At 43.6% G+C, this 243,793-nt stretch overlaps 7 protein-coding genes across 9 annotated transcripts; 3 read left to right on the top strand and 4 right to left on the bottom strand.

The window, feature by feature from the left end:
- The first annotated feature begins 9,717 nt into the window (after positions 1-9,717).
- LOC139423006 (sacsin-like) lies at positions 9,718-40,164 on the top strand. Its single transcript, XM_071174553.1, has 8 exons — positions 9,718-9,877; positions 10,092-10,131; positions 11,319-11,406; positions 11,604-11,715; positions 21,837-21,983; positions 27,066-28,494; positions 28,599-28,687; positions 28,807-40,164. The coding sequence occupies exons 2-8, from the start codon at positions 10,112-10,114 to the stop codon at positions 39,816-39,818; spliced, it is 12,897 nt and encodes a 4,298-aa protein (XP_071030654.1). The 5' UTR covers positions 9,718-9,877; positions 10,092-10,111; the 3' UTR covers positions 39,819-40,164.
- A 2,299-nt stretch (positions 40,165-42,463) lies between these two features.
- On the bottom strand, positions 42,464-44,595 carry LOC139423007 (ependymin-2). Its single transcript, XM_071174554.1, has 6 exons — positions 44,444-44,595; positions 44,212-44,243; positions 43,805-43,945; positions 43,433-43,619; positions 43,169-43,253; positions 42,464-42,964 (listed from the first exon to the last, which is right to left on the bottom strand). The coding sequence occupies exons 1-6, from the start codon at positions 44,529-44,531 to the stop codon at positions 42,832-42,834; spliced, it is 666 nt and encodes a 221-aa protein (XP_071030655.1). The 5' UTR covers positions 44,532-44,595; the 3' UTR covers positions 42,464-42,831.
- A 26,755-nt stretch (positions 44,596-71,350) lies between these two features.
- On the top strand, positions 71,351-72,559 carry LOC139421973 (cardiotrophin-2-like). Its single transcript, XM_071173115.1, has 4 exons — positions 71,351-71,560; positions 71,690-71,791; positions 71,909-72,118; positions 72,326-72,559. The coding sequence occupies exons 1-4, from the start codon at positions 71,351-71,353 to the stop codon at positions 72,557-72,559; spliced, it is 756 nt and encodes a 251-aa protein (XP_071029216.1).
- A 154-nt stretch (positions 72,560-72,713) lies between these two features.
- Positions 72,714-108,903, bottom strand: LOC139423003 (unconventional myosin-Ic-like). 3 transcript variants are annotated; one of them, XR_011635786.1, is made up of 31 exons: positions 100,683-101,343; positions 90,455-90,613; positions 87,877-87,992; positions 87,429-87,627; positions 86,989-87,069; positions 86,321-86,500; positions 86,140-86,238; positions 85,894-86,007; positions 85,644-85,715; positions 85,284-85,403; positions 85,055-85,140; positions 80,470-80,575; positions 80,242-80,322; positions 80,037-80,128; positions 79,784-79,878; positions 79,631-79,677; positions 79,348-79,428; positions 79,092-79,197; positions 78,901-79,018; positions 77,897-78,010; positions 77,695-77,771; positions 76,698-76,766; positions 76,231-76,475; positions 76,002-76,085; positions 75,150-75,269; positions 74,994-75,049; positions 74,569-74,704; positions 74,338-74,408; positions 74,128-74,225; positions 73,812-73,911; positions 72,714-73,560 (listed from the first exon to the last, which is right to left on the bottom strand). XR_011635786.1 is itself a non-coding variant. In XM_071174547.1 (31 exons), the coding sequence occupies exons 2-31, from the start codon at positions 90,578-90,580 to the stop codon at positions 73,537-73,539; spliced, it is 3,087 nt and encodes a 1,028-aa protein (XP_071030648.1). In that variant the 5' UTR covers positions 90,581-90,613; positions 108,565-108,903; the 3' UTR covers positions 72,714-73,536. The 3 variants fall into 3 exon arrangements, 2 of the variants coding, with proteins under 2 accessions (XP_071030648.1, XP_071030647.1); XM_071174547.1 differs by lacking the exon at positions 100,683-101,343 and adding an exon at positions 108,565-108,903 and having other exon boundaries at positions 75,150-75,243; XM_071174546.1 differs by having other exon boundaries at positions 75,150-75,243; positions 100,683-101,349.
- An 862-nt stretch (positions 108,904-109,765) lies between these two features.
- On the top strand, positions 109,766-125,024 carry LOC139423002 (rho GTPase-activating protein 35-like). The gene is made up of 8 exons (XM_071174545.1): positions 109,766-110,151; positions 110,328-110,380; positions 114,678-118,568; positions 119,020-119,161; positions 119,660-119,737; positions 120,155-120,286; positions 121,754-121,859; positions 122,051-125,024. Exons 3-8 carry the CDS (start codon positions 114,855-114,857, stop codon positions 122,454-122,456), a joined length of 4,578 nt encoding a protein of 1,525 aa, XP_071030646.1. The 5' UTR covers positions 109,766-110,151; positions 110,328-110,380; positions 114,678-114,854; the 3' UTR covers positions 122,457-125,024.
- An 8,450-nt stretch (positions 125,025-133,474) lies between these two features.
- On the bottom strand, positions 133,475-134,626 carry LOC139421972 (prolactin-releasing peptide receptor-like). The gene has a single exon (XM_071173114.1). It carries the CDS (start codon positions 134,624-134,626, stop codon positions 133,475-133,477), a length of 1,152 nt encoding a protein of 383 aa, XP_071029215.1.
- Positions 134,627-146,557: 11,931 nt separating this feature from the next.
- LOC139421970 (cell adhesion molecule DSCAML1-like) lies at positions 146,558-233,147 on the bottom strand. Its single transcript, XM_071173113.1, has 33 exons — positions 233,021-233,147; positions 215,378-215,698; positions 212,216-212,362; positions 181,894-182,040; positions 179,049-179,327; positions 175,002-175,277; positions 171,044-171,340; positions 169,966-170,238; positions 169,105-169,389; positions 168,735-168,854; positions 168,314-168,490; positions 163,771-163,970; positions 163,540-163,636; positions 163,308-163,436; positions 163,027-163,194; positions 162,796-162,866; positions 162,424-162,664; positions 161,038-161,184; positions 158,174-158,329; positions 154,666-154,805; positions 153,093-153,246; positions 152,206-152,323; positions 151,851-152,014; positions 151,523-151,621; positions 150,868-151,056; positions 150,366-150,653; positions 149,948-150,103; positions 149,045-149,075; positions 148,714-148,832; positions 148,313-148,465; positions 147,912-148,112; positions 147,415-147,732; positions 146,558-147,290 (listed from the first exon to the last, which is right to left on the bottom strand). Exons 1-33 carry the CDS (start codon positions 233,061-233,063, stop codon positions 146,854-146,856), a joined length of 6,141 nt encoding a protein of 2,046 aa, XP_071029214.1. The 5' UTR covers positions 233,064-233,147; the 3' UTR covers positions 146,558-146,853.
- Positions 233,148-243,793: the final 10,646 nt, after the last annotated feature.

The following is a 243,793-nucleotide window of genomic DNA, read 5'->3' as shown; positions in this document are numbered from 1 at the left end:
TGTAGAGTGCAATTGCTATAAAAAACGATAAAATCCATCAGCTGTAAAGCTGGGGAACCAAAAAGAGAAGTGTTACTGGTTTTTATTTACTAGTTAATTTATTTGTTGAATAATCTGTTAAGAAGTAAAGTAACATTATAACAACTATAGGCTTAGGGGGTTCACCTTAGGTGGCCTTCTGCCAGACCATATTGTGGGCTCGAGCAGGAAACCAAAGGGGAGCTTGAGGGTAACTGTGTCAAAGGTACATTAATGGAGTACTGGGAGTCTAGCCTATAGGGCCTTTGTCTACCCAGACAAAGTGCTGAAGCCCTGCCTTCAGCTAGAGGATTTAGTTGAAACCCTATACCTGGGACTTAGCGAGCATGACTCACCTGTGAGGGTGCTGTCCGGTCAATTAGAAAGGAAGGACCAGCCGCTAGCAGGAGTGTCTGAGATTTTGCTGTGCTTGTAATAAATAGTGTAACCCCGTCGTGGAACGTGACCTCCATGCACAGTGAGAATGAAGTAGTAAGAGCCGCGCCACTAATGAAAATAGTACAGAGCGGACTATAAATAAATATTGGATTGGTCATTGGTGTTATACACAAACACATAGCCCTCGCTGATTGTATACCGTGTCACAAACTACCTGTGAAGTGTAATCAGTAGGAAGGTGTGAGCTAACCTCTGTGGCAAGCAGGGATAGACCAAGATGGATGATCAGTTGTTAAAGTGGAGTTTAGGGCTCTACTGTTACAAACAGTTTAGGGTAGGAAGACAGGGAGACTGACTCCCCTGGAAAGAGGCTCATACCACAGATGGGAGTTGACCCACCCTGAGAGGTCAAGAGAAGATCCACAGGCAAAGACTACCCACACGTGAGTGAACCTAATAGGATCGCCAGGGTGGCCCGTACTAGTCACCTCGACACTAGCTAACAAAACATACAGTACAGATAAATTATTCAAATTCATTATCTTACACAATATTTTATCACAGCACTGGCAAACCATGGTTGGTGAACGCTCTGACCTTTGTCCCATCATAAGAAGGTTTATGTCCATTCTAATATTCTAAATCCTAATTTTTAATTCTATACCCATGTGGCTCAGTTGGTAGAGCATGGTGATAGCAATGCCATGGTTGTGAGTTTGATTCCCACAGGGTACCAGTACGACAATGTATACACTTGCTATTCCCCACCAGCTGTTGTCACGCTGGACCATGTTCCTGAAGCTGAGAGGAGAGGACTGAATGTAACTTTGTAGAGTTTTAGTCTACTAAGGTTTTGTAAGATGAGCTAGACTGGTCTAGCCTGTGAACCAGTTTTGTCTGGTTCAGACTGGCTTACCTTGACATACTCATGGTGGTTCTGCTCCAGTGTCTCCAGATTCATAGGCAGGTAGAGAAGCAGAAACAGTAAAAAAAGACATAGAAAGCCCAAGTCTCAGACCACATCTCAAACTTCCTTCATCTGTGTCTCGCATCTCCCTCCCTGTCTTACCAGTGATGGCTGTACAACAGGGTTGTCGATAGCTCAATGGCTGTGTGCGTGCAGCAGTTTGCTCCCCGTGACGGGCCCTATCCAGTCACCTTGAACTCTCCCAGCTCTTGCCCCCATTGGACACAGAAAGTCTTCAAATACACACACTGCAGTGCTGCACATCTGCGGTCCATACACAGAGCACGCACAATTCAAGTAGCTATCAAGCAAACACATCCTCACATGACTAGCTAGTAGCCTATAATTAAGTAACGTTAGCCTGTGTATAAATGGTTAGCTAACTAGACACACAATACAATATCAAGTAGTTACTTAGCTAGCTAGCTTCAAATGCTAGCTAGAGATTGTAGTTGTCACGTGCACAGCCGCCAGGTAACAATAGCTGGCTACAGAATTACAATTATCAAGTCACTCAACTAACAGTTGTAATGATTTGACCAAGAACACAAATTACACTCAACGGAAATTGTGTGGCTAGCTACTGTAGCTGCACTAGGAACAATAAATGCACCCAGTTCGGCAACACCCTCCCTTTCCCCGCTTACCTTGATAATGCTTGTTTTCCGATATCCAAAGTGAAGAAAGCAGAACGAAAAAGGCAGATTTCTGTAAATTTCACACATCTTGAAATAACAGATGGTGGTGGTGGTGAAATGTGGTGAAATGATTCTGTCATGCTGCTCAATGAAGGATACCCATTGGCCACAATATACACTGACCTAATTCAGTAGTCAATTCAACATCATCTTTTCTCTCCTATTAAGTCCTGTAGCTAACTACATGTCAGAGCTGTGCCTATACCCGACAACCCTCGTCTCACTGCCTTGACCTGTTGCTGCGACTCTTCCTAGTCTCTGTGAATGAGTAATTACAAATGTTGTTACAACCAGCAGTACATATTGAGTGTCTGTCTCTCTCGGTCTTGTCTGCAAAACAGACACTAACCTAGACCAGTGTGCAAAATTAAATAATGAAATGTAGTGTTGAAACCAATTCACCCAAACCAAGCCACGTTCAATCTGACCCAGAATGCAGTTCCACCTCGAAATTCCAGCCCTGTGTTTACCAACCCCTTGGTGATCAAGGTGCTTTACCCTCTCTGATGAATAACCCTGTTCTGAAGCAGTACTCTAAAATCAGTATAATCTCTGTGACATACCAGTCTGTTGTCTTTCAGATCACATCTGTTGGATTGGCTGGAGGAATGACCACCAAGGAGACTGTGTGGAGAACACTAACACAACTCCTGACAAATGCCATGAACTGGAGAGGGGCCAATGGGAAGGAGGCATTCGAACCACTTGCCCTGGTGGCACTGTTTTTGTCACAAGGTATGGGTCTCTCTCTCTGGGTTTGAATTAAACTAGTGCTTCTATTTAATGATTTGACCTACCATATTTCTCAGTGTTGAGGCAAAATACAAAACCTCTCTTTTGGAAACAAAATGATCACATGATATGATTGTATTCATATACAGGTTTAAGCTCATGATATTATTGAGTTGATGCAAAAGGGACAAACTGGCTTTTCCATAACAAATGGAAGAAGAAAAAACATTCTGGATTCAATGACCAACAGTGGGAATAGATTAATACTCCTTTAAAAGTGCCTTCCCAGTAAAACAATCTTGAATCCTCCCTCTGTTGTCTTTGTTTTCTGCAGGTGCCAACATCAATGCTCAGATAGAGGAGACAGTAATCAGTGATGGTCTAACATGTGTTGAGTCATACTGCTTTTTTTAATAACTTTGCATGGGTGAGTTGGATCAATGGATGGTCCATTGTGTGTCTACAACTGTCTCCACACTGACAGGAAAAGACATGCACTGCTGTGAAGGATCCTGCCTGACCCAAATGCTTCAAATGGCACAGTTACTGGCACAGGCTGTCTGTTTGACAGGCATTTATCAAAAGGAAACCACCAGAACACTATCCCTAAAAACAGTGAATAAAGTGATTGTTTGATTGAACCCGTTTTATCATAGACTAAATTACATGTTGACTACATATTTTGTTACCCTTTCCTGATATAATTTCATAAATCCTGACTGCTAGCTCTAGTTTAGACTTGTCTGGCACAAACACTTGTAGCTGAATGCATTGCTAATACCGCCATTCCCATCCTATTTCATTTTATGTATCTCATTAATAATTTACATAAACATCTGTGTGTGCTGCATTGTGGTATTATTTTCCTGTGTTGACAGTAGTAATGGTCAAAATAATAAGCATTAGAAATGTATTTATACATTTTCTTTCTTTGGTCTTTTTTCAAACCTTGATTACATTGCCCTGTGAAGGGTGCTGTCTTTCGGATGGGACGTTAAAACGAGTGTCCTGACTCTGTGACTCTGTGGAGATGGTTGTCCTTCTGGAAGGTTCTCCCATCTTGGCAGCACTCCACCAATAAGGCCTTTGTGATAGAGTGACCAGACAGAAGCCACTCAGTAAAAGGCACATGACAGCCCGCTTGGTTTGACAAAGGCACCCAAAGGACAATTGACCATGAGAAACAAGATTCTCTGGTCTGAGGAAACCAAGATTAAACTCTTTGGCCTGAATGCCAAGCGTCACATCTGTAGGAAACCTGGTGTAACAGTATAACTTTAGACCGTCCCCTCGCCCATGAACCAGGGACCCTCTGCACACATCAACAACAGTCACCCACGAAGCATTGTTACCCATCGCTCCACAAAAGCCGCGGCCCTTGCAGAGCAAGGGGAACCACTATTTCAAGGTCTCAGAGCAAATGACGTCACCGATTGAAACGCTATTTAGCGCGCACTGCTAACTAAGCTAGCCGTTTCACATCCGTTACACTGGCACCATCCCTACGGTGAAGCATGGTGGCAGCATCATGCTGTGGGGATGTTTTTCAGTGGCAGGGACTGGTAGACTAGTTAGAATCAAGTGAAAGATGAACAGAGCAAAGTACAAACCTGCTGGACCTCAGACTGGGGCGAAGGTTCACCTTCCAACAGGACAACAACCCTATGCAGACAGCCAAGACAGCACAGGAGTGGCTTCGGGACAAGTCTCGGAATGCCCTTGAGTGGCCCAGCCAGAGCCTGGACTTGAACCCGATCGAACATCTCTGGAGAGACCTGAAAATAGCTGTGCAGCGACGCTCCCCATCCAACCTGACAGAGCTTCAGAGGATCTGCAGAGAAGAATGGGAGAAACTACCAAAACACAGGTGTGCTAAGCCTGTAGTGTCATACCCAAGAAGACTCAAGGTTGTAATCGCTGCCAAAGTTGCTTCAACAAAGTACAAAGAGTCTGAATACTTATGCAAATTGTGATATTTCAGTTTTTGTATCAACCAATGTAATTTATATGGAAACGGCCGAAGCTGCTTACTATAGCTAGCTAATGCACTAGCAGAAGAGCCGCGCTTCCCATTTATTTTCAATGGAAGGAAAGCGGCGAGGGATCTTTGGGCGGTGTGAACGTGGTGTGGGAGGTGGTGAAAAAGAACTTTATCCAACTTTATGCAAATCACCAGCAGCGACTGCTGGACAATGACTAATCATATTGAGTGGTTCCCATGACGGATTTGACGTTATGCGACCCAATGCAAAGATGGCTGACAAAAATACTAGGATGGAAGCAAATGTAAGTGATTATAACATCATAACAAATGCAAAAAAGGTACAGTTGAGAATAATGTGTTAGTTAGTGTAGAGAAAAAACAATTATGCATATTTTTTAAATCATAGAGTTAATTTATGAAAATGGCGATTTAGCAAGCTAGCTGGTTGCTTTATGGGTGTTGTGACAGTATGAAATTGTAATTCTGGAAACAACCAGCAAACCAGGCTGTCATCTTGTGAACAGTGGATGTAAATAATCTAGCTAGCTAAAGCATTTATTGCAAATTGAATGTGCAATTTTGTAAGCTTGCCTTGTTGATATTTGCCATGCAATGCAGATATATGAAATAACGTAGCTAGCTAACTATTTTCTTGCTTATTGTGCAGTGGAGGATAAAAATATCTGTATGCCTATGGATGTGTAGCTAGCTATGTAGCCGATCTGTGTATGGACCCTAAAACGTTTGGTATACATATTAGTTCGGGCGGTGTACAATTGGCCCAGCGTCGTCATTGTAAATAAGAATTTGTTCTTTAACTGACTTGCCTAGTTAAATAAAGGTTAATATATATATAAAGAATTCTGAGTGTGAGTCATTAGGGCCTGGTCCGGGGTGAGCAGTATGTCCTGCGCAGCCAATTAATTGTAGTAGTAATCTTCATCCAAATCGAGGTTATTGATCACTGTTGTCCAGAAGCTATTTTCGGTCATAGGAAACTATTGCAAAAATCTTATGTAAAAAGCTAAAATAAAAAAAGTAGCCGGTAAAACGTCCTCTATACATTCTAGCGCCATTCTCATTCACAAGCGGCTCCTGGCATTATACCTAAAGCGGACATTGCCATTGGCAAATTTGAACACTGGAATATGAGATGTAATCTACACCTCAATTAGGATGCTAGACTCTGTGCATTGACTCTGGGCTGGTACCCGCTGTATATAGCCTTGCTACTGTTATTTTGCTGCTGCACTTTGTTATTTAAATGTTTTACTTAACACTTATTTTTATGAAACGCTTTGTTGGTTAAGGGCTTGTAAGTAAGCATTTCACTGTAATGTCTACACCTGCTGTATTCGGTGCATGTGACAAATACAATTTGATTTGAAATCCTCATTATTTAGTTTCATGATTTTTCAATTTAAGTGGAATGATTTCTATATAGCCTACACTTCATGGCTATCGCCGGTTAATGCTTGAACTGATTGAATCTAGGCCTAAGAGTCCCACACTTTGTCATGTATATTTTATTTCATTTCAACATTAATATAAAACCCCAGGGGGAATGTCATTAAAAACATTGTCAAGGCACAGATATAAATTAAACACAATGTAATGCTGTTATTAACTTCATTTGTCTTAGCCAAACTCATGTTAGGTTGCCTCTGACCAGTCTGCATCTGTCATATCTCTGACTCTACATTTGAAAAAATTACACTGTCTGAAATAAATTCCATAAAGTTATTTCTGTCCCAGCCTCTTCCCTGGGTGAAACAGTGACTCCCACCAGATCTAAGAGCCTGTATTGTACTGTATTACTAAGCAATGCTCCACATGCTCTCGTTTAAACTTGGGGTGGCATAGGTCATCGACACACTTATACCTCTACAGCTACATATGTAAGTACGTTTTACATCAGGGTTCCCTAGCTGGTGGGCAGAATTTGGCACACGGGTGGATTTATTTTCGGAAACACCAGGAAATCAGTTCCAATGGATTTTAATTAGGAAATATGTTCCAAGCATTCCCTTGCATAATAGAGAGACACACAGTGCATTCAAAAAGTTTTCAGACCCCTTGACCTTTTCCACATTTTGTTACGTTACAGCCTTATTAGAAAATACATTGTATTTTTCCCCTCAATCTACACCCATAATGACAAAGTGAAAACAGGTTTTTAGAATTGTTTCCAAATGTGTGTGTGTGTGTGTATATATATATATATTAAAAAAGGAAATATCACATTTACATAAGTATTCAGACCCTTTACTCAGTACTTTGGCAGCCTCATCTTCTTCTGTGGGTTTTATGGCAGACTACACTGCTGCCACCAACTAGACGATTTGAGCCCCCCCCCCCCCCCAAAAGAAATGTTTAAAAAATAAATAAATGTATCCATACGTAATAGTAAAACTAACTTAATCCACCCTAATAAAATAGTACATTGTCAAAACAAACAAAACTCCTACTTCTTCCTTATTTTAGCTCTAGGACCTGAGAGGGTGGTACGGCTTGTGCCAATATTGCATGTAACTCCTTCGCTGAGAAATCTTTCAGCCCCAGAAGCCGCAATCACTATGATTTCTATATTCCTGGACTTTCTCTACTCCTTGGCAGTGCCACTAATTACCATAGATATAAATGCCACAAATTCCACTTTCTTACCTTTGAAATGTCAGGATCCTGGTGGTGAAAGGCAACCCCTGCCTCCTGCAGTGTAGGCCTATCCACTACCATGGACTCTTCTGGTGCACCATTCAAACCCTCAACCCTTTTCACAGCTGCATATGAAATGCTCTGTACAACCCTGACTTTGGCCACATCATTCTCTTTCACCCTTGTGGGGCATTCAGAAGACGTGGAGTCATGGTTCCCACCCGAATTGCAACATGTCATATATTCATCACTTTTATAACACATAATATGATCCTTTCCACAACTTGGACATCCTAGCTTCTCACTTCTGCAAACACTTGCTACATTACCAAAAGCTTTACAATGATCACACTGTATTGGTCTTGGGATAAATGCTCTGACTATGTAGTTAATATACAGGTACCTTAACTGCACTTGAGTAGGGTGAGACTCCATATCAAAAAACAAAAGAACAGATAGACTCTTCTCTTGTTCACCATTCACCACACGATTTATCCGACGTGCTTCAATCACTCCAGGAATATCTTTTAATCTCTTCAAAATCGACTTCCCACCAGGTGCCAGATATAACCCCTTTGATGAGTGCCCTGTTCCGAAGAGCCACACACGACACTTCAAACTTATCAAATCCGTTAAGACATAATGCACGTTCCTTCTGATCTGCAGAAGCACAAGAAATCAAAACAAGCCTGCCTCTCGTGATCCTCACAGCCTTCACTTTACCCAGCACTCTCTCCACCAGTTTGGATAACTCATATGGTTTCTTCAAGATTGGTACTCTGCTCAGCTGCTCCTCATTAACAAACCGTACTCCTGCTAGATACAAAAGGTAATTCTCATCACTGTACACTACTTTGCTCCGGACAATACTCCAATTCTCCTTGATTCTACCGCCATTGTATTCAGAATCCACTTCATCATCCGCTTCCGCCATCTTTCGTTCTCCTCAAGACCGCACTCAACAAGCTGTGTAGCGCCATAAGCAAAGAATTATGCTCATCCAGAAGCAGCGCTCCTAGTGGCTGTTTATTTTAATGCAATCTGTTTTACCTTATTTATACCAGCATGTCACCCCAATTTTGAAAGTGCAGTAACTGCAGTTGACTGTGGTATTTTGGACACAGTAATTGCAGAATAACTGCATTGTACTGTAGTTGAACTGCAGTTATACTGCATGGTAACTGCAGTCACACTGCAAAATTACTGCAGAAAAAAAAACACATTTTGGATGCAGTATTTGCAGCATACTGCAGTTATACTGCACTCTAACTACAGTTATAATACAGTGTACTGCAGTTATACTGCACTCTGACTGCAATCTTTTTTCGCAAGGGACCTGCGCAACAAGAGGTGAAAAAAGCTCTAGATCACGTTTACTCCACACACAGAGACGCATACAAAGCTCTCCCTCTACTAAATCAAATGTGGTGGCACACTGACACACCTATTGATGAAGATGAGGCCATAAACTACTCATGGTTATGGCCGATGAGCTGGTCGTGGCAATAGCCTATTTCAAGATGATCTGCTTTGAAAAATAGTGCTGCTGTTAGCTACAAATTGGGAGTTGTTGATTTAAAAAAAGAAAATCATTGATTCTTCTGTTTCCAGCAGTAGACATTTGCTTTCCAATCTCTACGTTTTCCCCACAATTGTATTTTGAAATCTGCAATAGGCAAACCGACAGCCGCAACCAACCATATAAATATAATCCATTGATGGTAGTTCCCATTCGAATCGGGACTGGCATCCATTGGTAGCATACCCTATGAGTTTAACAGTAAAATTGCCAGAGTAAAAGGTTACAAACCTTTCTATAGATTATATATCTATGGCCACAATGTGAGGCTGTTTACATTTTAGAAGCAAGCCATTGGCTGCCTTCATCCCTAGGGATATGTAAGGGAGTTCTGATTGGTTCCAAGTTCAGCAAGTTCATAAATTTGCCTCAGCAGACAGTGTTGAAATATATTTTTTTTTCTGACAAAATGCGCAAGAATTGAAGGTGGCAACTCATTTTACAGTATTCATAATATAATTTCATTGTCATATACAACAAAATCAGCTCCTCCCTTGACGTAGATTGATCAACTTCACTTTTTTCGGCGTCAGCCCACCACCTATCACTCATACACCTTTGAATCACGTGCGAATAAAAATTTAAAGAGGAAGAAGATGAATATGAATCACGCCCTAATGAAAGTTTTGTTTCATACATGACAAGGCAGGAAACGAAACCATTTTGTTATTCCTATGCTGGCAGGGCAGACCAAGATAAAATAGGCGTTTCATTTCCCCGGAGGAGGAAATGTTGGTCAATTGAAGAGTCAGTAGAGGACATAAAACCATTAGTCTACTAAGAATATTTATTCTGATGACATAGGTGGCTTCAGATTACTCCATCATCACGAAGAAATGATTGAGGTAAATTGATCAATTTATGTATCTTAAATACAACAAAAGTCTTCTTATCATGATTATTATTATACGTTATTATTAAGACTAGGCTAGGCCTACTTGATCCTTGAGTAGTACATTTCTAAACTAGGGACATTTTTGTTTGCAGTCTGATTAGTACAGTTAAATTTGCTATCAAGCCATATAACAATAATTATAACTAATTCATTGGTTCTTGTAGAATCCTACCAATGTGGAAGGATGAGTGAGAGGAAAACACGGTGAGGAGATCATTTTAATCAGTTGAACATTCTAACCAGTAGAACATTTTAACCAGTTGCTTGGAACTGTATGTGTGTTCTCCTATAGCTGCACGATGTTTTACCTTGCTAACACTATACATGCTTGACCTGGTTAACACTATACATACTGTAGCTTTACCTTGTTAACACTATACATCGTGGGATTAACTGGAGATAATTTCCTGTTTCTATATAAAGCTATACAATCTATAAAAATGGAACCAAATGTCAGTTTTATGTTTAGCAAATGTATAGCATTTAAACATAATTTCTTCCTGCGTTTAGTAGATAGAAGGTATAGATTGAGAAGAATGTGGTTTAATTTCCAACCATACTGTGAAAACTAAACCACAGTTTCTAAACCCAAAAAGGCGCAACATTGCAAGACTTCCCGGAATGCTTGCGAAACAGACCAAACAGACCAGGCCAGCGTTTGAGAAGTGAACAATTCTTCCTTAGTTGTTAATTTTCTTGATATCTAAAGGCAAAGCCTAGATTTGAGCCAATGTCTTAAAAGTTGAAGATGTTATTACTCCAACCTCGTGAAAGTGTCAAACTGACCCATTTTTATTGTAGTCAAAAAACAACTTTATATTGTAATGGAGCACGTCTCAGCCATCGAGCCCGAGGTCCGGCGCGCTATCAACTGTGCCGCAAAAGCATGCTCGATTTCCGCGCTTATAAACCCAGGGTCGTTACACTACTCTCTCCTTTCAAAGAGCGCGTCCTCGCGCTAGCCTGCGACTCTACGTCTTACAAGAACGCACTCACCGGCCAAGCACACACACTGTCGTGGATGCAAGGTCCGATCAATGTAATGAAACAGCAGAGAGCAGGTCTCGAACCTTCGAGCCCGAAGTCCGGCGCGCTATCGCCTGTGCCGCAAAAGCATGCTCGTGCGGCAGGGTCGATTACCGCGTTAATAACCCAGGGTCGTTACACTATTGAAGGAATGCCTTTGATTGCCTGCACATGCGCAGTTCTGCGTGAGACGACGAACGTTAGACCCAAGACGTGTTTCTACGCATGAGCTTAGCTAGCCAACGTCGCCATGACATCGCCTACAAGTGTGATCAGGGATTTCTATTGGAGAAACAGTTTAGCCTATCTTCATACTGTAATGTCTTTGACTAAACTATCAAACTTCTTCACTTCTTATGGTTTAGAAATTCATTTGCTGCAACAGTTCCCCCTTTCATTGATTACCTGAAGGACATCCTGCGGAGGTACCCTGATGGAGGACAGATATTAAAGGTGACTTTGATAATCAATCAATCATGTAGTCAGTCATCTGTTCATTCTGTACACTTATGGTAAATGCCATTAAAGCCACTAGATTTAAAGAAGTAGTGTGAACATCTTGTATTGTATAAGTTTGCCATAGCCCAATGTACTATCCAAGTTAAAGGAACCTATGTAAACGTCCCTACCCCTATCTGTGCTGTGACCAGGAGCTTATCCAGAATGCTGATGATGCCGGGGCGTCGAAGGTGGTGTTCCTCCATGATGAGAGATGCTACGGCAGCCAGAGCCTCAAGACTGAAGGTCTGGGAAAGTACCAAGGTAGGGTTGTTTCATATTTGTGGAAGATTGAAGAGGGTCATTACATATCTGCACCCATTTTGATTTGAACAAAACCTTTCATACATGTTTGCGCATGGTGGAAGTGGTCAGAAAGTGACCTTTTGGATCTGAATGCCAAAACAAAGTTGACCTGTTTTGCCTACCAAGAGACCTCCATGTCTTCATCACTGAAAAAGATGAAGGTTTGAGTTTGAAAGTTTACAAACAGAGTTGTCAAACTATTCTACGATTTCTTGCAAAACAGTTTTACATTTTAAAAAATGTCTTTTTTTTTTAAAGCCTTAATGTCAATAATCTACAAACACGTAAACTAAGATTTTTCACATCTTCACAAATGTTGTAGCTTGGACTCTATTTAACATAATTTGAAAATGTTTGTGTTGTGCCTGTCTTCGGTTGAGACACAGCATACTAATGAATACAGGGTGGGTGTCATTTCAATCATAGAATTAATAGGAAATACCTATCCCTTCAGATCCCTGTAATTCAGCTAGTACACTATTTGATATTTAAATTGAATTAAAACTTTAACTTCCAATTACTATCAGAAAGATGGCAACCGGTCCACCCACTATCGAATGTCAACTTAAATGGGAATGTCTATTATTTTACATTTTAGTAATTTAGCAGACACCCTTATCCAGAGCGCATTCATCTTAAGATAGCTAGGTGGGAGAACCACATAACACAGTCATAGTAAGTACATTTTTCCTCAAAGTAGCTATCAGCAAAGCCAGAGCTAGTAAGGAGAAAAGAGTCAAGAGCCAGTACTCTTTGAAGAGGTAGGGTTTCAAATGTTTTCGGAAGATGGGCGAGGACTCTGCTGTCCTAGGTTCAGGGGGAAGCTGGTTCCACCATTGGGGTGCCAGGACAGAGAACAGCTTTTTTATTTTTTTATTAATTTTATTTCACCTTTATTTAACCAGGTAGGCCAGTTGAGAACAAGTTCTCATTTACAATTGCGACCTGGCCAAGATAAAAGCAAAGCAGTTCGACACATACAACAACAGAGTTACACATGGAGTAAAACAAACATACAGTCAATAATACAGTAGAAAAATAAGTCTATATACAATGTGAGCAAATGAGGTGAGATAAGGGAGATAAAGGCAAAAAAAGGCCATGGTGGCGAAGTAAATACAATATAGCAAGTAAAACACTGGAATGGTAGATTTGCAGTGGAAGAATGTGCAAAGTAGAGATAGAAATAATGGGGTGCAAAGGAGCTAAATAAATAAATACAGTAGGGGGAGAGGTAGTTGTTTGGGCTAAATTATAGATGGGCTATGTACAGGTGCAGTAATCTGTGAGCTGCTCTGACAGCTGGTGCTTAAAGCTAGTGAGGGAGATACAGTGCCTTGCGAAAGTATTCGGCCCCCTTGAATTTTGCGACCTTTTGCCACATTTCAGACTTCAAACATAAAGATATAAAACTGTATTTTTTTGTGAAGAATCAACAACAAGTGGGACACAATCATGAAGTGGAACGACATTTATTGGATATTTCAAACTTTTTTAACAAATCAAAAACTGAAAAATTGGGCGTGCAAAATTATTCAGCCCCTTTACTTTCAGTGCAGCAAACTCTCTCCAGAAGTTCAGTGAGGATCTCTGAATGATCCAATGTTGACCTAAATGACTAATGATGATAAATACAATCCACCTGTGTGTAATCAAGTCTCCGTATAAATGCACCTGCACTGTGATAGTCTCAGAGGTCCGTTAAAAGCGCAGAGAGCATCATGAAGAACAAGGAACACACCAGGCAGGTCCGAGATACTGTTGTGAAGAAGTTTAAAGCCGGATTTGGATACAAAAAGATTTCCCAAGCTTTAAACATCCCAAGGAGCACTGTGCAAGCGATAATATTGAAATGGAAGGAGTATCAGACCACTGCAAATCTACCAAGACCTGGCCGTCCCTCTAAACTTTCAGCTCATACAAGGAGAAGACTGATCAGAGATGCAGCCAAGAGGCCCATGATCACTCTGGATGAACTGCAGAGATCTACAGCTGAGGTGGGAGACTCTGTCCATAGGACAACAATCAGTCGTATATTGCACAAATCTGGCCTTTATGGAAGAGTGGCAAGAAGAAAGCCATTTCTTAAAGATATCCATAAAAAGTGTCGTTTAAAGTTTGCCACAAGCCACCTGGGAGACACACCAAACATGTGGAAGAAGGTGCTCTGGTCAGATGAAACCAAAATTGAACTTTTTGGCAACAATGCAAAACGTTATGTTTGGCGTAAAAGCAACACAGCTGAACACACCATCCCCACTGTCAAACATGGTGGTGGCAGCATCATGGTTTGGGCCTGCTTTTCTTCAGCAGGGACAGGGAAGATGGTTAAAATTGATGGGAAGATGGATGGAGCCAAATACAGGACCATTCTGGAAGAACCTGATGGAGTCTGCAAAAGACCTGAGACTGGGACGGAGATTTGTCTTCCAACAAGACAATGATCCAAAACATAAAGCAAAATCTACAATGGAATGGTTCAAAAATAAACATATCCAGGTGTTAGAATGGCCAAGTCAAAGTCCAGACCTGAATCCAATCGAGAATCTGTGGAAAGAACTGAAAACTGCTGTTCACAAATGCTCTCAATCCAACCTCACTGAGCTCGAGCTGTTTTGCAAGGAGGAATGGGAAAAAATGTCAGTCTCTCGATGTGCAAAACTGATAGAGACATACCCCAAGCGACTTACAGCTGTAATCGCAGCAAAAGGTGGCGCTACAAAGTATTAACTTAAGGGGGCTGAATAATTTTGCACGCCCAATTTTTCAGTTTTTGATTTGTTAAAAAAGTTTGAAATATCCAATAAATGTTGTTCCACTTCATGATTGTGTCCCACTTGTTGATTCTTCACAAAAAAATACAGTTTTATATCTTTATGTTTGAAGCCTGAAATGTGGCAAAAGGTCGCAAAGTTCAAGGGGGCCGAATACTTTCGCAAGGCACTGCAAGTGTTTCCAGTTTCAGAGATTTTTGTAGTTCGTTCGAGTCATTGGCAGCAGAGAACTGGAAGGAGAGGCGACCAAAGGAAGAATTGGTTTTGGGGGTGACCAGATAGATATATACCTGCTGGAGCGCGTGCTACAGGTGGGTGCTGCTATGGTGACCAGTGAGCTGAGATAAGGGGGGACTTTACCTAGCAGGGTCTTGTAGATGACCTGGAGCCAGTGGGTTTGGTGACGAGTATGAAGCGAGGGCCAGCCAACGAGAGCGTACAGGTCGCAGTGATGGGTAGTATATGGGGCTTTGGTGACAAAACGGATGGCACTGTGATAGACTGCATCCAATTTGTTGAGTAGGGTATTGGAGGCTATTTTGTAAATTACATTGCCGAAGTCGAGGATCGGTAGGATGGTCAGTTTTACAAGGGTATGTTTGGCAGCATGAGTGAAGGATGCTTTGTTGCGAAATAGGAAGCCGAATCTAGATTTAACTTTGGATCGGAGATTTTCGATGTGAGTCTGGAAGGAGAGTTTACAGTCTAACCAGACACATAGTTATTTGTAGTTGTCCACATATTCTAAGTCAGAACCGTCCAGAGTAGTGATGTTGGACAGGCGGGCAGGTGTAGGCAGCGATCGGTTGAAGAGCATGCATTTAGTTTTACTTGTATTAAAGAGCAATTGAAGGCCACGGAAGGAGAGTTGTATGGCATTGAAGCTCGTCTGGAGGGTTGTTAACACAGTGTCCAAAGAAGGGCCAGAAGTATACAGAATGGTGTCGTCTGCGTAGAGGTGGATCAGAGACTCACCAGCAGCAAGAGCGACATCATTGATGTATACAGAGAAGAAAGTCGGTCCAAGAATTGAACCCTGTGGCACCCCCATAGAGACTGCCAGAGGCCCGGACAACAGGCCCTCCGATTTGACACACTGAACTCTATCAGAGAAGTAGTTGGTGAACCAGGCGAGGCAATCATTTGAGAAACCAAGGCTATCGAGTCTACCGATGAGGATGTGGTGATTGACAGAGTCGAAAGCCTTGGCCAGGTCAATGAATACGGCTGCAGGCCTCCCGGGTGGCACAGTGGGTAAGGGTGCTGTACTGCAGTGCCAGCTGTGCCACCAGGGACTCTGGGTTCGTGCCCAGGCTCTGTCGTAACCGGCCGCAACCGGGAGGTCCGTGGGGCGACGCACAATTGGCCCAGCGTCGTCCGGGTTAGGGAGGGTTTGGCCGGTAGGGAAATCCTTGTCTCATCGCGCACCAGCGACTCCTGTGGCGGGCCGGGTGCAGTGCGCGCTAACCAAGGTTGCCAGGTGCACGGTGTTTCCTCCGACACATTGGTGCGGCTGGCTTCCGGGTTGGATGGCGCTGTGTTAAGAAGCAGGGCGGCTTGGTTGGGTTGTGTATCGGAGGACGCATGACTTTCAACCTTCGTCTCTCCCGAGCCCGTACGGGAGTTGTAGCTAAACAATTGGATACCACGAAATTGGGGAGAAAAAGGGGTAAAAAATATATATATATATAAAAAATAAAAAAATGAATACGGCTGCACAGTATTGTTTCTTATCGATGGCGGTTAAGATATCGTGCTTGAACTGGGATGAACGGGACCTGCCCTTCCGTAGGGGGGGGGGGCAAGAGACCAGCGGTGGGCATAACGAATTACTCTTTTTGGGGTGTGGGGTTTGGAGAGGAGGATCTGATGGTTCAGTGTCGGAGGCAGTGGATAGATCTAGGAGAATGAGAACAGAGGAGAGAGAGTCAGAGAGCCTCTGTTACACAGAGAAGAGCCATCTCAGTTGCGTGACCCATCTTGAAGCGTGACTGGTTAGGGTTAAGAAGATCGTTCTGTGAGAGATAGCGAGAGAGTTGGTCAGAGACAGCTCAAGTGTTTTGGAAAGAAAAGAAAGAAGGGATAAGGTCTGTAGTTTTTGACGTCAGAGGGGTTGAGTTTCGGTTTCTTGAGGAGGGGATAGGGCTGTGGTGGTCATGTAATTTTGTCAGAAATTAATTGTCATGCAAATGAGTGCTGGTCTCACGGTAATTTACTGTTAATTAACCAACATGTTTAGCATGCCTTTGGAACATCTACATTTTAAAAAGTCATTAATTTTATATAGCCATCACAATAAAATCCATGATTTATTTAGTTGTGATAGGCCTATAAACCTGGGAATGTCTTAGAAATCAAAACATGAGGGCTGCATGATGCAACTCTATATTGATGATTTGGAAAAAGATGCACAAAAAAAGCATGCGCTCTGATCCAAGTGCTTCCGGTGAGAGAGCGAGAGAGATGATTGCATTGCTGCTATGCTTGTGTAGCAAGAAAGTTAGGGTATATCTAATCAATAGAAGATGGAATTAAAATGACAGAATGAAAAGAAAGGCTACAACAACCAAAAGCCAACAGGTAGGCTGCTATTTAGGCTATAATCCAGAGTTATATGTAGGCTAACTGTAGGATGGTGAGAAGCGCAGTAACATTATGGCTAGCCTCAATTAGCCTAGTTAGCTAGCTTCTCAGTTTAATGCTGTCAAGACAGGTACTATGTAATCGGATGGGATGATAAATAACTAGCAAGAAGTTAGTCTAGCGCGAGATAACAGTGGTTGTGGTAGCTCTCTCTGGGAGACTCACGGTGCATCTGGCTTCCGGCCAGCCGAACTGATTGAGTGTGCGCACATGCTCCCTAAAAAGACATTAGCTTGACTAATGAAGAAAAAATCTGGAAAGCGGCGGTATTACCCCGGGACAGTAGAGGGCAATGAGTTAGTAATAGCCATCTATGACCAAACAAGGAAGTGACGACACACCCAGACAAGGGACGGGCGGGAGAATACAATTGTGTACACAGAGAGAAACTTGACTGGGAGAGGAAGATGGCGGAAGTGGATGCTGAGTTCGAATTTATCAGCGTGTTGTGTAAATTTAGTGAAGACGAATGTTTGAATGGACAACAGTAATATTGAAAACTGTAACAAAAAGGAAATTGTCAAATTGGAGTAGACGAAACGTGTGTAAATGATAAAGAATTGCTTCTTGTTGAGATGCGTTTGAGTAAGGATGCATATGAGAAACCTGTTTGAGGTGTGGAAAATGGTGAAGTGTGTGCTTGGAAAAGTGGAGTCTGTCAGAGTGACAAGGAGTGGTTGTATTTCTGAAGAGTAGAGGAAGATTGCAATGAGCCTCAAAATAATCCGGACAACAGAAGTTTTGTGTTTTGAACTTTGGAGTAGAGCACCTTTCAAAGGAGTCATCTCGGGTGACAACAGGTATTCAGGTTGAATACCCGAATTGAATTCGTGGTGTGATTGGTGCCCAGCGTCTGACCCGCTGGGTGAATGGAGAAAAATAAGAAAGTCTGTCGGCCCTGTTTTTTTGATAAAGAGCAAATACTATGGGTGTTTTCTATTAAGATAATGTGCCTTGTTAAAAGGCTAAATAGCACTAAAGGGGGTAAGCAAAGGCACTATGTGTAATCCTGGGATTAAGTGTATTTATTGGTATAATTCTATAATGGTCTATAGTTATCTGTACTTAATCCTATAATGGCACATAGTAATATTATAGTCCGATAATGGCATGTACCAATCTTATAATTGCCTATATTCATCTGTAGTTATTATTTTCTTGGAAATAATGTAATTGATCCAAAGAACTAGAGGGGAGCGGAAACCCCGCCCAGAGGTAAAAACTTAGATTTGGAAACAATGGTGGAGTAAAGCCGAGGGGATATGGTTATTAGCATAATGTGGAGGGACTATGAAACTTGTATACGCATGAAACTGTATAAAAGGAGTGGACTGAGAATGAGTCCGGCAGTTTGTCCATGGGCCAGCTCGGCTTGTTACTTTGTAATGAAGTCTATTTCAATTCACAAGTTCCGGTATCTGAGAAATAGGATTGAGCAAATATTTCTACGACAATACCTACGGATGTGAAGCTTGGTTATGTCAGATACGCCATAAGAACTTTCGTCCCCAAAGCCCTGCACTGTAAGAATTGTAAAGGATTTGGCCATGTTTCAAGTGTGTGCAGACGAACAGAGTATACTGAAGAAAGGTGTGTAGAATGACGACTGTGTTGCAATTGTGGTGGGGATAATGAGTTCCTAGAGTGCCCTGTAAGGATGAAGGAAATTGAGGTGGCAAGTTAGAGCGGTCAATCGAATCTCCTATGTGGAGGTGATTAAAATAATTGAGAAAACATGTGATGCTAGTGAAGAGATGGTAGTGGATACACCACAGCCTGTAGTAAATGTTTGCTGTCAGACAAAAGATAACCATATTTTTAATACACTGGGTTTTGTTGCATTCATTTCCACAGTTATAAACTGTACAGCACAAGTCTCAAAGAAGTCGAAGAAACTAGACGTTATTGTGGCTGCAACAGAAAAGTTTTTGGCACTCATGGATTTTACATCGGCTCCAGAAGACCAGCCCTCTCAGGTCCCCCTTGAGCCTGTGTAGGGATCAGATCTGTTTTATTTATTTATTTATTAATTTATCACAGGTGTCCATCTCAATGAACCTGGGCATACCTACAACTACTGACACTCTTGTTGTCGGAGAGTCATAGAGAATGCATTCAGTATCATGGCTATGAGGATTCTTGGTCGTCCAATTGAGTGTACACCTGAAAAGACTAAGGACATTGTGAAGGCATATGTGGCTCACAACTTCTTGTCCTCCACAGATGAAGCTCATGAGCTGAACACAAGATACTTGCCTCCCGCTTTTGCTGACACGCCCCTCCCTTATGGCAACTACCAACCTGGAGAGTTGAGAAGTGTTGTCGCCTGCCACCACCATCTCCAAGGACGAGGGAAGGAGACTCTCTCGTTCCAGGGCGACACGGCTTGCAAGTGAAACAAGCTTAGGGACTACTTCCTCTCCCCCCTGGACGTGTGCCATGGCAGGAAGACATAGTTAGGCGAGGACAACTCAACCCAACGCCAGCAAATCATGTAAATAACAAGTGTCAGGAATAAAATGAGTCAGTGTAGATACAAATATTTATTAATAGAAAAATAGAAGAAATATTACAAGTGTCTGCAACTTTGCTCCTTTTGTCTTTTCCTCAATCCTGACTATTCTCCCAGTCCCTGCTGCTGAGTCCTTTAGATGCTTTTTGGCAAACTCCAAGCGGGCTGTCATGTGCCATTTACTGAGGAGTGGCTTTTGTCTGTCCACTCTACCATAAAGGCCTGATTGGTTGAGTGCTGTAAAGATGGGAGAACCTTCCAGAATGACAACCATCTCCACAGAGGTGGAGCTGTGTCAGAGTGAACATCGGGTTCTAGGTCGACTCCCTGACCAAGGCCGTTCTGCCCCGATTGTTCAGTTTGGGCGGGAGTCCAGCTCTAGGAAGAGTCTTAGAAGAAGTTTTGAACTACCATCTAAGAATGATGGAATGATGTATTCTTGGGGACCTTCAAAGCTGCAGAAATGTTTTAGTTCCCTTACCCAGATCTGTGCCTCGACACAATCCTGTCTTGGAGCTCTATGGACAATTCCTTCGACCTCATAGCTTGGTTTTTGCTCTGACATGGACTGTCAACTTATATAGACAGGTGTGTGCCTTTCCAAATCATGTCCAATCAATTGAATTTACCACAAGTGGAATCAAGTTGTAGAAACATGGATGATCAATGGAAACTGGATGCACCTGAGCTCAATTTCGAGTGTCATAGCGAAGGGTCTGAATACTTATGTAAATAAGGTATTTCTGTTTTTTATTTTTTATACATTTGCAAAAATGTATAAACCTGTTTTGTCTTTGTCGGGTATTGTGTGTAGATTGAGGAATATTATTTTTGTTCATCCATTTTAGAATAAAGGTTGTAACTTAACAATACTTTCCAAATGCACTGTATGTATGAAAGGTTTCTTTAAAATCACAAGGGATGCAGTCAAAGTGATTAAAATCATATGGAACGACCCAAAATAAATAACTTCAAATTGAACCTTACAAGGGCTCACTGTTGATTAGACAGCCAACATGCTGAATTTTCTCTTTAACAGTGGTTTATGAAATGTCCATTTTACTTCAACATTACACTACAACACTAATGAATACATCAGAAAGTAATAAAATACAGGTCAAGCTGTATGTCTGAAGCTGACTTGGTCTCATTGCATGCTGACTGCTAGGCAGCAAATGTAGTAAAGGGTTTCCACAACATCAGATTAACAGCAGGGCAACATGCCCAGATTAATGTGTATACTACTATGCAAGCTAGATCTACTCAGGGTTTTTAAAGCTAGCCAGCTTATGTTAGCTTCACATTCCAGCTCAGGCTTCATCCATGTTATGAAGGTGGATATTGATTGTGTACCTGCCGCTTACTCAAGCCTGGGCAGTAACTGCTCGTTCATGTGGCTAGTCGAATGTGGCTAGAAATATTAGTGGTCACTTGCTCTGAGCATCAGGAAACATTCTCTCTCTGGCTCACACAGGGCCGCCAGCAAATGTGTGGCATGCTGGCATTAGGGAAAAAAAGTACCACACTTTATATGCTCCCAACAATGTAATGCGTAAACCTGGCACTTGCCCCAGTACTTTTCAATCTGGTGTAGCGGTGCCCCATCACTTGATTTGGTTGAATAAAAAATATTGGTATATTGGACTGTTGTCATGTCTGTCAGCAGGTCCTAATGTATATGTAATGAATACTCAGGGAGAAAAAGGTGTAGATTCACGTGCAGAGTGCGGCAGGTGTTTATTTCACCTTCGCAGAAGGTAGGAATCGTGGTCATAGGCAGGCAATGGTCATACACAGGTAGGCAAACAGGCAGGTGAATCAAAGCAAGGACTGAAGGCTAACTGGTTCTCACAAATGAGCTAGGAAAAGGCTTAATAGAGTCAAAACGAACAATACCTCACAAAGGCACGAACGGAATGAATTGAACTAAATAAGGAGTTGATGAGACCAGGTGAGTAACTAACACAGGTGAAATCAATGAACAAAAATGAGAGACAGGTCTACGTTCAAGAACACAAAGAAACAGAACACAAGGTTGACTAAGAAAATAAATACAGAACATTACAGTATATGAATATCTGACTGTTGTCTTGTCTGTCAGCAGATCCTAATGTGTATGAATAACTGACTGTAGTTCTGTCTGTGACCAGGTCCTGCACTGTATGCCTTCAACAATGCAGAGTTCACAGCAGAGGACTGGGAGGGAATCACGACCACAGGCCGGAGCATCAAACGCAAAGACCCAAACAAAGTTGGCAGGTTTGGGATCGGATTCAACTCTGTCTACCACATGACAGGTGAACCCCAAAGTATTTTTATCACAATAAAGAATCAAACAATGAGCATGCAATAGCTACTGTATTTCACAAGGTGTGGTTGATATGCTAAAATCCATAACACAGCGCATGGATCTACAGTGACAAGAACAAGTATGTGAACCCTTTGGAATTACCTGGATTTCTGCATACATTTTACATACAATTTGACCTGATCATCATCTAAGTCACAACAATAGACCAACACAGTGTGCTTAAACTAATAACACACAAATTATTGTATTTTTCTTGTCTATATTGAATACATACTTTTTCCAACCTACACTGTGAATGTTTAAGTTATGTTAACCACTAGGCTAATGACTTCTCCAAAAGCTAATTGTAGTCATGAGTCAACTAACCTGGAGTCGAATCAATGAGACGAGATTGGAGATTTTGGTTTGAGCTGCCCTGCCCCATTAAAAAAAACTCACTAAATTTGAGTTTGCTATTCACCAGAAGCATTGCCTAACGTGAACCATGCCTCGAACAAAAGAGATGTCAGAAGAACCTAAGATTAAGAATTGTTGCCTTGCATAAAGCTGGAAAGGGTTACAAAAGTATCTCTAAGAGTCAGTCCACGGTAAGACAAATTGTCTACAAATGGAGAAATTTCAACACTGTTGCTACTCTCCCTAAGAGTGGCCTTCCTGCAAAGATGATTGCAAGAGCACAGCGCAGAATGCTCAATGAGGTTAAGAAAAATCCTAGAGTGTCAGCTAAAGACTTACAGAAATCTCTGGAACATTCTAAAATCTCTGTTGACGAGTCTGCAATACGTAAAACATTAAACAAGAATGGTGTTCATGGGAGGACACCATGGAAGAAGCCACTGCTGTCAAAAAAAAACATTGCTCAACATCTGAAGTTCGCAAAAGATCACCTGGATGTTCCATAGCGCTACTGGCAAAATATTCAGATTAAACTAAAGTTGGGTTGTTTGGAAAGAACACACAACACTGTGTGTGCAGAAAAAAGGCACAGCACACCAACATCAAAACCTCATCCCAACTGTAAACTATGGTGAAGGGAGCATCATGGTTTGGGGCTGTTTTGCTGCCTCAGGGCCTGGACAGCTTGCTATCATCGACGGGAAAATGTATTCCCAAGTTTATCAAGACATTTTGCAGGAGAATGTAAGTCTATCTGTCCGCCAATTGAAGCTCAACAGAAATTAGGTGATGCAACAGGACAACAAAAGTAAACAGAACAGTAAACAGAAAAGTAGACAGAAGTAAATCAACAACAGAATGGCTTGAACAGAAGAAAATACGCCTTCTGGAGTGGCCCAGTCATTCCTGACCTCAACCTGATTTGAGATGCTGTGGCATGACCTCGAGCAGTTCACACCAGACATCCCAAGAATATTGTGGAACTGAAACAGTTTTGGAAAGAGGAAAAATTCCTCCTGACCTTTTGCAGGTCTGATCTGCAACTACAGAAAACGTTTGGTTGAGGTTATTGCTGCCAAAGGAGGGTCAACCTGTTCAAATCAAATTGTATTAGTAACGTACACATGGTAAGCAGATGTTAATGCGAGTGTAGCGAAATGCTTGTGCTTCTAGTTCCGACAGTGCAGTAATATCTAACAAGTAAGTTTTACAGGCAGTTTTACGACCTTACAACCACGTCATGAATACCACAGAGAGACTCCCTGACCATGCAATTGAGAGAGTGTTTCACAGTAAGACAAAGGGATTATCCCACCCAATTTTACTGCGTCCCAGAATTTGAGAATTGAACAACTACTCCTATTTTGGAGAATGTATAAACGGTCGGTGGAGAAGCCAGCTACGACCCGGTTCATTTTGTTTCATGTTTGTGACCTCATGATAGGCAATACAGCTACATTACCCAAACTCTGTTCATGCAGGTCCCTCAGTTATGAGGTTTGCATCTAATTATTGTATAAAATGAATGAGCAAAGATGAAACTATTTGCGAAATGATGTAATAACTTTTAAAACGAGAAAATCGTCTTCCCTGTAAAGTTTAACTAAGTCAGTAGCCACACCCAAGTGAATTGGCATTGGTTGGAAATTATTTCTACATTTCTATAAGAGCCCCAGTGACCCAATTCATGTTGAACTAAGCAAACCCCAGCGTGAGCTGTGGTGGAGAATAGTTGAATATCCACTCTACATAACAAAAAGTCACTCAAGTTCCGAATACCGCAAGGATTTGTCCTCACGTTTAAAAGGGCTAATTCTAATGTCAACAATACAGGCCAGGAAACGTGGGAGCTTGCTATACACGTGAAATGGTATGAACTCTGAACTAATGATCGCTCAAGAAGTGAGTCCTAGATGACAGCCTAACAGACTGTAGCTGGAAAGGTAGCAAATCTAATACGAGAACACTGACTGACGTAGACGAATCTCCAGAGTGAGATGAACCTCTCAGACCACGTGAACCTCTCACACGACGACCCGGAAGATTCCACAAAGAACATGGCGACATAGACTGGGCAAACTAGAGCCTCATATCACCAACTCAACAATCGAAACCAGCTTCACATAAATACAATGCATTGCTTTTCCGAATGAGCTATCGTTAGTGGCATATGTATTTATGTAAGAATAGCTTCCCAGGTTCAATAGAGACCCATGTTCCTTAGCCTTCCTTCCAAAACCCCTTCTCTTCTCTGAATCTATTGTGTTATAACCAAACTGTTTTTGTTTAGTCCACTAGGGATGGTATAATGTTATTATGTATTGTATATTCTGTAATTTGTTTAATTAGTTAGTAATTAAATAAATGAGCCAATTGGTGTAAGGACGATTTATAGTAAAGGCTGGGTTTCGTGCAGATAGCCAACAATTTACGATGTTCAGATGAGACTGACAAAGGTAATAATAATAATTCATTAATAGAAGACTAATTGATCAGATATTAAAATATCTGAAGAGTTATATTCTGAAAACTATAACTTTAATCTGAACATTTTCCGTGGTGCCCCGACTTCCTAGTTACTTAAATTTACATGATTAGTTTAATTAGGTAATGATAATTACAGAGAATTGATTTGATAAAATAACAGTCTTCACCTTTAATGATACTAAAGACACATGGGTGAATGAGAATAAGTACATATAAATATATGGATGAGTAATGGCCGAGCAGCATAGGCAAGGTGCAATAGATGGTATAAAATACAGTATATACATATGATATGAGTAATGTAAGATATGTCAAATCAAATTTTAGTCACAATGCCAAATACAACAGTAGTAACTTACAAGCCCCTAACCAACAATGCAGTAAAAAATAAAATAAAAAAAAATAAATAAGAAATAAAAGTAACAAGAAATTAAAGAGCAGCAGTAAAATAACAATAGTGAGACTATATACAGGAGGGTACCGGTATCGAGTCAATGTGCAAGGGCACCAGTTAGTTGATGTATTACAGTGGGGCAAAAAAGTATTTAGTCAGCCACCAATTGTGCAAGTTCTCCGACTTAAAAAGATGAGAGGCCTGCAATTTTCATCATAGGTACACTTCAACTATGACAGACAAAATGAGAAAAAAAAATCCAGAAAATCACATTGTAGGATTTTTTAATGAATTTATTGGCAAATTATGGTGGAAAATAAGTATTTGGTCAATACCAAAAGTTTATCTCAATACTTTGTTATATACCCGTTGTTGGCATTGACAGAGGTTAAATGTTTTCTGTAAGTCTTCACAAGGTTTTCACACACTGTTGCTGGTATTTTGGCCCATTCCTGCATGCAGATCTCCTCTAGAGCAGTGATGTTTTGGGGCTGTTGCTGGGCAACACGGACTTTCAACTCCCTCCAAAGATTTTCTATGGGGTTGAGATCTGGAGACTGGCTAGGCCACTCCAGGACCTTGAAATGCTTCTTACGAAGCCACTCCTTCGTTGCCCAGGCGATGTGTTTGGGATCATTGTCATGCTGAAAGACCCAGCCACGTTTCATCTTCAATGCCCTTGCTGATGGAAGGAGGTTTTCACTCAAAATCTCACGATACAAGACCCCATTCATTCTTTCCTTTACAAGGATCAGTCGTCCTGGTCCCTTTACAGAAAAACAGCCCCAAAGCATGATGTTTCCACCCCCATGCTTCACAGTAGGTATGGTGTTCTTTGGATGCAACTCAGCATTCTTTGTCCTCCAAACACGACGAGTTGAGTTTTTACCAAAAAGTTATATTTTGGTTTCATCTGACCATTTGACATTCTCCCAATCTTCTTCTGGATCATCCAAATGCTCTCTAGCAAACTTCAGATGGGCCTGGACATGTACTGGCTTAAGCAGGGGGACACGTCTGGCACTGCAGGATTTGAGTCCCTGGCGGCGTAGTGTGTTACTAATGGTAGGCTTTGTTACTTTGGTCCCAGCTCTCTGCAGGTCATTCACTAGGTCCCCCCGTGTGGTTCTGGGATTTTTGCTCACCGTTCTTGTGATCATTTTGACCCCACGGGGTGAGATCTTGCGTGGAGCCACAGATCGAGGGAGATTATCAGTGGTCTTGTATGTCTTCCATTTCCTAATAATTGCTCCAACAGTTGATTTCTTCAAACCAAGCTGCTTACCTATTGCAGATTCAGTCTTCCCAGCCTGGTGCAGGTCTACAATTTTGTTTCTGGTGTCCTTTGACAGCTCTTTGGTCTTGGCCATAGTGGAGTTTGGATTGTGACTGTTTGAGGTTGTGGACAGGTGTCTTTTATACTGATAACAAGTTCAAACAGGTGCCAGTAATACAGGTAAAGAGTGGAGGACAGAGGAGCCTCTTAAAGAAGTTGTTACAGGTCTGTGAGAGCCAGAAATCCTGCTTGTTTGTAGGTGACCAAATACTTATTTTCCACCATAATTTCTAAATAAATTCATTAAAAATCCTACAATGTGATTTTCTGGACTTTTTTCTTTTTTTTCTTCTTCTTTTTCTTCTTACAGACCTCTCTCATCTTTTTAAGTGGGAGAACTTGCACAATTGGTGGCCGACTAAATACTTTTTTGCCCCACTGTAGTGTGGAAACCGATATTATACACAGGAAGATTTACAGCATTTCATTCATACTGATCATCTGATAATTTCTAGATGTGCCATCCATATTCAGTTCCAAGTACCTGGGCTTCCTGGATGCTCAGGACAAGCTGTTTGAGGAGGATGGAGGCTTCCGGTGGTGTCTGGAGAACGAGGAAGACCAGATAACTCTCCTGAATCTGCAGGATCAGTTCCAACCATTCAGAGATGTTGTCGAACTAGTCAGTGGCCAGAGATGGAAGGACATCATCCAGGAGGAGCAGCACTTTAAAGGGACACTCTTTAGGTTTCCTCTGCGCAGTGAGGCCTCAGAGATCTCAGATAACCTGTATGACTACCACAAAGTAGTTCAGCTTTTCGAGAGCTTCATTGCAGATGCAGACATAATCCCTCTGTTCCTGAGGAACGTGTCATCAGTCTCTTTGCAGCACATTAACACGAACGGATCCGTCAACACCCGGCTCTCAGTGACCTCATCCAGTCCCACAGCTGATCCAAGTCTGAAGCCCAGGAGTGATTCAAACATCAAGGGCTCAACCTGCTTCAAAACCATCGCCTCTACCTCCAACAAGGAGGAGACAAAGACCAGGTGGCTTGTGACAACATGTTGCATGAAAGACGGAAATGTACCAAAGCTAGATTCACTTGCCAAGAAGCTAAGTTTCCACCCTCATGTTGACTTGGCGTTTCCGTGTGGCCAGGAGAATGTCCTGACTGAGGGCAGACTGAGCTGCTTCCTGCCCCTTCCTAACAACGACTCCAACAAGACTGGACTCCCGGTCCATGTGAACGCCTGCTTCGGCCTCACTGACAACAGAAGACACATCAAGTGGCAGGAGGAAGACCAGAAGTATGATGAAGCTGCAATGTGGAACGAGCTGCTGGTGAAGGAGGTTCTCCCTCACACATACCTCCTGATGCTGCAGGATGCCATCAACCTAGCCAAGACCACCACACTCCCCGTCTCAGCTGTGTATAAGATCTGGCCAGACCTCAGTCAGACCAGAGACAAATGGCATGGGATTGCTGAGGACATTCTACAACGTCTGTTTAGACAGAACACTGCTGTCTTCTCTCTAGCTGAAGACGAAAGACAGTTTGTTTCTCCTGCCGAGTCTGTGTGTCCATCCAATGACCCCAAAGCATCTGAAATGATGGCTGCCGTGACCAGGACCTTGATTGCAGGAGGAGAAAAGCTTGTCACCTTCCCAGATCATGTCTCCAGAGCTGTCCAGCAGGCTTTCCCAAACCGTGACACTCTGAAATGGGTGACTCCAGCTCTTGTAAGGGGTGTTCTCCGCAGAGATGCCATGTCCAACCTCTCCATCGATGACAAACGGTCTCTGCTGCAGTTCATCTTGAGCGATGAGAAATACCACAACCTCAGGGATCTGAAGATGCTGCCTCTCAGCGACGGGACTTTCAAGACATTCACAAATGAAGAGAAGGACATTGCTCTTATTGACAATGATTCATTTCCAAGGTAAATTCTTAATAATCTAAATATACAGTGCAGTATTTTTCACAGGGATAATCCATGCCTTTTTTTCAATAAACAATTTACAAGTAAGTCTTCTCATCATTCAGAGTGCTGCTGCCAGGTTACAAAGCCCTGTTTCTGCCGGATGATCTCAGCGACACTAGCATCCACCATTTGAGGCAACTAGCTAAAACAAGTAAGATAATATATTGTTCAATATTGTACAAATTCTGTAAGGTTTTGGATATCATGTGGAATTGCAAATACCTGCATGTTTTTTACATGGTTATTATTGCCATATCTCTGTAATTTTAGAGAAATTCAACGTATTCAATGTGGATGCTGACATCGTGGCTACATTTGCCAAGAAGAGTCTCCCAAAGGACTGGGAACAGACAGATGGTCATGTCACCTGGAAGGTAGGGAGTGGCCAGCACCCACCCTTGAGGTGGCTCAGAGAGTTCTGGAAATGTCTCAACACTCACTGGGAATATCTGAGATGTTTTGAAGGCATGCCACTGATACCCATCGAGCCTCTTCACGATACTAGCCAGTCTGTCAAACTTGCAAGACTACAACAGAATCCAACCATACTTTTTCGGGAAAGCAAACAAACCATCTTATCAGACAAAATCGAGAACGTGATAAATAGTGTTGGGGGAACAGTGGTGAACAGAGATAAATGCCTGAAGCACCGAGATCTTGACTCGTACGTACTACCACTATCGCCTCAGAACATTCTACAGGTGTTCATGAACTTAGCTGCCAGTCAGGTCATCAGTGGAATCAGTTCTGCTCCTCACCATGAGAAAGAAGAACTCAAAGCCTACCTATCTACTCTGAATCCTATCACAGTCCAGGAGCGAGATCTGCTCTCAAAGATGCCTCTCTTCCAATCAATGGCCGGAGAATACGTTGCCGCCCTATCCAAGCAGGCAGTGGTTCTGAGTTCAACCCCAGCTCTCCCCACAGAACTCCCCATGCTGCATTCCATTGTCCGGTGTGCAACTGAGGCTGATCGCAAGCTCCTATTGTTGCTCAAGGTTGATCTCCTGGAGACCGCCCAGGCGGCCATTTATTTGGTTGATGGAGTTGAGAGGAAGTCTTTCAAGAAACAAGAGACTGAGAGAATCATGACCTGGATTTTACAGCATGGCAGTATCCTCTTCTTACAGAATGGGACCTTGTACAGAAAATGTAAGGATTTGAGCTTCATCGAAGTAGATGGAAAATTGAAGAAGACTTCCAGCATTTTTGATCCAAACAATAAAACCTTCCAAGTCCTTTTTGAAAGAGATTTTTTCCCTCCAGCTGTGTTCACCCAGACTCCAGAGATGCTTGACGGCTTAACACGTATTGGATTGCAGACAAAGGAAATGGAAGTCTCAGCAGACAACGTGTTGCATATTGCCACCCATATTGAGAAATCACGTGTTCACTCACAAAGGGCTTTCAAAAAGGCAGAAGCACTTCAAAGACTATTGAATGACAATGACTTGCTTTCCCAGTTCTCTCATCAGCAGCTGCAGCACCTCTCACAGCTGCAGTGGGTCCCTTGTGAGAATCCTTGCATCACGAAAGAAAAGAACAAGCGGAAAAGTTTCTACAAGCCAGAGGAGATACGACATTCGGAGTACAAGAGCATTGTAGGGCATGTCATGCCTCTTACTGGAGAATTCAGTCAGAAAGTAAGCAGCAAACTGGGTCTGTTACGCCTCCCTCCTGCTGAGAAGGTTATGGAGAATGTGTCATCACTGGCAGCTGTGGCCCAGGCAATGACAGATCCAGATAAAGATGTGGAGTTTAAAACCAAGCTGCACAACATTTACAAATATATGCAAGATCACATTCCTGCGGTCAGGGAAGTGTTGAACAAGAGATGCATACCTTGGCTGTGGATCCACAACCATTTTGTTTTTCCTCATGATGTAGTCTTGGCCTACCCACCTGATTTGGATCTGAGCTTGTACATTGAGAGGGTGACCGATGAATTTCTTCCATACAACACCTTGCTGACAGAGTTTAGAGTGAAGACATCACTGTCAAAAACAGAAATAGAGGACATCCTTTATGAAATCAAACAGACCATTGAAGAAAGGTCCCAACCATTTGGCGAACCCTCAGAGCTGAAAGTGTCAATAGCCATTCTGAACTGGATGTGGAGAGAGAAGAAGACCGTCAAGGTCAATATCCCTGTGCCGGTCATGGCAGGGAGTCAGAGATTTACTCTGCAACCGTTGTCCAAGACGGTGTTTTGTGACATAAGCAGAATCAGTCTGGAGGATATACAGCACGACCAGGAGGAGATGCATGTCATCCACGAGGAGATTTCACCGGCGACGGCAAAGTGGCTAAACATCCCGTTCCTCAGCACCCGGATCCTATGTCCAGAGTTAATTGGAATAGAGCAGTGTGGGCAGTCAGAACCCATAACTCTGAGGATCAAGAACATCCTGAAGGAGTATGATGAAGTGAATGACATATTCAAAGAGCTCATTCAGAATGCAGAAGATGCTGGAGCAAACACCTGTAAGTTCATGGTGGATTTCAGAGACCACAAAGACCCAGCGGACAGCCTCATAGACCAAGGCATGTCCCTCTGTCAGGGACCATGTCTCTGGGCCTTCAACGACGAGCTCTTCACTGAGGATGACTGGAAAAACATTGTCAAACTCGGATCTGCCTCAAAGGAAAACAAGGTTGAAAAAATAGGGAAGTTTGGACTTGGATTTAATGCTGTGTACCATGTGACTGATATTCCTTCAATCCTCAGTGGCAAGGGGCTTCTGATACTTGACCCAAATGTTACACACCTGCAAAAGCACATACAAAACAAAGCAAATACTGGAATCAAACTGGACTTATCTCGGGAGCAGGTTCTGCACAGGTTTCCGGGACAATTCAGACCATATGAGCGCATTTTTGATTGCAATCTTTCAAAAAAGAGCACTCAGAAATTCTACCAGGGCACGCTCATTAAACTACCTTTCCGGACACGAGAGGAGGCTGTCAAGTCAGAAATCAGCCGAAATGTGTATGACAGCGATGGCATAGTGAAATTTCAACAGAAACTGATCAACTCACAAACTCATCTCCTCTTTCTGAAGAACATCAAGATGGTATCTCTTCAAAACCTACCGAGCGACGCTTCCACTCCTCCTCAAGACGACCAAATTGAGACGCTTTTCACTGCCACCAGAAAAGTTGTGAGCACATTCAAGATTCCAGAGGACACTCCTCCAGGAACGATGCAGAATGATGCTCTGAAATCTCTGATGAAGCAATATGCGAAATGCCAAGAGGTCATTGACTGCCATAGCGCCAACATAGCAGAACTAACTCAACAACATTGTGATGGATCTGATGTCCAGTTTTGGCTTCTGTACAATTGCTTTGGGACACAAAATTCTTTACAAATGGTCCAGACAGACAACAAGCATACAGTGTTCTCCTTGCCAATAGGAGGTGTTGCTGTACCATTAAACAAAGAACCACAGACTGGGAAATGGGTCCCAGGAGACACCAAACAAGTTGGCCAGGCTTTCAGCTTCCTCCCCCTCTCTGTTGCCACAGGGCTCCCGGTGAACCTGAATGGATCCTTTGCTGTGACCTCTAATCGGAGAGGTCTGTGGGAGAGTGGAGTGAAATATGACTGGAATAGAGCTCTCCTGCAGGATGCTGTTACAACTGCATATGTCACTACACTACTAGTGTTGAAGAATATGTCAAAAAATGGAGACCTTCAACGTTACCAGTACTACACCTTTTGGCCCAATGAAAAGAATGTGAGCAAGACCTTCAAACCCCTGGTTGATGAATTTTACTTCGCCATCACTCAGCACTTCTCTGGCAAAGCTCTGGAGCTCTTCAGTGACGGGGACAACTGGTGCTCAATGTGCAATGCCAGATTTCTGCACCCAACAATTCAAGAGGACAAAGTTGTAGGAGAGCTTGCAATGAAGGTTTGTCAAAGGTATCCAAACGCATCTTATCATGTTGTCCCACTGCCATCGTGGGTGAGACAGAGCTTCATACAGACCGGCTTTGAGACGATTCTAAATCAGAGAACATTTGATTGGGAAACATTTTACCAAAACGTGGTATTCAACAACCTGAGCACTATGGACCAGAAGAGTAGGAACGCTCTTGTGCTGCATGCTATTGACCTGAATGACGATGCCATTGACAATCTACTGAGGAGCTACCCATGCATTCCTACAAAGAAAAGTGGACAACTCCAGTTCATCAAAAAACTTGTGAATCCCCTAGGAAAAGTAGCATGCTTGTTTGAGCAAGAGGAAGGACGGTTCCTTGGGGGGACCAAAAATGACTTCTGTTCCTCTAAAAGGATTCAACGTCTGTCAGAACTGGGGATGCTGAGTAACCATCTCCCTTTGGAGGACATCACAGAGAGAGCAGAGACCATTGCCAGCATTTGGCAAAAAGAAAAAGGGAAAGCATACAAGCATCTTCAGTGCATCCTGGAGCTGATGAGGGACTCCTTAGAGGATAAAGCCTCGCCTCACTGGGAGACTCTGAGAAACACAGAGTTCATTCCAGCATGTGCTCCAGTGAATACATGGGAAGGTAAAGATGGAGCAGTCAGGCTTCAAAAGCCTACTGACATTTACAGTGACCGATGTCGCCTTCTAGTTGACATGACACAGTCTGTGGTAGACTCTTCAAATTTGAAAATACACAGTGATGATGCAGTGCTACACATACTGGGACTTTGTGAAAGCCCTTCACTTGAGACAGTTCTTCAGCAGCTGCAGGAAGCATCCAAGCACACACAAACATTTGACAAACAGATGCTTTTCAACATTGCCCTTGAATGCTACAGATTTCTGAATGAATGGCTGCAAGATGAGAAGGAATCCACAGCCATTTTTGAGAGGGCACACTCATTCCCCTTCATCCTGGTTGAAGACAGATTTGTGGATGTGAAATCTGTAGCAAAAATTGAGAATTTTGAGGCTAAACCGTATCTTCATGTCCTTCCACCTTCCTTGTCCAGTTTCAAAGAGCTCTGGAAATGTCTAGGCATCCAAAAGCAATTCACACCAGAACAGTTCCATGGTGTACTGCAGAAACTTAGCCAAGCCTATGGTATCAGCCCACTTTCCAATAATGATCTAGAAATTTGCCTGACAATAATCCTAAGGGGATTATATAAGGCCAAAGATAAAAACCAAAAGGATGGTCTCATACCTGATGAAAACCAAGATGACTGTCTCATACCTGATGGAAGTGGTGTTTTGAAGCCATCTAACCAGCTCTATTTTAATGACAGCCCCTGGATGGAAGTGTCAGAAAATGTCACTTTATGCCATAAAAAGATATCTCGTGCCATTGCACTTTATTTTGGGGTGAACACAACAAGACACCACACACTGCAAAAGCATTCAGTAGAGAACTTCTCACCATTTGCCGAAGAGTTCGGACAACATGAGGAACTGACCGTCCGCATTAAAAACATAATTGCAGCTTATCCCTCAAAGAAGGACATCCTGAAGGAGCTCATCCAAAATGCTGATGATGCAGAGGCCACAGAAATTCACTTTGTTTTGGACAAAAGAAATCACAGCACGGAAAGAACATTTGGAGAGAGATGGCATCCACTGCAGGGCCCTGCACTGTGTGTGTACAACAACCAGGTATTTTCTGAAGCTGATCTGAGAGGCATTCAACAGCTGGGAGAAGGTGGAAAGCACAACATTCCAGGGAAAACTGGAAAATATGGACTTGGATTTAACTCAGTCTACCACCTGACTGACTGTCCTTCGATCCTAACCGGTGACAAATGGCTCTGCATATCTGATCCCAATCTGAAGTATGTTGAAGGTGGATCACGAGAATCACCTGGTCGCAAGTACACTCTGAAGAACGAATTGAAGAACACCTTCATGGATGTTTACAATACATTTCTCCCAAACGAATTCTCTCTTGAAAAAGGCACCATGTTTAGGTTGCCTATCAGGTCGTGTGCCATGGCAAAAACCTCAAAGATATCAAGCAATGTTGTCAATGACAGAGATATCAATGAACTGTCTTCAGCTCTCCGTGAAGACCCTGAGGGATTGATTCTCTTCTTGAAGAACATCAGGAAAATACAGTTCCATGAAATCAACACAAACACAGGAACGCTTAGAATGACTTTCTCGATTGAAAAAAGTATTTCTGAGAAGAGTCATGCAGAAAAGGTTTATTTCCAAAACCACGTACAACAGTCCCTGTTGTCTGATGGACCAACAACACCACATGAAGCCATTTACAATGTCAAGATTTCATCATCTGATGAAAGGCAAAGCCAGTGGATCATTGCAGAGCAGTTTGGCTCCTTTAAAGGAAACACTGATATGAAAGGAGAGACTGGCAGAGTTCCCCAGGCATCTTTGGCAGCATGTGTAAGTTCTCATTCTAAACAGGATGACTTCAGTGGGCAAGTGTTCTGCTCCCTGCCCTTGCCTGGTAGAACTGGACTTCCAGTCCATGTAAACGGACACTTTCAGGTAGATTCTTCCAGACGGGCACTCTGGAAAGAGGATGGGAAAAGTTTGAAGACTGATTGGAATGAGTCTCTGAAACGGAACATCATTGCCCCACTGTATGCTGGCCTTCTGAATTACATCTGCAACCTAAAGAAAGTGAAACCCAAGTCCATACATCTTATTAATTCAGTCCTGGACAGGTCCTACTTGTCCTTCTTCCCCACAATTACCAAAGACATCGGCCAAGATTGGCATGAAATGATTCATGAAGTGTACAGGTCAGTCAATGAAAAAGAACTCTGTGTTGTTCCAATACTACGCAGATCAACTTGTCAAGTCCAACCCCAGTCAATGACACACCTGACACATGTAAAGGAGTACACTGTTGACTGGTCAAGTGTGAGAAAGACAGTACCAACTGACACTCCTCATTTAACAAGCATGGAGAACAGCATCTTATTTTCTATTTTAGAAGATATTGGAATGCAGTTGGTTCCTTCATCCACAAAGATGACAAAAATATGGACCTGCTTCAAAACAGCTGGAATTGATGTGGAAAGAGTCAGTCCTTTGACGGTGGGAAACTACCTGAGGAAGAAACCACTGAATGATCCAACTCAAACTGAAATGGGTTTACCTCTACCCATTGGGCAGACTTTGATCAAAGACAAAGAGAGATGCTCCAAGCTCTTGGAGTACTGTATCGAAGATGCTGTAGTTAGCAAGAACACTTCCAGTTCAGAGAGCGGACTTCAAATAGCTGCTAACAAAAAGCATTCCAGATCAGTCAGTGGACTTCCACTCCTTCTCACTCAAGATCAGATTCTCAGAGTGTTCGATCCTGAGTCTCCCAAGCTTCTGTCAACATTTTCCGGATTGTTCCATGGACATCAAGAGGATTTTGCTGATTACACAACCAACATCAATCATGTTGAGGTTCTAGAAGATGGGAACTTTCTTGAGAAATTGACAATTCCAGTCACAGTTAAGTATTTGAAACCTATACTTCTGCAACTCCTTCAAAACTGTGAAACTGATCCACACAGTAGGTTACATGTACCAGACGAGACAATGCTCTCATGGCTGAAAGCACTTTGGAAATTCTTTGATGGTCAAGTCAAATTAGCAGCTAAGAAGGGTGAAGGTGATAATCAGGCTCTGAGGGCCATCAAGGAATTGTTCTCTGACTGCCCTATTTTGCCAGTTGTGTGCCCAAGACTTAACAAACATGTTCTCCAAACAATGAGGAAAATGTCCAGTGTGATTGACGTTGAATCAAAAGAAGACATGTCATCTATCCTCCTGAAACTTGGTCTCATGAAAATAAACATTCCATTCTTCAGACATGTGGACCAACTGCTGTATCAACATCTGCTCCCTGAGCTCTTGAAGACAAGTGACTGCAGTGCTGTGTTAGACCAAGTCCACCAGCTGAAACATTCAGAGTTTCGGCATCTGTCTAGTAATGAGTTGATTAAACTACTACAGTTTCTGCAGTCTGGGATGTGCTCATCTAAAAACAGACAGGGCTACCAGAGAAAGCTCAAGTCATTGCCATTATTTGAAACCATACAGGGTAAACGGCAGCGGATTGATGGACAACCAAATGTATTCATCCTCAAAACAGAGTTCAAGGAAAGCTTTCCAGATTTGTACATGGCAGATGACAACAACATCTTCCTCAAATATAACTGTGAAAATGAGAGCTTGTCAGAAAACCTGAGCATTAAAATCTTAAGTGATTTGGAGTACTATGTACAGTTTATTCTCCCTTTCCTACACAAGCTAAACGAAAACCAAATTATCCTCTCTGTCCAACTGTTGTTGTTGCTACAATTAAAACCCAACTACAAGTACCATGAAAAAATCATCTCTACAATGAAAAATGTGAAATTCATTCGGAACATCAATGGGAATCTGCAGATGGCCTCTTACTACTTTGATAAGAATGAGAAGTTGTACGAAGTCATGCTGCCGCAAGAGAGATTTGTGCCAGAAAGCTTCTGGAAAATATTCCCAGATGGAGGGATCATATCTCATAAGGTTCAAGCAAGGAAACTGCTCGAAGAACTTGAAATGAAGTGCACTGTGTCAGATGAGGAGATAATTGAGTTTGCTCATAAAATTGAATTGGATGCCAAAGTCACTGCCAACCTCCAAGAGCTGAAACTAAAGTCATCTACATTGTTTGAAACTATTTTGAAAAGGGATGACGTAAATCTAGCACCAAACTTTCTCAAAATTATTTCTGACATTAAGTTTGTTTTTCCTGTGGAAATTCAAAAGAGATTGTGCAGCTACCACCCGTCATTTGCTGGAGAGAGGACTGTAGTTTCAATCAGAGGTTGTTTACTTGGAAAAGATCTCCACAAGTCCCTGATTTGGACAACCATGCCAATACTGCACTTAAGAAGGTTTATTGAAAAGCATATAACAATGATGATAGAAGCAGGCGCTGTTGAACAGCCCCCTCCGGAACGTGTGATAGAGAACCTCAGAAACATCTGTCAGTCACCATGCCAAACTCCTGACTTGGTTGGAACCCGAGCTGAAGTGTTCCGGACATCTTACACCTATCTACAAACAATAGAGTTTGACCCCAAGCTGTTGTCTGACCTCCCTGTGGTGCTGGTGGAAGAAGATTCTACTCTTGTAAAGACCAAGCAAACAGCTCTGGTATTGCCTCACGACGTGAAGTTTAGGCCATATTTGTATTGCATTCCTCCAAAGGATGTTAGGTATGCAGAATTCTTCAAGAAAATTGGCGTCAAAGACGAGCCTACTGCAGAGCAGTACTGCAACGTGCTACAAGAAATCCATGCAGATTCCACCGACAAGCAAACCCTTCAACCAAATCAGGAGGAAACTGTCAAGTGTGCTGTAGAGCAGCTTTTTTGTCTGATTAGGAAATTGGAAGAAAATCATTTGACCTCAGAACTTCCCAAGGCTTTGTATCTACCATCAACAGATGGCAGACTGTACCCTTCAGACTCTCTGTATTTCAACGACACAGTCTTCCAGGGTAGCAGATTGGAGGGTGCTCTTAAAGACTTGAAACTCCTGGAGAAACTGAGCAACTACCATTTAGGGTTCGACAGGTATGGGCATCATAAAATGCTGCAATTGTTGCCCCTGGAGATACGACCCAAAATGCTCTCCCAAACTGTAGTAGAGAACATGGTGGAATCCAACATGCAACTGTGTGAGTACGGGGAGTGCTGCGAGTTCAGCGGATGGTTTCAGGCACATCTGTCCTCTACTCCTTTCAGGCATGGTCTGGTTTGTCTCATTAGACAGCAGAAAGAGGGCCAGGTATCACAAGGCGACGCTGCCACAATGTGTGAGACAGCCTTTGGCAGCATTGAGATCACCTGCTGCAAGAGCCTTGAAACGGTGCTTTGGCTTGGCCAGGAGTTACTGAGTGGCACCACTGCTGCCACACAGCTGTATGTCAAAAAGGGCCAGCAAGGTTGCACCTTCTACCTGAAACACAACAACGACACAGCCCACAAAGTGAAGAGTGAGGTCATCATGAGACTGACTTATGAGATTAATGTCCTTCTCAATAACATTCTCGGCTCAAACCTCCTGCTAGTTCTGGGACACCTTCTCTCGTGTGATAGCATGGAGGATGTCAAGATGGCTCTGGAGCAGAACGGTATCCATAACAGTGCCGATACTGGTAGCACCAATACCGAAGAATCCCTGAAAGGACCGCCAGAACCAGGAAGTCCTATTCCTGAAGAGTGGCACGACACCCTGGACATGAGCTACCTCAACAACTATGAAGCTGGGGAATACGTTGGCTATAAGAAGACGGCAGAGGAGGATTATTGGTGTTATGCAGTTATAGTGGAACAGCTGTGTGTACCAACAGGCCAATCAGGACAGAGTGCACACAGATACAAAATACAAATTGGGAAAGATAAAGTAATCTTAGTCAGTGCCCTTGATCTGTACCAATTTAAACAGGAAAAGAAGCCTTCTTCCATTGGAGCAACTTGCATGGAACTGGTACAACTGACAGAATCTGTTCCACGGTCATCAACAACAATGGTCTTGCCACAGTCTTTGGAAGAAGCCAAAAAGGACATTGAGGATTGTCTGGCAGAGATCTGGACTCTGTCTGCAGAGGAGAAACACAAGGCCATCAATCGCCTCTGGTTGAGGTGGCACCCAGACAAAAATCCAGACTGTCTGCAACTTGCCACAGAGGCATTCAAGTATCTGCAAAACAGAATAGAGGATCTTGAGAACAGCAGGACGGGAAACCAATCATCCCCGCAATGGAGCACAAATTTCCGAAACTTCTACGAACAGTGGAACCAGGAAGCTCATCGCCACCGGTGTGGGAGAGAGAGGTTCTCCAGAGAAAGGGGCCACAATACCAGATACAACTTCTATACATATCATGGAAATGTACCACAACCCAATCGAGCAGAGGCTCAGCGCTGGCTCAGTCAGGCCCAGTGTGATCTAGCTGCTGCTCACAACGACACAGGAGGCAGGGCCACAGAGTGGACTCTGTTCAAGGTACATCAGGCCGTGGAGAAGGCTCTCATAGCAGCCGAGTACAGAAGACATGGACAATATTCCAGCAACATTTCCATCTCCATTCTGGCTGAGCGGGTATCTGACTACAGCCCCAAGTTACACACACTACCCAGCATTGTGAGCAAACTGAAACAGCTGGGAGTCGACGCCAAGACCACTCAATACCCAAACTACCACCCCTTACCAAACATTCCCAACAAAATGTTCAAGTGTGAGAATGAAACCGAGGTACTGGACATGGCATCAAAGCTTCTGTGCAAAATAGAAATGTATGTTAATTGATTCAACACATAGCCTGCATATGTTTCCATTGGGCATTGATAGAAAACAAACAGTTGATTATTGCATACAGTTCTTTTAGAAATGCACACACAAAAATGCTAAAAGCTATTTGATTCGAATTGCTAAATGTATATTTCATGTTGTGAGCTTGTGCTTAGCTGCAAGTATATTATGATCATTCAAGTGGTTCAGTAATTATTTTTTAAAACATTGATTTAAAGGAGAAATTGTTTTTGTTATACATCACAAATACAGTAAAATGTTAATTTTCCACTTTTTATGTTGAAGATGTATTCTGTTCTAATAAATGTCAAATATAAATGTGATTTAATAAAGTAAAGATTGATCAGTCTCTCTGCATCCTCAGACATATTACAGTATTTAGTCTCCAAGTAAAACAATGATCAGTCATCTGATAAAAGCATTTTATTTATTAAGAAACCATGAAAATAATGACAATGAACGTCAACTAACAGAATCTGCTCTGAAAATATGTCCTGTCACCACTCATCAGAAAATAACAGTCTGGTAGTGTGTGCTTGGTTGTCTCTCGGCAGTAGCCAGCCCCTAGTGTTTATGCAATACAACATGTTTTGTTCTGTTGTCTTCATAGAGAAACATGTTAGTCTGGGGTTTCATTTGAATCATCTTCAGTCTCTTAACCCACGTCTTCATCATGACCCTATGGCTGGAGCCTTTATCTGGGATCCAATAATAATAAGTTGTATATACAACAGGCTGCTGCCTGGGCCCATGCGGTGCACTAAGGATACAGAGGAGTCTTTACATAGCAGATACAGTATGGTGGATGATAGGGGAACAAAATGCAATACAAGCAGCGATCCAGACTAATGTTTTTCACTGGTGACACCTGCCCAACTGGCACGCTGGTATGTTTTTTTTATTTTGCCCAAATTACAGCGTGCCGTGTAAAGGCACGGGGACGAAGACCAAACAAACACAAAACAAAAGAGCGAGGAGTACCTTGAATAAATATCACACGCGCACATTATTTAACACACGGGATGAGATCTGTAATCATCTGCGCAATCCACAAGGGCATGAAAGCACAAAACACACAGCATAGGTACTCACACTCACCAACAGACATTGTAACAATAATCGACCCCCTAATGGAAACCAAAGGGCACATGTATACAAATACTAATCAGTGGGAATAGGGGATAGGTGTGCGTGGTGAAAGTTCCGGAGGGATCCGTGACACCAACAACAATAAACATAGCGGCGTCACGCAATAGATACATGAGTAATCACCTTATCAAGTAATCCACAATGCTTAATAAGAAGTGTAAAAGACTATCGAGATGGTATTCAATAAACAAGTTGTTACATCTAACATGTCCAAATGCATGATTCAAGATATTCTGATATGCAACCTAATCCAGTGGTTGTCAATCATTTTTGGTTGACAATTAGGCTATTGTTATATTTTACCGTCAAAATAAGGCTCCAGAATTTTCAGATGTTTTTGTTCAGCAGAGATGAATTTTCCTTCATCTTTATGTTGACTAATATGATATATAGCCTAATTCAATTGGTGCCAATTCACCACGGGGGAATTCAGATCCGAGGTAAGTGTGCGGAAATGTAACGTAATTCCCTTTTTATGCACAATTGGATACCACGAAATTGGGGAGAAAAAGGGGTAAAATAAAAAAGTATTGTTCATCCGAAAAGCAAGCCGATGTCCCAAGTTTTTACGCACATTAGGCCTATTTGCTATGAAGACTGCGAGGAACTAAGCTTTACTGTAGTTAATTAACAACAAGCATGTTCCTTATCTGAAAGTGCATTCAATGATGCCTGTTACTCATGGTCTAGACTTGCACGGATGGGCTAGCGGCAAAGGGGTGATCGACACGTGACCCACCTCAACGCTCACAGCCTATTATTATTTTACTGTCAATGGAAAAGCAGTGCCAGACTTGCCTAGGTCCACGGCCGTATATGCAATCAAGTCCACGCACTGAGTGATACAGAAAAAAAAGGAATGTTCTCTCCTCCAGGAATAAATGAGGTAGGCCTGATTCATAGCGTTGCTATGACAGTTTCATTTCATACATGGACTAGTCCCCCACTGCTGCAACTGCTGCCATGCAGTGGGCCCCATGTGGTGGTGCTGAAATGGGCCAGGAGGCCCAGGAGGAGGGTCCCAGTCAGTCACACTGTCCCAGCCCTGGCAGCTGCAGCACCAAGGACAGCAGTTGGCCTCATGCTCAGCAACTCACCCCAGCTAGGGTTCACGCTCTGTCTCCCTGCTTGTTTTGGGTTTAATGACTTCATTGCCTTTCAGGTATCACATCCCTCTCTGTTAACCATAAATAGTTTCAAAGTTATTTCAAACCCCATTTACAAAAGTGCAACAAGTGACCATGTCTGTGAAATACATTTTATGTAAACCTAACCCCAGAAATACTGACAGACAAAGACAGTGAGACTATTGTTCTGGATCAAAGGCATGACTAATTAATGAGACTAGAGTTTAGCCAATGTGGACTACAGGGGCTAGACGCTATGGTGCTGTAATTAGTTTCAGATAGAGATTAAGAGATATTCTTATGTATGTTTGATGAAGATGTTGAAGATGACTTGGGTAATTTAAAAAAATACATTTGGAGACTGGAAAAGATTTGGAGTTTTTATTCTTATTTGCCTATGCAGACCTCTTAGGCATTTGCAACTTAAAGTGACAGATTAATAGTGTAAGGTACAAACATTATATGCCCATCTATCCTGTTCAAACGTAGAGATTACATTAACATGACAACTTGAAATTAACTTTCCTTTTTACATCTGATCCGTCTTTTATGCAATGTCTTCAAAGGGGAATCAACAAAGAAAGTAAATTATAATACAGATCTTATCTAACAGAAGAGGAAAGATGGTAATAATAAAACACTCAAATGTAGTCATTAGAGTGAGAGAAACATCTAGGTGGATTAGCTTGCCAGGCTCTTGGTTGGTTGGGGCTGGAGGTCCTGGTGCCACTGTATCAGACAGTGTTGAAAATATTGAAGAAGTCATTCTTCTGGCCCTTTGGAGTCTCCTCCAGCTCCACAGCCTCACAGAAAGACGGCAGAGTGAACATTTCAGGGGCCTTCACCTCAGTGACCACTTCAGAATTGCTGTAAGAAAAAGGGAAATCACATGAAGATTTCGGGCATGCAAGAACCTACAACGTAAGCACAATCAGATATACAGTGCAGAACAAAATCTACAATCGTCAAATAAATCTAGTACTGTAATAGGGCAATATGGTAGCAGCATACTTTACATACATGTCAGTGACCTTACCACTGCTTTATGCAAGTTAAATGTATGTCACACACCTGAAGAGGAGTGTGATGGAGTCAGTTGAGTAGAAAGTACTGAGTGGTAGACATTCTCCCACAGTAGTTAACGCAGAATACTGGCCTGGAGATCAGATAGATAGACCGACAGACATTAGGACTGACATACACTGTATGTGAATGTTTTGATACACCTCAATAGCCTTGCTATGTAAACCAATATACAGTATATAAACCATCATGTATTACTTAATTAATGAAAATCACATTGACAGTCTGACTCCTAATGCGTATCATAATTACCCTTAGTCTCTGCCACAGATCCCATCCATATATTCACTTTGATGTTATCCTCCTGAACAGTGTCACTCCCCAAAAACAGCTCAACCTGATGGGCTGCACCAGCGGGGAGTTCCAGAGCGTGAGCATGAGAGTGCAGAGACATCTTCTTACAGGACTGGTTCTTCATGTCAATGTCATAGAAGACCCCCTGAGAGAGACGGTAGAGATGGAGGAAGACTCGGTTATGACGATGCTGTGCCATAACCATAGAAACAAGTGTGTTATACATGTATACTTTGATGTTATAAAGCAGCTATTCTGCATTACAATTGGGTTGGACTCAACTGAAATGTTGTCTTATAAGTGTGTATTTCTGTTAGTTCTCAGTGTTACCTCTTCAAACAGCATCAGGTAGTCCTCCAGATGCTCAGTCTTGTTGAGGTGCATCTCACTTTCAGTGAAACGTAGCTTCTTGTTCGTAGAGTCGTAGCTGTAATGTCCAGTTGCCTTGATTTCACCTCCTGTAAGGGCCATCTGTTTTATCAAGAGATGAAGAGCGAGAGGAAGATATAAAGAGAGAGATAGAGAGATGAGTATGACCCAATTCTGTACCTGCAAAAACATCAGTGGACTAAAAAAGGATTGCCTGAGCTGAGAGTCTGGTTTGGTTTTGAAATAATGGAAATATAACCACACGGTGCCCTTACATGAAACTGGACATTGTTAATGGATTAATGGGCAACCACAGTCAGGACCCCAGTCATATTAGATAATGGTTAATGGATTAATGGGCAACTCACCACAGTCAGGACCCCAGTCATATTAGGTGATGCTAAAAGACAAAAACGGCATTTAGGCAGATTTTAAAACTCAGAGATGTGTAGACATATAGGTATATTTGAAGTTAGAGACTGTCAAATCTATGAACCTTGACAATATTACAGAACCAGTCATACAAGTAACAGCAGTTTTCCACATAGTGCACAGCAAACATTAACTACTTCAAGTAGATATAAAGCAGATAATCCTTACTGCAGTGTTGTGGGCCATGGGACTCTGCCAGGGCGGTGGCACCCAGACACAGCCACATGGAGAGGGCAGCGAAGGCGAAGTCCTGCATCTTCTTTTGGAGGGAGACTGAGGTTAACACTCAAACTTACACAACTCAGAGAGGATGATCACGACTCCAAGCGGTTCCAGGAACTGTGACAGGATGGATGGACACTGGTCCTTTTATAGGGTCCAACCATGGGGTTAAACGGAACACCTCTATGGGTCCAACCCCCACAGTGTCTGTAACAATGGGAAGAATGTTTTGGAAAGAGACGAGGGGTGGTTTAAACTTGCTGACCTTTCCTTCCACGTGGACCCTGACAAACAACATCTGCATAAACAGGGACTTAAGGACAAGCCACATGGAGTCACTATGAAGTAATGGTCTGCCTTGCCATTGTGTGTCCTGTTCTGTCCTTGTGTTCCTTGTCTTGTCAGCATCTTGTGCTACAGTTGAAGTCGGAAGTTTACATACACTTAGGTTGGAGTCATTAAAACAGTTTTTTCAACCACTCCACAAATGTATTGTTAACAAACTATAGTTTTGGCAAGTCAGTTAGGACATCTACTTTGTGCATGACACAAGTCATTTTTCCAACAGCTGTTTACAGACAGATTATTTCACTTATAATTCACTGTATCACAATTCCAGTGGGTCAGAAGTTTACATACACTAAGGTGACTGCCTGTAAATAGCTTGGAAAATTCCAGAAAATGATGTCATGGCTTTATAAGCTTCTGATAGGCTAATTGACTTCATTTGAGTCAATTGGAGGTGTACCTGTGGATGTATTTCAAGGCCGACCTTCAAACTCAGTGTCTCTTTGCTTGACATCATAGGAAAATCAAAAGAAATCAGCCAAGACCTCAGAAAAAAATTGTAGACCACAAATCTGGTTTATCCTTGGGAGCAATTTCCTATGCCTGAAAGCACCACGTTCATCTGTACAAACAATGGTAAGCAAGTATAAACACCATGGGACCACGCAGCCGTCATACCGCTCAGGAAGGAGACGCATTCTGTCTCCTAGAGATGAACGTGCTTTGGTGCAAAAAGTACAAATCCATCCCGATACAACAGCAAAGGACCTTGTGAAGATGCTGGAGGAAACAGGTACAAAAGTATCCATATCCACAATAAAATAAGTCCTATATCGACATAAGCTGAAAGGCCGTCTAGCAAGGAAGAAGCCACTGCTCCAAAACTGCCATAAAAAAGCCAGACTACGGTTTGCAACTGCACATGGGGACAAAGATCGTACTGGCGAAATGTCAAATGGTCTGATGAAACAAAAATAGAACTGTTGGGCCATAATGACCATCGTTATGTTTGGAGGAAAAAGGGGGAGGCTTGCAAGCCGAAGAACACCATCCCAACCGTGAAGCACGGGGGTGGCAGCATCATGTTGTGGGCGTGCTTTGCTGCAGGAGGGACTGGTGCACTTCACAAAATAGATGGCATCATGAGGCAGGATATTTACAGGGATATATTGAGGCAGCATCTCAAGTCATCAGTCAGAAAGTTAAAACTTGGTCGTAAATGGGTCTTCCAAATGGACAATGACCCCAAGCATACTTCCAAAGTTGTGGGCAAAATGGCTTAAGGACAACAAAGTCAATGTTTTGGAGTGGCCATCACAAAGCCCTGACCTTAATCCTAGAGAAGATTTGTGGGCAGAACTGAAAAAGCGTGTGCGAGCAAGGAAGCCTACAAACTTGACTCAGTTACACCAGCTCTGTCAGGAGGAATGGGCCAAATTTCACCCAACTTATTGTGGGAAGCTTGTGGATGGCTACCTGAAATGTTTGACCCAAGTTAAACAATTTAAAGGCAATGCTACCAAATACTAATTGAGTGTATGTAAACTTCTGACCCACTGGGAATGTGACAAAATAAATAAAAGCTGAAATAAATCACTCTCTCTACTATTATTCTGACATTTCACATTCTTAAAATAAGGTGGTGATCCTAACTGACCTAAGACATGGGATTTATACTAGGATTAAATGTATTTGGCTAAGGTGTATGTAAACTTCCAACTTCAACTGTATATTCTATGATTCCTTGGGTATGGTCCACCCAATTAGTTTGTAAGCCATGAGACAATATTCAGATAATAATTATACTGTATGAATGCTTACTGCTTGGTCATAAATGTACTTGTAGTGGACAGTAATATTTGACATGTGTATATACAGTATATATGATATTATAAATGCCTCACATGCGACTAGTAATAAATGTTTATCTGACTCCATGAAGATAATTCAAATATACAAGCAAGCATCATGCTTGACGTTGACTAGCAAGAATTCATCTGAGAATTGTCTACACCAAAGGTAGATATTTAATTAACTGTGTACAATGAATGGATTCACATACAAGGAATAAAGCTTAAGTTACAAAGCATTAACTTAAAGGACAAAGCATGAACAAAGTGATGCTTACTAGGCGGGAGGCCTACAAGCCTAGGAAATTGGAACTGATCATACAACCTTCCCCATTGGACAGGATACAGGATAGGAGAGAGAACAAAGGCATTTCATTCCATTTCTAACATCTGAAAGTGTAACCTTTCAACCCAAAACCAACCACCATTGACCAAACAAACGATACAAAGTTTACAGTATCCTAAACACTCCCGGCCCCAATCTCCACAGGGTGTCACAGCATTTAATGACTTGTGTGAGGGATGAGACCAGTGTAAATAAGACAGCCTACATACTTTATTTGATGGCTTCTCAACAATAAACTGTAATAGCGTAGAATATGGTGCACTTCCCAAACTAGAATATCTACTGTGTAAGATCTTCTAAAACTCTACCGAAAGTTTTATTCATGCCCTTACAGTATATTAATAGTGCTTCCTGTGCAGTTTATGTCTCTATGGCTGTGAAAGATCCAGCAATCCTCTGAAGAAATAAGGGGGAGTCCAATCCAAACACTGAAAGCCCTGGTCAAATGAGGTCGGCTCACTGTCGTCCTGCTGTCTGTCCTCTGTTGCTCCACAGCAAACTCTATAAGATAAGAGATTTGTCTTTCCTTTGAGAGGATGAATATGATCACATTGCTGAAGAGGTTACATTCCACTATATCTTCAACTTAAAGGTATGTTTTGAAAAAGTTGTCATGCCTACTCCTGCTCCCTCCCTCTGGCACTCGAACCCATATTGCGCACACCTGACAACCATCATTGCGCACACCTGCTCCCTATTCGCACACCTGCTCCCTTAAGCACACCTGGACTTTATCACCACCCTGATTACTCACTTCATATAGCCCTCACCAACCTCAGTCATCAGGCAGTATTGGTTCTGTTTTCATGTCCAGATGCTTTTCTTGTTTTGTAACACGCTTGTTATTATTAAACTCACCATCTGCATCCTGACTCGTTGTTACAAAATACTGCCTCAAATTATGGAAGCAGCAGATTACACCATGGTCAAGGAACAGGGTCATCTTCTCCACCAACACCACGACCAGCTGGCTCTACTGGGTACGACCATAAAGGAGGTCCTCCACGTTCTCAACCGACTCGACACCAGCAGCGAGGTTCTCCATACCTCTGATGGATGGCCTCCTACCACGGGTCGTCAGTGAGCCAGTCCCCCAGCCTACCCAGCCGTCCTCCCAGGTCCGTGATGCCCAACTGTCCCTTCCGAAGAAGTATGATGGTACTCTATCAAAATGTCATAGCTTCCTACTCCAGTGTTCCCTCTATTTCACCTCTCAGACAGGAGCCCCCACCACCGAGAGGTCCAAGGTTGCCACGGTCGTTTCCCTGCTGACCGGACAGGCGTTGGGGTGGGCTACAGACATCTGGGAGAGAGGAGGAGCTGGGTTCCTACCAGAGGTTCATGGCTCTGTACAAGGTGGTTTTTGACCATCTTCCAGAGGTCAGAGAGGGAGGTGAGCGACTTTTCCAATTCCACCAAGGTGCCCAGACCGCTGCGGAGTACGCCCTCGCCATTCGGACTGTGGCAGCCTCCAGCGGATGGCATGAACCGGCACTCCACACTCTATTCTGCAGTGGACTGCATGAAGAGGACCAGATGGAGTTGGCATGTCGGGATGACAACATATCCTTGGACGCTCTCATCGCGATGGCCATCTGTCTGGATAACCTTCTTCGGGCGCGTCGGTGTCCACCTCACCACTCACCTCCCTCCTTTGGCTGTCCTGAGGCAGAGCCTGAACCCAAGGAGGTAGGGGATACACACCTCCCATCCTACACAATTACTCACGTCACAGCACCACTTACCCTCACCATGGGACCCAAGCACCAGGAAAGCCTTCCCTTCTTCATCACCGCACCCGTACACAAAGTCATGTTCGGCCTACCGTGGCTCCAACTTCATAACCCCACCATCTCCTGATCAAAGATGAGAATCACCGCCTGGGGACCAGGATGCCGGAGGACCTGCTTTCCTACACCCTGTTTTTCTACCCCTATCAAGTGGTCCTCCTGTATGATTTGCCCGGTGTTTTGGGAGGTAGCTGTGGACATCTGCCAGGCTCTGGAGGGAACCCGCTTCTGTCCTCGAGTGCGTCTACATCCCCACTGGGTGAGAGATTGGCTGTTGACCTGGGCACACACATCCCTCGCCGCTGGACACCCAGGTATCACCAGCACCATCTAATCCCTCTCCGATAAATACTGGTGGCCCACCTTGGCGCAGGACTTTGCCCACTATGTCAACTCATGTTTGGCATGTATTCAATCCAAATATCCCCGGCACTCTCCAGCAGGTAAACTACTTCCCCTTCCCGTGCCTCAGAGGTCTTGGTAACGGATCTCCCCCTTTTTGATGGTTTTACCACTATTCTGATTGTTGTTGACATTCTCCAAATCTTGCCATTTTATCCCGCTCTCTGGTCTACCTACCGCTCTCCAGGTTGCTGAGGCACTATTCCAGCAGGTCCTCTGGCACTATGGCCTTCCGGAGAATATTGTTTCTGACCGTGGTCTCTAATTCACTTTGCAGGTCTGGAAAACTTTTATGGAGAAGCTGGGTGCCACGGTCAGCCTCACATCTGAGTCACTGCCAGGTCCGGCAGGTGGAGTGAGCCCAGTTCCTTCCCTGGGCGGTATGTGCCCAGAACTCCGTCACTCCTCCACTGGACTGACTCCCTTCCAGTGCGTCCTGGGATATCAGCCAGCCCTGGCTCTGTGGACTCTGAGCCAGACCGAGGGCCCTAGCAGTTGACGAGTGTTTCCATTGTGCAGAGGTGTGGAATGCCGCCTACATGAGGCTCCATTTTGCCCTCTACTGTCAGAAGGATCAGGTGGACCGCCACTACTGTGAGGCTCCTGTGTTCCATCCTGGTGATCGCATCTGGCTCTCCACAAGGAACCTCCTGCTCCATCTGCCCTGCCGGAATCTGAGCCCCCGGTTTGTGGGGCCCTTCATGGTCCTCCGGAGGGTCAATGAGGTAACCCATCGTTTAGAACTCCCCACTAACTACTGGATCTCATCATCTTTTCCTTTTTCCCCTCAGTCCGGTGGTTCCTGGTTCCCTGGCTGATTCCGTCCCCCATGACACCCCTCCACCTCCCCTGGACATTGAGGGACACCCCGCCTATGCTATTAGGTCCCTCCTGAACTCCTGCCATTTTGGGGGTCGGATCCAGTAACTGGTGGACTGGGAGGGGTACGGCCCTGAGGAGCACTCTTGGGTCCCGTTGGTGGACATCCTGGAACCCAACATCATCTAGGATTTACATCCCCGCCGACCAACCCGCTCCTCGCGGCCGTCCTCCTTGCCGGCGTCTTTCTGCGGCTGTAACCGCATGTCAGGGTAGGGATTGTGCGCCCTCTCTCTGGTGCTTGACGTTGCCAGTCTACTAACCACCAGTCCTGGCAACCCATATTGTGCACGCCTGGCAACCATCATTGAGTACACCTGCTCCCCATCATTAAGTGCACCTGGAGTTCATCACCACCATGATTAATCTCCCTTCATATAGCCCTCACCAACCTCAGGCAGTATTGGTTTTGTTTTCATGTCCAGACTATAGGGAATAGGATGTCATTTGGGACAGAGCCCTACTGCTTGGCTAGGCTTAATGAGCCCAGGCAGGCAGGAGTAACATTCGCCTTGTATTTTCTTGTTTTGTAACTCTGTTTGTTATTATTAAACTCACCATCTGCACCTGCTTACTAACTCCCTGCGCCCTTACACACATGAAAACAAAAAATTCCCCCGGGAGTCGACAGAACATGAGTTGCAAGATTATGATATATCATTAACCCCTTTAACCTTGCCTGATCTTTTTTCCCTCTCAGATTTCTCTACATTGTTGCTGGCCGACAAAAGACAAAGACAAGATCTGCTGTGGTTGGAAAGAAGTACCCCAGAGTGGTCTAAAGTGTGCGTCTGTGTGTGAACAAGGGTCTTTAAGTTGTTGCTGATCAATTGCTTGTTTTTTTTCTCTAAACAAAAGTGCTGTTATGTTACCGTATCTACCTTGGTTCTGTTTTCATGTCCAGAAGCTTCTCTTGTTTTGTAACTCTGTGTAATGAATACTCAGGGAGAAAAAGGTGTAGATTCGAGCGCGGTAGGTGTTTTATTTCACCTTCGCAGAAGGCAGGAATCGTGGTCGCAGGCAAGGGTCATACACAGGTAGGCAAACAGGCAGGAATCAACTAGGACTGAAGGCCATAACTGGTTCTTACAAACGAGCTAGGAAAAGGATTAGAGTCAAAACAAACAATACCTCACAAAGGCACAAACAGAATGAACTGAACTAAGGAGCTGATGAGACCAGGTGAGTAACTAACACAGGTGAAATCAATGAACACAAATGAAAGACAGGGCTACGTTCAAGAACACAAAGAAACAGAACACAAGGCTGACTAAGAAAATAAATACAGAACCTTACACTCTGTTTGTTATTATTAAAGGCACCATCTGCACCTGCTTCCTGACTCACTGGGTCGTCGTTACAAAAGTGGTAAAATGGTGATATATTACCTTGATAAATACCACATTTCACTGCTCCACAGCTCAGTTTACAGAGCATGTTGACTGGTCTATAATCAGTGATCTGACATTCATGGACATCCACATTCTTCAGGATTCAAATCTGGATACACTGTAATAGACACAATCCAAACACTGTCATAGTTGAGTTGTTCCACTAAATTAGTGCCTTTTCATATTTTAAGTAATTGTGCACCAATATTGAATTTTAAGTCAGTTTATATTAAATGAAGTGCCCTTTAATATAGACCACATGGAGAATTTTCTTTATACGAATAAAGACTTGCTAAAGTGCCAAAATTAATCATTTGTACATGTCCCTCGGACTCTTCAGGTTTTCACCATGATTGTAAAGTCTTATTTTGTTGCTTGGACAAGGTCATTTCTGAAGATTATTTATTCAATATGATTAGTGATTCATTTTTGATTATTTTTTGCCATGTTAGAGTTTTTTTTGTGGTGGAAAACTGAGTTGGTTGAGCGTAACACCCCAACCCGTTTACCCATAAACAGGCTAGAAATTATTTAACAATTGCATTTTTGGGGGTGACGCTTGCAAGCTTTCATTTCCCATGTCACAAGGGGACTTATGGCTGATTTAACATGCAATCTACAACCCTGTTACATTATTTGGCACTTAATAGGCAGTATTTCATTTATCTCACCTCTCTAGATGGGAAAACATGTTCAACTTCCTAAAAAAAATGTGCTTTTCATGACAACGTTAAAATTAGGTGCAATCTGTCACGTCCTGACCTTAGTTCCTTTTTTATGTCTCTATATTTGGTTTGGTCACGGCGTGAGTTGGGGTGGGCATTTTATGTTTTTGTTCTATGTTTTGTATTTCTGTGTTTGACCTGGTATGGTTCCCAATCAGAGGCAGCTGTCAATCGTTGTCTCTGATTGAGAACCATACTTTGGTAGCCTGTTCTCACCTGTGTTTGTGGGTAGTTGTTTTCTGTTTTGTGTGTCTTCACCTTACAGAACTGTTTCGTTCACTCTCTCTCTCTTTGTTGTTTTTTGGTTACTGCAGTGTTCAGTTTATTTATTCAAATTAACATGGACACTTACCACGCTGCATTTTGGTCTGATCCTTACTATTCCTCATCCGAGGAGGACAACGATCGTTACACAAGCAAATGTTTTCTTTCACCAAGTTACACATCAAAAGGCACCAAATTGGCGGACTGGGCCAGTCCAAAATAAAATAATAATTACTAACTGGGCCAGTCCGCCAATTTGGTTAGTAATTACACCTTTATTTAACCAGGTAGGCAAGTTGAGAACACATTCTCATTTACAACTGCGACCTGGCCAAGATAAAAAGCAGTTTGACACATACAACAACACAGAGTTACACATGGAATAAACAAACATACAGTCAATAATACAGTAGAAAAAAAGTATATTTACAGTGTGTGCAAATGAGGTAAGATAAGGGAGGTAAGGCAATAAAATAGGCCATAGTGGCGAGGTAATTACAATATAGCAATTAAACACTGGAGTGATAGATGTGCAGAAGATGAATGTGCAAGTAAAGATACTGGAGTGCAAAGGAGAAAAATAAATAGATAAATACAGTATGGGGCTGAGGCAGTTGGATGGGCTATTTACAGATGGGCTATGTACAGGTGCAATGATCTGTGAGCTGCTCTGACAGCTGGTGCTTGAAGTTAGCGATGGAGATAAGAGTCTTCAGCTTCAGCAATTATTGCAGTTGGTTCCAGTCATTGGCAGCAGAGAACTGAAAGGAAAGGCGGCCAAAGGAGGAATTGGCTTTGTGGGTGACCTGTGAGATATACCTGCTGGAGCGCGAGCTGCGGGTGAGTGCTGCTATGGTTACCAGTGAACTGAGATAAGGCGGGGTTTTACCTAGCAAAGACTTGTAGATGACCTGGAGCCAGTGGGTTTGGCGACGAGTATGAAACGAGGGCCAGCCAACAAGAGGGTACAGGTCGCAGTGGTGGGTAGTATATGGGGCTTTGGTGACAAAACGGATGGCATTGTGATAGACTGCATCCAATTTGTTGAGTAGAGTGTTAGAGGCTATTTTGTAAATGACATCGCCAAAGTTTTACGAGGATACGTTTGGCAGCATGAGTGAAGGATGCTTTGTTGCAAAATAGGAAGCCGATTCTAGATTTCATTTGGGATTGGAGATGCTTAATGTGGGTAATATATGTACATACATAATATATGTACATACACATGTCCATCGAGAATCTGTGGAAAGAACTGAAAACTGCTGTTCACAAATGCTCTCCATCTAACCTCACTGAGCTCGAGCTGTTTTGCAAGGAGGAATGGGAAAAAATTTCAGTCTCTCGATGTGCAAAACTGATAGAGACATACCCCAAGCGACTTACAGCTGTAATCGCAGCAAAAGGTGGCGCTACAAAGTATTAACTTAAGGGGGCTGAATAATTTTGCACGCCCAATTTTTCAGTTTTTGATTTGTTAAAAAAGTTTGAAATATCCAATAAATGTCGTTCCACTTCATGATTGTGTCCCACTTGTTGTTGATTCTTCACAAAAAAATACAGTTTTATATCTTTATGTTTGAAGCCTGAAATGTGGCAAAAGGTCGCAAAGTTCAAGGGGGCCGAATACTTTCGCAAGGCACTGTACATTTGTGAAATACTAATGCAATATCTGAACAATACATTCTTAAACAGTTCTCAATTACTTGGTTGAAGCAGAATTTTCAGATCCCAGCACAAATCCAGGGGATATTTTGCCTAGAAGAGGGAACTTGTGTCCTACTAACTAACCCAGGTAATGTTGTTTTTCTTTCCTTTTATCTAGGACTTATTAAAGTGTTTGTTTGTTTTTACAATTTGTTACCTCCTGAAATACCTCAACTCACAGGTCAAGCTTTTGAGGTTCCCTTTGCTGTCGAACAGGATATCTCCGCTCCTCCTGAAATTCTGGTGGTGGGCCATGTTTGGGTGGAAGGTCAGGTTCAGGTAGAAGGCCAGGCTCTCTCTCCCATACATCCACCGTCAGGAGAATAGTCCTGGGGGTCATTATTGTTCTTGTTCTTTCGGCACGTCTCTGCTGGGGCGTTGGACCGTAGCAGATGATCCCCATGAACATTGACATGGCGATGACCAACTTGGACTTTGTAAGTCAAAGGTCCTCTGCGTTGCAAGATCACACCTGAGTTCCACAGGTGCTTGGGGTATCTGAAATCCCGTATCACCTTCTCTCCCTCTATGAATTATCTGGCAGTCTTTGAGTGTCTGTCATGAGCTTTCTTCTGCTGTAGCTGGTGCTTTGCCAAAGTGTTTGACAATTCTGCTTTCAACAATGTCAGGAGGGCACGTGGTTGGAGTTTCAGAAACAGTTCAGCTGGTGTACGTTCCGTTACTGTGCGTGGTGTTTTATGGCAAGTAAACAGGAAAAGGGGAAGCCTTTGGTGGGTTGGCACAGACTGAACCTCGAGTCTAGTCCAGGCCTTCTTAAAGGTTAGCACGGCTCTCTCTGCTGCTCTGTTTGATGCCGGATGGTGAGGTGGTGACAGGATGTGCCTTACTCCATTGTTATTGAGAAACATTTCTAAATTGTTCAATGTGAAAGGAGGGCCATTGTCCGAGACGAGCTCTTTGACTAGTCCAAAGGATGCGAACAGGTGTCTGAGAAGATTGATGGTCTTCTCAGCTGTGGTCAGTTGAGTAGGGAACACTTCAATCCACTTGGAATGGACATCGACATCAACAAGGAAATGTTGCTTGTCAATCTTGGCACAATCCACATGGATGCATCCCCATGGTGTTGCAGCCCAGGACCATGGATGAATAGGTGTAGTAGCAGGCTTATTGCGAACAGCTTCACAGGGCGAAAAGTGATCTACATGCTGCTGAATGTCCTGATCCAGTCCAGGCCACCACAGATAAGTCTCAGCTTCACCTCTGTGTCGTAGTGGTAAAGCCACTTGCTATTTGGCAGATGCTGTTTCTGAGTCTTGAACGCTTCTTGGCATTGTGGAGACCAATTCCACTATGCAAGTCTGTGAATGCCATTACATAAATGCAAACAAGTTTGCCACTAACTTTCTGTAATAGTTCAGGCGCAAGGTGCTCTTCAATGGTTGGTGCCGACAAGGATGTTGTCCATTGTGACGTAGAAGTCCGTCACTGGCCGCGGGCAGCATTTGGTTCTTTAACGCACGCATACATTCATCACTCCTCCCTGCTCCATTATCAGATAAGTTAACAATGTGGGTCGACACACAAGTAAACTTTTCTGTCTTAGTACATACATTTCACACTTATGTCAATGTTCATATTTAATACAAGCAATATGTATTTTACTTATCGATGTTATGGATGAGCGCGTTGTTTGTTTGTTCTGTTCCTCTCTCTCTCCATCTCTGTAGCTTCCGGGTATGCTGGATAAGGACCCGAGGAAAGGGAATTGGGCTGACTTTGTATTGCCTGTCCCAAATGGCTCATTATTGTAAATGGGCATATTAAAAGACACTGCCAGTAGTGATGTACTTTTGTAAATGTTATGTGGTGATATTGTTTAAAAAACATGTTGCAATGTATATACTTTAGTATGTTTAGTTAATGGAAAATGTAGGTTTGAGGTAATTGCTTAAATAATTGGTGTTAATTGTTCTGAGGGGAGGGGATAGCCCTTACAAAGGAGCCTCTCTTTCAGTTCATGGGGAGGCCATTTTGAATTGAGTTGTGAATGGGGCAGCATTGTTTATTTTTAATTTATTTTATTTTTTTAATTTTTAATTTTTTTTTTTTTGCTGTCCCATAAGGTATATGTTTGATGGCAGTACTGTTGTGTTTGTTCCGGAATCACCATGTAAATAAACACCCTTGCACAGAAGAACTTTTGTGGCTCCGCCATCTTTTTATTTTGATAGAGGTTATGTTTTCCAGTATAGCCTTCCTTGCCTACTCTATGTGACATATGGTGGCAGTGGTGGGATGGCGCATCGCAAATCAGTGAATTCCAACAGAGGTAAAGGATAGCATACAGGATTGCTTTCTCAGCAGCAGCATTAACTGTCAGAAAAGGTACCTGAAGTTGAACCGGGGTGGAATACCATGGAATCGTCTGGCACTGTGAAGAGACATGAGAGGTGTAGAATAAGTGGGAGGCCCCGGCCGCCGGTGAAACACCACTACTCTTATCGTTTTTGAAGCACACAACACGTTTTTGAAGCACACAACATTGTCTATCCATCCAAGATCTGATCCATTGCATGTTGGAACATCGCTGGAGCTGTCGAGATCCCATACGCCAAGCGATTGAATCTGAATAGCACCTTGTGTTTATTGATGGTCAGATACTGTTCTGACTCCGGATCCATCTTCAGTTGTTGGTAAGTGAAAGACAGGTCCAGATTACTGAAAACCTTCCCGCAAGCTAGAGTGGCAAACAGATCTTCAGCGTTTGGTAGTGGATTTTCCTCTGGTAGTATGCTGATTTACTGCAACCTTGAAGATTCCTCACATTCTGACGGTCTTGTCTTTCTTTGGGACTACAGCGATCGGAGCGGCCCAGTCGATACTCTCCAGTTTCATGATGCTGTTATTCTTCTGTAAGCACTCCAGTTCTTTCTCTACTGCTTCCTTAAGAGCATAGGAAACTGGACGTGTTTTGTGAAAGATAGGCTTGGTTCCTTCTTGCTCTCTGACTTTTGCTATGAAGTCTTGTATCTCGCCATATCCATCTTTGAAAAGTTATTTGTGCTTCTCCAGCATGTTAGTGAGTGTAGCCTGACTCACTGGTTTGTAATTTCTCAAACTGAAGATTTCTCCCCAGTTCAGCTTGATCTTCTGTAGCCAGTTTTTGCCTAGCAAAGCTGGTTTCTCTCCTTTAACAATGAGACGCAGGTAGCATTCACTCCTTCCCTCATAGCGGACTGTGTCATGACTGTCCAGTAAGAATTCAAATAGGTCAGATCAGCTTTGAAATAAATATCTTCAGCCAGACCCCCTCTCACCCGCAGATGGGAGAGAAGGGAGCTGGTGAGGGGTTGACAGCCCACACCCTGTTGTAAATCAAGGACAATAACTTTCAGCTACCTCCCTCTCGAAATTTACACAGGAATGTGCCTTTGTTTCACATACATTTTCCAGACAAAGCTCTAACACGTTAGCGAACACTGGAACAATATTTCCAACATAGAACGTGGAGAATTGTCAGAACTAACCCAAAGACCACTAATTATGTTTTGGGTGTTATTTTGTGATGTCATTAACATCCTGCATCTGCAAAAACCCTAGCCTTACTTATGATTCAGTACTACACAAATTGGCTTAATTATTTATTTACTAGCTAAGTAAATGGTAACACAGGATAAACATACACACTTAAAACAGGTCCCTAGCGAACTGACACAATATGGCAGCTTGTTACAAAAGAGATGGGGGGGGGGGGGGGGCAGATAAGGACAGAGATATAATACTTTGGTACATTTAGAAACTACTCTCACAGTAATCGTATACTTTGCATATATACCGCCGCCCGATTGGAGTAAGAAATCATGAGTGTATTTACATGGAAATGCCTTGTTTTTTTGTGTATTTATCCTAATGGAGCATTATTGGAAAGGGATTGGTTGGAGCTTTCCACGGCACGATTGTAAGGCTCTGATTGACCAAAAGGGGTCCCCACCCGTCTTCTACTGTTGCTCTCCTCTGCCTTTGCCCGGCATCCGGCGACCCTTTGTGCAGTCCTGAACAGAACTACAAAGCTCGCTCTACTTCCACTCGCTCTGGAAGAGGATTCTTTGAAGATAGGCTAGCCAGCCGTGTTGATGGTTCTCAGTGGGGTGATGAGAATAGTGTACTACGGTGATTTGAGAAGAGTAGGAGAATGGTCCTACTTAACTTTTCTAGATACTTTACTTAGGACAGCTAATCAGCTGTACCAGTGATTGTCTAGGGGGTGACTTCATCGTCTCTACCTCGTGTTGAGATTTCGGAGTTCGAACAACTTTGGACGTGAGCTGCAGCTACATGCCTCTCTGGTCTGATATGTTCATTCTTAACCCATCGTTTTATACAGTTCGTTCAGAAAGGCCTGTTCGTGAGGCTGACACGCTCTCTGACCTCATTCAAGGGGGCGGTGACTACTTACTTGTACAAAGTTAAAGAAACAATTTCCTCTTATAGTTTGTAAAATCACATCCTTCTCTTAACAAAAACACTTCAATAAATGTTCATATTTAATGCACAATGCATTGGATGGACACTTCACACACATAGTGTGTATACTTTTCAAGTTATAGTATTTTCTTTATAACATCATTAAGACTGTTCAGAATGATGATATGATACGAGGTTAGGATTAATAAGTTGACTGTTTATGGATGTGATAGGTAAAGACCCTTTAGAGTTTATTTCGGGAGATGGTAACTCTTTAGAGACGCTCTCGTGGTGCCCCAAATCCTAATGAGTTAATTGTTACATGATGAATTTAATCTGGTGACAATTGAACATAGTTAGTTGATTAGATGAATAACAGTTTCAGAGGAAATAAAGTATTAAAGTCACGACAACTGGTACCTGGATCTGCCCTAACACGGGAATAGTGTCACCAGTGTATGATGAAAGGCGGATGGATGCTGGCTGAAGAGGGCACTCTATCAGTTTTTCTTTGTAGATTCTCTCTGGAACAAAAGATACAGATGCTCGGTGTTCAGCTGCATTTTTCTGGCTTTCCAGCTAACCCCATGCTGAGATAGATTCCATATTTTTGTTCTTGAGCTGTGTACACTGTGAACAGTTACAATACTGTTTCAGATGTACCTTCCTCTTCTTGTGCTGTGTCTGACACTGTGCACTCTTGCTGTGAGTTTTGGAGCTTTACATACTCTCTGTAAATGCCCAAAATGTCCAAAATTGTATCACTTTTTATTTTGGAATCGATATGCACTGTGCTGATGTTAATCTCCCCCACATCTGTACCAACTTGGCTTAAACTTTTGTGATATGGGCTGCTGTGTTCTTGTGTTGCCTTGAGGATGGGACTGAGAAAAGTGTGACTTATGTGAGCATTTTGCTTCACGTCTGTCACTGTCACCTTGTGAACTCCTTTCTGATTATCTGTATGTCCTGATAGGTCAATACTATCCCTGTGGGCAAGCTCAAGTCCAAGTGCGATATCACAGGCTTTCTTGAAAGTAAAGTCCTTCACCGACAGAAGCCATCTGTGATATGCTTCACCTGTGAGACTACAGACAAACTTGTCTTGGAGAGCGTCATCAAGAAATTGTACAAACTCACATATACTTGCCAGCTGACTCTGGAAAAGTTGGTAGAATCTGAAGGTCAACTCCACTGCTTCTATTGGTTCAATGAGACCTTCCAGCAATCCATACTCAGTTGGACCCAAACACTGAGAAATACATCTGCTTTCTTTTCATCTTTAATTTCATTTGCAACCAGCCAACGCTCAAAACACTCTAAATAGGAATCAAAATCCTCTTTTGTAGCCTCAAACTCTGGTACTCGACCAATGGTTGCCATTTTCACAGTTAATTGTTCAGTTTCCACATTCCTTGTATTCCTTCATTTTCAGAAATGTCATCTAATTCTTCACTTTCTCCATTTCAGAAGTTTCTGAAATGTTTTCATTATCTGCGCTCATTTGTAATAATGTGCACACTGTGTTACGTTTCATCTTTATTTTTTTTACACTATTTCTCCACTGAGAGAGTCTATTTTCAATGGGTTCAATGACAGTTCCTATGGTCACCAGCAGAGGGTAGTGTCGCTATTCTGGACTCCCATAGGCTTGCTATTTGGCAGCTCTTGAACACTGTTCCTGCTAGCAGTGCTTAGCATAAGCAGTCATCTACTGTAGGAAACAATGGACTTACAATGGATTTACATCATTATATTGAGTTTAATTACTCACGCAACATTCTTCCCATCAAGCAATGTCCGTTTAAGAAGCTTAATCAGCTGATCGCCACTAATATTTGTGTTGTGGAGAAAATTACCAGGCAGGAGACGGGAGTACAGTTTAGTGCTGTTTAGTAAAAACATCTTATGCCCTACATTAGTAGCATGTGCACTTCCTATTAGGTGTCATAACATAACAGTGCCGTAATACATTACAGCTTAGTAACAGCATAGTAACTAATATAGGCAGACACAGTACCAGTTAAAAGTTTGGACACACTGACTTATTCAAGGTCTTTACTTTTAAAATATTTTCTACATTGTAGAATAATAGTGAAGACATCAAAACTATGAAATAACTCATGGAATTATGTAGTAACCAAAAAAGTGTTAAACAAATCAAAATGTATATTTTATTTGAGATTCTTCAAAGTAGCCACCCTTTTCCTTGATGACAACTTTGCACACTCTTGGCATTCTCACAACCAGCATCACGAGGTAGACACCTGGAATGCATTCCAATTAACAGGTGTTCCTTAAAAGTTCATGTGTGGAATTTAAGTTTGTTTGGACCTCCTGAGTGGCGTAGTGGTCTAAGGCACTGCATCACAGTGATAGCGGTGCCACTAGAGATTCTGGGTTCGAGTCCAGGTTCTGTCGCAGCCGGCCGCAACCGGGAGACCAATGCGGCGATGCACAATTGGCCATTGTCGCCCGGGTTAGGGGAGAGGTTTGGCCGGCAGGGGTATCCTTCTCCCATCGCGCACTAGCGACTCCTGTGGCGGGCTGGGCGCAGTGATACGTTGATGTATGGTGTTTCCTCCAACACATTGGAGAGGCTGGCTTCTGGTTTAAATGGGCATTGTGTCAAGAAGCAGTGCGGCTTGGTTGGGTTGTGTTTCAGAGGACGCACGGCTCTCGACCCTCGCCTCTCCCAAGTCCATACTGGAGTTGCAATGATGAGACAAGACTGTAACTACCAATTGGATACCATGAAAAAGGAAGAAAATAAAAGTTAATGCGTTTGATCCTATCAGCTGTCTTGTTCAACTAACAGACAGATCTCAACAGGAGACTGGACCATGAAGACTCAGGCCTTCATGGTCCAATTGCTGCAAAGAAACCACTACTAAAGGACACCAATAAGAAGTAGAGACTTGCTTGGGCCAAGAAACACGAGCAATGGACATTAGACCAGTGGAAATCTGTCCTTTGGTCTGACGAGTCCAAATTTGAGATTTTTGGTTCCAACAGCCGTATCTTTGTGAGACGCAGAGTATGTATGCAGATGACCTCTGCATGTGTGGTTCCCACCGTGAAGCATGGTGGAGGAGGTGTGATGATGTGGGGGTGCTTTGCTGGTGACACTGTCTGTGATTTATTTAGAATTCAAGGCACACTTAACCAGCATGGCTACCACAGCCTTCTGCAGTGATACGCCATCGCATCTGGTTTGGGCTTAGTGGGACGATCATTGTCTTTTCAACAGGACAATGAACCAAAACACACCTCCAGGCTGTGTAAGGGCAATTTGACCAAGGAGAGTGACCCCTCCTGTCTCAGCCTCCAGTATTTATGCTGCAGTAGTTTGTCGGGGGGCTAGGGTCAGTTTGTTATATCTGGAGTACTTCTCCTGTCCTATTCGGTGTCCTGTGTGAATTTAAGTGTGCTTTCTCTAATTCTCTCTTTCTCTCTTTCTTTCTCTCTCTCGGAGGACCTGAGCCCTAGGACCATGCCCCAGGACTACCTGACATGATGACTCCTTGCTGTCCCCAGTCCACCTGGCCGTGCTGCTGCTCCAGTTTCAACTGTTCTGCCTTATTATTATTGGACCATGCTGGTCATTTATGAACATTTGAACATCTTGGCCATGTTCTGTTATAATCTCCACCCGGCACAGCCAGAAGAGGACTGGCCACCCCACATAGCCTGGTTCCTCTCCAGGTTTCTTCCTAGGTTTTGGCCTTTCTTGGGAGTTTTTCCTAGCCACCGTGCTTCTACACTTGCATTGCTTGCTGTTTGGGGTTTTAGGCTGGGTTTCTGTACAGCACTTTGAGATATCAGCTGATGTACGAAGGGCTATATAAATACATTTGATTTGATTTGATGGAGTGCTGTATCAAATGACCTGGCCTCCACAATCACCCGTCCTCAACCCTATTGAGATGGTTAATTGAAATGCATTCATGAAGCTGGTTGAGAGTGTGCAAAGCTGTCATCAAGGCAAAAGGTGGCTCAAATATAAAATATTTTGATTTGTTAAACATATGTGTTATTTCATAGTTTTGATGTCTTCACTATTATTCTATAATGTAGAAAATTGTACAAATAAAGAAAATCCTTGAATGAGTAGGTGTGTCCAAACTTTTGACTGGTACTATAGATCACCGATACTACAGGTTTGAGTACGCAATCACACTGAATATTGACAGTATTATTTTTTATTGTCTTTAGGGCTTCTCCAGTGCAAATAATATGGCAGGATACAGATGTACAGTGGGAGATAGAGATATAAAGAAAGGGGTTGCTGGGGTCAGGTACTGTCCGTACATTGCAAAAGAGCAGAGCAAGCGTTTTGGTGTTCCATGGTATTGTCAGTGCTCTCTTGCTTACCAAAAATGGGAAGGAAAGCTAATGAAACTAAAACATATGTATTGAAACTAAAAGTGACCGAGACAGGGGGAATCTCTGTCAGTGTTCCTTCAAACAGAGAGCACAGGCGGAAGTCATAAGAATGAGGGTAGCCCTACTGGTGAGGCATGTGTGTGATTTGACACTGTCGTGCTTGTGCATGAAAAGCCTAGGATGCAGGCCGTTTCTGAGATACTGGAACCGGCGCTCCTACAAGATACAAATCCAGACAGTACTGTCCATGATTATACCATGCTCAGATATTACCTTGATATATTTCACTGCTCCACAGCTCAGGTAACACAGCATGTTGACTGGTCTATAATCAGTGATCTGACATGCATGGACATCCACATTCTTCAGGATTCAAATCTGGATACACTGTAATAGACACAATCCAAACACTGTAATAGTTGAGTTGTTCCACGAAATGAGTGCCTTTGGCATCCTTTTGATATTTTAAGTACAAATTGTGCACCAATATTGAATGTTAAAAGCCTGTTATATTCAGTGGAGTGGAGAATTTAATTTAAAAAAACATATGAATAATGACTTGCTAAATTGCCAAAATTCAACATGTTGACAAGTCTCTCCGTGCACCCTCTGTGACTTCAAGGGAGATTTTAACCCACTTAACCCCAATATTTTTCCAAGTTTACACCATGATTGTAAAGTCCTAGTTATTTTGTTGATTTGACAGTCATTTATGAAGATTATAATTTATTTAATGTTTTTAGTGATTCATTTGAAGGTAAAAAAACAACAACCTGTCCCTCATTTTAAGGTCAACCTGTAACGTGAACTGAACATACATTTTAATAAGATAAAACTATTATAAAAAATGAAAATAAAAATTCTGAAGAAACATTCAACATCTAATAGTCAATTCATTCAGCAGGTCAGCTTACTCTTTTTGGCCATTTTAAGGTATTTGTTGTGGTAAACTGACTGGGTCGAGTGTGACACTCCAACCCTCTTACCCATTGTTGGGTTCTAATTCTCAGAGTAAAAAACTCACCAGACACTATGAGAGCTTAATTAACCAAGTTTATCCTTCCCAGAGGACCAATACAGCTGCATTAGAATAAACATGTTTCCACCAACACAAGTATATATACTCCAATTTAGAGGCACTCCTCCTTCTCTCCAACCCTGACATATGTTATGGTTCGACAGGAAGACCAAGTGATGGGGTAATAAACCGCTGCTCCTCCCTTAAGGTGACCTGACCTCACCCCCTTGATGCCTAATCCAAAACTCTCCCCCCGTATCACCTATAGCAGATAACCATTAACGTCTGATGTAAAAAAGTTTCTATCACTCCTCATATACTATAGTATTACTCCTGATGTATCATGTCTCTAGTATAACAATATTCCAAGTTTAACCCAGAATCTAACACCATAGACAGGATAGAAATGTTTTATGTGAAGCTTGCCAACTTCCATTTCCCCTGTCACGAGGGGATTTATGGCTGATTTAAGATTCAATCTTCAACCCTACACTTGATAGGCACTTACTATAGTATTTTTTTTAAATGTAACCTCTTTAGATGGGAAAACATGCTTTGTATGAGGTTGAACATGTGCTCTTTGTGACAGAATGTTAAAATTAGGTGCAAATCAAAGGTTTTCTTTCACCAAGTTACACATCTCAAAAGACACCGAATTGGTGGACGGGCCCTGTTAGTAGTATATGTACATGTTCAAAGTTTATACAAGATACAAATCCAGACAGTACTGTCCATGAAAAATTCTGACCCTGGCATACAGAGAGAGACAGGATCACATCCCAAAAATAAGTTATCTCGAACAAGGAGAGCTCATCTTAGTGCACATAGGCTTGAGTATGTAATCACACTGAAATCGTTTTAGGCTAGCACTCCCCCATGAGGATCTAGACTAAAACTGAACTCTTCTTCAGCATTTGGTCCCCGAACTGACAGAAACTGAGGCAATCAATCCAATTTGATTTGTTAGCACTTTCCCCAATACATTTCTAATAGTGACAAAGAACCCAGGAGAAGGAACAGAATTACTATCTGGTTTAATATTGACAGTTTATGCTTTTAACTGTCTTTAGGGATTCTCTAGTGCAAATAATATGGTACAGATATAAAGAAATGGATTGCTGGGGTCAGGTGCAAAAGAGCAAAAAAGAGCAAGCGTTTGTGTTCCATGGTATCGTGACTGCTCACTTGGTCACTAAAACCTACCCTAACCAGAAACCACGGATAGATGGCGGCAGTCACGCAAAACTGAAAGCGCGAACCACCGCATTTAACCATGGAAAGGTGACTGAGAATATGGCAGAATACAAACAGTGTAGTTATTCCCTCCACAAGGCAATCAAACAGGCAAAATGTCAGTATATAGACAAAGTGGAGTCGCAATTCAACGGCTCAGACACGAGACGTATGTGGCAGGGTCTACAGACAACCAAGGACTACAAAGGGAAAACCAGCCACATCACAGACACCGACGTCTTGCTACCAGACAAACTAAACACCTTCTTTGCCGCCTTTGAGGATATACAGTGCCACCGACGCAGCCCGCTACCAAGGACTGTGGGCTCTCCTTCTCCGTGGCCGACGTGAGTAAGGTATTTAAACGTGTTAACCCTCGCAAGGTTGCCGGTCCAGATGCTGCAGAGAATAAGTTCATTCGAGTTACCAGGCTCAGAAATTGCAGCCGAAATAAATGCTTCACAGAGTTCAAGTAACAAACACATCTCAACATCAACTGTTCAGTGGAGACTCTGTGAATCAAGCCTTCATGGTCAAATTTCTGCAAAGAAACCACTACTAAAAGACAGCCGTAAGAAGAGACTTGCTTGGGCCAAGAAACATGAGCAATGGACATTAGACCGGTGGAAATTGGTCCTTTGGTCTGGTGTCCAAATTTGAGATTTTTGGTTCCAACCACAGTGTCTTTGTGAGATGTGTGTGGGTGAATGGATGATAGCCACATGTGTATTTCCCACCGTAAAGCATGGAGATGGAGGAGGAGGTGTGATGGTGTGGGGGTGTTATGCTGGTGACACTGTGTGTGATTTATTTAGAATTCAAGGCACACTTAACCAGCATGGCTACCACAGCATTCTGCAGTGATACACCATCTAATCTGGTTTGTGCTTAGTGGGACTATCATTTGTTTTTCAAGAGGACAATGTCCCAACACACCTCCAGGATGTGTACAGTATGGGCTATTTTACCAAGAAGGACAGTGATGGAGTGCTGCATCAAATGACCTGGCTTCCACAATCCCCCGACCTCAACCAAATTGAGATGGTTTGGAATGTATCAGACCGCAAGGTGAAGAAAAAACTGCCAACAAGTGCTCAGAATATGTGGGAACTCCTTCAAGACTGTTGGAAAAGCATTCCAGGCGAAGCTGGTTGAGAGAATGCCAAGAGTGTGCAAAGCTGTCATCAAGGCAATTGGTGGCTATTTGAAGAATCTCAAATATAAAATGTATTTTGATTTGTTTAACAGTTTTCTGGTTACTATATGATTCCCTATGTGTTATTTCATTGTTTTGATGTCTTACATTGAACAATGTAGTAAACAGTAAAAATAAAGAAAAACCCTTGACTGAGTAGGTGTTCTAAAACATTTGACCGGTAGTGTATACATTCTTATTCCATATCTTTACTTAGATTTGTATGTATTAGGTAGTTGTTGTAGAATTGTTAGATTACATGTTAGATATTGCTGCACTGTCGGAACTAGGAGCAGAAGCATTTCGCTACACTCGCAATAACATCTGCTAACCATGTATATGTAAACAATAAAATTTGATTAGATTTTTGATTTGAAAAAATGGTAAGGAATGGTATTGAAATTAAAATAGATGTATTGAAACTAAAAGTGACCGAGACAGGGGGAATCTCTATCAGTGTACCTTCAAACTGAGAGAGCACAGGCGGAAGTCATAAGAATGAGGGAAGCCCATCTGGTGAGTCATGTGTGTGATTTGAAAGGGGTAGTTTGTATGTATGTGACTCATAAAGATCTTCTTCCACACAACACACACATCCACACACTCCCACTCAGTCCCTCCCGATAACACATCACTGTGAGTGTGTTCTGCTCCCCAAGGAGAGGAAGTAGATACTATATCTGTCCATCAGCACTGTTGTCCTGACTGTCCACTCTCTCTCTCCAGGTCTGAACCTGACCTGTTCGCACGGGCCAGAGTACCAAAGCTGTGCCCATACTTGGCTGGTTTTGACTGATCACTAAATCGATTAAGTAGCTGTTTAAGATATATTTTAACTCTCATTTGAATCTTGATTCTGACTATTTATGACCGTTGGCTTTAGGGTAATGCCAGAGTGCCATATCATATCTCTACTATGGCTCTTGATAACAGAAAGTGGGATGGATAGTCATGATGGTCATGACGGTGGTGGTAAAGGTGGTAAAAATGGTACTGATGATGTACTCTGAGACATTCCCATGGCAGTCCCCCTGCAGGCTGCTGATTCCGGGGGATCACCAGGAGATTGGCAGGATAGAAACTCCTCTCTGCTTTTTCTATCACCTGCCACTCTCTGCATAAGACTGTGATGAAACGGCCTGCTTCCGCAATCCAGAAAATGACTCAGCCCTATCCTTCTCTCTCTCTCTATCACTCGCTGGTAATTGAGAAAGTAGATGGAGAGAGAAAGCGAAAAGAGAGAGACCACTATTACTCAGACTGTCTATGACACACAAATGTGACGCAATGCTCTCTCAAGACGGCACTATGATACAACAACCTATAGATATATTTTTTTACCATCAAAGGCATATTTTAAAACTGCCTGAAATGTCTATTTTCCAAAAGTCTCAACTGTCAAATTGTATAAATAAATGTTAAGACAGAAAGCCAAAAACAGTAAACTGCTGCATTTGCAGCGATGATTGTGGTGGGTCATTCTTGTCTATGCACAAAGGTTATTGAGTGACCTTTGATCCCTTCACTGTATGATTACCACATACCTGCACACCTTGGCCCTTTAGTGTACGTAATTTATATGGTGCAACGACCAGAATGGGTACGCATCATGATGACTGACAGTGTTTGTGTGTGAATGCAAGAACACTGGCTGTCTTTGTGAAATGTTGTCTTGTGACTTATCATCTCATACCGTGCAGCAACAGGTAAGCTGTGAAAAATGGTTGATAACATCTATAGGTGCTTTCTACACTTTGTTTTGTTAATTATACAAAAATATACACTACCGTTCAAAAGGCCAGCATCCCGGAGTCGCCTCTTCACTGTTGACGTTGAGACGGGTGTTTTGCAGGTACTATTTAATGAAGCTGCCAGTTGAGGATTTGTGAGGCATCTGTTTCTCAAACTAGACACTAATGTAGTTGTCCTCTTTCTCAGTTGTGCACTGGGGCCTCCTACTCCTCTTTCTATTCTGGTTAGAGACAGTTTGAGCTGTTCTGTGAAGGGAGTAGTACACAGCGTTGTACGAGATCTTCAGTTTCTTGGCAATTTCTCGCATGGAATAGCCTTCATTTCTCAGAACAAGAATAGACGGATGAGTTTCAGAAGAAAGTACTTTGTTTCTGGCCATTTTGAGCCTGTAATCGAACCCACAAATGCTGATGCTCCAGATACTCAACTAGTCTAAAGGCCAGTTGTCAGTTTTCAGCTGTGCTAACATAATTGCAGAAGGGTTTTCTAATGATCAATTAGCCTTTTAAAATTATAAACTTGGATTAGCTAACGGGCCTCTGTACGCCTATGTAGATATTCCATAAAATAATCTGCCGTTTCCAGCTACAATAGTCATTTACAACATTAACAATGTCTACATTGTATTTCTGATCAATGTTATGTTATTTTAATGGACAAAAAAATTGTGTTTTTCTTTAGAAAACAATGACATTTCTAAGTGACCCCAAACTTTTGAATGGTAGTGTATATTCCAAGCAGACTCCTAATATGACTTGTGGATTAGTGCAGGCTGCTGTTCCATACAAAGTTGACCATTTTATTAACTGTGCTGCCAGACTTAAAGTAGTGACTTACTGCATCCTGAATGAGAACAGTGCTTTCACAATTATTCACTTTCAAAATTACTATCAATTGCATTTTGAGATATTATTTCAGGTGGGCATTAATGGGATATGTTTTTCAAACTCTACAACTACCTTGGTGGGCTGTGCAGTAACATCAAAGTGAATAAAACATGTAATTGCCCAATGGAGCTTTAGTTTCCACAATTATTTTAGGCAGTGATTAGTTCTCTATTTCTGGAACAAAATACTGTAATTTAGATAAAAATGCTGTTTCATCCTCTTCTTCTATAGCCACCCCCCTACGTCTTGGTCATCCATCCATCCAAGTTACGTATAGTTTTAACACTATACATAGTATAAGTTATACTTTTAATGAGGTTTCTGAAAAATAAAAGGGATTTGTTTAATTTACCTTTAACTCTTAATTTGGATTAAAACAATTTGCATGTGGAATCAGCTGTTTCTGGTAAACTTGTTATTGTCAACGTCTCAGCTAGTGCTATCCTATAGCCAAACCCATAATATATTCCCTCATTATAAGAGGTGCTGAATGCATATAAAATGTGACAAAATTCAAGATTACATGTTGATGTAGGTATTTATACATTAAATATATTTGACCAGATTTTGTTATTTCTACTTTAGCTTATTTCCAATGTGTGTTTTCAGACTACCGACTGGATTCGTATATGAATATATAAAGACATTGGGGTCCGAAATGATTAACACCGTTGATAAAGATGAGCAATAATGACTGTATAAAATAAACGATTCAAATACTGAGCTACAGGTAACTGCCAAAATAATGGAAAGACTTGAGTAAATGACGGATACAAAGTATATTGAAAGCAGGTGCTTCCACACAGGTGTGGTTCCTGAATTATTTAAGCAATTAACATCCCATCATGCTTAGAGCCATGTATAAAAATGCTGGGCAGGCCATTATTTTGGCTGCCATGGCTATGCTTCCATAGCATGACAATGCCCTCTTCCAAAGCGCAGTGGTTTGACGAGCATGAAAACTACGTAAACCATATGCCATGGCCGTCTTCGTCACCAGATCTTAATCCAATTGAGCACTTAGGCGCTGTTCCAGAATCTCCCATGAGACAGCATTTTCTACCATCATCAACAAAACACCATTGAAGCTGTTCTTGCTCGTGGTGCCCCAACACCCTATTAAGACACATGTTGTTGTTTCCTTTATTTTGGCAGATACCTGTAGTTTATACATCAGTAATAAACAGCTAGGAATCCAATGGTTGAATTTGTGTGATTGTTATTTTGGTTATATGACAGTATTTGGCAACCAGCTAAATGACAAATCACACAATTTCAATCATTGTTTTATAACTGTCTATTCATTTTTTATAAACGATTAACAAGTAACTAACAGTGTATAAACTAAGTATAAGCCACGTTTAAAATAATTTGGCCCACTACTAACGTAAAGAGAAAAGGAGGGATTGTAGGTCTTTAAACCCAATACCGATCCAATGGTCTAATAAATCAGATACACTAAACTCATCAGAATATCATATATAATGACTAATTAGGCTAGATTACAATTACACTGTAAAAAGTTCCAAAAAGTAGAGTTCGATCAAGATAAGATTTATTAGCCTAATTATACATCATATTAGGCCCTTTTATCTCAAAATGATAGTGAAAACGGAATAATGATGCAATTATGTGCTTACAAACTTCTAAACAGAATTGGCAATTGAGATGAATCATCCGTGCAGGAACCCCTACTCAAGCTGTTGAGAAAAAGTCCAGGTTACAAGAGAAACTAAGGACATATATAAATATCAAAGGATGCAGCTGGGATGTATGTCAATCACAGATTGTTATCACTAAAAGGTAAGTCTGCTGTCTCTGGAGCTCACTCTCTGAACTAGTGTTGAGCTTACAGGTGTCCCATAGCTGGACCACCTGTGGTATACTCCTTTATCGCTATAAGGCTTAGATACTAAGAAGTCTGTGTTAGTGTGATGGGACAATGATACTAGGTTAGAAAGCAAGGATTTTTGGAGCAAATTCTACAGTTTTCCATAGTAGGTAATAGATTGTCAAGGATCTACAATTTGTACTGTCTTTGCGTTGTTGTTGTAAAGTAATACATATTGAGGGCTTTATTCAATTTGTATTGCTGAAGCGTTACAGATTGCGCTATAGAAATGTAAAGGTCATTTCCTATTGAGCCGAAATATGTAGCGTTTACCATCTGTGTCTCCATTAGAGCCAGAACATTGCCTTTCAATTTCAATCACGCTATAAAGCTGAGCGTCTGCAATACAGATTGAATAGAGCCATTACAGAGAGTTCCACAAGTAGCCAACATGTAATGAATATTGATTAAAATAAATGTTGACATGATTGTGCAGTTCAGCATATATTCATCCTCTCCCTGTCTCTTCCAGATGGCTGTTTGGTGGTGTGTTCTGTTTCCCCTGTTCTTCCTCACCCTGAGCTGTGTGTACCCATGTGGTGCTTCCACTCCAGGCCTACTCCAGGCCTACTCATACTCCCTCAAATCTACCAGGTGCACCCATGCCCGGGTTCAGCAGCTGCTCATGAGATATGTGAGTTAACTCCTCTGTTATTCCTCTGTTACTGGTGGCTAGTCTGCAAGCACTTGTACGCCCAGAGACAACAGCTATCCTCACCTACTACAGGCTGTTATCATAATGTACCCTCATTTGTCTTGTCAGAAAGAGGAGCTGTTGGATGACAAGCAGTTTGAGGACAGAGATCTGGAGTTACAGACCATACCATCACTCTCTACAGACTTCTACCACTGGCTTCAGATGAAGGTTTGTGTTTGTTGTGTGACCCGTTTATGAATCACTGTTAACCTGTGGTGGTTTAATGCTTTAAAAAGGTACGATGGAGCAGGAGGGACATTGTGTATAATGTTACGATCTGTACAGGACTGGGAGCGTCTGAGTGCTGCCTCTCAAGCCCTGCACACTTTCTGGGCTCACCTGGATATGAAGAGAAAGGAGATGGAGGTGGATAAGGTGGAACAGAGAGCAGCCCACTGGATGGGGACAAGGGGGAAGGCTAAAACCACCATACCCCAGGGTATACACCGCATTCAGACAGACCTGCGGGATCTCATGACAAAAGTCAACTTTCAGGTACAATGCCCACCATATAAATGAATGAACGAACACATGCACAGATACACATTTGAGTTGTTCACACATTGTGTGTATACTTATGGTCTTTCCACACTAAATTAGGTGTTCACATAGCTACCCATCACTCAGCAGCTACCGTATATCCAACGTGAGGAGAATATTGTTACGAGCTCAGTCTGATAAACCTCTCTGTGGTCTTTACAGTTGAGGTGTGTGAACAGTTCCCGTGTGAGCCCCACCTCTCCCACAGCCCTGACCCGTCCAGTGAGCCCTTCCCCCAGCCACCAGGCCCCATCAAAGTCCCTGTGGACCAGCCGCCTTGAGGGCTACATCATCCTCAGGGACCTGGAGCGCTACCTCACCAAGCTGGCCAGAGACTTCATCCTCCTGAAGACCAAACACAGTGGTCCTCCAAGCGCCCAGCCCAATGGCAGATAAACACGGTGTGCATGGATTCATATTCATAATGCGTAATAGTACTGCACTAGCCTGGAAAAGTTGAGGTCAGAGTGGCTTTTAACTTATTTTGTGGATGAGGGATATTTTTGGATGTGAGAATTTACGTATTGTTATGAATCATAACACAACAGTATTTTATGTTGTCAATGCACACAGTTTATTTCAGCAGTAACAAGTTAATACAGCTAATACCAATAATAATGATATTCATATTATTCATATTTATAAATAATTCAGTATTGCTTTTGACAGAAAGACTTCAATGGAGATTTCTGGTATTTATCCTAAGATCATGATTTCTCATTGTGTGAGAGATGCTCTGTTCACTTTGTTACGACAGAAATCAGGTTTACATGTAGTAAGTTGTACAGCCTTACTCTCCTCTGGGTTTCTCCCCGAGTTTCCATCTTTTCTGTCTCTCACTCTCTCTGACTAACAGCCGAGAACCGGAAGAGTGCTGAGAAACCCAACATCCCCTTTTTCCACAGCCCTCACTGACTTCAATGCCTATTTGCTTATTTATTTACTTATTTATTACTTATTTATTTGAAAATGCTGTTTATTGTTGTTACTATGGAAATATAAATATTGTTTTGTATTTGTATTACATACAAGAGCTAATATATTGTAAACAGGACTACAAAATAAAGATGAAGCATAAGATTTAAAATGTGTGGTTTCATTTAATACGACTATTGCTAATAAACATCAAAGTATTATGAATGCCGGCAAAACCTCTGATTCCATTACAAATGCAGATTAATAAGTGCAATTGTGTTAAAAGAGAAAATAATCATTATATTTTTTGCAGTGAGTGTATGGCTATGGTCTCACATTTAAAGAAGAAAAACAACTTCTGTGTGGCTATAATCTGATTGGCTATGGCAGGAAATCATCCTATGGAATGATTGGTTCGCTGTGGATTACAGCGAGGTGGTTATTACTTCCCATCATCATCATGGGTTGAGTTTAGGAGCCGTCTGCAAAACAAGTCAATTCACAAATGGCGTCATTGTTATTACCTAATGTGGATTATTGGTCAAAACTTCCAATGAGAATATAAAGATGAAAGAGGTGGCTATCTTTAAACTACTGCTTTCCATTTTACAATCCCAGTCCTCCTCATGCTCCATATACAAGTCCTCTCTTCTCCTCTATCCCCCTTTCTCATCCTCCCTTCCTCAGCCCTGCTGTCCTCATAATAATGTGTCTCTTCCGTCCCCTTACTCACCACTAGCAGATGTCCTTTCTTGCATTTGGCCACCTTCAGCTCTGGTCCACTGGTGAAGTCAATGACTCCCTCTTTCCCCCGAGCCACTGCAAACGTAATACTGCACACAGGAACAGACAGGAGGAGAGGACCAGAGTAAAGGAGGGAAGGGGTAGGGGGTGAGAGGGGATGAGAGAGAAGAGGGGATAAAAGAGAAAACTATCATGATCACTAAGAGTGGATAACAGTTGGAATGGGTTGACAAATGTCAGCAGGCTCTCAAAGATACTCTGAAGAAGATATCCAGTGTCCAGATGATCAGAGGAGCCAAACTCACCTGTCCTGGCTCATGTTGACCTTGATCTTCTTGTCCGCCATAGTGGCCAGCTTGGTCACCACCTCGATCAAATGATCACACTGGAGCACCACATCACTCTACAAGGCAGACAAGGGGTCAGAGGTTAGGTACTGTACTTTATGGCACCATGGCAGTAAGTCGCCATGACAACTGCTAGATAGAATAACCAGGATGAGATCATCCTGTTACCTTTTGCTTGTTGTCCTCACTGGGCACGTGGAGAACCATGAACCCATCACTGAGAGAACTCACAGAGATGCCTGGAAAGAGAAGAACAGTGTTATACGTGTTAGAACCGTGTTATACACTGGACACATACACTACAACTACCTCGTAACCAAGGTTACACCCCCCCCCCCCCCCCCCTTGACCGACCACCCCTAGCCCCTCAATCCCATATGGCCCCCAGGAGAGACTCACTCCTCAGGGTTGCATAGTCGATCCTCTGCTTCAGCTTGGCTTCGGCCACCAGCATGGCGAAGGAGGAGGTGAGGAGCAGCTGGCGAGGCCGTGCCTTGTAACCCCTCCTATCATACTTAGTCACAGCAATTCCATACTGACACAGACAGATAGAAAAAGAGGGGGATTGAGAGAGAAAGAGAGAGAATGACAGAGAGAGAGGGAGAGACCCAGAAAGAGGGAGGGGTTGTCATAAAAACCCAAAGTTCTAAGTCTAACTGTATCAATTAGATTCAAAGCAATGCATGACAATGTAAAGATAATGTACACAGCAAACAGACAATTAGCAGGATTAAACTACTCAGCCAACAACAGCAGAGTGACAGAGGTGAGACAGGGGTCGCAAACACTACAGGGGGATAGTATTGCAATATCATATTACTCACCTTCACTTTGTCATTGCCCAGAGTCTGTATCACTTTGAGGTTGAACTCTTCACAGTCTGTATACAGGACAGAACATCTGTCAGTGGTGTGGTTGTCAATTATGTGGTCTGTGAAGTTTGGAAGTGTGTGCACACTGTGTTAGTGAGTGGACCCTACTTAGTCTGGAGGCCACAAACAGCGTAGGGACACTCTGGGGATAGCTGTCCTTCTGGTCCTTGAATATCTGACTGGCTACCACCTTCTGCTCCATCTATAGAAAGAGGACAGAAGAGATGCCTGTAGAGTGAGGTTGGAGAGAGAGACAGAGGGAGAAAGAATGGAGAAATGTGGACAGAGACACAGAGACAGAGAGACACAGAGACAGACAGACACAGAGACAGACAGACACAGAGAGAGAGAGAGATACACAGACAGAGAGACACACATACAGAGAGACACAAAGAGCGAGAGAGACAGAGAGAGTGTGTGAGATTTTAAAAACGAATAGAAAGAGGACAGAAATATCCTTTTTTTTTTCTCTCTTTTTTTTGTGCCTCCCGAGAACTCTGGGTTCGCGCCCAGGCTCTGTCGCAGCCGACCGCGACCGGGAGGTCCATGGGGCGACGCACAATTGCCATAGCGTCATCCGGGTTAGGGGGGGTTTGGCAGGCAGGGATATCCTTGTCTCATCGCGCACCAGCGACTCCTGTGGCGGGCCGGGCGCAGTGCATGCTAACCAAGGTTGCCAGGTGCACAGTGTTTCCCCCGACACATTGGTGCGGCTGGCTTCCGGGTTGGATGCGCGCTGTGTTAAGAAGCAGTTGGCTTGGTTGGGAGGACGCATGGCTTTCGACCTTTGTCTCTCCCGAGCCCATACGGGAGTTGTAGCGATGAGACAAGATTGTTAGTAATTACTATTGGATACCACGAAATTGGGGAGAAAAGGGGGTAAAATTCAAATAAAAAATAAAAATATCCTTTCTATGTGTTCCCGTCAGGTGAGTGACAGTAACAGACAGAGTAGCCTACCTGTTTCTTCCACTCTGGCTGGATCCTCCTGCAGTAGGCCCGCATCATGTTCCGCATACACAGCCTGCACAGGTGCTCTGACGCCTACACAGACATCGGGACAGATACAAATAAAACATTGGCACATTGAATGTACAACAATCAGATGCATTTCACCATCACCTCTTGGCTTACGCTTAATGTCTCTCAGTGAGTTTAATGTGGAGTGTTGTTAGGCTGGTTGCAGTACCTCAGTGAGGCAAGGTGGGGGGATGGGCCAGCTTTTGTCGAGGACACTCTTAGGTGGGTTCCTAAACAGCATCATCAGGAAGGAGAAACGCTGATGGTCCAGGAAGTACTCATTTTCTGGACAATGCTCATAGTGGCGGTAGATGAAGCCTTTGATGAACTTGCGTATGATGTCCACAGCGTGTCTGCGACGCCTGGCCTTCTGACGGGATATCATCCCTCTCCACGCAGATTGGATCACTATAACTAATAGATGGATGGATGACACAATCAGTCATGTCACAGACACACCACAACAAGCTACAACTGTGCAGAGCTCAAAAGAACAAACAACAAAGTAATATCCTTTGTATTACTTCAGTCATAGATTCAGCAGATATCAAGAAAGTGGCTACAGAGTAACTGCTTCAGGAAGCAGTAATTGAGAAGCAGAGAAATAGTGTGAGCTCTTTGATCCAGGGCCCTCACCTGCCTGTCTGATGCGGAGGTACTTGGCCCTCTCTCTGTAACCCCTCCATGAGGTCTGTAGGGTGAGAACTAGAGCAGAGAACAGGATCAGAGGAGACCAAATGAACCACAGAACGGAAACGTTTAATTGGATCCTACACTGAACCAAAATATAAATGCAACATGTAAAGTGTTGATCCCATGTTTCATTCAAATAAAATTGTGCACACATTTGTTAGTGTTAGTGAGTATTTCTCCTTTGCCAAGATAATCCATTCCACCTGACAGGTGTGGCATATCAAGAAGCTGATTAAACAGTGTGATCATTACACAGGTGCATCTTGTGCTTCGGACAAGAAAAGGCCACTTTAAAATGTGCAGTTTTCTCACACAACACAATGCCACACGTTTTGAGGGAGCACGCAATTGGCATGTTGACTGCAGGAATGTCAAACAGAGCTGTTGCCAGAGAATGTAATGTTAATTTCTCTACCATAAACTGCCTCCAATCGGCCTCACATCCGCTGACCACCTGAAACCACGACAGCCCAGAACATTCACATCCGGCTTCTTCACCTGCGGAATTGTCTGAGGGGGTTCTGAGCTATTTCTGTCTGTAATAAAGCCATTTTGTGGGGATAAACTCTTTCTGATTGGCTGGGCCTGGCTCCCTATGTGGGTGGGTGCCATGGCTGCACCACTGCCCAGTCATGTGACATCCATAGATTAGGGCCTAATTCATTCATTTCAATTGACTAATTTCCTTATATGAACAGTAACTCAGTAAAATCTTTGAAATTGTTGCAAGTTGTGTTTATATTTTTGTTCAGTATAATTACATTAGCTTACTGTATTATCCATCCTCATGCTGCTGGTTAGTTGACCAAGTGGACAGTTCCCTGTTTTCCACTGCTACTGCTATTCTGCGGTTTATCATGATCTGTGTTATTCTCCTAGCTAATTACATTAATTCCCCCAAAATGGCCTTGTCATCATCTTCCCTGCTGTATAGTCTCACCGAGGGCAGGCCTCCTGGCTTCCAGGGAATCTTCAGTGCTGAACAGAGTCTTAGGGAAGCGGATGAAGATCTTGGTCCTGCAAAGAGATAGGGAATTATACATCAACAACATAGTGTCTCATGTTTCTCCTCACAGCATGACTAAGGGAAATGTATGTCCCCTTTACTTCCCTCCCTCCCCTCTCTCTCTCTGTGTACCTACTTGCCCAGTTTGTATTCCTCTGGTTTGTAGCCCAGGTGTTGGACCAGAGTGGCTACTCCATCAGCCAGTCTGCCCTGCCAGTTAGGCCACGTCCCAGGACACAGAGACTTGTACCTGTGGTTACAGAATGTATATAGTTAATATAGAAACTGTGGTTACAGAAATGTATATAGTTAATATAGAAACTGTGGTTACAGAAATGTATATAATTAATATAGAAACTGTGGTTACAGAAATGTATATAATTAATATAGAAACTGTGGTTACAGAAATGTATATAATGAATATAGAAACTGTGGTTACAGAAATGTATATAGTTAATACAGAAACTGTGGTTACAGAAATGTATATAGTTAATATAGAAACTGTGGTTACAGAAATGTATATAGTTAATATAGAAACTGTGGTTACAGAAATGTATATAATTAATATAGAAACTGTGGTTAAAGAAATGTATATAATTAATATAGAAACTGTGGTTACAGAAATGTATATAATTAATATAGAAACTGTGGTTACAGAAATGTATATAGTTAATACAGAAACTGTGGTTACAGAAATGTATATAGTTAATATAGAAACTGTGGTTACAGAAATGTATATAGTTAATACAGAAACTGTGGTTACAGAAATGTATATAGTTAATACAGAAACTGTGGTTACAGAAATGTATATAGTTAATATAGAAACTGTGGTTACAGAAATGTATATAATTAATATAGAAACTGTGGTTAAAGAAATGTATATAATTAATATAGAAACTGTGGTTACAGAAATGTATATAATTAATATAGAAACTGTGGTTACAGAAATGTATATAGTTAATACAGAAACTGTGGTTACAGAAATGTATATAGTTAATATAGAAACTGTGGTTACAGAAATGTATATAGTTAATACAGAAACTGTGGTTACAGAAATGTATATAGTTAATACAGAAACTGTGGGTATAGAAACATGTAAACATAGTGGCATAATATAGACACACACACGCACACACAGACCTCTGTAGGAAGGTTTCATAGTGTCGGCGGTAGGCAAACCCAGCTCTCCTGACCCTCAGGTTCTCCATCAGACCCAGATACTTGACCTGGTGTCTGACTAGAGCCTCATCAAACCTCCCTGGGGAGAGTGAGAATATTTAATTGACTGATTGATTGATTGGACTGATTGACTTCACAGGGTGTATGATTACCTGACTGCTTGGCATCGTTGGGTTTGATACAGCGCACATAGGATGGCTCCTTGGACATCAGTATCTCTATCAGTTTGGCCAGGCTGTTCTTAAACTGAGTGGCAGTCTACAGAGGGAAGCAGAGAGGTGACATATCAGACTGTGTGTGTGTGTGTGTGTGTGTGTGTGTGTGTGTGTGTGTGTGTGTGTGTGTGTGTGTGTGTGTGTGTGTGTGTGTGTGTGTGTGTGTGTGTGTGTGTGTGTATATATATCTCACCGTTTCTGGGCGTTTTTGGTCAGTCACTTCCTCTCTGTGGAAGCACTGACTCAGAACCTGGCTATTTGACTGGCATATGACCTGGACAGAGAAAGCACACCACAGAACCATGTAAACACAACACACCAAAACATCCGCTACACTCTATACCTACTGTAGTGCACACACATAAACCATGTGTGGGAATTCCGAGCGAGATTATGGGAAACCTGTAGTAATTGTGAGGTGAGTGTGAGTGTGTGGTCTGTGTGTTCTCATTTCTCTATTGTTGCTCCAGCCTCGCCTCTTTCAGGTTTCTGTAGAGAAGGTCCTTGTTCTTGTCCAGAAACCCTTTGATGCAGATGAACACAAAATATTACAAACAGTATATGTGAGGATGAAATCAGTTAATTATTTTCTGCAATTACACTATTACCAGATTGATTAGCTAGCTCACCATTGACACTGTAGTTGACCTCTCCTGCGTAATGAATCAGTTTGAACTCCTCTCTGCTCACTGCCTTGCGAGTCTTCCCATTCGACAACTTGTGACTACCATGCATACAGACACAAAGCATATCTTGGATAGAGAACCACAAATATACACACAAAAACATATTTGGAACATGGTGCAAATTCAAAAACCAACTGTGAAGGCACCCATGTGTTTTGTGCATGTGTGTGTGTGTGTGTGTGTAAAAGAGACTCACGTGACAAAATGGGCATGGCCTCCCAAATTGTCCTCAAGCTTCTCGAGGAAGGAGATATCGCTGGGCTCCCCTGGTCTCAAACACTCCTCATCCTAAAACACATTTATACCTTAACATTCAACTAGAGACAGGGAGAGGACAGAAGGAGAGCGATATTAGAGAGAGGTGAAAGGTTAAAGTGAGTCAGAAACACTACTAAACTCACCAGGATGGAGATCAAGCCTTTGTGCTTTCCCTCTACCAGGTCACAGATTATCTTGTTGTCGAAGTACTTCACCGGTTCCCACTGAAATATACAGTATCATTACCGAACTACACCTTTATCACTACATGACAATTTATTTTTCTTAGTATACCTCAATTCTTGTTTTGTCTATTTGAATGAAAACACCCCTCTCTTTCTCTGAGTACCCCTCGACCCTCCCTGACTCACAGTGATGCCCTCTGCCTCGTACTCCTCCTGCTCAGACTTGAGGGTGAGCTCAATGAACAGCTGATGCAGCTTCTCATTGCAATAGTTGATGCAGAACTGCTCAAAACTACAGGGAGATGGTTAGGGTAAAGAATATGGCACAAAACAACTGTGCTACAATGTTTTGTATTTATTTATTAACCTTTATTTAACCAGGGGAACCCATTGATAACAGGGTCTCATTTCCAATGGTGCTCTGAGAAACACAGTTCAAGCAATGTGAGCAACAAATTTAAGCATGATCACCACAAAATGAGTTACAGCGCTTCAAATAAATTATATTACATTCAAAAGGGCAATAGAAACAAATATACAGTGCCTTCAGAAAGTATTCAGACCCCTTGACTTTTTCCAAATGTTGTTACGTTACAGTCTTATTCAAAAATGTATTACATAGTTTTCCCCCTCATTTATCTACACACAATACCTCATAATGATGAAGAAAAAACTGTTTTTTAGAACATTTTAGAAAATAGCTGAAATATGACATTTATAAGTATTCAGACCCTTTACTCAGTACTTTGTTGAAGCACATTTGGCAGCGATTACAGCCTCAAGTCTTCTTGGGTATGTCACTACAAAGTTTGGCACACCTGTATTTGGGGAGTTTCTCCCATTATTCTCTACAGATCCTCTCAAGCTCTGTCAGGTTGGATGAGGAGAGTTGCTCCACAGCTATTTTCAGGTATCTCCAGAGATTTTAGACTGGGTTCAAGTTCAGGCTCTAGCTGGGTCACTCAAGGACATTCAGAGACTTGTCCCGAAGCCACTCCTGTGTTGTCTTGGCTGAGTGCTTAGGGTCGTTGTCCTGTTGGAAGGTGAACCTTCACCCCAGTCTGAGGTCCTGAGCACTCTGGAGCAGGCTTTCATCAAGGATTTCTCTGTACTTTGCTCAGTTCATCTTTGCCTCGATCCTGACTAGTCTCCCAGTCCCTGCCATTGAAAAACATCCTCACAGCATGATGCTGCCACCACCATGCTTCACTGTAGGGATGGTGCCAGGTTTCCTCCAGATGTGAAGCTTGGCATTCAGGCCAAAGAGTTCAATCTTGGTTTCATCAGACCAGAGAATCTTGTTTTCTCATGGTCTGAGAGTCTTTAGGTGCCTTTTGGCAAACTCTAAGTGGGCTGTCTTGCCAATTTACTGAGGAGTGGCTAATGTCTGGCACTCTACCATAAAGGCCTGATTGATGGAGTGCTGCCGAGATGGTTGTCCTTCTGGAAGGTTCTCCAATCTCCACAGAGGAACTCTGTCAGAGTGACCATCCGATTCTTGGTCACCTCCCTGACCAAGGCCCTCCTCCCCCGATTTCTCAGTTTGGCCGAGTGACCAGCTATAGCAAGATTCTTGGTGGTTCTAAACTTCTCCCATTTAAGAATGATGAAAGCCACTGTGTTCTTGGGGACCTTCAATTCTGCAGAAATGTTTTGGTACCCTTCCCCAGATCTGTGCCTCGACACAAAACTGTTTCGGAGCTCTACGGACAATTCCTTCGACCCCATGGCTTGGTTTTTTCTCTGACATGCACTGTGAACTGTGGAACCTTACAGGTGTGTGCCTTTCCAAATCATGTCCAATCAATTGAATTTACCACAGGTGGACTCCAATCAAGTTGTAGAAACATCTCAAGGATGATCAATGGAAACAGGATGCACCTGAGCTCAATTCCGAGTCTCATAGCAAAGGGTCTGAATATTTATGTAAATAAGATATCTGTTTCTTATTTTTAATAAGTTTGCAAAAATGTCTAAAAACCATGTTTTTAGATGGATGAGGTAAATATGTTTAATACTGTCTGTAACTCAACAAAATGTGGAATAAATCGAGGGGTATGAATACTTTCCGAAGGCACTGTATATGGGGCGGCAGGGTAGCCTAGTGGTTAGAGCTCAATTTCGAGTCTCATAGCAAAGGGTCTGAATATTTATGTAAATAAGATATTTCTGTTTCTTATTTTTAATAAATTTGCAAAAATGTCTAAAACCATGTTTTTAGATGGATGAGGTAAATATGTTTAATACTGTCTGTAACTCAACAAAATGTGGAATGTGGAATAAATCGAGGGGTATGAATACTTTCCGAAGGCACTGTATATGGGGCGGCAGGGTAGTTGGACTAGTAACCGGAAGGTTGCAAGTTCAAACCCCCGGGCCGACAAGGTACAAATCTGTCGTTCTGCCCCACAGGCAGTTAACCCACTGTTCCTAGGCCATCATTGAAAATAAGAATTTGTTCTTAACTGACTTGTCTGGTTAAATAAAGATAAAAAAAATATATAAAAAAATATATCAACATGTCCAGGTGAACAGGCTACACCGATAATTCGAGCTTGGCTCCCAAGTTTCTAAAACATACAAAACCATCTATAGTCGCCATGATATTTTAATTGCGGAAATGTGATCATAATCAATAGGATATTTTAGCGATCCGCAGTAGAAGACGTAGAATGCCCCCAGCCTGCAGATGTGAGCTAAACAGCACACTTGCTTGCACTTGAGATGTGTTTTTAGGTTATGGATGAGAAAGTGAACTGGTAAATCCAAAACTTTAGCTCAGTTTGTAATGCTGCTTTGCGATCTATTAGGCGCAAGGGTTGTATTAAATAGGAACAATATGTATTTACTGACGCATTTGCCGATGTTCAATTCAATGGCACAAAACGTATAAACAAAATCATTCACTGTGAAAGTTGACGCAGCACTTCGTTTAAAGCATCAATTTATCAAATAAATTATTGTTTTGTTGCTCAAACCTCAGGCAACACCTGTCAAACTCATTTTCAAAAGACAGGGATGTCGATTCGCACAGGAATAGTATTATCAGAGGACCTTGGAGTTAGTCGAAAAACGGCTGGAATTATTACTCTTCTGCGATGTAAAAATGACCGACATAGCAGATTCAGACAGGACTTAAATTACAGACGTGGTGATACGTTCTAGTGATAAAACACAAGGCTGAGTGGTAGACTTTAAACAGGTTTTAAAACAGAATCTGCGCGTGCATGTAGATTTTGTTGCCATAGTCAATTACTGGGAGGAGTGTTGCTTGAACAATCTTCCTCCTATTTTCAAAAGTGAGACAGGATTTATTTCTATACAGGAAACCGAATCTTTACTCTCATTTTTTAGTCCGTTTATCAATGTGTGTTTTAAAGGACAGTTCACCGTCAATCCAAATACCTAACGTAAACTCACTCACTTTTGTACATCGCCTTGGTCCGTACAATTGACCTTATTTTAGCGCCCCAAAAACGTAATACTTCCAGATCAACTGTAATGTCAATACCATTGTAAAGCACAATTTCTCCCCTTTCCAACAAAATTAATGACATGACCTAAACGCTGCCCGTTTCTGCATAATTCAAGAAGGCAATGAGCTCCTTCAGGTCTTTTTAAAAATGGCGGGTGGGGAAGCGAAACTAATGCGTGATAGAGAGGAGAGGAGATGTGTGGGAAAACTGATTTTTTTCACTCGATCTGTCCAACTTATCGCCTCTAAAATGTAAATAAAACACTATAAAGAGTTTATATAATGTGTCATTACTGTCACGTAATAAGAACGTGTGTTGAGTTCCACATCTTTATTTGCAGTGAAACTTAAAAAAAACAAAACAATAAACAAGCAACAAAACGTAACCTCAGTGGTGCTACCAGCACAGACACAAACAATATCCCACAACCCAGGTGGGAACAATGGAGAAATTAAGTATGATCCCCAATCAGAGACAACGATAATCAGCTGACTCTAGTTGGGAACCATACCAAGTACACCAACATAGAAATAGGAAAAGTAGAACACCCCCCTAGTCACGCCCTGACCTACAACACCATAGAGAACCAAGGGCTCTCTATGGTCAGGGCGTGACAATTACATACCTATTTGAAGGTTTGTGTCAAATTTGAATCAGGTTTTTAGGGCGGTGCTAAAGAGATCTTCAGAAGTAAACAGCGGCTTTGAAAGTCATGATCGCTTACAGTGATGACGCATCCCCCCTTACCCCCGTCACTGTCCATTTCTTGTTTTTAAACGATGAGAGTTGTGCTACACCTGGTGGAGAGAGATTGTAAGACAGAAATAGTTGCTTTATGCGTGCTGTACGTTACGACATGACACGTCCCGTGTTCAACTTTTCTCCAATACTATAGAGCCATTACCATGTCGATCTTGAATAGAAACCTAGTTCACACCACAGATTTTGACGTCAACACAGTCGCTACACTCCCATTAGTTTTCTTTGTAGCCTCGTTTGAATGTCGCGGTTACTCACATTTGTACAGAATGGAGTGAGTTTACGTTAGATACTTATAATGGGGGACAAGCTCAATTTGGGCGCCTCTCAAGGTACAGATACGCAGGTCTTTAGGATACATTTTACGAGACCTGGAGAAAAACATAAACCTGGTTTTATCGACATTTAGAACTCATTTAAGATCGGTGCGTGATTCTTGAATTGAGTCAGAGCCAAACAATTACATAATGTACAGCACATTGCTATACAACACATATTCATGCACTGAATAAATGAGCTAACATTTGTTCTGGTACCTATTGTGCTGGAAGACCTCAAAGCCATAGATATCCAGCAGTCCTATGACTGATGATGAGCCCTTACTGCTGTTGTACACATCATCCTGCAGATAGACAGCACACAATACACTCAGTTTTGGAGGTAGCAAGCAGCATTATGTAGCTAGCAAAAAGAGGAGCAGTAACTATGAGCAAAAAAGCAAATTGTTTTGCTAGCTAGCTATCGTGAGTGATGTTTGTGTGAGACCTTGAATGCCAGAGACTGGTTGATCTTCACCACCAGCCAGGTGAAGGCACGGCCATACACTGCTTTGGCCAAGGCATCACGGGCTGCCACAGCCTGCTCAAAACTCAACGGGCTTATCATCTGGAACACACACACACACACATATTAGTGATGCAAAATACTTTAATGTTAACTTTGGTGTTATCCTCTGGGCTCAGCTGAACTGTATCAGTACCCTCTCTTTAAAACCACAATCTAAATATGCATGCCATACACATCAAAGACATACTGTATTACTTGTTTGTAAGTGGGATATTAAATTATATTATATTACCAGGCATAGTTCTGTATCAAGTGAAACAGCCCGCCATAGACACTCACCTCCTCCCCTTTGGCAGTGATTTTCTTATGAGTGAGAGCCTCTCTCAGTGCTGCTCCATCCACACCTAACAGCTGCAGGACAAGCAGGACAACATCAATATCTGCCTTTAGAATGGGGAATGTGTGTGTGTGTTAGAATGGGGAATTTGTGTGTGTGTGTGTGTGTGTGTGTGTGTGTGTGTGTGTGTGTGTGTGTGTGTGTGTGTGTGTGTTGGGGGAGTAGGGTATCGTTCATCTTCATAGTTCCAACCTTGGACAGGTATTTGAGCTGAGGCTCAGTGGTGATCTGGTTTTCCCCATTCTTTCCTTCTCCAAACTGAGTGTTCCCAAGATGGAGGACACTGGCGATTATATTCAACAGATCCTAAAGAGGGAGAGTGAACAGACATTTAAACCATGACCTTCTCATTCTTCACGGTGAAACTTTGGGTTGAGTGAAATTTGTTTGCAGTGAAAAACGGTATGCACTATTATTATACACTAAAATGTCTCTAACCTCCACCTCATCCTCATGGAAGCCGATGACGGTCAGGGCCTTCCTCACTGTTCTCCAGTCATTCTTATCATTGATGGAGCTCACCCTAGGACAGCAACCCTGAGAGGAACAGGGCATCACTGATCAAATAACTGTGCGCACACACAGACACACACACATGTGTGCACGCACAAACACACACCTTGACCAGGTATTGGTATTTCTGGGCGTTTCTCTCCAGTCCCAGCTTGCTGAGAAGGTTTTGTTCTCCTCCCTCGAGCAGCTGGTAGAAAATATGGAAGTTCCTCTCGCCGTGGTTCTGGTGCACAACACGGGACTTCTCCAGCAGGTAGTTGAGGATGTGGCCTCCTATCGGCGCCCCCTAGGGGAGGTTAGGAACAGGGACAGTCAAGGTACTGCTGAGTGTGGTCCTACTAGAGCTGCATTAAAGCCGATTTATGCTTGATCCGAAAATGCTGTCTGAAGGCTCCATACGGAGGGTGTAGCAGAATATAAACACAAACTCACTTCCTTGACAACTTCCTTCACAACAGCTCTGCTCCGCAAAGTGCAAGAAGTATGAATGCCCTGACTTCTGCAGAGGCCGCATCGCAGTAAATGCTGTACGGCCAATGCAGTTGCGGAATGACCATAAATGGTCTTTTAGTTGAATTATGCCCTCATGACTTAGACTCATAGTAAGGCATGCTGTATGGTAAGACCTGAATGCAACATGTTTTAGTTATGCACAATCTTTTGATGGAATGGTGTGTTGTAGAGACAGTATGGCATGAGTATCAGCGATAGTAGACTTATGTGAGGAAAATCCCTTAACCCAGGAGCCAAAAGAAAGAAGAACAAAAGGCTTACCCTGAAGTCAAACTGGACATCCATGTATTTGCCAAACCGGCTGGAATTGTCATTACGCAGTGTTTTGGCATTACCAAAAGCCTGTAGAGAGAGAGGAGTGAGTGAGGGGAACAACAGAGATAAGATCAAACACAGCTGAGAGAGAGGAAACATTAACAGTACAGTAATAGCATGTTCACAGCAGGATGTATCTATTGTTATGGCTTTGTCGGAGATTGGTTCAAAATATGCAATGTATCAACATGATTTCCCTCATCCACAAATAGATTTACTAGTTTGAAGCAACATGATTTTGTAGTGGGCCATTAATTTATCTTTGATGTTACACCAGTCTCAGTACCCCTGCTATAAATGTCCTTCCTCCTCCAGAGCCTTAGAGGTGCTCATGGGAAGAGATCCTTGGCAGGGGATCTTGAGAGGCGGCGGGGGGTATACCGTACCTCCAGAACAGGGTTGGACTGCAGCAGGCGGTCCCGGAGCGTACTCAAGTGGTCAGTGACAGGGCAGGTAGTGGCGTAGTACTGGAGGATCTTCTTGGAGGCCTCAGTCTTCCCTGCTCCGCTCTCTCCAGAGATCAGGATACACTGGTCCCTCCTCTCAGTCCGCATGGCCCGGTACGTGTTGTCTGACACCGCATAGCTACAGGATAGAGAAACAGAGGGGTGGGATACAAACATGATGTCAGCTAATGATCCAGCTCATACTGGTGTTTTCACATACAGTTGATCACGATCATATAGAAAACACACAATACATACTGTAAATGTATTGTACCCAATGCAGATTCATATGTAGGCCTACTGTATGTACATAAAGACATCTACACATACATGCTGGTCCTGCTTGGTCAGAGAGAGGTTCAGGATCAGGGGTCAGAGGGTGACTCACATGTGGGGTGATATCTCGTAGAAGCTGACCCCTCGGTAGCGCTCCATGTGCGCCTTGGAGTAGATCTCCAGGTCCTTGTTGGGGTTCACTGACACCAACACTGACCCTATGTAGGTCTGATACGGGGAGACAAGACCCACACACTGCTGTCACCAACCCCTCAAACACTGACATAAAATCAACCTTAACCAAACATTATGTGAAGCTATGTAGGATCAGTCGTGAAGAGGGCACGACAACACCTCTTCCCCCTCAAGATGCTGAAAAGATTTGGCATGGGCCCTGAGACCCTCAAAAAGCCACTGCTTGGTATGGCAACCGCTTAGCATCCGACTGCAGGCACTACAGAGGGTAGTACGTATGGCCCAGTACATCACTGGGGCCGAGCTATCTGCCATCCAGGACCTCTATACCAGGAGGTGTCTAAGAAAGGCCCTAAACATTTTCTAAGACTCCGGGCACCCAAGTCATAGACTGTTCTCTCTGGTATCGCACGGCAAGCAGTACCGATGCACCAAGTCTGAAACCAACAGGACCCTGGACAGCTTCTAACCCGAAACCACAAGACTGCTAAATAGTTAGTCAGGTTAGCTATTGGTTAACGATTTATCTGCATTGACCCTTTTTGCACTAAGTCCTTTGACTTATCACATACGCTGCTGTTGCTGTTTATTATCTATCCTGTTGCCTAGTCACTTTATTCCTACCCATATGTACATACAGTGCATTTAGAAAGTATTCAGACCCCTTGACTTTTTCAACATTTTGTTATGTTACAGTCTAAAATTGATAAAATCAAGCTTCACACAATAACCCATAATGACAAAGCAAAAACTGTTTATTTAAAAAAAAAAATGCAAATCTATAAAAAATAAAAAAAAACAGAAATACCTTATTTACATAAGTAGTCAGACCCTTTACTATGTTACTCGAAATTGAGCTCAGGGTGCATCCAGTTTCCATTGATCACCCTTGAGATGTTGCTACAACTTGATTGGAGTCCATCTGTGGTAATTTCAATTGATTGGACATGATTTGGAAAGGCACACACCTGTCTATATAAGGTTCCACAGTTGACAGTGCATGTCAGAGCAAAAACCAAGCCATGGGGTCGAAGGAATTGTCCGTAGAGCTCCAAGAGGATTGTGTTAAAAAAATATGTTTGCAGCATTGAAGGTCCCCAAGATCATAATGACCTCCATCATTCTTAAATGGAAGAAGTATGGAACCACCAAGACTCTTCCTAGAGCTGGCCCCCCGGCCAAACTGAGCAATCGGGGGAGAAGGGCCTTGGTAAGGGCAGTGACCAAGAACCCGATGGTCACTCAGAGCTCTAGATTTGTCCTTCTGGAAGGTTCTCCCATCTCTGCAGCACTCCACTAATCAGGCCTCTATGGTAGAGTGGCCAGACGGAAGCCAATCCTCAGTAAAAAAAAACACATGACAGCCCGCTTGGAGTTTGCCAAAAGGTACCTAAAGAACTCTCAGACAATGAGAAACAAGATTCTCTGATCTGATGAAACCAAGATTGAACTCTTTGGCCTGAATGCCAAGAGTCACGTCTGGAGGAAACCTGGCACCATCCCTACGGTGAAGCATGGTGGTGGCAGCATCATGCTCTGGGAATGTTTTTCAGTGGAGACTGGGAGACTAGTCAGGATGGAGGGAAAGATGAACGGAGCAAACTACAGGGAGATCCTTGATGAAAACCTGCTCCAGAGCGCTCAGGACCTCAGACTGGAGCGAAGGTTCACCTTCCAACAGGCCAACGACCCAATGACGCAGACAAGACAATGCAGGAGCAGCTTTGGGACACGTCTCTGAATGTCCTTGAGTGGCCCAGCCAGAGCCTGGACTTGAACCCCATCGAACATCTCTGGAGAGACCTGAAAATAGCTGTGCAGTGACGCTCCCCATCCAACCTGATTGAGCTTGAGAGGATCTGCAGAGAAGAATGGGAGAAACTCCCCAAATACAGGTTTTCCAAGCTTGTAGTGTCATACCGGCAGGTAGCCTAGTGGTTAGAGCGTTGGGCCAGTAACTGAAAGGTTGCTAGATCGAATCCCTGAGCTGATAAGGTAAAAATATGTAGTTCTGCCCCTGAACAAGGCAGTTACCCCACTGTTCTTAAGCCATCATTGTAAATAAGAATTTGTTCTTAACTGACTTGCCTAGTTAAATAAAGGTTCAAAGAAATCTAATAAAAATGAAATACCCAAGAAGGCTCTAGGCTAACAAAGTACTGAGGGTCTGAATACTTATGTAAATGTGATGTTCCCATTTTTAATTTGAAATAAATTTGCTAACATTTCTAAAAACCTGTTTTTGCTTTGTCATTATAGGGTATTGTGTGTAGATTGATGAGGGGAAAAAACGATTTTATCCATTTTAGAATAAGGCTGTAACATAACAAAATGTGGAAAAAGTCAAGGGGTCTGAAATCTCGTTGTGTATTTATTCCTTTCTCGTGTTATTTCTATATTTTTTCTATATTTTTTAATTTTGGGGGGTTAATTTACGAAGCATGTGACAATCATTTTTATAGGACCAATATTTCCATAATGATATGATTTTTTACATAGATGAGGTTCTCCCCAAAACGTCGGCGCAGGTTTTCGATGAAGGCCGCCTCGCTGGTGTAGTTCTCCAGCAGGACAAAGTCCTGCACCCCCACCCTGTCACGTGCTGTCAGAGTACTCTCCATAACTAGATGAACTCTGCCCTCACCTCCCAAATCCTAGAAAGAGAGAAAGAGATAGATAGAGAGGGATGGGGTGAGAAGAGGGGGGGCTTCATTGCCTGCTGCTCTTTCCCCAAATACACATAATCCAAATTGACCCCACCAATATGCACTTCATCTAGACACGATAGAATTTGACAGGTATAAGCAATATGTTAAAATCCTCACCTTGCCCCCTGATAGGCTTGGAGTAATTTTCCCCATATCGCTTACATAACCTCTTAGATCTACACAAGTGCATGGAGGGTTTGGCAGAGGTTCGAGTTGGGATTGAGTGTATACCGACAACACCACAGCACTGCAAATAAACAGCTCTACAAGAGGCTTGTCAAGAACAACCACATCAACCAGAGGAAAGCACACACAGGACATTCAGACATACAGAACACAAATCAAACAATGATGACATTTCAAGAATCCCTAATATAAACAGTGTCTCTAAGCTCCTCTATTGTGTGATTGTGAGATAGCGTATTGGGATGTATATACAGTAAATACAGGCCATAGCTCCAGTCAGGTTCTGACCAATGCCGTTAAAGAGGTGTGTGTACATGTTAACACTGGTACACTGATGGCAAACATGACAGGAATTAATATCCAGAGAAGTTCACCGTCATGTCCATCAGAAAAAAATCCCAAGGGTACAGACACACAAATAAAAATATACCTACTGTGGATTATCCAGCTATGACTGTACTATAATCCATCAGTACAGACCAGAATTTCAAGGCTAGGCTACATCCTATATACCAGCACAGTGCTACTGTACAGATTAAGCCAGCCCCTCCTAACACACACATTCACACATGCACGGACCCCCACCCACCCACAAACATACACACATGCAAGCACGCACGGACGCACACGCACACACACACACACAAAGGGAGAGGAACAATGGGGCCAGGTGCTTTGGGAACACACAGCCCTGTCAGGGGTGTTGTTAGGGGCCTCGTTAAGGTAATTAACTGGTCGTTATCTCTGAACGCTTAATGGTGGAAAATCCTTGAAACAACACAAGGACAACAGTGGAGTGTAGCCAAGAACTTTGAGCAGAGGAAGGCCAGGAGACACTTCCACTCTGCGCTCTAACCCCTCTAACTCAGTGTATTGTTCTCCTACTCACATCTGCAGGTGGCCTTCCTGCAGCCAGTAAAACAGAGGAATTCTTTCTCACACACACATGAATACATAGCGATTAGCGAATCAGTCAGATTTTCCGAAGGATATAACTGAAGTATTTTAGGGTCAGGTTTAGGGTCAGGTCTTCAAGGAACTCCATTGAATGTGTCTTTTGTGTGTTTCTCTCAACTCTAATGCTATAGCTCACACCCTTCTTCTGCCTCTTTAAAGGGTTGTGAGTGGACTCTCAAGTAGTGTAGGCATAGTTGCTGTTGTCCTAGTGGCCCTCAGTGAAAAGATATGTGCAGTACGTACTCATCAGAAAAGCACAAGACTCTAGGTCAGGGGCGTCATGCACCCATTCTTTTAGAGGAAAGTACGTGAGGATGAATGGAGGTGGTCCGGAGGTGGAAAATTCTAAGAATTTAGCATTTTTCAAACACCTGAAACAGATTTTTCCTGCAATGTAGAGCCATAATCATTATGCCCAATTCCATGTCAACATTACGTATATTTTTCTGCATAGATTATATTCTAAGCATACCTCTTTACCTGTTCAATTGTCATTTTAAAATAATGCACATTGATTAGGATTGACACCCTCCATCTCAGATTGTTCTGAAACTGTTTTTGTTGTTATTAAAAATAAATAAGATTAGTATTCCTGCAACAGTATTTTGTTGAAATATAATTTGATCTCTAAGAAATTAATCTAATTGATTGCACCCAAATTGGTAATTACATTTTTTAGGATTCATATAATATTCAGTAAATATAGTATGTACTATAACATCTGATTGTGACTATAAGTTAGACATGAGGAATACAAAAAATAAATCAGAAGCCACCAACGGACACCCCACGCCCCACGGGAATTCCACCCCACGCCCCACGGAAATTCCACCCCAACAACAAGTATATAGTATCAGTTTTCTATGTTTGACGTAGTATGGAGGAGTTGTGGTTCGGAAAATTGTTTCTTCATCCTATGTAATGTATTCTCTGTTAATTTGGTGATGTCCCCCCCCATTCAGAGAAATGTATAATTGAAGTTGTTGGGTTTATGTCCCATCCTACATTCTGATATTACCAGGTTCTGACCACTAGATAGATAGTTCACCCCATTATCAGCCTGAAAGCCTCATTCTGGGACATTTCTGCGAAAAGATAGCTGACATTTCTCTTTTTCAATGGAGAAAGATGAGTGTCACAGGGGTGACGTTTTTCCCAATACTTTTATTTATCCTTTACTGACCTAGGCAAGTCAGTTAAAAACAGATTATTATTTACAATGACAGCCTACCCCATCCAAACCCTAACAATGCTGGGCCAATTGTGCACCGTCCTATGGGACTCCCAATCACGGCCAATTGTGATACAGCCTGGAATCGAACCAGGGTCTGTAATGACGCCTCTAGCACTGAGATGCAGTGCCTTAGACCGCTGCGCCACTCGGGAGCCCAATACATTAGGTTCAATGTGAAAAGAGACCTGAAAATAGCTGTGTAGCGACGCACCCCATCAAACCAAACAGAGCATGAGAGGATCTGTAGAGAAGAATGGGAGAAACTCCCCAAATACAGGTGTGCCAAGTTTGTAGCATCATACCCAAGAAGACTTAATGCTGTAATCACTGCCAAAGGTGCTTCAACAAAGTACTGAGTAAAGGGTCTGAATACTTATGTAAATGTCATATTTCAGCTATTTTCTCAAATGTTCTAAAAAACAGTTTTTGCTTCATCATTATGAGGTATTGTGTGTAGATAAATGAGGGGAAAAACTATGTAATACATTTTTGAATAAGACTGTAACGTAACAACATTTGGAAAAAGTCAAGGGGCCTGAATACTATCTGAAGGCACTGTATATTTGTTTCTACTGCCCTTTTGAATGTAATATTTTTAAAAATTGAAGCGTTGTAACTAATTTTGTGGTGATCATGCTTAAATGTGTTGCTCACACTGTTGTTCTCAGAGCACCATTGGAAATGAGACCCTGTTATCAATGGGTTCCCCTGGTTAAATAGAGGTCAATAAATACAAAACATTGTAGCACAGTTGTTTTCTGCCATATTCTTTACCCTAAGCATCTCCCTGTAGTTTTGAGCAGTTCTGCATCAACTAGTGCAATGAGAAGCTGCAACAGCTGTTCATTGAGCTAACCCTCAAGTCTGAGCAGGAGGAGTACGAGGCAGAGGGCATCACTGTGAGTCAGGGAGGGTCGAGGGGTACACAGAGAGAGAGAGGGGTGTTTTCATTCAAATAGACAAAACAAGAATTGAGGTATACTAAGAAAAACATATTGTAGTGATGAACAAAATACTGAGTAAAGGGTCTGAATACGTATGTAGATGTGATATTTCCATAAATTAGCAAAAAGTTCTAAAATCCTGTAATTGCTTCGTCATTATCAAGGGGACTGAAGACTTTCCGAATGCACTGTAGATTCAGCTGCAGATCGATTTTGTTGTTGAGTGGATGGTTGGGGGGCTAGAACATAATTACAAATCATTTGCAGACTGCATATTGACCGCAAGAAGCGCCAACAGATATATTATATAATATTTGATTAAAACATAATAATTTCAAACCTTGCTTACATTTGTATACAATCACGTGCCTCTCTATTATGCGTGGGAATACTTGGGAACAGATTGCCAAAATTAAAATCACTTGGAGCTGATTTCCTGGTGTGTTTAAAGTATTTTATGTCCAACAATGAAAATTCAAAAAAATGATGTGGTCCAAATGAAACCGCCAGTTGGGGAACCATAGCGTGGGATGGGGGGTCTGTGGTTGGCTTTTGACCATCTCTTTGGATTCCTCATGTCTTAGTCATTGTTAGAAAACAGTTTGGTCTAAATCAGATGTTAGGTACTATTATTATTTAATATTATATATATTATAATATTATATATAATTTGGGTGCAATCAATTTGCTTAATTTCTCAGAGATCAAATTATATTTCAACAAAATAATGTTTCCAGAATGCTTATCTTATCTGTTTCTACTACAGAAACAATTTCAGAACAATCTGAGATGGTGGGTGTCATGGCTTGCTGAAATGACATGGAATGACCCCTATAGTAGTGAGGGTTGAAGGTATTGTAGTCCTATGTAGCCAAAAGGGTTGTGGATCTATGAGAGGCAGCAGGGAGGCTTCAGCTGGACTTGGCTCTGGGCCCTTTAAGTCAGCTCAGTTGGGCTGATTCCCCTCAGTCTCTTCCTTATAAGGTGCCCCTCTCTTCTGTCCCCAGACAAACCTACTATGGGTGGACACACATCATCTCCAAAGCTGGCTCTCTATCATGGATGTGCTAGCACTGGACAGTATGGAAAAATACCAGCTACAGTATGTCCCTGGAGAGCCTAGAATCAGTCGCAGGGAATGTAGATGACACATTGTAATGATGGGACAACTTTAGTCCAAACACATACAGTACCAGTCAAAACTTTGGACACACCTACCCATTCAAGGGTTTTTCTTTATTTGTACGTTTTCTACATTGTAAAATATTAGTGAAGACATCAAAATTATGAAATAACACATGGAATCATGTAGCAACCAAAAAAGTGTTAAACAAATCAAAATATATTTTAGAGTTTAGATTTGTCAAAGTAGCCACCCTTTGCCTAGATGACAGATTTGCACTCTTGGCATTCTCTCAACCAGCTTCATGATTAGTCACCTGGAATGTATTTCAATGAACAGATGTGCCTTAACCTATGCATGTCAACATCAGAAGCCTCCTCCCTAAGTTTGTTTTACTCATTGCTTTAGCACACTCCGCCAACCCTGATGTCCTTGCCGTGTCTGAATCCTGGTTTAGGAAGGCCACCAAAAATTCTGAGATTTCCATACCCAACTGCAACATTTTCCATCAAGATAGAACTGCCAAAGGGGGAGGAGTTGCAATCTACTGCAGAGACAGCCTGCAAAGTTCTGTCAGAATTTTTTGAACATCTAATTTGAAAAATTAACCTCTCCAGAAATAAGTCTCTCACTGTTGCCGCCTGCTATCGACCCCCCTCCGCTCCCAGCTGTGCCCTGGACACCGTTTGTGTATTGATCGCCCCCCATCTAGATTCAGATTTTGTTCTGTTAGGTGACCTAAACTGGGATATGCTTAACACCCCGGCAGTCCTACAATCTAAGCTAGATGCCCTCAATCTCACACAAATCATCAAGGAACCCACCATGTACAACCCTAAATCCGTAAACATGGGCACCCTCATAGACATTATCCTGACTAACTTGCCCTCCAAATACACCTCCTATGTTTTCAATCAGGATCTCAGCGATCACTGCCTCATTGCCTGTATCCACTATGGGTCCGCGGTCAAACGACCACCCCTCAAGCTCCTTAAAACACTTCTCTGAGCAGGCCTTTCTATTCGACCTGGCCCGGGTATCCTGGAAGGATATTGACCTCATCCCGTCAGTCGAGGATGCCTGGTCATTCTTTAAAAGTAATTTCAGCAACCCGTTCAAAAAACGCAGAACTAAGAACAGACATAGCCCTTGGTTCCCTCCAGACCTGACTGCCATTACCAGCACAAAAACATCCTGTGGTGGACTGCAATAGCATCGAATAGTCCCCGTGATATGCAACTGTTCAGGGAAGTCAGGAAAGCAAAGGCTAGTCCAACCCCGGCCAACAGCTTCCCAACAACCAAATGCATGCTTTTCAACCGTTCGCTGCCCTCACCCGCCCGCCCGACTAGCATCACCACCCACGACATCATCTACAAAATAGCTTCCAATACCCTACTCAGCAAACTGGATGCAGTCTATCACAGTGCCATCCGTATTGTTACCAAATCACCTTATACCACCCACCACTGCGACCTGTATGCTCTAGTCGGCTGGCCCTCACTACACATTAGTCGCCAGACCCACTGGCTCCAGGTCATCTATAAGTCTATGCTAGGTAAAGCTCCGCCTTATCTCAGTTCACTGGTCACGATAACAACACCCATCCGTAGCACACGTTCCAGCAGCAATCTACCTACCTCATCCCCATACTGTTCTTATTTTATTTACTTTTCTGCTCTTTTGCACACCAGTATCTCTACTTGCACATCATCATCTGCTCATTTATCACTCCAGTGTTAATCTGCTAAATTATAATTATTCGCTCCTATGGCCTATTTATTGCCTACCTCCTCATGCCTTTTGCACACACTGTATATAGACTTTCTTTTTTCTACTGTGTCATTGCCTTGTTTATTGTGTTATTGGCTTGTTTATTGTGTACTCCATGTGTAACTCTGTTGTTGTATGTGTCACACTGCTTTGCTTTATCTTGGCCAGGGAGCAGTTGCAAATGAGAACTTGTTCTCAACTAGCCTACCTGGTTAAATAAAGGTGAAATAAAAAAATAAAATAAAAAAAACCTCTCCAGGCTAGATGGGACACTACCGTCCCACCTGACCAACATCCAGTGAAAGTGCAGGGCGCCAAATTCAAACTACAGAATTGTAAATATTTAACATTCTTGAAAATACACATGCAATATGTCAAAATAAAGCTTAACTTCTTGTTAATCCAGCCAATGTGTCAGATTTCAAAAATGCTTTATGGCGAAACCATACCATGCGATTATTTGAGGACAGCACCCCATCAAACAAACACATGACAATAATATTTCAACCCGCCAGGCGTGACACAAAACTCCGAAATAAAGATATAATTCATGCCTTACCTTTGAAGATCTTCTTCTGTTGGCACTCCAAAATGTTGCATAAACATCACAAATGGTCCTTTTGTTCAATAATGTCCTTTTTTATATCCATAAAAACTCAGTTTAGCTTGCGTGCATCAGTCAATAATCCACTCAGTTTCCCCCTGTCAAAATGCATACAAAATGAATCCCAAATGTTACTAATAAACTTTTCCAAACAATTCAAATAACATTTATAATCAATCCTTAGGTATCCTAATACGCAAATAAACTTAATTCAAATTTAAGACAGAAAATCATAATTGTCTTTACCGGAGATAAACAACAAAGAACGCGCTTTCCTTCACGCACTTGAAATCACTAAAGCCAATTTAAAGGTAATTTTGCTAAAAACCAGCCTGAAACTCTTTCTAAAGACTGTTGACATCTAGTGGAAGCCATAGGAACTGCAATTTGGGAGGACTTGGGCTTATAATTAAAATTCAAGCCATTGAAAACAGTGTTTTTGGGATGATGTTTTTGGGATGGTTTGTTCTCTGGGTTTCGCCTGCCATATCAGTTCTGTTATACTCACAGACATAATTTTAACCATTTTAGAAACTTTAGAGGATTTTCTATCTAAATCTAATTATATGCATATCCTAGCTTCTGGGCCTCAGAAACAGGCAGTTTACTTTGGGTACGCTTTTCATGCGGAGGGTAAAATAATGCCCCCTATCCCAAAGAAGTTAAAAGTTCACGTGTGGAATTTATTTCGTTCTAAATGCGTTTGAGCCAATCACTTGTGTTGTGACATGGTAGGGTTGGTATACAGAAGATAGCCCTATTTGGTAAAAGACAAGTCCATATTAGGGCAAGAACAGGTCAAATAAGCAGAGGAAAAGGACAGTCCATCATTACTTTAAGGCATGAAGGTCAGTCAATACGGAACATTTCAAGAACTTTGAAAGTTTCTTCAAGTGCAGTCGCAAAAACCATCCAGCACTATGATGAAACTGGCTCTCATGAGGACCGCCACAGGAAAGGAAAACCCAGAGTTACCTCTGCTGCAGAGGATAAGTTCATTAGAGTTAACTGCAACTCAGAAAGTGCAGCCCAAATAAATGCTTCATAGAATTCAAGTAACAGACATCTCAACATCAACTGTTCAGAAGAGACTGCATGAATCAGGCCTTCATGGTTGAATTGCTGCAAAGAAACCACTACTAAAGGACACCAATAAGAAGAAGAGACTTGCTTGGGCCAAGAAACTGGGCAATGTACATTAGACCGGTAAAGATCTGTCATTTGGTCTGATGAGTCCAAATTTGAGAATTTACGTTCCAACCGCCATGTCTTTGTGAGATGAAGAGTAGGTGAACGGATGATCTCCGCATGTGTGGTTCCCACCGTGAAGCATAGAGGAGGAGATGTGACGGTGCTTACCTGGTGACACTGTCAGTGATTTATTTAGAATTCAAGGCACACTTAAAACTAGGATAGGGGGCAGCATTTGGAATTTTGGATGAAAAGCATGCCCAAATTCAACTGCCTGCTACTCATCCCCAGAAGATAAGATATGCATATTATTAGTAGATGTGGATAGAAAACACTCTGAAGTTTCTAAAACTGTTAAAATCATGTCTGTGAGTATAACAGAACTTATGTAGCAGACAAAACCCCGAGGACAAACCATTCAGATTATTGTTTTTTGAGGTCACTCTCTTTTCAATGGGTTTTCATTGGCAATCCAATGAAAACTAGGGACTTGCTTGCAGTTCCTACCACTTCCAATGGATGTCACCAGTCCTTAGAAATTGGTTGAGGATTTTCCTTAGTGTAATGAAGAAGTATCCCTGTTCAAAACGAGGGTCACTTCATGTGTACTGTTTGATAGAGGCGCGTGACCAGAAAGCTAGGGTCAGTTTGTTTTCTTCCTGTATTGAACACAGATAATCCCGTATTCAATTTTATTGATTATTGACTTTAAAAAATACCTAAAGTTGTATTACAAAAGTAGTTTGATATGTTTTGGAAAAGTTTACAGGTAACTTTTGAGATATTTTGTAGTCATATTGCATACGTTGGATCCGGTGTTTTTCTGGATCAAACGCGCCAAATAAATGGACATTTTGGATTCATATGGACGGAATTAATCGAACAAAATGACCATTTGTGATGTTTATGGGACATATTGGAGTGCCAACAAAAGAAGCTCGTCAAAGTTAAGGCATGATTTATATTTTTATTTCTGCGTTTTGTGTCACGCCTGCAGGGTTGAAATATGCTTTCTCTCTTTGTATACGACGGAGGTGCTACCCTCAGATAATAGCATCGTTTGCTTTCGCCGAAAAGCCTTTTGAAACCGGACATGCGGGGGGATTCACAACACGTGTAGCTTTAATTTGGTATCTTACATGTGTGATTTCATGAAAGTTCGATTTTTATAGTAATTTATTTGAATTTGGCGCTCTGCATTTTCACTGGCTTTTGGCCAGGTGGGACGCTAGCGTTCCACATATCCCAGAGAGGTTTTAACCAGTATGGCTAACACAGCATTCTGCAGCAATACGCCATGCACTTAGTGGGACTATCATTTGTTTTTCAACAGGACAATGACTCAACACACCTCCCGGCTGAGAAAGGGCTATTTGACCAAGAAAGAGAGTGATGGTGCTGCATCAGATGACCTGGCCTCCACAATCACTCGACCTCAACCCAATTGAGAGGAGGAAAAGCAGCCAACAAGTGCTCAGCATATGTGGAAACTCCTTCAATACTGTTGGAAAAGCATTCCAGGTGAAGCTAGTTGAGAGAATGCCAAGAGTGTGCAAAGCTGTCATCAAGGCAAATGGTGGCTACTTTGAAGATTCTCAAATCTAAAATATATTTTGATTTGTTTAACACTTTTTGGGTTACTATGTGATTTCATGTGTTATTTCATAGTTTTGATGTCTTCACTATTATTTTACAATGTAGGAAATAGTGCAAATAAAGAAAAACCCTTGAATGAGTAGGTGTGCCCAAACTTTTGACTTGTACTGTACACCATGACTCATGCTGAGCACATTATTTGTGATTGATGAATGACTGAACGTGTCTCCCTTTCCTCTTTGTGGTCGCTGTGAGGGCAACCCAACATGAGCTTACATTACCTTCAGAGGAATGTTCCATATGTTCCGTACACATCTGCTCTGTGTGTTCTGCAACACACACACACACACAAACAGACATCTATGACATGTTATGAGCAGCATGTAGAGAAAGGAAAAGGATCTTACCCTTCCTCGGTACCTCATCCTGTCCTAGCTTAGTGTTTGGTGATCTCGCTATCTGGTCCTTGGTGCCTCTGGAGTCACTGGTCCTCCCTCCTCGTCAGGAAGACTCCCTATGTGTTCTAGTTAGTCTCTCTGTCCATGTGCAATAGATTCAGATTACAGTTACTCTCTCCTTCTTCTCTCTCTCTCTCTCTCGCACACAGTACAGTATACTGTCTCTGTTTCTGTAAGTCTGGGTCTCTCTTTCAAACACACACATACACCCCGCTCTCCCTCCCTCTCTCTCTCTCGCTCTCTCTCTCTCTTTTCTCTCAGTCCCTCCTGCTACCCTATGAGGACAAAACACACAGCATCAAGCCTAAATACCAGAAGTTCAACTTGTTTACACCTTCAGCCCGGTAGTCCCATTGACAGATGAAGAAAACATCCTCTTCTCCACTAGTCCGCAAGTTCTTAAACCACCGATCTGAAACACGGGCTGTAACTCCACTTACACATTTGGACCGGAGCAACTTCCAAAAAAGAAAGAGAGAAAAAACATACAAGGGAAAGTATGCTGTCTGAGCCAGACCAAAGAATAGAGGGCAAAGAAAAGGAAGATTTCAAAAGGTTTGGAAAAATATCCAAACAGCCCATGGACGTTAACAAAACATGTAATCGCTCTGAAACTATTTTTTTTTTTTACAAAAATCACATGACTGAGGCCTGAGGGCATTATTTCCCTCCCTCCCTCCTTCCTTCCTTCATTCCCTCCCTCCCGTCTTCCCTTCTTCCCTCCCTCCCGTCTTCCCTTCTCCCACAAGCTGAGACAGATTTGTAGGAGATGACAGCAATAGAACTGTCACACCAACAAGATTCATTTCATACCCAACCCTCTCCTTTGGCTCTCTTCCCGTCCATGAAAAAAAAAAAACAGTCCATTCAACACAAGATGCATCACTCTCTTACAATAACACCAGCACAGACATTTCTCTTATATCATTACTCTGCTGCCCCTTCTATGCCATATGTTTTTGTAGGCTACAGGCTATATGTTCACACATTTGTTCACACATTTTGTGACTGTGTGTTAGTGATAACTATATCCCCTAACCCCTCATGTACAGTACACACGGAGTTTGTGCAGCAGTGCACTTATTTGTCTCTTTCACCCTACTGACAGGGTTGGTAAGACCAAGGTCACTGGTCTCAGTTTGAGGACGGCACTCCCTATTGTCCGCCTCCACCTCTGTTCTGATTTCCAGTTACTATCATTTAAACCCCTCCTCCCCCATAGTCCCCTCTCTCTTTGCCAACATCATCAGAAATCCAGCCTTGTGGAATTTGAATAATGTTTTCCAGACGGAGCCTCTCTCTCTCCCACTCTGAACAGAGTCACATAAGGGCAGTGTGCAGAACAGTGAGATCCAATATCTCTCCACCCAGACCTATCCTAAAAAGACCCACAGTGCATGCTATGCTCTCCACCCCCTTTTCACTCAATAGCAATAAACAACATCTTTGGATGTGTTTTTACAAATGCTATAAAATATTATTTTTTTAAAAGGCACCGCAACACTTTTTTACATGACCAAATAAAGCCTAAATAACTTCCCTACCATATTCAGTCCTTCTCATAGTAGCATAGACTGACTCTAATTTATGAAATTACAGCAAAATTGTGCATGATACTGTAGCCTAGTCTAAATCTCCAACGACGAGACATTCTGACAAAAGCTACATGCAACAGCATTGATAGGCTTTAGGCCTATGCCGATAGTTTATGCTCTTTCCCCTCATTGTGTTTTAACTGGTGCGTTTTCCATCACTGGCGTGATGAGGAATGATAATGATATTTGGGGCAAGGAAGTCTGAGCGAGGCCGGGAGGGATTATCACACTGGATGTCATTCCCACACACACAAAAGCACGTGCACATGTGCACATACATCCATGCGTAACACATGCAGGTATGTATGCACACACAGGTATGTATTCACCCTCACACATGTACACACACACACACAGTTTATACATCAAATATTCATAGGAAGACCAGATCAGTACCACATCAGTAACAAAAACACACACATACACACAGGTACACACACACAAAATGCATGTGTGGTGATAACGTAAAAGAGGAAGGCTAATGAGTATCAGGTATAATCCCTGGAACAGAGCAATAAACTCATCGTTATCTACACGACAACTCTTGCCAGACTTCTCTTTTTTTCCTCTCTCCCTTTCTATCCCTGTTTATGCTGCCACCTATACTCCATTTCACCCAGTCTGTTAGTGTTATAAAGCACTGATGCTTAAACAGTGTTCTGTGAGAGAAGGGCTTTGTCCAGAAAAAAAGTATTAGGTGTATTAACAGAAAGTTGGTCTTTTTACATTTATTTAACTAGGCAAGTCAGTGAAGAATAAATTCTTATTTTACAATGACGGCCTACCCCGGCCAAACCCTAACCCGGACAACTCAGGACCAATTGTGCGCCGCCCTATGGGACTCCCAATCATGGCCAGTTGTGATACAGCCTGGAATCGAACCAGGGCCTATAGTGACGCCTCTAACACTGAGATGCAGTGCCCTAGACCGCTGCGCCACTCTGGAGCCCCTGTCAGTGTGAGGTTGTGTAAACAGCAACCTTTGTATGAGGCTCTGTCTAGTCCACTGGTTCCCAACCTTTTTTGCTTACTGTACCACCAACTGAATTTTGCTCTTCCCAGAGTACCCCTGAAGTACCCTCTCATGTACATTTTATCAGTAAGCATGTGGTTTCATGAGTGTTCTCAAGTACCCCTTGTGGATAGACCAAGGAATATGGTTGAGAATCCCTGGTCTAGTCTATGAGTCTACAGTATCACACACCTTCTCCTGCTTGCTGTCCATCTGTGTTTGATTTCCACAGCCACCATCTTTTTCTCCCTCTCCTTTACTCCCCCTCCTTACCTTCACTCACACTCAGCAGTCTCAGGCCCCCTCTCCCTGACAAAACACTGGAGCTGTTCTTCTGAAACCTCACCCACTCTCTACAAAGGCCTACATCCTTTAGGGGTGGGTGGTATACCATATTTTACTATATACTGGTATACAGTGCATGGACCAGTTCACTTTCTATAATGGTATTGTAATGCTTGGTTTGTTAAATGTGATATGCCATGTGTAACGTACATTTTTGTAGTTTAAACCGCAACTTGAGTCATCCCTCTCCACTCTCTCTATCCATGGCGCATTCCACACAGACTTAGTCCTGACCCGTCACTCAAAGAGCGCATTTGTTGTTGCTTGACCATGAGACACTTCCATTCAGTCTACATGGTCAATGCAGCACATGCAACAATGTTGATGACAATGATGCTGCTTCCACTTTGCTTCTTAATATAAATTCACAAGCGTTCCATAATTACTCTGTTAGTTTGTGTTTCTTACATCTGCAAACAGTCCTTTCTTAGCAAGTTTTAGCTAAATTGTGTTAGCTGCTAATCGCTAGTTAACTGGCTAGCTAGTTAATATATGTACTGAGTCAGAGCAAACGTAGCTAGCTAATACAGCCTGATACCAGTGATGGTGTAGGCCTAAATCAGCATGTTGTTTGTGCAACAGTATCTTCTGACATAGAATAATAGGCGAAGCATGAATATGTTGGCTACATTAAGAAACATTTAACATAGCTAAAGATTATAGGGTCCCCTGGGAAACACTGACTAACACTTTGGTTCCTACCCTGTCGCAATAACTCCTCCCTGGCATTTTAATTCGTTGTCATGTCAAACAACCCTGTATTCAAAGTGCCCACTATAATTTATATTCTAACTATTGAATTAGACATTATATTTCCATGATACCAACAGTTCACCCAAGTTGTTTGATCTATATTGCAAGTAAAATCGCAATTGCAACATTTAGTAAAAAATAAGGCCTAGATTATTTGTCCATATCGTGCAGCCCTACGTGGCAGTGTGGAAATTGTCTCAAATGAGTGCATGAAATGCTGAAATTTATGAAAACGCAGGAAATAATTTCTGCTTGAAGTTGAAAGTGCATTGTGGGGTTGTGGTTCCGGGGAAACCACCATGGTTGGCCTTTAAACAGAAAGTGGCAGAGAAGAGAGGAGGAAGTGAGCTCAGATCAGGTACCTGTGCATCAATAGAGACACTGTGTGGTAGGCCCAAAAATAGGACATGGCTCATGCAAACACAAGCAACAAACCACACAACAACAGATGAACTGTAGGCCTAGAGACAAAAAGCAACTGAGTGACCCTATGCACTGCAGTTTACACAACAGAGTGCATGGTCATATTTAATAAGCTAATAAGAAACTGATGCATTTTATAAAGGAGTTTGACCTTGGCATTACAGTTGCATAATTGGTGACATTCCGCAGCTGACTGAAATATGTCAGATGAATGATGTTCCCTCATGCACCACAGAAAGAGAAAACATATCATCTTCCAGTGAGGAGGGAGGCTCATTCCAAGGTCAAGCTGATCTAACAGAGGAGGCTAGCACAGTCCACGCTAGGGTTGAATATTTTCGGTATTTACAAATGTCCCATGCCGGAAATAAATCACTTTTCTCCCGGGTAACCCGGTATTTCCCACCAAAACCGGAAGTGTCATTCAAAAGCATTATAAAGCATGTGAATATGTCTGGATTTGAAACCTGATGCTTCCTGAGCCTGATGAGCCATACATTAAATACATTTTATGAGCCCTACGTTAACTACATTTAATGATCCCAAGCCCAAAAAAGCCAAAATGATTGTGCCATTATCCAATACATATATGATATACTATAGGCTACTGCACGACATAAAAACCCATATTTGTAGCTAGCTATATGCTTTCTTGGGTAAATAAATTAAACTAGCTCCAGTAGGCTAATCCTTTTTAGTGTGAACTGTATTACTGTACTGTATTGTATTATACTGTATTAAATGGCCTGGAATTACGCACATCGTTCAAACTATGATTAAGCAGAAGAGAACATGTGGTTCTGGTGCAGCACATGAGGCCTACAAGTTACAAGTTTGCAAATTTGATTTTAATTTTTGAAATATAATAGGGCCTAGGTTAATTAGTAGACTGACGGATATTTATTTTTATTGTTCATTTAACCTTTATTTAACTAGGTAAGTCAGTTAAGAACAAATTCTTATTTACAATGACGGCCTACCCCGGCCAAACGCTCCCTAACCCGGACAACACTGGGCCAATTGTGCACCACCCTATTGGACTCCCAATCACAGCCAGTTGTGATACAGCCTGGAATTGAACTAGGGTCTGTAGTAACACCTCTAGTACTGAGATGCAGTGCCTTAGACCGCTACGCCACTCGGGAGCCTAACATTACCAACCCCTACTCTATGTATTTTCTACATTGTAGAATAACAGTGAAGACATCAAAACTACGAAATAGCACATATAGATTAATGTAGTAACCAAAAAAGTGTTAAACAAATCAAAAAATATTTAATATTTGAGATTTTTCAAATAGCCACCCTTTTCCTTGATGACAGCTTTGCACAGTCTTGGCATTCTCTCAACCAGCTTCACCTGGAATGTTTTTCCAACAGTCTTAAAGGAGTTCCCACATATGCTGAGCACTTATTAGTTGCTTTTCCTTCACTCTGCGCTCCGACTCATCCCAAACCATCTCAATTTGGTTGAGGTTGGGGGATTGTGGAGGCCAGGTCATCTGATGCAGCACTCCATCACTCTCCTTCTTGGTAAAATAGCCCTTACACAGCCTGGAGGTGTGTTGGGTCATTGTCCTGTTGAAAACAAATGATAGTCCCACTAAGCCCAAACCAGATGGGATGGCGTATCGCTGCAGAATGCTGTGGCAGCCATGCTGGTTAAGTATGCCTTGAAATTCTAAATAAATCACTGACAGTGTCACCAGAAAATCACCCCCACACCATAACACCTCCTCCATGCTTTACGGTGGGAAATACACATGTGGATATCATCCGTTCACCTACTCTTCGTCTCACAAAGACACGGCGGTTGGAACCAAAAATCTCCAATTTGGACTCATCAGACCAAAGGACAAATTTCCACAGGTCTAATGACCATTGCTCATGTTTCTTGGCCCAAGCAAGTCTCTTCTTATTATTGGTGTCCTTTAGTAGTGGTTACTTGGCAGCAATTCAACCATGAAGGCCTGATTCACACAAGCTCCTCTGAACAGTAGATGTTGAGATCTGTCTGTTAGTTGAACTCTGTGAAGCATTTATTTGGCCTGCAATTTTTGAGGCTGGTAACTCTAATGAACTTATCCTCTGCAGCAGAGGTAACTCTGGGTCTTGCATTCCTGTGGCGGTCCTCATGAGAGCCAGTTTCATCATAGTGCTTGATGGTTTTTGTGACTGCCCTTGAAGAAACTCCAAATCCTTCCGTATTGACTGACCTTCATCTTAAAGTAATGATGGACTGTTGTTTATAGGGTTATATTCTATATACCCCCCTACCTTGTCACAACACAACTGATTGGCTGAAACGCATTAAGGATAGAAATTCCACAAATGAACTTTTAAGAAGGCACACCTGTTAATTTAAATGCATTCCAGGGGACTCCCTCATGAAGCTGGTTGAGAAAATGCCAAGAGTGTGCAAAGCTGTCATCAAGGCAAAAGGGTGGCTATTTGAACAATCTCAAATATAAAATATTTTGATTTGTTTCACAGTTTTTTGGTTACTACATGGTTCCATATGTGTTATTTCATAGTTTTGATGTCTTCACTATTATTCTTCAATGTAGAAAATAGTACAAATAATGAAAAACCCTTGAATGAGTAGGTGTTCTAAAACTTTTGACAGGTAGTGTATTTTTTATTTATTTTGCTAAAAATATGGGGCTTTAAACAGGTGTGGCTCTGCCCTGAATGATGGGTCGCCACTGTAGATAAATATAGGTCGGCAATGGTGGAGTTACTGCTTCCTACAAGAGGACAAAACGTGTAGGCTACAAGCTGCCTTTAAAAGGCTTACTTCTTAATTAAATGGGCAGTGTTGTATTTTGAGACAGGCTTGAATATGCAAATAAGCCAATAGGCAGGGGGTAGCCTACATTATCTAATTCTCTGTATGGTAATAATAATACATTTTATTTCGTATAGTGGTTTCTTGCATCATACAACACAATACAATGCAATTCACAGACAACTATTTGGCCCATGGTGTTACAGACCAAGTCAAAAAGTATTCAGTAATATTAAGCCCTTCATAATGTAAAAACATTTGTAAAAGTCTCATGCAATTTAGGCCTGCATTGAACACCACATATAGGCTACTGTAGGCTATATCATATAAATCAGTGCACCCCAAAATTTGAGGGAACATTGTTTCTCACCTGTTAAAACTTTAACCTAAGCATGATTGCAAAACTTAATACGCTGTGAAAATTGCAATAAATGCAATATTTGCTTGAAATAACCCCCCTAAAATTACCAGTGGGAGAATATAGCAGTTGGTTATATATATTTTTATTCTTGCAAATAAATACAATCTTGTATTCAATATATTTAAAAAGTCAAGTGAAAATTACCCTATTGGCAAAGTATACAATTTGCAAAGCAAACACAAGAGCAAAAGTGTGTTGGTTATGAGTCTGATTTTAGTAATAAGCATTTAACCTACAGATTATTAATAATACATTTTCCACAACGTGGCAATTCTGAAGCATATGCGACACAAGTTTGGACAGATATAATGGGTAACTTAGTTAACTATTATTATAAAGCTAACGTTAGCTGCAAAGGTTGCACTCAGCTACAAAATACCATGATGAGTTCCTCCTTTGAGTAGCCTTGATCACCTTATCCATAAATGCAATATTTCAGCTAATTGAAGCAATGATATAGCCACAGATAAGAAAATGCTTGAATTAAAGCTTACCTTAAAGCTGTATACTTAATTTATGTTCCCGTTATTTATGAAATCCCACATGAGCTCCGTAATCCACTCAAACAACCGCATTAGAAAAGTGTCAGGAGACGAACTGTCACCATGGTGTCTTGTCCTGTCGTTCCAATGCTTGCCTCGCCGTGCGCAAATGTTTTGGAAGTACGTCATCAATTAGCCAATATCTAATTGTGGTGTGACGTGTGCTGCTGTGGCTGAACTTCACATGTATCAATTGCATATATTCAACGCGTATTCGGGCTAAATTATTACATATATATTGCAGTAGCACTGGCCCTATGCATAGACGTGTAAAACCTGTATTTATTTGTACAAATATACGTACACAACAGTAGGCTACACCAGGGGGCGGCAATAGCCTTTACGGCATCAGATTTATAGAAACCCACAAGATTGGGTCGTCACTAGCTTCTGTACGATAGACATTAAAACCAGTTCTTTACCCACAAAGTTATAAACCCACTTTACCCACAAAGTTATAAACTCCGCCCATTTCAATGTATCTTCTTAAAATTTTATTTTAAACATAACTCTAATCTTAACCACGCCGCTAACCTTAACTAAGACAAAAAAGCTAAAAACTTTTTTTTTGTTGCCAATTTTGACTTTGTGGCTGTGGAATCTGACTTTGTTTTTGTGGAATCTGACTTAGTTGCTGTGGAATCTGACTTTGTGGCTATAGTCTCTAGAAGCTAGTGGAAACCCCAAGATAGAGTATATTGTACAATGTTGGATATGAAATATTAGTTTTTAGACAATGTTAAAAAGTTGGCCTATCCTTTCATTTTTACTTGAAAGTATTTTAATCTATTTTGGGACTTTTTGGGACCTGTCTCAGAACAGGGATGAGCCTAATAATAATAATTTGAACAAATATTACTATGACGCATTGGGTGAATTTAGAGTAGGACACAATAATAAAATAATAAGGCAAAGACAAAGACATAAGGCCTACCAAAGCAGGCGATGTCATTTTGTTCAGACAAAATAGAACTCTATTAAAAATATATTGGTTAGTTTGTGAAAAGCAGGAATGCACAGAGATATATCACCGTCATTCTCACCCTTGACATTTATTGGCTAAAGTCACCTTTGTAGCAGTGATGGTGATTGCGAGGGGCGGCATGACAGCAGCGTCTCGCCTTTGTAAATAGCGACGTTCTGCAGTTGTGTGTGTGCGCCGCTGGGCGAGTCTTTGCCGCGTCTGTCTCCGTAGCTCCCCATTTTCCGAGAAAAGGAGAGGAGAATTAGCTCCGGGAGGAGGGCCGCCGCCATTATTGGGAAGCTGGGGAAAAAACACTTTCACACACACGCAATCTCTTGTTAAATTGATAAGGACGTTACCAATTTATTGCATGAAGCCAGTTTAGAATAAACCTTGTACGGCAATTGCAGCAACCTCGACTGGTGTCCCGTGCATGATCGATCCAGCATAATGTTGGCACAACAATGGACATAATAATTGGTCAAAAGCAACGTGGTGAACCAAGGAGAACACGGTGAAACAAGCTTTTATTCTCCGAGGAGAGAAAAAAAAAAACAGGAGATCATTGTTTTTACGTTAGTAGTTTTATTATCACAAAGACAACGAAAATATCAATGTAATTGTAAATAATCAAAATAGGGATATAGACTTAAAATTAATCTGTCAAGCTAACAATAACATATGTATAGTTATTTGTGTCTGTTTCGGAATCAAACGAGCCACATTTGTGTTTCTTGTCCATGTGTATCAGGCGGCGAGGGCTGCGGCAAGCGCTGGCCTGACAGATTCAGGGAGAATGCGATGGTATGTATTCACTTTCTCCCCATTTTAATCTGAAACCCAGACGGAAACCAGTGTTCAAGCTAAACATTCTCATCATCAATTTACTCACAATGTATCAATTGTCTGTTACAAATGTCTGTTACAAATGTATCTTTAGGTGAATAGAGTGATGATTAAAAAGTGCAAGTGAATTCAGAAATACGAGGTGAATGGGTTTAGTTACGAGTCGGCTATTTCATTCTGTGGACAAGAGGCCTGGCGTGGCCAGTGCTTTTCATGAACGTTCATTTCAAAATCGTTGTTAATCCTTTCAAATATGGATAAGGAGTTGTAACCAACCCACTATATATTGACAATGTCGAACAATATGGCGCAATTATGTTTGCGCTTCTGAATATAGAAAAGTATGTATCTTTACAATCAGAGGGTAGGGTAGTGACTTGCTTGTTTTCATTTCCAAATAATTTGTCTGTTCAATCTGGTTGTCAGTCAGGCCTTGCACAGCTGAGCTTCATGATGGACTGCCTACTTTGCCTTTGATGGGCTATTTAGACATGTTTTAAATGCTGGATTTTATATAGGTTTAGAATATATGGAGATGCCTCCTTTTGTAAACAATAATAATGAAAACAGTTTTATTAAATGGCAGTAGCCTGTCAGTTTGTAGTCCACATTTCATGTCAATATTGATACAGTAAGTACATCGATAGTCTATTTACATGTGTGATTTTATCACAATAATAAAGTGTGATTTGTTTTCTGGTTGTACTTTGTGCATCCTCTTGTCATAATTTGGTTGTAGTTATGGAGTATCTCCAGTATGGCCCCTTCCTCTGTGTCAAATATACTGCTTGGCAATTTGACAGACAAGAACCTTACCTGATTCTAATGCTGGTGATGATGATAGGTTACTGTCTACATACAGTAGACTGGATTATGCTAATTAGTGATTGTCTGTATGCTGGGCAGATCTATCATCTGGTGTTTTTTTCTTTGTTTGGCAACAGTATAAACACAGCAATTAGGAAGCGATTACAATAAGAACAGTGCAAACAGACCTCTGGCTGATGAGTTTATATTTTTGTTGCGGTCTAAAGAGGTTGATGTTTACCTAAATGTGTGTTGTCATTCATCCATGATCATGATATTCAGGATCAAGGCCATAGTCAAGAGCATAGATCCTTAATAGTGACCAGCTAAAGGTCCCGGTTGGCAAGGAAACCAAGAGCACTGCTTAGCCCTTTGTCTGAAGAGGTCCTTGGCCACCATCGAGATAAGGACGTATCTTACATGGTTATGAGACACACAGACCATCCATCCCCTCAATGCTTTTGGCTAGCGATAGGTAGGATGGGACTCCAATTAGTGTGAGTGCTTCTCCTCTTCCTCCCCTTCACTCCCATCCCTGCTCACACTCCAAAACCTGCCAAGTCATAAAGTAGGCAGAAAAAGACCCTAAAAAAAGATAGCTCTGAGCAGAAGTACAGTACAGCCTCGTGGCTAGGGAACCTAACTGCTAACTAGCAGGTTAATGATCCAAATCCCAAGTTGGGTTTAGGGCTAACCTTGATTCATCCACTTTAACATGACCAACTCCTCACATGTTGTATTGTACTTGATGTTGTATTGCAGTTGTTGTGATCCTTTTATGGGATTGTCAGTAGCCTACATGTAATACGTTTGTCATTGAGTTGAAGTTTGTGTATTCATGGCGGAGAGTACCCATGTCTCCGGTCCCATTTAGGCTCCTTTCATGTGACATCTCTCATACAAGGCAAAAAAAGACAATGTAATCTTTTCACTACATACGCCCTCAACATATTTAGTGTCTCGCTTGATTTGCAGGGATATTGAGTTTTTCTTTGTATATTGCATTTGCTGTTGGGTTGTTCCATGTTATTTCAGCAAGCCATCAAACCCACCATCTCAGATTTTTCAGAAATCGTTTCTGTAGTTAGAAATGTATAAGATTAGCATCCCTGCCACGTTATTTTGTTGAGATATAATTTGATCTTGAGAAATTAAACGAATTGATTGTACACCAATTGGTCATTTTTTATTTATAGGATTCATATAATATTTAATAAATAAAGTACCGTACATTATTATTTGGACCAAATAGTTTTCTATCAAACACAAAAACATGTTTCTGATACCATTCTATTTACTCCTCCCCTCAGCAGCCTCCACTGGGATACAGTGTCAGAAATAGAAAACTGATAACTAGTATGGAGCTGCGGCTCTGAGAATTGTTTCTTCATCCTTTGTAATGTATTCTCAGTGAATTTGGATTAGGCAATTTCAGCCACACCTGTTGCTGACAGGTGTATAAAATCGAGCACACATCCTTGCAGTCTTCATAGACAAACATTCGCAGTACAAATGGCCTTACTGAAGAGCTCAGTGACTTTCAACATGCCACTGTCATAGGATCCCACCTTTCTAACAAGTCAGTTAATCAACTTTCTGCCCTGCTAGAGCTGCCCCGGTCAACTGTATGGGCCGTTGTGAAATGGAAACGTCTAGGAGCAACCACTTGCTCAGTCGTGAAGCACGACTGTGAAAATTGTCTGTCTTCGTTTGCAACACTCACTACCAAGTTCCAAACTGCCTCTGGAAGCAACGTCAGCACAATAACTGTTTGTCGGGAGCTTCATGAAATGGGTTTCCATGGCCGAGCAGCCGCGCACAAGCCTAAGATCAAATGTGCTGTGCCAAGCGTCGGCTGGAGTGGTGTAAAGCTCGCCGCCATTGGACTCTGGAGCCGTGGAAACATTATCTAGAGTGATGAATCACGCTTCACCATCTGGCAGTCTGACAGACGAATATGGGTTTGGCGGATGCCAGGAGAACCGAATGCATAGTGCCAACTGTAAAGTTTGGCGGAGGAGGAATAATGGTCTGGGGCTGTTTTTCATGGTTCGGTCTAAACCCCTTAGTTCCAGTGAAGATAATTCTTAACGCTACAGCATACAAGGACTCTAGACGATTCTGTGCTTCCAACTTTGTGGCAACAGTTTGGGGAAGGCCCTTTCCTGTTTCAGCATGAAATCTGGCCTAATCGCTCAACATCAGTGCCCGACCTCACTAATGCTCTTGTGGCTGAATGGAAGCAAGTCCCCACAGCAATGTTCCAACGTCTAGTGGAAAGCCTTCCCAGAAGAGTGGAGGCTGTTATAGCAGCAAAGGGGGGACCAACTCCATATTAATGGTCATGATTTTTGGAATGAGATGTTTAACGAGCAGGTGTCCACATACTTTTGGTAACATGAATGACGACAATCCATGCTTTGGTTTTGTTTACCAGGCCACTGTTTCAAATGCAAGTCAGTGGTATCTATAATAGTATTTTTGTGCTTCATAACCAAATCATCTATAAGTAACCATTTGAATTACACAATATATTTTTTAGATACTTTCAGATGATTTGAATATGAAGTGTGAAAATGCTAACATAGGTACTATTGATTTGCATTGGCTTTGTGCCACAAATCTTAAAAAGTTACCATTTGAAACATTCACCAAATTCACTAGGAATATATTACATATAATGGAGAAACAATACTCAGAGCCGCAGCTTCATGTTACTTGTCAGACAAGTCTAGGTCCAAGAGGCTTCTACCCCCCCCCAAGCCATAAGACTCCTGAACATCTAATCAAATGGCCACCCAGACTATTTGCAATGCCACCCCCCCCCCTACACTGCTGCTACTCTCTGTTGTTATCATCTATGCCTAGTCACTTTAATAACTCTACATGTACATATTACCTCAACTAACCGGTGCCCCCGCACATTGACTCTGTGCCGGTAAAAGAAGTTTGGTCCAAGTTGGATGTTAGGTACTATATTTATTGACTATTATATGAATCCTATACATTTTAAATGGCCAATTTGGATGCAATCAATTAGGTCAATTTATATTAAAACAAAATAATGTTGCAGGAATACTAATGTTCTGTTTCTAACAACAGAAACGATTTCAGAACAATCTGAGATGGTGTGTGTCAACTCTTTGTTGTACTTTTTGAGCTGGAACGACCCTGTTCTATTAAAAGGCCAGCCCAGATTGAGAGCGGATTAAAAATGAGAAATTCTTGCCCCTACTCAGTGTTCTCTCATTAAGTTGAAGGGAAATTATTCTTAGTCTTGTCTTTTAACCACTGTCGTTCTTGTGAAGGTGTTTGACTGTTATTTTTATGAAGAGAGCAGAAATAAGGTTAACTTGGCTCAAACTAATATTTGTTCCTCTTTGAAACATAAATTAAGATTTTGTTTAGCTAATTATTAGATTTTTGTGCTCTCTTTTTTTCCTGACAGGCTCATAGCTACATTGGGAATGACTGAGAGAAGCCTCTGCCTTTGCTACACCCCTACACTGCTGTTGATAAAATATGAAGCACACTAGAGGAAACGCCAACTAATCTGCCACTCACATCCAGGCGTACTCTTCTATCGAGTCCCTGAATATGGCAGGATGAGTGTCGGCAGACGATAATGATGGCGAAAAAGCAGGATGCCAAGTCACCCACATACAACCTTATTGTTGTGGGTTTGTCAGGGACGGAGAAAGAGAAGGGCCAGTGTGGAGTGGGTAAGTCCTGCCTGTGCAACCGCTTTGTGCGACCCAGTGCTGATGACTTCTATCTGGACCACACGTCAGTGCTGAGCACCAGCGACTTTGGGGGCAGAGTGGTTAACAATGACCACTTCCTGTTCTGGGGGGAGGTGGGGCGAGTGGTGGAGGAGGGGCCGGAGTGCAGGATGCATGTGGTGGAGCAGACCGAGTTCATTGATGACCAGACGTTCCAGCCACACCGCAGCACTGCCATGCAGCCCTACATCAAGAGGGCGGCCTCCACCAAGCTGGCCTCTGCAGAGAAGCTTATGTACTTCTGCACGGACCAGCTGGGGCTGGAGCAGGACTTTGAGCAGAAGCAGATGCCTGAGGGTAAGATACAGGCTGACGGGTTCATGCTCTGTATGGATGTCAGTAGGGGGATGAACCGCAACTTTGACGACCAGTTGAAGTTTGTCACAAACCTTTACGGTCATCTGAGCAAAACAAAGAAGCCCATTGTGCTGGTCTTAACCAAGTGTGATGAGGGGGTTGAACGCTACATCAAAGATTCTCACACCTTTGCCATCACTAAAAAGAGTCTTCCAGTAGTGGAGACATCTGCACGCTCTAACATCAATGTTGACCTAGCCTTCATTGCTTTGGTGCAACTCATTGATAAGAGCAGGGGCAAGCCCAAGATCATTCCTTACTTTGAAGCCCTCAAGCTCCAGAGTCAGCAGATAGCCCTGGCTAAAGACCGATACGAATGGCTAGTCAACCGCATAGTGAAGAACCACAACGAGACCTGGCTTAACACCAGCCGACGCATGCACAGCTCCTCAGAGTTCAAGGAATACGTCTTTCTAGAGGGTACAGCGAAATGCAAGAAGCTCTTCCAGCAGCATGTGTACCGCCTGAAACAGGAGCACATTGAGAGACGTCGGAAAATCTATCTGAGCACTCTTCCTCTAGCACTTAGCTCCCTGGTGCCTGACCTGGATGAGATCGACCAGCTGAGCTGGTCTGGGGTTCAGAAGGTCCTGGAGTCCAAGCAGCACTTTGCCCATTGGTTTGTGGTTTTGGAGGACTCTCCATGGGAGGACACGTCTCACATAGATAACATGGAGGATGAGCGCATCCCCTCAGACCTGTTGGAGACGGCCCCAGCCGAGTACATTTTCAACGCCCACCTGGAGCACCTGAGGAATGAGTGCAAGCGGGCCGAGATGAGGCAGGAGTTCAAGCACAAGCTGGCCTGTTCTCCCTTTGTCACGCCAGGCAAGCCCTGGGAAGAGGCCCGCAGCTTCATCATGAACGAAGATTTCTACCAATGGTTGGAGGAATCAGAGTACCTGGACCTCTACAACCGCCACCAGAAAGAGATAATAGACCACGCTAAAGAGGACTTCCAGGAGCTGCTGCTGGAGTACTCTGAGCTATTCTATGAGCTGGAGGTGGATGCCAAGCCCAGCAAGGAGAAGATGGGGGCCATCCAGGAGGTTTTAGGGGAGGAGCAGAGGTTCAAGACCCTGCAGAAGCTTCCAGCTGAGAGAGATGCTCTGGTGTTGAAGCATATCCACTTTGTCTACCACCCAACCAAGGAGACCTGTCCCAGCAGCCCACAGTGTGGAGACTTCAAGATAGAGCAGCTCCTGGCCTCACGTTTCCCAACATGCTACCCATTCTTCAATGTGAAGTCCCATTTTGGGGATATTAAAGCTGACCGAATCAACCTTGTGATATTGGGCAAAGATGGACTGGCCAGGGAGTTTGCCAATGAGATCAGGACTCTGTGTACCAATGACGACCGGTATGTGCTGGATGGGAAAATGTATGAGCTGACCCTGCGACCTATCGAGGGAAACGTACGACTTCCTGTAAATTCCTTTCACACTCCCACTTTCACACCCCATGGATGCCTGTGTCTGTACAACTCAAAAGAGTCCCTAACTTACGTCGTAGAAAGCATTGAAAGGTTGCGGGAGTCAACTATAGGTAGAAGGGACAGCCATATAGCTCAGCTTTTAACATCTCTGCTCTTGGTTACTAAAAGGGGAGTAGGGACATATGCAGATATTGGGGGAGAAACTGCCTTAGGCCTAATAAAACAGGGACAGCAGGTAGCAAGGAGACTGCAGTGTAGCTTCCTAGACCCAGCCTCTCCTGGTGTGGGCTATGGGCACAATGTGAATGACAGTCAGATCAATCAAGTATTGAGGGGTCTCCTGGACTCTAGGAGGAGCTCATCTTTTAGTAGCAGCTCCCCACCTCTGCCCCCTAAACCTCCAGGCCCAAGAGACTCTCCTCACCAGCCTAGCCCAGAGGCAGACATCCGCATCGTCATGTGCTTGATGTGTGGAGACAATTACGATGTGGAACAGCTCCTCTCTCCCTTCCTACTGCCTCAGCACTGCAGGCCAATATCCAATAGTGGGACCTCAGTGATACTGGAGCAGACAGTGGGGCCTCACAAACAGGTGATTGAGCTCTCCCTTCTTTCCTACCACGCCTCCTTCTCCCTGAGGAAGAGCAGATTAGTGCATGGCTACATTGCTGTGTACTCAGCCCGCCGCAAGGCCTCCCTGGAGACTCTATGTGCCTTCCTGTGTGAGATCCAGGACATCATCCCTGTTCAGCTGCTGGCAGTAGGGGAGAGCCAGGTGGAGCTCACAGAAAGTGAGTCTGCCAGAGAGCAGCTAGTCCAGGGAGAGGAGCTGGCCCAAGAGATAGAAGGCAGGTTCAACAGTGTGGTGTGTGGGTCTGGAGGGGTGGTGGGCGGCCTGCACAGGATAGAGATGTTCCAGCACTTCCTGATGGAGGTGGTGGAGAAACGCAACATTGTGGAGGCAACACACATGTATGATAACGTGGCTGAGGCCTGCACTAACGACACTGCCTACTCCCCTCGCTGTAGCTCACCCAGCCCTGGCAACATGTTCCTAGACTCTGATGTGGATGACGTGGAGCCCTCCCCACCCTACTTCGATGGCACACTCACCTCCCATGGTGGGGGCTTCAACCTGCCTGACCTGGACTCCAGCGATATCTCTGACATCAGCTCCTTTGAGAACAAACTCAACAGCAAGGTCCCTCCCCAGGTGAGGCCCAAGCCCACTGTGACCTTTGACTTCCGGAAGGTGGGCCGAAACCCCTACAACACGGATACCATGGGCCACCGTCGCTCCCTGCCCTCTGCTGTGACATGGGTACCAGGTGGGGACGGAGGTTACGACCCCTCAGACTATGCAGAGCCTATGGATGCTGTGTCCAAGCCCCGGCCCAGCAACGAGGAGATCATCTACTCTGTGCCCCATGACAGCACGCAGGGCAAGATAATCACCATCCGCAACGCCAACAGGATGCACTCAAATGGGAACGGCTCGGACAGTGAGGCAGACAGCAGTTCCCTGGAGCGCTGCAGGAAGTTCTCAGCGGCGGGGGTGAAGCCCCGGCTGTACCGCGACCGCTCCAAACGCCTGGGTAAGTTCAGCAGCTTTCGCACTAGCTTCATTGGCAGCGACGACGAGATGGGGGCCCTGCCAAAGACCAAGGAGGATGAGTTCGGAACCCTGAAAGGAGACATCATCAATGAGGAGGGAGAGGACCCCAAGAAGAGGAACATTCTGAAGAGCCTACGGCGAACTGCCAAGGTACGTGTTTCTTCACTTAGTGTTCTTCTCTTATTAACTGCTAATGGGTTAATACTATAATTTTCAAGTTTGAATGACTATTGTCTTTTACGTTTAGGTAAATGGATGGCTAGCTTTGATACGATAAATGTGGTTAAGTATTGACATCATGGTCAATATGATTTCTCATGTGAACTACTTTCTAAATAACTTTTTTGATGTGTAATTGCTTGATTGTTTTAATCAGAACTATTCCTCCATGCTAATATTCTATTCACATAAAGTACATTCAAAAGTGAGTGGATAGAATTTAAGCCTGTATTTCAGAGTGACTAAGACTAGATGCTGAATACATAAAGGCAAATTTGGTTTGCCAGCTTACAGCTGAATTGAAAATAGTGTTGACATAATGAATAACCATTCTAATATAGACTTGGTCATTAACAATTTCAACATTCCTGTTTCTGTGCAGAAAACCAGACCAAAGCCTCGGCCCTCTATTCCCAAGCCCCTGGAGAGCAACTACTTCGGGGTACCCCTGGTCAATGTGGTGTTCCCAGACAGACCTATCCCACTTTTTATTGACAAGTGTGTCCACTTCATTGAGACCACAGGTAGGTCACCGTTTTCTGTCTCCTCTTCTCCCCTGTGTTTGTGTGTGTATTTGTCTTGTTCATTATGCTATTTGATGTGGATGCTGTCCAACACTTAGGCAGAATCTTATTGTTGATAATTCTGAGGTAAATCTGTGGTGCTGAATTATGAACATGTGTAATGTCTTTTTAGTGGTGCACTGTGAAAGTTTTACTTACAATAATCACTTTATGAGATTGTTCATTTTCAATGTGCTTTAATGTAAGCCATTCTGGATGAGGGCATCCGCTAAATGAAAAAACTGTAACGTGAATGTAATGATTATTTTTCTTCTCAACTCTATTTACGTTTAATAAGCCAAGAAGAACTAACTACACTAGAGCAAATGTAGCCAGTGATCAAGTTCTGTACTTCAGCAGTGCCCTCATTGACTTTACAGGAAATTGATAATGATGTAATGCAGATGGAGTCGATGGAATTAAGCATTCTTCCTGGTTTCAATCTCTGTCTCTCTGCAGGCCTCAACACAGAGGGGCTGTACAGGGTGAGCGGGAACAAGTGTGAGATGGAGAGCATGCAGAGGCAGTTTGACCAGGGTGAGTTACTGTGCCTAGTCCTGTCTGGTCTTAAACATTGTATCAGACCCATGAATGGATTGACTGTAATACTCACCACACTCTGTCCCTAACCCCTGGACTAACCCTGGTTAGTTATTTGGCTAATCAATATATTGACACATGAGCTGTAGAGGAAATTATGGCCTACAACAAAATATATTTAGAACAGTGACAAAGCCGACTACCTCTTACACACTATTCCTATTCTTCTCTCTTCCCCTTTCTCTCCTCCCTCTCCTACCTGTTTTCTCCCATTTTCTCTCCTTCTACCCCTCACCTCCCTTTACCACTCCCTCCTCTTTCTCTTCTTCTACATCTCACCTTCCTCTCCCTCTCTTCATCTCCCTCTCCCCCATCTTGTTTTACCTCTATCCCTCTACCTCTTTTCTTCTCTAGACCATGGGCTGGACCTAGTGGAGAAGGATTTTGCCATCAACACGGTGGCTGGGGCTCTGAAGGCCTTCTTCTCTGAGCTGCCGGAGCCGTTGGTGCCCTGCATTCTGCAGGTGGAGCTGCTCGAGGCCTTCAGTAAGACATAGAGCTGGCTGGGGTTAGGGAGGGGTACTGGGGTTCTGGAGAGCTCAGTTAGACATTGAGCAGGCTGGGGTTAGGGAGGGGTACTGGGGTTCTGGAGAGCTTAGTAAGACATTGAGCAGGCTGGGGTTAGGAAGGGGTACTGGGGTTCTGGAGAGCTCAGTAAGACATGGAGCTGGCTGGGTTTAGGAAGGGGTACTGGGGTTCTGGAGAGCTCGGTAAGACATGGAGCTGGCTGGGGTTAGGAAGGGGTCCTGGGGTTCTGGAGAGCTCAGTAAGACATTGAGCAGGCTGGAGTTAGGAAGGGGTACTGGGGTTCTGGAGGGTTCAGTAAGACATGGAGCAGGCTGGGGTTTAGGAGGGGTACTGGGGTTCTGGGGAGCTCCGTAAGACATGGAGCAGGCTGGTGTTAGGAAGGGATACTGGTGTTCTGGAGAGCTCAGTAAGACATTGAGCAGGCTGGGGTTAGGGAGGGGTACTGGGGTTCTGGAGAGCTCAGTAAGACATTGAGCAGGCTGGGGTTAGGAAGGGGTACTGGGGTTCTGGAGAGCTCAGTAAGACATTGAACAGGCTGGGGTTAGGGAGGGGTACTGGGATTCTGGAGAGCTCAGTAAGATATTGAGCAGGCTGGGGTTAGGAAGGGGTACTGGGGTTCTGGAGAGCTCAGTAAGACATGGAGCTGGCTGGGGTTAGGAAGGGGTACTGGGGTTCTGTAGGGCTCAGTAAGACATGGAGCAGGCTGGGGTTAGGGAGGGGTTCTGGGCAGCTCCGTAAGACATGGAGCAGGCTGGGGTTAGGGAGGGGTACTGGGGTTCTGGAGAGCTCCGTAAGACATTGAGCAGGCTGGGGTTAGGGAGGGGTAATGGGGTTCTGGAGGGCTCAGTAAGACATGGAGCAGGCTGGGGTTAGGGAGGGGTACTGGGGTTCTGGAGAGCTCAGTAAGACATGGAGCTGGCTGGGGTTAGGAAGGGGTACTGGGGTTCTGAAGGGTTCAGTAAGACATTGAGCAGGGTTTGGTTAGGGAGGAGTACAAGGGTTCTGAAGGGATCAGTAAGACATGGAGCAGAGTGGGGTTAGGGAGGGGTACAAGGGTTCTGAAGGGTTCAGTAAGACATCGAACAGGGTGCGGTTAGGGAGGGCTACAAGGATTCTGAAGGGTTCAGTAAGACATTGAACAGGGTGGGGGAGTCAGGGTGGGGTACAAGGGTGGTGCTGAATGGTTATTCAGGGAATGATTATTGTGATTTTTGACAGTCAAGTTCTTACAGGATGAGTAAGTGTTGGGGAGGATTTCTCGTAGAGGGTGGGATAAGGATATGTCGTGTTTTGTTCTCAGAAAATATTATATATTATAACTATGTGTGTCGATGTATACTGTATGTAGTACTGCATATGGAGTAACAGTGTTGAAAACATGTGAGTCATAGCACTGACCCCCTCCCTGTGTGTGTGTGTGCACAGAAATCAATGACAGGGAACAAAGGCTCTACACCATGAAGGATGTGCTGAGGAAGTTCCCCAGGGAGAACTATGACGTTTTCAGATTTGTCATGAGCCACTTACACAAGTGAGTGCAGATCAGACTGGCTAACTGTTCCAATCTATAACCTTGGCCCTGACTGCATTGTGACTGAAACCATTTGCAATTTTTGTAACATGTATCATCAAGTAGCTCTTACACCTGTGTAATAATGTTATTACACTAGTAGCTGTTGTCATGCTGTTGTTGATGGAGGTGTATTGTGTTGTCTCTCCCAGGGTGAGCCAGCTGAGCAGACAGAACCTGATGACCAGTGAGAATCTGTCCATCTGTTTCTGGCCCACTCTGATGCGGCCAGACTTCACCACCATGGACGCCCTGACGGCCACGCGGACCTACCAGACAATCATCGAGACCTTCATCCACCAGTGTGCTTTCTTCTTCTACAACCAGCCCCTCCTGGACTCCCCCACTGGCCTGGCTGGCCTCCCTGCCTCCCCCACCACCACCCTCACTGGTGGCTCTACCTATTCCTGCTACCGCTCCTCCCCTCCCCCCAACACCACGCAATTCAGCCCCCTGCAGCAGTCGCCCCCCACCACCCCCCAGTCACCCCTGCAGTCCCTCCTTCCCCCCCTCCACCAACACCCCCACTGCGCCCCCACCGAGCAAGAGACACTGTAAAAGACACTGTGAAAGACACTGAGAAGGGAGCAGACGCCGTACCCCTGATCTGATGATGCTGAACCTCCGTCACTTACACACACACACACACAAACACACACACTGACACTACCTTGTTTGGTCATTGATAATAACATAGATAAAGAGAGAGAGGAGACGAGGAGCGCTTGACAAACAAACTTGCCACTAGTGAACAGCATCCAGCTGACCTGCCACCTGTGTGCCAGTGCAGATCCCAATGCTGACTCTTCCCCTCCACCCCCCTATAGCCCCTGATAACCTGGAATGTGACTCTAGGACTCACCAACAGGAGGCCCAGGGGAAAGAACAGAGTGGGTTTCATTGTTACAGTAAGACTCTCTCTGCCAACCAACCATTTTAACCCTAATGATACACTATAATGAAAAAGTCCAAGCCTCCATGTCAAGTTGGAAGATATGATTTGTGCCCATAGCTATGTTGTTATTTGTGTATAATAATTTTACATCTGTTTCTTTCTGTTTGTTAATGAAAGTAGCCACTGGATGTATGGACTGTGCTCTGAAGGCTGTCGGCAGTAACGTGCCACACCGCTGTTTGGAGAGCCTACCTCTCTGCCTGAAGGACCCCTGCTATGTGGGGGGGGGGGGGGGGGGGGGGGGGTAGTTTGGGAGGGTGGGGAGACATCCAAGGATGCACTTTAATGGTCAGAGTGTTTTTGTTTAAAAAAAATGTATCCCTAAAGGGTGTTGTTGGGCCAGAATGTTTTAGTGTGTTGAGTTCCCAGCTCAATCAGCCATACCCATTGCCTCTCTGAAGGGGCCTTGGCAGATCAAAATGTTGTTTACATCCAAACCCTTGTATTTGTATCCACATACTTATCTGAAGCACTTTTAAACTCTAGTGTGAAGTTCCATGAAATACAACCTTGATCAATTGACTTTGTTTTAATGGCTGGGTGGGTGTGGCAGTAGTAGAGAGGGACTCCTTAACATGACCCTGTCATAAAAGTGTTATTTTAGAGGATTCAGGGCTCACTTTATAACCCCATGGAAAACCAAACCATAATACTGATTACACATTCCTCTTTCATCTTAGTCAAGACGAAATAGTTTGTTCTGAGAATGCAGGTTTGAATAGCATGCAGTTCCCCCTCTCTTTTTCGAACTGCTGTTGCTTTACTAATGGTTGTGAATATGGAAGTCTTGTTGTTTAGTAAGTTTGAGCCAGGGTCAGTTAATCAGGCCCTTTAGGATCCAGGACAGGAATGCTCTTGGTTAAGATGACCTCAGGTCCACTCCATCAGTTAGGGTTTGATGATGGAACATTGATTATGGGAATTATTGACAGACACCTCAGACAGTAACAGAATGAGGGAGAGGTTAGAGAGACATTAGTTATACCAGATAAGTCCTCTATGTACTGACTTTGTTCCACTGTGTTATCTGGTGGCCATGGAAACCACTGCCCTATTGCAAAATGATGCCGGATATGTTGCTATGGGTGTCTAGCCAGTTGAACTCTTTGTACTCATCTAATATTAAGTACCTTAAACTGAGGTAAGGTGTGCATACAGAAAACACTACCACGGCAATGAACTACAGTACAGTAATAACAGTATAGTATATCCTATAGAGATGTATGGACTCATGCCCAGGAATGTCAACAAAGCATAGAGTATCTAGCTCCAGTGTTCTATGGGATTTATGTTGGTGTTTAACTGTCCTCTCTCTTGTTGAAAAAAAACCCAAGTAGTCAAGGTAAAGTAGTTTAATGAATACTCCTGGTATATTCTGTATTCTTCTACCTTTTGGGGTTGACTGAGGATTGGCCAGGAGGCATGGCGGTACTCTGTCGGCCATGTTGGATTGTTCTCATGCTGCCTGCTCAGAACAGATCAGTCAAAACTATTGGTTGTATTGAGGGTCAACTCTACTCAATACTTGGGATCACTCACTGGTACTTATCCTCTGTGTTTTCATGCTGTGGGAGGCAGTTGTCTCTGTGATCAATATACTAACGCTGCAGTGACTCCTCACCCAGTACAGTATATTATTACCACACACACAACAGATCAGATGGGAGATGGATAGGAAAAACCAAATTGTCCCATTAGAATGTGACTTTGGCTCAGAGGATGAATGTGGCTGCGTCACATCATTTCTGACACAACTTTGACAGATCTGCAGTTCATTGAAGAAAAAAGGCAAGAGCATACTATAGTAAAATGGTTGTTTATTTGTATGTTAGGGGGTCTAACACTTTGCCCTTTAGTCAATGGTAGAATTTTTTTTGTGTGCATTTCAATGATTTGAAAGTAAAAAAAATTACAATTTTGTGAATGGTTTAAGGCCACTTCAGTTTAGTGCATGATTTAACAACACACCAAGGGAGAAGGTTCAACAACTCATTATTTTAAAACATGAAAGTGTGACAACAAAATAATACAAAAGTGAAATAGCAAGTGAAAGATGAAGTACTGTTCATCAACAGCAAACCAGGGGATTTGTCTGACTGAGAATGGTGTATGACGATGAAGGCCTTATGTGATCTGTATAATAGTGAATAAATTCAATCTTGTAAAATTGCCCTCAGACCTCCTGTGATTCCATGTGTGTGAGAGAATATCAAGTAAGATATTTCTGTACATTTGGTATTTCTGTACATTAGATGATTAGGCAAGTGATGTCTGACACATTGCTTATTCCATTGTTTTTGCCTATATAGCAGTTATTCTGATGTAATGCAACGATGACTGACAGGAGAGTTATATAACTTTGTGTGATTACAATGAAGTAAATGCATTTAAATTTCAATCTATGGTTATTTCAGAGAGATCCCCTTAGATGTAAGGCCGAGGCTGCGGATCCGTGGGTAACTGGCTGCCTGTAACACCCCGTAGAAACCCTGGATTGCTGATGCTATGTATTGGCCAAGAAGAGGTTTTTGAAGCCACCGGTCAGCCATATTGGCACTCCCCAGAAGAAGCAGTCCTTAGGAATACATGGAATTCTACAGTATTTACATTAAATGTTTGAAGGACAAATGTATACTGCACAAAAATATAAACAGAACATGCAACAATTTCAAAGATTTTACCCAGTTACAGTTCCTATAAGGAAATCAGTTAATTGAAATAAATTAATTAGGCCATAATCTCTGGATTTCACATGACTGGGAATAGAGACATGCATCTGTTGGTCAGAGATACCTTAAAACAATAGGTAGGGACGTGGATCAGAAAACCAGTCAGTATCTGGTGTGACCACCATTTGCCTCATGCAGAGTGACACATATCCTTCACATAGAGTTTATCAGGCTATTGATTGTGGAATGGCTGTGCGAAGTTGGTGGATAATGGCGGGAACTGGAACACACTGTTGTACACATCAATCCAGAGCATCCCAAACATGCTCAATGGGTGACATGTCTGGTGAGTATGCAGGCCATGGAAGAACTGAGACATTTTCAGCTTCCAAGAATTGTGGACAGATCCTTGTGACATGGGGCTCTGCATTATCATGCTGAAACATGAGGCGATGGAAGCAGATGAATGGCACGACAATGGGCCTCGGGCTCTTCACGGTATCTCTGCATTCAAATTGCCATCGATAAAATGCAATTGTGTTCGTTTGTCCGTAGCTTATGCCTTCCCATACCATAACCCCACCGTCACCATGGGGCACTCTGTTGAACTGCATTGTTGGTTAAGGGATTGTAAGTAAGCATTTCACTGTTAGGTCTACACCTGTTATATTCGGCGCATGCAACAAATAAAAATGCATTTGATTTGTTTTCAACGTTTACGTCAGCAAACCGCTCGCCCACACGCCGCCATACATGTGGTCAATACAAGGTTGTGAGGCCGGTTGGACGTACTGCCAAATTCTCTAAAACTACGTTGGAGGTAGCTTATCGCATCTGTGGCATTGTGTTGTGACAAAACTGCACATTTTAGAGTGGCCTTTTATTGTCCCCAGCATAAGGTGCACCTGTGTAATGATCATGCTGCTTAATCAGCTTCTTGATATGCCACACCTGTCAGGTGGATGGAATATCTTGGCAAAGAAGAAATGCTCACTAAAAGCTGCTGGGATATTTTACTTTACCTCATGATACATGGGACCAACACTTTATATGTAGCTTCATAGTTTTGTTCAGTGTACATGTATTCAACTATATTTTCTTAATGTAGTGGGGACAATAACATTAGAACGTAAAAAAACGTATACTTTATGTTTAGCTCACATAATATAATGTAAAAGTATGCATTAAGGTGTGTGTAACATTAAAAATGTGGCAAAAACAAATGTAGACATTAACAAATGGATTTCTATAGCTTCCAAAATATTTGGAGGCACAGTGGCTTCATCTAGACTCTAGAGTACACATCTAGAGTATATATAAACTATTGATCTCGCCCTCCAGGAAAGATCTGCATCATGTTCTGCCCATGTGTTTCTTTACCTCTATGCACACACATTTTTGTGGTCACCCTCCATTCAGATTTCTTACTGTCAATCGTAAATTATAATTCTACCGTGAAACTTCCATGCAGCATCTGCATGCCAACCATGTGATCTCATTCAGTTGCATGGGGATATGCATTTACATGTTCTTAGTTATGTACAGTGTTGTTTTGCATTATGTACAGTGAGCAAATTGTTTAGAAGATGGTGTTAATAAATATGTGTTTTGTTTAAATCAAAGTACATACAGTGCCTTCAGAAAGTATTCACATCCCTTGACTTTTTCCTCATTTTGTTGTTTTACAGCATTGATTTTCAAATGGATTAAAATGGATTTAAAAAAAATGTAAATGGATTTTTTTAAGTATTTAAAAATGAAAATCTGAAATATGTCTTGAGTCAAGCCTAAATAAATCCAGGAGGATAATGTTCTTAAAAAGTCACATAAGTTGCATGGATTCTGTGTACAATAATAGTGTTTAACATGATTTTTTAATGACTACCTCATCTCTGTACCCACACAATGAATTATCTGTAAGGTTCCTCAGTCGAGCAATGAATTTCAAACACAGATTCAACCACAAAGACTATGGAGGTTTTCCAATGCCTCTCAAAGAATGGCACCTATTGGTAGATGGGTAAAGCAGACATTGAATATCCCTTTGAGCATGGTGAAGTTATTTATTACACTTTGGATGGTGTATCAATACACCCAGTCACTACAAAGATACAGAAGGATGCCTGTATCTTTGTAGTGACTGGGTGTATTGATACACCATCCAAAGTGGTGTATCAGTAAGAAATCTGAATGGAGGGTGACCATAGGCATCCTTCCTAACTCAGTTGCCGGAAAGGAAGGGGTTTCCCTGAGCGGTTTCCTTCCTTTCCGGCAACTGAGTGAGGAAGGATGCCTGTATCTTTGTAGTGACTGAGTCTTTGTGGTTGAATCTGTGTTTGAAATGTATTGCTCGACCATGAGGCCAATGTTGACTTTACTTTATGGTAACAGTTACAGAGCTTAATGGATGTGATATGAGAAACTAAGGATGGATCAACAACATTGTTGTTAATCCACAATACAAAATATCCCAAAACATGCATCCTGTTTGCAACAAGGCACTAAAGTAATTTTGCAAAAAATGTGGCAAAGCAAATTTTACCGGAATACAAAGTGTTATGCTTGGAGCAAATCCAATACAACACATTACCGAGTACCACTCTCCATATTTTCAAGCATAATGGTGGCTGCATCATGTTATGAGTAGGCTTGTAATCGTTCAGGACTGGGGAGTTTTTCAGGTTAAAAAAGAAACAGAATGGAGCTAAACACATGCAAAATCCAAGAGGAAAACCTGGTTCTGTTTGCTTTTCAAGATCAAGATCAAGATATATTAGTGTTTTATTTTTTAAATATATTTTTCACAAATGTTAGATTTTTTCTGCCACTTTGACATTACAGAGTATTTTGTGTGGATCGTAGACAACAAATTACAATTAAATCAATTTAATCCCACTTTGTAAAAATGGGAAAAAGTTAAGGGGTGTGAGTACTTTCTGAAGGCATTATATTTTGCCTAGTGACACACGTTGTTGACTTGTTGCCACACGAGAGAAAAAATGTGACCATTCGCACAATCATCCTAAAATCTCAAGAAATATAGTGGTGTTTTTTGTCTTACAGTAAGTAACATTATATTTGGTATAATACTATCATTATGTGGTCTTGTAGAAATGTATTCAACTTTGATTAACTTTATTAAACAAGCACCATTCTCCATGAGTAGAGCAGAGAATGTGCATAAGTAGAGAATCCTGCACATGAGCAGAAGCTTCAGGACCTTTAGCCCCAGGGAAGAAAGGTCCACAGCCACTCTGTTGGGGAGAGACTGTAAGGACTCTGCTGACCTGCAAAAACTCAAACTGACCTTTACCTAATTTTAACCAATTCTGAAATGAAATATTTGTTTGCAGGTCAGGGGTGTCCGTATAGCCTTTTCCACTTGACTGATGTAAAGATAGTGTCAGTTATAAAGCTGAGGTGGAACTCTGCTGGAGCTCCTAATGTGCGGGTTAAATATTTAGGGCCTAGTTAAGGTGCCATCATTTGCTGTCTGCATTTACAACTTTTGAAGGGTGACTGCTCTAGGTAAGTCTCATCAGGTTTGAATTTTCTGATGCCACCTGGTGGCTACATAGCTGTAGGGCCGCACCACCATCATACTACCTATGACATTGCACTGAATCACACTTACGTCAGTGAATTCTGAGGTAACATATTTCATTGACTGATTCTTCATGATTGCTCACAGTGCATGACTGGGACATCTTTAGGCTCCTATGGATTAAATGACTTGGAACAGTCCTCCATAATGCTTCAACTAATGTTACAAGGAATGTCAGGTGTGTCAAGTTGAAGTTAAATAAGTTTAATAAGAGTCTAAGCCTTTAGATGGAAATATCTACTAAACTAACATATGTCATTGTTTTAATATGTCCATAACATAAGATGGACCATTTAGCTATTTTACTTTGAGTTATAAGACCCCTGGAGGTATACCTCCCCCCTTCTCTCTCTCTCTCTCTAAAAAAAAAGAATGATCTGTTGAAACATTGAATTTGGCCTTACTGCTACTTGCCCATAGGAGTGCTTTGAATAACACATTCATATATGGCAAAAAAAGATAGTCCAAAAATGAATCTAAAGGAAGTATGGTTTGAGGTGTCTGAAATGCATCTGAGAGATATAGGAAAGCATCTGGGACAAACACAAAGGTTACATGTGTAACCTTGGGTCCAAAAAAGCCTAGTCATGTCTATTCATTTTCATATGTTTTTTTTACAGGACAGTGACAGGTGACCTTCAAGAGTTCTGTGAAGCTTGTCGGCGTTGTAGAGCAGAACGGAGGATATATTTGTTTTTGTGAGAATCTCAGTTTATCTTAGTGGGGTCATATTAGTTTGTAACTCAAACCATTCGGATTTAACAGAAGTTTGCATGAGATAAACTTTAGTCGGCACACCGAAGGGAATGACTTCAGACGAGTCCTGTGAACCTTGTGTTGCTCAAACCGTTCAGACTTTACAGACGTTTTCAGGAGAAGACAAGTTATAGGGGATAATCCTGTTCTGAAAAACAGCGCTGTACCTCAGCTGCCTTCCGCATCTTCGGTGGAAGGCCAACATTGAGACGATTGAGATGCAGCCCATGCAAAGTCTCTAGCTTGATCAGACGGATTTTGATTAATTAAACTGTGATTAAAATAAGAATAAAACAGCGATTCCGTGTGGCCGCGGACATCGACCCTAGGGAGGAGAGACAGTTGAGCTCCTAACAGACAGACAGACAGACGGACCAGTATACTGATACGATAGTAGCGTAGATCCAGTCTCTTTAATTACACTGAACAAAAATATAAACGCAACATGTAAAGTGTTGGTCCCATGTTTCATGGGCTGAAATAAAAGATTTTAGAAATGTTCCATACGCACAGAAAGCTTATGTCTCTTACATTTTTGGCACAAATTGGTTTGCATCCCTGTTGGTGAGCATTTCTCCTTTGCTAAGATAATCCATCTATCTGACAGGTGTGGCATATCAAGAACTTGATTAAACAGCCTGATCATTACATAGGCGCATCTTGTGCTGGGGATAATAAAAGGCCACTCTAAAATGTGCCAATGCCACAGATATCTGAAGTTTTGAGGGAGCGTGCAATTGGCATGCTGACTGCAGGAATGTCCACCAGATCTGTTACCAGAGAATTGAATGTTAATTTCTCTACCAATGTCGTTTTATTGAATTTGGCAGTAAGACCAACCGGCCACACAACCGCAGACCATGTGCAATGCGTAGTGTGGGCGAGCGGTTTGCTTATGTCAACCTTGTAAACAGAGTGCCACATGTTTGTGGTATGGGCAGGCATAACCTATGGACAACAAACGCAATTATATTTTATCTATGGCAATTTGAATCCACGGAGATACCGTGACGAGATCCTGAGGCCGCCATCACCTCATGTTTCAGCATGATAATGCTGTCATCAAGGAAAAGGGTGGCTACTTTGAAGAATCACAAATATAACATATATTTTGATTTGTTTAACACTTTTTTGGTTACTACATTATTCCATGTGTTATTTCATAGTTTTGATGTCTCACTATTATTCTACAATGTAGAAAATAGTAAAAATAAAGAAACACCCTTGAATGATTAGATGTGTCCAAACTTTTGACTGGTACTGTGTATGTTTGTTTGTATGTGTGCGTGTTTACCATTGCCCAGGCTCTTGAGGGCTCTTCAGGGCTGATGAGCCTGGTCCTCCTCTGTGTTGAGTTGAGGCTGAGGAGCTGTCTGTCTACGCATTCCTCTCCTCTCCTCGCTGTTTCCTTCCCTGCTAATTACTAATACAGATGCACCCGTGCCTTGTTTATCACTCAAAATACAGAAAGTGCTTCTATGCAGCTTGGCATGAAATAGAATCTGTATTATTACGGGATAAAATTGTAATGTCTACACAACACAATACATGATTCCTGGATTCTATTCATGTCTATCAGTGTTTCCTGCAGTCAGCAGATGAGATTACTTTTTCAGTCTACAGCACATGGCCATCCATTACAATGGAAAGATGTACACAATCAAACCACAGTTGGGAAACCCTAGCTCAATCTTTGCCAAATCACACATAGGACCTATCGTATTTAGCATTTTCCCCACAGTATGTGTAAATATTGTAGTCTGGAGGAGCTTATAGGGCATGTAAGGAGGTTACATAAAGATTCGCAACAGCCTCCTACATTTTCTGGATTTATCAATAATCCATGAAATATAACAGAGCACAAAGTTCTTCTTGCGGTAGGCACTTTAAGAGGCTAACACTGTTACTGTACATCCCTGCTAGGGACTGATAGTCAGCAGAGGGAGCAGACAGCACTGCAGATCTATACTTTACTTTCAGTCGTGCTTTCATCAGCCTGCATGACCTTTGACGTCTGAGAATTCTTCCCAGTTTCTGACATGAGAATGCTCTTTAGAGGGCCTTTTCTCACCCCTGTGAGGGGCTAGTGCATTAGGCAGCCCTGTCAGACTTTATTCAGAGAGGAACAAGGGGGAGAATATAACATGTCACATAGAGTTCACACGGTTGAACTTAATATCAGTCATGATTGATAAACAAAGCAGGGGCTGTGACCCTGGGATATCAACGCTGGTGATTACTCAACGTTGGATTTTGTGTTTGGTGCTCAACCTAACAGAACCTTCTGCAGTACCACAAGATAACTAGATACAGCAAACCAGGAAGACTGAAACCTACCATAACCTTCAATAAAGCACCACAAGACACAGGGAAACCAGAACGACACCGCATGTAGACTGTATCACAAGGGCATAGAAAACGGATATGGAGATTTGCAGGTAACATGAGAGACGGCTGTGTGTGTGTGTGTGTGTGTGTGTGTGTGTGTGTGTGTGTGTGTGTGTGTGTGTGTGTGTGTGTGTGTGCGTGCTTGAGAGTGTGTGCGTGTGTGTTTGTGTACATGTGGTAGCGTAGTCGTGAGGTGTGGAAATATAGTAAAAGAGAGGACCCTTTGTGTATACAAGTTGAGAGACACAGCAGGGAGTTTCAACATAATACCAGGTTTATCCAGGTGCTCACCTGACCTGTGTTTTCATTCAACATAATGTCTATGAATCCTCCCAGTTCCTGGGCTCCATACAGGGACAATGGTTGTCACAGAACACTGACTAAAACTGCTCGACCCACACAGGTGTCTTTGCTTCTAGTCCAGACCACAGCAACTACAGGATAGGAAAAGTCAACATCATTGGGGAGGAAACCTGTTTATTCACAGTTTGGTACATCTATGATATACAAGTAAGCTTGAACAAGTAATGGTGAACTACTATACAGGCTCCTCCCTTTTCCAACTATTCTTGCAGATGTATGCGGTAAAACTATACGCAATAATACACTGACACTATATCATAAACATTAAATGTTACTTGACAGAATCACTTGTAAAGATAATTTTGAATTATGTACAGTATGCTGTGGGAGATAACTATGACAAACATGCAGAGTGACAATCTAGATAATCAGCATACACACTCACAGGTGAGGCAGAATATGAGTGCTGTACAGCTGACAACTTGAGAGGAAGAGAGAATGTGACAGAAAGAGAGAAACAGAGAGGCATATACAGAGACCTCCGTGCCACCCTTGTTTGCTTATCATCCATTGGCCATAATCTCATTTGAGGGATTGGTAGTGTGCGCCTTCAGGGGAGCTGGAGGACATTAAAAGAAGCATCAAAACAACACTGGCCTCAGGTAGGACTCTGAGTACTATGGTGCTATAGACTTTTCACAGAACGCTTAGAGAGAGTGTAGCTAACTGAATTACTGAGAGGTGAGAACCCGGGAGAGGGTCAGGGAGAGGAGCATTAGGGAGATGGGTGTGGAGGCAAACCTGAAGTCAAATCAACAGCAGTACCACCTTTAACCCCTCGCAACATCACCTTATCCTGAGCCCTGTCCTCTCTGAGTGTGGAGAGTGAGTGTCTCATCTTTTAGAAGGAGTTGTCAGCGTTGGTCTGTGGCCCTTCCTGCTCCTCTCTGATTGGCTGCTCAGACACCATGCTGAGACAGGTGTTAGTGTTGTGCTGTAATGCATGCTGGGAGAGCAGACTGCTCTGGCGGCCCCGCCCTGTCAGGGGTCTCAGGTAGTCGCGGAGGCGCAAGCGCACCTTGCTGTGCAGCGAGGCGTAGATGAAGGGGTTGTAGCAGGCAGAGCTCATGGCCAGCAGGTGGCAGCACACCTGCAGCAGGTTGACGTGGCGTTTGCCCACCAGAAGGAAGTCCTGGTCCAGGTCCAGTAGCAGGTTGAGTACCTGCAAGGGCAGCCAGCAGAAGGCGAAGGAGAGCACAGACAGTACCAGCAAAGAGAAGGTCTTCCTCTTCGTCCTGTTCCAGTGATGCAGACTGTGGGAAGGCGCCCCAGGGAGACAGCGCTGACGGAGCCGGGCTGTAATGCCGCAGTAGGCCACACTGACCGACAGCAGGGGAAGCAGGTAGGAGGTGAGCAGGATGAAGCAGGAGTAGAGCAGCCGCAGGTGGTCTGAGTCTGGCCAGAACTCCTCACACACCACCAGCTCCAACCCACTGGGACGCAGGTCCAAGTAGCGGGTGTGGAGGGAAGGAGGAGTTGCCAGAAGCAGGGACAGAAGCCACATCCCCACCGCCAGCGCCCCGCACCCCCTCAGGGAGATCCTCCTCCTCACAGGGTGAACCACCACCACATAGCGGTCCACAGCAATGGCTGTGAGGGACAGCACAGAGACAAAGACGGTGGAGGTCTGCAGCAGGGGGACCAGGTGGCAGAGCGGCCGGCCAAACAGCCAGCCCTCGGACTCGAAGGCGTAGGAGGCGGTCAGAGGGACACAGCTCAGACACATGAGCAGGTCGCCTGCAGCCAGGTTCCCTATGAAGAAGTTGGTGGCGTTGTGGAGTTTCTTGTCAGCCAGGATGCATGCTAGTAGGAGGGAGTTGCCCACGCAGGCCACAGCCACCAGGAGGCAGTAGAGCGGGATGAACAGAGGGCGGTAGCTCAGCAGTAACTGCAGACCTGAGAACAACTCTACTGGGTCACTGCGGTTCAGAGGAGGTACTGCCAGGCTGGCATTGGAGGATTCCCCCACAGACCTCTCCAACACTGGCTCCATCTCTAACCAGAACTGGTCAATAGAATGGAGATACACACAGCTGTGTGTGAGTGTTTTCAGCCAATCACTGATTTACAATTTGAGAGTTTTTGTTGCAGTACAATAATAAAAAACTAAAGGTGGGTTGAAGCTTTCTGAAATTAAAACACAGAAATATGCATGTAAAGAACATGTATTTTCCTCAACGAGACTACAGTAACTGTTTGATGATTTTTATGGAAATCCTACTATTCAGCATAAAATAATTTCCTAGGAAAGTGATACAACAATATTGGATAAAAACAGCAGTACACAGTTCCATTACTCAAGTGCAATATGGGCAAACGCCAATCTCTTTAACATAGTAATTTGAATTCCTGTTGATTATCCCAGGTAGAGCAACAGCTGTGTCCAATCAAACATACAACAGACCTGCTGGTATTTTAGTTTAATAATCTGGGATTATATAGCTGGTGGAACTGTCCACTGGCTATTTCTGATCATTATTATTTTAACTGATAAATATACTTTAAATACATTGCCAATCTATGCTGTTTTCTATTCCAGTGACTGGAATTCTGTTCTATTCTGTTCCATCTATCATTATCTCTATAAAACAAAACACATTTTTGTAGAGACAATAAGAAGTTTAGAGTATTTGCAGTAAAGGAGAGTGTACAGTACCTGTGCAGAGGTTTGCGATCCTGTAGTGTAGAGATGAGTGTTCTGTGTTCTCCTCTCTCAGCTCTCTCCCTGATGGCTCCTCTCTGTCTGTCTGTTTGTCTGCCTGCCTGCCTGCCTGTATGTCTGCCTGTATGTCTGCCTGTATGTCTGTTCGTCTGTCTGTCCGTCCGTCAGTCTGTCCATCCATTCAACCTGTCAGTCCTTCACTCTCTTCTACTTGGCTTTGATCTGCACAGCGTTCTCAAACCTGGAGCAGCTGCCTCCCTCCACTCTGAGTGGGTGTCTGTGTGTGAGAGTGGGTGTCTGTGTGAGTGATTGGGTGTCTGTGTGTGTGTGTGAACTGTGTGCTCTCCCCTTACTGCTCTCTCTGTCTAACCTCATCAGTGTGCTATCGACACACACCTCATGGTTATTACTGCATTGTCGGAACTAGAAGCACAAGCATTTCGCTATACTCGCATTAACATCTGCTAACCATGTGTATGTGACAAATAAATTTGATTTGATTTGATTACCTGCAAATGTCTATATCCATTTTCTATGTTTCTTTCTGTGTCTTGTTTATGGTAGGTTTCTGTCTTTCTGGTATGCTTTATGTACAGTTCACACACACACACACACACACACACACACACAAACACACACACACACAAAATATGTGAAAATCCACACAGCTCCCCACTGTTGTCCATCTCTGTTGCGTTTCCTTGTAGAGATATTAGGGAGAGGCAATCAGAGCCAAAGACCAGGGCTAATCCTACAGACCTACACACCACAGTAAATCTTCAGCTGAGAGAGAGTGCTAAGTCACCATACATGTAGAAGCAAAATGCGGCTCTGGACTTTCTATTTTTTCTCACAGACTCCAGCAGTCAAGCCTGAAGACAGACACAGCCAGACTCATAGCAGTATTCAGTAGGAGTAGTATTAGGGTGGGAACACAAGGTACTAACATAAAGTCGTTTTTGGAGTGTTTTCAGCAAAACAAAATGACAATCCCATGAACTATAAACAAACCTGACTTCCCCATTCAAATATACTGTAGCCTAAGAAGTCAGAAGAGAGACTATGGAATGATTTCAGAGCCAACAGAAATTTTATTTGAATAACATCATTTTGAATTTGTATTAAGATATTTCAGTTGAATTAAATATTTTTTAAATTGTAATGCACAAATCAGGGCATTTCTAGAATTTGAAGACGTTTGTGGCATAGCCCAAAGCCAGTAGGGGGGTCCAGGGGCATCCTACCCTTCCAAAAAAAAAAAGGAATTTTAACAGTATAATGCATGAATTTTGTGCACTTTGAGATTAACATTAAGAGATTAGATCTTTTTCTGGTAATTTGCACCTTCCCACCTGCCACAGCAGACACTGCCAGTACTCCATTAGAGTAGCTACTGTGAGTTTCTCTACTCTGGAACACTCTCTACTCTCTACTGATGAGTCAGTCTACATGGAGGAGGTCAGAGACTTCGCAGTGTGGTGTCAGCACAACAACTCTCCATAAGTAAGACCAAGGACCTGATTGTGGACTATAGGAGAAAGAGGGGCACACCCCATCCACATGGCTGTTGTGGAGCGGGTCGAGAGCTTCAAGTTCCTTGGCGTTCACATCACTAATGATTTAATATGATCCACACACACCCATAAAGTCAGGAAGAGGGCACGGTAGCACCTCTTCCCCTCAGGAGGCTGAAAATATTTGGCATGGGCCCTCTGATCCTCAAAACATTCTACAGCTGCAACATTGAGAGCATCTTGACTGGCTGCATCACCGCTTGGTATGGCAAATGCACTGCTCTTGACTTATTATCTATCCTGATGCCTAGTCACTTTACACTGCCTTCATGTACATATCTACCTCTGCACATTGATCTGGTACTGCTACTCCCTGTATATAGCTCCGTTCTTCTGTATTTTATTGCATTATATTGTGTTACTATTTTTTTTAAACTCTGCGTCATTGGGAACGGTTCGTAAACAAACATTTCATGATAAAGTCTACACCAGTTGTATTCAGCGCATGTGACAAATACAATTTGATTTGATTAAATTACTCTTTAACACAGATAGTGCATTTGGAAAGTATTCAGACCCCTTGACTTTTTCTACATTTTATTACTTTACAGCCGTACTCTAAAATTGATTAAATAAAAAACATTCCCTCATCAATCTACACACAATACTCCATAGTGATAAGCAAAAACAGGTTTTATACATTTTTGCAAATGTATTTAAAAAACTAAAAAATACCTTGTTCACATAAGTATTCAGACCCTTTGCAATGAGACTCGAAAAACCTTCCGACAGGACAATGACCCTAAGCACACAGCCAAGACAACGCAGGAATGGCTTTGGGACAAGTCTCTGAATGTCCTTGAGCGGCCCAGCCAGAACCCAATCGAACATCTCTGGACAGACCTGAAAATACCTGTCCAGCAACACTCTCTATCCAACCTGACAGAGCTTGAGAGGATATGCAGAGAAGAATGGGAGAAACTCCCCAAACACAGGTGTGCCAAGCATGTATCGTCATACCCAAGAAGACTGAAGGCTGTAATTTCTGCCAAAGGTGCTTCAACAAAGCACTGAGTAAAGGGTCTGAATGGCCACTAAGGAACTTGTCCTGAACATCTCTAAAACTATGAGCATTGTGTTTGGGACAAATTATTCCCTAAGCTTTAGACCTCATCTGAATCTGGTAATGAATAGTGTGGCTGTTGAACAAGGTGAGGAGACTAAATGACTGTAGACTGTAAACTGTCATGGTCAAAACACAAAGATGCAATGGTTGTAAAGATGAGGTGAGGTACAGTGCCTTCGGCACTGTAAGCGAAAATATGTTCTTAGAAATGTCTGCAAATTAAAAAACAAAAAATGTAACTAAGTATTCAGACCCATTGCTATGACATTCGAAATTGAGCTCGGGTGCATCCGTTTTCCATTGATCATCCTTGAGATGTTTCTATAACTTCATTGGAGTCCATCTGTGGTAAATTAAATTGATTGGACATGATTTGGAAAGTCACACAAATGTCTATATAAGGACCCACAGTTGACAGTGCATGTCAGAGCAAAAACAGGATGCGATGTTCTATAAATAGTGTTTCAAATTATAAAAAAGTAACCATGGCTGTTCTTGCGTTATTGAAAGACATTGAAAACTGTGCATTTAGAAGGGAGAGAGTTTTCAGAGACCAGAATGACTTTTTTGCACATGATGATCCATGGCTTATAAATCGCTATCGTCTCCCAATAAATGTTCTGTTCGATTTGTGCACGGAATTAGCCCCTAATCTGGAAAGGAAGACACGCTGTAATCGTGCCATACCCATATCTGTCCAAGTACTGTCCACTCTAGGATTCCTCACTACTGGGACACGCCAGAGGGAAATTAATGACAGGTCGGCTATAACACAGCCATCATTCAGCTGCATCCTGCCACAAGTGATCGAGGCGATTCTAAAAGTATTGTCCACGAGAAACATTAGTTCCCCATTTACAGCCGACGAACAGGCACGCGTCAAAGCAGAGTTTGTCCGCTCATTTAATTTCCATGGGGTCATAGTGTATCTATGACTTGACTGTAAGCATATTGCCTTACGCGCTCTGTCTGTAGATGAACATGTACAGTTGAAGTCGGAAGTTTACATACACCTTAGCCAAATACATTTAAACTCCGTTTTCAGAATTCCTGACATTTAATCCTAGTAAAAATTCCCTGTCTTAGGTCAGTCAGGATCCCCACTTTATTTTAAGAATGTGAAATGTCAGAATAATAGTAGAGAGAATGCTTTATTTCAACTTTTAATTCTTTCATCACATTCCCAATGGGTCAGAAGTTTACATACACTCAATTAGTATTTGGTAGCATTGTCACTCCAATACCTTGACTTTGTTGTCCTTAAGCCATTCTGCCACAACTTTGGAAGTATGCTTGGGGTCATTTTCCATTTGGAAGACCCATTTGCGACCAAGCCTTAACTTCCTGACTGATGTCTTGAGATGTTGCTTCAATATATCCACATAATTTTCCTGCCTCATGATGCCATCTATTTTGTGAAGTGCACCAGTCCCTCCTGCAGCAAAGCACCCCCACAACATGATGCTGCCACCCCCGTGCTTCACGGTTGGGATGGTGTTCTTCGGCTCGCAAGCCTCCCCCTTTTTCTCCAAACATAACGATGGTCATTATGGCCAAACAGTTCTATTTTTGTTTCATCAGACCAGAGGACATTTCTACAAAAAGTACAATCTTTGTCCCCATATGCAGTTGCAAAACGTTGTCTGGCTCTTTTATGGCAGTTTCAGGACAGTGGTTTCTCCCTTGCTGAGCGGCCTTTTGGGTTATGTTGATATAGGACTTGTTTTACTGTGGATATAGATATTTTTGTACCTGTTTCCTCCAGCATCTTCACAAGGTCCTTTGCTGTTGTTCTGGGATTGATTTGCACCTTTCGCACCAAAGTACATTCCATCTCTAGGAGACAGAACGCGTCTCCTTCCTGAGCGGTATGACGGCTGCGTGGTCCCATGGTGTTTATACTTGCGTACTATTGTTTGTACAGATGAACATGGTACCTTCAGGTGTTTGGAAATTGCTCCCAAGGATAAACCAGACTTGAGGAGGTCTACAAATTTTTTTCTGAGGTCTTGGCTGATTTCTTTTGATTTTCCCATGATGTCATGCAAAGAGGCGCTGAGTTTAAAGGCAGGCCTTGAAACACATCCACAGGTACACCTCCAATTGACTCAAATTATGTTAATTAGCCTATCAGAAGCTTCTAAAGCCATGACATAATTTTCTGGAATTTTCCAAGCTGTTTAAAGGCACAGTCAATTTAGTGTATGTAAACCCACTGGAATTGTGATACAGTGAATTATAAGTAAAATAATCTGTAAACGATTGTTGGAAAAATGACTTGTCAGGCACAAAGTAGATGTCCTAACCGACTTGCCAAAACTATAGTTTTGTGGAGTAGTTTAAAAAAAAAAGAGCTTTTTTTGAAACGTTCACTGTCACCGCCGGAGCATATGCCAGTGTATGCGCTTTCAAATGATTGCCCCGATGCGCCCGGTCCATTTGGGAGAGCTCCGGCGTGCCAGGCCCTCCTCCCGTTGCCTTAATGCTGTAGTTATGTATGGCTACTGTTTTTCCTTTGCAGTTTAAGGTCTGACAATTTATTTTTCACATCAGCCACAGTTCTGTCTTGCTGCCCCACCTCGCTCACTGCAGCGGCGACACACTCCCAAGCTACCTGTTTGGCTTTGTTTGTCAACTCGCTATTTAGTCCACCAAATAATGTGTTGCCGGTCTTCAATCTCTCGCCGTGATTTCGTCTTCCAAAAAGTTTGCTTTTCTCTTTTGGTCGATGGCTATTCCTAACTAACGTAAACTCACCCCATTCCGTACAAATGTGCGCAACCGCAACATTCAAACGAGGCTACAAAGAAAACGAATGGGACTGTAGCGACTGTGTTGACGTCAAAATCGGGGGTGTGAAACTAGGTTTCTATTCAAGCGTTGATCGACATGGAGAAAAAGTATTGGAGAAAAAATGACCCTCCGTTACGTCTTGACGTGTCATGTCATACAGCAATCTTTTTCTCCCCAATTTCGTGGTATCCAATTGTTTAGTAGCTACTATCTTGTCTCATCGCTACAACTCCCGTACAAATCACGAGTCCTCCGAGTCCTCCGATACAGCGCGCATCCAACCCGGAAGCCAGCCGCACCAATGTGTCGGAGGCCCGCCACAGGAGTCGCTGGTGCGCGATGAGACAAGTATATCCCTACCGGTCAAACCCTCCCTAACCCGGACAACGCTAGGCCAATTGTGCTTCGCCCCACAGACCTCCCGGTCGCGGCCGGTTAGGACAGAGCCTGGGCTCAAACCCAGAGTCTCTGCTGGCACAGCTGGCGCTGCAGTACAGCGCCCTTAACCACTGCGCCACCCGGGAGGCATAAAGCAACTATTTCTGTCTTACAATCTCTCTCCACCAGGTGTAGCACTTCCATCATCCTTTAAAAACAAGAAATGGACAGTGACGGGGGTAAGGGGGAATAACTAGTCATTTGTTTCGTCATCACTGCATGTGATCATCATTCTCAAAGCTGCTGTTTACTTCTAAGATCACTTTAGCACCGCCCTAAAAACCCAATTCAAATTTGACACAAACTTTCAAATAGGTATGTAATGACACATTCTATAAACTCATTACAGTGTTTTATTTACATTTTAGAGGCGATAAGGTGATAAGTTGGACAGATCGAGTGAAAAAAAACAATTTTCTCACACAACATTCTCCTTCTCACTATCACGCATTAGTTTCGCTTCCCCACCCGCCATTTTTAAAAAGACCCTACGGGCTCATTGCCTGCTTGAATTATGCTGAAACGGGCAGCGTTTAAGTCATGTAATTGATTCCGTTGGAAAGGGGAGAAATTGTGCTTTACAATGGTATTGACATTACAGTCGATCTGGAAGTATTATGTTTTTGGGGCACAAAAATAAGGGCAATTGTACGGACCAAGGCGATGTACGAGTTTACGTGAGTTTACTTTAAACCCTAATTTGTGCTAGCATTCTATAAAATGCAAATGAATTACTTACTTATACTTATACTTATTACTTATACAATGTGATTTTCTGGATATTTGTTTTAGATTCCGTCTCTCACAGTTGAAGTGTACTTATGATAAAAATTACAGACCTCTACATGCTTTGTAAGTAGGAAAACCTGCAAAATTGGCAGTGTGTCAAATACTTGTTCTCCCCACTGTACATAGTGCATATAAGATATAGCCTACCTTTTAGGAGGGCAATTTACAGGTGGAGACAAATGCATGTGTAATCAATATTTACTGAAAATGAAATGACGCAAAAAACTCACTCACCATGGTAGCCTGTGCACGCATTTTCCTTTTCAATTATATTATTTTTTGATTGCGCCCTCCACTTTTTTACATTATCAATAATATGTTACAGTGGTGGAAAAGTACCCAATTGTCATACTTGAGTAAAAGTAAAGATAACTTAATAGAAAATGACTCAAGTGAATGTCATCCAGTAAAATACTACTTGAGTAAAAGTCTACAAGTATTTCGTTTTAAATCTACTTAAGTACCAAAAGTACATGCTAAAATATACTAAAGTATCAAGAGTAAAATTTCAAATTTTGCACGCCCAATTTTTCAGTTTTTGATTTGTTAAAAAAGTTTGAAATATCCAATAAATGTCGTTCCACTTCATGATTGTGTCCCACTTGTTGTTGATTCTTCACAAAAAAATACAGTTTTATATCTTTATGTTTGAAGCCTGAAATGTGGCAAAAGGTCGCAAAGTTCAAGGGGGCCGAATACTTTCGCAAGGCACTGTAACAAAGTATTGAGATAAACTTTTGTTATTGACCAAATACTTATTTTCCACCATAATTTGCAAATAAATTCATTAAAAATCTTACAATATGATTTTCTGGAAAAATTCTCATTTTGTCTGTCATAGTTGAAGTGTACCTATGATGAAAATTACAGGCCTCTCTCATCTTTTTAAGTGGGAGAACTTGCACAATTGGTGGCTGACTAAATACTTTTTTGCCCCACTGTAATATATATCTATACACAGCACCAGTCAAACGTTTGCACACACCTACTCATTCCAGGGTTTTTCTTTATTTTTTACTATTTTCTACATTGTAGCATAACAGTGACAATGACCCAGGCTGTGTAAGGACTATTTGATCAAGAAAGAGAGTGATGGAGTGCAACATCAGATGACCTTGCCTCCACAACCACCTGACCTCAAGCCAATTGAGATGGTTTGGGATGATTTGGACCGCAAAATGAAAGAAAAGCAGCCAACAAGTGCTCAGCATATGTAAGAACTCCTTCAAGACAGTTGGAAAAGCATTCCAGGTGAATCCGGTTGAGAGAATGCCAAGAGTGTGCAAAGCTGTCATCAAGGCAAAGGGTGGCTACTTTGAAGAATCTCAAATATAAAATATATTTGGATTTTTTGTTACTACATAATTCCATGTTTTATTTTATGGTTTTGATGTCTTCCCCATTATTGTACAATGTGGAAAATAGTCAAAATAAAGCAAAACCCTTGAATGAGAAGGTGAGTCCAAACTTTTGACTGGTACTGTATATACTATACCGTCAAAAGGATCGGGGCTGGACCAAAAACATCTGGGGTTCAAGCCCCGGAAGCCCCAATGACGCAAATGTAATAGTTTAATTCACAAATGTCACTTGTATTTCATGATTTGAAAGATAATTAAATGAATGTTGCATTCAGTTTAAAAATGCAATTTAAATGTAATTAATATTCAAATTCATTATTTATATATTCAGTTTCAATATGGTAAATATTGCATTCATTGTCTGTGTATCAAGTTTACAAACTAACATGCAAACTATTTCTATTGGCACTGAAATCACATAAAAGTTAGTTATCTTGGTGACCTAAATCGGGGACTAGGCTACCCTCAATAAACCCCGTTTCCATTGCCACTAGAAATGACAAATTATGTCATGTTGCTAGGTAGCCAATATGTGACTGCAGCTGTAGAAGTTTATGGTATGAATTCAACAAGTAAAAACAATAACACGCTAAATGACTTTTCCATTCGAATGTATTATTGCTATTGATGCTTTTTTATTTTCATTCTGGTATAATTATTATCCATCTTGATCATTCTTTGGTTCCAGTTCTGATTTCAGTTCCCTACAGTAACAGTATGTGGCAGTGTATCAAGCAACGTTTAATTAAGAATGACAGAAACCATGGTGTATAGAAAGATAGCTTTATTGCACAAGGTGTTAGAATACTATTTTTGTTTGTTTTTCATTTAATTTAATAGAAATTTTTATTTTAAACACAAGCAATTGCTATTAGAAGCAACTCAAACGAATGTTTGCAATCACCTCAACATTTTTTTTCTTCAAATTTAAAATTTTAGTACATTTCTTTCCCTCACCTTTTCCCTTTTACCAAGCATGCAATGTCATTTTTGAGATGAACAAAGTACAAAAAAACAATAATAAAAAAATGTGAATTTGGAACACCAAAAGATCTTTAACAAATGATAAAAATGCAACAACTTAGTATCAAAAACATAAAGGGAATAGAGAAGAATGACTACATTTGTTGCCCGTTGTGGAAATCAATGTTTATCAAATCAATATGTTGTTTTAAATTTGGAGTTGGGGCATGATTCAACCCTGATCTGTGCCCTGTTTTATTCTGACGAAAATAGCTCTTCATACAAAACTGTTTTATGTACAAGAGTTAACCTATAAACAACACCGACAAAGGTATTGGCGGTGGGTCCAGTACTGTATGCCCAAGGTGGGAGGGAGTTGAATAGGGAGAGCCAGTTGGGAGTGGCAGGTTTTCCTGACCCAGTCCAGTATATACACAATTTCTGTGTGTGTGACCTAAAGAGCTAGGAGTCCCTGATTTCACTTGGCTAAAACTGGCCAAAGATGTAGGTGTGTCATACTTCAGCACTGTTTGGCCTCTGGAATCACATTTAAAAAAAACAAACAATAAAAAACAGAAACAAGTAAAAAGGAACATATTCAATCAAAATGAACATATGGACGTAATCCAAAAACCAAAGAAATGACAAAACACTAGAATGGCGATGCTTCAAAAGACATTCCAACAGGTTCCGGTGTTGATGTAGCCTACACGTAGTAGCACAAAATGTAGCTGGGGATGAGGATGGACATGGCTATTGGGGATGGAGAAAGAAGTGGGAAATATACAGTACTTAAGACAGGGCAGCATCAGAGATGCCAATAGACCACTGACCACATCATCCTTTCATATTCAAACTGAACACCCCGATTGGCTGGCAACGTCTCTCTGATAAACTAGACAGTTCACTTACTTCACATGATTATCCTCCTTGGTGCCTTGGCTGACATTTTGTATTGGAGGGAGGGAGGCAGTAATACGTGGGCTGAGAGGTTTATAAAGGTTACAGGGCTACTGGTGTGTACTCTGTGTAGTAGCTAACTGTGTGATACAGTAGCCGTGCTCTGATACCTGACTTCTGCTCCACTCACAGTGACCCTATAACCCCACTGGTACCACAGGTCAAAGGCCCATACCTGAGGCCCTGAGAGGTCACGGCCCTTCTTTACTCAAGTAACAGGTGAACGAAAGCAGAGAATTTATAGACAACAGTGTAGGTCGCCTTGGTTACACCCATCTTTAAAGGAAATGATTTGGCTTCTGAAAAGTAAGTATACCAACCAATCACTGACAACCTCATGAGATACCAACTAATAGGGGGCTTCGAGATGGACACTTCCTGTATGGAAGTCACTTCCTTCCTCTCAGCCAGTCTACATACAGTAACATACAGAAAACCCTCTATATACACGTGCTCCTCCCTCTTCATAATACTCTTCTATTCTTTACCCCTCTTTCATTTTCACTGCCCTTCACATGATTGAGCGATTGTCTCCTTATATTTTTTTAAACATTTAAATTGTTGTATATTTTTATTCTTTGCCATAATTTTCACTTAAATGACAGGATATACTTATATAGAAATATATATGCGAAATCTTTAAAATACCAAATATTCTACATTTGTTAGTATTGCGAGAGCCCTGATGTTTTTAATTCATTGCTGGGTCATTTGGGTTGTCATGTTTCGGTCAAAAGCTATCGGATACTGTTGAGTTGGAAGGAGGAGGGGAGTTTGAGGAAATATCAACAATAAATGTGCTAAAATACAAACTCAATGTTCTGAGTGAGGTGAACCTGAAATCCTTCCTTATGGAATCCAGACAGAGAGAGTAACTGCAAATGGAGAGTGAGACTGGACATTGAGACATAGAGTAAGACAAGACTATAGGGGATAAAACTGGTAGTCCTGCAGGAGCTTCTGCTCAAACCTTGGAGGGCAGCATAATGTGTGTGAGGGTATGATGAACACTGATTTTTAGCCCAGCCTCTGCTATCATTGACTTCATCAGCACGAGCAGTGAGCTTTCACCGTTCAGCTCCTCAGTAATACTCAATGGTCCTCAGTAATACTCAATGGTTTGACCTTGGAGAACAGCTCTAGGTCTTCCTGTGTGTCTGTGTGTGTGTGTGTGTGTGTGTGTGTGTGTGTGTGTGTGTGTGTGTGTGTGTGTGTGTGTGTGTGTGTGTGTGTGTGTGTGTGTGTGTGTGTGTGTGTGTGTGTGTGTGTGTGTACATCACCAGACACACATATTGAGCAGCGTGGCATCAGGCTAGAAGTGATAGTTAGTAGGAGATAGTAGTTTGTTTTATACAGGTCCAGGTGAGCATGAATCAGGCAGGTTACAATGGTCTCTGGTCATTCCTGGGAGGCAGAATCTAAAGTCTGAATAAAGACTAATCACGCTACTGGGTAATTAGATGTTAGCTAGCAGTTAGCTGGGGACACCTGCTGCACTGCACTGCATGCCCTCGCTGACCTGATGTGTAGAACACTGGTGTGGGGCTGGGTGTGGGCCGGGGCCGGGCCAGACAGGAGTGTTTAGTCTTTGAGAGAGAGAAGGGGGGCTAGTAGCTACACCAGTGTGTAAGACTTAGAGTAGGCCCCAACCCCTTGCTTCTGCAGTCTGCCCAGCGCTGAGGAGCTATTCTCTAGCAGTGAGTCTCTGGAGCCCCCCATCTTTGTGCTGGAGCCAGTGGGGTTGCTGCTGGTGCTGGACGTGGAGGCTGTGGCTGCAGGGTTGGAGCAGGGCATGGTGAGAGTCCTCTGGGGCAGGGTGGCAGTGCCTGAGCTCACGCCCAGACTGCCCAACCCAGAGTGGCCTAGCGTCAGGGCCTGTTGCTTGGACGGGTCCAGAGTCATGTGACGTCCTTGGGTGTGGTACGCCCGCTGTGCCAGGCTGCGGATGGAGGCCTCCCTGGGCGGGACTGCAGGGCATGGGTCATGCAGTTCTGCCTGCTTCCGGAAGAAAGGATCCGTCTTCATGTAGAGCGGGAGGTTGCAGAATTCACCTAGCAATGAGGACAGAACAGAGAGAGGGAGGGGCTTAGAGACCTGTTGAGATGTACATAAAACAGCCTGTGGCAGAGTATAATGTGTGGCACTGTGCCAGACAGGGTGGCTCTCTGTACTCACTCTTGTTGGCACGGTGGGGGATGGGCACGGCCACGTTGGTAGGTCTGCCGCGGTCGTAGTCCTGGGGTTTGGGTGGCGAGGCGGTGAAGCGACACAGGCCTGTCTCGGATGGGGTGCTGAGTGATGTCATGCTGTCGGCCGGGTCGTTGGTGCCTGTGGTCATCTGGTCAGAGGAGCTGTCGGAGATGAAGCACTCTGTGATGGTGAACTTGGCATGCTGCAGGTGCTCCTCCAGTTTGGCGTGTTCGTAGGCCCGCGCCAGCTCCTCATACGTAGACGACGCACTCTCTGTGGACACCATGCTGTTACGACCCTTGTCTGGAAAAACAATAAATGCCATATCATATTAGAACAATGCAATATGAAGTTTGCATACAGTACAGCTGTGCCAGTAGGCCTTTCAAGGTATCCTACAGGTCTGGTTTGGGGATGTAAAAGATAGATGTGTTAATGATGGGTCTTTAGTGGTGTTGTTGCCAGGGCGGGGCGGTACCCACCAGTATCCTGGGACAGGCTGGCGCTGTAGCTGTCACTCTCGGTAGCGGTGATGCCGTGGGAGCCCATGGTGCGCCAGTCAGAGGTCAAAGTCCTTGCGGAGGCTGTTGATTGGCTCTGGCCCGGCCTGCTCAGGGTCCACTGGCTGGAGTAGCGGTTTCTGGAGCTGTGGGCTGACTTCACACACTTCCTCGACACTGGATCTGAGACAAAGAGAGAATAGGAGGAGGACGGTGAGAGGATAGAACTCACTCACGGGGTACTATTCATAACACTTATAATAGTTTTGGGTGTAAGCATGTACAAACATTTTGGATGTCAGCTCAAGTTAACTCCTACACATTACACTGTAATAAGACATATTTCCATACTATGCACATCTTAGTGTATGTGAAGTACTCACTGGTTCCAGGGCGGATGTCTGACATGTCAATCAAGGGCCCTGTGTTCTGGATGAGGGCAGGATGGTGCAGAGACACACCCGTGCAGAAGCTCTGTGGATTCACTGATTGGCTGAACTCTGTGTCCGTCACTGGGGCCACTGCCTTGTCCTCACCTATTGGATGTAAGAGATGAGGAAAACATATTATGACAGTTGTTAAAAAATATCTGTGATAAACAATTAATCTCCCTTGTCAGATGTTCTCCTCATGGGCTGATTGTAACTCACACTCTACCAACACGTATTTAGTAAGTTGAGAGAAATAATTTGATTGGTTAGTTAGTGTACTGTAACTGAAGGCTATTTAATTGGACGATATTCAGTCTGATCGATCTGATTAGCTGCAGTGTGTCCATACTGACCTATCTGCTTGATGCCCTCCTTGTCCTCGATGAGCAGCTGGACACGAGGGATGTCAATGTGGAGCCGAGGGCCCTGGGGAGGACCCTTCACTGGGGTGTCCATGCTGCGGTTGTTCTTACTGCTCAACACACAAAACAAGACACACACTTAGACTGGATCCACTGTCACATCAGCAGTACTTACATAGTGTACATGTATACATATATAACAGGAGTATATTGGTGATACTTTACTGGGACTTGCAGGTATATTCAAAGATTCATCAAGATCACCTGGAAAATGACACATCCATAACCACAGGCACCAATCAATCTAGAGTATTATCCTTACCTGATAAGCATCTCTGCAAGGCTCTTTGCATCTGTGAAAGCAAACACAAATATCTTTATTAGATTATAATGGATCATCATGTGGATTAGGCAAATTATTTTGACGTGTTACCTTTAGTGCTTCTCAGTTATTTACTCATTTACTTATGGCTCTTCCTCTCTGTTCTCCCCTCCCCCTCTTCCCTCTCTTTCTCCCTCCTTCCCTTTGTCTCTCACCTCTGAGTCGTTTGAGTCTCTTCTCCTTGCCTATGTTTCTCACCTCTGAGTCGTTTGAGTCTCTTCTCCTTGCCTATGTTTCTCAACTTTGAGTCGTTTGGGTCTCTTCTCCTTGCCTATGTTTCTCACCTCTGAGTCGTTTGAGTCTCTTCTCCTTGCCTATGTTTCTCAACTTTGAGTCGTTTGGGTCTCTTCTCCTTGCCTATGTTTCTCACCTCTGAGTCGTTTGAGTCTCTTCTCCTTGCCTATGTTTCTCAACTTTGAGTCGTTTGGGTCTCTTCTCCTTGCCTATGTTTCTCACCTCTGAGTCGTTTGAGTCTCTTCTCCTTGCCTATGTTTCTCAACTTTGAGTCGTTTGGGTCTCTTCTCCTTGCCTATGTTTCTCACCTCTGAGTCGTTTGAGTCTCTTCTCCTTGCCTATGTTTCTCACCTCTGAGTCGTTTGAGTCTCTTCTCCTTGCCTATGTTTCTCACCTCTGAGTCGTTTGAGTCTCTTCTCCTTGCCTATGTTTCTCACCTCTGAGTCGTTTGAGTCTCTTCTCCTTGCCTATGTTTCTCACCTCTGAGTCGTTTGAGTCTCTTCTCCTTGCCTATGTTTCTCACCTCTGAGTCGTTTGAGTCTCTTCTCCTTGCCTATGTTTCTCACCTCTGAGTCGTTTGAGTCTCTTCTCCTTGCCTATGTTTCTCACCTCTGAGTCGTTTGAGTCTCTTCTCCTTGCGTTTCTTGCGGATGATGAAGAGCAGGGCGACGCCCAGGGTGACCAGGATAACAGGAGAACCGATGGAGAACAGCTTCTTCACATCATCTCTGTCCTCATGGGCCGAGTTTATAGGAGGGATGGTACCTGGGAGGGAGAGAAGGGATGAGAGGGAAAGAGAGAGGGAGGGAAAGGGGGTCAGAGGTAGATTAAAGGACTGCTTTTACCACCACTTTCAAGCCCACTCACATTCTACTCCTCCTTCTCTCCCTTTTTTGGTCTCCCTCCTTATCCCCTTCTCTTTGATGACTGTAAGTAGCTCTGAATAAGAGAGTCTGCTAAAATGTACATGTAAATGTCAAAGCAGCAAGTGAGAGCAGTTATCTGGTAGAAACAGGAAGTGACTCACTGCCGTCATAGTCTGTGGTGGCAAACTGGGAGCTTTGGTTCCCACAGCCGGCGCTATTACAGGCCTTCATCTTCAGCTCGTACCAGGTGGCCTCCCGCAGCTCGCTGAGGAATAGCTGGGCCGTGGCATTGGCCTTCAGGCTCTGCCAGGCCCACGTGCCCTTGGGCCGGAAGTCCAGCAGCAGAGCGGTGATGGGGCAGCCGCCGCTGGTCCAGCCCTGCAGGTTGAGCCCCGCGTGGGTGGAGTTGATGTGGGTGAGCAGGGGCTGCTCCTTGTTGAACACGGGCTCTGCAGGAGAAGAGGAGAGACAGGGAGATTGTTAGACTGGCGGTAACTGAAGTTAGTGTGTTAGAGTGGGGATGTAGTTTATGTGAGGTAAAACACACGATGTGAGGTAAAATATAAAATCATGCTGTTTTAAAATTAAACTATTTCTGCTCCTTCCTCCGCTACACCCTCTCTCACCTTCCCCCCTTCCCCTTGATCTTTCCTTTTCCCTCACCTCGTCCGTGGGTCTTAGCCTCGATGATCTCAGAGATGCGTCCTGAGCCCACACTGTTCTTGGCTGCCAGTTTGACCTTGTACCAGGTCCCACAGCGCAGGTTGTCCAGCCTGAAGGAACGCTCACTGGAACTAATGAACACATCCCTCCACTCCTCTGTGTTGTCCACTGAGTACTGCAGGACGAAACCTGAGGACACACAGGGATACACTACAGAATCATTTAAGCATTTCTTTATAATCTGCCGAATATACAAATAAACCATTTAAAAAACAATGAAATACTGTAAATGTCTATCAATTATAATATCGTCCCAGTTCAATTATTAAAGCCATATTACACAACCTGCACATACTCCACTGAGGCAAAATCAGGTCAGCTCTAACGGCTGTTACACCCTTTGAACACCAGGGGGAGATAAAGGATTTAGAATGCCCTCAGTGATACAATACCTTCTTTTGCTAGTATATCAGACATTAGAAGTTAAAAGTTAACATATTGACGGGAACCGAGAAAATTACACAAAAAGGTAAAAGGCTATATCAATATTATTTATATTTTTAGAGGAATTATCTCTCAGTGAGATACAGCAGGTAAAGAACTCTCCTCAGACTGATCCTAATGCACTAAGGCCCAGGGGGAGGGAGTGGTGTACCTCTGATGGAGCTGCCTCCGTTGTCCCCAGGGATCCAGGCCAGGGTGATGGAAGAGGTGGAGGTGGTGGAGACGGTCAGACGGGGCTGGTCTGGAGGAACTGAGCATCCAGAGAGAGAACACAGTCAGACACAGTTAGAGTCAATCAGCACCACAGAGACCAGGCACAAACAGCACACAGTTACAGTGAGCAGATTGAGGGACCAGATAGAGAGATACGATACACACAAAGTCAGAGGAACACAGAGAAACCAGCTGAGACAACCCCAGAAGGTCCTCAGACCTCGCCCCACCCATACACTCAACCAGCCCAGCGTATCCCAGCTCACCTTGCACCAGTAGGTTTACTATGATGGTGTCAAAGCCCAGGGTGTTGGTGGCCGTGCACGTGTAGTACCCAGAATCCTCAGCTTTGACGGAACGTAACACCAGAGTACCGTTGGACAGGATCTGACGCTGCCCGTCCACAGTCACAGGGATAGTCGAGTCCTCACTGAGACACACACACAGAGGATCCCAGTTAGATCATAATACAGCAACCTCACACCTCTATGGTAGACTTAACCCTGACCTGAACCTTATCTTCCAAAACCCAGCATTGGCACCAAGTCTAAAGTTTCTCCTAGCATTGATTGTGAGTTCCCCCCTTTACTTCCATTGAGGATGAGTTAGGAGAGTTCTGACCTGTCTTTGGTCCATTTGATGGTGGGGGTGGGTTCTCCCACTGAGCTGCAGGGCAGACGGACCTCCTTCACCCAGGGAGTAGTCACTGTGCCCCCGAACGACAGGATCTTAGCTGGGGCTGCAGATAGAGGGCAGGTGACACAGGTTAAACTGGGATGTCACATATATACACACACACACACACACACACACTGAATGTGCTCACGTACACATGCACATTCACACACTTAAGCACCCAGGCACATTTACAGCCAGACAAACACTCTAACCTCCCTGTTCTGTTTTCACTTTCTTGATGTGTAAACATCTTTCTCTAGTGTTTGCTGAGTGATCCTGGTATTGTGTAGGTTAGCCTGGAGGGTTTCCTTTTACCCGCTGTTATGAGAGCAGAGCGTTGGAGTGCCCCCCCCCCACCCCTCCTATCCCTCCGTCTCGCTCAGTCCATCCATGCTCCATAGATTCTCCCCAGTATTGATCCCTGTCCACCCCCCTCCCTAAGGGCCAGTTTACTGGGTAGGCCCTGTTCATCACCACATAATTAACAACAGTGTTTCCTGCTACACCGCCAGCCCTCAATCAATACTACAGCTGTCAGTCAATAGAGCGAGAGAGAGAGAGAGAGAGAGAGAGAGAGAGAGAGAGAGAGAGAGAGAGAGGGAGGAAGGAAGGAAGGAAGAACTTGGGATAGAGAGGGAGAGAGGGAGAGAGAAGAGAGAAAGAAAGACAAGAGAGAGGAGAAAGGTACAGAGAGACAGATGAAAGCCCTCTGTGTAAGACAGACTATTTCTGAAATTCTTCTTCCTATATTTTCTTCTTCTCTTTTTAAATAACCTTTACACAAATCCCTCCATCCCTCCTCAATTACCCCTCGTCCCCTCCTCCCTTACCTTTCCCAGCAGGCTCCACGGTGACCTTTTCGCTGATGTTGCCGCGGCCAGCAGTTGTCACGGCGGAGGCCCAGATGAGGTACTGTTTACCGCGGGTCAGATGGGTGATCCTGTAGAACAACATCTCTGGGTTGGCCTCATACTCACTGGGAGCCTGGGGGAGAGAGATACAGGTCCGATTATTAACACTGTGTAATACCATGGTATAATGGTACAGTAGCACTTTGGAGGGGCTGCTTGGCATCTATGGTCTAATGGCATGAGGGAAGCCCAGATGACTTGAAAGAGAACTAAGGAGGTTAGAACTAAGGAGTATAACTCATGCATGTATGCAAGCACGCAACACACACACACACAGCCGTGTTTACTTGAACATGGCTTTTTTACCCAGTCTCTCACACACACAAACACACACACACACACACACACACACACACACACACACACACACACACACACACACACACACACACACACACACACACACACACACACACACACACACACACACACACACACACACACACACACACACACACACACACACACACACACACACACACACACATGCACCACCTCCCTCATCTGTTCACCACTCAATACCCATCTTCACCTCTTTTTCCATTTGCCTCATTTACCTTTCTCTCTCTTTCTCTCTCCCTCCCTATCTCAGCCTCTACCCAGGCTTGCTGGAGAGCAGGGTGGGTATGACAGAGGGATAGAGACAAGAAGGGAGGGGAGGAGGGAGAAGGGGTGAATGTGGGGCTCTGGGGGGGTGAGTAACAGGAACATTAGAACATTCCTCCAGCGTGGAGGCAGCAGTGTCGTGGTGATCCAGGGAGTGATACAGAGAGATAATGAAAAGAGGAACAAAAGCACTCTCATCTCTGTGTGACTGATACCCTGCTCTGCTCCTCCCTCCCTCGTCTCCCTCCCCCATCTCCCTCCTCTTCTCCATGCTCATTTACATGGTACTCATCCACATAGGGTGAGGATTTGTGAATGATAAGAAAGTGGAATTCTTCCATGATAGCAGGATTTTATTGGATTGTGTGTGTGTGGTCTGAATGTGTGCCACCAGAAAATGTGTGTGTGTGTGTGTGTGTATGTGTGTGTGAGAGAGAGAGAATAATGTAGATGTGTGAAAACTGCATAGCTAGTGCAGACCTGTGTGTGTGAGAGCTCCTGATGCTGCAGTGGGCATGTGTGAGCTTGTTCTCTGCTTCATTTGCATATCTACGTCTCATCACGTTGCCAAGACAACCTCATCTGTTCATCTGGGAGGGCAGGAAATAAAGCGACGGTGCAAACACAGTGAGATAGAGACACACCCAAACACACACACACACCCAAACACACACACACACACACACACACACACACACACACACACACACACACACACACACACACACACACACACACTGAGTGTTGGTTACTAGTGAATTATCTATCAAGTGCTATATCATGCATTCACATCATGTCCTGTCATTAGGGCCTTAATTCTTTGCCTCTCCAATACCTGTAACTGCGCCTCCCCCATCCCATACTCTGCCCTCTCAGTGGTACTTACCGGCTGTCCGGAGCCTGGGCTGGAGCAGTAGATGGTGTACTTGCGGATGACACCATTGGGTTTAAGGGGGGGTAGCCAGGACACGACCACACTGTTGGGAGATGAGGGCACGGCTTTGATACCAGCTGGAGGACCTGGGACTGGAGAGGATACACAACACATAGACAGGTCAGACAGAGCTGTGTGTGTGTGTGTGTGTGTGTGTGTGTGTGTGTGTGTGTGTGTGTGTGTGTGTGTGTGTGTGTGTGTGTGTGTGTGTGTGTGTGTGTGTGTGTGTGTGTGCGCGCGTGTGTGACTGGGTACTAAAGCCATGTTCAAGTAAACACGGCTGTGTGCAGGGCCGTGGCTATTTCCGTGCGCGTGGGTGTTAAAGCCGTGTTAAAGTGAGCAGGGTAGTTTGCAGATTGCCAGTCTCATCCTGTGCTGTAAGCCGCTCTGGGAGGACTTGGAGGAGGTCCCCTGGGGAGAGGCCAGGCCCGGGCCAGAACAGGGTCAGCGGTGACATATGTTCATTCAGACACCGTGGTCAGCGGTTCTGCTCTCCTCGCTCTGCTCTGACACCCTACAGTCTAACTCTCTAACCCCTAAACAGATTAACACACACCAGGCTGCTCCTCATGCTCACTGCATGGCCACTTGACTGAGATGCCCAAAGAGCCTTATAACTCTATCAGTCATCAACAACATAAAGCCTCAATACTCTCCCACTGTCCACACATACAGAACACTGGACCTTATTCTAAGAATACAACCCGTTCATCAGATAGAAATGCATGGGTCTCCCTGGGTTACAAGGGACAGGGTTCAAATTAATACTGTGAGGCTACACTACATTAGACCTTCCTCCATGTATTGTACTGTACAGCAAGACCTAAAGCACAAAGATTAAGGACCTATCCAACCCTAGATAGAGATCAGTAGCATTATGTGACCTGATGCACTTGACCCTGCTGGATCCTTTTACGGATTATAGTGAAGAGGGAGGACTGTTAGAGAGATCCAGGACCCCCTATCTCCTCCCTCTCTATCCCACCCAGGGCAGCCTGCTCCCCCCAGTAATCCTGCTCTGTCTCTCTGGGCCCCCTCCATCTCCTGGGGCTCCATCTCAACCACATTATGGCAGGAATAACACCAGGGACATGAGAGGGGAGGGGAGGGAGTGAGCGAGGAGAGGGTTAGGGGCAGCCCCAAGGGGAGATGAGAGGGGGGATGGGGGGGGGGGGGGGGGGGTTATAGGAGAAATGCATAATTATCATAACTGGGCCTTCATGTCAGAATGGGAGGGGGGGGCGGGTTAAGCTCCATCTGCTGCCCAAAATCTGCACGTTCCCTGTCCAGACTGTTTGATCCACTGTCAGACAACCCAGTGATGAGGAGTCATATACAGTCACCTACAGTACACTACTGCTGAACAACTAGCTACTTCTAACCATGGTCTTAACCATCACCATGACTATGCATCCCAAACCACAGCTACCAAAAGCCTTCAGAGAGAAAGAGACAACCTCAGCCTCCCTCTCAAATACCATGGACCAGCAGAGAAGAGCATGTGGCACAGGAAGGATAACATAGATAAAGTCTAAGGCACCACCAAGGCTAAAACAGTATATATAGGAAGTACTACAAAGAGTTAACAAAGAATCTAGTAAAGCAGGGCAAACTGAGAAGGGCGAACATGTCTCTTGTCCTCCATCAATCAACCCATTTTTTCTTTCTTTTCATCTTTTGTGTCTCGCTCCTTTGCCCGGGCAGGCCCAGCTGTGCCACCTCTCCCTCTCTCCCTCCCATTCTCCTCTCTCTCTCTCCATCCCCCTCCTCCTCCTGTTTAGGGGAGTGAAGGAGACAGGGATCGGCCTGTAATCCCACCTTCAATGGTGTAAGCACAAAATTAATTATCTCTAATCCAGGAGGAGTTAATTCCTGGGCCTGGCTGCCTGGCTGCCTGACTGCCTGGCTGCCTGGCTGCCTGACTGCCTGGCTGCCTGACTGCCTGGCTGCCTGGCTGCCTGGCTGCCTGACTGCCTGACTGCCTGGCTGCCTGACTGCCTGACTGCCTGGCTGCCTGACTGCCTGGCTACCTGGCTGGTTGGCTACTTGTGTCCAGGGGGGCTGTGGGCTGCAGGACTGGGTGCTGTGGATCAGTCCCCTTCCTCTCCCTCATTCTGCCTCTACCCCTCCTCTTCTATCCCCTATCTCTAGTCTCGAGCCCTCAGCCATGGGCCCAAAGCCTCTTAATTCTCATTATCACTGGTAATGGGGCCTCACTACACAAATGAGCTTTAGTCATGGGCTTGAGATACACCCTGACACTCTTCCCTATCCCCCCATGAACACACATACAGCCTTCCTCTGAGCTTCTCCTCTCTTCCAAGCAGTGTGCATCTCAGTGTGACTGTGGTTCTATCTTTCTGTGGTATATATATATTTATAGACTGGGGGGTTCGAGCCCTGAATGCTGATTGGCTGACAGCCGTGGTATATCAGACAGAATACCACGGGTATGACAAAACACATATTTTTACTGCTCTAATTACATTGTTAAAAAGTGTATTATAGCAATGAGGCACATTGGGGGTTTGTGGTATATGGCCAATATATCATGGCTAAGGGCTGTATCCAGGCACACCGCCTTGCGTTGTGCGTATGAACAGCCCTTAGCCGTGGTATATTGGCCATATACCATACCTCCTTGGGCGTTATTGTATAAATATACACTACCGGTCAAAAGTTTGGGGTCACTTAGAAATGTCCTTGTTTTTGAAAGAAAAGCTCATTTTTTGTCCATTAAAATAACTGCAAATTGATCAGAAATACAGTGTAGACATTGTTAATGTTGTAAATGACTATCGTAGCTGGAAATGACACATTTTTAATGGAATATATACATAGGCATACAGAGGCCCATTATCAGCAACCATCACTCCTGTGTTCCAATGGCACATTGTTTTAACTAATCCAAGTCTTTGTTTCTGGCCATTTTGATCCTGTAATTGAACCCACAAATGCTGATGCTCCAGATACTCAACTAGTCTAAAGAATGCCAGTTTTATTGCTTCTTTAATCAGGACAACAGTTTTCAGCTGTGCTAACATAATTGCAAAAGGGTTTTCTAATGATCAATTCGCCTTTTAAAATGATAAACTTGGATAAGCTAACACAACGTGCCATTGGAACACAGGAGTGATGGTTGCTGATAATGGGCATCTGTACGCCTATGTAGATATTCCATAAAAAAATATTTTGTTTCCAGCTACAATAGTAATTTACAACATTAGCAATGTCTACACTGTATTTCTGATCAATTTGATGTTATTTTAATGGACAAAAATTGTGCTTTTCTTTCAAAAACAAGGATATTTTTACGTGACCCCAGATTTTGGAACGGTAGAGTATACTGTATATGGGTTAAAGTCGATATCAGTGGGAGGATAATGTATATGTGTGTGTTGACAGAGAGTGTTAGCGCGTGCGTGTGTCTGCGCAAATGCACATGTGTGCGTGTACTCACGGTCCTCGCGGGTTTGGATGTACAGGACATTGCTCCTGACCCCATCCCCAGCCTGTGTGTAGGCCAGCACCTGGACACTGTAGTTAGTAAACTTCTCCAGCCCTCTCAGCTCCACCTGCTCACGAGTTGTAGTGATGTTTTGCATCTCTCCCCATTCTGAGAGAGAGAGCGAGAGAGAGAGAGTGAGAGAGAGATTAAGCCTTGTTTGTTCATATATCACAATGCACAAATTGGGAGGAAAATACAGGTTCGGCTCAAGGGGGCAAGGTAAACATACAAATAATATATTCCAGGTAAATCCCATAGAGAGACAGATGAGGAGAAGGGGTGTGTGAAGGGTTAGGAGACAGATAGGGAATTGGGTGTGTGAAGGGTTAGGAGACAGATAGGGAATGGGGTGTGTGAAGGGTTAGGAGACAGATAGGGAATTGGGTGTGTGAAGGGTTAGGAGACAGATAGGGAATGGGGTGTGTGAAGGGTTAGGAGACAGATGAGGAGAAGGGGTGTGTGAAGGGTTAGGAGACAGATGAGGAGAAGGGGTGTGTGAAGGGTTAGGAGACAGATAGGGAATGGGGTGTGTGAAGGGTTAGGAGACAGATGAGGAGAAGGGGTGTGTGAAGGGTTAGGAGACAGATGAGGAGAAGGGGTGTGTGAAGGGTTAGGAGACAGATAGGGGATGGGGTGTGTGAAGGGTTAGGAGACAGATGAGGAGAAGGGGTGCGTGAAGGGTTAGGAGACAGATAGGGAATGGGGTGTGTGAAGGGTTAGGAGACAGATAGGGAATTGGGTGTGTGAAGGGTTAGGAGACAGATAGGGAATGGGGTGTGTGAAGGGTTAGGAGACAGATGAGGAGAAGGGGTGTGTGAAGGGTTAGGAGACAGATAGGGAATGGGGTGTGTGAAGGGTTAGGAGACAGATAGGGAATGGGGTGTGTGAAGGGTTAGGAGACAGATGAGGAGAAGGGGTGTGTGAAGGGTTAGGAGACAGATGAGGAGAAGGGGTGTGTGAAGGGTTAGGAGACAGATAGGGAATGGGGTGTGTGAAGGGTTAGGAGACAGATGAGGAGAAGGGGTGTGTGAAGGGTTAGGAGACAGATGAGGAGAAGGGGTGTGTGAAGGGTTAGGAGACAGATAGGGGATGGGGTGTGTGAAGGGTTAGGAGACAGATGAGGAGAAGGGGTGCGTGAAGGGTTAGGAGACAGATAGGGAATTGGGTGTGTGAAGGGTTAGGAGACAGATAGGGAATGGGGTGTGTGAAGGGTTAGGAGACAGATGAGGAGAAGGGGTGTGTGAAGGGTTAGGAGACAGATGAGGAGAAGGGGTGTGTGAAGGGTTAGGAGACAGATGAGGAGAAGGGGTGTGTGAAGGGTTAGGAGACAGATGAGGAGAAGGGGTGTGTGAAGGGTTAGGAGACAGATGAGGAGAAGGGGTGTGTGAAGGGTTAGGAGACAGATGAGGAGAAGGCGTGTGTGAAGGGTTAGGAGACAGATGAGGAGAAGGGGTGTGTGAAAGGTTAGGAGACAGATGAGGAGAAGGGGTGTGTGAAGGGTTAGGAGAGAGATAGGGAATGGGGTGTGTGAAGGGTTAGGAGACAGATGAGGAGAAGGGGTGTGTGAAGGGTTAGGAGACAGATAGGGAATGGGGTGTGTGAAGGGTTAGGAGACAGATGAGGAGAAGGGGTGTGTGAAGGGTTAGGAGACAGATAGGGAATGGGGTGTGTGAAGGGTTAGGAGACAGATGAGGAGAAGGGGTGTGTGAAGGGTTAGGAGACAGATAGGGAATGGGGTGTGTGAAGGGTTAGAAGACAGATAGGGAATGGGGTGTGTGAAGGGTTTAGGAGACAGATAGGGAATGGGGTGTGTGAAGGGTTAGGAGACAGATAGGGAATGGGGTGTGTGAAGGGTTAGGAGACAGATAGGGAATGGGGTGTGTGAAGGGTTAGGAGACAGATAGGGAATGGGGTGTGTGAAGGGTTAGGAGACAGATGAGGAGAAGGGGTGTGGGGCAGGCTAGGGCAGAGTTTGGGAGTGTGTGAAGGGTTAGGAGACAGATGAGGAGAAGGGCAGAGTTTGGGAGTGTGTGAAGGGTTAGGAGACAGTTGAGGAGAAGGGGTGTGGGGCAGGCTAGGGCAGAGTTTGGGAGTGTGTGAAGGGTTAGGAGACAGATGAGGAGAAGGGGTGTGGGGCAGGCTAGGGCAGAGTTTGGGAGTGTGTGAAGGGTTAGGAGACAGATGAGGAGAAGGGGTGTGGGGCAGGCTAGGGCAGAGTTTGGGAGTGTGTGAAGGGTTAGGAGACAGATGAGGAGAAGGGGTGTGGGGCAGGCTAGGGCAGAGTTTGGGAGTGTGTGAAGGGTTAGGAGACAGATGAGGAGAAGGGGTGTGGGGCAGGCTAGGGCAGAGTTTGGGAGTGTGTGAAGGGTTAGGAGACAGATGAGGAGAAGGGGTGTGGGGCAGGCTAGGGCAGAGTTTGGGAGTGTGTGAAGGGTTAGGAGACAGATGAGGAGAAGGGGTGTGGGGCAGGCTAGGGCAGAGTTTGGGAGTGTGTGAAGGGTTAGGAGACAGATGAGGAGAAGGGGTGTGGGGCAGGCTAGGGCAGAGTTTGGGAGTGTGTGAAGGGTTAGGAGACAGATGAGGAGAAGGGGTGTGGGGCAGGCTAGGGAAGAGTTTGGGAGTGTGTGAAGGGTTAGGAGACAGATGAGGAGAAGGGGTGTGGGGCAGGCTAGGGCAGAGTTTGGGAGTGTGTTATGTGTTCAGACACACAGACAGATAGACAGGCAGGTGAGGCCATGGGTTTGGGGTGGAGTTAGAATGATAGTAGTGATAATTACTCTGCATCGGCCCCTGTGCCTGGCCCCCACAGCACCCACCTCCGTCAGGGAAGAGGGACCAGAACACCACACGGTAGCCCTTCAACACGCCATGCAGCGTCAGACGCGGGGGCTCCGCCCACGTGATCACCGCCTCGTCTGAGGTCACCGAGATAGCCCGCACGTTCTGGGGCGGCTGGCTGGGCACTGGGGGTAGGAGAGAGGTCAAAGGTTAACATCACAGAGGACCATAGTGTACCTTATTGAACACAGCTGTCTGCGACTAATAGGACGGAGATACAGTAATAGTAAGAAACTGCATAACATTCCCAAAATACTATTTATTCCAATCTTCAATTTTCAATCACTGCAATGAAGAGAGAAAGAGAGAAGTATAAAGTGAGGGATGGCAGAGAGAGAGGCAGGTATAAGGGAAAAGGGAAAGAGGAATACACTGTATCATTTACCAGGCGAGTCTTGACTGTTAAGGGTTAACTTGGAGGAAGGGGGATGGTGATGAGAGGCAGACGGCGGATAAAAAGCAGAAGTGTGCGGACGGAGGACAATGTGTCCAGCTGTGTGATAATTGCAGCTGTAGAAACAGCAGCAAGCAGACAGAGACAGAGAAAGACAGAGTGTGTGTTGTAGTTACCATCACTACTAACTAATTATCATAATCAGGATCTACATCTATCTCTATCATTAAGGCTGTACACACGGGGGGAGACTGAGGGACTAAGATGCTGTCTGTTTGATGTAAAGATAAAACAGAGAGTAGCGAAAGAAGGAGAAGGGGGATCACCCAATGAAAGCAAAGGGAGAAATAGATTCAGGAGAGAAAAAAATGGAATGAATCAACAAAAAAATGGTGTAAACGAGAGAGGGAATAGAGAGATGACCAATGAAGGGGAGAGAGGGAGAGGACGAGAGAGAGAGAGAGGGAGATATAGAGATAACCAATGAAGGGGAGAGAGGGAGAGGACGAGAGAGAGAGAGAGGGAGATAGAGAGAGGTAGAGTGGGCAGGCATATTCAGAGAGTAATGGGGTCTCTCGCTCTCTCAGTCTACTGAGGGAGCTAATTAAAACAGGAGAATGATGGGGGATGTGCTGCATGTTCATTTCCTCCATTTTGTCTCAGAGACTGTGTGTGAGAGTGTTTGCACAACTGAATCAATGTGTGGGTGCATCTTTATTTCCTGCTTTTCCACTCTATTCTTACATGATTGGACTCTATTTTCTATTCCTGTTGACAACTTAAAGAAATCTACCCGTTGTACTAGCAAAGTATGAATCTCTCTCTCTCGCTATCTCTCTCTATATCTCTCTCTAGATCTCTCTCTAGATCTCTCTCTAGATCTCTCTCTAGATCTCTCTCTCTCTCTAGCTCCCTCCCTCTACCATCATCTATCCCCCTCTTTCCCTAACCTCCCTCCCTCCGGTCTTACCATCCTCCAGTGTGGTAGCATTGATCTCAGTGCTAGAGGGACCAGTGCCAGCCCTGTTGAAGGCCTGGACCACCACTCCATACTGGGCAAACTTCTTCAGGTTGTCCAGGGTGTACACCTCACTGTCCCCTGTGACCTTCATCTCCACAATGCTGTATTGGCCGTTACTGCCCGGCCCGTTCTCACGGTAACCGATCTGGTACCCCCGGATCAACCCGTTCTGAAGCTCCTTTCTGGGGGCCTGAGAGGGAGAGGCAAGGGACAGCTCTGTTAGGATCCTGACTGGAGATTAATGACAGTTAGTTTGAATGTCTCACTTATTATGGTATTACAGCATAAAGGAAGAGAGGCATGATGGTTAATGAAGTTTACCCTCCATGTGACCCGTATGCTCTGAGACGTCATTGGTTGGAGGATCACTTCCATAGGGGGCCCATCAGGTTCTGTTGAGGTGAGAGGTTGAAATAAGGGTTTCAATAGCACCAAACAAGACATCATTTTAAATAAGTGTGTGTCTCTGTGTGTGTGTATGTTTGTGTGTGTGCTTGTGTGCGTGCTTGTGCATGTGTGTGTGTTTGCGTGCGCGTTTGCGGTTAGACTTACGTGCTTCCTCAGTGCTGATGGTGAGCTCCTTGCTAGGCTGGCTGCGTCCGATCTTGTTGAAGGAGTACATGCGGATGCTGTAGACACAGGCAGGGTGCAGCTCCACGATGTTAGCCTGGTTGTTAGTGGGGGAGATGTTCCTGGTGGTGTACTTGTGATCCCAAGTATCTGTAACAAATAGAAGCAGATAGAGAGGACATTAGAGGACCAGAGAAAAGGGAGTTAGATCGAGGACAATAGGGATGTGAGGGTTTACAGGGTTGGACTGGTTGGACTCGTACCAGACTTGTTCTTATACTCGATGTCGTAGCTGGTGATGATGCTATTGCCATCGAACCTCTGGATCCAGCGCAGGTTCATACTGCGGTCCTTCACCTCTCTCACCTCCAACTCAGGAGGGTCAGGAGGCTCTGTGTGTGTTAAAGGAGGAGGTTGGGTATACATTTAACCTCAATCACTGGTCGTCAACAGTGAGCCTATGTGCAGTAATAGCAGAGTGAGAGAGATAGGCACCTTGCACGGTAAGTTGGATGAGTCCTCGCCCCTCTCCGTATGAGTTGATGGCATGGCAGGAGAAGAAGACTGAGTCCCCGCGCTCCGCTGGCTTCAGCTACATGGGGGACAGCAACACACAAAATAACCCTTTTTGTGCTCTGATCTCAACTCAATTGGGCTGAAATTCTAAATGCTCCCTCCAATGTCAATTCTCTCTCAACATTTTACCCTCTTTCCACAGTGTCTGACCTTGAGTGTGGAGATAACCTCGTCCCCCTTCTTGTTGATGGTGATGGAGTAGCGGGGGTTCCTCTCGGCATCGATGACAGTGTCGCCCCTCTCCCAGCGGATGATGATGGGCTGCTCGCCCCGAGCTGTGCAGTTCAGCTCCTTCATCTGGCCCTTGATGGCCATGGTGGTGTTGGGGTGCGACGTGATCATGGCTGGAACTGGAGACACACACAGAGAGAAATATTAATGAATGTGATGAATAGATATGGGGGAATGAGAGAAGGAAAGAGGGATGGGTATTAGACAAATCAAGGTACTGTACAGGTGTGTTGAAAATAGAAATCTCAATTTATTCCCTCCATCACTCTCTATTTTCATTTCACGCTCCGAGCCCTCGTGGCCCTCTCACACCCCCCCCTCTCTTCCCCGTCTACCTCCTTCCCTCCTCTCCTTCTCCCTCCTTCCCTCCTCTTTGCCAACATGGGTTATTGATCTGAAGGGTTCCTGCTGTTTTGTTTTCATCACTAATTCATCAGAACCTTTCCTTCCCCACCACAGCCATAGACAGACAAAAAGACACACAGACTGGAGGAACAAATCAATCAACATGCAGACACACACACCAGTCTGGGAGACTTGTAGAGAGTGGTATTTAAGTTTAGAGCCAACCCTCCTCCTGAAGAGGGTTAATGAAGTGTAGCCCAGGGCTGGGGTCAAACAGGAGGGGGGGATGAATGACAAGTGTGAGGAAGAGAATGAGAGAAAATGAAAGAGAGAAAGAGAGAGACAGAGTGAGACAGCATGCTCTGCTCACACCTACTGTAATGGTCTGGGCCTAAACCACACGAAACACTAGACACTATGGAACACATATATTTTACTATCTCATTCTGGAATATACAATGTCTGAGGTCATCTGACTTTGGCCTAAAGAGCAGGAATCCAGACTTCATAAAATAAATTGGAAATACAGACATTGTCATCCTACAAGAAACATGGTATAGAGGAGACGGACCCACTGGTTGCCCTCTAGGTTACAGAGAACTGGTAGTCCATTCCACTAAACTACCAGGTATGAAACAGGGAAGAGACTCAGGGGGTGTGCTAATTTGGTATAGAGCAGACCTAACACACTCTATTAAATTAGTCAAAACAGGAACCTTTTACATCTGGCTAGAAATTATCGCCACAGAGAAAAATGTCCTCATGTGTGCTACCTATATCCCTCCAATAGAATCCTCATACTTTAACAATGACAACTTCTCCATCCTAGAGGGTGAGATCAACCATTTCCAGGCCCAGGGACATGTACTAGTCTGTGACGACCTAAATGCCAAAACTGGACAAGAACCTGACACTCTCAGCAAACAGTATTCCCTCCCAAATATGCCCCCCTAGACACAACTATGACAAAACAACCAACAAAAAGGGGTCACAACTCCTGCAGCTCTGTCACACTATGTCTGTACATAGTCAATGGTAGGCTTCGAGGAGACTCCTATGGTAGATACACCTCATCCCTTGGCAGTAGTACTGTAGATTACTTCATCACTGACCTCAACCCAGAGTCTCTCAGAGCTTTCACAGTCAGCCCACTAACACCCCTATTAGATCCCAGCAAAATCAGTCTACCTGAACAGAGCAATACTCAATCATGAGGCATAACAGCCAAAGGAACTGTATAATATTAAGAAATTCAATCCCTTTTAGACAACTTCCTTGGCAAAAAATGTCACTGTAATAGTGAAGGTGTAAACTTGGCAGTAAAAAGCCTAAACAGTATATTTGACCTTTCAGCTTCCCTTATCAAATCAAACAATTTCAAGCAGACAACCTAAGAAAATTAACAACAATGACAAATAGTTTGATGAAGAATTAAAAAACCTAAGAAAGACATTGAGAAACCTATCCAAACAAAAACATAGAGATCCAGACAACCTGAGTCTGTGTCTTCACTGTGCTAAATCACTAAAACAATAAAGAAATACACTACGGAAAAAGAAGGATCAGCACGTCAGAAAGCACGTCAGAAATCAGCTCAATGTAATCGAAGAATCCATAGAATCAAACCACTTCTGGTAAAATTGGAACACACAAAACAAACAACAAAATGAAGAGTTATCTATCCAGAATGGGGATGTGAATAAACCCAGTCTCCAATCATTTGGATCTATAGCAAAGAACAAACAGCAAAAACATATACATGATCAATTACAAATCTTAGAATCAGCTATTAAACACTACCAGAACACACTGAATTCTCCAATTACATTGAATGAACTACAGGACAAAATACAAACCCTCCAACCCAAAAAGGCCTGTGGTGTTGATGGCATACTACAGTACATGAAATTATCAAATATACAGACCACAAATTCCAAACGTTTTAACATCATCCTCAGCTCTGGCATATTCCCCAATATTTGTAACCAAGGACTGATAACCCCAATCCACAAAAGTGGAGACAAATTTTACCCCAATAACTATCGTGGGATATTGGTCAACAGCAACCTTGGGAAAATACTCTGCATTATCATTAACAGCAAACTCAGTAAAAACAATGAACTGGGCTAACGTAAATTTGGCTTATTAACAAATTACGATACGACAGACCACAAATTCACCCTGCACACACTAATTCAAAAACAAACAAAGCAAAACAAAGGCAAAGTCTTCTTATGCTTTGTTGAATTCAAAAAAGCCTTTGTCTCAATTTGGCATGAGGGTCTGCTATACAAATTGATGGAAAGTGGTGTTGGGGGAAAAACATCAAACATTATAAAATCTATGTACCCAAACAACAAGTGTGCGGTTAAAATGGGCAAAAAACACACATTTCTTTCCACAGGGACGTGGGGTGAGACAGGGATGCAGCTTAAGCCCCACCCTCTTCAACATACATATCAACTAATTGGTGAGGGTACTAGAACAGCCTGCAGCACCTGGCCTCACCCTACTAGAATCCGAAGTCAAATGTCTACTGTTTACTGATGATCTGGTGCTTATGTCCCTAACCAAGGAGGGCCTACAGCAGCACCTAGATCTTCTGCACATATTCTGTCAGACCTGGGCCCTGACAGACCTGGGCCCTGACAGACCTGGGCCCTGACAGACCTGGGCCCTGACAGACCTGGGCCCTGACAGACCTGGGCCTCGGCAGTAAATCTCAGGAAAGACCAAAATAATGGTGTTCCAAAAAAGGTACAGTTGCCTGGACCATAAATACAAATTCCATCTAGACACTGTTGCCCTAGAACACACAAAAAACTATGCATGCCTCAGCCTAAACATCAGTGTCACAGGTAACTTCCACAAAGCTGTGAACAATCTGAGAGACAAGGCAAGAAGAGCCTTCTATGCCATCAAAAGGAACATAAAATTTCACATACCAATTAAGATCTGGCTAAAAATACTTGAATCGGTTATAGAACCCATTGCCTTTTTTTTGGTTGTGATGTCTGAGGACCACTCACCAACCAAGAAACACCAAATTGAGACTCTGCACGCAGAATTCTGAAAAGAATATCCTCCTCATACAATGTAAAACACCAAATAATGCATGCAGAGCAGAATTAGGCTGATACCCGCAATTATCAAAATCCAGAAAAGAGACGTTAAATTCTACAAGCACCTTAAAGGAAGCGATTCCCAAACCTTCCATAACAAAGCCATCACCGACAGAGAGATGAACCTGGAGAAGAGTCCTCTAAGAAAGCTGGTCCTGGTGCTCTGTTCACAAACACATCACGCCCCACAGAGCCCCAGGACAGCAACACAATTAGACCCAACCAAATCATGAGAAAACAAAGAGATAATTACTTGACACATTGCAAAGAATTAACCAAAAAATGGAGCAAAATAGAATGCTATTTGGCCCTAAAGAGAGACTACACAGTGGCAGAATACCTGACCATTGTGACACAAAATTAAGGAAAGCTGACTATGAGCATAGCCTTGCTATTGAGAAAGGTCGCCGTAGGCAGACCTGGCTCTCAAGAGAAGACAGGCTATGTGCACACTGATCACAAAATGAGGTGGAAACTGAGCTGCACTTCCTAACCTCCTGACAAATGTTTGACCATATTAGAGACACATATTTCCCTCAGATTATACAGACGCACAAATAATTATTTGAAAACAAATCCAACATATCTATTGGGTGAAATACCAGCGTGTGCAATCACAGCAGCAAGATGTGTGACCTGTTGCCACATGAAAAGGTCAACCAGTGAAGAACAAACACCATTGTAAATACAACCCATATTTATCTTGATTTATCTTCCCTTTTTTAAACTTGGACTATTTGCACATCGTTAAAACACTGTAACATAATATGACATTTGAAATGTTATTTTGGAACAGTAATATTTACTGTTGACTTTTTATTGTTTATTTCACTTTTGTTTATCAATTTCACTTGCTTTGGGAATGTAAACATATGTTTCCATGCCAATAAAGCCCCTTGAATTGAATTGAGAGAGAATGAGAGAAAGGAAGAAAGAAAGAGAGAACGAGAGAGAGAGGGAGAGAGAGAGACCTAGTGAGAGACAGATGAACTCACTCTTGACGGTGAGGACCATGCTCTTGCTGATGTCAGAGCCCACTCCATTGGAGGCCTGACAGAGGTAGTATCCCCGGTCATCCTCTAGGACGTGCCGAATCAGCAGGGAGCCGTTGAACATGATCTGGATCCGACCAGTCAGAGGCACAGGGTGGTACTGCTGGGGGTTCCCTATACCTACAGGGAGGAACGGCACGGTCGTGTCAAGTCAAACTTACACATGGTTATAATGGTCTCTAATCTTACGCTTGGATGTACATTAGTTATGATGTTACAGTAGAGAATAAAAATAAAAACATTTGCTAATTTTATCTTCCATCATCAATTAAACTTTATTGTACAAGTTCTTTCACTATGATACATAGAATAGTAGACAGTTCGATAGCTGATGTTGTTAGTGCTGCAGGGTGTTGGTCTTTACCTTTGGCGTGTTTCCACATGACTTTGGGAGGGGGGTATCCCTCCACAGAACAGTTTAGTACTCCTGCCTTCCCATAGATCCCATCCTGGTTGTTGGGCTGGACCACGAAGCGAGGGGGAACTGAGGGAGGAGAGGTTATAGTTAGTACAGTCATTATAATTGACAACAGCATCTCTAAAATGGTGGATATTCTTCAATTATTATCCAATCCTTCTGTGTTTTCTTAATATCTTCCAGCTTCTATAACCAGTCTGTCCATGCATTCATTCTTTATCTTTCTAAAATTCTTCAACACCACTTATCTTCCAATCCTTCCTCTCCTTCTCACCCTCCCTCCCTCCATCCTCTCCTCCCCTCCTCCCTCTCTCACCGGTGACGACCAGCTGTCTTTCCCAGCTGACGGTTGCCGCGGCGTTGCTAGCGATGCAGGTGTAGTTGCCGTTGTGCTTCAGCGTCACCTTGGAGATCTGCAAGGAGCTCATGAATTCCTTGGTCTCTATGCCAACACCAGAGGCGGAACCAGGCACGATGAGTTGCCCGTCTTTGTGCCAGGTGATGCGGATGGGCATGTCACCTGACGACACCACGCAGGCAATGTACATCAGCTTTCCCACCGACGTGGAGGGGATATCAAAGGGCTGGATCAGGGGTGGCACTAGGGGGCAGAGGTTACAGAGGTCAGAGGTTAGAGGTCCCACCCCTGACCCCCTTCCATCTCCACCAGCCCATAATAGGTGCTCTGATTACAAGCCAACTGGCGGAGGAAGTCATGCCGTTGCCATGGTCGCGGAAGGGGGTGGAGTGGTGCTACAGCTAAGACGTCTGGGGGATTTAATCTGGGCCTCATTATGATTCATCTAATTAAATCAGAGACACACACAAACACACATGCACACGCACACACAGACTTCTATAGACCCCCCAACACCCACACACAAACACACCTAAAGCACACATGCTTACCACCCAACAAACACACTTACACATTTACATAAAGCTAGATGCTTTTAACACCATGGTGTGACCACCCTGTTAAGCTGATTGCCTCTTTACGACTAGGAAGAAACCTTGCTCAAACATGGGTGACTTTCAACAAATCCATTGCACTGGAGTGAGCGGTAACATCCTGTCATTGGTAGATTTAGTGTAACACATCATCCCTTCCCCCTTTGCCTTACCTATGCCACCTTTGCCCCCACCCCCTGTCCTCTAACCCTGTCTAGTCCCCTACCTTTGACAGTGACATGGACAGTCTGGTCGATGGAGGTCTGTGGCTGGATGAGCACACTACACAGGTAGGTACCCTCGTCCATGCCCTTCTGCACATCACTCAGCCTCAGGGTTCCATTCTCATACACCACCTGGCGATGGTTGTCAGGCAGCAGCATGCCGTCCTTAAACCACTTGATAGAGTAGTAGGGGTAACCAATCACACGACAGGTTATAAAGGTGTTCCTTCCTGCCACAGCCGTGATGTCACGCATCTCCCTGATCCTAGGAGAACCTGGAGACACAGAAAAGAGAGGGAGGACGAGGGGAGAGGAGGAGAGGAGGGAAAAAGGAGGAAGAAGAAGGGGGAAAAGGGAGGAGGAGACAGGGGTGGAAGAGGAGAGAGAGGGGAGGAGAACATGGGAGAAAAGGGGAGCAGAGAAGATAAAGATTGGGGAGGGAGAAGATAAAGGTTGGGGAGGGAGAAGATAAAGGTTGGGTAGAGAGTGATTGGGGCAGATTGAGGGGTAGAGAAAGAGGTTAGTGATGTCCCCTTAACCCAATCATACTGGTAATATTTGTAATATCTATTAATGTGTTTTCTAAGTGATTGTGTGCATGGGTGTGTATGCACATGTTTGACTACATTACCCTCAGTAACACTGTCCTATGGTCTTGATGAGAACAGACATGGTCTTTGCTGTGGTCTTGATGAGAACAGATAGATAGAGACAGGAGTCAGAGAGACATCCAGGTAGACAGACACACAGCAAAAGAGAGAGAAACACACACTGGGCAAGACACAGACAGACAGAAACAGGGACGCGAGAGCGGGAGAGAGACACACATACAGAGAAAAAGACAGAGAGTAAGAAAGAGGGATGACGGTTGGAGGGTTGGGGTTGGGTGTGTGAAATGATGGACTCTAAACCTCGCTGTATGTGTTAGTGCATGTATGCATGTGTCTTGGATGTGTGTACGTGTTGCACGTTTGTCTAACTCCTCACACATCTCCACCTGTCTCTGTACTGTATACTTATTGTCAGTGCGTGTATAGGTGCAGGTGTGGGGTGCGTGTATATTGAAAAGTAGACAGGCACCTCTTACGTTTATGCGCGCTTGGTACTCGGCGCTACCGGCCGAGTTGCGTGCGGCGCAGCGATACACTCCCCCGTCACGGATGGCCGGGCTGCTGACATTGACATGTGACACGGTCAGGCCGTCTGATAGGGTGTACTGGCTGGTCTTGTAGGCGGAGTCTCGCACCACAGGCTCGTCGTCCAGCGTCCAGGTGATGGAGGGGGGTGGGGCTCCCTTGGAGGCACACATCAGGGAGAAGGGCTCACCGGGGGCGACCACGCGCTCACTGAAGGAAGACACGATACGAGGAGTGCCGTCTACAGGAGAGATATATGGAGAGAGAGAGAGAGAGAGAGAGAGAGAGAGAGAGAGAGAGAGAGAGAAAGAGAGAGGGGAAATGTGAGATAATGTTACAGGATGTTACAGGAAATGTGAGATAATGTAGGATCTTAATTTGATCACTCTGTTGCAGGAGAATCCAGGACATTTTAAACGTGTAGGTTATTTGAGGTTTAAAAAGGCTTCTGAAGTTTGTAATTTCCACTTTGAAATTTCAGACTTGATTTTCCCTTCCGAAAAACATATCAACCCCTACAAAAATGTATATTAATCATAATCCACATAATAATTAACATTTCCTGTTGCTGCAGGATTCTTTTTATGCTGTTGCAAACTGGCTAAAATGAAGATCCTACATCTGTAAGCGAGATTTGGTTGGGGGGGACCCCACCCGGGGGGGACCCCACCCCGCGGCAAAACATTTTAGTGGCCCCTCTCTTGAGAGTGGAGAGAAACATTTATATTTTAAAAGTGAACTTCCTGCAATTCTACACATTTCGCCATGGAGCAGAGAGAAACATTTTGCAATTTTATAACGAATGTAATGCAATACTACCTTTGCCATGGGGCAGAGAGAAATAATTTGCAGTTTTACAGCTTATTTCCTGAAATTCTATCAATTTTGTCATGGGGTGGAGAGAAAGTTTAGCCGTTTTAAACACCCACAAGTGCAAAAATTCAATAAGTCATCATTTTAGTCAAAGTATGACATTTTTGGGATTGAAGTGGTAACTTTGGATATTATCCATGCCAATGCCGTGTGTTTCACCTATGCTATGACATGCTAATACTTTTCAGTCTACGTTTCTTTTCAGGACAGTTTCATTTGAATGTTACCACCCACCAGCATGGCATTGTTTATTAATCAGAAACAGCTGCAAAGTTGTTCCTCTTCGCGAGTCTCGACTGAGCTGAGCAATATAACAGATCATCTTCGGCTGAGCCAAACAGCTTTTTGTCGTAACGTACACTTGGTCACCTGAGTCATGGAACAAATTAAAATAGGGGGTGCAAACTTGTTGTTTTTTTGTTTGTTTTCTTTATTAACAAATTATAATTGTAAAGTTTCACAAATGTTTGAGCTAGTCTGTCTAACAAAAATATATATGACATTTTATATACTGAATAAAAATAGTTACAGTTCATATAAGGAAATCAGTCAATTGAAATACATTCATTAGGCCCTAATCTATGGATTTCACATGACTGGGAATACAGATATGCATCAGTTGGTCACAGATTTAAAAAAATAAAAATAAAAAATTTGGGGCGTGGATCAGAAAACCAGTCAGTATCTGGTGTGACCACCATTTGCCTCATGCATCGCAACACATCTCCTTTGCATAGAGTTTATCAGGCTGTGGATTGTGGCCCGTGGAATGTTGTCCCACTCCTATTCAATGGCTGTGCGAAGTCCTGGATATTGGCGGGAACTGGAACACGCTGTCGTACACATCAATCCAGAGCATCCCAAACATGCTCAATGGGTGACATCTCTGGTCAGTATACAGGCCATCGAAGAACTGGGACATTTTCAGCTTCCAGGAATTGTGTACAGATCCTGGCGACATGGAGCCGTCATTATCTTGCTGAAACATGAGGTGATGGCGGCGGGTGAATGGCACGACAATGGGCTTCAGGATCTCGTCACGGTATCTCTGTGCATTTAAATTGGCATTGATAAAATGCAATTGTGTTCATTGTCCATAGCTTATGCCTAACTACACCATAACCCCACCACCACCATATGGCACTCTGTTCACAACTTTGACATCAGCAAACCGCTCACCCACACAACGCAGTACACGTGGTCTGCGGTTGTGAGGCCGGTTGGACGTACTGTCAAATTCTCTAAAACAACGTTGGAGGCGGCTTATGTTAGAGGAATTAAAATTCAATTCATGCCAATTGCACACTCCCTCAACATTTTAGACATCTGTGGCATTGTGTTGTGTAAAAAACTACACCTTTTAGAGTGGCCTTTTATTGTTCCCAGCACAATGTGAACCTGTGTAATGATCATCCTGTTCAATCAGCTTCTTGATATGCCACACCTGTCAGGTGGTGGATTATCTTGGCAAAGGAGAAATGCTCACTAACAGGGATGTAAACAAATGAGTGCACAACATTTGAGAGAAATAATATTTTTGTTCATATGGAACATTTATAAGATATTTTATTTCAGCTCATGAAACATGGGACCAACACTTTACATGTTGCGTTTATATTTTTGTTCAGTGTAAATGGTAAAATTGTGTGTAATATGATTGCATTTTGGAACCCCATTCCCCTTATTGCCCCAAGATGAATGGTTTTGACTACGATCCACTGCTTTGACTGGTGCAGCTAGAAATCACAAGTGTCCATCCTATAATGAAAAGGCACCCGCAAAAGAAAATTCCACAAGCTTCTTGAGCATGGGCTGACGTGGCATTGCTGTAGGGCAGCCTGACAGAAGCCTACCAAAGGTTGCACTGTGTCCATTACAATGTAGAATCTAGTCCAAACCGTTCAATAGTTAAGCTATCCATATTACCAGAGCTTCCTTTTATTCTTTCTATTTCTATGGTGGATTTAAGGCCGCAATTTATGGAACATGCCAAAACTTTGGAGATAACAATAGTAAAATATACTGGTTTTCCATATCCATCTGTGGCAAAGATTTCCCTAAATACTTATGACAAATATATATTTGTATTTTTTATTATTTAACCTTTATTTAACTAGGCAAGTCATTTAAGAACAAATTCTTATTTACAGTCATGGCCTAGGAACAGTGGGTTAACCCCCTTGTTCAGGGGCAGAACAACAGATTGTTTACCTTGTCAGCTCAAGGATTCGATCTAGCAACTTTTTGGTTACTGGCCCAGCACTCTAAACACTAGGCTACCTGCTGCCCCAAATTCAGCTCCAGAACCAGCCATAGAGTAGGCCAGCCAGCTAGCTAATCTTTTGATTAGTGTTGCAACAACATATAACATTAGCTAGCTAGATAAGGTTAGCATGCTAACTAGCTACGCTGACAGACTTGTTGTTATTTCTCCCCTCCACATGGAAATCTCCACAACATTCCATTCCCCAATATGTGAATATGTATTAGCAGCCTGCATCATTCTTTGGAGGTGGAACTTAAATGAGAAATTCCGCTATAGGTCAGGAATTACGTCAAAATAGGGATTGCATTGTCCTCTGGTGTGGGCCTCTAAAGCTAAATTCCTACAACTCAAAAAACAATTAATGACTTATGCCATGTTAATATGACATCTGAGTGAGAATGGCTAACAAAATCAATGTGTGCCCACTGCAGGTCAGGGGCACGTGCCCAGTCAGTATTCGGTCATGACTACTACAAGTTTAGATAGCTGGCTAGAACTAACTACCAATCAAAAATGTAGTGACTGGCATAACAACAGAAAGATTGCTGATGCTCAACCAAATTTCAAAATTGCAACCAGGTTATTTTACTATTCATACTCTCAGTAAAAAATTGAGACCCCGACTGAGTTCCAAACAAAAAAACATAATCAATCTCTTATGTCGCTTATGCCTGGAACCGGCCCTGTCTGTAAGAATGACGTTGCTTGCTTCCCACCCTCCCATCCAACCTTCCCTCCCACCTTCCCTCTCTCATCCTCTTACCCTCCAGCAGTATGATAGAGAAGTCCTGGGCGGTGTGGCCCTTGCGGGAGGCAAAGCACTGGTAGGCCCCAGAGTGGCTCTTCTGAGCGGCTGTGATCTGCAGGGTGTCGTTGTGGGAGCCCTGTATAGAGATGTGCTGGTCTGGGACTATAGGTTCTGTGTTCCTGTACCAAGCCACTGTGTACTCTGGCGAACCCTCCACAGCACAGGTAAAGAACAGGGTACTGCTGATGCCCGTCTTCAGACTCTTAGGGGAGAGGGTCACTCGCAGGGGGTCTGTGGGAGGAGAGAGAACACACACATGACAGAAAAACAAAACAGCGCAATCAGTTGAGGAGACTCAGTCCGTTTCGGGCAGTCATTAAAAAAGCAGCTGGAGACATTACTTCACTTCACTTCACATCTCTGTCCATATACACACACACACACACACACACACACACATATGTGTATATATATTTATCTATATCTATATATATATATGTATATGTATGTGTGTGTGTGTGCGTGTGTGCGTGTGTGCGTGTGTGCGTGTGTGTGTGTGTGTGTGTGTGTGTGTGTGTGTGTGTGTGTGTGTGTGTGTGTGTGTGTAAATGTCAGTGAGCAATAAGGCAGCTGGTGGTGTGTGCTGGGGGTATGGCTGTGCAACCCAAGCCCCCCTCACCCTGTCAGAGTCACACTGTGTGCTGCCATGATGTGCCCACTGGCAAAACCTGCCTCTGTTCTGCTCTCTCCTTTTTTTTTATCTCTCCTGCACTATGTCTCTCTCTCTCTCTCTCTTCTCTGTGTTTTTATAAATCTGTTTCTCTCTCTCATTCTTCCTTTCTCTATGAAAGATATACTTCAATTTACATGTTTCATTGTTCCTTCTCTGTCATCTTTTAGTCCACCCCCCACGCCCTCTGCTCTCTGTATCTCTCTAACAGTGACTGGTGTTGGCGGTGGTGTGAAGTGCTCATTCTCAGTGCATTACTGTCCTGTCCTCGGTCTAGATATGATATGACATGGCATCATACACTACACACCCATTCATACGGATCCATTTCTCACATTATACGTGTGAACGTGTGTGTGTGTGTGTGAGTACAGAATATGAGCCTGTCTGCCGCCGATTCAGAAAACGGTGTGAGTGTATCTGTCTGTATGTCAGTCTGACATTAACAGTAAGTGCACACTGCATTTAACCATGGCAAGGTGACTGGGAATATGGCCGAATACAAACAGTGTAGTTATTCCCTCCATAAGGCAATCAAACAGGCAAAACGTCAGTACAGAGACAAAGTGGAGTTGCAATTCAACGGTTCAGACACGAGACGTATGTGGCAGGGTCTACAGACAACCACGGACTACAAAGGGAAAACCAGCCACATTGAGGACACCGTCTTGCTTCTGGACAAGCTAAACGCTCTTCGCACGCTTTGAGGATAACACAGTGCCACCGACTACCAAGGACTGTGGACTCTCCTTCACCGTGGCCGACGTGAGTAAGACATTTAAGCGTGTTAACCCTCGCAAGGCTGCCGGCCGTGATGGCATCCCTAGCCACATCCTCAGAACATCCTCAGATCATGCTGGAGTGTTAACGGACATATTCAATGTCTCCCTATCCCAGTCTGCTGTCCCCTTTTGCTTCAAGATGTCCAGCATTGTTCTTATACCCAAGAAAGCAAAGGTTACTGAACTAAATGACAGAAGCATTAACTTCTGTTATCATGAAGTACTTTGAGAGGCTAGTTAAGGATCATATCACCTCTACCTTACCTGACACCCTAGACCCACTTCAATTTACTTAACGCCCCAATAGATCCACAGACGATGCAATAGCCATCGCACTACATACTGCCCTATCCCTTCTGGACAAGAGGAATACCTATGTAATAATGCTGTTCACAAAACAAAGGAGCTGATTGTGGACTTCAGGAAACAGCACAGGGAACATGCCTCTATCCACATCGACGGAAACCGCAGTGGTGAAAATGGTAAGCTTCAAGTTCCTCTGCGTACATATCACTGGAGATCTGAAATAGTCTACCCACACAGACAGTGTGGTGAAGAAGGCGCAACAGCACCTCTTCAACCTCAGGAGGCTGAGGAAATTTGGCTTGGCCCCTAAAACCCTCACAAACTTTTACAGATGCACAATTGAGAGCATCCTGTCGAGCTGTATCACCGCCTGGTAGGGCAACTGCACTGCCCGCAACCGCAGGGCTCTCCAGAGGGTTGTGCGGTCTGCCCAACGCATCACCGGGGGGCCCTCCAGGACACCTACAGAATCTGATGTCACGGGAAGGCCAAAAAGATCAACGACATCAACCACCCAAGCCACGGCCTGTTCACCCCGCTATCATCCAGAAGGCGAGGTCAGTACAGGTGCATCAAGGCTGGGACCGAGAGACTGAAAAACAGCTTCTATCTCAAGGCCATCAGACTGTTAAATAACCACCACTAGCCGGCTTCCACCCGGTTACGCAACCCTGCACCTTAGGCTGCTACCCTATATACATAGACTTGGATTCACTGGCCACTTTAATAATGTTTACATACTGCTTTACTAATCTCATATGTACAGTTGAAGTCGGAAGTTTACATACTCTTAGTTTTGGCAAGTCGGTTAGGACATCTACTTTGTGCATGACTCAAGTAATTTTCCAACAATAGTACGCACGTATAAACACCATGGGACCACGCAGCTGTCATACCTCTCAGGAAGGAGACGCATTCTGTCTCCTAGAGATGAAAGTACTTTGGTGTGAAAAGTGCAAATCAATCCCAGAACAACAGCAAAGGACCTTGTGAAGATGCTGGAGGAAACAGGTACAAAAGTATATACATCCACAGTAAAACGAGTCCCATATTGACATAGCCCGAAAGGCCGCTCAGCAAGGAAGAAACCCCTGCTCCAAAACCACCGTAAAAAAGCCAGACTATGGATTGCAACTGCACACGGGGACAAAGATCCTACTTTTTGGAAAAATGTCCTCTGGTCTGATGAAACAAAAATAGAACTGCTTGGCCATAATGACCATCGTTATGTTTGGAGGAAAAAGGGGGAGGCTTGCAAGCCGAAGATCACCATCCCAACCGTGAAGCACGGGGGTGGCAGCATCATGTTGTGGGGGTGCTTTGCTGCAGGAGGGACTGGTGCATTTCACAAAATAGATGGCATCATGAGGCAGGATAATTATGTGGATATATTGAAGCAACATCTCAATACATCAGTCAGTCAGCAAGTTAAAGCTTGGTCGCAAATGGGTCTTACAAATGGATAATGACCCCAAGCATACTTCCAAAGTTATGGCAAAATGGCTTAAGGACAACAAAGTCAAGGTATTGGAGTGGCCATCACAAAGCCCTGACCTCAGTCCTATAGAAAATGTGTGGGCAGAACTGAAAAAGTGTGTGCGAGCAAGGAGGCCTACAAACCTGACTCAGTTACACCAGCTCTGTCAGGAGGAATGGGCCAAAATTCACCCAACTTATTGTGGGAAGCTTCTGGAAGGCTACCCAAAACGTTTGATCCAAGTTCATCAATTTAAAGACAATGCTACCAAATACTAATTGAGTGTATGTAAACTTCTGACCCACTGGGAATGTGATGAAAGAAATAAAAGCTGAAATAAAGCATTCTCTCTACTATTATTCTGACATTTCACATTCTGAAAATAAAGTGGTAATCCTAACTGACCTAAAACAGGGAATCTTTACTAGGATTAAATGTCAGGAATTATGAACAACTGAGTTTAAATGTATTTGGCTAAGGTATATGTAAACTTCCGATTTCAACTGTATATACTGCATTCTATTCTACTGAATTTTAGTCAATGCCACTCCGACATTATTCGTCCTAATATTTATATATTTCTTAATTGCATTCTTTTACTTTTAGATTTGTGTGTATTGTTGTGAATTGTTAGATATTACAGCACTGTTGGAGCTAGGAACACAAGCATTTTGCTACACCTGCAATAACATCTGCTAATAAAATTTGTTTTGCGGGTTTGTGCCAAACTTATTTCCCCTTTGCCAACCCCCCCCCCCTCTCCTCACCTATGACATAGAGTGCTCCGGACACCTCCTTCGAGCCGAAGCTGTTGGTGACCTCACAGGCGTAGCTACCGCTGTCCTCCTGCCTGAGGTCACTGATGGTCAGACCCGTGAGGCGCCGCGTCCAGCGTGCATCGGAGGGCAGCGGGCGCCCGTCCTTTAGCCAACGCACCGTGGGGCTGGGGTACCCTGCTGCCATGCAGGGGAGCTCCACACTCTGACCAGCCGGGACTTCCCCCGCCTGGAAACTGTCCAGGATAGAGGGAGACGATTCGGTGGGGTCTGGGGGGGGGGGGGGGGGGGGGGGGGGGGGGGGGGGGTTGGTAACAGGTTAGACTTTGGACTGGGGTAGGGGATGGGATGTTTACAACATACACTATACAGTACCAGTAAAAAGCTTGGACACACCTACTCATTCAAGGGTTTTTCTTTATTCGTACTACTTTCTACATTGTAGAATAATAGTGAAGACATCAAACTATGAAATAACACATATGGAATCATGTAGTAACCAACAAAGTGTTAACAAATCAAAATATATTTCATATTTCAGATTCTTCAAAGTAGCCATCCTTTGCCTTGATGACAGCTTTACACACTCTTGGCATTCTCTCAACCAGCTTCATGAGGTAGTCACCTGGAATGCATTTCAATTAACAGGTGTGCCTTGTTAAAAGTTAATTTGTGGAATTTCTTTCCTTCTTAATGCGTTTGTGCCTATCAGTTGTGTTGTGACAAGATAGGGGTGGTATACAGAAGATAGCCCTATTTGGTAGAATACCAAGTCCATATTATGGCAAGAACAGCTCAAATAAGCAAAGAAAAAATGACATATTTGAGATTCTTCAAAGTACCCATCCTTCGCCTTGATGACAGCTTTGCACACACTTGGCATTCTCTCAACCAGCTTCATGAGGTAATAATAAGCAAAGAAAAAACGACAGTCCATCATTACTTTAAGACATGAAGGTCAGTCAATACCATCAAGCAAAAACCATCAAGCACTATGAGGAAACTGGCTCTCATGAGGACCGCCACAGGAAAGAAAGACCCAGAGTTACCTCTGCTATGAGGAAACTGGCTCTCATGAGGACCGCCACAGGAAAGAAAGACCCAGAGTTACCTCTGCTATGAGGAAACTGGCTCTCATGAGGACCGCCACAGGAAAGAAAGACCCAGAGTTACCTCTGCTATGAGGAAACTGGCTCTCATGAGGACCGCCACAGGAAAGAAAGACCCAGAGTTACCTCAGCTGCAGAGGATAAGTTCATTAGAGTTAACTGCACCTCAGATTGTAGCCCAAATAAATGCTTCACAGAGTTCAAGTAACAGACACATTTCAACATCAACTGTTCAGAGGAGACTGCGTGAATTAGGCCTTTATGGTCGAATAGCTGTAAAGGACACCAATAATAAGAAGAGACTTTCTTGGGCCAAGAAACACGAGCAATGAACTTCAGACTGGTGGAAATCTGTCCTTTGATGACCTGGCCTCCACAATCACCCGACCTCAACCCAATTGAGATAGTTTGGGATGAGTTGGACCGCAGAGTGAAGGAAAAGCAGCCAACAAGTGCTCAGTATATGTGGGAATTCCTTCAAGAGTGTTGGAAAAGCATTCCAGGAGAAGCTGTTTGAGAGAATGCCAAGAGTCTGCAAAGCTGTCATCAAGGCAAAGGTTGGCTACTTTGAAGAATCTCAAATCTAAAACACTTTTTTGGTTACTACATGATTCCATATGTGTTATTTAATAGTGTTAATTTCTTCACTATTATTCTACAATGAAGAAAATAGTAAAACTAAAGAAAAAGCCTTGAATGAGTAGGTGTGTCCAAACTTGTTGCTTATACTGTATATACAGAAGTATGTGGACACCCCTTCAAATTAGTGGATTCGACTATTTCAGCCATACCCGTTGCTGACAAGTGTATAAAATCGAGAACACAGCCATGCTATCTCCAACGTGGCATCGTCATAGGACCTTTCAAACAAATCAGTTTGTCTAATTTCTGCCCTGCTAGAGCTGCCTCAGTCAACTGTAAGTGCTGTTATTGTGAAGTGGAAACGTCTAGGAGCAACAACGGCTCAGCTGCGAAGTGGTAGGCCTAAGATCATCATGCGCAATGCCATGTGTCGGCTGGAGTGGTGTAAAGCTCGCCACCATTGAATTCTGGAGCAGTGGAAATGCGTTCTCTGGATTAATGAATTAGGCCTCACAGTCTGGCAGTCATACGGACAAATCTGGGCTACTTGCCAATGCATAGTGCCAACTGTAAAGTTTGGTGGAGAAGGAATAATGGTCTGGGGCTGTTTTTCATGGTTCGGGCTAGGCCCCTTAGTTCCCATGAAGGTAAATTGTAACGCTACAGAATACAATGACATTTTAGACGATTCTCTGTTACAGCATGACAATGCCCCCGTGCACAAAGCGAGGTCCATACAGAAACGGTTTGTTGAGACCGGTGTGGAAGAACTTGACTGGTCTGCACAGAGCCCTGATCTCAACCCCATCGAACACCTTTGGGATGAATTGGAACACAAACTGTGAGCCAGGCCTAATCACCCAACATCAGTGCCCAAGCTCGCTAATGCTCTTGTGGCTGAATGGAAGCAATGTTCCAATATCTAATGGAAAGCCTTCCCAGAAGAGTGGAGGCTGTTACAGCAGCAAAGGGGGAACCAACTCCATATTAATGCCCATGATCTTGGAATGAGACGATCGACGAGCAGTTGTCCACATCCTTTTGGTCATGTAGTGTATATTCATTCATATTCATAGACATTTATTACACACAAAACACTGTGTAGCGGTAATCAGAGCAATGACATACTTTACAGTCCCACTCACCCATGACAGACAGCCTGGCTCCATTGCTCTGCCGTGTCTCTCCGCTGTATTTGTGCTTGGTGATGCAGCGGTAGGTGGAGAGGGCATCCTCCTTCTGGACATCTGAGATGTACAGAGCACCAAAGGACGTCAGGAAGAACCTGTTACCTGTTACAGAGAGAACGTGATTGAACAAAGCCTCAAAATAACTCAAATACCCCCAACAAACAACCTAGTCAGGGCAAGGGTGACTGCTATCTAAACATGTGGCAACCTGTCATACCCTAGAGGACACACGCTGAGCTCACTACTAAACATGCAATACAATCACATTGAGAAACACTTGAAAATGGTCAAACCCTCACCATCACTTACAGTAAAGACGTTATCAACATCTCTACTCCAGTATTGTTGTGGTTGTTATAGAACACAGCCAGATGAGCCCAGGTCTGGTACGTGTGTCAGTGTGTGATGTACCCTGCCAGGCTGTGCCCTATTTTCAGCCTGTACCCATCTGGCAGACCCTGCCCAATTATTGGAGGGGTAGAGGAGAGGGATGGCACCATTTTAATGAGCATTTGCCAATTTGGGAAATGTTAACACTGTCCTATGTATGAACACATACTCACACACGTGTGCATACACACATACACACGCTGTTCTTCCTCTACTCGTTCTCTCTCACCTGGGTTCACTGCAGAGGCTCCCGGGCTATAGTCCAACAGCTTGAGCACAACTAGAGCATTCATGTGCAACTGTGTGTTTATCACCAAAGCTGTTTGATGGGTTCTAAGCCTGTCAGGTTATGTGTGTATGTGGAGGGTAGAGGGTGTGTATGTGGAGGGTAGAGGGTGTGTATGTGGAGGGTAGAGGGTGTGTGTGTGGAGGGTAGAGGGTGTGTGTGTGAGGAGGGTAGAGGGTGTGTGTGTGGAGGGTAGAGGGTGTGTGTGTGGAGGGTAGAGTGTGTGTGTGTGGAGGGTAGAGGGTGTGTGTGTGGAGGGTAGAGGGTGTGTGTGGAGGGTAGAGGGTGTGTGTGTGGAGAGTACGTGTGTGTGTGGAGGGTAGAGGGTGTGTGTGTGGAGGGTAGAGGGTGTGTGTGTGTGTATAGAGGGTAGTGTGTACATCTGCACGGTAGTTGTCTGACAGACAGCACAGGTAGAGAGAGGGTGTATTACTCTCTCTCTCTCTCTCTCTGTTGTGTGTGTGTGTGTGGGGAGGGGGGGGGGGCTAGCAGCAGGCTAACAGACAATGTGTGTGTGGAGGGTAGTGGCTCAGTCGCAGCGTAGGCTGTAATTTTACAGTCAGCCTTTGTTTGCACCCCTGAATTAATCCTTACAGGATAATGTGCACTTTAAGATTTCAACTCCCATAACACTGACACGCCACACTGTCACAACACACTGACAGACAAACAGAGAGGGAGAGAGATAAAGAGAGATAGAGATAAAGAGAGAGAGGGAGAGAGAGAATACAAGAGAAAGAGAGAGAGAGAGAAAGAGAAAACTAGAGGGAGCGAGAGATAGAGGGGGGAGAGAGAGAGAGAGAGAGAGAGAGAGAGCGAGAGAGAGAGAGAGAGAGAGTAAGAAAGAGAGAACTAGAGGGAGCGAGAGATAGAGGGGAGAGAGAGAGAAATGGAAATACATGTATAGATTGTAAATATAGTGAGACAGAGAGAGAAGGAGAGAGAAGAGAGAGAGAGGTAATGGGAGAGATAGCAAGAGGGATTGAGCTAGAGAGAGAGATATCCATCAACAAAAGATCTAAGAAGTGCTGTGCCATGGAGACACCTCCAGAACAGGAGCCATTTTAATCACATGATCTCCTCCACTATCCACCCATCTTAATTGTTTCTCTTGTTTATTCAATCCCTCTATCTTGAACCATCTCTCGTGATATATCCTCCTTAACATTTTCCCTCTTTCACACAATCACTTTCTCTCTCTCTCTGTTGTTAAGCAGAGTGGCAGACAGAGTAAAATATGAATCGCTAAATCACTGTACTCCCCAAGCTTTAATTCATGCTGACTTGACTGGATAAACTGAGAATGTAGCTAAAATGATGCACTAGATGAAGAACCACATTCACTCTGCTACCCACCCGCAGGCCTGTTGTTCTCGGTTGGGCTTGTCAGTCAATGATATACTAGGTTAGCAGAGAACAAGCAGGGTGTAAAAGATTAAAGGGAATAAGGGTGGAGCAAAAGAAGAAAGAGTAGGAGAAGTGTGTGTGTGTGTGTGTGTGTGCTTGTTCACATGGGTGTATATTCATGCATACTGTATGTGTATCTATATGTGTGAGGGGAACATTTTAAAGTGTGGGCATGTTCCATGTGTATGTGTTTCAGTGGACACTGTAATTATCTGGGTTAGACTGCTGAGCTCAGGCCTTGTTGTCAAACACTGCACAGGAAGGCCTACACTGGTGGGCTACACTGTCAAAATCACACTGCTTTCAAGTGAGCCTGGATTCCACTACAAACCTATAGACCTGCAGTTTGGTAGCAGGCAGAACCTGGGAGGGCTATATGAGGGGTGAGGGGAGCGGGAGAAAGATTTTTAGACAAAAATAGGGACAGAGATATAGGATAGGAAAAGCAACTGTGAGAGAGAGAGAGAGAGAGAGAGAGAGAGAGAGAGAGAGAGAGAGAAGAGAGAGAGAGAGAGAGAGACATAGAAACAGTGTGTGATTTGCATAGCGCCGGTTGCGTAGGGTGTGGGTCTGAGCCAGTGTGTATGTGTGTGAGTGTGTGTAAGAGTCTTTGAGTCAGTAGCAGCCTCGTTTCCTCACATGCAAATGAAGGCAGAGGCACACAGCTAACGAGGCCCATATTTCCACCTCCTCACTGGGGCCATTATTTATTGATGTTCTGCGTCTTTCCCCCTCCCTCCCACTCTCGCGCTTTCTTCCCTCTCTCCCTGTTGCTAGGGGCTGCTTGCCATCCTGCGGGTGCTTCTGTGACGATGTTTGGGGTGCAGTCACTCGACCGCCCCTCCCCCTTTCAGTGTAAGCAAACAGACAGAGGCACTGACACACGCGTGCACGCACACACATGCACACGCGCACGCACGCACACTAGAGGGTGAAAGTTCAGCCAGGCAGCTTGGCATTGGGTAAATAATTGGAGTGAGCTGGGTCCTTTAAATTTAAAAAAGAATGGGATGATTTTTTCATGGACGTAGGAGTGTCACAGTTTGTCATTATATATCACTGTCTATCTGACTTCCCCTGCCTCTCTTCATCAACAGAGAGAGAGTTGGAGGGAAGGGAAGAGGGTGAGAGAAGGTGAGAAGAGAGAGGGGGATGAACAAGGGATCATAGAGGAGGGACTGTCACTGAGAGAAGAAAGAAAGAAGAAACTGAGCAGATTCAGAAGACATTCACTCTGCAGTACTGGAATATGCATACAAAAATACCTGCAAATACACACACACACACACTCACACACACACACACACACACACACACACACACACACACACACACACACACACACACACACACACACACACACACACACACACACACACACACACACACACACACACACACACACTCACACACACTCACACACACACACACACACACACACACACACACACCTTGGCAGGTTTACAATAGCATAGGAAAACACTAGCCCTACAGACTAAAAATAAAAGGTTCTTGGAGTATCCTTTATGGGTTCTTCAAATGTAAACTGTGGGGGAACCCCTATAGGTTCTTCAAATGTAAACTGTGGGGGAACCCCTATAGGTTCTTCAAAGAAACCCTTTTACAGTTTTTTTCGATTGCTAAACGACAGTGGGCACAACTGGAGTCACATGTGCAAAACTCTAACTACAGTCTGCACTACCAACAGTCACCTGAGCTAAACAGTTCACATCACCTGCAAAACTCATTCCAAGCAACACAACTCTTAACACATGGCTCAAAACACGCTAAGTGCAGCCAAACACTATGCACAACCCTCACTGAGATAACACACACTGTCACTCAGAACACACTGAGAGTAAAAACACTAGCATCAAACACCAATACAGAAAATACAAACTTTTCATCTTTACAGTTTGAACAATTTCAGTGACTTCATACAAAGTAATCTTTTCTTCAAAGAAAAGAGTGACATTCTTTCACATGATTTATTAACATTTTTAGAACATAACAATTCTTTAAGGTAAATGAAAATTAGCAGTTTGCTTCAATAGTCTGTAGTAATTTACGGAATTACAGTAATGAGAAAAAAAGGGTGGAAACTAAAAGTACATACTGTAATTCGAACAAATAATTGAGGGGCTAATCCTGCCTCTCTCTAGCATCAGGCCACAGGTTTTCTTCAACATCACATCTAATGTTTTCTCTTGCCATGCACCTGGGGAAGAACCTTCTGGAGTGCCTTATCCATCTTTGGCAGTCCTCTGGACTCGTGTCCTCACATCCTGGAAGCATGGCTTCCAAAAGAGACATTTGGTCATGTGGGTGGTGACCAAACACTTTCCACCTCCAGGCAGAGAAAAACTCCTCTATTGGGTTGAGGAAAGGTGAATATGCAGGCAGGTACAAAACCATAAATCTGTGATGTGCTTCAAACCAATCTGTGACAGCTGCAGAGTGGTGAAAAGCAACGTTATCGCAAACTATGACAAAAACTTGGGGGTTTCTTACTGGCTCCCCCTGTTCTGCTGGCACTAGCTGAGCATAGAGCTGTTCTAGGAAAGATATAAGCCTTTCTGTGTTGTATGGGCCAATGAGTGGTGTGTTGAGAAGCAAACCATCATTGGCCATTGCAGCACACATGGTGATATTTCCCCCCCTTTGGCCTGGAACCTCCACAGTGGCCCTTTGACCTATAACATTCCTTCCTCTGCGCCGTGTTTTGGCAAGGTTAAATCCAGCTTCATCGATAAATACAAATGAATGTGGTCTTTCCAGTCTTCCACCTCCATTACTCTCTGAAAAACAGTAAGTGCACAGTTTTACTGTAGAAATGCTAGTGTTTTTTTTTACTGTAAATATTTTGTATAGCTGTGTACAGACGTCTTACCTGGACATATTGGTATCTTTGCTCTTTTACCCATTCACTGTTTCTCTCGAACGATACAGTGTATAACTGTTTCATTGTAACTTGGTGTTTCTTTAGGACTCGAGCAATAGTTGTTGTGCTGACAGAATTAACATTTTCAAATATATCATTATCAGCCAGCACTCTATCTTGAATCTCCCGCAGTTTTATTGCATTGTTGACAACAATCATGTCAACAATAGCATTTTCCTGCGCATCTGAAAATATTTTTCCTCTTCCCCCTGTTGGGGGCAGCCTTTGGGTCCTGTTGTAAAAATATATTTTACAGTCAAACTTACTGTAATATATATCTGTGTAAATATTATATAATTGCAATACAAAATAGATTCCTGTAATGTTTTCATTTACTGTAAGGATGTAACTCTCACCTGTTTGCATGATGGAAAATTCGCATTACAGATGCCACTGTGGATCTTTGCAGATTGGGTTTCACCCTCAACCCTGCCTCTCTCAATGAGAGACCATGGTTCACGACATGGTCTATAAGTGTAGCCCTTATTTCATCTGAAATAACAGCTCTTTGTCTTCTTTGTCTTCCTCCACGCATCCGCCCTCTCCCTGCCACCCTTCTCCCTCCACGAACCCATCTTCCTTGTTCCATTTCCAAAATGAGTCTTTCTGAGCTCTACCTATATATACTGTAATATATGTGTGTGTGTTCACTAACAAGTCTAAAACAAGACACCTGCTTAACCTTTCAGCTGAAATTGCAATCAGCAGTGTTTGAAAGGCACAAGCCTGAAATCTATTCCGTTTTGAATGTGTGGTTCACAGTTTTGACAGCAGTGTGTTAGCATTTGAACAAAGTGCTGTAAATCCACAGTGTTGTGCAGGTTGTGGTTAAAGTCATGGGATAAGTGTGTAGAGTTTTGAAAACTGTGTTCAAGCAATGAAAAACGAACTAGAGTTTGGTCCACATGAACTGCTGCTGTGCAGACTGTAGTTAGAGTTTTGCACATGTGACTCCAGTTGTGTCCACTGTCGTTTAGCAATCGAAAAAAACTGTAATGGATCCTCTAAGAACCTTTTGAAGAAACTTTTGGGGCACATTTCTGAACTACCCCTCCCCTCTTATTATTATTATTATTATTATTATTATGTTTTCACCTTTATTTAACCAGGTAAGCTAGTTGAGAACAAGTTCTCATTTACAACTGCGACCTGGCCAAGATAGAGCATAGCAGTGTGAACAGACAACAACACAGAGTTACACATGGAGTAAACAATTAACAAGTCAATAACACAGTAAAAAAAATATATACACATTGTGTGCAAAAGGCATGAGGAGGTAGGCGAATAATTACAAATTAGCAGATTAACACTGGAGTGATAAATGATCAGATGGTCATGTGCAGGTAGAGATACTGGTGTGCAAAAGAGCAGAAAAGTAAATAAATAAAAACAGTATGGGGATGAAGCAGGTAAATTGGGTGGGCTATTATTAATAATAATATGCAGAACAATAACAACAATAACAACAATAACAACAATATTTTAGTTGTCAGTGTTTATTATGATTTTAGTGGCAAAGCAGAATTGAAAAAATCTAAATATGATGTCAACTCCCAGCAGAGCCCCAAGTCCAATGGATATATCCTCTGGCCTGTTGATGTTAATGTGATGATGTTCTCCGTATCCATAGCCACAATGATTTTGCAGTGCATGGTGATCAAACAGGTTTCCTGTTATATTCATCAGAGGTGTAGGGAGGGTGAAGTCTGGGAATCCCCCCAAAATATAATTATACATATTTATTAACAAAACAGTACTTGTACTTTAGTTTCTATGGTAAATGTGAAAGAAATAAACTGTTTTGATAATGGTTTTCATACACATACAGTACCTTGTCCATAATATAGAGGCCTATGGAATATTAATTGAAGAGGTAAGGGGGGAGGATGGTACATGTGATCTGCATAACATACCAATGCATATTGACATAACTTTGTACGCCTCCTTGTCTGTATACCTGCAGACACAGACACAAAAGTGAGCAGTTCAGTCATCTGCACCCAACACAGCTAGCCTTCAACATATCTTATAGCCTACACATTCTTACCTCTTTGTTGATTCATATCCATTGAATTGTGTCCATTTTCTGTTTCAGAAAGATTTGCACCAATATGAAAAGATAAACGGTATCATCATAAAACAATATCAATGTAGATCATACAAGGGACAACCCTTAACTTAACTGAAAAATTTAAAGATCTCCTCAATTTAAGTGCCTGCACCTGCTGCCCTTTCAAATCCAAATGTTTCAGTTGGGCAGTTAGGTTCCTGCAAGAACCCCCGCCAACTAAGGAGGTTTCTCGATGAACCCCACCTCCTATTTGGTTCTTAGAATAACTTTTAGGGGACATTTTCAGAGCCAAGAACCCTAAGGTTATTTGAAGAACTTTGAGGATCTTAGAAGAACTCTTGTTGAACCCCTCCCTTTTAGAGTGCAGCTATTAAACAACAGGATCAAATAAATCAACAACATGGAAAGAGAATCACAGAGTGACTTTCATAGAGTGAATCAACTGACTGAATCAGCTCCATGGACAGAGAATCACAGAGTGACTTCCATAGAGTGAATCAACTGACTGAATCAGCTCCATGGACAGAGAATCACAGAGTGACTTCCATAGAGTGAATCAACTGACTGAATCAGCTCCATGGACAGAGAATCCCTCCAAAAGAGAGTGAATCAACCTAGTGAATCAGCACCACTGACAGAGAATCACTTCAATAGAAAGTGAATCAAGCAACTGAATCAGAGCCAGTCACTACCACTAAAATGAGGATCCAGTGATTTCAAGCCCACTCCTCTGGCCTCTACTCTGACTGCCACACCTAGTCAGCTAGAGGTGAATGGAAAGTGAATAGGAGAAGAGAGCTGAGCCAAGGCTGGAGTAGATAACAGCTCATCCACATTTTACTATGCTCCACTCTTATTGTTAACATATCCACAAGGCTATACTAACCCATGAATGGAATAGAATAGGTGTGCTGTGCCTGAATTCAAAACGAGACCCCACAACACTCTCTCTTTCTCTCTCTCTTCCCTCCCTCTCTTCTTTCTCCTGCATACATTAAAAGGCTGAAGTAGTTGCAGGTGTCAGACAATTAAATATCTACACTTCCCTGGCTTCTATTCTCCCCCCCACCATTTATCAATGGTGCCCTCTTCACTCCGCTCAATTCACATTCAAAGCAGCTTTATTGGCACCACTGATGTGTTACAACTAATCGTGCAGTGTTAGCCCCGCCCCTTTCCATCTAGCTCACAAAAGGTGCTTTGTTAGCATGACCACACAGTTCAGTAATGTCGGAAGTAACGCAGAACCACTATCAGTCAAATCTACAGAATGAATGAGGGATATCCGAATCTCTGACTCCCTCTGTCTCCCCTCTGTCTCCCCTCTGTCTCCCCTCTGTCTCCCCTCTGTCTCCCCTCTGTCTCCCTCTGGGGGTTGGAAAGAGAGACAGAGACACAAGGTTTGTCATATTTTCATTAAAAAGCCATGCTTCACCGTCTTGTCCTATAACCGCTGTCCTCTCCCCTAACTAATCATTGCTCAATCCTTTCTTCTTTCCTCCCTCCCTCCCTCTCTCCTCTGTTCTGTTCTGTTTGTTGATGAGACTGTGACCTCCATACAAACCCCCCAGTCTCCCTTCTCTAACACTACTGACATTTACAATGAGCAATGAAGAGGAGGAGGATGGGGGGATAGAGGGGGTAACAGTGTATAAGTGGAGTCGGAGACAGAGAGAGGGAGAGGAGGAGAGACGGAGGGAGATAGATAGACGGGGACAGACAGAGGGAGGGAGGGAGAGGAGGAGAGACGGAGGGAGATAGATAGATGGGGACAGACAGAGGGAGGGACAGGAGGAGAGACGGAGGGAGATAGATAGACGGGGACAGACAGAGGGAGGGAGAGGAGGAGAGACGGAGGGAGATAGATAGACGAGAACAGACAGAGGGAGGGAGGGAGAGGAGGAGAGACGGAGGGAGATAGATAGACGGGGACAGACAGAGGGAGGGAGAGGAGGAGAGACGGAGGGAGATAGATAGACGGGGACAGACAGAGGGAGGGAGAGGAGGAGAGACGGAGGGAGATAGATAGACGGGGACAGACAGAGGGAGAGGAGGAGAGACGGAGGGAGATAGATAGACGGGGACAGACAGAGGGAGGGAGAGGAGGAGAGACGGAGGGAGATAGGTAGACGGGGACAGACAGAGGGAGGGAGAGGAGGAGAGACGGAGGGAGATAGATAGACGGGGACAGACAGAGGGAGGGAGAGGAGGAGAGACGGAGGGAGATAGATAGACGGGGACAGACAGAGGGAGAGACATGAGGAGAGACGGAGGGAGATAGATAGACGGGGACAGACAGAGGGAGGGAGAGGAGGAGAGACGGAGGGAGATAGATAGACGGGGACAGACAAAGGGAGGGAGAGGAGGAGAGATGGAGGGAGATAGGTAGACGGGGACAGACAGAGGGAGGGAGAGGAGGAGAGAGGGAGGGAGAGGAGGAGAGACGGAGGGAGATAGATAGACGGGGACAGACAGACAGAGGGAGGGAGAGGAGGAGAGACGGAGGGAGATAGATAGACGGGGACAGACAGAGGGAGGGAGAGGAGGAGAGACGGAGGGAGATAGGTAGACGAGGACAGACAGAGGGAGGGAGAGGAGGAGAGACGGAGGGAGATAGGTAGACGGGGACAGACAGAGGGAGGGACAGGAGGAGAGACGGAGGGAGATAGGTAAACGGGGACAGACAGAGGGAAGGACAGGAGGAGAGACGGAGGGAGATAGATAGACGGGGACAGACAGACAGAGGGAGGGAGAGGAGTAGAGACGGAGGGAGATAGGTAGACGGGGACAGACAGAGGGAGGGACAGGAGGAGAGACGGAGGGAGATAGATAGACGGGGACAGACAGAGGGACAGGGTACAGTCCAGTTGTTTCCACTACATTGGGAGCGTGTCTCTTCTGCTCCACTTGCCGCTCTGTCCCCAGTTTGCCCAGTGTGACTTTAAACAGTAAACACTAGGGAGGAGACAGAGACTCCAAACATAGACTAACAGGCCAACGTACAGGAAAGCATGACATGTACACACCGTCCCTGTAAACCACTATACTATAGATGCACTCAAATTTAGTTTTCTATGCTGTAGAAACTATAGGCCAGGGACATACACTGAGTACATTGAACATTAGGAACATCTTCCTAAAATGACATATGCACCCCCTGCCCTTTTGCCCTCGGAACAGCCTGAATTGGTCGGGTCATGGACTCTGCAAGGTGTCGAAAGCACAGGTATGCTGGCCCATGATGACTCCAATGTGTACAACAGTTGTGTCAAGTTGGCTGGATGTCCTTTGGGTGGTGGACCTTTGATGATACACACGGGAAACTGTTGAGCGTGAAAAACCCAGCAGCGCTGCAGTTCTTCACACAAACCGGTACGCCTGGCACCTACTACCATACCCCGTTCAAAGGCACTTACATTTTTGTCTTGCCCAATCACCCTGTGAATGGCACGCACACACACACACACACACACACACACACACACACACACACACACACACACACACACACACACAGACACACACACACACACACACACACACACACACACAAATCTCAGTAATTAAAATCATCCCACAGTCACTGGCCTTTGCCCCTTTCTCCTCCTTGTTGTAAATGAAGAGAAACAGAGAGAGATGGCCACATGGTATGTGTCAGTGTGTGTGTGTGTCAGTGTGTCTGTGTGTGTGTGTGTTGCACTGTGCTCTGGCGTAGCCCATGGACTGGGGCAGTTGGCTGCAATAGCTGCACTGAGTGAGCTGACTGGTCCCTCCCTATTAGAGCACTGGTGGCAGAGGAGTGTTTCAACCAAGCCAGGAGGGACAGCCCCCCCCCTCTCCCCCCTCTCTCTTTCCCCCCCTTTCTATAACCCCTTCCCCCCCTCTCGCCCCCCCCCCCCCCTCTCAACACCCCTCTCTCACCCCCGCTCTCAACCCCCCTCTCTCCCCCTCTCTCTCCCTCTCTCCCTCTCTCTCCCTCTCCCCCCTCCCCTCTCTCTCGGTCCCCCCTTTCTCTCCCCCCCTACCCCCCCCTCTCGCACTCTCTCTCTTTCTTACCCCCTCTCTCTCTCCCTCTCTCTCTCTCTCCCTCTCTCTCTCTCCCTCTCTCTCCCCCTCCCCTCTCTCGCTCCCCCCTACCCCCCCTCTCGCCCTCTCTCTCTTTCTTACCCCCTCTCGCCCTCTCTCTCTTTCTTACCCCCTCTCTCTCGCCCTCTCTCTCTCTTTATCTCTTTCTTTCTACCTCTCTCTCGCTCTCCCTCTCTCACACACACAAACGCAAAAACACAGTAGGTCAATTGAGATTGCATGGACATCGGTGCGAGGCACTCATCGACCAGAGACAGACCTCAAATCCCCCACAGACAACACAACCGTCTGAGCACACACACACACACACACACACACAGGCCACAACTAGGACATAGAATAAGTGGAGCAAAACATAGACAACAACTCAAGTAGGACGTCCAGAGAAAGTGCTACTGTCTGCAGTAGGTGTAAACAACAGGACACACAAACACGGACTGCATGTGAGGTTAGAGACTGGGAGTGTTCACTGTTCTAGAGTCACTAAAGGCCTGCCTAACCAGCTGCTCTGTATCATCTCTTCTTACCCTGAATTATTGAGAGCTGTCTTGTCTGTGGTTTGGGGTTAAAGAGAACACAAACACACCTCAGATACCTTCAATTATTCACCCGCTTACACACACGCACGTGCGCATGAACACTCACACACGGACACACACGCATACACACGCCATTTAAAAACCACACACAAACTAACAAAACCACACACAAACCACAAATCAAACCCAATGTACACACTAATCCATAACTAACTACACACACACACTCAATCTCACTTTCCCTTGCATTCCCTCCTCCTGTGTGATCTCTCATGCACTTGTCCTCTGTCCTCACTTCCCAGTGCTCTCCCACACACATCAATCAGCTAGCTGCCATGTTGTCATGGCCTCTATGTAGGGTTGAACAGCTAATAGACTGCCTGGGCAGGGAAATCAATACACCTGATTGAGTGGTCTTGTAGGAACATGGCACTTGGCTGACCACCAGTGATCTTGATAGATCCCCAAATATGTTTTTGGTCTTCCCTGGTCAACAGTCCGCTAGAAAAATACTTCTTGATACTACTTACACGTTTCATAAATCACAATGCATTTCAATTGCCAAAGACCTGAACAGTATAAATGGCCACTGTAACTAGTCTTCAACCGTTTACGCTAGAAAACGTGCAGATCAGTCTGGAACAGTGTGCTTGTATACAGCTTTTTGATACCATTTATGCTTTTTGAACTTGAACCATTTTAAATGTGCAGAAAAGCTCCATAGGCTTGAATGGGAAGTATTGGGATGTACCACTGCTCTTGAACCCTTGAAGCTACAAACACCAAACCGACATTCACATATACAGATTGACTCAACTTAGATCAGTTGTCAAAAGATTGTTGATGCTATTTGAACTATAACCGTTTTAGATTTGCATAAAAGCTCCATAGACTTCAAAGGCAAAATGTGGATTCTTGATCCGTTTAAACTACAAACACCACACCAGCGTTAACATGTGCAGACTGACTCAACTTAGATGGCTCCAATACAGATTTTTGCCAGCATTCCTACTTCAACTATAAAGCTTGTCTTATCCCCATTCATTTCAATGGCATTCTAAATTGAAAACACTGCCACAAATCTTTCTGAATGTTCAAACTAAAACATCTTCAGAGCTTAAAAACACACAATATGGCGTCTGACGATATAGTACTCACTCTAGTCTACTACACTAATCCACTATAATAACAACACACCTACAAAACACCTCAAAATAGATCTATATAGCCAACGCATAGCATATGAAAACACTATTACTACCATTACTACTACGATTTCACAACCATAAATACTTCAAGACTGGCAAGCACACCACATTTACTTCCATAAATGTTATTTTCTAGACTTAACTGGGTTCCTATCCTGACCTCATTGTAAAATGTAAATTCTCAGAATTAAATGTACTGTACGGTAGGTACATCAAAGTGTTGCTATTGTGCATATACTGTAGTATATGTATTGTATACTGTAGTATATGTATTGTATACTGTAGTATATGTATTGCGGGATACAGTTTATGTGGAATATCTGTCTAGCCCTGCTTAGGACACAAGGTCAAAAATCAGACAGGGGGGGGGGGGGGGGGCTAAGACGGAGAGAAGGAGAGAGTGGGGAGGAGAATGGGGGTAAGTCTATCTCCAGTGCGGCTAGCTGGTTAGTAAGTGAATAACTGTTTCCTCAAACACGATTTCTTAGCAGAGTCTGCTGTAATCTCCCTGGGCTAATCCCTCTTTAGCTAGCCTAAACAAAAGAAGAGAGGAGAGGGGGAGAAAGGAGAAATCCCTTGTTGCCCAAAGTATCCTTACCCTTCTAAACCCTAACCCCCTATAGACCGTAGCAGGGCTCTTGATCTTTCCTCGATGATCCTTGACCTATAGACTAATGCAGACCTCTCTCACGTTCCTACAGTATGTGCTGTACCAGGCCAGAAGACACTACTTTAGTGTTGTGAATGAAATAGAGGTGGGAAGGGGGAGACTGGTGGTATACAGCCTCTGGGTGCAGTTTAGGATGTCTCTGATGTAACACACACACACAGTCTTTCCTCTCTCTTACAGTGAGCCGGGCCAGGGTTGGAGGGTAAGACAGTGGGCCAGCTATCTGTCAGAGTGATGTGCTCAGAGGGCCTGTCCCATCTCTCCCTGTTACACTGATTGACACTGATACACTGCTGTAGCATACACACTACTAACACTTATACAGTAGTAGAGGGAGACAAATACTGTGTGTGTGTGTGTGTGTGTGTGTGTGTGTGTGTGTGTGTGTGTGTGCGTGTGTGTGTGTGTGTGTGTGCTTGGGAGGGAGAGAGAGAGAGAGAGAGAGAGAGAGAGAGAGAGAGAGAGAGAGAGAGAGAGAGATTGGGAGAGAAAGATGTGCATGTGTGTGTGTGTGTGTGTGAGTGCAGTGGGTAAATAGTCAATAATAGCTGACACTTGTCAGCCCTGTGCTTTATACACACAAAGGCCTGTGGTCAGGGTATTGTATGACTCAGTCTCTCTGCTCTCCCCCTCCCTGGGCCTCTCAAGCAGAGATAATTACCCTTATTGTGCCCCTCACACACAAACACACACACACACAAGCTTATTCATGCCAAATAACACACCCGCCCATGTGCATATAGTCAGTCTGATAGAGTCAAACATGGCTGCCAGCGCCCCATCTGTTTCTGCCCCCTCTTCTTTCTCTACCCCCCTTACCCTCCTCTACCCACCTCTACCCTCCCACCACGCAGGGGCGAACATGAAAGGGGTAAAACAGGGAGACAGACAGACAGAGGAAAATAGAAAGTAAGAGATGTCTCTACAATATCCTCCAGACTTTTAGAGGCAACGGACTGTAATGATCTGATCTGTTGTGGAAACATTTTGTACCAATGTACAAAATGTACCAAACAATACTCTGCAGTAGGATAAGGCTCTGGGGTTATTTAGCTACTGTAGCCAGTAACTCTGGTTGTTAATCCAAACAGCTGTTCTAAAGGGTGGATGTTTTCATGTTTCAGTAATGTAGTGTGTGACATAACAAAGGCTGCATGTGATAGTAGTGAGTGTGTGTATATGTGTGTGTTGTTGGTATGGTTGGCTGGCTGATTTGGTCATTGTCATTGATGTTACCCCCCCATGGCTTTGCCATGTGCCGCATGGAACGGGGCTGCAGTGGAGGGAGGGATGGAGAGAGAGGGGTGAGGGTGGAGGGATGGAGAAATGGAAGCAGGGATGGAGAGAGAGAGAGAAAGAAGGGGGGTGAAATGTCGCCTGTCTGTGACAGTCGATGGGGTTTAGTTCCACAGGCCCTCAGGGGTCTCACGTGTGTGTGTCCCCCTCCACTCTTCTGTCCCTGTCCCACCTTGCCTGAGCATGACAATAGAGCCACCACACAACACAGCACTGAACACAGCGTTAATGCACACTGTATTAATGTTTAATGAGCTCCCCATGTTCAGATACTCTCAGAAAATCAGAAAATGGGTTTATTGTGTTGGGTGTGTGTGTGTGTGTGTGTGTGTGTGTGTGTGTGTGTGTGTGTGTGTGTGTGTGTGTGTGTGTGTGTGTGTGTGTGTGTGTGTGTGTGTGTGTGTGTGTGTGTGTGAGAAGAAGATGGGGTTAAGTGGCTTGCTACATTGTGATAGCGATGGTGTGTGTGTCAGAACAGTGTTTACAAGATCCAGCGCAGTCACAGACAAATGTAGCAATTCATGTATTCCTGCTTTGAGTGCACATACACAGATTGACAAACTCTCTATGTCCCTCCCTCGCTCATTTCCTTTACTATGTATATCTGCTTCCTCCTTTCTTCTCTCCTAGGATCTCCTGCATTCTACTCCAGTACTCCTCTGTCTCTGGGGTAGATAGGGAGAACAGCTGCTCTAGCGCACCACTAGCTACAGACTTTGACAGTCGTTGCTGTGTGTCTGGGACAGAGGGCTAGAGGCAGGGCAGCAGTGTTGATGACATAGTGAGGAGATATGATTGTGAGAGGGCAGCAGGGTTGATGACATAGTGAGGAGATATGATTGTGAGAGGGCAGCAGTGTTGATGACATAGTGAGGAGATATGATTGTGAGAGGGCAGCAGGTATGATGACATAGTGAGGAGATATGATTGTGAGAGGGCAGCAGGGTTGATGACATAGTGAGGAGATATAATTGTGAGAGGGCAGCAGTGTGGATGACATAGTGAGGAGATATGATTGTGAGAGGGCAGCAGTGTTGATGACATAGTGAGGAGATATGATTGTGAGAGGGCATGAGTGTTGATAACATAGTGAGGAGATATGATTGTGAGAGGGCAGCAGGGTTGATGACATAGTGAGGAGATATGATTGTGAGATGGCAGCAGTGTTGATGACATAGTGAGGAGATATGATTGTGAGAGGGCAGCAGGTATGATGACATAGTGAGGAGATATGATTGTGAGAGGGCAGCAGTGTTGATGACATAGTGAGGAGATATGATTGTGAGAGGGCAGCAGTGTTGATGACATAGTGAGGAGATATGATTGTGAGAGGGCAGCAGGTATGATGACATAGTGAGGAGATATGATTGTGAGAGGGCAGCAGGGTTGATGACATAGTGAGGAGATATGATTGTGAGAGGGCAGCAGTGTTGATGACATAGTGAGGAGATATGATTGTGAGAGGGCAGCAGTGTTGATGACATAGTGAGGAGATATGATTGTGAGAGGGCAGCAGGTATGATGACATAGTGAGGAGATATGATTGTGAGAGGGCAGCAGGGTTGATGACATAGTCAGGAGATATGATTGTGAGAGGACACAGAGTTGATGACATAGTGAGGAGATATGATTGTGAGAGGGCAGCAGGATTGATGACATAGTGAGGAGATATGATTGTGAGAGGGCAGCAGTGTTGATGACATAGTGAGGAGATATGATTGTGAGAGGGCAGCAGGTATGATGACATAGTGAGGAGATATGATTGTGAGAGGGCAGCAGGTATGATGACATAGTGAGGAGATATGATTGTGAGAGGGCAGCAGGGTTGATGACATAGTGAGGAGATATGATTGTGAGAGGGCAGGAGTGTTGATGACATAGTGAGGAGATATGATTGTGAGAGGGCAGCAGGGTTGATGACATAGTGAGGAGATATGATTGTGAGAGGGCAGTGGGGTTGATGACATAGTGAGGAGATATGATTGTGAGAGGACACAGGGTTGATGACAGTGAGGAGATATGATTGTGAGAGGGCAGCAAGGTTGATGACATAGTGAGGAGATATGATTGTGAGAGGGCAGCAGTGTTGATGACATAGTGAGGAGATATGATTGTGAGAGGGCAGCAGGTTTGATGACATAGTGAGGAGATATGATTGTGAGAGGGCAGCAGGGTTGATGACATAGTGAGGAGATATGATTGTGAGAGGGCAGCAGGGTTGATAACATAGTGAGGAGATATGATTGTGAGAGGGCAGCAGTGTTGATAACATAGTGAGGAGATATGATTGTGAGAGGACAGCAGGTATGATGACATATTTGGGAGATATGATTGTGAGAGGGCAGCAGGGTTGATGACATAGTGAGAAGATATGATTGTGAGAGGGCAGCAGGTATGATGACATAGTGAGGAGATATGATTGTGAGAGGGCAGCAGGGTTGATGACATAGTGAGAAGATATGATTGTGAGAGGGCAGCAGGGTTGATGACATAGTGAGGAGATATGATTGTGAGAGGGCAGCAGTGTTGATAACATAGTGAGGAGATATGATTGTGAGAGGACAGCAGGTATGATGACATATTTGGGAGATATGATTGTGAGAGGACAGCAGGTATGATGACATAGTGAGGAGATATGATTGTGAGAGGGCAGCAGGGTTGATGACATAGTGAGAAGATATGATTGTGAGAGGGCAGCATAGTGAGATATGATTGTGAGAGGGCAGCAGTGTTGATGACATAGTGAGGAGATATGATTGTGAGAGGGCAGCAGGGTTGATGACATAGTGAGGAGATATGATTGTGAGAGGGCAGCAGGTATGATGACATAGTGAGGAGATATGATTGTGAAAGGGCAGCAGGGTTGATGACATAGTGAGGAGATATGATTGTGAGAGGGCAGCAGTGTGAATGACATAGTGAGGAGATATGATTGTGAGAGGGCAGCAGTGTTGATGACATAGTGAGGAGATATGATTGTGAGAGGGCAGCAGTGTGAATGACATAGTGAGGAGATATGATTGTGAGAGGGCAGCAGGGTTGATGACATAGTGAGGAGATATGATTGTGAGAGGGCAGCAGGGTTGATGACATAGTGAGGAGATATGATTGTGAGAGGGCAGCAGGTATGATGACATAGTGAGGAGATATGATTGTGAGAGGGCAGCAGGTATGATGACATAGTGAGGAGATATGATTGTGAAAGGGCAGCAGGGTTGATGACATAGTGAGTAGATATGATTGTGAGAGGGCAGCAGTGTTGATGACATAGTGAGGAGATATGATTGTGAGAGGGCAGCAGTGTGAATGACATAGTGAGGAGATATGATTGTGAGAGGGCAGCAGGTATGATGACATAGTGAGGAGATATGATTGTGAGAGGGCAGCAGTGTGAATGACATAGTGAGGAGATATGATTGTGAGAGGGCAGCAGGTATGATTACATAGTGAGGAGATATGATTGTGAGAGGGCAGCAGGGTTGATGACATAGTGAGAAGATATGATTGTGAGAGGGCAGCAGGTATGATGACATAGTGAGGAGATATGATTGTGAGAGGGCAGCAGTGTTGATGACATAGTGAGGAGATATGATTGTGAGAGGGCAGCAGTGTGAATGACATAGTGAGGAGATATGATTGTGAGAGGGCAGCAGGTATGATGACATAGTGAGGAGATATGATTGTGAGAGGGCAGCAGGGTTGATGACATAGTGAGGAGATATGATTGTGAGAGGGCAGCAGGGTTGATAACATAGTGAGGAGATATGATTGTGAGAGAACAGCAGGTATGATGACATATTTGGGAGATATGATTGTGAGAGGACAGCAGGTATGATGACATAGTGAGGAGATATGATTGTGAGAGGGCAGCAGGGTTGATGACATAGTGAGAAGATATGATTGTGAGAGGGCAGCATAGTGAGATATGATTGTGAGAGGGCAGCAGTGTTGATGACATAGTGAGGAGATATGATTGTGAGAGGGCAGCAGGGTTGATGACATAGTGAGGAGATATGATTGTGAGAGGGCAGCAGGTATGATGACATAGTGAGGAGATATGATTGTGAAAGGGCAGCAGGGTTGATGACATAGTGAGGAGATATGATTGTGAGAGGGCAGCAGTGTGAATGACATAGTGAGGAGATATGATTGTGAGAGGGCAGCAGTGTTGATGACATAGTGAGGAGATATGATTGTGAGAGGGCAGCAGTGTGAATGACATAGTGAGGAGATATGATTGTGAGAGGGCAGCAGGGTTGATGACATAGTGAGGAGATATGATTGTGAGAGGGCAGCAGGGTTGATGACATAGTGAGGAGATATGATTGTGAGAGGGCAGCAGGTATGATGACATAGTGAGGAGATATGATTGTGAGAGGGCAGCAGGTATGATGACATAGTGAGGAGATATGATTGTGAAAGGGCAGCAGGGTTGATGACATAGTGAGTAGATATGATTGTGAGAGGGCAGCAGTGTTGATGACATAGTGAGGAGATATGATTGTGAGAGGGCAGCAGTGTGAATGACATAGTGAGGAGATATGATTGTGAGAGGGCAGCAGGTATGATGACATAGTGAGGAGATATGATTGTGAGAGGGCAGCAGTGTGAATGACATAGTGAGGAGATATGATTGTGAGAGGGCAGCAGGTATGATTACATAGTGAGGAGATATGATTGTGAGAGGGCAGCAGGGTTGATGACATAGTGAGAAGATATGATTGTGAGAGGGCAGCAGGTATGATGACATAGTGAGGAGATATGATTGTGAGAGGGCAGCAGTGTTGATGACATAGTGAGGAGATATGATTGTGAGAGGGCAGCAGTGTGAATGACATAGTGAGGAGATATGATTGTGAGAGGGCAGCAGGTATGATGACATAGTGAGGAGATATGATTGTGAGAGGGCAGCAGGGTTGATGACATAGTGAGGAGATATGATTGTGAGAGGGCAGCAGGGTTGATGACATAGTGAGAAGATATGATTGTGAGAGGGCAGCAGTGTTGATGACATAGTGAGGAGATATGATTGTGAGAGGGCAGCAGGTATGATGACATATTTGGGAGATATGATTGTGAGAGGGCAGCATAGTGAGATATGATTGTGAGAGGGCAGCACGGCGAGCCACAATAGTACCAGTTGGACCAGGGGGGAACAAGAAGGTGTATGTGAGGGGGAGTGACCAGGCTGCTCCCAGCAGGGTCCCAGGGGTGGGACGGGCTGGGGATCGATCTGTAATGTAGCCTGTAAATGACCCAGGGCCTGCTTAAATCCATTAGGCCAGGGGATGACGGGGAGCACTGAGAAGAAGTGCACATCAAAATAACAGGACAGCCAGGCCAGAGCCATGCGCAGGACACACTTCAATGCCACTACAGTCAACAGGGCCAGCTAGGCCCAGGTCCCACTACCGCCAACAGGGCCAGCTAGGCCCAGGTCCCATTACAGTCAGCAGGACCAGCTAGGCCCAGGTCCCATTACAGTCAGCAGGGCCAGCTAGGCCCAGGTCCCATTACAGTCAGCAGGGCCAGCTAGGCCCAGGTCCCACTACCGTCAACAGGGCCAGCTAGGCCCAGGTCCCACTACCGCCAACAGGGCCAGCTAGGCCCAGGTCCCATTACAGTCAGCAGGACCAGCTAGGCCCAGGTCCCACTACCGTCAACAGGGCCAGCTAGTCCCAGGTCCCACTACAGTCAGCAGGGCCAGCTAGGCCCAGGTCCCACTACCGTCAGCAGGGCCAGCTAGGCCCAGGTTCCACTACAGTCAGCAGGGCCAGTTAGGCCCAGGTCACACTACAGTCAGCAGGGCCAGCTAGGCCCAGGTCCCACTACCGTCAACAGGGCCAGCTAGGCCCAGGTCCCACTACCGTCAACAGGGCCAGCTAGGCCCAGGTCCCACTACAGTCAACAGGTTCAGCTACAGGACCAGCTAATATCCCGGTATCATAATTACAGGTATTTGTGTATGACAACAACCTAGATGATATCCACTGTCGGCTGTAAGGTTGTGCTGCAGTGAGGTATGATGGTACAATGCAGTAGAGGGGGTGAGAGAGGAGGAGAGGGGGTAATGTGTGAGCCAGGTGGGCTAGATGGAGGCGCTGGGCATCTTCCCTGGGCCACCATGTGGCCGTAGCCATCTGTTGCCGCTGCCTCTATTCATCAGACACACTCATTAGCTTTCTGTGGAGAAAGAGAGACCGGCTCAATCTGCATGCAAAGATCTCTCTGTGTCTCTCTTTATTCTCAACCCCACTCCCCTCTCTCTCTATCTAGCTCCCTTCTCTTCCCTCCTATATCCATGCTCCCTCTCCATCGTCTCACTCATCTAACTAAGTGATTAGCGTATCACAGGCTCTCATGTGTCCGATGGAGTTGGCGACAAGGGATGGGATGGCATGAGATGTGTGGTGGTGGTGGTGGTGCTGTGGGGGGGGAAATAGGTCAGACTGCCCCACCCCCTCCCCCTCTAACCCCCCGCTGTCCTGGCCGGACAGTAAAGTGGGCCAGGCAACACACACACACTCATTATCCTTCTTCATTCTTCTTTCTCCTCTCTATCCCTCCTTCCCCTACAGCATCTGTTCCTTCCTGACTTTTCCTAACCTACTCTCCTGTGTGGTTTCTCACCTTCTATCTCACCTGTTCTTCCACCTTCCCTCCTTTCCATGATCTCCCTCATCTAATCAGTTGTAATTCCCAATGCATCAAATGCCACCATCACTTTATATTTTCATCTGAGAGCTACAGAGAGAGAGAGAGAGAGAGAGAGAGAGAGAGAGAGAGAGAGAGAGAGAGAGAGAGAGAGAGAGAGAGAGAGAGAGAGAGAGAGAGAGAGAGAGAGAGAGAGAGAGAGAGAGAGAGAGAGAGAGAGAGAGAGAGAGAGAGAGAGAGAGAGAGAGAGAGAGAGTGTGTGTGTGAGAGAGAGAGAGAGAGAGAGTGTGTGTGAGAGAGAGAGAGAGAGAGAGAGTGTGTGTGTGTGTGGTGTGAGAGAGAGAGAGAGAGAGAGAGAGAGAGAGAGAGAGAGAGAGAGCGAGAGTGTGTGTGTGTGTGTGTGTGTGTGTGTGTGTGTGTGTGTGAGAGAGAGAGAGAGAGAGAGTGTGTGTGTGTGTGTGTGTGTGTGTGTGTGTGAGAGAGAGAGAGAGAGAGAGAGAAAGAAAAAGAGAAGGGGGAAAAGAGAGGGGAGAGGTAGGCTGGTTGCCGGATTGCATTACTAATTTATACACAAACCTTATTAGAATATTAATGCTAAAAGCAATCAGGCAGCCCTATGTTAAATTAACTGATATGAAGAGAGAGGAGGAGAAAGAGAGGGAAAGAGAAATAGGGAAAGAAAGAGAGAGGGGTGTTTTGTTTGGAAGTGGAATTATTTATGCCAAATGAAAGAATTAAGGACTACCTCTTTGGAAATATCTCCTAGCACACACCTTACAGTAACTGTCTCCATCCACACACCATGACCATAAACCATATTCAACCATTTTATGAACTAAGTCAGTCTGAAATATATTCAGGGAAATTGATTTTGTCATCTGAAACAGTTTACATATTAAATACAGATAGAAAATGCAACCCATTTTCATAATGATAACTCAATTCTAACACAGGGTTGATCCTGACTGTCCTTCAGTTACAACCAGCTCAAACACACAGCTGCAAATAGACCAAGATACATCTTCTTTAGCTCCATCACACACACTACCACACACTACCACACACACTAACACACACTACCACACACTAACACACACTAACACACACTACCACACCCACACTCTCCTGAGAAAGATGCCTGCCATTGTTTACAATGACCATCCAATTACTGGGCTGTGCTCAGATAGCCAGATAGCCAGAGAGCTTACACACACAAAATCAATTTCAATCTCCCTGTCTTCATTAGGCCTATCTGAGCAGTCTTTAGACCTGGATTCTCTCTCTCTCATTGTCTCCTCTCTTATCTGTCTATGGTAGAGAAAGAGAGAGGATGGATAGTGAGAAAGAGATGGAGAAAGTGAGCAGGTCATGGAATGGACAGAGCAAGCAGGTAAGAGGGTCTGAAATAGAGAGGTGAGCAGATAGCTGATTGGCTGAATGAGGGGACAGCTTATTAGCTGAACAGGAGCAGGGCTGTCATTCAATAGGACATCAGAGTTCACTGACCCACCTGAGCCTTTATATAATGCATGTTTCTCAGTATTCCCCCATCATTCAAAGTGTGTATGTGTTTATGTGTGCTAGATATACATGTATGTTTGTGTGGCTGGAAGTATGTATGTGTGTATGTGTTTGCGTGTGTGTGTGAGTGGGAGAGATTGCGTTGCTCAGATTGTATAGCGCTATGGGCAGATTATAGATTGGTATGGCAGATGTGGTGTGTTTCAGAGCGATGCCACATTGCACAGAGAGAGATTACTAGATTGCTGTGCTGTTATTATGATTAGGTCATTGTCTCCTTTGTTGATTGGGTTGGTCCTGGGTCAAGGTTAAACAATGCTGTCCTGGAGTGCAATTATGTTCAATCCTGGTCCCGCATGTGGTCACAGAAGGGTGCAAATTTTTGTCCCAGCCCAGCACTTACACACCTGATTCAGATAATAAGGGGCTTGATGATTAGTTAATTAGGCGTGAATCATTTGTGTTAGTGCTGGGCTAGAAGAACAACTGCATAGTGTTTTTTCTGTGCTTTGTAGTGTTATTAACTGTATTGCACTGACCTCTGTATTGTGTATAATGCGTACTGTGCTGCTGTGTACAATATTGTATATTGTATACTGGGCTATTTAGTGTTTACTTAGTTTATTTGACTGCTGCACTGTGGTGTTTTTACCTGGTGTGTGGTGTATTTAAATTTAACTGTGGTGTGTGGTGTATTTAACTGTGGTGTGTGGTGTATTTAACTGTGGTGTGTGTTGTATTTAACTGTGGTGTGTGGTGTATTTAACTGTGGTGTGTGGTGTATTTAACTGTGGTGTGTGGTGTATTTAACTGTGGTGTGTGGTGTATTTAACTGTGGTGTGTGGTGTATTTAACTGTGGTGTGTGTTGTATTTAACTGTGGTGTGTGGTGTATTTAACTGTGGTGTGTGGTGTATTTAACTGTGGTGTGTGTTGTATTTAACTGTGGTGTGTGGTGTATTTAACTGTGGTGTGTGTTGTATTTAACTGTGGTGTGTGGTGTATTTAACTGTGGTGTGTGTTGTATTTAACTGTGGTGTGTGTTGTATTTAACTGTGGTGTGTGGTGTATTTAACTGTGATGTGTGTTTTATTTAACTGTGGTTTGTGGTGTATTTAACTGTGCTTTTCAGTGTAGAGGAATGTTGAATGCTCATTTCAGTGAGCAGCTCACCGTGTTCCCCATCTGATATCCACACTAATTACACTAATTACACATGGTACAGTATAGCCACAGTACAGTACAGTACAGCCACACAACAGTACAGTATAGCCACAGTACAGCCACAGTACAGTACAGCCACAGTACAGCCATAGTACAGCCACAGTACAGTACAGTACAGCCACAGTACAGCCACATAACAGTACAGTACAGCCACAGTACAGACACATAACAGTACAGTACAGTACAGCACAGTACAGCCACATTACAGCCACAGTACAGCCACATAACAGTACAGTACAGCCACAGTACAGACACATAACAGTACAGTACAGTACAGCACAGTACAGCCACATTACAGCCACAGTACAGCCACATAACAGTACAGTACAGCCACAGTACAGACACATAACAGTACAGTACAGTACAGTACAGTACAGCCACATAACAGTACAGTACAGCCACATAACAGTACAGTACAGCTACAGTGCAGCCACAGTACAGACACATAACAGTACAGTACAGCCACAGTACAGTACAGTACAGCCACAGTACAGTACAGCCACAGTACATTACAGCCACATAACAGTACAGTACAGCCACATAACAGTACAGTACAGCTACAGTACAGCCACAGTACAGACACATAACAGTACAGTACAGCCACAGTACAGTACAGTACAGCCACAGTACAGCCACAGTACAGCCACATAACAGTACAGTACAGCCACAGTACAGTACAGTACAGCCACAGTACAGTACAGTACAGCCACAGTGCAGTAGAGCACAGCACAGTATAGCCACAGTACAGACACATAACAGTAGAGTACAGTACAGTACAGCACAGTACAGCCACATTACAGCCACAGTACAGCCACATAACAGTACAGTACAGCCACAGTACAGTACAGTACAGTACAGTACAGCCACATAACAGTACAGTACAGCCACAGTACAGTACAGTACAGCCACAGTACAGTACAGCACAGCCACAGTACAGTACAGCACAGTACAGCCACATAACAGTACAGTACAGCCACAGTACAGTACAGTACAGCCACAATACAGTACAGTACAGCCACAGTACAGCCACATAACAGTACAGTACAGTACAGTACAGCCACATAACAGTACAGTACAGCCACAGTACAGTACAGTACAGCCACAGTACAGTACAGTACAGCCACAGTGCAGTAGAGCACAGCACAGTATAGCCACAGTACAGACACATAACAGTAGAGTACAGTACAGTACAGCACAGTACAGCCACATTACAGCCACAGTACAGCCACATAACAGTACAGTACAGCCACAGTACAGTACAGTACAGCCACAGTACAGTACAGCACAGCCACAGTACAGTACAGCACAGTACAGCCACATAACAGTACAGTACAGCCACAGTACAGTGCAGTACAGCCACAGTACAGTACAGCCACAGTACAGCCACATAACAGTACAGTACAGTACAGCCACAGTACAGTAGAGCACAGTGCAGCTACATAACAGTACAGTACAGCCACAGTACAGTACAACACAGTACAGCCACAGTACAGCACAGTACAGCCACAGTACAGTACAGCACAGTACAGCCACAGTACAGCCACAGTACAGCCTCATAACAGTACAGCATAGCCACAGTACAGCCACATAACAGTACAGTACAGTACAGCCACAGAACAGTCACATAACAGTACAGTACAGTACAGCCACAGTACAGTAGAGCACAGTACAGCCACATAACAGTACAGTACAGCCACAGTACAGTACAACACAGTATAGCCACAGTACAGCCACATAACAGTACAGTACAGCCACAGTACAGTACAGCACAGCCACATAACAGTACAGTACAGCCACAGTACAGTACAGCCACAGTACAGCCACATAACAGTACAGTACAACCACAGTACAGTACAACACAGTACAGCCACAGTACAGCACAGTACAGTACAGTACAGTACAGCCACAGTACAGTACAGCACAGTACAGCCACAGTACAGTACAGTACAGCCACAGTACAACCACACAACAGTACAGTACAGCCACTGTACAGCCACATAACAGTACAGTACAGCCACAGCACAGTACAGCCACAGTACAGTACAGCCACAGTACAGTACAGTACAGCCACAGTACAGCCACATAACAGTACAGTACAGCCACAGTACAGCCACAGTATAGCAATAAAAACATAACAACATACACTCTCTACAACCAATATACAAACTATACATGGAATCACACTCAAATGTTGTGTAATATGCATTATACAATGGGTGGGTCTAATCCTGAATTCTGATTAGTTAAAACAACATTCCAGCCGCAGTCTATTTCACAAGTTACCACCGGCTAAATCTATGACATTGAAATGCCTGTTTACTCTATTCCATCTGACTACGCAATCCACTGTCTCGTCAGCCCAGCCAGGCGATTTATTAACTTGATGTCCATTATAAAAAGCATCTAGACATTATCTCACACTTCTTTTAGACTAATATTTAGTTTTTTCAACAGCAGATATTTGTATAAACCTTGCTGTCTGTCTCTCCGACATTTGCAACATTGTTTCAATATTCAAATTAGATTTCCAGCTGTCCCATAGTAATGAACGTTTCGGGAGTCGGGATGAGACAGACAGGCAGGCAGCTTTTCTCAGCCAGTCGAAATCATGAATCAGCATCATTTTTATGGATATATACAAAGAACTATCAAGAGAAAACAGGTGAAACTACCTGAAGTGCATCTAGTTTAGAGTCTTTCCAGCTTCAGTTTGAAGTTTTATTTTTCCTTTATTTAACCAGACAAGTCAGTTAAGAACAAATTCTTATTTTCAATGACGGCCTAGGAACAGTGGGTTAACTGCCTGTTCAGGGGCAGAACGACAGATTTGTACCTTGTCAGCTTGGGGATTTAAACTTGCAACCTTTACGGTTACTAGTCCAACGCTTTAACCACTAGGCTACCCTGCCGCCCCACACAAGTGATTGTGTTAGCTGTGTTGTTGGCTAACTCCACTGAACAACAGTGTCCTGACGGGTGAGCACATTTTCTACGCCAGGCGAAATCGTGCATTATTAGCTCATTGTTAAGGATGTATCCAAATAAATGTAACTGAAAACAGCTTAAACAAATGCAAATGCAGGTACTTTGTTGTTATTCTGGTTGCACTGTTTGACTTGACTGTAAATTATCCCGGCTTCGGTAGCAACCCAATATTTGTGTCGGGACTACTGTATATCTTGTGGAAGAATTAAATAGTATGAATAAATTAATCAAAATAAAGTTTTTAATGAAAATATGTCAATCATTCTTTGAAGATGTTGGTAAAAGCGATAATGCAAAGCCGGTGTTTATGTGGGACTGTCTCGGACCTAACAACACCCGTGCCAATATATCCTCCAAACACCGTCTTCATGGGCATTATCACTTAAATATATTACAAGAAATAGAAATGGATACAGTAAAACCAGGCTGATAAGAAATATATAAAAGGTGAAAGATTATATAAAATGCCAGGTAGTCTGTCCAAGCTCCTCGTAACTGACATAAGCATAATGTGTCTCAAACATACACCAAACATTCATTCACACAGTCTGTGTGTGTGTGTGTGTGTGTGTGTGTGTGTGTGTGTGTGTGTGTGTGTGTGTGTGTGTGTGTGTGTGTGTGTGTGTGTGTGTGTGTGCGTGTGTGTTATGCATGTATATAGAACGCCATCTGCCAGGTCCTGAGGCTGTTCTTGCCCCACTACCCTCCTTGCTTCTCTTTCTTTGCCTCTTTCTCTCCTCTCTGTTCTCTCCCTCTCCACCTTCCACTTTGTTATTGTAAAAGAGTTTCACGTCACAGCATTGGAGAGGTTTATTGTTATCTGTTGCATTATCCATGATAACTAAGGATATTTAACACATGTACACTATTAATGCAATAACTTCCCCTAAACACAAAAATATAGACAACTATATATACAGCACCAGTCAAATGTTTGGACACACCTACTCATTCCAGGGTTTTTCTTTATATGTACTATTTTCTACATTGTAGAATAATAGTGAAGACATCAAAACTATGAAATAACACAAATAGAATAATGTAGTATCCAAAAAAGTGTTCAAAATATATTTGAGATTCTTCAAAGTAGCTACCCTTTGCCTCGATAACAGCTTTGCACACTCTTGGCATTCTCTCAACCAGCTTCATGAGGTAGTCACCTGGAATGCATTTCAATTAACAGGTGTGCCTTGTTAAAAGTTAATTTAAAAGTTATCTTCCTAATGTGTTTGTGCCGATCCGTTGTGTTGTGACAAGGTAGCGATGGTAAACAGAAGATACCCCTATTTTGTAAAATACCAAGTCCATTTTATGGCAAGAACAGCTCAAATAAGCAAAGACAAAATGACAGTCCATCATTACTTTAAAGACATGAAGGTTAGTCAAGACGGAGAATTTCAAGAACTTCTTCAAGTGCAGTTGCAAAAACCATCAAGAGCTATGATAAAACTGTCTCTCATGAGGACCGCCACAGGAAAGGAAGACCCAGAGTTACCTCTGCTGCAGATGATAAGTTCCTTAGAGTTAACTGCACCTCAGATTGCAGCCCAAATAAATGCTTCACCGAGTTCAAGGCAAAGAGTGGCTACTTTGAAGAATCTAAAATCTAAAATATATTTTTGATTTGTTTAACACTTTTTTGGTTACTACATGATTCCATATGTGTTATTTCATAGTTTTGATGTCTTCACTATTATTCAACAATGAAGAAAATAGTACAAATACAGAAAAACCCCTTGAGTAGGTGTGTCTAAACCTTTGACTGGTACTGTACATATCACAAAAACAACAATAAACACACTAACATGTGCACACACACACACACACACACACACACACACACACACACACGAATGAGGTTAATGAAGATGAATGTGGGACAGGGAGGGATCCAAGGAGAATGTAGAAATGTACACGATAGAGAGGAAAATACAGGAGACATACTGTAGAAGTTGTAAAAAGGTCAAAGGCTCGTTGGCATGTTAGGAAAAGACGCAATGGATCTAAATTAGGATAACAATACAGAAGGGAATAAATAGAAATGAACAAACAATGGAGTCAATCAGTTTAGACCGGGGGACAGATAAATGAAGATAGTTGGCTAGAGACAAGGTTTGGGAGGGAGTGGTTAAGGTGGAGAGAGAGGTCAAAAGGTCAAAAGTTAGGGGAATATGTAGGAAGAGAGCAATGGAGCTCGAGAGTGAAAGGGATGGAGGCAAGAGAGGAGAGAGAGAATAGGGAGAGGGGCCTCCCGAGTGGTGCAGGGGAGAGGGTTTGGCCGGCAGAGATGTTCTTGTCCCATCGCGCACTAGCGACTCCAGTGGCGGGCCGGGCGCAATGCATGCTGACACAGTCGCCAGGTGTACGGTGTTTCTTCCGACACACTGGTGCGGCTGGCTTCCGGGTTAAGAGGGCATTGTGTAAAGAAGCAGTGCGGCTTGGCTGGGTTGTGTTTCAGAGGACGCACGGCTCTCGACATTTGCCTCTCCCGAGTCCGTACGGGACTTGCAGCGATGGGACAAGACTGTAACTACCAATTGGATAGCACAAAATTGGGGAGAAAAAAAAAGAAAAGGGAGAGAGAAAGACGAAGAGAGAGAAAGTCAAAGAGAGGGAGAAATGATGGAGCGAGTTGCAGGAGGAAGAATCAGTGATCCAGAACAGTGAGCAGACAGACAGCAGACAGGAGTTAGAGTTAGGTCAGGAGATACCAAGAGCAAAGCAGCAGCACATCATTATCATCATCTTCATCATCATGCCTCCAAAACATCCAGAAGGACACACACACACACACACACACACACACTCAAAAACAACAACCACAACTGCATCTTGCTTCACCCTTGCTTTTGTTTTGAATGCATTGTAAATAGCAGCCAAATGGACACATTTATTCACAAACTCACACAAAACCCTTACAGATGGGACTAATAACACTACCCTTTACCCAGCCTTTTACCCCCCCCCCCCCCAACCCCTCTCTGTCCCATGATGTCCTACCTGGCACGATGGAGACAGTGTCTCTCTCCCAGGACACCACGCTGACGTACTCCTGCACGGCGGTGGGAATGAGGCACTTGAACACGGCCACGTTGCCCCGCATGGAGCGTTGGTCTGCAACACGCACTGTATACGGCTCCCTGAACACTATTATACAGAGAGAGACAAAGTGTTAAGGAGGTGGTGTGAGAATCTAAAAGTCTTATTTGGTTTAGGAAAAAGCGAATACTAGAGTTGTAGTGGAACACATAAGATGTATTCTGGCAGTCAATATTGTAAGAATCATTAATTGGATTGCAAAATAATCTACTAATAATATTAAATGTGCAAACATATTGGGAACAATTCAGATTCGGTTTTTGGATATTGTTTGAACACATCAATAACACTAATCGTACATCTGTTTTCAACTCAATTTCTGAGAAGGATTAACAGAAACATTATTGGCTAGCTACAATCAACACCAGAAACTAATCTATTGTCATGTATACAACTCAATATAAAAAATATGACAGAATAAGTGGATTCTGTTAAAGCCCCTGCGGTAGAGATAACAACCCAGCTTAATAAAACCATTGGGATGTGTAGTCGTGGTGGTGCACTGTTCATGCATGTTCATGCAATATTTTACACTCTCCTGAATGGGCATTAACTAATTAGTGAAATCAGGAGAAGCTAGGACATATTTGAAGGTTGCTAAGAAACTGCTTTGGAAGCCCCCTCCCTGGTAACAGCAGTATAGTGTAGCGAACAGGCAGCGTTGCATTAACGTTGGGATCCTACTGCAGTATAACAACACATCAATACACATTACTACATCCACTTTACATAGAGAAACATAGACATACATAGACATATAAATATGTCTAAATAATAATATGATATAGGAACAGGGATTAGACATATAAAATATACTCAGATGGAAATTGTATCATCTACATTTGAATAATTGCCCGCTGTAGCTATGCAGTAAAGAGATTGTTCACCGAAATGACAAATGTAGATAATATGATGGATATCTAGAAAGTAGGCTAGGGTTGGTTTATTTCCTCTACTGTAGCTACAGCATCAGCACCAGGAGTGAGAGTGAAACATATGACACCTATACTCCAAATACTCTAACTACAAACCAAGTTACCCCATTACACTACCCTTTGACCTAACTCTAACACAGCACCGTGACCCGAAACCCCTGACTGTAACTTCTGAACCACGTCCCTCCTGACCATAACCGCTCCCTGACCATACATACCTCCCTGACCATACATACCTCCCTGACCATACATAACTCCCTGACCATACATAACTCCCTGACCATACATACCTCCCTGACCATACATACCTCCCTGACCATACATAACTCCCTGACCATACATAACGCCCTGACCATACATACCTCCCTGACCATACATAACTCCCTGACCATACATAACTCCCTGACCATACATACCTCCCTGACCATACATAACTCCCTGACCATACATAACGCCCTGACCATACATACCTCCCTGACCATACATAACTCCCTGACCATACATAACTCCCTGACCATACATAACGCCCTGACCATACATAACTCCCTGACCATACATAACGCCCTGACCATACATAACTCCCTGACCATACATAACGCCCTGACCATACATAACTCCCTGACCATACATAATTCCCTGGATATGGGACGTGGCTGCTAAGGTTTTGTAAATACTAATCCCTTGTCTCCTGGGGGTGGGCTTTTGGGTCATGAGGGAATGATGGCAGCAGCAGCAACGAGGAGAGACCGACCGGCTGCCGTGCAGCTCAGATCAGTCTCTCTCTCTCTCTCTCTTTCGCTTCTCTCTCTCTCTCTCTCTTCTTTCTCTCTTCTCTCTCGCTTCTCTCTCTCTCTCTCCCTCCATAATCCTCCACTGGCTTGGCTAGCTAGTATTAGTATTAGTAGGAATATGTATTAGTGCAGGTCGGTGTTGGGAGGCAGAATAGGAAAACAGATGTTGACAGCAGGAGGGACGGGGAAGAGAATGTCTGCCCTGATGTGAATGATGGACAGGGAGGGAGAGAGAGAGTGGGAGAGGTAGGAAGGAAGGCGGAACAAGAGAGGTTGTGGAGAACCTACAGTCCAGGAGAACTGTAAAGGTGACCACTTGACAAACTGATTCAACTGACCATCTCACCTCCACTTAGTTTGTCCAGTATATGATACTGTATGAAATAGATCAAATGGATGAACAGGCACAGAGCTATCTACAGTATATCCCACATCAGCAATAACCTGTGTTGTTTTATAAGAGGCCCACCTTGTTAAATAGCACTGGCATGAAGTCTAATCAATGGAGTGCACCAATTAGGTTTCATAATGAGAGATAATGAATGAAGTGTTCTGCTGCGGTTATATTTAGCATGGTACCAGAGGACAATGTGAGAGGAGGAAGGAGAGAGGAGGAGGAGAAGGAATGACACGGATGGAAATAGAGATACAAAGATGGAGGGAGAACATCACGCAAGTCAGCTGATGCTTTAGGAATGGCATAGCAACCAGCAGCAGTATCAGCAACATCTGCATAGATACTGTCATTAGTGATTTGTTTTTTGGTGCTTATATGACTCATACTGCACATGTACATACCTATGTGTGTGGGCCAGACAGTTCAAACCAGTTGAAGCATAAGGGATTAGATGAAGGTTGTGGAGTATAACTAGGGGTACAGGTTGGTGGCCCCAATTCACCATGGTGATGGGGTTAAATGGTTGTGTCATGTGTAACAAGGTTCAGTGTTACAGTTGTTGTGTTACAGTTGCTGTCCCAGCAGAGTAGACTGTGTTCTAGGTCAGTCTGGATTTGGGACCAGGGTTTGTACAGGTGCCTCTCTGAGTGGCTTGTGCTGTGGCCAGCAGGCTTTTGGCAGCTGTCAATCACTCCCTGCCTTTTGCTTGTTTACATTTTCTCTCTCCATCATTCCCCTCCCTTCTGCCATCAAACCTCTATCGCTGCCCTCTTAGTTACTTCTGTCACTCTGCATCAACACCCTCTATTATCTCACCTCTCTACTTCCTCTTCCCCTCCCTTCTTCACCTGTCCCTTCATTCTGTCCTCTCTTCTCCTATTCACTCTTTTCCCCTCTGCTTTTTATGTTCTCCCAACGCCCCCTTCTCCCCTCTCCTCACCAGCTTTGACTCTGATATTGGGGCTTCGGATCTTGCCAGCCTGGTTTTCTGCGGTGCAGAAGTAGTCGTTGTCGTGGATGTAGGAGTTGAAGGCGGAGGGTGAGAAGGGGTAGAGTTGGAGGGTGCCGTTGGCATGGACGTGGCGGATGTGGGGCACGTCGTAGATGTCATCGCCGGTGGCCAGGTACCAGCGCAGGATGGCGGTGGGGGTGCCGCCCGCCGGGCAGGGCAGAGACACCCCCACCGAGCTGGAGTAGGTCAGCCTCTGGAGGGATGCGTTCACAAAGTACAGCCTGGTAGAGCCCACATCCTCACTGTGTACTGCATGGGGAGAGAGATAGGATAGTTAGTAATAGGTGGGGTAGAGAAAAGTCAGTGACATGTAGAACTATATAAGCTAAGTGTCACTGTTGCAAAACAACAGATAACAACTTGCATGAAAAACACTGTTGAGCTCCATATTCAAAATACATATTTGGAACTCTACCCGCGTGTTATTCAATAAAAAATTACGATAAGAGTAAAAGGGAGATTGAAAAGTAATGACACATAATCAGATGTAATAAAACAAAAGGGGAGGAACATGAATGCCCTTCAAATGTGTAGCAAAATAATCAGAACAAATGTATGTCAAATGCCCAGCTGCAAACATCAGTCATGTGATGCAGAAAGCCAGGGATTTGAGCTAAAGCCTCTGGTGGGTTACGTGGATGGGGGAGGAGGCCTCTACCTCTACACACACACAGACACACAGACACACACCAAGAGAAAAAACACAGTTATGTGATTGGAATTTGTATGCCAGACACAGAGTTAAGTCTGTTTAATCTTCTTTCATATTTATCACACAGACACACACACATACACACACACTCACACACACACACACCAGGGGTGTTCCTACTGGGTGCTCAGATTAGGGGTACACAACCCCATCAGAAAGATAAAGAGAGAGTACCCACAATTCAGAATCAAGGAGGGGACGATTAGAATAGAAAGGACTATATGCTAGATGGACATATGTGGATGCACAAATCCATCTCACCATTCCCCAAAATATGTAACGCATATATCCTTTATCCCACAGTGCAGTAATACTTAACAATACAAAACAAAAGCCGTAAATCCTAAAAATGTAAAGCAAGGAATTAAGAAATATCAGAACGAGCGATGTCAGAGTCCGGAATATAAATATATATATAAATATACACCCAATCCAAGATGGCGTAGCAGTCGGACGTGTGTTTGTCTTTCAAACAGTTGAAATCAGAAGTTTACATACACTTAGGTTGGAGTCATTAAAACTCGTTTTTCAAACATTCCACAAATGTCTTGTTAAACAAACTATAGTTTTGGCAAGTCGGTTAGGACATCTACTTTGTGCAAGACACATTTTTTCAACAATTGTTTACAGACATATTATTTCACTTATAATTCATTCTATCACAATTCCGGTGGGTCAGAAGTTTACATACACTAAGTTGACTGTGTCTTTAAACAGCTTGGAAAATTCCAGAGAATGATGTCATGGCTTTAGAAGCTTCTGATAGGCTAATTAACATCATTTGAGCCAATTGGAGGTGTACCTGTAGATGTATTTCAAGGCCTACCTTCAAACTCATTGCCTCTTTGCTTGACATCATGGGAAAAGGAAAAGAAATCAGCCAAAAAATTGTAGACCTCAACAAGTCTGGATCATCCTTGGGAGCAATTTCCACACGCCTGAAGTTCTCACGTTCATCTGTACAAACAATAGTACGCAAGGATAAACACCATGGGACTATGCAGTCGTCGTACCTCTCAGGAAGGAGACGCGTTCTGTCTCCTAGAGATTAACGTACTTTGGTGCGAAAAGTACAAATCAATCCCAGAACAACAGCAAAGGACCTTGTGAAGATGCTGGAGGAAGATGGCACAAAAGTATGTATATCCACAGTAAAATGAGTCCTATATCTGCATAACCTGAAAGGTCGCTCACCAAGGAAGAAGCAACTGCTCCAAAACCGCCATAAAAAAGCCAGACAACGGTTTGAAACTGCACACGGGGACAAAGATCGTACTTTTTGGAGAAATGTCCTCTGGTCTGATGAAACAAAAATAGAACTGTTTGGCCATAATGACCATCATTATCTTTGGGGGAAAAAGAGGTAGGCTTGTAAGCCGAAGAACGCCATCCCAACCGTGAAGCACGGGGGTGGCAGCATCATGTTGTGGGGGTGCTTTCCTGCAGGAGGGACTGGTGCACTTCACAAAATAGATGGCATCATGAGGTAGGGATAATTATGTGGATATATTGAAGCAACATCTCAAGACATCAGTCAGGAAGTTAAAGCTTGGTCGCAAATGGGTCTTCCAAATGGACAATGATCCCAAGCATATACTTCCAAAGTTGTGGTAAAATGGCTTAAGAACAACAAAGTCAAGGTATTGGAGTGGCCATCACAAAGCCCCATAGAACTTTTCTGGGCAGAACTGAAAAAGCGTGTGCAAGCAAGGAGGCCTACAAACCTGGCCAAAATTCACTCAATTTATTGTGGGAAGCTTGTGGAAGGCTACCCGAAATGTTTGACCCAAGTTAAACAATTTAAAGGCAATGCTACCAAATACTAATTGAGTGTATGTACACTTCTGACCCACTGGGAATATGATGAAAGAAATAAAAGCTGAAATAAATAATTCTCTCTACTATTATTCTGACATTTATTTCACATTCTTAAAATTAAGTGGTGATCCTACCTGACCGAAGACAGGGAATTTTTACTAGGCTTAAATGTCAAGAATTGTGAAAAACTGAGTTTAAATGTAGTTGGCTAAGGTCAATGTAAAGTTCCAACTTCAACTCTATATATTTCAATCTCACTATGATCTAAATACACTTTCCTGCAATCCGCCTCACCCAATGTGGTACGGATCTGCTATTTGTATACGTTATAACTGGAACCTCCATCAGAAGCTAGCCAGATAACTAGCAACTAGCTAGTAGTCACTGCTAGCCACAGCTAGCGGTCTTCACCTTTAGCTCGGACACCAGCCAGCTTTAGCTCGGTCAATACCTGCCAGTCTGCACAGCGCGATATCAACCCAGAGCATATCAGACTGCTTTTCTCCACCACATCACCGGATTCCTGCCGCAAGCTCTAGGCCATTGCACCAGACCATGGTAGCTAGCTATCTGTAACTGAGTGGCTACTGCTGTCTAACGCCTCTGTCCCAAAGCAAGCACCAGTTAGCCTTGAGCTAGCCTCGAGCTAGGCCCATCTCCTGGCTAGCTGAAGAGGTATACCCGCTAATTTGTGGGCTACAATGCCTCTTTTGCCAATTGGCCTGGAACCTTTATTGCCGACACGGAGCCCCGCCGATCCATCACGACTGGTCTTCCGATGTAATCGTCCGAAGTGGTTTCAACAGGCCTTTCCGTTGCGATGTCGCCGAAGACACAGCTGCTAGCCCCGGCCCGCTAGCATTCTGAACTTCGTGCCTCCCGCTCGCTTAGCATAGTAGCGACTACCGAACAGCTCCCTGACTCACCTACTATTGCTATTGCTATTGACCCTATGATCACTCGGCTACACATGCCTCTCTCTAAAGTCTTGTCTTCTGCTGTTTTGGTTAGTTATTATTGTTTTATTTCACTGTAGAGTCCCTAGTCCAGCCCAACATGGCTTAGATAGCTCTTTTGTCACACACACCACACATGGGGAGACCTCACCTGGCTTAACTGGTGTCTCCAGAGTTGCAAGCTCTCTCATCGTCACTCAATGCCTAAGTTTACCCCCACTGTGCTCACATCCTACCATACCCTTGTCTGTACATTATGCCCTGAATCTATTCTACCATGCCCAGGAATCTGCCCCTTTTATTCTCTGTTCCCAAAGCACTAGACAACCAGTTCTTATAGCCTTTAGCTGTACCCTTATCCTACTCCTCCTCTGTTCCTCTGTTGATGTAGAGGTTAACCCAGGCCCTGCAGCCCCCAGCATTACACCTATTCCCCAGGCGCTCTCATTTGTTGACTTCTGTAAACATAAAACCCATGCATGTTAACATCAGAAGCCTCATCCCTAAATGTGTTTTATTCACTGCTTTAGCATATTCCGCAAACCCTGATGTCCTAGCCGTGTCTGAATCCTGGCTTAGGAAGGCCACCAAAAATTCTGAAATTTCAATCCCCAACTACAACATTTTCCATCAAGATAGAACTGCCAAAGGGGGCGAAGTTGCAGAGATAGCCTGCAGAGTTCTGTCATACTATCCAGGTCTGTGCCCAAACAGTAAGAGCTTCTACTTTTAAAAATCCACCTTTTCAGAAATAAGCCTCTCACTGTTGCCACTTGGTATAGACCCCCTCAGCCCCCAGCTGTGCCCTGGACACCATATGTGAATTGATTGCCCCCCATCTATCTTCAGAGTTCGTACTGTTAGGTGACCTAAACTGGGATTTGTTTAGCACCCTGGCCGTTCTACAATCTGTAAACATGGGCACCCTCATAGATATCATCCTGACCAACTAACCCTCTAAATACACCTCTGCTGTCTTCAACCAGGATCTCAGCGATCACTGCCTCATTGCCTGCGTCCGTAATGGGCCCGTGGTTTGACCGCCCCTCATCACTGTCAAACGCTCCCTAAAACACTTCAGCGAGCAGGCCTTTCTAATCAACCTGGCCCGGGTATCCTGGAAGGATATTGACCTCATCCCGTCAGTAGAGGATGCCTGGTTGTTCTTTAAATGTGATTTCATCACCATCTATATAAGCATGCCCCATTCAAAAAATTTGGCACTAAGAACAGATAAAGCCCTTGGTTCACTTCAGACGTGACTGCCCTTGACCAGCACAAAAACCTCTTGTGGCGTACTGCATTAGCATCGAATAGCCCCAGCGATATGCAACTTTTCAGGGAATTCAGGAACCAATATAAACAGTCAGTTAGGAAAGCTAAGGCTAGCATTTTCAAACAGAAATTTGCATCCTGTAGCACTAATTCCAAAAAGTTTTGTGACACTAATGTCCATGGAGAATAAGAGCACCTCCTCCCAGCTGCCCACTGCACTGAGGATAGGAAACACTGTCACCAACGATAAATCTACGATAATGGAGAATTTCAATAAGCATTTTTCTACGGATGGCCATGCTTTCCACCTGGCTACCCCTACCCTGGCCAACAGCTCTGCATCCCCCGCAGCATTTTGCCAAAGCCCTCCCCGCTTCTCCTTCACCCAAATCCAGATAGCTGATGTTCTGAAAGAGCTGCAAAATCTGGATCCCTACAAATCAGCTGGGCTAGACAATCTGGACCCTCTCTTTCTAAAATGATCTGCCGAAATTGTTGCAACCCCTAGTTACTAGCCTGTTCATCCTCTCTTTCGTATCGTCTGAGATCCCTAAAGATTGGAAAACTGCCACGGTCATCCCCCTCTTCAAAGGGGGAGACACTAGAGACCCAAAGTCTTCTAAAGCCAAGTTAACAAACAGATCACCGACCATTTCGAATCCCACCATACCTTCTCCGCTATGAAATCTGGTTTCTGAGCTGGTAATGGGTGCACCTCAGCCACGCTCAAGGTCCTAAATGATATCATAACAGCCATAGATAAAACACAGTACTGTGCGGCCATTTTCATCGACCTGGCCAAGGCTTCGACTCTGTCAATCAATAGCCTTGGTTTCTCAAATGACTGCCTCGCCTGGTTCACCAACTACTTCTCAGATAGAGTTCTGTGTTTCAAATCGGAGGGCCTCTTGTCCGGACCTCTGGCAGTCTCTATGGGGGTGCCACAGGGTTAAATTCTCGGGCCGACTCTTTCTCTGTATACATCAATGATGTCGCTCTTGCTGCTGGTTATTCTCTGATCCACCTCTACGCATTCTGTGTACATCTGGCCCTTCCTTGGAAACGGTGTTACCAAACCTCCAAACGAGCTTCAATGCCATACAACACTCCTTCCATGGCCTCCAACTGCTCTTAAATGCAAGCAAAACTAAATGAATGCTCTTCAACAGATTGCTGCTCATCTAGCATCACTACTCTGGACGGTTCTGACTTAGAATATTTGGACAATTACAAATACCTAGGTGTCTGGTTAGACTGTAAACTCTCCTTCCAGACTCACATTAAGCATCTCCAATACAAATGAAATCTAGAATCGGCTTCCTATTTCGCAACAAAGCCTCCTTCACTCATGCTGCCAAACATACCCTTGCTGCCAAACATACCCTCGTAAAACTGACTCTCCTGCCGATCCTCGACTTCGGCGATGTCATTTACAAAAGAGCCTCCAACACTCCAATCAGCAAATTGGATGTAGTCTATCACAGTGCCATCCGTTATGTCACCAAAGCCCCATATACTACCCATCACTGCGACCTGTATGCTCTCGTTGGATGGCCCTCGTTACATATTCCTCGCCAAACCCACTGGCTCCAGGTCATCTACAAGTCTTTGCTAGGTAAAGCCCCACCTTATCTCAGCTCACTGGTCACCATAGCAACACCCACCCGTAGCACGCACTCCAGCAGATATATTTCACTGGTCATCCCCAAAACCAACACCTCTTTTGACCACCTTTCCTTCCAGTTCTCTGCTGCCAATGACTGGAACGAATTGCAAAAATCACTGAAGCTGGAGACATATCTCCCTCACTAACTTTAAGCATCAGCTTTCAGAGCAGCTTAACAATCACTGTACCTGTACACAGCCCATCAGTAAATAGCACACCCAACTACCTCAGCCCCATATTGTTATTTCTTTTTTTGCTTTTTTGCACCCTAGTATTTCTACTTGCACATCATCATCCGTACATCTATCACTCCAGTGTTAATGCTAAATTATTTCGCCACTATGGCCTATTTATTGCCTTACCTCCCTAACCTTACTACATTTGCACACACTGTACATAGAGTTTTCTATTGTGTTATTGACTATATGTTTTCTATCCCATGTGTTGTTGTTTTTGTCATACTGCTTTGCTTTATCTTGGCCAGGTCGCAGTTGTAAATGAGAACTTGTTCTCAACTGGCCTACCTTGTTAAATAAAGGTGAAATAAAATGTTTTTAAGAGGATGGTGTGTATAGACAGTATGGACAGTATATGAATAGAAAAGGTGTGTACAGCAGTAGTTATATAGGATGAGCATTGACTAGAATACAGTATATAAAATGTGCTTACCAAGTCACATAATAAGTTGCATGGACTCAATCTGTTACTACATTATCTCTGTACCCCACACATACAATTATCTGTAAGGTCCCTCAGTCAAGCAGTGAATTTTAAACACAGATTCAACCAGAAAGACCAAGGAGATTTTCCAATGGCTAGCAAAGAAGGGAACCTATTGGTAGATGAGTAAAAATAAAAACATTTAAGCAGACATTGAATATCCCTTTGAGCATGGTGAAGTTAATTAATTATACTTTGGATGGTGTATCAATACACCCAGTCACTACAAAGATACAGGCATCCTTACTAACTCAGATGCCAGAGAGGATGGAAACCGCTCAGGGATTTCACCATGAGTTACAGAGTTTAATGGCTTGTGTAGTTACACAATACTAACCTAAATGGCAGAGTTAAAGGAAGGAATAATGGATGCATGCTATTCTAAAATGTGCATCCTATTTGCAAAAAGGCATTAAAGTAAAACAGCAAAAACTGTCCTGAATACAAAGTATTACGTTGGGGGCTATTTCAGCACAACACATCATTGAGTACCACTCTTCATATTTTCAATCATGGCAGTGGCTGCCTCATGTTATGGGTATGCTTGTCATCAGCAAAGACTAGGGAGTTTTTTAGGATAAAAAGAAACAGAATAGAGCTAAGCACAGGCAAAATCCTAGAGGAAAACCTGGTTCAGTCTGACACTGGGAGACAAATGCACCTTTCAGCAGGACAATAACCTAAAACAAGGCCAAATATACACTGGAGTTGCTTACCAAGACAACATTGAACATTCCTGAGTGGTCTAGTTACAGTTTTGACTTAAATCGGCTTGAAAATCTATGGCAAGACTTGAAAATGTTTGTCTAGCAATGATCAACAACCAACTTAACAGAGCTTGAAGAATATTTTAAAGAATAATGTGCAAATATTGTACAATACAGGTGTGCAAAGCTCTTAAAGACTTACCCAGAAAGACTCACAACTATAATCACTGTATTGACTCAGGGGTGCAAATACTTATGTCAATTAGATATTTCTGTATTTCATTTTGAATACATTTGCTAACATTTCTAAACACGTTTTCATTTTGTCATTATGGAGTAATATGTGTAGTTGTGTGAGAGTACCGGGTGGTAGCTGGCTAGTAACAGTGACTAAGTTCAGGCCAGGGTACTGGGTGGAGGTCGGCTAGTAGTGACTGTTTAACAGTCTGATGGCTGTTTTTCAGTCTCTCGATCTCAGCCTTGATGCACCTGTACTGTCTCCGCCTTCCAGATGGTGGCAGGGTGAACAGGCCCGTGGCTCGGGTGGCTGAGGTCCTTGATGATCTTCTTGGCTTTCCTGTGACACCGGGTGCTGTAGATGTCCTGGAGGGATGGCAATGTTTCCCCGGTAATTAGTTGCTGCTGACCACACAACTCATTGAAGAGCCATGCAGTTGCGGAAGGTGCAATTGCCGTACCAGGGGGTGATACAGACAAGATACTCTCAATGGTTAATCTGTAAAAGTTTGTGAGGGTCTTAGGGGCCAGGACAAATTGCTTCAGCCTCCTGAGGTTGTGGATGGACCATTTCAGGTTGTCAGTGATGTGCACACGAGGACCTTAAAGCTTTTCACCCTCTCCACTGAGTCCCGACAATGTGGATGGGGGCATGCTCTCTCTGATGTCTCCTGAAGTTCACAATCAAGCTCCTTCGATTTGTTGACGTTGAGGGAAAGGTTATTATCCTGGTACCACTCTGCCAGGGCCCTCAACTCCTCCCTGTAGGCTGTCTCGTCATTGTTGGTAATCAGGCCTAACACTGCTGTGTCGTCTGCAAACTTGATCATTGAGTTGGAGATGTGCGTGGCCCCGAGGTCATGGGTGAACAGGGAGCACAGGAGGGGGCTGAGCACGCGCCCATGTTGAGGATCAGCATAGGGGAGGTGTTGTTGCCTACCTTCATCACCTGGGGTCGACCCGTCCGGAAGTACAGGATCCAGTTGCGCAGGGACGGGGTTCAGACCCAGGGCCTTGAGTTTAGTGATGAGCTTAGAGGGCAATATGGTTTTGAAGGCTGATATATACAGTAGTTGATGAACAGCATTCTTACATAGGTATTCCTGTTGTCCAGATGGGATAGGGCAGTATGTAGTGCAATGGTGATTGAGTGATCTGTGGATCTGTTGGGGCAGTATGCAAATTGTAGTGGGTCTAGGGTGCCAGGTAAGGTGGAGGTCATATGATCCTTAACTAGCCTCTCAAAGTACTTCATGATGGCAAAAGTGAGTGCTACGGAGTGATAGGCATTTAGTTCAGTTACCTTCGCTTTCTTGGGTACAGGAAGAATGGTGGACATCTTGAAGCAAGTAGGGACAACAGACTGGCAGATGGAGAGATTGAATATGTCCGTAAACACTCCAGCCAGTTGGTCTGCCCATGCTCTGAGGAAGCGGCTTGGGATGCCGTCTGGGCCGGCAGCCTTGCGAGGGTACATTCACCTCTACCTCTAGACTCTCTCTCTCTATTGTCCAGCCCCTCCAATACTACTGTCCAAACCATCTGCACCAGGCTCTCTAGTACCCCTAGAGTAAACACTTAGGCTAATTTAATGTAAATTTGTGTATGCTAGTGTGTACGTTGTGCTGTTGACAGACAGGTTGGTTACATTTGTAGGTTAAGATTTCAGATGGTGGTGATAGCAACACATCAAACTATGAAGCTTTTTCTCACAGGATCAGCACTATGGACAGATTCTATACATTTACCCAAGAGTAAGATCAGATCCACAGACAGAGTCTAGAGATTAACCCTGGAGTAAGATCTCCTCCTATGTATAGTGATGCTTCCATGGGCTATATAATCCCACCTAGCCTGGTTCCTCTCTAGGTTTCTTCCTAGGTTTTGGCCTTTCTAGGGAGTTTTTCCTAGCCACCGTGCTTCTACACCTGCATTGCTTGCTGTTTGGGGTTTTAGGCTGGGTTTCTGTACAGCACTTTGAGATATCAGCTGATGTACAAAGGGCTGTATAAATAAATTTGATTTGATTTGATTTGACCTAAGGGCTAGTTCATAATGCCACGAGTCATGTCCCCTTGAAAGAACAGTAGCACTCACTCCTGGCTCTATGGTCTGGGCTCAACATAATATTGATGTTAGATGTGAGGTGAGGGCAGCATGCTACAGATGGTAAATATGAACTCTAGCCGTCCATCTGATGGTGGACTGCAGAATCCAGGTCAGACATGCTCCCCCACCCCAATGCACGAGCCATGCCCCCCTCCTCTCCCTCCCCTCTGCAGATTACTGATAATGGCCCCCGAGCATAAAGCCCATATTAAAGATGACAATATCTATAATCTCCCAATGGGGAGAGGACTAAAGTGGAGGGGTGGAGTGGTGGAGGGGGGAAAGGCAGGCTGAGAGGTTGGGGGGGCTGGGCAGCAGGACCACCCCTCTTTAGATTAGGGGCCTGGGGGCTGGAGGGGTGAGGGTGGTTAAAAGAGGGGTACTGGGCAGGATCGAGTGGGGAGTGGGTGAGAGAGGGGGGGGGGGGGGGTCAACCAGCCCACTCAAAGCCTGTCACAAACAGACACACACCACATAAACATGCCACAAGCGGAATTTAGGGAACGCTCACACTGGGTGGAGACAGAGGGGTTGCCATGGTGGCACTGGCATGTGACAAAAAAATATATACACAACATACTATGTTGTACAGACTACAGTGTGTTGGTTGTATTTTGAGGGGGTGAACTGGGGGCAAGTGACTTCCATCCAAGTCAATGGAAGGAGAAACCATCCGGACTATTAATTAACAGCCAGGTCACCTGTGATACAATTCAGTATTCGACGTCCATCCATGTCTGAGGACGCCAGGAGATAATGTGGACACCGGCCACTGGGGTCAACAGTTAGCGCTATTACCTTCAAGTAGGTTTAGATTTTGCTAGAGTGTTGTGGGCGGGGATGGCAAATCTGACTGATTCCAAAGGTTGCAAGGCAGTTTTTGAGATTTTTGTTTTTAAGCCTATCCCAAACCTTAACCTTTCAGAGTTAATGCCTAACCTTAAGATTTCAGAGTTAATGCCTAACCTTAAGATTTCAGAGTTATTGCCTAACCTTAAGATTTCAGAGTTATTGCCTAACCTTAAGATTTCAGAGTTAATGCCTAACCTTAAGATTTCAGAGTTATTGCCTAACCTTAAGATTTCAGAGTTAATGCCTAACCTTAAGATTTCAGAGTTATTGCCTAACCTTAAGATTTCAGAGTTAATGCCTAACCTTAAGATTTCAGAGTTAATGCCTAACCTTAAGATTTCAGAGTTAATGCCTAACCTTAAGATTTCAGAGTTAATGCCTAACCTTAAGATTTCAGAGTTAATGCCTAACCTTAAGATTTCAGAGTTAATGCCTAACCTTAAGATTTCAGAGTTAATGCCTAACCTTAAGATTTCAGAGTTATTGCCTAACCTTAAGATTTCAGAGTTAATGCCTAACCTTAAGATTTCAGAGTTAATGCCTAACCTTAAGATTTCAGAGTTAATGCCTAACCTTAACCTTTCAGAGTTAATGCCTAACCTTAAGATTTCAGAGTTAATGCCTAACCTTAAGATTTCAGAGTTAATGCCTAACCTTAAGATTTCAGAGTTAATGCCTAACCTTAAGATTTCAGAGTTAATGCCTAACCTTAAGATTTCAGAGTTAATGCCTAACCTTAACCTTTCAGAGTTAATGCCTAACCTTAAGATTTCAGAGTTAATGCCTAAATTTTCTTTTTTAAGTATTTTTTGTTGTAGTTGTATTTTACTCCCTTTTTCATTTAGGATCTCATCGCTGCAACTGCCAACGGGCTCGGGAGAGACGAAGGTCAAGTCATGCGTCCTCCGAAACATGACCTGCCAAACCGCGCTTCTTAACACCCACCCGCTTAACCCGCCAGCTGCACCATTGTGTCGGAGAAAACACTGTTCAACTGACAACCGAAGTCAGCCTGCAGGCGCCTGGCTCTCCACAAGGAGTCGCTAGACCGCGATGAACCAAGTAAAGACAACGCTCCCTATGGGACACCCGGTCACAGCGTGGGATCGAACCCGGGTCTGTAGTGACGTCTCAAGCACTGCGATGCAGTGCCTCAGATCGCTGTGCCACTCGGGAGGCCCATTAATACCTAAACTTAACCTGAGTTCATGCCTAAACTTAACCTTAAAGACTTTGACATTTTACAATTGTAACAACTTCGAAATTTGATATTAGATAACCATGGATAAATGTCTAATTCTGATGTGAGGTTGTGAGAGCTGGTTGTTAATTAATGGCTCAAATGGCCTTCCCATCTCCATTTTGTGGAATTATGAGCTGCTTCTCAGAAAAACAGTCAGTCTGAATGGATCAAATCATTCAGCCAAAACATTCTAGCATCCCATTTGACTGTGCATTGACTGCCAGCCATTAATGTACTATGTCATGTTAACACATCAACAAACCCCCTTTCAATCAAATTCAGTCCAAAGCATCTGAGTTCAGTGTTGACCTGATATCTGGGGACACCAGTAGAACTGGGAGTTCAGTCCTAATAAAACACAATGAGGAAAAACAATAGGAAATATGTATAATGAAACGCATCCATGTCCCCTCATTCATTGTGAGGTGTTTTCATTGCAGTGCATTGGAGCCTGTTAATGGTGTTGGTAGAACTGAGCCCTGGCTTGCTGGCTGCAGGAGTGAGTGTGCGCAGAACACACTGAGCCACTATTTTATGCAGCCTGCTTGAGAACGAGCCATGAATATGTATGTCGGAGAGGCAGAAGCCATTGCCTATGCAAGACTTCATTATGCATAATACAGCTGGTCTACGCCTCTCCGGTGTGCGCGCGCATGCGCATGCACAAACATACACACACACACTTACTCCACACACACACGCGCACACAATCGTATCATGTGTTAAACACAATCCACACACTGATGAGCTGGTAAATAAATGCCCACACCCCCACATTCCCTTTCATATACACACCATCAAACCCGCAGTCCCTGAACCAAACAAAATGCATAATGCTTTCTCCTCTTCTCCATCTTCCCCCTTTTTCTCTCTCTCTCTCCCTCATTCTCTCTTTAACCCTCTGCTCATGTGCATCCACATCAGTGCTCCCTCTGTCTCAACCCCCATCCTCTTTTCGCTCTCTGTCACACATCATGGAGCACCTCTTCCCATGGAGACAGATGTAGGATCATTTTCAGACTGCCTGGAACTCCACTTCCTGCCTCTCCTTCCCTCCATCTCCCTGTGATGGAGGTAGGTGTAAGCTTATGAATAATCCTTAGGGGTCTGGCATAAGTAGGTGGTTGGTGTGGGGTGGGAAGATGTGAGGGCTGGGCTGGTGGGTTGTTGGGGGTTATATCTAATCAAGGCAGGGGTTTTGCCCCCCTGCTTTCTGTACACCATATACCCCATCACCCCCCAGGCCCGTGCTGCGTCAGTGAAAAAGTGTGCTACTTCAGCAGTCCCATGGGACCAGCTCCCCCTTACATCAAAGCAGCCAGTTTCTCTCTTAATGTGAATATCAAATCTGTAGATCACAAGTCCCAGCAGTCTGCATAAAACTGCCCCTCCCCCAGCCTTTAATTCTGCCTAGTGATGAGGGGTAGAAGGAGGAGTGTGTATGAGAGAGAGAGAGAGAGAGAGAGAGAGAGAGAGAGAGAGGGGGGGGGGAAGAGGGAGAGGGAGAGGGAGAGGGAGAGGGAGAGGGAGAGAGAGAGAAAGAAAGAAAGAGAGAAAGAGAGAGAGAGCATACCTTCGACAACCACCTGCCAGAACATAAACATTTCCCTAAATACAGTAAGACCCGATGTGATAAAAGGCTTGGACACCTCACCTGTCATCCGTCAGGACGAATGTAATTGACATATTTCATATCCCTTTTTTTCAAACATAGCCTATCCATTCTAATCATCTAATGCATTTTTATTCGTCATAACTTATCCCATTCGGGTAGGCTACATTGTGACGACGGGTTGAGAGAGGAGCGGGAGGATGCAGGGGGACTGAGACGAATAGGAAAGCAGATGTGCCATGATAGACGTGTAAGATCCTATCGCTGAACGCTCTATGGCTCCGCTCCGCGCGCTCTGAGATCCGCTGCGCTCGCCCTGCCAGCCTCACCACTGCAACGCGCCACTTACACCAGCTGCAGTAACGTTCACATCTCACAATACTATTACAAAGTTAGGTAGGCTTAATCACCATTACACGGCGGTAAAACGTACATTTCGGAGTTCCTCATTAGAGGCAAGGGCAACCCCGGCCAATGCCATAGAAATCGATTTTTTTTCCATGCACTCCATTGAAAAAGTTTGCGGGATGATTTTAAAGGGTTAAAGTTTGAAGGATTCTTTGGCCTCAAATGAAAAAAATAACAAAAGCAATAGTGCAAACTGTATACACCATATTATGAATAGGTTAATCATATTGACTCATTAATGAACCCAGGACACACACAGCACAGGCTTAGGCTATTCAGGGAGCCAAATACACGTGTTAGAATTAGTATATAGCTTACAACAGATAACCGAAACGAAAATGTGATTGATTATAAATGTACGAATGCAATTTGACAAGAAAATGAAGTGAGTAGGCCTAGGCTATGTTACAGCCTGGGCCATAAGCCAAGGCGAAGTTTCAAATAAAGGCAGTGCATTTATTCTTTTAGCATTATTCAATATTTAAAAAAGTGATTTATGAGCATATTTGACTAGAAAAATAAAACCATGCAATTATCTATTGGCACTCTTCTGTCCTGTTACCCGCTTTGCTGCTCTGTCATTGGGTGATGCGGCAGATCGCAACGCTAATTGCGCAGCTGAGGGGACAAGGCAGCTGGGGATTTGGGCTAAAATTGAGAGAGACCAAATTTGCATGTTTCTATTTTCTACGATGGAGGACAGGAGAGGGAGGGTTGGGTATGGAGGGGGAGAGGGTGACAGTAGCCTATGAGCTTATGACAGGGGAGGGAATGCCTTATAACCACATATATTTGGATTAATTAAGCTCAATTTCGAAATGCCATTGACGGGACCATTTTATGATATTTATTTTATTTTAATTTCATAATTATAAAAAAAATCAATAGACCAATACATCCTTAGAAATTACACTGAAAATACAAACTGCTTTACAACAATTATAGCATTTCTGAAATCAATACATAATTAATTGTTCATCATTCTAGGCAATAAATAATTGAAATGTGTGTGTCTGTGTTGGATTATCATAATTTGTATTTGGTCAAAAATAGCAAACGGGTGGTCAGGTAAATAAATTCCATATTGACTAAATTGTCTATTTCCCATCTTCAATAATGAAATATAGCGCTATAATAGTCATAAAATATCCTATTTCATTTATTGGTTTTAAGCCTAAAGATGTAATGACTGTTCATCACCTAAAGATATAGAAAATGAATACTAATTCATTACACAGCCATTTGGACTAAAATAAGGTCTCTTTGATTTGTTTCTTTCATTTATGTAGGCTAATTGACCAATTATGTAACCCATGTCTCGCTGTAAGTAATTCGCTAGCCCATTGAACTGGGTGTGTTTGCGTTGTAAAATGGGTCCAAGTATGTACGGGAAAATATTAAACAAAAATTAGATGTTTAAATGCAACATATTAAAATGAACCATTTAACAATAACAATTGCCTTCAAATAAATGGTCACAGTTCAATTATACACATAAACTTTGTAGCAAACAGTCCCAATGCAATGCAGAGAGGGAGGGCTGTCCCCTTTCCCACAGACAGACTGAGACAGAGACAGAGAGAGACAGAGACAGAGACAGAGAGAGAGAGAGAGAGAGAGAGAGAGAGGGAGGGAGGGAGAGAGGGTGAGAGGGAGAGAGAGAGAGAGAGAGAGAGAGAGAGAGAGAGAGAGAGAGAGAGAGAGAGAGAGCGCAGCCAGGGTTCAGGTGGGCTATTAGAGGGAAACACGCCTGGGCTTGTCCATATTCACCCACGCATCTGGGGTCTTCTTTGGTCAAATAAATTAAGATCGAATTAAATAGATTTAAAAAGACATTTGGATGCTGGTATGAGAACATTGTGCCTTTACTTATTAACTTGACTTTTCATATTATTTTAATTGATATGCATTCAGGGAGACATTCAAATGCTTGAATGGTCCACATGTACTTACACCCAATTACCTAATTAAATAATTATTAACACAAAACAGCCTAAATAAAAGTATGCGCCAATGTGAGCTTGTATCGTGGGTTTGCCCTTCCAGTATTGACAGACATGTCAGATAGGCCTATATATCAAGACATAAGAAGAACAAAAACAGATCTACCCATCCTCCAGGCCCATGCCATTTATGAAATTATAACTCATAAATATGCATATACATAACTCCAAACAGGCTAAACAAAGGACTACACACTAAGATGCTGTTGAGTTTCTGTGTTATTTTCAACGCAGATTTGCAGGATTATTATAATACACTGTAATAGCAAGAGAGATCAGTTTGGTAATTCGTTCGGGATTTGCAGCCATATTGAATCAGCCTTTGAAATGTGAGGATTTTTCCCCGTCAAAAACAGAAAGCACTTTATAAAGATAAATCATTAAACGAAAATTAAACTCATAATGTCCACAAAATAAACGAAGAAATTCTGAAAATAGTAATTGCATTTTCATTATGGGGTAATTAATTTGGGTGTAATCATTTGTCTAATAAGAAGCCTTTGGTTTGTTACTTCATTTTTCAACATGGCAACTACTCATTGACAGACACAGACTCTTGCCAAAAATCTCCTCAAGATCACCTCCCAAAAATCACCACAGCACACCTCCAGAATAGTGCGCCTGTGTCCACAGCCAAGCGCTTAAAACACATTCACAGACATACCCACAAACCGACACCAATAGGCCAAACAACCATAGCAAAATGATTTACTAACACTGAAATAAAATTATAAGAATCGATTTCAACAAATACTTTGCACAACATGTGCCCATTCAAGTTTTGACCACTAAAAAAAGTCAACAATTCAGGCATTTCAAGACCTGTTTTCATCTCCCTCTCCCACCTCGTTCTGCCTATCCAGCCATTTTACATATTCATAACTCTCGTTGGTATAATGCGAAAACAAACCGTGCTATCAGCACCATCTGCGGCATCACCGACCAGTGCACACGGCCACACATCGACAAAATATATATATTTCACACCTAAAACACCTCTACATGCATCTTTACAATAGGCCTATGCATTTGGTAGACAAACAAAGTAATTTACACTTAATTTTCAAATCCAATCTCTCCTAATTGCATGGCTTCCAATGATGGCTACATCAATGCAGTTGTTCTCCTTCTACATCTCCATGTTTCTTTACAATTATTTGTAATTATTACAGTACTTTTGATCAGGATAGAATAAGTGAGACACTCACTAGATTTAATTTATTAAGGTAATACATAAAAACAGTGTTTCTTACCTTCCCGGAGAGAGTACAGCAGGAGTAAAGTTACAAGCCACATGCCATAAATAGCAGGTATATTTTTCAGGAATGTTTGGCAATCCTGGCAAGTGTGCGGCGCAGTCTTTGGCCAGGCGAGTCTCGGTGCTGGACTGGCGACTATGCTCCCTGGCGGTCTCTCCAGCCCTGCTGCCCGGATAACCATCGCAGGGAAATGAGAAACGCCTGAGCCCCGCCCACGTCCCCTCCCTTCGACGTGACTACAGAACATGCAAGCGAAGCCTCCCTTCGTAGTCTAATGAGACACGGTCAAAATATACGTCACACGCCAAATGGAACCACTAAGGGTCGAGTTGAGTTGAGGAGTGGATATTCGGTCACTTTTCGGTGGAAAGGAGGGAGTGTGCTCCGGATTGACGCGGACAGGTGGATGGCTACTGTCTCTGACACAGGTGAGCGCGCCCACCTGTGCAACACACGGAATGAACTGGCCTTTTCTCTCCGCTTTGGATGGATCTACTCCAGATACCGTTGGATACTTTAAAACCAAATCACTATAATCAACAATATTACTTGTCTGTTTATTTCTGCATTCACTCAGTCGCTGAGTGACGGTTGGACATAGGACTCCTGAATCGCATAGTGACTTAATAAAATGAAAGCACGTCTCTCTCATCTTTCCTCTCCCCGGCAACGGAGCACGCGCGCAAATTCATGCAACTGAAAGCTCTCTCTCCCCCTCCCTCGCGCACATGCATGCACGCACGAACAAACAAATACACACACACACACAGACAGACGGAGAGACCGAGAGACAGAGAAATAGCGAGAGAGAGAGATGGAGAGACTTGAGAGATCCCTCTGTTTGGTTGAGCCAACTGAACGTTTACATACAGACCAATAGCCTTGTTTTTTTGGCTTTCACCATTTCACCACCCCCACACGTGCTGATATCGACTTGCTTGCATAAATTCAAATGATTGATTACACTGCACTCTTGCCATCATAGGACCAATATGCTCATATGACTGATGACCAACGAAGGACATTCCAGTCTAAAGAGGCTCAGCGGCACACTACGGCCTAGAGTTTATTGGTGTGTACACAGATTTGCAAATGTTATCACAGGTGCAGCGAAATGCTTGTGTTTCTAGCTCCAACAGTGCAGTACTGCCTAGCATGATTAAAAAAATAAACACAATACACACATAATCCACTGAGTGAACAAAATATTGGGAACATCTTCCTAATATTGCGTTCCACACCCCTTTGCCCCCAGAACAGACTCAATTCGTCAGGGCATGGACTCTACAAGGGTCGAAGCCGTTCCACAGGGATGCTGGCCCATGTTGACTCCAATGCTTCCCACAGTTGTGTCAAGTTGGCTGGATGTCGTTTGGGTGGTGGACCATTCTTGATACACACAGGAAACCGTTGAGACTGAAAAACCCAGGAGCGCTGGAGTTCTTGACATACTCAAACTGGTGCGCCTTGCACCTACTACCAAACCACGTTCAAAGGTACTTAAATATTTTGTCTTGCACATTCACCCTCTGAATGGCACACATACACAATCCATGTCTCAATTGCCTAAAGGCTTAAAAATCTTTTTTTACCTGTCTCTTCCCCTTCATCTACATTGATTAAAGTGTATTTAACAGGTGACATTAATAAGGGATTATAGCTTTAACCTGGATTTACCTGGTCAGTCTGACCTGTACACTCAGTGTATATATTCAGAAGACAGTAACTACTACCAATTGGGGAGAAAAAGGGGGGTAAAAAATGTATATATATTATGTTATTTTAATGGACAAAAAATTTGCTTTTCTTTCAAAAAGAAGGACATTTCTAAACTTTTATTTAACTGGGCAAGTCAGTTCAGAACAAATTCTTATTTTCAATGACGGCCTAGGAACAGTGGGTTAACTGCCTGTTCAGGGACAGAATGACAGATTTGTACCTTGTCAGCTCAGGGGTTTGAACTTGCAACCTTCCGGTTACTAGTCCAATACTCTAACCTCTCTAACCACTAGACTACCCTGCCTAGTGGTTGAACAGTAGCATCAGCATTTGTGGGTTCGATTACAGGCTCAAAATGGCCAGAAACAAATAACTTTCTTCTGAATCTCGTCTGTCTATTCTTGTTCTGAGAAATGAAGGCTATTCCATGTGAGAAATTGCCAAGAAACTGAAGATCTCGTACAATGCTGTGTACTACCCCCTTCACAGAACAGCACAAACTAGTTCTAACCAGAATAGAAAGATGAGTGGGAGGCCCCGGTGCACAACTGAGCAAGAGGACAAGTACATTAGAGTGCCTAGTTTGAGACACAGACACCTCACAAGTCCACAACTGGCAGCTTCATTAAATAGTACTCGCAAAACACCAGTCTCAACGTCAACAGTGAAGAGGCGAGGAGTGGCTTCGGGAACAAGTTTCTGAATATCCTTGAGTGGCCCAGCCAGAGCCCGGACTTGAGCTGAAAATAGCTGTGCAGCAACGCTCTCCATCCAACCTGACAGAGCTTGAGAGGATCTGCAGAGAAGAATGTGAGAAACTCCCCAAATACAGTTGTGCCAAGCTTGTAGCTTCTTACCAAGAAGACTCGAGGCTGTATTGCTGCCAAAGATGCTTCAACAAAGTACTGAGTAAAGGGCCTGAATACTTATGTAAATGTGATATTTCATTTATTATTATTGGTAGACGACTAGAACAGTGACTAAGGTTAAGGGCAGGGTACTGGGCGGAGGCGGGCTAGTGGTGACGGTCTGATGATCTGAAGATAGAAGCTGTTTCTCAGTCTTTCGGCCCCAGCTTTGATGCGCCTGTACTGTCTCCGCCTTCTAGATGGTAGCAGGGTAAACAGGTCGTGGCTCGGGTGGCTGAGGTCCTTGATGATCTTGAAGCTTTTGACCCTCTCCAATGCGGTCTGTCAATGTTGATGAGGGTGTGCTCTCTCTGCTGTCTCCTGTAGTCCACGATAAGCTACTGAGTTTTGTTGACATTGAGGGAGATGTTATTTTCCTGGCACCACTCCGCCATGACTTTCACTTACTGCCTGTAGGCTGTCTCATCGTTGTTGGTACCAATGTTGTGTTGTCAGAAAACTTGATGATTAAGCTGGAGACGTGTGTAACCACGCCATCATGGGTGAACAGGGAGTACAGGAAGGGGCTGAGCATGCACCCCTGTGGGGCCCCCGTGTTGAGGATCAGCGTGGCAGAGGTGTTGTTGCCTACCTTCACCACTTGGGGTCGACCCATCAGGAAGTCCTGGACCCAGTTGCACAGGGAAGGGTCAGACCCAGGGCCCTGAGCTTAGTGATGAGCTTGGAGGGCACTATGGTGTTGAAGGCCTAGCTGTAGTTGATGAACAGGATTCTTGCATAGGTATTTCTCTTGTCCAGGTGCAATGGTGATTGCATCGTCCGTGGATCTTTAGGGTCGATATGCAAATTGTAGTGGGTCTAGGGTGTCGGAGAAGGTGAAGGTGATATGGTCCGTAAGTAGCCTCTCAAAGCACTTCATGATGACAGAAGTGAGTACTATGGAGCGATAGTCATTTAGTTCAGTTATCTTAACTTTCCTGGGACACAGGAACAATGGTGGACATCTTGAAGCAAGTGGGGACAACAGACTGGGATATGGAGAGATTGAATATGTCCGTAAACGATCCAGCCAGCTAGTTTGCACATGCTCTGAGGACGCAGCTTGTGATGCCGTCTGGACCGGCAGCCTTGTGGGGGTTAACACGCTTAAATGACCCGCTCACCTTGACCACGGAGAACGAAACCGCACAGTCCTCATGAGCGTCGGGGGCACACATAGGCGGCTCAATGTTGTTTTCTTCTAAACAGGCAAAGGTGTTTAGCTCGTCCGGGAGCTAGGCATCGGTGTCGGCAATGTCTGGTTTTCCCTTTGTAATCCGTGATTGTCTGGAGTCCCTGCCACATACGTCTCGTGTCTGAGCCGTTGAGTTGTGACTCCATTTGTCCCTATACTGTTGTTTTGCCTCTTTGATTGCCTTACGGAGGTCACAGCTAGTCTGTTTGTACATGTTCCCAGTCACCTTGTCATGGTTAAATGCTGTGGTTCGCTCTTTCAGCTTTGCGCGAATGCTGCCATCTTAGCCACGGTTTTTGGTTTGGATAAGTTCTTATCGTCACAGTGGGAACATCATCCTCTATCCACTTCCTGATGAACCCTGTTCCGAGTCAGTGTATACAGTGGGGCAAAAAAGTATTTAGTCAGCCACCAATTGTGCACATTCTCCCACTTAAAAAGATAAGAGAGGCCTGTAATTTTCATCATAGGTACACTTCAACTATGACAGACAAAATGAGAAAAAAAATCCAGAAAATCACATTGTAGGATTTTTACATGAATGTATAGTTAAAGTGACTATGCATATAAGATAAACAGAGAGTAGCAGCAGCGTAAAAGAGGGGCTGGGGGGGGCACACAATGCAAATAGTCCGGGTTGGTTACCTGTTCAGGAGTCTTATGGCTTGGGGGTAAAAACTGTTGAGAAGCCTTTTTGTCCTAGACTTGCCATTCGATAGTAGAGAGAACAGTCCATGACTGGGGTGGCTGGGGTCTTTGACCATTTTCAGGGCCTTCCTCTGCCTGGTGTAGAGGTCCTGGATGGCAGGCAGCTTTGCCCCAGTGATGTACTGGGCCGTACGCACTACCCTCTGAAGTGCCTTGCGGTCGGAGGCAGAGCAATTGCCGTACCAGGCAGTGATGCAACCGGTCAGGATGCTCTCGATGTTGCAGCTGTAGAACCTTTTGAGGATCTCAGGACCCATGCCAAATCTTTTTAGTTTCCTGAGGGGGAATAGGCTTTGTCGTGCCCTCTTCACGACTGTCTTGGTGTGTTTGGACCATTCTAGTTTGTTGTTGATGTGGACACCAAGGAATTTGAAGCTCTCAACCTGCTCCACTACAGCCCTGTCGATGAGAATGGGGACGTGCTCGGTGCTCCTTTTCCTGTAGTCCACAATCATCTCCTTAGACTTGGTTACGTTGAGGGATAGGTTGTTATTCTGGCACCACACGGCCAGGTCTCTGACCTCCTCCCTGTAAGCTGTCTCATCGTTGTTGGTGATCAGGCCTACCACTGTTGTGTCGTCAGCAAACACTGTTGTGTCGTCTGCATCCACCATTTCCGAGTTTGAGTAGGGGTTGGACGGAAAAACCTCATGTTATGTTCAATGTTGAAAAGAATACAGGGGCAGAGGAGGTGCAGTGGACTCTTCAATAAGGTGTGTGTGCCTATTTGAGAGAGAGTGTGTGTGACCGGAGTGACTGGAGTGTTATAAAATGTGTGTGCAGTGGTGTAAAGTACTTTAGCGTACTACTTAAGTTGTTTTTTGGTGGTATTTGCACTTGACTTTTGGGGTATCTGTACTACAACTTTTACTTCACTACATTTCTAAAGAAAATCATGTACCTTTTTACTCCATACATTTTTCCTGACACCTAAAAGTACTCGTTACATTTTGAATGCTTCGCAGGACAGGAGAATTGTCTAATTCACACACTTATCAAAATAACATCCCTGGTCATGCCTACTGCCTCTGATCTGGCGGAGTCACTAAACACATGCTTCATTTGTAAATTATGTCTGAGTTTTGGATCATGCCCCTGGCTATCTGTAAAAAAATCAAAAACAAGAAAACGGCGCTATCTGGTTTGCTTTATATAAGGAATTTTTTATTATTACTTTTACTTTTGATACTTAAGTATATTTTAAACCAAATACTTTTAGACTTTTACTCAAGTAGTATTTTACTGGGTGACTTTCACTTTTACTTTAGTAATTTTCTTTTGTAATGGGTTGAAAAACAAAGTCACAAAAAAATTAACTTAAATAGTACTTTTTTTCTACATATATTAGCAGTAGTTAGTCCATCAGTCCAATAGATGGTGCTGTTGTACTGTGGTAGTGGGGGAAGTTATGGCCAAAAATTACAGGTCACATAGACACTGGGTTTTTCTGAGTAAATCTACATGATTTCCTGGAAGTAATTTCATAAAGAATCCATTTATTTGAGGTCTCTGAGTTTGTTTGACATGTTATTGGTTCTGTGTAAAATTGTACTCACGAGTTGGTAAAATGGCACCATGCATGGACTTTAGTGCAGCAAGAGAGGGAGGTCATTTCATAGATGCACAATTGTTTTGAAGCTGAATGTACATTTTTATAAATTTTCTACATGTATAGCAATATTCAGACACGTCAGTTATTTATCTTTATCTATGTGTTTATATTGTGTGAATAAGGAAATCTACTATAGGTAAAGTGCACTTATATTGTGTAAGTTATTATGTGCACTTGTATGTGAATTTATGTTTTGTTGTCATTACTTATCAATCTATTGAAATTAATTAATAACTACATTTTGGAAATTAGATAATTGAATAAGAAAAAGCATATTAGAAAATAGATTGCCAGAACTGTCAAGACGATAACGTTTGTGTCCGTTTCTCTTTCTCACTAGAGAGGCCACCTTCAGATTCAGTCTGAGGCTGGTAACAGTATCTTTACTTTTACTCAATTATGACAATTGGGTACAATTAGGTTCCCAATCTCCCAACCTCATAACTAGCTACCAAGTAGCCATTTCAGGCTATCAATAAAGTTAGAGTTGCTAGCTTGTCTAACTATCTTAGCTGGCATTCTATCTTAGCTATCTTAGCTGGCACAGAGAAAGCAAGCAATTACTAAACATACTGAATAGGACTCACATTTCTTTAAATCTTTTACCCAGATTTTAGCAGAGATGCAGAGAATCATATTTAGTTTCTTTTAAAAAAAGAACCACCAGTCAGGAGGATACAGACAGCTCCAGATGTACGCTTAGATATGCAGAAAAATAAACATATTTTTGACATAGAATTAAGCGTAATAAATATGGCTCTAGATTCCAGGGAAAATCTGTTTCAGGTGTTTGAGAACATTTTTAATTCTCCAACTTCCACCCTCCAGCCATCCCCACGTACTTTGTGCCTCTTCAGATTTTTTGGGGTGCATGCTGCCCCTGGGTGGTGGTGTCTGATGGACGAGATAAGCCTACATCATAAATGTATCACTATAGAAGGTAAACAAAATAAGCTATTTTCCCCAATAACTCACTTACCCAGGTTAGGCCTTCTAATTCATGTCTTCCTGAACAAAATCTGCTACATGGTTGAAGTTTGCATTGTATGTAGCCTAATGCCGATGCTGTCCGATTATGAAACGGTGACCTTATTTATAAATCCCTCTAGATTTAACCTGAAAATAGACGTGCCATTACTAGGCCAAATATTTCAACAGAATAGGCGAATAGCCTTCTTCCCAATTAATTCAAATGGAATATATTCATCGATATGCATTTCAGCATCTCCCTAGTCTCGTATATTGCAGGGGTCAAAGTGAGATAGCCTGGTAGGCTAGTCAGTGTTTGACCTGTCGCCAAGATTGGTTTCTTTTAAAAAAAATTGTAGAATAAAAAAAAAAACTCCACTGCATTTTACCTGTATCAGTCAGATCGAGTCTCTAGGCTTGTTGTGAAGGGGGGGGGGGACTTAAATGTTTTGAATTCAAGTTTGTTCGTTGTGATTGCAATTTTACTCAACTAATTGAAACAGATTATCTGTGTGACTTTTAAGTGTTTTCTAACAATTTGGAATGTACATAAATTGCCTCTTGGGACTCGCATCCAAAAGCTTGCTGGGGTTCTAGTTGGTGGCAGTTGCCAGCCTGGCAGTAGGCTATACTGAGACGAGAGCTTCTTTGAGACAATTCGTTTGAATTAATGCATTATTGCTACCGCCCTCTGGTTGAAATCTCTATTGCACCTGGAACATACATTCTGTTGTTTTGGCATCAGTCAATTGATCCTCTTTTTAGACATACTTTTTAGACAATGCCCCAAATTCACGCAGAAATCCAATTAAAATAAACCATGTACTGAATTGAAGACCAGCATATTGTATCGAGGGCAAAATGCAAATTCTGTAGTAAGCCTAGGTCTATACCACTTGGATTGACCTTGCCTCAATCCTCAGCATCATCAAAGAAACAAACAATGGCAAAAATGTTTTAATTATTTATTGTTATCTGACAGTTAACACACATCACATCCTATTATTTCTACATTAGTAATCATAAAGATGGTGGTCTCTCATCTTGACACGGTATTGACGTAATAGGGTTGTCCTTGGGTCATATCATGGCTGTCTCTAGTCAATGTCTGGAACAAAACCTATAAGAACACATTAGAGATCTCTCATAGCTCACATGAGCAGTCTGGATATAATATGTCTATACTCTAAAGCCAATAGATGGGTTATATAACAAAACAAAGGGTTGCTGGGTCAGACGGTCTGGTTGTCTCAGTCAATACAACATTACATTACCTTGTTTCAAGATTCAGCTGTGTTCACAGGTCTGTAGACAAGACAAACCATTGAAACATGGACAGTGAGACAGTATGTTTTATAGGGTTATTCCATTTGATTTCAATCACTTTTTGACTGCACCCCTTTTGATTTTAATGAAACTTTCTAGACATATTTGCCCAGTGTAGAAGTGGTCAGAAAGTTACTTTTTGGACCTGAATGGCAAAACATTTAGGAGAAAGAGGTGTGCGAAGTTGACAGATTTTGCAATCCCCACCCTACCATGAGACATCCATGTCTGCATCACTGGAAAAGATTACCGGTTGAGTTTGATATCATTTAAAAGCTTACAAACAGAGTTGTCAAACTATTTTATAATTTTTAGAATAATAACTTTTTTTAAAATTATCCTTTAATGTCAATTATCTGAAACTGTGTCAACTTCGATTTTTGTAATATTTGCATATTTTGTATCTTAGACCCTATTTTACATAATCTGAGGTATTTGTGTTGTGCCCGCAATTAGTTGAAACACAGCATACTCTTGAATACAGGGTGGGTGACAGACCACTGCAATTTAGCTGAATTGCTAAATTGAATTGAAATTTTTACTTCCAATTACTACCACAAAGATGGCCCGCCGGGCCAACCACCGTTGATAATCAACTTCCAGTGCATTCGGAAAGTAGATTATATATAAAAAAAAGGGTCTAAACTAAAACATAACATCTGAGTTTACGCGTTTTTAGATCACTGACTTTAAAGGTTAAAAAATGTCAATTCTTATTCAAATAACATTTTTTCAAGAAATTATAAAATAGTTTGACAACCCTCTTTGTTTCCAGTGATGAAGACATGGATGTCTCATGGTAGGGTGGGGTATGAAAAATGCATCAACTTTGACCACCTCTATCTCCTAAATGTTTTGGCATTCAGGTCCACCAAGTTACTTTCTGACCACTTCTACACTGGGAAAATATGTCTAGAAAGTTGTGTTCAAATCAAAATGGGTGCGGTCCAAAAGCTATTAAAATGAAATGGAAACACACTTTTAATCTCTGGAAGACAAACTCATTTCCCTGTATTTAGCACCATACATCATTCCTTCAATTCTGACCAGTTTCCCACTCCCTGGTGATGAAAACATCTCCATAGCATGATGCTGCCACCACCATGCTTCACTGTGGGGATGGTGTTTGAGGTGTTGGGTTTGCACCAGGCATAGTGTTTTCCTTGATGGCCAAAAAGCAACATTTTTGTCTCATCTGACCGGAGTACCTTCTTCCATATGTTTGGAGAGTCACCCACATGCCTTTTGGAGAACACCAAATGTGTTTGCTTATTCTTTTTTTTGGCCACTCTTCCGTAAAGTCCAGCCCTGTGGAGTGTACAGCTTAAAGTGGTCCTTTGGTTGCCTCTCTGATTAATGCCCTCCTTGCCTGGTCCGTGAGTTTTGGTGGGCTGCCCTCTCTTGGCAGGTTTGTTGTGGGGCCATATTCTTTCAATTTTTTAATATTGGATTTAATGGTGCTCCGTGGGATGTTCAAAGTTTCAGATATTTTTTTTATAACCCAACCCTGATCTGTACTTCTCCACAACTTTGTCCCTGACCTGTTTGGCAAGCTCCTTGGTCTTCATAGTGCCCCTTGCTTAGTAGTGTTGCAGACACCGGGGCCTTTCAGAACAGGTGTATATATAGTGAGATCATGTGACAGATCATGTGACAATTATATTGCACACAGGTGGACTTTATTTAAGTAATTATGTGACGTTTGGTTGCACCAGATCTTATATAGGGGCTTCATAGCAAAGGGAGTGAACACATATGCAGCCACCACTTTTCAGTTTTACATTTCTTTGCATTTTTTGAAACAAGTATATATATTTTTTTCATTTCACTTCACCAATTTGGACTCTTTTGTGTATGTCCATTACATGAAATCCAAATAAAAATCTATTTAAATTACAGGTTGTAATGCAACAAAATAGGAAAAATGCCAAGGGGGGTGAATACTTTCACAAGACAGTGTTTCTCCCTTAGCCAGGTAGTGGATCAATACTGTACCTCACATTATCCACTGCTGCAAGGCAGTGTAGCTCTGGGTGAGTGAATAGTTCAATTTTAATCTGTAGCTAGGGTCAAACACCAGTGTTAAAGTTGACTTCTAATACTGACTGAATCATTAAAAATGCATAATACACAGTAAAACTCTGCTAGTTAAACATTTAAGCCCACAATGATAACTATGAAGTAATAGGCAATCTGTGCTCGGGTCATCTATGATAAGATGAGACACATTCTCTGTCTTAATGTCACCCTGACAAACATCTCTAGGTTAGACACTTTCCTCCATGGAAAGTTACTGGTTTTACGAGTGTGGATAAGATAAAACAGGACTT

Source organism: Oncorhynchus clarkii, chromosome 12 (assembly GCF_045791955.1).
Source record: "Oncorhynchus clarkii lewisi isolate Uvic-CL-2024 chromosome 12, UVic_Ocla_1.0, whole genome shotgun sequence".
Lineage (NCBI taxonomy): Eukaryota > Metazoa > Chordata > Actinopteri > Salmoniformes > Salmonidae > Oncorhynchus > Oncorhynchus clarkii.
The sequence above is the reverse complement of the archived record's forward strand: the minus strand, read 5'-3'. Positions and strand labels throughout refer to the sequence as shown.

Coding starts and splice junctions, on each gene's coding strand:
- LOC139421972 (XM_071173114.1), bottom strand. CDS start 134,626: ATGGAGCCAGTGTTGGAGAGGTCTGTGGGGGAATCCTCCAATGCCAGC.
- LOC139421970 (XM_071173113.1), bottom strand. CDS start 233,063: ATGTGGCTTGTAACTTTACTCCTGCTGTACTCTCTCCGGGAAG. Junction 212,363..215,377: donor CAATATCAGAGTCAAAGCTG/GTGAGGAGAGGG, acceptor TCTGTATAATAG/TGTTCAGGGAGCCGTATACA. Junction 151,057..151,522: donor CGGAGGCAGCTCCATCAGAG/GTACACCACTCC, acceptor GTGTGTCCTCAG/GTTTCGTCCTGCAGTACTCA.
- LOC139423007 (XM_071174554.1), bottom strand. CDS start 44,531: ATGCAGGACTTCGCCTTCGCTGCCCTCTCCATGTGGCTGTGTCTGGGT. Junction 44,244..44,443: donor CCATGGCCCACAACACTGCA/GTAAGGATTATC, acceptor TTTGTCTTTTAG/CATCACCTAATATGACTGGG. Junction 43,254..43,432: donor ATCTGTGGCAGAGACTAAGG/GTAATTATGATA, acceptor TCTGATCTCCAG/GCCAGTATTCTGCGTTAACT.
- LOC139423003 (XM_071174546.1), bottom strand. Junction 86,239..86,320: donor AATACCAATACCTGGTCAAG/GTGTGTGTTTGT, acceptor TGTTCCTCTCAG/GGTTGCTGTCCTAGGGTGAG. Junction 74,226..74,337: donor GTGAGGACAACAAGCAAAAG/GTAACAGGATGA, acceptor TCTGCCTTGTAG/AGTGATGTGGTGCTCCAGTG.
- LOC139423006 (XM_071174553.1), top strand. CDS start 10,112: ATGAGTGAGAGGAAAACACG. Junction 11,407..11,603: donor ATGGAGGACAGATATTAAAG/GTGACTTTGATA, acceptor TGCTGTGACCAG/GAGCTTATCCAGAATGCTGA. Junction 28,495..28,598: donor GACAATGATTCATTTCCAAG/GTAAATTCTTAA, acceptor CTCATCATTCAG/AGTGCTGCTGCCAGGTTACA.
- LOC139421973 (XM_071173115.1), top strand. CDS start 71,351: ATGATTGTGCAGTTCAGCATATATTCATCCTCTCCCTGTCTCTTCCAG. Junction 71,561..71,689: donor AGCAGCTGCTCATGAGATAT/GTGAGTTAACTC, acceptor TTGTCTTGTCAG/AAAGAGGAGCTGTTGGATGA. Junction 72,119..72,325: donor TGACAAAAGTCAACTTTCAG/GTACAATGCCCA, acceptor TGGTCTTTACAG/TTGAGGTGTGTGAACAGTTC.
- LOC139423002 (XM_071174545.1), top strand. CDS start 114,855: ATGATGGCGAAAAAGCAGGATGCCAAGTCACCCACATACAACCTTATT. Junction 119,162..119,659: donor CCACTTCATTGAGACCACAG/GTAGGTCACCGT, acceptor GTCTCTCTGCAG/GCCTCAACACAGAGGGGCTG. Junction 119,738..120,154: donor GCAGAGGCAGTTTGACCAGG/GTGAGTTACTGT, acceptor TTTCTTCTCTAG/ACCATGGGCTGGACCTAGTG.